This window comes from Pleurodeles waltl, chromosome 7, assembly GCF_031143425.1.
Source record: "Pleurodeles waltl isolate 20211129_DDA chromosome 7, aPleWal1.hap1.20221129, whole genome shotgun sequence".
Taxonomy (NCBI): domain Eukaryota; kingdom Metazoa; phylum Chordata; class Amphibia; order Caudata; family Salamandridae; genus Pleurodeles; species Pleurodeles waltl.
In genome coordinates, this window is record NC_090446.1 from 1,229,574,828 (window position 1) to 1,229,863,185 (window position 288,358).

Sequence of the window (288,358 nt, forward strand, 5' to 3'; positions counted from 1 at the left end):
CAAAAAGTTATGAGTGCGAAAGCTCGAACTGCTCCAAATAGCCAAAATAGGGCCTGGCACCTAAGGGGGAAAAGGCCTGGCAGCAAATGGGTTAAGAGATAAAAGACTTGACAGATGCCTCCAATGTATTGCCAGCCTCTACAGCCCGCTTGTTGGCTGGACTTCTATGAATGGCACCCAGATGTATTCAATATAAATTGTACTGACTTCTCATGGGGCAGAGAATTCCATCTAAGTTACTCTGTCTTGTAGGTAATCTATGGTAAAAACCTTCTTTATAAAAATCACATTGTGAACCATAACTACCTGAGGTCTCTCCAATCTTCCAAGAGTAATTTGATTGCAATTCCTGCAACACATAGCAGCAGGTCTATATGAGACTGGCCTGGTTTGTAGTTATCCCTTATCAGTTATCCATTATCAGTGAAATGTAGTATTGTTCTAGCAGCTTAGGCCGTAGCAGAGCAGCTTAGGCTGAACTAGGAGACATGCAAAGCTCCTGCAATGCCACTATAGTTACACAGTACATATACACAATAAAAGACAATACTCAGTGTTACCAAAAATAGAGGTGCTTTATTTTAGTGACACAAGCCAAAAATATCTTAGAGGCAATACTCCTTCTGGAGGTAAGTATTATACACAATATATATTAGACACCAAAATAAGGTAAGTAAATAGTCATAGGATAGTGCAAACAGTAGAAAATACCAAAGAATGCAATAGGAAGAAATAGGTCTAGGGTCAACACAAACCTTATACTAAGAAAGTGGAATGTGACTCTCAAACTCCCCCCTAGGCAAGTGTAGTGTGTAGAGAATCGCTGGGAGAGTAAGAACATCACAAAAGTGAGTAAAATACCCCAACCCAGAGCCAGGAAAGTAGGAGTAAAGGGCTCAAGTTTCCTTAGGACACACTACAAGTCGTGATTAGAGTTATTGAAAGAACCAAGCAAGACTGCTAGTAACAAATGGTGGATTCCTGGACCTGAAGACCTATAAAGAGAGGAGACCAAGTCCAGAAGTAGCAGAAGATTCCAGGAAGGACAGGCACCCCTGCCAACCTAGAAGATGGTGCAAAAGAGGATTCTCCAGTTGGAAGAAGTCTGCAGAAGAGCACCAAAGAAGATGGCTGAAGGTTCCTGCATGATGCAAAGGATGTCCCACGTGGAGATGTTGAATGTAGGTGAGTTGCAGTGCTGGATCCGTCCACTAAGCCTTGGTTCAAGCAATGTCGCGGGTTGCCTAAAAAAAGGTGCTGCCTGGACCTAGGAGGGACCTGGGGGCCTCAACTCAGACTGAGGAGGCAGAGGTGGCTCCCAACACTGGAGGGAACCCACAGATGACCAGGCAGCACCCACGGAGGTCCCAAGACATGGAGGCAAAAAGAAGGTGCAAATTGCGGTTACTGCAGCACTACAAAAGAAGATCCCATGCAGCCTGAGAACAACTCAACAAGCTGAGAGTCACAGTATAGAGTGTTGGGGACGTGAGCCTAGCTGTTCATGAAGCATTCTTGCAAATAGTGTACAGGTGTCTCAGGAGGTGAAGATGATGCGGTGCACAAGGGTACTGTCGCAAACGGGAAAGGCAAGCTCTTACCTCCTACAAATGTGGACAGCTGGACCTTAGGACAGTCTGTGTCCAAGGGGTCCACCACTTGTGTTCCAAGGAGCATGCTCGTCATCAGTAGAGGAGTCCAAGAGAACTATTCCTCATCTTAGAAGGTGTCTGATGGAGCAGGGAAGTGACTCTGTCACTCTACTGGAGATTTATTCAGTTCTTCTGGCGCAGGGTGAAGACAGGGAGTCCCCAGAGTGTGCACACTGTGAAAACTGTTGCAGTTGCTGGCTGGAGCTGAAGTTGCAGAGTCGAAGTAGCCCTTCTGGATACTTTGTTTGCATTTACAGTGGTTCCTGGAGTAGGCTATAGTTGATCTGAGGTCAGAGGATGAAGCAGTGGTTGCAGAGGATTCCTGATGGAAACTTGTAAGCATAATCTGAAGAGGACCCCACAGGAGAGACCCTAAACAGCCCTGAGAGGGGGATTGGCTACCTAACCCGGGATGCACCTATCAAGAGGGGTATCTGATGTCACCTGCTGGCACTGGCCACTCAGAGGCCTCCAGAGTGTCCCCACACCTTGGAAAACAAGATGGCTGAAGTCTGGGACACACTGGAGGAGCTCTGGGCACCACCCCTGGGGTGGTGATGGACAGGGAAGTGGTCACTACCATTTCCTTTGTCCAGTTTCAGGCCAGAGCAGGGACTGGGTGTCCCTGAACTGGTGTAGACTGGCTTATGCAAGGAGGGCACCATCTGTGCTCTTTAAAGCATTTCCAGAGGCTCTGGGAGGCTTCCCGTCCCAAGTCTGTAACACCTATTTCCAATGGGAGAGGGTGTAACATCCTCCTCCCAAAGGCAATGCTTTGTTCTGCCTTCCTGAAACTGAGCTGCTCAGACTCCAGGAGGGCAGAACCCTGTCTGTGCGGTGGCAGCAGCTGTAGCTGCAGTGCAAGCCGCAGAGAGCTGGTTTGGCAGTATTGGGGGTCCATGCTGGAGCCCCCAGGATGCATGGAATTGGCTGCCCAATACCAGATTTGGAATGGGCGGACAATTCCATTATCATAGACACCTTGCATGACCATATTTGGAGTTACCATTGTGAAGCTACATAAAGGTCTTGACCTATATGTAGTGCACGCGTGTGATGGCATCCCTGCACTCACGACATCTGGGGATTTGGCCCTGGACAGCGTGGGGGCACCTTTACTAGTACAAGAGGGCTCTCAAACTTAGTAACTTTGCACCCAGCCTTCAGTAAAAGAAGCTTAGACATATAGGTGACTTATACGTTACTTAAGTGCAGTGAAAATAGCTGTGAAATAGTGTGTGCACTATTTCATGCAGGCTATAATTGCAGTCCCGTGAAAGGGTTTGTCTGAGCTCCTTGTGGGTGGCAAAAGAAATGCTGTAGTCCATAAGGATCTCCTGGAACCCCAATGCCCTGGGTACCTAGGTACCATATACTAGGGACTTATAAGGGGGGGTCCAGTGTGCCAATTAGAATTGGAAAATTAAGTCACTAAACTGTAGTGACTAAGTTGGAAGCAGAGAGAGCATACACACTGAGGTTCTGGTTAGAGTCTCAGGGACACAGTTCAGCACTGCTGACAACACACACATTAGGCCACAAATTATGAGCACTGGGGTCCTGACCAGCAGGTTCCCAGTGAGACAGGCAAAAACATACTGACATACAGGTAAAAATGGGGGTAGCATGCCAAGAAAGATGGTACTTTCCTACAAGGTAAGTCAGACGAAGTTTCTCCTATTGTGCCCCTCAATTACAGAACTTGCAGCTCCTATTCCTTAGAGGTATCCCTGGCTGAAATGTTTTTATTGGATTTAGGATTCTGTGCACTTTACCACTCACCCCCCTAATCATGGTGAAATTGGCACATTCAATTGGTGCACTTAATTTACTTATAAGGTCCTATAAAATTGATACAACTTGCACCCAGTGCCTGAAAATTAAATGCTACTATTGGGTCTGCATCACCTATTGTGCACCCATGTAAGTAGCCCTGTAAATTGTTCAGCATCCATAAAACCCCTGCAATGGCCAACATCCTCAGATCCCACAGAATGAACATCATATCCTACACTAACACCCAGCTCATGCTTCCACTTTCAGAAGACCCTGCAACCACGAAGTCAGCTTCCACTGGTGTATGACAGACATACAGGAATGGATGAAAAACAACTGTCTAAAACTCAATAGAGACACAACAGAAGTGCTGATCTTCAGAAACAAAACATCCCCTGGGAAAGGCTCCTGGTGGCGTACAGCGCTTGGACCTGCACCCACCCCAATTGACCAAGCTTGCAACCTCAGCATCATTGTGGACAACAAGCTCAACATGAAAAACTAGATCCACGCAGTCTCCTTTGCTTGCTTCCTAACACTTTGCATGCCCTGTAAAATCTTCAAATGTCTCCCATTCCAAAACAAGACTGTACGGGGTGGGGCGTAGTGGGTAAGGACAGAAAAGACAAGTCAGTTTATCAGAGGTTTTAAGTGGATATTTATTTCTTTAAATGTGTCTTTTATACGATTCTATAGTCCCAAGTCCCAGTGGTTCTGGTGTCTAACTTCTTTCCTCATCTTCTTCCCAGGTAGATCCTCTCCGGTCAGGTGAAAGTCCTGTGACGTGGTGTTGGTCAGCGGAGGAAACAGGAAAGAGAGAAAGGCAAGGTAAGTCTCTTAACACAGACTTTTGCAGTGGGTTAGTAAGGGGAAAGGGAGTGCGGTGAGGTGGGAGGGAACCTGGGTTATACACCGGCCCTAAGTGTGTGTCACCCGGTAGTGTCGTGTTCAACATAGTTTTTGGGCTCCACAGGTATGCTTATATTTCCACCCAACCCGTGTAGATATACGGGATAAGAAATTAATGAAAGAGAAAATATTCATACTTTTGTATGTGACTCTAGTTATATAGTGGGAGGGAAACTCTTCTCAATAGCGTCCGTCTTATAATGACCTGAGTGAGTTAGAGAGGAAGTTCACTGTCTGAGATCTTAGTATTTATTTTTATCGAGAGGGAAAAGAATACGGGAGATCAGTTAATCCAGTATTGGAAAAGAGAAGAAAAGAAAAAAACACAACAACAAACCATGCACATGTGCATAGGGGAGGGGGTTTTCACCTTCTGTCCAACCCACCCATTAGTGAGGTTGTCCCTCGTCTCCCCCCTTTTATCCCTCCCTCCACCCGCTCCCTCTTCCCTTCCCAACAGGGTTCTATACCCATTTTGTATGCAGGACCGTACCTGCCTTAGCCACGCCCCTCCAGGGACGTGGCGGTTATCGAGTGTTCTTGGGCTTCCTTGCCCTCCGTTGCTGCGTGTTCTTCGTTTGCATTCTCTCTTGTCCCTGCCATTGGATGGTGGGTCACGACGCTGTCTGTCCTCGTCCTTTGCGTCCTCCTCTACCGACGCAGGACGTGTAGGCCGTCCGTCTTTTGTGTTCACGGGAACCCGGATTTCCAGGTTCCCTACGTCTTCCTCTTCCGGGCTATCCTCGGTGGTGCCCCCGGGGTACTCTTTCCCACCCTGGTCGCCGCCAGGGGTAGCCGGGCTCTGAGGCTCCCGGCTAGAAAGACACAACATCACCCAGGTCCTGGTAACAAGCCGACTAGTCTATGGAAATAAACTCTACATAAGAATCTCCATACGCCTCCTGAAGAACCTTCAGACAAAACAGAACTCAGAGGCCAGACTCATCCTTGACCTCACTAAATATACCCACATCACCTCCAACTTCTATTTAACTAAGCTAAGCAGTCACACTCTCATCGCCTGGATACTTTCGCGAATGACAAGTGGTGCTTTGCAAATCCAGATTGATTGATAAAACATGTTTCAGGCCTGCTATTTCATCCTGTGTGTAGTTTTAAACTGTCAATTCGAATTGCCAAAATAAAGTTTTTGCCAAATCTAAAACTCCCTTTTTAATACATATAGGTCATCCATAGGGTAGGCCTTAAACAGCCAATGGAGCAGGGTGCATAGCATTTAGAAAGTTGGAAATGTACTTCTAAATTTTACATTAATGAGTTTATCACTACTGTGAGGCCTATACCTCACATAGGATAACATTGGGTTTATTTAGAGTGTTAAAAAAGCAATAACGTTTGTTTGAGAGCATTCCATAATATCATGTTTGGTGTCCTAAGGGACTGTAATTTAAAATCCTCATCAATGCTAAAGTCAGATTTTCCATCACAATTCTGAAAATGTAACTTTTGGAAAGCTAGCATTTTATTGTACTAACCATTTGGTGCCTGCAACCTGTTCCTGGGTCACATGATTAATTCTAGTTGCCAGTTGGCCTTTCTGGTTTCCTCCCTGACAGCCACACAACATGGGAACTGTGAGTTGTCAGGATGAATCATCCTGGCAAGATGAGCGGGTAGAGCTGTACACAACCTCACTTTTACTTCAAAGGCACCACCTCAGCTCACGCCCAAAATACTTCACAGTAGCATGTTGGGACTCCAGATATCCTGGGACAGAAGCAGGGAGGCAGGGAATTCCAGATACTTCTGTAGGAAAACTCCAAGCAGTTTCTTCCACTTCAAAGCTGGCACCAGGTATAAAGTTAGGACGGACACCCTAGACTCAGTCTTCAGTTCACTTTTTGAACCGCAAAGGACTCTCCAGGGGTTGGCCTATTGCCTATGGCCCACTGTGTTTTTTACTGAACTTCCCTGCTGCCTGAAGACTACCTTGTGCACTCAGAGGACTGCCCTGATGCTTTAGTACTGCTTTTCTGCTTGATCCCAGGACTTCAGAGTGACTTCAAGGATTAGTTTGTTGGCCTTCTGATCAGAACTTCAAGGATAGATAAGAATCTTGAACCCACACCTGTCCCCAGCCTGAGTGAGTCCTGACCCTCCAAGTAGTGCTCCTTCAGCCTGGGACCATTGGAAGTGATGCTAAATCTGCCTAGATAGCCAAAATCCAAATCGTATAACTCCTGCTACATTCTTTCCTACAACAGCAAGGCCAGTTCACCAGCTCCTGTCCAGAAGAGTATCTGGCCTTGTAGAGCCCTTATCAGCTACAGCCTGCAGCTTTGTCCAACCGGAGAATTTCGAGTTCCATAAAATAGACTAAGTCGCAACATAGAAATTTTCACAGGAATTTCATCCTCGGGCTCCCTGACAACAACACTTCCTCCTCCTACCCTGATGGCTGCCTTGCCAGCTGAGCTTCACCTTCTCAAGCATTTTTCTTCAAAATTCCGTTTAAGTCCAAAGGTAAGCAGACACCAGGCCAAATCCAGTTTGTGAAACTAAACTGTGCTGCTTCGCGGTCAGCCATAACTTTAAACTTTGCCCTGGTTTCCAGCGACTAGATATCTGCGGTTACCGCTTTGGTATTTTTAGCACTGTTTTCACTTTAAACTTTTTAAAATCATAACTTGGGATCTACTGACAGGATTTTTGTTGTTTTGATTTTTGTTGTTTTGAGTATTTCTGTTATCTCCCCTTTCATGTTTCTTCATACACCATAATAGCGCATATGTGATCAATCCGCTCCATCATTAAATTGTAGGTGTTTTGCCATGGTGTAGCTCATGTCTCCATTCTGGAATGCTCTTATATGTTCAAGTATCCGTTTTTTCAAAGGACATATCGTACTCCACATATACCTCAGTATACAAAGACATTCAATGATGTATACCACAAATGACGTGTCACATGTTACAGTTTCTTTTATATGAATTGTCTTTCCTTAAAGTCAAGAATTTCCTTCTTGTTAATACCAGTCCAACACTCCTTGCACTTCTGCAGCATACAAAGCCCTTATTTTTCTCTTGTAACCGGTTACATGATGTTGTTAGCTCAAAGTGTTTTTTACTAAGCAGTCCTTGAGTGAAGGTGCTCTTCTATACTTCACACCCAGTCACACCCCTATTAATTGTCCAGTATCCAGATCTTTCTTAATCACACTTCAACATTTGTTCAGAATATTTAGGATCTTGTGATTCTCTTTGCTATATGTCAGAATTAGCCTGATGGTCATGTGTTCCACCTCATTGGCTGAGCGTTGTCTGCTAGTACGTGTCTGTGCATGGGTCAGGGATCTTGCTCTTTTTCCCTCTTGTTTGATATCCCAATGTTTGTATCTTCTTTTTTTAGGAATCTCTGTTCAGTCTCCCTGTACTTGCTCTCCATTTCATTCACATTGGAGCAATTTCTTATCATCCTAATAAATTCACCATAGGGGATACTTTTCTTTAATGATCCCTGATCAAAGCTCGACCCGTGGTGAACACTATTGCTGTAACCTTGCGATGTAATGTTGTCTGTATTTGATTTTCCTCAATGTATACTTTCACAACCAGAAATTAAATTTCAGTCTGCCTCGTTTTATGTGTGAACTGTAAACCTAAGTCATTTGTATTTAGTATTTAAAAAAAACTCCTCAAATTGTACCTCTGAGCAATTCCAAATCAGAAATAGATTGTTTATATGACAAAGCCAACTGACAGATTTTTTCATGTACTCATCGTTTTCTTCTCTCTAAGCCACATGCTTCTCCCACCAACCCATCATGAGGTTCGTGTAGCTTGGAGAGAAGGAAACTCCCATTGCTGATAACATGTCTGACAACAAATCTGATGATTGAAGATGAATATATTATTCCTTTGGCATAATTTCACTATCTACGAATGCTTTAATTCTCTGAGTACCATCTTTTGAGTCTCTTATGTAGATCCATTGTCAAATTATTGAGGGGATTTTCTGACAATTTGCAATAATTTGAGGTTACATTTAGTTGACGCTTGGCCTCTTCTATATAATCACTTTCCTTCATAAGAATTATATTCCCTCCCTTGTCTGCTGGTTTGATTTCTAACCTTTTATTGTCAATACATTTTTTGAGTACATCCTGTTATCCACTACTTAGATTTTCTTTGGGGTTTGCACGTTTTTTACCTTTTCCAAGTCTGCCATTACTCATTCATGAAAAGTATCAATCTTGTTTCCTGGTATCAAATTGGGACAGAACTTAGACCTCGTGTTAAACTTGGTAAAACTATGGCCCTCTGTATTAATATCTAGTTCAATCAATACTTGTGTCTCAGTAAGCTCATCTCCTTGTAGGTTGTGTTAGATCATACACATTTTTAAAATCAACTTTTTGTTTGATCGTTAGGTCAGATATTTGAGTCTGAGTTGCTTCTGATTGTATTTTAGGCTCCATCTTGGAAAAAACATAGCTAGTTTCAATTTATGGATGAATTTAAATAGATCAATCCTTGTCTCCACATAATGAAAATTACTTTTAGGGCAAAATGTGAGGCCCAACACTACATGCCACTCCTGCAGTGGCACCCCAGCATTGCCGGCATCTTCTGAGAATAAATATATGTATATATTTATATATATAAATATATATATATATATATATATATATATATATATATATATATATATATATATACACACATATATATATATATATATAATTACATAAACAGATGTATATATATTTATAAAGAAAATTAAGAAAAGTGTTGAAGTTGGGAAATGACAGATATACTATTCTTACATAAACAGATGTATATATATTTTTAAACAATATTAAGAAAAGTGTTGAAGTCTGGAAATAACAGATATACTGTTCCTACTCCTGTTTATGCAACAGTAGTCAGAGTTTAGGCTTCCAGAGAGGTTAAATTTACCATTCCCACTCTATTCTATGCAAAAGTAGGATAAAAACAGGACTTTGAGAGGTAAGATTTACTATTCCGACTCCAGTCTATGCAACAGTAGGTAGAGTGTTGTATGTCAGAGGGGTAAGATTTACTATTCCCAATCCACTCGGTGCAACAGTAGGTAAAGCACTGGACTTCAAAGGGGAATGATTTACTATTCTGACTCCAGACAGTGAAACAGTAGGGAAAGTGTTGGACTTCGGAGGAGTAAGATTTGCTTGACCTACTCCAGTCTGTGCAACAGTAGGGAAAGTGTTGAACTTCAGAGTGGTAAAAGGTACTATTCCTACTCTAGTCTGGGCAAAAGTAAAGAAAATGCTGGACATTAAAAGAGTTACATTTTCTACTTCCACTCCAGTCTGTGCAACAGTAAGGAAAGTGTTGGACTTTGGGGTGGGGGTTAAACTTACTATTCCCACTCCAGTCTGTCCAGCACTAGAGAAAGTGTTGGACTTCAGGGGGGTTTGATCTATTCACACGCCAGTCTGTGCAACAGTAGGAAAACTGTTGTAGTTCAAAGGGATACATTTTAGCATACCCACTCCAGTCTGTACACCAGTAGGGAAAGCATTGGACTTCATAGTTGTTATATTCACTGTTCCCACTCCAGTCTGTGCAGCAGTAGGGAAAGTGTTGGACTGTGGAGGGGTAACACTTACTGTTCCCACTCAAGTTTGCGCAACAGTAGGGAAAGCAGTACAGTACTTCACTACAAACACTTAATATAGTTGAACTACAATACTAATTTACATCAAATATGAAACTGTTATTAGGAATATTATTAATTAACCAAAAAGTAGATAAAAAAGGGAATTAAACAATTTACATGAGTATAAGAACAACAATAATAATACTCTTTATTGTTTAGTTAATAAAAACCATAACAATCATCTCATAATACAACACGTTTAAAGATAAAACATCTAAAAAATTCTATAAAATTCCGTATATTCCTTGGCCATGAAACCATGCGAGGATCTAAAATCAGTTTCTTAATTCTAAGATGCAAAAAAGTGTGTGATTAAGTATGCATCCCGGATGGCAGGTTTACGTCTTTGTTGTGCAGTCAAGAATTTGATAAATTTGCATATTGATTGTGCATCATTAGGATCAAACATTGACATCACCGCTGACCGACAGGAACGAGTCCCATTTCTCATAAAAAGCGGTTTTAATAGTTGTGTAAGGGGTTCTTTTAAGGCTGGACAAATACAAATCAGGTGAACCATATCTTCTTTCAGGCCTTTGCATAGCCTGCAGGAAGTCTCTCCTCTATTCTTCCACGATGGTTGATCCGCTCTACCAGTAGATGCTCCCAAACGCAGAGTCAAGAAGCGAAGCTTGATGTGAAGTGTGAAGGTTTCGGCCAGGTATTGTGATGGGGCCATGTTGGTATAATTGTGCATTACCAGCCAGGCGTGTGAGCGTTGCGCAAGTTTAGCTTTATCATCTAGAAAAGATTGGATACTTATTTCCTTTTTTATCGCTCTACACAAAAGGGAATACGACATGTTGGAATCCCATAGGTACTTTGTTTTCGTCTCTTGCAAGGAGTTGTTCAGGTATCTATTGTATACTGAATTAGGATTGCCGCTTACTGAACTCCATAGTGCCGCTACTAGCGGGCTGACAGTGTTTTTACTTATTTTGTACCAGATCTTTATTGTGTGGGCCTTCCTGTCGAGCTGTTGTTGTGTTAGACCAAATTCCAGCCTTATCTGTGCAGGGGAAGCAGAGCGAGGAAGATTGAAGACTTGCTTATAGATTTTTATTTGCTGCCTTTCCAGAAAGCTAGCATCTTTCCGGTATTGGGCTGCGCTTCCGTATGTAATTGGTGGAAGGAATTTAGCCGACATAACATGAGTCGTAAACAGTTTAGAAAAGTGACATTTATTTTTACTTAACATCCCACACCATAGCCCCACAAACCGAGCAGCACTTAAAATTTAACTCAAATAAATAAGTCTAGTGCAATTAACATAATTAATTAATTGAATAATTATTAATAAATTAATATGTTTTTGTTCATGAATTATTACATAATTAACTTTGTGCCCTATGCCTCTACAAAACCAGCAGCCCATACCTAATTTATAATGTAAACACTATAATAATGTACATTTTACATAATTCATAATACAATAATCAATAATAAAGTAATATAAGTAGTTAATTAACATTCCACTCTATACCCCTGCAAACCCAGCAGCTCACACCTAATTTATAAACAAAAAATGTAATTATTTTACAGATCACTTAATTAATAATCAGTTAAGTAATTCATTAATAATTCATTGTTAATTCAGTATTACCTCATTAACTTCCACCCTATAACTGTATAATCACAGCAGCTCACACCTAATATATAATTGAAAAACTTTTTTTTTATACAATTTACATAATGAATCATCAATTAAATAATAATTATTACTTAAATAACGTCGTACCCTACACTCCTACAAACCTCGCAACCTGCTACAACACTATAAATTAGTGTTAGCTATTCAGCTAAAAATTATAAATCACTTAATTTTACGAGCTATATTAAAAATATTACCATTATACTAACAATAATTACACATAAAATTAATGTGTGCTAAAACACACAAAGCTCATTTAAAACAATATTTTTATACCTATTGAAAACAATTACAACAACAATATTCTTGACAATGATATTACTTATCCAAAAAAATCAATACAATTGACAATATTTCTGCATCACAATACTTTTGTATCATAATATTTTTTCCTTTATTTCTGTAACTCGATATCTAAAACTCCATACTTTTTCTAAACACTGCACATTCAGAGCCACACACTGATGCACTGCAAATCAGCCTTTCACACCTTTCTTTTTAGTTCCAAAATGGCTTGGTAAAACGTCCTTTTTCTCCACAAATACTGCAATCTTAATCAATGGCTGGGCACTGTGTAAACGTTCTCATTTACATTGTCATTTAAAAAATTTACTGCACACATCACAGACTTTTCTTTTAAGTGTTATGTATATTGTTTACTTACAAAACACATTTTTTCAGAATTCGTCAGTTCAAATTACCTCTTGCAATGTGAGTTCACTCATCTCTCGTTGCCGATGATTATAATTCTTCAGATATTTTTTTATAAACAATCAATGGATCCCATCACATTCTGTTCGCATCAAAATGGCATAGTCAAAAAAATCATCAAAAAGTTCATTCTGTCTTCCCTTTTCTATTCTGTCTTTTAACATTAAATGACAAAATGTTGTTTTACTACATGAGTTTCTCTCTCACAGTTTCAATACTACTGATGTGTACATTTCATTACAAATTTACTTTTTTTGTTTTTGGCCAGTTAATCTTCATTGAAAATCATTTAATTGAAAAAAATCTTCTAAGTGTTGAGGTTTTCACTGGGCACATGTATAAAATTGATACTTTACAGCATCACACTGAAAGCGAGGCAAATTTGCATTAGTTCCTCAAAAGCGTTCCATTCAATCTGGCTAAAAGGCGTCTTTGTAAATGTCAAAAGATCTTCCCGCCTTATTCTAATCCTAACCAAATCCAAACCAAATCAAATATTCTTGCGGTGCGCAACAGATAGTTTTGTTTACATCAGTCACAATCAAGTGCATCAAAGGGGTTGTGACGGAGAAGCCACCAGCTAAGAAGTTAAAATGTCAACCAGCATGGTGCGCACAAAGTAAGCCGGTCCTGCTAAAGTCGTTGAATGTCATTGTCAGCCGAACAAGCTTAAAAAACAACTGGCGGAGCGACACATATCAGATGGTAGTGAGGGGAGGTTGTCCAGATGCAGCGGCTGGAAAGAACTTTGAACGTTCAATGACAAGTTAATGTTCAACAGATGACAGTCACACTGGAAATTTAAGGTAAATATTTTCTACGTGAACACCATAAAGGCAGGGTCGGCCTAGGGCAGTAAATAGCCTAGGCTTCAGAACTAAAGTGGCCCCCATTAGTGAATTAGATATCCAAAAACGTGGACAATGTTTAGAAATTGGTGCAGTTCGGATCCTGTAAACCATAATGGGTGTTTTACAAAGTATATGAGACTGGATGCATTTGTGGTTGTTCCAGACAGTGTTTGTAGTATTAGCAGTAAAACCAAGAATGAAAACCGCCCCAGTAGATCATAAAACAGGCATACAAACAGCCAAAAATTACCCACACACGGGCCTGTCAGACTAGTTATTTGGGTACTACCTGATTACCCTACAGGCAAATCCTGCCCTTTGTCAAGGCACTTCTGGGCGTCCTCATCCCTTCACAAAATCTGCCTAAATATGTAAAACACCGTCAGATTGTTTCCACTTATTTCACTTTCCACAGCAAGATTTCAAAATTTAAAACTCACAGAAAAAGGCCTTCTCACACATTAAAAAACCTGAGTTACACACAGTCTAGGTACAAACATTCGTGCACAACTCAACAAATGACTCTATTGCAGCCATTGCCTTTTATGTTTGAAAAGACATGCGGTGATAATTGCTACGTGTAGAGCCAGTCAATATAGTCTTCGCAGAGCTAACTTTGATGGAAAATAAGAAGTTACTGGAAACTGATAAAGAGAAAATACAGTTTTTTCTACGAAATTGAAAGTGACATTTCTGGTAATGCCCAACCTCTGCAGTGTTGCCTGTATTTCCGCCATATGCAAAAAGCATTTCAAAATAAAAAGATGATGCTCTGGTAAAGTCTTAGGGTTGAAGGCAGAGTTTCAAAACGCAACATGACCTCTGGATTTGTGCGAGCCTTAACAAGGGAGAGGTTTGTACGTTCTGACAGCACTGCTTGATCCCTGTCTTAAAGGGAGGTGTGAATCGAGACAGTGCAGAAATCGCAGATGAAGAGAGATTACTGGAAAATGTTCAGACAAACAAAGCGCTTGAGGCCAGGCTGCTATCCAGCTGCCCCACTCTACACTCCCTGGGAGAATATTACACATCATGAAGCCAGAAGGCACATGTTTACAGAGACGTTTAAGAGAAGGAACACGCTGGAAGATGGGATTGAACTTGTAGTGCATGGCCCTCATTAAAGCTGTGCTATATAGGTGTATTCTTTCCGAAATACTGGTTGTACTACTAAATTGTTGTACCAAAATACTGTGGTAGAAGAATATTGAGAAGAGAATTCGGAAAGGAACTATAGATTTATTATTCTTAACTCCACATCTACATGCATTGAAGATATCTATATTGCATAGGTACATATATGTGGAGTAATATATAGAAACACTGTACTCAGTAATATTTTGTTGTGAACTGGCACCCTTTTGCAGTACCCCCCCCAACACACACACTTTTTGCCTGGTTTCTGGATGCGACTTGGACTGGAGTGCAATGGGATCCTTCTAACTACGGCCCCAGTGCCAGTGCTCTTTCCCTAAAATTGCAAAAGTATTGATACAATTGGTAACACCATTAGGGGCTGCTAAAAGTCCTTGTAAATGGTACTTAGATACCCAGGGCATGGGGTACTAACAGTAGGCCCCTAAGGGCAACATCACACATTGTGCCACCCTCACGGGCCATGCACCCAGATGCACCCAGCACTGCCATTGCAGGCTGAGTGTCCTGGTACAATCATAAAATGCAAACTCAACATGGCCCACAGCCTGTGCCCTGTCCAGTACACACTGCATGCAATATAGGTAAGTCACCCCTCTGGCAGGCCTTGCAGCCCTAAGGCAGGGTGTACTATACTGTGTGTGAGGGCATAATTGCATGAGCAAAATGCCCCTACTATGTCCTTACAAACCTGGTGCATAGTAAGTGAACAGAGCAGCCATTTTAAATGCATGTGCTGGACACTTGTCAGTACGAGTTTTACAGCTACATAATGAATGCTCTCTGCCCTGGGTTGTTTGGTGTTAAAGAACTCAGAATGATAAATCCAATCTGGTACCAGTATTGGATATACTGCAAAATGTACCCAGGGGTCACCTTGGAGGTGACGCCTGCAAAGCTAACTAACACTGGGGTAGTTGCTGGCCATCACAACCAGTCTGTCACCACCAGACACGATTCTGGAACCCTTGGGTGAGAGCTCCTGCTCTCTGGGTCTCAGAACAAAGCCCTTCCTGGGTGGAGGTGTCACACCTCCCTCTAGGAATGTGCACTGCACTGATAACGAGCTTCAAAGGGCTTACCACCTTTGAAACTCAACCTCCAGGCCTGCTGCTAGCAGCACATGGCTGCCACATTGCAAACCCCCACTTTTAGTGGGAGCAACAGCGAGCAAACACAGAAAGGACAGGAGGAGTGGCCACCACCAGTTTGCACCACCACTAAGGTGTAGCATGCTAGGTGACCCCTCTATTTAATTTTCCTCCATCTTACATTGTAGGAAAATAGCCTATCAGGGATAGGGAAGTTACCTCTGCCCACAGGAAGTGGTCAGATAATTGGTGTAGCCACCCTGAGGTAGATGACCCGTTAGTCACTACTACATACTCCCCTAAATACCCACTAAATACAGTTTTTAGTGGCTACCCCCAAATCAGAGATTTGGGCTTCCAAGGACATAAGAAGACTAGCAACTAGGAAACCCAAGGCTCGAGAACTGAAGTCCTGCTGCATCAAGAAAAAGGCGCCAAACCCTGCCTGCTGCACCCAGGACTTGATAATCGCCACTGAGGGGTTGCTCAGCCATTGATCAGACTCTAAAACCCCCCAGAGGACCTCCAGTCTTTTAAAAATCACTGCTGATCTCTCTTCATGCATCACTCTTTTGCATCAAAGACCCAAAAGCTAGTGAATTCCAGTTCCCTCACTGGCTGCTGACCAAGGAACCAGATGCCACAGCCAGAGCAAATTTCACCTGGCAAACCAGGAGGACCGACCCTGCAAGGTTTGATGGCATTGTGTCCTCCAGTGGCTGAACAGGGCAATAGCCATTAGTACTGGACCCCCAACATTGGACACCCAGAGGAACAGTCCACTCCTAACTGAAAAAAGATAAGGAGGAAGTCCCAGTCAAGGGGGAAAACACCAGGACCTCCCACCAAAGTGACCTGCAAGCGACCCTCAAAGTGAACTACCTCCTGTTTCCAAGGGCACCTTTGCACACAGCTCTTGGTTTACCAATTCGCTCTGCACCCAGACGCAACAACTAATGCACCTTAGATCCAGCTGTGCTCTGGGGTCCCTCACCCCTTGTGCCCTCAATATTCCAAGGGGACCCATCGGACTCACTGTGCATTTCAGTTGGATATTCTGTCCTCAATATTTTGTGCCATTGATATTCTGGTTTCAATGTTAAGGTGCACACTGTTTGATTCTATGTGAAGGTATATGGGGATTATGGGGATTTTTTAAGGTACATATTCAATCACACTTCATCAACTTTCCACCATCCAAATTCAAATTCCGTCAATTAGATTGGATTTGAAGTAGAAGGGTGTAAAGTTGTAAAGTAGACTGACCAGCAACTTTGTGTATTTTCTAACCTGTTCAAACTTTGTTCAGTGAAAAACATATCAAGCTCTTTTGTTGTAGAAAAAAAAGCTAGCCTCAGTACAGAGACCTCCCTACCGCTTACCTCAGGTAGTGGATGTCCAGCCTCCACACTGTAATTTATCCGCTTTAGATGTTTTACTTTGGACATTCTGCATGAGGAAATGATTACACCTGGGAGGCCCAAAAGGATATACTTTATCACCCGTAAATTTAGGATAGTACATCTTCTTTATAAAGTAGGGAGCTTCCTAATGCTAACTAACTTCATAAGAGAATTTAAAATTACTTCACAGAGATCGTGGGGCATAACTTTAAAAAGCATTTTGGGGGATTTAGGGGCAAACGGTTTGTTTTACTCAGTATAGGGGGTGCAACAGTGGTGAAAACTAAACATGATTTAAATGTCAGTTTACAGGAGAATTTGGCAAGGCCCTAGGATAAATTTCACTGTAAGGTTGTGCCAAATGATGGCTAGTTCAATTATATTTCATCAAAGCACCAGTCAAAACTGAATGAACTTCAAGCCAGCTCTGACATTGGCATAGATCCCTCATAGTTACAGGCAGCCTGTGCAAAAGGTGTTGTAGAAAAGGTAAAGTATGGGTGATTATGTGAACTTGGGATCAGTCCACTGCAGGCCTGTGGCCTGGCTGAGGACTCTAGTTCCTTCTCCAGTTAGAGTGGCTTCCCCGAGTGGTAGTTTCATGGTTTGCATTTAGGGTCCTTCCCTGTGATAACATCTCTGTTTCTTTGCTGTTCGCATGGTTTCACCCATTTGGGTGCTACTGAGTGCTCCACTTCCAGAATAATGGGAATTCCATATTCTTTCCTATGCAATAAAATCTTTGCATAGAACCCTCAGATGGCACCTTCATTGTGGTTAACAATGATTGGGTGAGCATACACTTTTCTGAGTGATGAATGTATTAAGCATGGAAGCCTGCCATGTCTACTAGAATCGAATCGAATCGAAAATATTTACTTTCAGAGTGTTCATTCTGCATTACTACAGGTGCATATATATATGTAGGAGTAGGGATACCTCTCAGGCTGTCACTCTGTGGAATTACGCAGAGCTATCTAAAAATACCACGAGATTCTGTGGAGCTCTGCCAATGGGTGGAAAATATTAATGTTGTGATGCTCGCTCTGCAAATTACTGCCTGTAGTACAAGCAGCAGGGAAAAATCAGCATGAAAAGCACCATGAGGTGCACAGGAGTACACAGCCATTCAAGCTGATTTTACCTGCTTGAGTAGAAAATCTACTTGAATTGCAGCAAATCAACTCAAGAAGCAGCCCTCTGACTGCGACTGCTCAGGATCACCCATGTTAGAAGATGGTGATTGGCAGAATTTGACCAGAACTGTTGCCAAATTCTGCCAATTCAGTGGGTGGAATGAAACAATCTGTCCACTCCTAGATAAAGTCAAGCTTTGTGCTATGGAACAGTTAAGAGACTGCCATATTTATATGTACACTAGAAAGCCAAATCACCTTCTCAATAAAACCTGGACTTCTCAGCAGGCAGGCTGTACTTCCCAGCAACAATACCAATAAATATAGACACGACTGATATGCATTAAAAGAGAAGGCATCAGCCCTTCTCACCAACAGAATATATAACAAATAACACAGGGATGGGAAGCAATTTCAAAAAGCAATGGGGATCAAGTAACAATGGTTAGACCTTATCAAAATGATAAAGCCCACTATAAGAGGTGATCTTTGGATTTTACACTAAGATGGCTTTTAGAAAATAAAGTGCAAAATTGTGCTTTGAAATCACATTGTGCTAAGTGTGTTAGCCAAAACATGATAAGCTAAAAATTCCACCTCAAATCTCTACTCACAATTTCTCTATGTGCATAGAGCTCTCATTTTGCTCTTTAAGGCTCACTCTTACTTTGTATGTTTTCTCCTAATCTCCCAATCTCTGCCCCCACTGCCTCTCTCAATCTTTATATCACAATCCCTTTCTTTTAGGTTCTGCATTCCAGTCCCTCCTTCTCTCTCTTCCATTTTCAAAACGTCTCCTCTTGCTCTTATCTTCTCTTCTATCTTCTTTGTATTTCTTAATAGTTTTGATTCTCTCTATAGACCTCTTCTCCATAGACCATACATGGCAACTAAAATGTTCTCTTGGTTGTGCATGGCCATTAGCAGTAGCTACCACCTTTCTTTTACCGCTATGTTTTTTGCTTTTTCCCAGTCCTAGAAGCCTACCAGCCTATGAGGCCTTTTGGAACTGAAGAAGTCTCTCATGATCATGGAACAAATAAGGTTAAAGTGGCCATCATATCACTGCAGCTTGTTGTCAATTCCTTTTCAGGCCATCAGGCTGCATGACTTTGTTGGCTTTTAACTATGAGCCCCAATACAAAAGTGGAAGCAGACCTAGCTACAGTAATAGAATCAGCAGGGATCGACAAGTATCCTACCACACAGCGTTCCCACACTTCTCCTGACAACAATAAAACCCCAGTTGTGTGACATCGTCCATGAAAGGAAAGACTACCTAAAGCCCTTAAGGCACAAGGTATTAGAAATGGGTTCTCTAGTTGGATGAGATATGCACCCTGTCCAAATAGGGACCACAATCCTACTCAGGGTAAGTCAGTTACACACCATAAATTAACCTGTGCACACTCTCTGGTAGCTTGGCACAGAGTGGACATTATTAACGTAGGAGGCAATGTGAGAAGTATGTGTGTAAGACTAAAAAACAATAAAAGAGTGAAAACATCATACAAAAAAAACACACCTGGTTAGAAAATGAAGCTTATTTTAATAAACAAAACAAGACCAACATTACAAAAATCCAATAGGTACAAATCCAGATATACACTTTTAAAGAATAAATTAAACTAGTGTTTAGAAACATAAAGAAACAAACAAGGCTATCATGTTTTGTTAGACCGGGTTAAAACTGAAAAGTCAAGCTGACTGAGATGGTCATCGAGTCAAGTACAGGGACCAGTCTTGGAATGGTGAAATCAGTATCTTGGTTTGGGGTTGCCTTGACTGTGATGGAGGATGAAAGGAACGATGTGAGAGGTGATGCACAGCTGATGTCTCATTAATGATTCGGTAGTGTAGGTGATGCGTCGGTTCTGAACTGTAAAATCAGAGATGCATTGCTGTCCAACCCTCGGTGTTGAAGGTAATGCATCATAGTTGAGCCAAGCAGCCTGGGATACAAAGTCATTCAGCAAATTAGTTGGTTAGTAAATCCACCGGATAAAACTGAAGGCTGCTTTGGGTCTGGCTACCCACCCACGGTAAGGCATGGAACCTTCATGTAATGATTCTCCCTGCTAGGGAACAATGCAGCCTCCCAACCCCTCTCCCCCCAACTCTCCACACAGGAATCTTAAAGACATGTATCACCTCCATCTAGTGTTTTCTATGGCACTGAAGCATTCTAAAGTACACTGCAGGAGTAAGTCAAAAATCAATGCACCAAACACTTTGAAAGACTACCATGCTCAATGGAAAGTAAGTGAATTCTAGGGCAAAATAATGTTCCCAGGCATTCACATAACACTAAACACTAACTGAATTTTCCCCTTGTGCTTAAATAATCTTTGTCCTTATTTTTCAGTGGCACATACTGTAACAACTTCAGAAGGATGTAGGGCTGAATCAGTCCTGCTGGGGACCTTAAAGTTGATATGCAGCTCGCAAAGCCTCATTGGAGGCCTTTGTAATGTGCATACAAACCAATGACCTAAGCTGCCTGACACACCAAGACTTACAGGATGGTTTTGATCCATGTAAAGCCAGGTGTCAGTCAGTGTCAAACTTGGGCTAATAGTAGTTATGTTGATATACCTGGGTCAGACAGACAGCCATGGGTAAAGCAACCAGGCCGACAACCATCTGGGGCAAGCAGTAGCATGCAAAGTTACCCTTTTTTACTCACTCATTCATTCATATACTCATTCACCCACATACCTATATACTTACCTATTTAGTCAAACATCCAGTCACTGATTCGCAGAATTACTCACAAGTCCATATGCTTACTTACCCATCAATATGCTCATTCACTCATCCATCTATTCTCTCATTCTATATAGTCACAGACAGGTGCATTTGATCACATATCCCTGTACCTGCTCATCCATAAAACTGCTCACTTTCTCATCATTATGCTCATTCATTCATCCATAAACTCATCACACATATACTCATTCAGTACTTACTGACTCATCCAAACACTTACTCACAGATCGAGATCACTCACACATTCTTACAATGACTCACACATATCCAGGCACTCGTCCACCTACTTACTTACTCATCAATTTATTGATTCACTAATTCACTCACATGTCCACACATTCACATAATTCAACTCCTGCACTCAATCATTGTCTCAAACATCCATTCATGTACTCATTCATTCACTCATGTACTCACTCACTCACTAACAAATCCAAAGAATGATACACTGGTTGACTCAGAAGTCCTCACAGTCACTTATTCTTTATGTCCCGCATGCACTGCCTCAAGCATTCATTCTTTCAGTAATTCACTCACTTATCTATAGAATGATACAATGATTGACTCACAGGTCCATGCCCTCACGTACTCATTCATACACCCCTTCATACAATGCTTCCCTCTGCCAGAACCTAGCCTCTCCTTCCCTCCCCTAGCTCCCACCTGTCCCTTTCGCCCCATTCACCCCACAAAGAGGCCACAGCATACATCTACCACAGTGACCTGCTCAGAGCAGGTAGTAAATGTCTGCGTTAAACCCCTATTCCATGGGGTTTTATAACCAGTGAATTCATTCTCACACAGTAACTCCTCATTTGATGGGGTTTACCTTGCAAGAGCACAGTACTGATGCTACATTCTACACAGAAACTTTATTTTCACCTGCAGATTTACTTGACTGCTAGTATAATGCAACTCGCTATCGTGGTTAACATGGTCTTACCCTTCTGGTAGCATAACCGACCACTAAGGACCTACAACTTTTCACGCTTGGTAAGACTCCTCCATAAGTTCCTTTGCTCCGTTTCCCTTGGCTGCAGTCCTCTCCCTGTGTCATCAGCTTTGTTCTAGTCCTGGATAAGGTGTCTTTTTAGGTCGAGCATAGTGGCGCTTTTCCGAAATGTTGGTATCTATTTGAGCTTTTAACCAAGCCCACCTCATGCCCATCACCATCGCTCGTTCATGGGCTTGCCCTTCAAAAATCTTTTGTCATCATTGGTAAATGCCTTAACTTTGTCCCTCCTTTGGGCGGTTTGGTTACCGCCTGGGACATCAACCCGGTTACATGGCTAATTGCACTTTTGCTGATATGTTTGGGAGTGCTCAAACTTCTTTTTCCTTTTGAGTGTCTCCTTCACGCTCATGGTGTGTCGCTTTGAAATGGCTCGCTTATGTGAAACTGTGTTACTTTTCAATTTATGTGGCAAGAAAAATCCAGTTAGGAGTTTACAACGTTATTAGCTCTAACTCGTTTAAGACCTGCACTGATTTTGAAAGTTTGTAATCTGTGTTTGGACAGGAATATAAGTAAAGTAGAAAGAGGCAGGAGGATTTTTTCCTTTTTTCCTTAATGTTTGGATTAATGTTTTACTAAAAGGAAGTGGCTGTTTCCTCGTAGCCTGCCCTCGGATCAATGCAGTGTGCACTAACACTTCAGCCATCCTAAAGCATGACCACTGGCTTTGCTAGAATTACTGCAGGGGTGCTTCTCTAGAGTTAACTCTCTATGAGTATCTGAGGTTGTGTTCTCATAAAATACACCCCCACCCTCAGAGGCTTAGCAGATATCTATTGCAAAAAGCCTACCTAACCGTCATATTAAAAAACAAAGGACTGATCCCCATGCTCTTAACAGACCCTGTCGCTGGGAAAAGTGTAACATGATTTTACAGATGATTGTTAAAGAGAATCAACCTGAAGCTCTTTGGAAAGGCTGTGCTGGAGTACACCTGAACCATGAGCTTGCCATCAGAGACCCTTAAACTAGCCGCAGACACTTACCTGTGAACCGATTCAATGCAGTAGTTGTCCAAAGATAGGAACAGAATGAAAGAAACCAGGAGAGCAAAGCTAAAAGAAAACAGGCTTTTCTAGAGCATGTTTACAAATATTCGTTAACAGACTATGATCTTCTGCAATTGCTATGTTTTATACATTCCTAGGTTGTTCGTATGTCTTTCCTTTATGCTGTTTATTTTTCATATTATACTTTCATTTCTTAGTGCTTGGTGTGCATTTTATCTGTTTAGAATGTTCTGCATAGGAATTCCAAGATGGATCATTGTGTCAGTTGTGACCTTGCCTCTTCTGTCTGCAGGTGGGTTTGAGCTGACACAACTGGAATAAAGTGTTGTAGCTACGCGCTGGTGTCCTGTTTAATTTTTAGGTTGAGTATGCAAGTGCTTTGACCTGTTGTGTGTATTGTGGGCTTTTAACCACGCCCCGGAGGAGTAGAGTGTAATTCACTCTGTTTGTTGTATAGACAGGCCTGGGTATAGTATGCTATAAACCAGAGGGTCGCTGCTGATCTGTTGGGTTATTTGCATCTCTCTAGTGCTTAATTTCAAAATAAAAATGTGCTGGTGCCCAAAGCTCTACTCTGAAACACACGACTGCTGCAATTTAATGTGAGAGCAGGAATACTGAGCCAGCGTAATCCTAAAGCCATCTCAGGCCTCTTTAATACATTTACAGCCACTCCTCATTTTTCTCTCCTCTGTGTCTCCTATATGTATCTTTTGCTTGTAGCAAATGCTTGAGGAAGAAAAATAAATGCCAGCCGTAAACAATAAGTGCCGGTGCCCCCCACGTATTCCACCAACTCAAATTAAGCCTTGCATCTCTTGATTTGGGGGTAACATCTTAGCAAAGTAAATACAGATAAACACCAGCTCCTTAAACTTTACGTCAAATGTAGTTTGGTAGGACTTTGTAGCAGTATTGGCCTCTTAAAGTTGAGTTTGTATACTGAATGCCTAACTTTTGTAATGTTTAAAAATACTTCTGTGGTTACTATCCTCATTGTAATATGCATGCCTATTTTATTTTTTGTTGTTTTGTTATTACACAATAATATGACAACCTCATTTGTATAGCATTACAAATGTTATTAAACAGGTGTTGTTGACCTTCATCCATATTCAAATTAGAACGTACACACAATTAGGCTTCAACCACAACAGCACTTCGTATTTAGTCCTATATACACATCACATAGTAGATCATATTTTTAAGGGATAACCAGGATATTTAAAAACACTTTTCTGATGTGTTTATTTCTCATTAAGGTATTTTATAGTTCTTTTTTGACGGGTATTGCACTTTGTAAGCTGTTTTTTTTACCAGGGTCAAATGTTTCAATATTCAAATCTACGTGAACGTGGCTGTTTTACAGCACCTTGTCATGTGTTCGCAGATGTGTTTATACATAAATTCTGTTTTCCTGTGTTTTATTATGTCCTAAGGCTTTTTAGGTTGAGCGCACAAGCATCTTGACCTGTTGTAAGTATTGTGGGCTTTTAACCACACCCACCTCAAGCCCATCATTTTCACTCTTTAGTGGGTTTGCCTTTCAAAAATATTTTGGTCTAATTGGTAAATGCTTCATGTTTGCCCCACCTTGGGGAGGTTTTGTTACTGCCTTGCAGACTGACCCTGTTACATGGATAATTGCATGACTGCTAATATGTTTGACAGTGAACAAACTTATTTTTCCTTTTGTGTCTCTCCTTCGTGCTCATGGCGGCCATGGCACTTTGGATCGGCTCACTTTAGTCAACTAATGTTTTACTTTTCATTTTCTGGTTGAAAAAGCAGTTATTTCCTCCATATGTATCACCAGTTGGGTACTTTGCAGAATGCACACTTGCCATGTCTTCTACTGATTCTTACTGCACAAAGAAGCCCACGTGTGTTGCTTATTGATAACATTCCCTTCTCTCTTAGGTGTTTTTCATCCAACTAGACACTGCCATGTCCAATTTATGTGGCAAGAAAAGTCCAGTTAGGAATTTACAGTGCCAATAGCTGTAACACCAGCAAATGCGAGACCCATTGCATTGCAAATGCATGTTGAATATAGTTGTTTCTTCGTGAGCAAGACCGCTGTGCCATAGAGTTGCTGCGCAAACACCTTGTGTGGGTGGCCCACTTGTAGCATTTAATGCACAGGCCCTAGCTAAAGATAGTGCTCTTTCCTAGGACTTTTACTAAATTAAATATGCCCAGGTTGGATCTATCAATCAAACCATGCTTCAGGGGAGATGCACATGCACTTTATCACTGATTGGCAGTGGTAAAGAGCTCAGAGTCTTAAGGCCATCAGATAGAATCAGCAAACATTTGAGGTAAGCATGCAACAAATTTGGGAGAAGACCAGTCTAAGGCTGAGTGGTCTCACAAAAGGTAAGATCAAGATTTTGCCTTGCAGTTTGACCAATTCTGGCAATGTTAGTAGCAGCGGTATTTAGACCAGGGCTTGGTGGGCACACATGGAAACCTGCCAGGCCTGGACATTTCTGAAACAAGGTATCTAGGGTAGTCTGTTGTGGTGCAACTTGCATGGATTCCAATACCTTTTATTACCACGATGGCTTTCAAACACCAAACTTAGGATAATTAAATATTTTCCTCATATGTCTATGAAGGAAAATTCCAGAGACGCGAGGATCCATAAACTTCCTTCCACTCTGTGTTCTCACACTTCTCCTAATAAAAAAAGCTCCTCCAAGTGTTCACAGCATATTATGCATTTAATATGTAAATTACACAGGACATCATAACAGTTTTTTTGCTATTTCCATAAATTAGATAAACCAGAATTCCAAAGGTTTCAATACATTTTAAAAAGCAGATTCATACTTCACAGATTTTAAATTACAGTGTTCAAAAATCTGAAAATCTTAGTCAATGTTGTGCACAGAAGTCTAGAGAGGTCAATTATAATACAAATACTTTTATCCTCAGATGCCCCGCTATGGTTTCCACAATATTTGGTTTAAGGAGATGAATCCTCAGCATGTTGACTCTGGCAGGGCTTTCTAAGTATTAAATAATGTTTGGACGATAGTCTGTTATAGCAGCCCTGTATAATGTAGTAGGCTGTATTGGGTAATTTCAGATTCACACTACTGCTAGTTAGGACATTGACAGCCCTCTACAGCAACCTAACAAACTGTTTGCCTTCTGCAAGAACCTGATGACCTGTAGAGCAGATTCATTATCTCAGCAGGCTATGTTTCACAACAGTCCAGAGTAGGCTGGAGCAATGTCAGTCAAATCTAAGTTGTCCCTGACTTGCAATAACTCTGTCCCAGCATTGTATGCTAATCAAAGAAGCATGTCATATTGGGATCTGGAATTTTCTGACTGGGCATTGCTTCTGAATGACTGGTAGATTTACGCCTTGACAATCACTTATGCAGCAGGTATAGGAAATGTCATGAAAGTTGTTGGCTTAAGAACATGACTCAATGCCCTGTACATTTCTGCAATCTCTACACAAACATATTTATTGTTTGCCATAAATATGTAAAAGATGAGACAGGAGTTCAGCTAATGCACAGTGAAATCTTGGTCGTTTTGCTGTCACAGGTAACTAGTGTTGACACGACCTTTCAAATCATCTCCTTGCGTGTCCATCAAATTCTTTCTACTATTTAATATCTAACAAACCTCCTTAACAAACCTGAATAAATCATTAAACCTCAACTGGTACACCTATGTAGATGACACCCAAATCTTTTTTTTTTTTTTTTTTTTTTTTTTAATGGATGGTCTGGATGACCTCTACAAATGAAAATATGATGATTGCCTTCTTGCTATCAACACGTGGATGATGAATAACCATCTAAAGCTCAATACCACACAGAAAGCAACCTTGACCTGTGGACAATGACAAAAATACCAGCCTACCACCATATGGCCTAAAAAAACATTAGCCCCCCCCTGCAGCAATATCAAGAGAAGTCAGAAACCACATGTTAATAATGTAAAACAAGCTGCCTTGCACACAATGAAAACACTATGTTGCATCCTCCTCTACCCTGGATTCCAACATAAACTGCAGACCATCTTCACACTCATAACCTCCAAGCCTGACCATGCAAACAGCCTATACCTTGATGAACCTGCATTCATCATACACAAAATACAGCTCATCCAAAATGCTGCTCAAGATGTCTTCTCTGCCTTCACCCACAAGATCACATGAATTTAGACTTGCAATCACTCCACTAGCTACCTATAGAAAGAAAGGCAATGTTCAAGACACTTTTGTTGTTCACAGATCCTCCAAGGAAAAGGGCAGTAATACCTCCAAGCTACATTCAAGCAAGATAAACAAAACAGGTCACTGTGCTAAAGGCTTGCTCCACTTATAATCATGCCACCTTACCATAAGAAACCTGTAGGTAATGCTGTTTATTTGAGTACAAGCAACTAAGTTCTGGAACACACTGCCAAGCAGCATTCAAAGCATCTAGGAGCATATTTAAAAGACAGTTTAAATCATGCCTTTTCCAACAACTAAACCACCAACTATTCCTGCAACAGAACCTGCAAAGCCAGATGCACTCTTATGCTGAATCCTTAGCTTACAATTCACAGATTGGAAACAACCAAACCAGTGAGCTACTTTTTTATATTCAGGTACATTAAGGAGAGCTGACGTATATTGCACTGGTGTATTATATAGTTATCTAAGTTCATACATAACACTTCTGGTCTACACTAATACTAATACCATAACACTCAGGGGTTGGCAGCCAACTGTAACTTACACCTCTTACATTCAATTAGGCATATGTGCTACAAGCATTGGCCATCACCAGCACTGTGCAACCAATAAACCAGCTAACACTAATTGAACAGTCATTAAATAATTGAAGAGATCTGTCTGTCCTTTAGACATGGTATGGTAGTAACAATGCATATCTAAACCAATCCTGCCACATCTGTCTCCCTTCAATAACACCAGCTCTGACCCAGAAGTATACATCAGGGGGCAAATTTACTAAGATTCTGCATCAGGGGTTGCATTATTATTGTGGTGCAGCCCTGATGCAAAATCATTTTTGGTATTTACTAAGCCATGCAAAGCCGTTTTGGTTGGCTTTGGTAGGTTAGTAAATATAAAGAAATGCAAAGCAGAACATATTACTCCCTTGCAATGAGAAGACGTTCCATGATTGGGACATGGGCATTTCCATACATCTACCCACGGATATTTCTGCAGTCCCCGATTTACTAAAGCTAGAAAACCTGGAAATGTGACAAAATGCTGGGCCTTCCCCAGTCAGGTGCAACAAAGAGAAATAGCTTAATTTCTTCTTGTTACTTTCTTATTCTATATGTGCTGCATTCTACAGCACTTGTAGCAAGAGGAATATGCACTTAAGGATTGTTTTTATGCAGAAAGGTGTTCCTTCCTGCACAAAAACAATCCTCTCCTAACTGAGGCACCCTTGCACCATGGCGCAAGATTTCCTGAATTGGTATTAGACAGCAAGCGCTACATAAAAACCATAAATAGCACATTGGTGCCATTCAGGCCTCATCATCCATCACACAGCTATGTGCTGCATCTCAACACACGATAACTACACATCATGCATATCATGGAAAAACTTCCAACTTAGGATCACAAAACAAAGACAACACCCTTCCAACCACACCTCCTTCAATGACATGGATTGCTGCCTATGTAGGTAAGCACTTCAGTGTCCCACATAGGGATAGTAAGCACTATATAAGTGTGCAATACAATACAATATAATGCAATAATTATCATTTGTGCATCACCAAAATTTGTTTTGATCCTAATAAAATCATTGTTTCCATCACACTTCAGAACAAATTGATATCTTATAGTGTTTCCTTTCACACACCATGTGCACAAGGCCACTGGCATTATGTGATTCTGCGGCTGCAGTGGTTTCCACATAATTATTAATGTGCCACATTTGCCACACAATCTATCATCTGCTTGATAATCTGCATATTTTATCGAAAAACACTAGAGCAACCACGATCTGCAGTGCAAATGAAAGGTCCTTCGAAAAGGTTGACACTCACCTTTCAGTTACTTAAGCTGTATTTGGATGTAGATCTTGTACTAATGAAGTCAAACCATTGTCCAGACAGTGATAACGTGTAGAAATGAGACAAAAATGATACTATCACAAAATGTGCCATTAAGGCACATAGGCCCTCATTTATGACATTGGCGGTAAATCCCGCTTACCGCCATGCCGACTGCCACCAACATAACATCTCCGTGGCGGATAACCACCAACCATACTATGTGACACATGTATCAATCCATCACTATACAGCCAAGTCCACCAGGCCAAAGGTCAGCGATAAACTGGCAGTAGCAAAACCCAAACCGTTACGCCAGCAGAACTACGCCCACAGCATTATGTCCCATGAATCACCGCAGCGGATATTCAATGGCGGTAAACCATTGACAGTACATACTGCCATGCTCAAAATACACACAAACAAACAAACCAACACTACATTGGTAAATTCAAACTACACACACCTGGCACCCATACACACACTGCACCACTATAAAAGACTCATCCACACTACCAACAACCCTTTACGACTAGAAATAATTGCCACCAGAAAGAGATAGCAAGAGCACACACACAACCAGAGCCACATAACAACATCACCTATACACCATCCACGCAACTTACATCACACACCCCAACACCTCATCCCACACACCCTCACCGACACCACTCGCACTACAACCATGGCACCACAACAACACCCCAGATTCTCTGAGGAGGAGCTGAGGAAATCATCCAGGTAGAGCCACAGCTATTTGGATCACAGGTGCAGCAGACATCCATTGCTAGGAATATGATGCTATGGTGGAGAATCGTGTACAGGGTCAATGCAGTGGGACAGCACCCCAGAACAAAAGACGACATCAGGAAGAGGTGGAATGACCTATGGGGGAAGGTGCGTTCCACAGCAGCAAGACACCAACTAGCTGTACAGAGGACTGGCGGTGGACCCTCACCTCCTCCCCCACAACTAACAACATGGGAGGAGCAAGTCTTGGCAATCATGCATCCTGAGAGCCTGCCAGGAGTAGGAGAAGGACTGGTCTCTGGTAAGTCAAATCTCTATTACTATCACCCCTCTACCTGCATGCCATCACAAACCCCCACCCGTACCCTCACTCCTATCACTTCACCACTTCCCACATACTCCACCATCACAACCCACTCCTCCCAATACCAAGCCCTGCATGTAACACCAATGCATGAGCACCCCTCACAGAACTGCATGGGCACCTATCACCACTGCATGAACACTGGAGAGAATCACCTAGCCCACCAAATAGCTACTCACTCAAAGGCAAATCTGCCAGGGCAACAACAACCATAGAGGGCATCACACCCATGCACATGATGTCACACGCAGAAACAATAACACTGTATTTACATCCCCACAGGTCCCCCAGCCAATGTCACCAGAGAAGAGGTGCCAGCAACATCCAGTCCCCCCCCAGATGAGACCCACAGTGATGACAGCAGCTCTGCTGGTCTGGATCTGGATGACTAACCTGGCCCATCAGGGATCGCTGGACAGTCGGTTACCCAGGCACACTCTCACACCACCACAGAGCCACCCTCCTCATGAATCACCACCACAGCACCCACCCAGTGGGCCCATACCTCTGTTCCCAGGACACATCAATCAGCAGTGTGTCCACCACTACAGGGACCCCAGGCTACTCCACAAACACAGGACGATTAGGGACCTGAGATCAGTTGCAGCGGGCATACGGTTCAGGGGATAGAGGCACAGGACAACAGGGAAGCTGGGAGGACTGCTGTGCGACAGGAGAGGACAGGCCCAGGAAACCAACTCTCCAGGAGGCACTCACCACGATCCTGGGAGCATACCACCATTCCCAGGAGACGATGGGCCAGATACTGGACAAGTTGCAGAAGAACATGCGGCTGCAGGAGTGACAGTACCTGGGGATCAGGGAGGACTTGAAGGACATAAACACTACCCTGGTCTCTATTGCAGGGGTACTGTCAGACATGGCCAACACTATGAGGGAGGCAGTGGCACCCTACCGGGCCTCTGTCACTAGCCAAACAGATGAACAGCCCTCCACCTCTGCTGCCACTAGTGGACAGGAGGCCCCGCCACAGGACCAACAGGCCACTAGCACCCCTCGCCTGCAGAAGGTGAACCACCCCGTAAATGTTCCTTGTGATCCAGGCAGAATCCAGAGACTATTGCCAAGACCTCCGGCAGAAAATAAGACTCTCCTGATTGTCACCCTTGTGTCCCACTCTGTCACCCTGTCCACCTTGAACTGCCATTGCTCCTCTTCTTATGCCCCCTTGGACAATGCATTTTTGATACAAAAAGACTGGACTACAACCTGGACTTTTCTCCATCATCCCTCCAGCCCATTGCACATCCCCCTCTACCTATGAGCACTAAAATAAACAACCTTTGGAAAAATACAAGTATGGAGTATGTCAAATGATTTAAGTATGTATTTGTTTAACAAGGTTGAAACATTGGAATTAACTGTACAGAAATGTATACATAGGAATGACCTATAGTTGGCTGCTGTCAACACACCAGGAGCGATAGTGGGGCACAATTATCTGCAAATAGAGATGCCAAAGACTACAGTGAGTGGCCATAGAAGTGGGAAAATCAGCCTGCCAATGACAATGTCAATTAAATGTGAAGTTATACTGTCTTACCTGCGTGTCATTGGAAGTATTGATAAATTATTGCACTTCTGTTGTCCTCATCCTCATCCTCTGCATCCTCATCTTCACTGTCCACAGGGTCCACTGCTGCCACACGGCCATCTCTAGCCTCATCCTGCTGCAGAAAAGGCACATGGCGACGTAAGGGGAGGTTGTGCAACATACAGCATGCCACGATGACATGGCAGACCTTCTTGGGTAATTAGTACAGGGATCCACCTGTTAGATGGAGGCAACAAAACCTGGCATTCAGGAGGCCAAAGGTCCTCTCTATAACCCTTCTTGTTCTCCCATGTGCCTCATTGTAACGTTCCTCTGCCTTGTCCTGGGATTCTTCACAGGGGTCAGTAGCCATGAGAGGTTGGGGTAACCAGAGTCGCCTGTAAATATCGAGGGACAACTGTTAGCCACACACAAATTGTTAGGGCCCACACCATACCCATACACCAACATCCACTGGGTGGGAACCAGGGCTCACCTATTAGCCACACCCTGTGCCTCTGGAGTTGAGCCATCACATTTGGGATGCTGCTATTCCTCAGGATAAAGACATCATGCACAGACCCAGGATATTTTGCATTGACTGGGGGAGATCTACTGGTCTGTCAGGCACACCATCTGCACATTTATCCAGTGAAAGCTCTTTCGATTTCTGAAAACCTGTTCATTTCGCCAGGGGGGGACAAAAGTTATATGTGTACCATCAATTGCTCCAATAATGTTGTGGATATGTCCCAATGCATAGAAATCATCTTTCACTGTGGCCAAATCCTCCACCTGGGGAAAAACGATGTAGCTGGGCATGTGTTTAATCAGGGCAGACAACACTCTGGTCAGCACTATTGAGAACACTGGCTGTAACATTCCTGCTGCCAATCCCACTGTCACTTGGAAGGAGCCAGTTGCCAGGAAATGGAGCACTGATAGAACTTGCACAAGAGGGGGAGTCCCGGTGGGGTGATGGACAGCAGATATTAGGTCAGGCTCCAATTGGGCACACAGCTCTGTGATTGTGGCCCTGTCCAGTCTATAGGTGAGGACAATGTGCCTGTCCTCCATTGTTGCCAAGTCCACCAGGGGTCTGTACACAGGAGATGTCTCCATCTCCTATTTATCCGCAGCGGTTGCAATCTATGGGGTAAAATGGTGAGCAGCTGGTCAGTATCTCTTCTTTTCAACTACTACACTTCAATGCATGTCGTGATTGTAACAGTATTGTTTTGGAGAGGCCCAAATGTAGATGAGAATGGAGAGGCATATGTGTACTGTGATGCACTTAGGAGCCATCGCCTGCACCCCCCTGAAATGGCGCCCGCCTGTCCTGTGTGGAGGGACAGGTGGAAATGAGATCATTCTGCTGACGATGTGCACCGTTGCGGGAGGTGGTCAGAAACCGCTGTGTAACTCCTCATTTGTTAACACTGGGCCCGATGGGGTACAGTGGACAATGGTGGTGTATGCCTGCGGTGACGGTATGCACCGCCGCGGACGTCACCTCCATTTTATATCTGATTCCTCACTTGCTACCTGACCTTCAACAGGAGAGGACCTGCACTGCAAATGCTGCTGTGACCTGTGTCTGGAACTGACCATGGCTCGTGTCACTGGGGAAATGTCCCCTGCCCTCACCTCGGCAGAGTTGGAGCGACTGGTGGATGGGGTCCTACCCCAGTACCGAATGCTGTATGGGCCTCCAGACCAACAGGTGGGTACACCGTGAGTACGATGCGCGGGGTGTGAATGCTTGGAGTGCTGTGTGTGAAGGCCTCATGTAGGGGGGGGTTGGATGGGCCCTGGGCAGCATGCTGCATGTATGGTGGGCCATGTCTATGCTAATTGAGGACGAGAAGGTGCATGGTGGGCCATAAGTGTAACAGGTAGGACGGTCGGACTAATACCTTTCCCTGTGTCCATTTCCCTGCAGGTCAGCGCCCATCAGAAAAAGGGAATATGGCATGCCATCGCCAAGGACGTGCGGATCCTGGGGGTCTATAGCAGGTGGAGCACCCACTGTCGCAAACGGTGGGAGGACCTGAGACACTGGGCACGGAAGACGGCAGAGAAAGGGGTGCCTGTCGAACCCTGACCGCCCCTAATGGCCCGCATACTGGCTGTGGCCTATCCAGAGCCGGATTGGCAGTTGGAGGCATCACAGCAGCAACAAGGGGGTGAGTACAGTGCTCCAATATACAACTTGCGCCTGGTGGGGTGGTATGCAGGTGGGGGATGTGGGTCTGTGGGTGCCCCTAGGCCAGGCCTGGCATTGCAGAGTAGGTCCCATGTTGGGCAGGGTTCTGATGTAAAATACTTCTGATCAAGTTTGTAGGCATCCACTACTGGGCAGGGGTCTGTGTGTCTCAGGTATGCTGCAATTGGCTTTAGTGTCCCTATCCATGGCCGGGTAACTAGCATTGTGGCTGGTAGTGCATTGCCTAGTGCGTAGGGCTGTTCCCTGTGTGTGTGTGTGGTGTATGCCAATGGTGGTGTTGTTTTGCGCCATTGCCCAAGTGTATCCTTTGTTTCTTCCCCCCTTTTTGTTTTGTTACCCTGTCCTTATGTGCATTAGTGTCATCTGGCAGAGGAGCAGAGGCACCGGTGAGGGAGGGAGCTACATCCCACTGGGCCCAGTAGGCTGAATCCACCGACGGTGAGGGCACCAGTGGGACGGAGGGTGAGGGGAGCACCACGGCGGAGACAGGAGGGGACAGTTCGGACACAGATTCCTCCTCCAATAGAAGCTCCCTGGTGGTGGCAGACACCTCTGTGCCCACCCCAGCTACAGGTACAGCTGCCACCCTCGTACCAGCACCACCCTCCCAGCAGCCCCTCAGCGTATTTCCTGTGCCCGCTCACGCAGGAAGGTGGGCATCTCCTTCGCCCCAGGTACTTCAGGCCCTGCCCCAGTGAGCCCTGATGCCCTGAGTGATGAGGCTATTGACCTCCTGCGATCCATCTCTGTTGGGTAGTCAACCATTGTGAATGCCATCCAGGAGCTGGCAGCCCAAATGAAACAGACAAATGCATTCCTAGAGGGTTATCACACTGGCATGGCGGCCCAACAGAGATCACTCCAGGCTCTGGCCTCCTCTCTGATGGCAGCCATTGTCCTTGTATCTAGCCTCCCCCTCCAACTTCCTCTACCCAATCCCATTCTCCTTAACCCCAACCTATCCCAAGCACACAGGCAGATAAGCTGGTACCCAGGACAACACATAAGAGTGGACATGGCAAACACAAGCACCACACTTCATCCCACAGGCACTCACACAAACACCATCCAGATGCAGACATACCAACATCCACTGCCTCCACTGTGGCCCCCTCCTCCTCATCATCCACCTCCCACCCAGTTTCGTCTACACTCACACCTGCATGCACTACATCCTCATCCACTACCCTCATCACCATCACACCTATCAGCACATGCCCCTCACTGGCAGTCACTAACCCCACTTCCATGCACACGTCCCCTGTGTCCTCTTCCACTGTGTCTGTGCCCCCTCCTCCCAAAGTACACAAACAAAAGCACTCAGACACCCAACAGACATCCACCTCATAACAGCATCCAGCCCATGCACCTGCACCCAAACACAGCAGACAGAAACGTCCTACAACCACTCCCTCTACCTCCACTCCCAAACCATCTCCCTCTTCCCGCACCAATGTCCCTAAGAAGCTTTTCCTCTCCACCTTTGACCTCTTCCCTAGCCCTCCCCCCATCCCTCATTTCAGGCCAGGGTGGTCAGAACCCAGCCAAGCACCTCAGCCACCCAGTCCAGGGGCACAATAGTGTCTACAGCTACACCATGTGGGAGAGGATCCCGGGCACCAGGCAGCCACATTGACAGGTTGCCTGCACCAAGTTCTATAAGGAAGGGCAAGGAGGCCCCCTAGCTGCTGCAAAGAAGGGCAAGGAGGCACCCCCAGCTGCTACAAAGAAGGGCAAGGAGGGGCCCAACTTTTAAAAGGAAGAGCCCGAAGCAATCCCTGGCTGCTGCCAAAAATAGCAAGGAGCCATTCCCAGCAGCTGGCAGGAAGGGCAAGGGACCTGCACCAGCAGGCAAAAAGGACAGGAGGCCTGGTGCTGGGACTCAGTCAGAGCCCCCACCGCCAACCATGGTGGTGCAGATGTCCGAGGCTGCAGGGGATTAACTGGAGCCTCCCCCCACCACTGCTAGCACCGCCACCAGTATTGCCACCAGCACTGCCACAAGCACCACTGCCAGCAGCAGCTGCCCCAGTGGACAGCCGTCCAAGGCTGTAGGTGAAGGGCTGGAGCCTCCCCCCACCACTGCCAGCACCGTTACCAGCACCGCCACCAGCACCACTGCCAGCAGCAGCAGCCCCAGTGGGCAGCCGTCCGAGGCTGCAGGGGAAGGGCTGGTCCCCCCCCACCACTGCCAACACTAGCACCACCACTGCCACCACTGAGCAGCCGTTATCGCCGGTGGACAGTGTGTAGTCTTGCATCCATGAATTGTTGTGAGGCCAGGCCCCTGAAAATCCTGGGGGTCTGACACCCAGGTGAGAGACTGTGACCCTGCACTCCCCAAGATCTGCATCACAGGGCACAATGCCCCCTCCAGAACCAGTGGAAGAAGCCATCCACTCACCCCATCCTTCCCAGGATGAAGCTCACTGGGCACAATGCCCCCTCCAGAGAAGCCATCCACTCACCCTATCCTTCCCAGGATGAAGCTCACTGGGCGCAATGCCCCCTCCAGAACTAGTGGAAGAAGCCACCCACTCCTCCCATCCACCCCAGGATGAAGCTCACTGGCACAATGCCCCCTCCAGAGAAGCCATCCACTCACCCTATCCTTCCAAGGATGAAGCTAGAATGAGTGGAGAAGCCATTCACTCACCCCATCGTTCCCAGGATGAAGCTCACTGGGCACAATGCCCCCTCCAGAACCAGTGGAAGTAGTAACCACTAGAGAGACTGTGGCCTTGCACTCCCCAGGACAAGTCAGTGAGCAAGTCACCCACTTGAGAGACTGTGGCCTTGCACTCCCCAGGACCAAGCACAGGGCATGTTGCCTCCTCTAGAGCATGTGGGCAAATCACCCACTGGAGAGACTGTGGCCTTGCACTCCCCTGGAACAAAAAATGGGCAAATCACCCACTTGAGAGACTGTGGTCTTGTACTCCCCAGGACCAAGCACAGGCCATGTTGCCCCCTCCAGGACCAGTGGTGTTTCATCTTCCGGCTGGGGTACCCCCCCATTCCCCGTCCCCCTGCAGTGTTCTCTCCGTGTTGTTGCAGGAATGAGGTTGGCCCTTGCACTTTGTGATGTGGCCCTGTGACCCAGGGACATTGATGACTGGGCAGTCTCCCTTGCATTGTAAATATGTATATACTGTTTTATTTGGATGCACAAATTTCAATTATATTTATTTGATTACAGCCTTTTTACACTATAGTAGTTGTCCTTGCATTATTCCTGAGGGTTATGGGGTGAATATGTTTTCTCACTGCATCTGCTTGTGTTTATGGTGTTAGGGGTGGGGGTGTTGCGTGTGAGTGGGTCACTCTCTGTTTCCTCCCCCTCCCTTGTGTGCTAGGCGGCTGTACTCACCGTGGTCGTCTTCGCCGGCGTTAGTGTCCATAGTGGAGCAGATGGTAGAAGAACATGGGCAAGACATGCAACTCGGGCTCCATGGCGGCGTGGTTCTCCCTTGAGTATCCAGAGGTGAGTTTTTTCCCATCTGTGCACAGTTTCCACCAGGCTTTTGATGTTATTGGTACCACCCCCAAAAAGGTGGCGGATTGGTCTGTCACTATACGGTAGGTGGTCCATTGTCTTCCGCCTGGCTGTTGGCTGTTCAAGGGGACAGAGACTGGACTTTGTTGCATTCCTGCTTGAGAAGTGACTCCAAGGGCTTCGAGCAGAGCTTGCTTCCTATTTTGAAGCCTCAGGGACAGCAAAGGCTTCATCAATCAGACCTGAGTCTACTTGCTGTGGACTCTAGCTTGCCAGAGGTTGCCATTCCAGTTCCTGGATCCCTGAAAGTGAATTTCTGGAGAAGAAAAAAGTCTAACAACGCCGGACTATGCCGTGTGACTTTGCAAAGGATGCCACTGCCCAGAATTGTGATGCCGCTTCCCCTGAGGCCATGGTCCCCGCTGAGTGCGACGAGTCCGATGACCCTGTGAGCTGACGCTGCTACCCCAGAACCACGATGCAACCGGCCCGAGGCCTTGGACCTCATAGAAGTCAGATGACCCTTTAGGCCTCGCATCGCTGCAGTCGATGATCCCGCTAAACTTTGCTGACACCTGTGTGTCATAAGTCCAACATCCGTGACGATCCAACACCATTGCAGTGACTGTGGCCCTGTGAGGTCATTCCGACCCCGTGAGGTTGCCCTGCAGCATTGTGACTCTGCTGGACTCTGCATCTGCCGGAACCAAGGGACCGACTTTGCAACCGAAGCCACTTCATCTCCCCTGCCCTGTAGTGAGGACCTGATGCAACTGAGCGACGTCGCAGTCCTTCTGCCTCGTGACACCGGAACCAATGCCGCATTGGACCCAGCAAAGCCGCTCTCCCCAACTCCGTGCATGGACTGTTTTCTACTTAGCTCCTAAGGTACTGTACCTTGGGGTTGAACGACTCGTAAACTGTACCATTGGCATTGCATTGTAGGAAACGACTCCGTCACAATGCCACATAATATCAACTTGCAGATTTGTGCCTCAAGGCACTGTTTTCTTGCTTTTAAATGGTATATTCATATTTTTAACTATATATTGTGGATGTTTTATCATATTTCATCTGTTTACTTAGATAAAATATTTACTATTTTTCTAAACCTGTGTTGTGTCATTTTGTAGTGCATGTTGGCTCTGAAGCTAAGCCTGCCTGCTCAAGCCAAGCTACCAAAGGGTGTGAGCGGGGGTTAAATGAGTGTGATTCTCCTTTACCCTGACTAGACTGAGGGCCCTTGCATGGACAGGGGGGGTAAACTGACTGCCAACCAAAGACCCTATTTCTAACATTGGTGGCAGTGGTGGGATTTGAACTTGTATTTGTACTTCACATACAGTGATTAAGTGTACACTACAGTTTCCAGTGCAGACCATTGTAGGAGGCTGGCCCTCTATGCAGTGCACAAAACTAGGCACACTATGCAGGGGATCCAGGTAACCACACGTTGTTTTCCAGGTAAAAATTAGACCACCTAATGCTCGAATTTTTAAGGTAGCTGGTCGAACAGTTAGCTTGACCAGGAGATGTGCTAAGTATTTGCTGTGCTCACAAATCCAATCATGCACCACACACACTCAATGATTAACTTGAGACCAGATTTTATAACAATACTTTATACTTTTATATAAATTTTAAGACCAAGATCTTTAGAATACGTTAAGTACTTTTTGAGTTACATCTTTTCAAAGTTTTGATAAAGTTAGTCTTTCACTGCGTAACTACGCACCACTGAAATCAATGCACAGTCACCTTTAAAAATGCATTAAAAATTGTACAGTTGAGTTACCAGTCTCTTCCTTTGCAGGGTGGTCTCAGCAGTCGGTGGGCACCTTATGCCAACTGGAGAGCCTCTGGAGGCTCCCGGTTCCAGTAGGAACATTGTTGGAAATTCTCTTGGCACAGGGCCACCTGGAGGGGCCACTTGGAAAAGGAGCTGGTTTGCAAGATGGTGCCTGGGAGTCCCCTTCGGCTGTTGAGATGGCAAGGATTGGGGATCTGGGGCACACAGCAGATCCTGTGATGCAAGGCTCAGGGGGGCCAGGTACAGGGCATTTTGGAGGTCTTGGATGCTGTGTTCAAAGGGACCCTTTGGAGCTGGAGGTAAGTCTTCTTCTTGGGGTCTTGCAAGACGTCGCGGGCGCTCTGGCTAAAGGTCCCAGATGTCACTGAACTCACTTGATTAGGGCTTCCTCCTGGTCCAGTTGCAGCTCAGGGGGAGCAGTTTTTGGGGTTGTCCAATATGCACTGACCACTTCTCAGGATATTGGCACAACTCAGCCATGGGGATGTGCTGTGCCACCAAAGTTGGTACACTTGCAGGTCTCATCTGGGTTGTCATTGGTGTGTCAGCGGGCACAGACTCAGCTTCTGGTTATGGAGATATCGTCCAGTCGGTGAAGTGTCCCTCACCAGTTTGCAGGTTCCTTTGATTTCTTGAGTGATGCCTCCACCGAGGAGGGACTTCTTGGGCTGTTTGTGAATCCTGGAGGTCCTCGGGGTCTTTTGAGGTCGGTCCAATGGTCAGCTCCTCTGCAGCTGAGATTGTTGGGACTCTGGTGCAGAAAGTAGGGGTCTTGGAGTCTCTTCTGGTGCAGCAGGTCCTCTGTTTTCATCCCGGCGGGTTCTTTTGTGCAGTCTTTTTTTCTTCCAGATGAATCGAGATTCTTGGTCCAGGGGAGACCACTAAATATTGACTTTAGTGGGCATTTTAGGGAGAACCTGGTAGTGTCCAATTGGATACCTGCCCTTGGGTGACTACACCTACTACAGTGACCCTGTAAAGAGGGTAACTTCCCTAAACCTAATTGACTATTTTCCTACCATCCAACATGGAGGCAAATGCGATGGAGGGTCCACTTTCCTGCAAGCCCCTAGGGGTGGTGCATTCTCAGTGAGACCACTCCTCCTACCCTTTGTCTGGTTTCCTCCCTTTATTTCCTCCAAAAGTGTGGGTATGCAAAGGAGGAAGCCATCTGCTGCTAGCAGCAGGCCTGGAGGCTTGGGTTTCAGGGGCAGTAGCTCTTTGAAGCTCACCGCCAGGGTGTTTCATTTTCCTGAGGGAGGGGGTGTTAGCTCTTCCACCAAGGAAACGCATTGTTTTAAAAACCTCTGAGCCATGGCTCGCCCCCGGTTTGTATTTTGGATGTCTGGAAGTGGCAGGCTGGATGGGGCCAGTCAGCAACTATGCCAGTTAGGTTAGCTTTTGCAGGGGGCACCTCTAAGGTTACCCCTGGGTACATTTTGTGTTAAATCCAATACTGATACTAGTTTGGATTTAATATTCTGAGTTGTTTGATACCAAACAACCCAGGGTACAAAGTGGCCATCATGTAACTGGAGAACTCATGTTTGATCAGTGTCCAGTACATGTACTTAAAATGGCTGCTCTGTTCACTCACTATATCCCAAGTTTGGCAAGGACACAGAGGAAGCATATTACTAATGCAATTATGCCCTCACATATATTATGGTGCACCTTGCCTTAGGGCTGTTAAGCCTACCAGACGATGACTTACCTATATCATATGCAGTGTAAGGTAGACAGGGCGCACAGGGAGTGTGCCATGTTGAGATTCCCTTTTTAGGTTTGCTCCAGTACACTCAGCCTGCACTGGAAGTGGTGGGTGTATTTGGGTGCAGGGCCCTCGAAGTTGACACAATCAGTGCTGCTGCCCTCAGGGGCCTACTCCTACCATCCCGTGCCCTGTCTACTGGGGTACCATTTACTAGGGTCTTTCAGTAACATGGAAGAGTGTATCCAATTGTGCAAGCATTACAACCAATTTGGGGAAAGAGTTCTGGCCCAGGGAACCTGGTTAGCAGAGGCCCTGGGTACTACTAACTTCTAGAACACATTAACATCAGGCAAAAAGTGGAGGCTAACCATGCACAAAGAGGCCTCCTCTCACACTACCATCCTCCCAAACGAAAGAGGATTTGACTACCCCTTCCCTAGTGAGTCTTCATTTTCTAAGTGGAAGAACCTGGAGAGGCCATCTGCATTGCTGTGGGCAATCCCAGGTCTATGTTACACATTAAAGTCCATCCCCTGTAGAGAAATGAACCACCTAAGCAGTTTGGATTTCTCACCTTTCATTTGTTGTAGCCATCTGAGAGGCTTGTGGTCAGTTTGAACAGTGAAGAGAGAGCCAAACAAGTATGGCCCCAACTTTTACAGAGCCCAAACCATAGCAAAGGCTTCTCTCACTATGGCACTCCATTCCTGTTCCACAGGGAGTAGCTTTTTGCTAATAAAAGCAACTGACTGGTCATGTCCATCATCATTCCTTTGGGAGAGGATGGCCCCTACCCCATCTCTGAAGCATCTATCTGGACTATGAATTCTCTTGAGTAGTCTGGTGATTGAAGTACTGGAGCAGAGCACATAGCTTTCTTCAGAGTGTCAAAGGCCTCTTGACAACACACTCTACTCTCCAGTATATCTTTCTGGGCATCGTTTTAGAGGTGAGTTCTGTGAGAGGGGCAAGTATTGTCCCATAATTCTTCACAAACCTGCTGTAATATCCGGTTAAGCCAAGGAATGCACTGACTTGCGCCTTGGTTGTGGGAGCTTCCCAAGCCAGAATAGCCTGAATATTGGGTTTTAGAGGTTTTGCTTGGCCTCTACCAACTAAGTGGGCAAGGTACACAACTTTCCCTGCCCTATCTAGCACTTATTAGCCTTGATAGTGAGGCCTGCTTTCTGCAGAGCCTCCAGGACCTTGCCAAGGAAGATCAGCTGATCCTACCAGGTGGAACTTTAGACAGCTATATCATCTAGATAAGCTGCCCTAAAAGATTCCAGTCTAGCAAGGACTTGGTTCACCAACCTTTAGAAGGTGGCAGGTGCAATTTCGTGTCCAAAGGGCATAACAGTGAACTGATAATGCCCACTAAGAGTAGGAAATGCTGATGTCTCTTTTGCTCCTTGGGTCAGGCCAATCTGCCAGTACCCTGGTGTTAAATCAAAAGTACCCAGATACTTGACTGCCCCTAATCTGTCAATGAGCTCATCAGCTCTTGGGATTGGGTGTACATCTGTTTTGGTTACTGAGTTGAGACCCCTGTAGTCCACACAGAACCTCATTTCTTTCTTGACACCTTCGGAGTGAGGTTTGGAGACTAACACTACTGGGCTAGCCCAGTGGTTCTCTGAAGGTTCAATGATACCCAAATCCAATATTTTCTTGTCTTCAGCTTCTATGCTTTATCTGACATGTTCAGACTGTCTGTAAAACTTGTTTTTGACAGGCAGGCTGTCACCAGTGTTCACATCATGGGTACACCAGTTTGTCTTCCCAGGGGTCAGAGAAAATAGCTCAGCATACATTTTGAGGACTTTCCTGCAATCAGTCCTCTCTTTTTCTGTGAGGGTGACTGACAAGACCACTCCATCCACAGAACCATCTTGCTGGAGAGGAGATCAGGGAGAGGTTCACTCTCATCCTCCTGTCCCTCATCTGTAGCCATGAGCATGGGCACATCGGCTCTATCATAAAAGGGTTTTAGACGGTTGACATTAATAATTCTTTAAGGGTTTTTGTGACTGCCTAGGTCAACTAGAAAATTGACCTCCCCTCTCTTTTCAAGGATGGGATAGGGCCCAGACCATTTGTCTTGGAGGGTCCTTAGACATTAGGCTCCAACACCCAAACCTTCTGCTCTGGTTGGACTCCAGCAAAGCAGCTTAATGATCACATCAAAGCTTTTAAAGCTCTTGGCTGGCCTGAACATTTTGGCTGGCGTTCTCCATCTACTCAGCCATTCTAGAACGTAGGACAAGCACATAGTCCACAATGTCTTGTCTGGGCTTTTGAAGTGGTCTCTCCCAGCCTTTCCTTACAAGACTCAGTGCTCCCCTAACATGGTGCCCAAACAAAAGCCCATAAGGTGTAATGCCACTCCTTTCTGTGGCACTTCCCTGAAGGCAAACAGCAGGCAAGATAGAAGGCCATCCCATCTCTTTCTGTGTTTTTCAGGGAGCCCACCAATCATGCCCTTTAGGGTCTGGTTGAATCTTTTTACCATCCCATTGGTTCGTGGATGGGTTGGGGTAGTAAACTTATAGGTCACTCCACATTCCTGCCACACGTGTTTTAAGTATGCAGACATGAAGTTGGACCATCTATCTGATACTACCTCATTAGGGAACACAACCCTGGTAAAGATACCCAGGAGGGCCTTGGAAACTGCAGGTGTAGTGATTGTCCTAAGGGGAATAGCCTCAGGATAGCCTAGTGGCATGATCCACTATTGTTGTGCAGCCATTTTAGTTACAGCTCCATGCACGTTATTCTAACACACTAGGCTGCTGTGCACTTTATCCTAGATATATTTTATTCGGCTTTGCATTGTTATTTTTACAATAACCATTTTTACGGTCTTGTTCTATTTTCATCTATCTAACTGTTTTCGCCTAGCCTACCACTGGGTTCTCAAACAAGACATTCTTGATCACTCTGTGCTTCATTCAAGGCTATAGTTCGGTACATTGCTGGTGAACGTGGTAGACGTTTAGTCTCCAACATTCGCAGAAAATAAACATCCTTACGTAGGGACATTTTCTCAGAATATCAGCTGTGTTGTTATATAAACACTTCCTTGTCCCTTACAGAGGGAGATTCCAGCCAGGGAACCACAACTGTATGCTGATTTCTGAATGCTTTGCTACAGATGCTAACGCAGACCACAGGCCTTTGCTGAGATATGGGGTTTGAGGTCTACCCAGGGTGAACCTGAAAGGCAGAATTAGAGCTTAACATGCTATGTTCAAATTATAACCTAGATAGGAAATAGACCCTTGGTTATAGTGAGAATATGATAGCTTTGTTTTTATGCTGCACTCTTCTCGTCACCATTTTAATACTGTCATGTTGTGTCGTCCTGGTTATTGCAACTCACGCTTTGCTACCTAAGATGCAGTCGTTTTGTTAAACTAATCATTGAAACATATACTGCTTCTGTTTGTCATTTATATATGAGACTGAATTGTAAATGAGACTGAATTGTAAATGAGAGAACCGGATGCGACCTGAGTGGCCACAACTTCCCTGAGAAGCCTAGTATGTCATGCTCTCGGCTGCCTAATCATCACTGTCCTATGGTAGGGATGAGGCACTGCTACTTAGCCAGATCAAAACCCGGATTTAGAGTGACAGGTGTTACCTGCAGTGGGTTAGACTCAGTCTCCCACACCGCAGACGAACCTGCTGCTTAAAATCCAGTAGTCTCATTAGAATAATGAGAGCCTACACAACACTATCACTAAAATGGACCTGTGTCCTAATACTATTGGAGGGTCAAGGGGGCCAACAATGTCCACCCCCACCCTTTCAAAGGGAACCCCAACCAAAAAGCAATGGTACTAAGGGGAACGTTAAGTGCCCACCTGCTTTGCCACTGGCCTGACAGGTGGGATAGGACTGAAAAAAGTCCTTCACTTTTTGGCACATCCCTGGCCAATAGAAGTGGTTAGAGTGAAGAGAAACTCTCTGAGCTTCTAGGGCACTACAAACCTCCTGGTTGCATGCGGCTTGAGGTCTCTGGCTGCAGTGAACCTTGAGCCCCTCCTCCTAATAGACCCTGTGGGTACCATGGACATTTCCAAGCTCCCGCTGAGAAAGTTACTGTCTCAGGCCTTCAAGAGTGGGACATTCCCTTTCTCCCTGGCACAGGTCCTCCCTAGAGGGACCCCCGGGCCCAAGATCTCTGGGTGATAAGGGCCAAGCTCTTTAGGCTCAGTTCCCTCTAAGATGGGTGACTCATCCTCCTGAGAATTTTCTCTCTGAAGTTTACTCTGTGCCCTAATCTTGACACAAGTACACTCAGGGATCCCAAGCATTGCTGCATGAGTTGTTAGCTCTACCTCAGCCCATGGGGAATGTTCCAGATCATTACCAAGTAGACAATCTACAGGGATGGATGAGGACCCAATCCACTTTTTTTGCTCTGTTTCTCCTCCCATTCAAGGTTTACCATAGTCATGGAGTGGAACTCGGTCTCATTACCAGCATTAGTGACAGAATAAGAAATCCCTACCAGGAACTGAGTTGAGGAAACTAGGTGCTGAGATACCACGGTGGTACTAGCCCCTGTATCCCTCAAAGCTTCTGTTTTTCCCCGTGAATCAGAGGGTTCCGTCTGTATTTTTCCATGTTACTTGGCCAACCAGCACAGGATAAATCTACCCCACCCTTAGTGACTAATGTTGCCTCTGTGGAAACACTGATATGGTCAGACCACACCTCTGACAACATCTGGATGTTGACAACTGCATTTACTGCATGTTGACTAGATGCATTTGTCTTGTTTTTACAGCCAGAGTCTCCAGTTTGATGTCCTTTTGTTTTACAGTCATGGCACTAAGCCTTGTTGGGGTCAAAGTGTTTACCTTTCTACCCTCACCTGGACTTTGAGGGGTCTCGGTGCCCACCCTACTGTGCAGGTTTTTGGGGGCCTTGCGAAGGCTCTTTGTTGTTTTTACCCTGGCTCCCATCTTTCCCTTGGGGGTGTGGGCGGGCTTTTTGGCCTCTTTCTTTTGATCCCCCCCATCAGTAGCATTTTTGGTCTCCCTTGACTTGACCCAGTGGTCTGCCTTCCTCCCAATTCTTGAGGTAAAAGTGGAGCCAGGTCTACCAGATGTTGATGTAGCCTATCACTGGAACAATTACTCAATTCTTTCATAAATCAATTACACAGCTCATCCTAATCTTGTACCCTGTTCCCAGCTAACCAACCACCCAGCATTTTTACTGAATAGTCCACAAAGTCAACCCAGGTGTGGCTCTGGTATTTTCAAGCCTCCCTGAACTTTATCCAGTACTCTTCAGTTGTAAATCCAAAGCCCTCAATCAGGGTACCCTTCAAGAGTTCATAGGATTTAGAATCTGCCTCATTCAGTGTCAGGAGCCTGTCCTGGCACTTTCCTGAGAATAACTCCCATAACAGTGTACCACAGTTTTACTTTTCAATTTCCCACCCAATGTATGCTCTTTCAAAGGCAGAAAACCATTTCACTATATCATCCACTTCAGTGAAGGGAGGGACAACTCCTTTTGGGAGTTTGATGTTCAAAGCTTTTTCTTCAACATTTGTATGCTGCCACAAGAGATGGGTGCAAGCCTAACTCTTTTCTTTATTTTTCTATTCCCAAAAGCTGTCTTTCTAAAGCCAGTCTTTTGGTCAGCCTGATAAATTGCAGGTCTGTGTGAGCTGTGTGCTTTAGAGTGAGTGGGAAGAGGAGCTACCCTCATCCCCATTCTCCATGGGATCTTCATCCTCCTCAGATGCATCATCGTTATCAGCTGAGGGATGATCTTTTTCATACTGGGCCACCAGAAACCTATGTTTCTCTGTTTTTCGGCTTTTTCCAGTTTGAATCTTGCACAGTCTGCAGAGTCCTCTTGATTGGTCATAGGTATGTGCCTCATAAGGTTCCAGGTTGAGCTCCTGGGTTCTGAACATTTTTATCCCACTAAAATTGGGACCTGTTTGGAATTTAGAAACTCCCGTTTTTGTACAAGCAACTAAAGCAAAGACTGTAGGGACCTAACTAGTTGCTTAACAATTTCTTTTAGAAATGTTATAAAAAAATTGTTAGCCAATTAGCAAATAAAAAAAGTTATCTAAAGACAATTTAGAAAGTTATGTGTGTGTTCACGCAATTGAGAAAGTGGTATCAGCAAACACAAAAGTCTTTATCCCACTGCTGATACACAAAATGTTAGATACTGGCCCTCTATGTAGTGCGCAAGACCATGCACACTATGCAGGGGGTCCAGACAACCACATGTTGGTTTCCAGAGGTAAAAATTAGACCACCTAATGCTCCAATTTTGAAGGTAGCTAGTTGAGCAGTTAGGCTAATCCAGGAGATGCGCTAAGTATTTGCTGTACCCACAAATCCAATCATGCACCACACACTCAGTGAACAACTCAAGACCAGATTTTATACAAATACTTCAGACTTTTATATACATTTTAAGACTGAGATCTTTAGAATACATCGAGTACTTTTTCAAGTTATGTCTTTTCAAAGTTTTGATAAAGTTAGTATTTCTGTGCGTAATTACGTACCATTGGGATAGATGCACAGTCACATTTAAAAATACATAAAAAATTGTACAGTTGAGTTACCAGTCTCTTCTTTTTGCAGGATGTTTGCAGCAGTTGGTGGGCACCTTGTGCTAGCTGGAGAGTCTCAGGTGGCTCCCGGTTCCGACAGCGTTGAAAAGTCTCTTGGCACAATGCCACCTGAAGGGTTCACTCGGAAAATGAGCTAGTTTGCAGATTTAAAAATGGTGCCTGGGGATCCTCTTGGGCTGTTGAGGTCGCAAAGGTTTGGGGACTTGGGGCACACACCAGATCCTATGATGCAAGGCTCAGGGCGGCCAGGCGCAGGGCATTTCAGAGGTCTTGGATGCTTAGCACAAAGGGATCCTATGGAGCTGGAGGTAAGTCTTCTTGGGGTCTTGCAGGGTGTCGTGGGCACTCTGGTGGGAGGTCCAGGGTATCACTTAAGTCCCTTGACTAGGGCTTCCTCCTGGTCCAATTGCAGCTCTGGGGGAGCTGTTTTGGGGGTTTTCCAATGTACACTGACCAGTACTCTGGTATTGGTACTACTGGGCCACAGAAGGGTGCTGTGCCACCAACATTGGCACACTTGAAGGCCTCTTCTGGGCTGTCATTGGTGTTCCCGCAGGTCCAGCTGCGGCTTCTGGTTGCGAAGATATCGTCCAGTCGGTGGTGTCCCTCACCAGTTTGCAAGGTTGTTTGGTTTATTCAGTGCCGCCTCCACTCAGGAGGGAGTTCTGGGGCTATTTGCTAGGCCTGTAGGTCATCAGGGTCTTTTGAGGTTGGTCGAGCTGTCAGCTTCTCCGCAGCTGTGATTGTCGGGACTCTGGTGCAGCAAGCAGGGGTCTTGGAGCCTCTTCTGCTGCAGCAGGTCTTCAGTTCTGGTCCTGGCGGGTTCTTTGGTGCTGTCTTCTTTTCATCCAGATGAATCTAAATTTTTGGTCTAGGGAAGCCCACTAAATACTGAATTTAGTGGGCATTTAAGGGGGACCCTGGTAATGTCCAATGAGACACCTACCCTTGGGTGGCTATACCCACTGCAGTGACTACTTCCTGTGGGAAGGGTCACTTCCCTAAACCTCATTGGCTATTTTTCTACCATCCAACATGAAGGAAAATGAGATGGCGGTCCATAATGCCTGCAAGCCCCTAGGGGTGCCGCATGCTCAGTGAGGCCACTCCTCCTACCTTTTGTCTGGTTTCCCACCTTTATTCCCACCAAAAGTGGGGCTTGCAAAGGGGGAAGCCGTCTGCTGCTAGCAGCAATCTTGGAGGCTCGAGTTTCAGGGGCAGTAGCCCTTTAAAGCTCATTGCCAGGATGTTGCACATTCCTGAGAGTGGGGTTGTTAGCTCTTCCACCCAGGAAGGGCATTGTTTTACAAACCAGAGATCCATGGCTTTCCCCCTGGTTTATATATTGGCTGTCAGGAAGTGGCAGGCTGGATGGAACCAGACAGCAACTATGCCAGTTAGGTTAGCTTTTTCAGGGGGCACTTCTGAGGTGACCTCTGAGTACATTTAGGGTTAAATCCAATACTGGTACAAGTTTGGATTTAATTTTCTGAGTTGTTTGATACCAAACAACCCAGGGTACAGAGTGTCTATCATGTAACTGGGGAACTCGTGTTTTACCAGTGTCCAGTACATGTTCTTAAAATGGCTGCTCTGTTCACTCACTATGTCCCAGGTTTGGCAAGGACAGAGTGGGGGCATATTGCTCATGCCATTTTGCCCTCACATATAGTATGGTGCACCCTGCCTTAGGGCTGTAAGGCCTACCAGAGGGGTGACTTACCCCTATCATATGCAGTGTAGGGTGGACAGGGCACACATGGAGTGTGCCATTGAGTTTGGCTTGTTAGGTTTGCCCCAGTACACTGAGCCTGCACTGGCAGTGCTGGGTGAATCTGGGTGCAGGCCCCTAGAGGGTGGCATAATTAGTTCTGCTGCCCTCAGGGGCCTACTCAGACTATCCCATGCCCTGGGTACTGGGGTTCCCATTTACTAGGATCTGATATGTAAGAGTGTATCCGATTGCGCCAAGCATCACAACTGATTTGGGGAAAGAGCTCTGGCACATGGAACCTGGTTAGCAGGGGCCCTGGGCACTACCAACTTCTAGAACACATCAACATCAGGCAAAAAGTGGGGTCTAACCATGCAAAAAGACACCTCCTCCTAGAACTATTACATGACCCCATGCAGGTTTTTTTGCTTTTGCTCGACTTTGGACTTTTTTCCTGCTTCCATATTTTTGGTGATCTTTTTATTGACTCTTGAATTTCTCTTTTGGAACTCTTTTTCCGCCTTGGAACTTTGCACTTGTTCACCATCATGTCTCAATCTGGAGATGCACCAGTTGGAGCTGTATTTGAGTTATGGAAACTGAAAGGTTACACAGTTCCTCAACTGAGACAGTTCTGTAAGGATCTTGCCTGTGCCATTAAGAGCTCCACCAGGAAGGAGGAGCTGCAAAAGGCACTGAGAGCCTGTGTGACAGCCAAGGAAGATGGGGGCACATAGAGGAGGAGGATGACGATGGGGAATTGCAGACTATACACAATGGTTCTGTGGATATACCTGTTACGCCACAAAACACAGTTAAGCCAGCACACACACTGCATGGCAATATCATTCATATAAGTACGGCTGCACAACACTGGATCAGGGACACCAAAGGTCACACAACATACACAACACAGCAACAACAACACAAATAATGCACATATATAGACACATCCCACACACTCACACACAACACTGACCAGGGACTGGCCACACAAACAACACACATATACACACATATGCTATGGCACACACACAACACTAACATCAATCAATACTGCATTGGACACACACATCACACGCATACATAAAACAATGGCTCAACAATACCATGCACAATGCATACTGACACAAACATACAAAAGACACAAAGCGAACCACAACAACAACACCTGCACAGCTGCGATGGGAACAGCTTGACCATACTTGGGAGGAGGCTGCATTGTGACACATATCACATTCAACAAGGCGCCAAACAAAATGAACACTGAAATTTCCCGCAATCAGATCTCATGGACAATACCAACACTAATTTTCAAAAACAGTCACACAGATGGGGAAGGCCAATGCTACAAAGCACAAAAAACGTACACTCCATGGGACATACTCCTACACCAAACAGCTGCCAGGGACACACGTAAATGGACACTTGCACACGCAAATGCAAAACAAACTACTACAACTCAACACACTCAAGGTATGCACTGACACAAATCCAGAACACACACAGCACATGTACACAATACCCATATCAGGGGACAAGTCATACACCATACATGCCCACATCACACACCACAAAATAAAAACACATACCAAAACAAACACACCACAATGCCACAATACCAACATTTCAACTACATACACATAACCATCACATAACACACACCCTACCATTGGGAGACAAAAGCATTGTACACAAACTCACAGACTACCAAAAACATAACATGGAGCAGCAAGGAGCACAAACACACACAACTACACGCATACAAACAATGTCAGCCAGGAGCAATAGAAACCTAGGGAAGGAAATTCAGGACAAAGGTTTAACAAAAACACCAAGAACAGATTGTGTTTATTATAAAATTATAAAATATGAATAGACGATTCCAAGGCCATAGGCCAGTCCATTTCACACAGGCCCAATCCAGGCCCCAGGATTCTACTCGTAACTGCCAAAGAACCTCCACAGATAGGGGCATAAAGGGGGCAGGCAGGCACCTCCAGGATTATCGGACGAGGGGTTTTTTGTGGGTCGGCGGGCTTGGATTTGGGCTTGGGAGGGGGGTTTTGGCTTGGGAGGGACCTTCTTCGGAGGGGTAGACTTCTTCTTGGCAGGGGCAGGGGTATATGTGTTTGCACATGGGAAGGGGAGGACTTGAAGGTGGAAGGGATGGCCTTGGAGAGGGAAACAGAATGTTTGGGGTGGTATGGTGGAAGAACAGGGGTAAGGTCAAAGTCACAGACAAAAACATTTTTATACACATGGGGACGATCATCAAAAGGGGCTAGGATTTGGAGGTTGAGGCAGTGGTTGTATGACATGTAGGTGTGGAGGTTTTGGGTTCCTGTTTGTGAGAGGTGTGCATGTGTGTGGTGGGTGTCTATTGGATGGGTGAACGAGGGCATTTATGTGTTTGGAGTTGAGGGTGTGAAGGTGCTGGGGGATGCCGTTGTTGTCTGTTGGAGTGGTGACTGTAGGTATGGTGGATGTAGGTGTCTCTATGGCCGGGGTGTCTAAGGGCATGATAGGTGTTGTGACTGGAACAGTGACTGTTGACGCAGTGTCTGAAGGTGTGTCAGATGTCATGTGTGTGATGCTGGAGGTATGGGGGTGTCAGGGGAAGTTGTGACTGTTGATGTGTCTGTTGGTAGAGAGTGTGTGCATGCTGGTGGTGTGTCTTGTGGTGCTTGTGTTTGTGTGTGCAACCCTTGTCTGTTGAGATAGATGATTGTGAGTCTGTCTGTGTGCCTAGGTTTGGTTGGGGACGGAGGAGTTTTGGACTGGGAAGAGGAAGGTAGAGGAGGAGCGGAAGACAAGGAGTGATTGGCTGCTGTCATTGTGGAGGCTAAAGCCTTAATGATCTCTGTAGGTGGGAGATTGCACTGTGAATGCCCTCCAGGAATGCATTGCTCTGTTGGATCTGACTTGCTAGTCCCTGGATGGCATTCATGATGGCTGTCTGATCCACAGAGATGAACCTCAGGAGATCAATAGCCTCCTCACTAAGAGCAGCAGGGCTAACAGGAACTGTGGCAGAGGTGCCTGCAGCAAAGGAGATGTCCACCCTCTTGGGTGAGCTAGCACGACCAACTGGGTGGGGAGCAAAAGGGAGGGCAGTGATAGAATCGGGGTGGCAGACAAACATGATACAGGGGTAGTACCCAATGGGTATGACACCTCTAGGGAGTGGCCACTGGGAAGAATCCGTAGATGACGATGTTGATCCTGTCTCCCCCCTGGCACTCCCCTCACCCTCCGGGCCATTGAGTCCCTCTCCGTCAGTGTTCTCGTGACCTGAGGTCCAGTGGCCAAATGCCTCTCCATTTGGCTCGGCCCCATCTCCTTCACCTGCAGGTGCTGATGCCACAAAAAGGAAGAAAAGTAAAGTCATGACATCTACATGATGATGGTGCAATTACAAATCAGAGAGGCAAAAGATACCATAATTTCAACTGGCCCCCCGCATAAAGTGACACCAAAGCGCCACCATCATCTGCCAATACTAAACCATGCATGCCATCTGGATTCACAAAGGTAAAACATGAGCAAATCTTGGTCTTGCATAGCTACAATAGCATGGATGAAGTCTAGCTAGCACACTAACCATACCACAAATAGGTGACCACTCCATATCAAACTTGTGCAACATGCAGCACACCACATGGAACTAGTAACCAAACTATGGATCCCTTTGTAAGGTACCCTAACAATTACACTGACACAAGCAAGTACACACATCTAAATTGCACTGATATGATGTCTGAACGACAATTGATGGTACTAAGAAAAGGCAAACAACAATGCTAAAATCATGCCATGCCTGGATTTGGTGACATGGAAACATCAATTTCACTAGGGACACAACACAACAGTGTATATCTCCACAAGTCACACCTTACCAAAATGACTCAAGGCTGGTTGTCGCAAGGCTCACTCAGATGTGCCACACATCTTATATTTCAAGAAACTACATGGAAGTCATGTCACAAACCTCATGGACAGATGTCTCCTGAATAGGATGGTCTAGTAAGGCTTAGGATAGCTCCCATCAATGTCTCACACCCATGTTCATATTTACATCTGAGTGTGCTTGTAGTAGACAACTGTACCATGCAGGAAGGAGACACACAGACCTTGCAATCACTCTCAGGAGGATACCATATTGTTTTACTCTGAAAAACAACATCACTACCCACATCACAGACATGATAAGCATGGCATCTGTCTGTGAAGGAATCCCTGACCCCAAACACATGTCATGCACACATCACTACAAGTCAATCACTGATGCATCCATACAGTCAGAGCACAATTCCCAATCAACACACACATTCTGTGGACCCACAACCATCATACCACATAAAGGGTATACATCATTATCAAGTGGATAAACACCCTTCCCCTACCTGCAATGTCCATTATGGCTACTGCTGTTACACATGACTAACAACATACTATGAGGCATGAATGTATCTGTCTGACTACATATGATGGTGAGACAGTCCTGTCTGGGGCATTACAGTAAATTGACAACCATAGCAGGTGTATCATAGCAACAACCAGACTCCATGAACATATATGTGAGAGATTTGAGACATCACACCATCTGCATGGTTATCACATTCCTACGTATCATGCATAAGTTTATTGCTTATTTGAAATGGAGCAAATGCAGACTTGCAGGTACAAGGAATCTTGGCTACACTGATGACATATTGTCCATGACAATCCACATTCCCCACTTACCAAGGGGAAGTACCTTGCTGCAAAGACTTTGGCCATGTAAGTCATGTCACATGTATGATGGACACCTATGCTTTCCATACTGCTTTGCGACATAAGGACCCAACATACAATGGAGAACACTTGTCCCTGGTTGCGGATGTCAAGCCACACATATTCCCCCAGACACATGACAGAGGACAAAGGCCCACATCCTACTTACCTTTGGACTGAAACATTTGTCAGGAGTGATCTGTTGTTAAAACCTTAAAACCACCATGGTCGTTAAAAAAATATATAGACACTAAACAGTTATATGTGCTCCATGCTGGACAATTATACTGAGGATTCACCATTGTTTAGTCCTGGATTCCAGCTCCAAAAGAATAAGCACACCAGTTGGGAATACATGGCCTATCTACACCACTTTGATGTCAGAAAATTTGTGACACATGACACGTGCTACATAGACAGAGGGAACAGTCTGTCCTTCACTCAATCACCTGGCAAAGGGTCAAGCATGTCTCACATATATATGTACTCACCCTGTTGTGGCTGCTATGCTACGTTCAAATGCCCATCCAAAGCCAGATAGACCACTGCCAAAATGTGGGCCATTAGGGAGGTCATGGTCCAACAGTCACCCCGTCCTCCTTGGGAGGACATCCCCAGCTGGGCATCCGTGGTCTTCTGGGCCCAGCATCTCAGGTCCTCCCACCTCTTCTGACAGTGGGCGTTTTGTGGGCTGTAGACCCCATGGTCTGCACTTTCTTGGCAATGGCTCTCCATATCCCCTTCTTCTGATGTGCGTTTACCTGCATGGATGCATAAAAACAAGACAAGAAATCATGTCCACAAGTCCAATGAACAAATGGCAGAGTCACATACATGTCAGTGTTCCAAGCCTAGAATATCCTGTCTTAACCTTCCTGTCTACCTGCGGCACATAGCAGTCATTGTACACAAGGAAATGACTGCAAGCACTCCCCAATAGGGTGCACTACACACCCCACAGCTCAGGCCCTCCACTGACCAGTTGGAAATACAGTGACTTTTGTGGAACATGACAAGATCACATGACATAGATTAGGTGCACAATGGAACACATCCCACAAAGTGGCAAGTGACAGCTAAACCTCATTCCAAACAATGCAAAAAAAGCTACAATACCTCCAAATATCACACACTGAGAATAGCCATGAGATGTAACAACAAGCCTACTGACAGAACCATTATGCTTTAACCACATGGAAGGAAATGACATGTGGAGCGCACATAGAGGCAATCCTGTCCATGTGTACAGGTTGGCTGAGACAGATGCAGACACATGCTACTTCAGGGGGTGAGGGTTTCAGTGCTACATCAACCAGTGGGTACATATATCCACATGTGTGTACATAGAAACTGTGACACTATAGGAAAATACCTGGCTCAGCATTTTACAAGTTTAGCTTCAAACCCATAAACATAGACTCCGCTAACATTGCACAATACACAATAGGACAATACTTGCAGATATGCAATGTCCTAATTAAAAGGTGCATGCACTGGACACATCAGAGGTGTATAATAGAGACAAGAGGGCTGAGTGATCAAGGGATCTGTCATGGCTCTGTGACACACATTGCATGAGATGATATGAGCATATCAAGCACCTACAATGAGCCTGTCCCCAATGCAAATCAAATGTGAATTGATACCAGGACAGATGTCCAGTTTTGCAGTAAGCAAACATACACATGCACCCTTCTTGGCAGGCTGAGCAGACAGAACTACACATCATATCATTTCCTACTAATCATGTGCAATCAGAGTGCCTTGTGTAGTTCCCAGCCATTTTACAATGGGTGCCTATGTCCAGATCTGAGGGGCATATTGAGTCATTACCTGGCTTCAGTGCAACAGTCCAACAAGGCCAGATGTGGTCACATACTTATGTGTAAACAGTGAAAGAACACAAATGGGGGTCAACCTACACATATGACATGCCATAAGCCCTCTTGCTATCATGCAACCACATGTGACTACACTTTACAAACATTTTCTGCCAACATTTACCTGGGGATAGCTGTCATGACACCTCACCTAGCCATGTGCATCTAACGTAAGTGGGTCAAGGAAAACTCAATTCAAACTCACCACACTTTCTCACAACTTCAGATCTTTCACTTAACATGGAGACATTCCCATTCAACCAACTATTCATACTCACTTACTGCACAAAAATGGACTTGGCAGAAACCAGTTGACAAACTGGGCTTAAGCACAGGCTAACTAAGAAAGTGTCTACATGGTGCACTTTTCTGCTCCTCTGGTGCACCATAGAGCTGTCCATACAGGGAAAGGACCGCCTCCACTAGTTTCTCCAGCTCTTCTAGTGGGAAGACAGGGGCCCTATCACCTGCTGAATCTGGCATGATTGTTCCAAGAGGCGGTACACAGCAGCCCAGGTCGTGGAGGTCTTGCTGGCAGCAGTGTCAGGAGTCAAGAGAAAAAATCTGCAGGAAATGGTGAAGTCTGCCACGTAGACGACCGTCACCACTGGCGGACACTGCCATTGGCCCAATACAACCACAGGCAGTAATGTAATACTATGGCAGTGTCCGCTGTGGTACCATCCACCTATCGCCATGACGACTTCTGCCAGCAGTCAGGGGCGGTTCTCAATGTCCAGTAGAGTAGGTCAGAAAACCACAATTATAGAGCCATAGAATGCATTTACACAATATATTTGGTGTGTCACAAATCAAAAAAGATGTTCTGGAGAATATTGAGTGCTGGCCTAGTCCGTTCATGTAGGTCAATTCTTTTCGACCATATTGATATGTTGTCATGCACATGTGACAGAACGTGTGAGGTAGGATTTTGTGCAGTGAATCACAGACAGTTCATGAAGTTAATTGGACATGAGGTTACTGTCCATATAGCTAATTGGTACACATATGTATAAGGGGAAGGCATTAACGTTCTAAGAATTGCAAAGCTTAGCCCTGGTGTGTGTTGTGTATCATGTTTACAGTGACAAACATAGCATGTAACCTTTCGAATCAGACATGTGGTATGTAAAATGCAAGGGACACATTGAGTGACTGCCTTTTTTGTCTTTTGACCCACTAGTTACCCTAGGAGGAGACGAATCAGACACCCTCCTGTGTACTGTCCACTAGCTGACTTGCAGACCAGGGAGGAGAGATTAGTGATTAAGATCTACCACCTGTATAGGCAGACAATCATGGATCTCTGTCGTCAGTTGGAGCCAGATCTGATGCCAGCCATCTGTCATCCAAATAGCATACCACCCACATTACAAGTCATGTCCGTGTTGCACTTCCTGGCCACAGGGTCCTTCCAGAATACAGTGGCCCTATCTGTTGGGCTGTTCCAGCCTATGCTCAGTTTGGTGTTGAAGGATGTCCTCTCAACACTGTTGAAACACCTGGGCAGCTACATCCGGTTTCCTCAATGTACTGATTGTGCCAATGTGAAAGCAGATTTCTATGGTTTGGCACAAATTCCACATGTTGTTGGAGCCACTGGTGGTACCCATGTAGCCTTGGTCCATCGCTTGGCACTGAAGAGGTCAATCAGAACAGGAAAAACTTCTATTCTATCAATGTCCAAGTAATGTTCTTGGTGGACCTCTACATTTCCCAAGGCAATGCTTGGTACCCGGGTTCAGTCCATGATGCCTTCATCATGCGGAACAGTGTTATTCCACAGCTGATGACACAACTGTACCCAAAGAGGACCTGGCTGGTTGGTAAGTGACTTATATCATGTGTGTATGTATGTTATGTCTGCTGCTAGTGAAACTTTGCTCTGTACTCATAGTTGAACACATGTCCCATTGCCTTACAGGGGATTCTGGCTACCCAAATCGTCTCTGGCTGTTGACACCAGTGAGGAACCCAAATAAGTCAGGGAAAGTGTGCTTCAATTAGGCACATGGAAGAACACACCATGCTGTGGAGTGGGCTTTTGGGATCCGAATGCAAGATTCCGGAGCATTGAAAAGACAGGTGGACCCTCCTCTACTCACCCGGAAAAGAGTGTAAGATCATCGTGGCCTGATGCATGCTCCACAACATTGCCCTGAGGAGAAACATCCCATACATTACTGATATGGGGAAGCTGGCAGTGCCACCAGGTAAGAATCCTGAAGTGTCAAATGAGGATGACAGTGATGAGGATGAAGGTGGAGACATGCGGGCAGATCTCATAAATTAGTACTTCACCTGAGTATAAGAGTGTGATGTTCGGTGATTACTCAGACTGCACCAGGCACTGTAGGTGTCATGATATTTTGAGAAAGGTATGTCTCTTACTGTGAGGCAGGGCATTTAATGTAATTCATCACACTGCCAAGATTTCCTGGCTTTATGGGACTTGGAGATGTACCTCTCTTGATCGTCTTCATTGATTTATGCAGTCATATTGCACTGTCAGTGGAACAACAGAAGTTTGAAATGACTTTTGTGTCTCATGTATGCCTTTACCTGGCTAAACTCCTTGGATGTTACTTTTTTCATCCAGGTCTCATCACCATGCTATCCTCAAGTGGACATTTCAGAGTTGTGTCATTGCCAGGTGGAAGTAGCTGATCTGACATGTGAATGGGACACAAAATGGATCCAGGTACTGTTTGTTACAAGTTTGGTTTGTGTAGGTACCGTGCCGAGGCTGCCTGGAGAGTGGGAAGGGAGTTACCTTAGCTATATAATGGACCTGTTTCACCTGCTACATTGGTCCAATGGTCTCATGTGTTTGGTCATATGCCCTTGTAAAATATCATTGCGGCCAATCCATGCATTCTACCTTTACCTTGTGTTGACAGGGTTCCTATATGTCCTGTATGTAGCTGTCAATGTTTTTCCTCATTGCAGGCTGCTGTGTCTGTGCCACAACACTGAAATAGGTGTATAACATGGCAGGTAGTGGATGCCTAACCATTGTAGTAGGATGGGCATCAGACTAGGGACCATTGTACTGTCCTCTGTCTGTGTTATGGAGCATGTCAAGTTGAATAGACGTGGTTTTGGGATGGGATAAGGGTCAAGCTCAGAACAATATCCACCTATCTGTTTGCCTGTCCTATGGTACGGGGTCTGACATAGCCCTTTTTTCTATGGTCAGGTGGATAGTACTTTGGGATATCTATACAAGAGCATCAATGTTCAGCCATTTTTGGCTATGACAGTCCAAAGATTTTTACAGCCTGTACAATGTAAATAAACAGTTTGGTATGACTGACCACTTGTGTTACTGTGTTGGTAGTGATCGTCAGTCTGACACAGCCTGTGATATATCCCTCCTTACATTGACATTCTCATTTGTACCTCATTTGCATAACATGATTTTCACATCATACATCCAAAATAATAAAAAGAAAACACTATTAGACATAGATTGAGTGGTTGTTGTGTTTATTTACAGGTGCTTTTAACTTCAAGGTATAAATTAAGGAAAAAAAGGAAAAACAGTGAAGGGATCAGTCATGATGTATGTAATCATCAGAGTAGTTGCCTCAACATTTGAAGTCCAGTGTCCTATTATTCCAGTAAATGGTAAGTGGTTGAAGAACAGTCAACAGAGTGAATCTGTGGCACACAAAGGAGTTCTATAAGAAAGAGGTCACATCCTGGCAGTGTTTGAGGTCTTGGAATCTGCACCTCCTGAATGTTTGGGTGGACATCACTGCTTGTGGGGGGAGGGGGTTCAGCTGCAGAGGGGAATCTTAAGGCAGGGTCTCCCTTCCACTGACTGCCACAGATGTTGAAGGGGCTGATGTTAGGGGCCAGTGGAAGGGGTGAGGTGTTGTCCTTTATCCCTGCTAAGGGTGGTGCTGATGTCTCCTATTAGGGAGGCCTAGGTGGCATTCTCGGCTTCCTACTGTTGCAAGATTTCCTGGTGGCAATCCCGCTGCAGCTGTTTTGTGTGACCCCCTGACCTGGTTCTGGCCAGGAGTCCACTTGGCTCCACCAGCCTGCCTACGTGCCCCTGACCATGCCGTCTGCTGCCAGGAATAGAAGTTCCAGGCCCTCCACCATCCACAGGCATCCGCCTGCCCCTCATTCCTGGTGCCTAGTGGTAGGCATATCTTGTTGTACTCTGATTTGTTGCATTTCGTTTTTTCAATTAGTTTTTTTTTCATTTTCTGTACTGTTTTTATCTGCCCCTGTGCCCTTTTGTATTCTGCTTCCTTTTCTGCCCTTATTGTGTGCTTGCCTGTTTTCAGCTGGCTCTTGCCTGTCTCCTGATCCCTGCTGCTGTGTCACCTGCTGCACCTCCCCCCTCATGCCCCCATTGGCCCTTCCCTCCCACCTCCCCGCTGCTTCTCCCTCCCACCTCCCTCTCTTAATGGCGCCCGCTGCGCGGAGCCCTGTGTGACCCCCTTACCTGGTTCTGGCCAGGAGTCCACTTGGCTCCACCAACCTGACTCCGTGCCCCTGACCCCACAGTCTGCTGCCAGGAATAAAAGCTCAAGGCACTCCACCACCCGAAGGCACCCGCCTGCGCTTCATCCCTGGTGCCTAGTGGCAGGCATATCTTGTTGTACTCTGATTTGTTGCATTTCGTTTATATCGTTTTTTGTAAATCATTTTTTTGTTTTCTGTACTGTTGTTATCAGCCCCTGTGCCCTTTTTGTATTCTGCTTTGTTTTCTGCCCTTATAGTGTGCTCGTCCATTTTCAGCCGGCTTTCGCCGGTCTCCTGATCCCTGCCACTGCGTCCCCTGCTGCCCCACCCCCTTGCACCCCCATTGGCCCTTCCCTCCTGCCTCCCAGCTGCTCCTCCCTCCCACATCCAACTCTTAATGGCGGCCGCACAGCGGGCACACCGGAGGTGCGCCAGAGGCAAGCCCGTCTGCACATGTCCGCGCCTGGACCGTGCCCAGCGCCGGTCCCCCTGGCTCTTGTTGCTCCGACCCCCCGAGGCACCATTACTCCTCCACCAAACTCCACGCCCTAAACCCAAGACAGCACCCCGCCTGTGCACAGGCCAACCCCAAGCACACACATGGACCTTTCACATGTCACTCATGCCGTTTTTCCTGCACTCACACACACACCAACAACACCAACACGCACCACAACAACTCTAACACGCACCACAACAACTCTAACATGCAGCATAACAACACTCACAGGCACCACAACAGCACCAACCCGCACCACAACAACACCAACGCGCACCACAACAACAACAACCCCGCAACCACCTTAACTGCATACTCCTAAACACCCGCTCCATCCATAATCACGCCATAGAGCTCTGGGACCTGATCACAACACACTACCCTGACATAGCCTTCCTCACAGAAACATGGATAAACTCCTCATCAGAACCCAACATAGCCATAGCCATCCCAGAAGGCTACAAAATCTCCCGTAGAGACTGCATAAACAAGCCAGGAGGAGGCATTGCCATCATACACAAAAATACCATCAAAATCTCCACCAACTCCCACGACACCCTAGACAGCGCAGAACACCTACACTTCCTAATCCACATAAACGCCAACACCACCCATAGAGGAACCCTCATTTACAGACCACCAGGAACCCGCCCCCCTTTTTGCGATGCCATCACTGATACTATCAGCTCCCATGCCCTCTCCTCCACAGACTACATACTCCTTGGTGACCTCAACTTTCACCTGTAAAGCATCCACGACCCCAACTCCACAACCCTGCTAAACAACCTCATGAACCTTGGACTCAAGCAACTGGTCACCTCACCCACTCACTCACGCTTGATGCAATTTTCACCTCCAGCAACCACGTCACTTTTACCCACACCACCGAACTGCACTGGACTAACTACCACTGCGTCCACTTCTCCTTCATGAAACCCCCCACCCACCACCGACAACACACGACACCCTAGCGAATGTGGGACAATGTCCCCATAGAACACCTGAACACCAAACTCTCACAAGCTCCACCCCCATCACCAACGACCCCAACATTGCTGCCCACAACCTCTCACAATGGTTAACAACTTGCGCAGACTCCCTCGCCCTACTGAAAAGTAACAACAACACCCGCACCATCAAAACCGCCCCCTGGTTCACCACAGAACTCCAAGTCTCCAAATGTGAATTCCGCAAAATTGAGAAAGCACGGCACCAAGAGCCCTCTATGAGCAATTTCTCCACCCTCAAAACAACCATACGCAAACACCACCAACTCATCCGGACCACCAAACGGTCATTCTACAAAGAACGCATAGATAATAACTCACACAACGGCAAGGAACTGTTTACCATCGTCAAAGAGCTCACCAAACCCAAATTCAGCACCATCGACCCCCCTCTCACCCAAAACCTTGGCAACTCCCTCTCCAACTACTTTCACCTCAAAATCTTAGACATGCACAACAGTTTCACAGCATCCGCATCCACCGTCACCACCACTGACACCACCGACATGACCAACAGCACAACGTCCCCCCACACCAGCCAACTCCACACCTGGACCACAACCAACGATGAAGAAACCGAAAGAAACATGAACCCCATCCACGCAGGCTCCCCCACAGACCCCTGCCCCCACCACATATTCAACAAGGCCAGACAGATTATCACTCCCCAGCTCTGCGCTGTAATCAACAGCTCCTTCGACGCCACAACCTTCCCAGACACCTGCAAGCACGCCGAAGTCAAAAAACCCAAAGAAGACCCAGAAGACCTCACGAACTACCGCCCCATCTCTCTTCTCCCCTTCCCCGCCAAGGTCGCTGAGAAGATAGTGAACGCCCGACTGTCTCAATTCCTAGAGGAAAACAATGCACTTGACGCTTCCCAGTCTGGATTCCGCAAGAATCACAGCACTGAGACACCCTCATCACCAGCACAGACGACAGCAGAACCAGAGTGGACAAGGGCGAGACCTTCACTCGCATCCTTCTGGACCTCTCTGCAGCTTTTGACACTGTATGCCACCAAATCCTCCGCGCACGCCTTTTTGATGCAGGAATCCGACACAAGGTCCTAGACCGGCTCACCTCCTTCCTCACCAGAAGAACCCAAAGAGTTTGCCTCCCTCCCTTCCAGTCCCCAGCAACCAAGATCATCTGCAGGGTTCCCCAAGGATCCTCCTTTCAGCCCTACCCTCTTCAACATTTACATGGCCCTGCTCGCCAACATTCTCTGCCCCCATGGAATCACCATCATCTCGTACACAGACGACACCCAGCTCATCAGCTCCCTCACCAGGAACGCTTTCACCGCCAAGACAAACCTCCACACCGAACTCCTCGACATCACCAAATGGATGACAGCAAGCCACCTCAAACTGAACTCCAACAAAACAGAAATCATTATCTTCTGCCCCAACAAGATAGAATGGGACGACTCCTGGTGGCCCACCGCCATAGGACCACCCCCAACACCCTCCACCCATGCACGCAACCTCAGCATCATCTCTCTCCATGGCCCAGCAAACCTACACCATATTGTCCTTCTGTTTCAACACCCTTTGCATGCTACGGAAGACCTTCAAATGGATTCCCTTAGAAACCAGACAAACAGTCACCCATGCACTCATCAGCAGCAGACGGGACTACGGCAACGCCCTCTATGGTGGTACCACAGCCAAACTTCAGCAAAAACTCCAGCGAATCCAGAACGCAGCCGCACGTCTCATCCTCAACCTCCCCCACCACGAACACATCTCCACTCACCTCAGATCCCTTTATTGGCTGCCCATCAGCAAAAGGATCATCTTCAAAGTCCATATCCACAATCACAAATCCCTTCACAACAATGGAGCAGCCTACCTCAATGAACGAGTTAACTTCCATGCACCTACTCGACTTCTCCGCTCCGCTGACCTCCCCCTCGCCACAGTCCCGCATCCAACGCACCACCTCTGGCAGCAGATCCTTCTCCCACCTCGCCTCCAAGACCTGGAACTCCCTCCCCACCAACCTTCACAAGACCCAGGACCTCCTAATTTTCAGAAAGCACCTCAAGACATGGCTTTTTGAGCAGTAAACGGCAACCCTTTCCCCCCTTCCCCTCCCCACAGCGCCTTGAGACCCTAACTGGTGAGTAGTGCGCTTAATACATTTTTTGATTGATTGATTGATTGATTACCTCCCTGAGTTCAGTGAGTACCTGGCCCATCATGTTTTGGGACTGCTGATAGGCTCCTAAGACTTGGGTGAGGGTGTCCTGGCCAGACCCATCCCCAGCAGCCTTATGCCACTGGCCCACACCATCCCTCCCATACACTGTACCCCCACGTGCCTGCCCCCTTGGCACAGTTTGGCCCCACAGGTCCATCATTGTCCGAGGTAGCTAGATGAAACTCCAGTACATGGACTGAGGGGAGAAATGGTGGAATCTGTCCTCCGAACACAGGTTTAGGGGCGACTGGTTGCCTGAGATGTTGTCGCAATGGAGCTGGGAGGAGTCGATGTGTAATGGTGAGGCTGACCAATGCCGTCTGACAAGGCTCCCCTGATAGGCCACCAATGTCTTCAACGTCCACATGTCCAGGAGCTGTATCCTCACTGAGGGTTTCATCCATGGAGGGAGTGGCAGTCTCTTGAGGGATCGCCATATTCCCAGTGGGAGATAGACATGTTGAAGTGAGAGACAGTATGTTACAGGTTGCATTGTGACATATACTTCCAGCACTTTACAGTGACATTTGCTTATGTCCAAGTATACTTTGGCTTTGCATTTTTCCATTTATGTGTTTGGCACAACTGCTGTCAACTGTATGCACCTGACGACTAGGGTAATGAGCAATTATATTTCAAGCCACCTTGCTACAGGTTGTGTGAGTAGCTTGGTACTTGGACGACTGTTCATGCACTCCTATGATTCCAGCAGTGCAGTCAAAACAGTTGCTGGGCTTGATGTGCCTTACGACATCTTGAGACCTAGTAGACAGTCATGCATGCAGACCCAAAACCATGTAGCTGCATATGTTAGTTGTCAACAAGTGGTCAGCGCATTGTGAATTTGTATAATGCCACATGCATTTAGATGAGGTATCTTGGTAACCTTGTTTGTCTATCATTGATTTTGCACACAGGTTGGGCTGTCCTTCCTGTCCACACCATTTACATCTTGGCTTAGCAGTTCATGATGGATCTAGTTGATTGTGCACATCACAGAGTGTAGCATGGTGTGTTTCTTGCTCCCTTCCAGGTGTGTAAACTGTATTGGTGAATTAACAGATAGCAGCACACTGTCATGTAGACAGTGTCCTGGTTATTGTAGTCAAAGGGTATGTTCCTCCTGGTACTTACAGTACTGTTACACCAAGTACTACACACAGCATGCATATGCCAGCCTCACAGGTGAGTAGACTTTCATTGTAAAGTGATGTTGGAGGATGTTTAAACAGATGCACAGTGGACAGGTGTTTTGCATTGTGTAGACAGGGCCTGCTGACATTTAGCATTGCTGTCAGAGGCTGTCCTCCTCACATACTATATAGTTGGGATCTCCTCAGGGGAGTACAGCTGAATAGCTGAGTAGAGGTACTCTGGTCGTAGTGCCACAATACACTGTATTGGCAAAGTGTAGTGAGGGTCCCAGTGCCTGAGTGCCTTATCATTGCTGTCTTTGCCTGTCCTCCCCACATACTATACATTGGAAATCCCCTCAGGTGAGTACAGTCGAATGGCTGATTAGAGGGAGAATGGTCATAGTAGGAAAGAACACAGTTGTGACTGAGTGGAGTTACATTACCAGTGCCTGTTGGCCTTATTATTGCCTGTCTTCACTGCTATATATTGGAAATCCCCTTAGGTGGGTACAGTTGAATGGCTGATTAGAGGGAGAATGGTCATAGTAGGAGAGAACACAGTTGTGGCAGAGTGGAGTGACATTACCAGTGCCTGTTGGCCATATCATTGCTGTCATTGCATGTCCTTTCCACACACTTTACATTGGATATCACCTCAGGTGTGTACAGTCCAATGGCTGATTAGAGGGAGATTGATCATAGTAGGAGAGACCACAGTTGTGGCTGAGTGGAGTGACATAACCTGTGCCTGCTTTCCTTAGCATTGCAGTCTTTGCCTGTCCTACCCACACAATATACATTTAAATGCCCATCAGGTTGGTATACTCCAGTGTGGAGCTGTCAACGGAGGTAATTTCTAGTAGGATACACTGTTCTGGTATTAGTGATAGTGCAACAGTGCTAGCTGGGACTTGTAGTGTTGTCAATCTCTGAAGTACACCGAGTATACAGAGATGTTGTTCTCCCAGATGAGTGTACTTGACATGTTAGAGGCCAGAGAGGGGCCTATGGACAGGTGGACACTAGGCTGTTGAGTGGGGTGTGATTGTGGGTGGGTAAAGGTGATCAGTGAGCATGCATGCCAATACATTTTGGTGAGCTAATTTTGTAGTTATGACTTACCAGACTCCACTCCCCCAGAGATTACTATCAAGCCCTCAGGATGCAGGATGGAGAAGACCTTCTCCTCCCATTATGTGACCTGTGTGGGAGGAGGTGGAAGACCACAGCCATTCTTGTGTACCACCTGCTGGTGCCTGGTAGCCATGGAACGGACCTTCCTCTCAGGTAATTCCAACCCTTCCTGATGTTGTCCCTTGTGTACAGATAGCTGCCTACAAAATTCACTCTCTCAACTATTCTTTGGCCCATATCCATTTTCCTATCGATAGTAGTCTGCTGGCCTTGGGCTCCAAATAGATGTAGCTCTACTCTAATGATTTAATCCAACATGACCCTTAACTCCTCATCTGTGAATCATGGGTGTATTTGTGGTGAGATGATGATGGAAAAAAGGTGGGGAAATAAGAAAAAAAATGTAGGTGCTGTGTGATGAGTGGGTGACATGCAGTGAATGTTGTGATAGGGTGCAAATATGTGTTTGGGGGTGTAGTGAGGATGTGAGATGTATGGCTTCTGTGAGGTGGAATGGTGCCTATTCTAAACCTTACACTGCTGTTGCTGTGTGTGGTATTGTAGATGCAAAGGATTGTGGTATGTAAAGGGGTGCATTTTGTAGTGTGGTTGGTAGGTGTATAGGGTGTGTAAATGTGTGTCAGCAGTATTGTTTTCAAATCTATCCACAGTGGGGTCATGTATTAATGGGAAGACAGCCAACCGCTGCGATTTTCACCACCATCGGAAGACTGCCATGGCAATTTTTGACTTGTAATAGGTTGTGTGCTTGGTTGGTGGGCTGGCGGTACCAGTGATTAGACCGCCTCTTTCCTGCCATCCAGAGTACTGCCGGTGTTGGGATTTTTGCTAGATTTTGGCAGGCTTGGCTGTGTTGGTGGTCTTTTGGCGGCTGCCACCACGGCGGTCTGGCAGTCAGACCTCCAAACTCATAATGATGCCCATAGTCTGACTTTTGAGCTGTTTAGGAACATCAGCAAATGTGACAAAATAAATGCAACATTTAAATCATTTCATTCACCTTTTGAACTCCCACAGCGCTATACACTGGCAGCTCCCTCAGCCTTTTGAGGAGAGGGGCAAATATTTTAATGGCCTTAACCTGCCCTCAGATGCCCCCCACGCCCTTCGTGGCTATAACCCTGGTGCAAAGGATGGATTCCAGATACAGACATGAAGGGCAGACATTCGTCTAGGTCAAATGTCTACTTTTCACCATAACTAGGAACACAAACAGACATATAGCTAAAATATTGTAGTCTGAAATTATTTCCTTTTACTCTATATGTTCATAATGAAACATCTAGGATGCACATCTTGAGGGACATAATCTAAGTCAGGCATTTATAAAAGTATTTAAGAAATTTCAATTTAGGGGCAGATTTAAGAAGAGTGGCACTTTTTCTGTGCCCCTGAGCTCTCCCTACTGCCACCTTGTGTGCACTGTATTTAAAATATGGCGCGCCATGGCGCAAGGTAGGGGACAATAACATCAACATTTTTTCATGCTATTGATGTACTATTCAGGGTTACCACCAGCATTTTGGAGCTAACCCTAAGCAGAGCATAGGGGTCCAATATAAATAATGGTGTGCCCCCTTTTAACTCCTGCTCCATGCAGGTGTTACAAATGCACAAAAAAATGGAGCAAAAAATATAAAAACATTTAAGGGCATAAAAAATGTATACTAATGTGGTGTTGCGTGGGCTCTCATTATCCTAAATGATACTACTGGATTTCTAGGCAGCAGGATCGTTCACGGTGTGGGGGACTGAGTCGGACCCACTTGGAAGGACCTCTGTCACCCTAAACCCGGTTTTGCTTCGGCTAACTAGCAGTGCCTCATTTCTCCAAAGGGGAAGAGATGATTGGGCAGCCGAGCCCATGACATCTTTGGAACTTCTCAGGGAAGTCGTGGTCACTCAGATCCAAACCAACTCTCTCATTTACAATATGATCTCATATACAAATGACAAAGGCAGTATAAGTTTTATATAATGTTTTAATAAAACAACTGCATTTTAGATATTAAGGCGTGAGCCGCAATAACCAGAACCATACAACACAGTAGGATTGAAATAGTCACGAGGAGAGTGAAACATAAGAATTACGCTATCATGGTGTTTAACAATTTCTACTCTCTCTCAGCTAGTTCTATTTCGAGCACAGCATGTTAAGCTTCTAACTTGCCTTTCTGAATCCCTGGGGAGACATCAGCCCTCATACCTGAGCAAAGCCTGTGATCTGGTTTAGCATCTGCAACGAGGCAGTCAGCGTCTAGTTGTGGTTCCCTGGTCGGAATCTCCCTCTTGCATGTATTGGGACAAGGAAGTGTTTTTATAACTAACATGTCAGAGTGATCACAAATGTCCCTACGCAGGAATGCCAAAGACTAAACTCCTACCACGTCTTTCGGCAATGTACCAGACTGTATCCTTGACTGAAGCACAGAGTGAAAAGGAATGTGTTATGGAGAACTCCAGTGCTGAAGTAGGCTAAACAGTGTGATAAAAAAAATAAAACAAGACCGTAGAACTGGCTATTTGAAAAATAACAGTACGAAGCCGAATAAAAGCATTTATAGCAAAGTGCACAGAGGCTCTAAGCTGCAAGCAAAGGAATAAAATACATCCAGGGCAAAATGCACATAGGCCTAAAGCCTGAAGCTAATGCGCAAAGGATACGTAAAACTGACCACACTACAGTGGTGCAAGGAGGCGCTAGGCACTCTTAAATCTGGGCCTTTGTATATAAAGACTATTGTCAGGATGGTCCTTCTCCCAGATTATCACCCTAGATTCTGCCAGAGATGGTCTCAACTAGTGCTGGCACACTTTCAATCCACAGATGCTACATTTCACTTGACTACAATAAAGTTGAGTCCTGGACTCAAGAAAAGTGTTATCACAGCGTGTGATTGCCCTTGGTGGAAGAACACTGTCTTAACATCTCTGCTGATAATTAAGGTATGCAGTGCATCTCTTCTTCCTAAGAAATTCTGGATGGCAAGCTACTCACCATTCTATGCTCTCTTAATGTAACCCCTAGACATAGGAGTTAGGATGTGATGTTCTAGATAACATTTTAACCATGTTAAACATGTTAATTTTATTTTAGTTATTTATAACATGTGTTGTTGATGCTTTTTTTCTTATTCTGGGCAGTTGTTTTAGATGACCTGAGAATCTGATTATTCCTTTTGTAATAAATACTTTTAAGTTAAAAGTTTAAATTCTTCTCAGTACATTGTGTGATACTGTGGATAATGAAGTATGGTCTGCTACTGTTACCCGGGTTCCCTGATCCTTCTATGAGATTGCTAGTAACCCAAAAGCAATACTTCCATTACAGTTACATCTTGACTAGTGTTCTCTGGTCCTGCAATAACCTGTCTTTCACATTCATCACTTGTGCATTGAACCAAGTTCACCTATGTCACCTGTGGGTGGGAAAGCACATAATGTAGAGCTACACCAAAGTCATAGCTTAGGCAAAAGTATACCCACCGCAACTACCACCCCCTCAGCTCATGGACACAATGCAGCCGATCCTGCTGTGATGTTGAAGAATCATGTTTAATATTTCCTAGTATCCTAGTATCCATTATTATGTTCTATATTTTCCATTCTAAACAATTAAACCCATCTACTAAATTGTCCATTTCAAACACACATACCTGCCTTCTTGTGTTATCTATTCTATTCCCTCAAATTCTGCAGCTTACTTAATCCTGTCCTGTGTCCTGTCCATCTGTTTTTTCCCTCCATTTTAGCAGCTTATCTCTCCACACTTTAACATGTTTGTGTTATTTTATGTTACAGAGATCTAAAGTAGAGATGGACACAGGCTTAGGTCTACACAACATCTAGATTAACAGAAGGTTTTACTGAGCAAACAGTCAATAGCACAGGAACAATGAGAGTCACCATGTTTTCAAAAAGAAGGTCATACGAGGTCATACAAGGTCCCATTATGTCATAACAGTGCTACATGACAAGAAACTAATAACACATATAATTTAAATTCATGTCCACCCTTTCATTGACTACTTAGTTTTTAAAATGTCATATAAACCTTTCAAACCTTAGTGAGGTATTGTTTTTACAGCTTCTCCAAAATTATTTGGTGGTTACAGATTTCTAAATATGTGTGTTATGTTTTTCTGTAGGCCCAGAAATGCTGAATGCTTCTGATGAGTAGGGAAAGGACCATCCTTTGGAAAGTAATGCAGTGGCTGCTGGGAAAGATGGTAATTCACTTTCCTTTCTCAGTGACAACTGCTGCACTTGTAAAGATATCCCTTTTTTTCTTTCAAGCCCAGTATGGGAAAACTGGGCTAATTGTAAAAGCCCCCCCCACTTTTATATCCCATTTTTCACTCATACTGGTGTTTTTCTGACTCTGATAGTGCTCTGGGCACTGATAAACAGTCCAGGGCCTGTGCTCTGATTGAAATGGTGTATGCAAATTAGGCTTATTATAATTGACCGTACAAACTTCCCATTAAGTCCCTAGTACATGGTGGGGCATGCATGTTTAGGAACCCGGCATAGGTAGGCCACCTATAAGTGCACTGCTGTGGTGCCTAGTATCATTTGAAATACAGGCCTGCCTTGCTGGCTATGTTTAAGTTAAATTTAACCCCAAATTCAACTTGTCAATTGAAAGTAATTCTAAAACCCTAAGCTTTACATTTAAGTCACCCCTAAGGTGTGCACTAAGTGCCTCCAGGGATGGGTGCAGTGTAAATATAAGTAAGGATGGACTTTATAAAATATGTTTTATAAGCTCTGGTGGGGGAAAAATGGCGAAATTTGTTTTCCCCATCATAGCGAATGGGCTCCATAGACTAACATGGAGGGACTTTATTTTAAAATAATAATGCCTGGATCTCCCATAAAGAGGTGGAATTTCTCGATACTCCTGATCCACAAATACCTTACTTCTACTGCCTCCCTAAAATTCACAAGTATAGACTACTTTCTCTTGGTTTACCTATAGTCTTGGGTATTGGCTCGATTCTTGAACCACTTTCCAAGTTTTATGACCAACCGTTAGTGCAGAAGACATCTACCTTTTTGAAGGACACCAAAGAAGTCCTGAACCCTATTGATAAAATTATTGCGTCTGAACTGGTACATGCCCTGGTCAGTCTGGATGTGGAGTTCTTATATACAAAGATACCCCAGGAGGCAACTCTTCAGGTTGTTGAAGATACACTTGCCCACAATACATGGGAGTCTACTACCCCTATTTCTTTCATCATACAGTGTTCAGCCAAGGCCTTGACTGAGAATTATATCAAGTTTGATGAACAACTCTAACGCCAAATATGCGGGACATCGATGGGAAGAACTTTTGCTCCCAGCTTGGCCGGCCTCTATATATACCATTTTGAGGAACAATTTATACTCAAAGATTCTAATCCCTTTAAGGCTAACATAAAGATGTGGCGTAGATACATTGAAAACATCTTGATAGTGTGGCATAGCCCAACCCAAGTAGTTGGTTCATTTACCACATGGATTATTGGACTGCATCCTTTTTTGAGGTTTTCCTCCACTGTTTCTACCACTCAACTTTTGTTCCTTGATCTTTTGATTACAACCAATCATGGCAAGTTAGAGACTAGGACTTTCTACAAGAGAACTGACCTAACAATCTTCTTTTATATGAAAGCCACCATCCAAAAGCATTGCGGAATAATTTACCTTATGGTCAATTCCTACGTCTTCGCTACAATTGTTGTGACAATTCCTCTTTTGCATCACGAGCGGAAGATCTAACTGTTAAGTTACTTAACAGACATTATCCATGCCAGATCATCAATTTGGCCCGCAAACATGCCAGCAATAATAGCAGAGAGGCACTCCTGACAACAGTACCTAACAACTCGGACTCCCGACTGACATGTGTATCTACCTACACCCCCCTGTCTAATACCATTAAAAGATTGATTAATAAACTGTAGTCTATTATATGCAGTGGTGGTGAGGTAATCCCAAAACCTCAAAATGCCAAAGAATATTAGGGACATAGTAGTCCACACCTACCCCAGGACGTCTATACCAGAATCTAAGCAGACGAAATTGTGGGAACTCCCACCGGTACAAGGTCACTACCCATGTGTAAACTGTAACTTATGTTCACCGACTACTCGTATAGAATCCCTGGATTTACACCCTTTTGGCAGGTGGCGTCTTTTCAAACGTACCAATTGTAACACACACAATTGCATTTATATCAATACATGTCCTTGCCAGTTGTGTTATATAGGAATGACCACATGACCAGTCAAGATCAGAATCAATGGGCATCGTAGTAATATCAGATGTGGCAGGTCAACAACTAAATTGGGCGTCCTCTTTCTTGAAACCAAACATAGTCCCAATGACTTATGGTGGGTGATACTTGAGGCCCCAGATCGCCTATCGAATGGCTGTAAAAGTTTATTTGATAGAGAGCAATGATGGGTTTTCAATTTAGAGACCCATACAAAGGGGCTAAATGATGATATACCATGGATGAACTTCTTTAATGGCTTCATGGTATTTTCTCTTTTATACCCACCCACTCTGCTTGCTTCTTCATTTATCTAAATTATACATTAAGGGGCTATAATATAATGACATACTTGGGATGAGCATTGACAATCATCTTTGTATTTATTTATTTTTTTCCTTTTAATACCAGCTCACTCTGCTTGTTTCTTTTTGACCTATTCGTCAAAACTTTTTTACCGATAGTACCTTTGACACGACTTTCATTTTTGACACTTCTGATAGTGTTGACATCGAACCGCAATTTGTAACTCTACCCCTTCTGCCATAAGCTGTAATATTGACTTCTGTACTTTCGCCTACATGACGAGGGGTACTGGCGTTTTTTCAGCCCTTGACGTTTCTTCTTGACACACACTATGATTCTCCTTGATTGAATATTTAGGGGCGGAACTGATTTTTTTTTTACGTACCCTGATTTGACACCTTGATTGGCCAACCCCTGTTGTGAAGACCTATTTACCCAACGACCGCCACCATCCCGTCACTTCCGGGAGTGCCGCCATCGGGTAGGTCTCCAGAGTCGGACCACGCAAAGTATGTAAGTATGCTCGCTTAATGGTCTCTAGGCTGGTTAACATTCATTCCAGCCTTTTTTTTCCCTTTGGCATACTTTTTATGTACTAAACATTAGCTGTCCATACCAGAACATTATCAAAACTTTGGGTAGCGTCCACCTAGAGCTGAGATTCTAGCATGGGGTGGCGTTTAAATGTACGGAGTTTTACTCCGTTGCCGTATGTACATGGTGTGATCTTTTACTCAAATGCTGGATATGTTTGTTGGTGGATTGCTCCATTGCCACCATTGTTCTGAGATATATATTTTTATGACTAATAGTCAATGACCTCTGCTGTATAATCTAGACAATTGGTTTTGTTTTTGTTAATTCGTTGTTAGTGCTCCGCATTCCTTTTGACCGTTTTCTGAATGGGTGTATTTTATTTTTTTTAAAAATCTACTATCAGTTATATATTATGAAAAATGAATACCTTTTTTTTTTTCTTGTTACCTCTCTGTGCATTATAACCACTGCTACTTCTATCATCCACAAAGAGCGACGTTAGTTCCGTGGCCTTCATTTTTCCAGATGAACCCGGTCCTAAACTCATGAGGGTAAAGAATTTATATTGTGAGTTTTGATTCACCTAGCATGGCAGCACATTAACACAAAGGCCCTCATTACAACATCGGTGGTAACTACCGCCTACCGCCACGGCGACGGCCGCCAACATACCGCCGCCGTGGCTACCAGCCATCTATGCGTATCATGACCAACGATGGTATGCCGCCAGAATGCTGGCGGAACACCGCCGACAGTCATGGCGGCGGTTGGCGGTAAGGCGGCGCTGCTGACAGCAGCACCGCCACGCCAGCAAAACACAGTAGACCGTATCATGACCACTGATAGTGCCTACCACCATGGTTTTCAGGGCGGTAAGTTTGGCACGAAAACCATGGCAGTAGGCCGGGTCGTAAGCCAGAGGGTGGGATTGTGACAGCCGCCGGGTTGGAGACCAAAGTCTCATACTATAGAGATATTTTATATCTTTTGTCTTTGTATCTTTACTGTTCACAGGTTCTCGCCTATTTAGGCCTTGAGTTGTGTAGCTTTTGAGGTAAGTTACCTTTGCCCATTTAAATTTAGTTTAGGGCTAGTAATAGAGCTTAGGAGTTATGTGTTTTGGTCCTGATGAAGCGCCATGTGATCCGCCTGGACCTTTGAGGCACAAAACTTGTTGACCCTTATATTGTAGTTAGAGGGGAAGTGTCCTTGTTAGCTTCTCCTTCTTTGGACGATTAGAGTTGAGGAGCATTATTCCTTACTCACTCTCATATGGTTTTTAATCTTTACCAAGATCCTCAAAGTTTAAATTAAACAATTTTTGATGAGGTCCTTGAGACAATTTTATTCTATTCTCTCTCTCTCTCCTGCTTTTCTCTAACATTAGATTTACTTTACTCCTACTGTACCTGTCACAGCACACACTTTAAATTCAGGATCTCTGGCAAAGAGCCCCCTTGTTGGACCCGACAGACATTGCCGTGCCAATCTGATGAGGAGCTAGCCCTATGATGAAGCATGACATCCATTGGATGTGTGAGGGCTCTTGCTTCTAATTTTAGAAGTGTCTTGAGGACCTGTGTTCTTGCTTTTCCTTCTTTTAGGAACAGTGTACCTTATTGTTTTCCGTTATAGTTAGGGAGGCTGTACACTGGACCTCGTTAAACTCTCTGCCCCCCGATTGTTTGACTTCATTTATTGAGACTTTGACTGGACCTAGTGGGGGATTGCAGCCTATTGCTAAGTGTGGGTACTTACCTGCCCTTACCAATAATCCACATTCCAATACCCCATTAGCAATTGTTTTATAAATTATCCATCCTCCTATGTTTCTGTCTCATCATTTCTACCATTGAATTGGTAGAAGAAAAGGTGCAGCACCCAGTGCCTACTCATGTATCACTTCCTCCATTCTGTCCCAGCAGCCCAAAAATGACAATCCCATTTCAGCATGTAATCATATTTATATAGCAATTACCCTCCCTGAAAAGGCGTTAAAACGCTTCTCTCCAAATGCACGCTACTCTGGAACCCAAGATGGATTAGTGAAATATTAGTAGAGGGAAATATAAGTTGTTAGTGGAAGTGGCGGACATGTGAACCTTTTAGTTGACTGAACATATATAAAGTAAGGGTAGAGTAGGGAAGTTTTTAGAAAAGGTTATTGGGGGTTTATGGTAGTAAAAGAGGTTTGGAATGAGTCAGAGAGCCAATCAGTTGGTTGAATAGGATAAAGGATGGTTAGAGGAAGGAAGACTTTAAAAAGGGTTGTTTGGCAGTTTATAGTAGTAAAGGAGGTTTGGGATGAGTCACAGAGCAGAGGTAGGGGTCATTTTAAAAGAGAAATAGAATGTGCCATATAGTAGCGGTTTGTGGACAATGTTTATTTTTTCTCTGCAGTGGGAGAAAAATATATAAATATGTAGATTCATAGATAAACCTTGAAGGTATACATACATAGAGATTTACATATGCAAAATAATCAGGCAATATAAAAATTGTGCTAGATAATGTCCCAAATGTGCATGTATGGATACTTATATTACAAACAAAGGCTTTTGATGTTTACTTTAAAAAAAAGTTTTTTTTCATATTCTCCCCCTGCAGTGGGAGGGAAATTTATAAATATATAGATTTATAGTGTCATAAAAGACATGCATACTTAGGGATTTTAACACGATACACATATCCTAAATAATCAGAAGATATGAAACTGTACTAGATGAAGTCTCATATGTACATGTATGTGTGTCTATCTATTTACATATATATATATATATATATATATATATACACACACACTCAAACACACACACATATTTTCACTTAAAAAAACAAAGGTTACAGGGATGTTATAGTTAGGTTCTGAATTTACTTGCACAAAACCAGAGAAATTCAGCAGTTATAGTTAGAGTTATTACAATTCACTATAATTCGCACCCTAAGGTAACTATAACTCACGCCCTCGCTATGCACTGCTAATTACCCCAGATAATACAGCATTCATGACAACTTCTATAACGTCAATTAAAATATCAGTGAAACATTGGAAGTGAAAATATTGAAGAACAAACAGTGCATGGTGGGGGCATGAGTTTTAGTTACATTAGGCCTCACGTTATAGTTACGCTGCATGGCCCTCCTCCTAGACACTGGCCATATACCCAATTAATTCGCACTTAGTAGCTAACCAGTAAAAAGAACACCAGTTGGATAGACATTTTGTGCAAAACTGTGGGCTCTTGTTGGATAAAGGTATAGGCAAGCTTCCGTTCTGGCAATGATGCTCATTTCACAGCAATTAAACCTCAAAAGAAAGGATTTGCAAATATAAATGTAGCAGGTACCTCAGTTGAAGCTCCATTTAAGGGAAGGATAAATAATCCTAACTCCTGGGTTAGGCATAGGCAAAACCAGTGTGTTTAGTCAGTAATTCTATATTGAAAAAGATCTGCAATCCTTTGTGGAGGTGAGTGCATCTTTCATCAATGGAAGGGCAATCTGTATGTCACTGTGATGAGTGGGTTCTTTCTTGTCTTCTCTTTGGGAGAGCAGAGTCCATGGTTCTCCTTTTAAATGGCTATGAGTATGCAAATGTGTAAATCACTTGGAGGCTCTGCCCGCTTGGCCCCGCACCGTCCACCTTAGTATTATGCAAAGGTCTTCCTGCCTTTTGCCAGGATTGTGGACAACTTACCAAAGGGCCCCAGTGCATTTTCAGCAAATTATGGTGGTTCAATCTTGATGCCAAGAAATATGAGGATATCACAAGGAAGCATATATGTAATATAGCTAAGAGAAAGGACCCTGGTTTGGTGGAGATTTATGTCTTTGTTGTGTCATTGTGCCAAAAGCACACAAGGTTGCAGGAGACATTTCCTTGTGGTCCATTAACCAGCTGTATGTAGAATACACACTGGATATTTACCCAACAAAGTAGCACTAACTAACAAACCAGTAGAAAATACTTCAGTTGGGTAGACATTTTGTGCAAAGCTGTGGACTCTTGTTGGATAAATGGTCAGGCGCGGTTCCTTTTTGGCCAAGTCACTCATGCAGCTACTGATATAACCAAACAGACACTCAGACACCCACTCACAGACACACTCAGACACTCACTTAGACACTCATGCACCAACTCACATGCCCACTCAGAGACTCTTGTACTCAAACAAAGACCATAAATCACACAAAGGAGTACAGGGTTCTCTAATAAATCAAAGAGTAAACGTTAGGGGTGCAATTTGTGCCCTCGATTACTTGAGATCCTTATTAGAACGATAAGGTCAGTATGAGGTCAGTGAATTGCTGTGGAGTATTGGAAGGACACGGGGGAATTCCCTTTACGGACTAGGTGGTCTCACACTCTATATAGAGTCATGCTTCATCATTTGATCACCTAGTCCCACCCAGGTAGGAGCGTGCCACCTGGGCGGACTCAACCTCACTATTAAAAGAACAGGAGGGAGTGCGTAAATAAATTCTTGGTCTGGAAAGATCGGGATCCAGCTAATCTAGGGGAAATAAAAATACCTAACCAGCCACCTGTATGAAGTTACAGTTTAATAATGGTGTCTGTTTGGTGTGGTTAAAAACATAAAGTGGGACACCTCCGTGAGAACAAGGACTCACAGGGTCACCTATCTAAAAAACGGTAGCCAACATGTTTCTGCCCTTAATAGTGAGCAAAGGAAGGTCTCTGGGCATTCATCAGGGCCTCGGATCCCTAAGACTCAAAATAAGAGTTAAAGAAACTCTTCTCAATTAGTGAAAAGTGTAAGATGTAAAGTAAATGGCCTACCTTACCCAAGGGATTACCTTGAGGTGGCCTGAGGGATGCAAAACAACAAAAAGGCAATTAAAGCATTGGTGAAACACAACACTGCACAGCAAACCAACCACACACATGACATGGAAATGTACTCATGCACAGAATAAATACATACATGGTAGGCACTACTACCACTGAAGGGGAGTAGAAAATCTTACCCTATCCCTAGAGGCTAGTCGCCTCTGGTATCCAGGAGGGGGAGTGTCCCCTTATTGTCAAACACTAAGGTTAACATAAAAGAAAAGAAAAGAAGCAAGGTAAGGGGCTACACACTTCAATGGGAAGATAACCCAAGGTTATGTCAGTGTCTGTAGAAGAAAAAAACTGAACAGAAAGGAGCCCAGCAGGTTACCAACATTATCTGGGAAGGCGGGGCTGGTTGCAAGGTCTAAGCCAGAAGAAAGTAATTAGTAGGACTAATAAAAGGAAAGTGCAAGAACGAACACAAGGAAAAAAGAAGAGCAATATCTTATCTGTGCTGCATGAAGTCCGATCAGTCACTCACTGCGTCAAAGAGGGCGCTCACTGTGCGCCTATGCCGTCCTCTCCTTAGACCTAAACGGGATATATAGAAAGGCTCAGAGGGGGAGAAACAGGAGAAAAGGGGTACCCCAGGGGAAAGAAGAAAAAGGGGGGAGAGAAAAAAAGGGGGGGAAGCAAGGAGAAAGTTAGATGGAGAGTAGTGGAGGGGGAAGAAATGAGTGGGATGGGGGAGTGTGGGGAAGAAGGGAAGGGGAGGAGGGAAAAGAAAAAACAAAGAAAAACAAAGGGGGGCAAGGAATTGTAGAAAAATAAAAATAGAATACAAAGTGAAAAACAACATTAAAAAATTAAGAAACAAACAAAAGACAAACTAAGCTGAAACTTGAAAATTCAAAAAAGGTGAAAGGGAAAGGATGGTGGAAAAAAAGAAGAGGAGGAAAGAAAGAAGGGAGATGGCAGAATGGAAGGCGCCAAGGACATAGAAGGAAAAAGGGGGAGTGGGTAAAAGAAGGGGGGGGACGGAAGCAACCAAACCAGTGGAGAAGGCGAAAGGAGGGGGGGAAAAAAGAAACAAGAACACAGATGGAGGAACGGGAAAGGCCAGTGTGGCAAAAAGCAGAGAGAACTCATTTGTTGAGTGAGAACCACCGGATCTCGTCGTTCAGACCGTCAATGTCTGAGTGTAATCTCCAGACCCAGCGCTGTTCAACCAAGAACAGCTTCTGCGTCATGTTGATAGTCGTTGGAGGCAGTTGCTCTAGGACAGTCCAGGATAAGTAATCTGGAGAATGGTTGTTCGAGAGGAAATGGTTAGTCAGCTTGGTAGCATCACGTTTGCAACGGATCGTGCTCCTATGCTCACAGATCCTTGTGCTGACCTTCCTGGTGGTCATTCCCACATATTTGAGTTGGCAGGGACATTTAATCAGATAAATAACGTTCTTACTATTGCAGTTAGTAAGTGATTTTTGTACCCATGGTGTCTTCAGGTCTAGGTTTATCGTTGTAGATTTGTGAGTCAACCGACAGACACTACAGTTGCCACAGGGATGGTGGCCTTTTGGTGGGGGTAAAAGTGTAGTTTGTCTGGTGTGGGATTTTTCTTTAGGTCTTGTATGGACCACCATATCACGTATATTCGTGGCTCTCTTGTAGGTATGTAACGGCTGCTATAAAGGTAGGCCTCCGGACGTGAGGATCTTCCAATCTTCTTTAATGATTCTCTGGATCCTGTTAAATAGTGGGTTAAAGGTGGTAACCCACACTATTTGTTCCATGTTAGGTTTGGTTGCACGTGGTTACAGTAGTTGGTCCCTATTGTTATTGCGTGCTGTTTTGCAGGCTCTTCTGACCAGATGTGTTGGATAGTCCTTAGCTTGTAGCTTGGTGGCCAGTTAATCAGCATGCTTGCGATAGTCTGTTAAAGTTGAGCAGTTCCGTCATAGACGTAGAAATATGTCCCACAGGGAGGCTCTCCTTCAGGGCCCGTGGATGGAAGCTCTGAAACTGTAACAAGTTGTTGCGGTCCGTCGGTTTGTAATACACCTCTGTGGCCAGGGCTCTGTCATTTTCATAAATGAGTAGGTCCAGGAATGGCAACCAGTTGTCACCTATTGTCATGGTGAAGTTCAGGAAAGGATTGGCTGTATGAAGCCAATTAGAGAAGGTGAGAGCCTCTTCTTTAGTTCCTGTCCAGACCAATAGGATGTCATCTATATATTGTTTCCAAAGCTTGATCTGCTTGAGGAACGGGTTATCTTCATGAAGCACCACCTGTCTCTCAAAGTTGTTGACATAGAGGCATGCCAGACTAGGGGCAAAAGTGCTGCCCCTCGATGTTCCTTGTATCTGTAAGAAGAAACTTTCTTCAAATTTGAAATAGTTCCTCGTGAGTGCCAAGTGTGCCAGATCCAGTATAAAATCGGGAGGCGTACGTGACTCTCCTCTATTGGTTTCGAGAAGATTACTGACAACCTCCAGCGTGGCCTCCTGGGGGATATTAGTGTATAGGGATTCCACATCCAATGTGATCAAGAGTTCTTTGGTTCTGTCAAAGGACACAGAATCTAGCATTACCAGCATATCAGTGGTGTCCTTGAGATAAGTTGGATTTTTTTTCACTAATGGCTGTAGGAAGAAATTCACAAACTCAGAGAGAGGCTCTAATACCGAGCCAATACCGGATACTATTCGTCTGCCTGGAGGAGGGATCTTTGCTTTGTGCACCTTTGGAAGAATGTAGAAATAAGGAATTCTTAGGTTTGCTTGTACCAGGAAAGCTGCTTCATGTTGGGTGAGCCAGCTGTTCTAGATGCCTTTCGTCACAAGGAAGGAGATTTCCTCTTGGATGTCAGATGTGGGTTCTCAGGACAGGCGTTTATAATGTTGGGTGTTACCCAGCAAATGCTCACATTCGTCTCTGTACATTTTTTGCGGTAAGATTACCGTTGCTCCGGCTTTGTCAGCTGGTCATTATCTGAGCTGGTGTTATTACCAGACGAAGTATCAGACATATTGCTAGCTTTGGCCACATAATCAGGTTTAGTGTAGGGGTACACTTTCTCATTAGAAAACCGGCTGATGTCATTCTGAAATTTTGAGATCTTTTGTTGGGTAAGGTATTCTTTATACTCGTTCATGTTCTTGTTGATATCCTCTAGTTTCTTTTTAAAGGAGAGAATACTCAACCCTGATTTCAGGTTATTCTCACTTGTTTTATTCTGAATTAGAAGGGCCTCAGATAACCTCGTAGCTGTTTTTATAATGAGCATGAGCCAATCCTGCGTACATTTCCATGCTATTAATGCCCAATCTTTTCTAAATTCTAGATCATTGGTTACTAATAGCCCATTAGGTGCTGCATTGCTACGGAGGTACTCCGTTAGGACGGCTCCGTGGAGGATGGTCTTTATATGTGACCGTTTTAGTTCCACTAGTGTGTCCCAGTCTCCCAGCTGGGACGGACTTTTAGAAAGGGCTGTATTGCCAAGGAGTGAGGGAGCTGACAGAACTGCTGTTACTTCCTCATCATCGAAGGTAAGACCCTCTGCCATATTGCTGAGGGAGTGGGAAGAAGTGAGGGAAAGAAAATAGAGGGGGTCTAGGTCCTTAGTGTAGGCGTGTAAGCCTGAAGGTAATAAGACCAATTGTTGCTCACTGAGAGAAACTCTTGCAGCTAACCAGAGACCCACTTAAACGCTCACACAGCCACTCATCGTCCCACTTAGACACTCAGGCACCCACTTACATGCCCACTCAGACAATCATGTACCCACTCACATACCCACTGAGACAATCATGTACTCACTCACAGACCCTCTGAAACATTCATGCATTTACTCACAGACGCACTCAGGCTCAGGCACCTACTCACCGACCCACTCTGAGCTCATGCAGTCACTCACAGACCCACTCAGAAACTCATGCACTCACTCACAGATTCACTTAAACAATCACCCACCCACACACAGACCCACTCACAGACTGACGCACCCACTCACAGACCTACTCATACATTCACACACCCACTGACAGGCCCATTCATACACTCTTACACCTTCTCACAGACCTACTGAGACACTTATGCACTCACTCATACACTCACTGTCAAAGGTTAAAAGTTACAGTATGGAAATGAAATTAAAAAAAAGAAAAACTTAAAAATCCACTTAAAAACCCAAATATTACAGGGATGTTGCAGTTAAGAAACATAAAAAAAAGAAAACCTTAGAAATTCACTGAAAAAACCTAAGGTTAAAGGGGCATTATAGTTAGGCTCACATTTCACTTGAACAAAAACAGTGAAATTCAGCAGTCATAGTTACCTGAGATAACTATAACTTACACCACCACAATGCACTGCTTATGATTTCACATATTACATCACTCATGAAATGGTCAGTGACACCACTGATGACATTTCAAATGACATCACTGATGATATCATCCACAGAGGCACTCACACACACCCACTCACACCCCATACAACCTCATACACCCACTGATGCACCCACACAACCACTCATATACCCATTCACAAACTGATACAAATACTCACACAATCATTCACTCATTCATAGAGCCACTCACACACCCACTCACTCACACATGCAGTTACATACACACCAACTTACTCACCTATACAGCCACTCATGGAGCCCATACAGTTACTTACACACCAACGTACTCAGCTTTACAGCAACTCACACACCCACACACTCACCCATACAGCCTCTCAACACAGCCAGTCACTCACCAATACAAACACTCACACACTCACACAGACACCCATACAACAAGTTACATACCCATTCACACATCCATGCAAGCACTCACACATCTGCTCACTCACACATTCATCCATTGACACATAAACATACTCTACAATGAAGCCACTCACACAGAAACCCACTTAACCAAACAGCCACTCAAACAGCTACTCACTCACCCATAGAACCACTTACACAGCCAGTCATTCACTCATCAGCCATTCAGCAACCCACTCACTCACCCATAGTCACTCACACACCCACAATACAGCCACTCATACAGCCACTCATTCTCCCATATAGCCACTGACACACTCACTCACTAATACAGTCAGTCACACAGCCACTCACTCACCCACTCAGCTACCACATACCTACATGTACACCCACACAGCCACTCAAACAGCCACTCACATAAAATGTTAGAAATAGTATCACTCATTAGTAGTACAGAAAGTATACTGTTTTAACTTTTGTGGTACCTTGGCATATATGCTTAATATTTAGGGGGTCATTACAACATTGGCGGTAAAAGCCGCTTACCGCCGTGCAGAAGAACGCCAACACACCGCCACGGCTGCGGAATTCCACCTCGGTCATTATGACCCAAAGCCCGGAATCCGCCAAAATCTAGACACCCACACAAGTCCGCCACACCAAAGGTCAGTGATAAACTGGCGATAACAAAACCTCCACTGTCACGCCAACAGGAATGCGCCCACACTATCACGACCCACGAATCCACGCGGCGGTCATTCAACCGTGGTAATCCATTGGTGGTACACACCGCCGCTCTCAAAATGCACACACACTTACAAAACACTACCACATTGGACAATTTGAAATACACACACCTGATACACATACACACACCACTCCCACACACCCATTACAATATAAAACACACACCCACATCACCCACAATCCCCTATGACCACAATTGCGACAGAAGGCCAGAGAGAGACACCACAATTTACAAACTCGCATCCACAGGCACTCAACACCATCACCCACATAACATCAACACACCTCACACAACACACCTCTAAATATCACCCCAGACATCACACCACTCATCACCCACACCACCCCATGGCACCGCAAAGACACCCCAGGTTTTCTGAGGAGGAGCTCAGGGTCATGGTGGAGGAAATCATCCGGGTAGAGCCACAGCTATTCGGATCACAGGTGCAGCACACCTCCATAGCTAGGAAGCTGGAGCTATGGCAAAGAATCGTGGACAGGGTCAACACAGTGGGACAGCACCCAAGAACTAGGGATGACATCAGGAAGAGGTGGAACGACCTACGGGGGAAGGTGTGTTCCATGGTCTCAAGACACGACATCGCGGTACAGAGGACTGGCGGCGGATCACCACCTCCTCCCCCACAACTAACAACATGGGAGGAGCAGGTCTTGGCTATACTGCATCCTGAGGGCCTCGCAGGAGTAGCTGGAGGAATGGACTCTGGTAAGACAAATCTTTACTACTTCATCCCCCACCCTACCTGCATGCCATCACATACCCCCACCCTCGCCTTCACCCCCATCACTCCAACTCCTCACACATGTCCCAATATCACAAACTACACATCCCAAAGCCAAGCCCAGCATGCAACACCAAAGCATGGACACCCATCACAAAACCATGGCCACTGCACATAACCATACACCCCCCTAAACCATTATCACACAAGGTCCTACACAGGAATGCAAGCACTGGGGTGCACGGTCATCCACCCATTGCACACCATGGCACACACCGATGCAATAATCATGCTTTTACACCCCTGTAGGTTCAGATATGCCCCCTCCCCCCACATAAAAGGCCCACAGTGATGACAGCAGCTCTGTCCAACTGGATCTAGATGACCAGCCCGACCCATCTGGGACCTCTGGACAGTCGGTTCCCCTCACACTGGCACAAGCCACTACAGACCTTCCCCCCTCTGGAAACACCAGCACAGCACCCACCCAGAGGCCCCATTCCTCTGTCACCAGGACACGTTAAGCAGTAGTGTGTCTTTCACTTCAGGGAACCCAGGCTAACCCACCACCCCAACAACACCAGGGACCTAGGGGCAGTGGCTCTGGGCACATGGTTCAGGGGACAGAGGCACAGGCACACAGGGGAACTGGGAGGGCTGCTGGGCGACAGGGGGAGGACAGGCCCCGGGAACCTACTCTCTATGAGGCCCTCTCCAACATCATGGGAGCCTACCACCATTCACAGGAGACGATGGCAACAGTACTTGCCAAGTTTCAGGAGACCCAGCGGCTGCAGGAGGAACAGTATTTGGGCTTCCAGGAGGAACTCAAATCCATCAATTCCACCCTGGGCACCATTGTAGGGGTGCTGAAGGAACTCGTCAACACCAAGAGGGACACTGTGGCACAACAAGGGGCCCTGACACTAGCCTGGACGATGAACTGCCCACCATCTCTGCCGGAGCTAGTGGACAGGAGGCACCGCCACAGGACCACCACACCAGCACCCCACCCCCGGCAGTGGGAGAACCACCCCGCAAACGGTCCCTGAGATCCAGTACAAAGACAGAGAACAATGTCAAGACCCCCGAAAGAAATGAGACCACCCTGATTGTCATACTTTTGTCCCACCTTGTCACCCTGTCCATTCTTAAACTGCCCCAGCTCCACTTCCTATGCCCCTTTGGACAATGCACCTGTGAGACAAATAACTGGACTCTGCCGTGAACATTCCTCCATTATCACCCCTCACCATTTTACAACACCCTCCAATATTGAGCACTTAAATAAACACCCTTAAATCACAAAACAATCAGGAGTCTGTCTGTGATTTTGAAATAGTGTATCAGCAATTACAGTGGCAAAATGCTCATTCAAATGTAATGTCAACATACCTATGTCACACAGCTATAGTCCATGAGGAAACAAAGCAGATGTCACACAGTGGGACCCACATCTCTGAAATCGTAAGGGAAAGTGTCAACTCAGTGACCATACACTGTTGTGAAAATGACAGACAGTAGAGAGGTAGAACATTTAAATGCAGATGTAGCAGGCAGTGTTGTCTTCTTACCTGTGTCTCACTGAAAGTATTGCAGGATCACCGTGTTCCTGTTGTCGATGTCCTCTTCTTCTGCTTCCTCGTCTTCACTGCCCACAGGGTCCACAGCTGCCACAAGACCTCCATCTGGACCATCCTCCTGCAGAAAAGGCACCTGTCATCGCAAAGCCAAGTTGTGAAGCATACAGCAGGCCACGATGATGTGGCATACCTTCTTTGGTGAGTAGAATAGGGATCCACCTGTCATATGGAGGCACCGGAACCTGGCCTTCAGGAGGCTGAAGGTCCGATCTATAATCCTCCTAGTCCACCCATGGGCCTCATTGTAGCATTCCTCCGCCCTTGTCCTGGGATTCCTCACTGGGGTCAGTAGCCATGACAGGTTGGGGTAACCAGAGCCACCTGCAAATGGCGAGGGACAACTGTTAAACACACACAAACTCCTAGGGACATCCACAGACCCAGACAACTGTTCCCACTGTATTGGGTCCATGTGCTCACCTAATAGCCACACCCGGTGCCTCTGGAGTTGCCCCATCACATAAGGGATGCTGCTATTCCGCAGGATGTAAGAGTCATGCACTGAGCCAGGGAATTCGGCATTAACCTGGGAGATGTACTGGTCTGCAAACACACCATTTGCACATTCATGGAATGGTAACTCTTCCGGTTTCTGTACACTGTTCACTTCTGCGGGGGGGACCAAGGCCACATGTGTCCCATCAATGGCACCTATGATGTTGGGGATATGTCCCAGGGCATAGAAATCATCTTTCACTGTAGGCAAATCCTCCACCTGAGAGAAAACGATGTAGCTCCGCATGTGCTTCAGCAGGGCAGACAACACTCTGGACAACACCTTGGAAAACATAGGCTGCGACATCCATGATGCTATGGCCACTGTAGTTTGAAAAGACCCACTTGCTAGGAAATGGAGTACTGACAGCACCTGCACTTGAGGGGGGATTCCTGTGGGACGGTTCCTGGATTGTGGCACGATCAAGCCTGTAGGTGATGATCACATGTCGTTCCTCCATTGTCGACAGGTCCACCAGCGGTCTGTACACCGGAGGATGCCGCCATCTCCTCGCATGCCCCAGCGGACGGTGCCTATGGAGGAGAACAGCGAGCAGAGAGTCAACCAACTCTGAGGTACATAAACACAGCTTACTCTGAAAATAATAGCAATTTGAAATTAGCCTCTATGAGTGTTTAGGCAAGGCCTACATATGTGTGACGCAGTCAAAAATAATGCCATATGGGCCCATGAAATGGCGGCTGCCTTACCTGTAAAGTGGGACAAGGGCATATGAGGTAACTGTGCTGGCGTTGTAAACCGTCGCGGTAGGCGGTCGAAGACCGCGGCGCAATCCTGCATTGGTTAACATTGGACCCTATGGGTCCCAGGAGCCAATGACGATGTACGCCGGCGGTGACGGTACGCACCGCCGCGGACATGACCGCCATTTTCTCTCTGTTTAATCACTTGATACCTGATCTTCGACAGGAGAGGACCTACACTGCAAGTGCTGCTGTGACCTCAGTCTGGAAGAGACAATGGCTTGTGCGTCTGGGCAAAGCGCCCCTGCCTTCAGCACGGAGGAGTTAGAGAAACTTGTGTATGGGCTTCTCCCCCAGTACACGCTACTCTACGGTCCTCCAGATAAACAGGTAAGTACACTGTGAGCATGCTATATGGGCAATGCCTGTGTGGAGTGGGGCGGATGAAAGATAGGGGCGGGTGAGAATGAGGCGTGCATGAAAAGACGGTGAGTGCATGTGCGTCATGGCAAGGGTAGGGATGGGGGCCAGTGACGGTGCGGGCAGTAACATCTTCTCCTTTTCCCCTGTACTATTCCTGTAGGTCAGCGCTCACCAGAAGAAGGACATTTGGGTGCCATCGCCAAGGAAGTCTGGACCCTGGGGGTCTACCACAGACGGAGCACCCACTGCCGGAAAAGATGGGAGGACATTCGCCGCTGGAGCAAGAAGATGTTGGAGGCCCAGCTGGGGATGGCCTCCCAACGTGGGAGGGGTGCCCGTCGCAACATGACCCCCCTGATGTTCAGGATCCTGACGGTGGCTTAACCGGAGTTGGATGGGCGCTTGAGGGCATCATAGCAGCAACAAGGGGGTGAGTACACTCTCATTCTGCTGATTCAGCACGCATTGTAAGTGTCTGGTTGGGGAAGGTGGACTGTGGGTTCCCCCAGGCCAGGGTGAGTTTAGTAGGCAAGGACTGTACTTAAGCCAGGCCCTGTGGCACCCCACCCCATCTGTGTACAGTGTCAACTACACCTAGTCAGGCTCCTGTGACAACCATGTTTGCAGAAATCGGCCATAGCCTTGTAACCCATGTCCCTGGGATTGAATAGTGGACTCCAAGTGCACGGCGTAGTGCAGGGGGCTTCTGTGTCTGTGGTGTCTGCCAACGGTAGCGGTATTGCATGCACTCAACATGTCTTTCTTCTGTCTCCCCCCACTTTTTTGTAGTCTCCCTGTTCTTGTGTGCATTAGCATCATCAGGCGGAGGAGCATTGGCACCGGAGCAGGAGGGAGCTGCATCCCACATGGCCCTGGAGGGCGAAACTACGGAGTCTGAATTCACCACTGGGACAGAAGGCGAGGGGATCTCCACGGCGGGAACAGGAGCTGACACCAGTGATATGGACTCCTCCTCTGATGGGAACTCCCTTGCGGTGTCAGGCCCATCTGTGCCCCCGCATCTACAGGTACAACCACCCCCCCCCTACTAGCACCGCCCTCCCAGCAGCCCCTCAGCTTTTGCCCCGTGCCCACTCACCCAGGAGGGTGGGCATCACTTTCATCCCAAGAACCTCAGGCCCTGCCCCAGTCACCCCTGCTGCCCTCAGTGAGGAGGCCATTGACCTCCTCAGGTCCCTCACTGTTGGGCAGTCTACCATTTTGAATGACATGCAGGGTGTAGAGAGGCAGTTTCCACAAACCAATGCATACCTGGAGGGCATTCACTCTGGTCAGGCAGCCCTTCAGCGAGCATTTAAGACTCTGGCCTCAGCACTGATGGCAGCCATTGTCCCTGTCTCTAGCCTCCCCCTCCAACTTCCTCCACCCAGGCCCACACCCCTGTACCTCAGCCTATCCCAAGCTCACCATCAGACCAGCATGCACACACCTCAACACACAAGGGAAGCTCAGGCAAACATAAGCACCACACATCCCACAGGCACTCACGCAAGCATCAGTCCCATGCAGACACACCAACATCCACTGCCTCCACTGTGTCCCCCTCCTCCTCGTCTCCCTCCTCCCTCCCTGTCTCGTCTCCACTCACACCTGCATGCACTACATCCTCAGCCACTACGTCCATCACCAGCACACCCACCACCACACCCCGCTCACGTGCAGTCACCACCCCCACTACCATTCACCCATCTCCTGTGTCCTCTCCCAGTGTGTCTGTGAGGCCACCTCCCAAGGTACACAAACACAGCCACACACCCACCCAACAGCCATCCACCTCACGACAGCCTCCAGCTCATGCACCTTCACCCAAAGTCAGCAAACGTATACCTCCTACAACCACTACCTCTTCCTCCACTCCCAAACCCCCTGCAGCTACACATCCCAGTGTTCCGAAGAAACTTTTCCTGGCCAACCTTGACCTCTTTCCCTCACCTCCCCCACCTCTTCAGTCTCCTAGGGCCCAACTCTCCAGGTCCCAACCTAGCACCTCAGCCACGACATTGGCAGGACCAGTGGTGCCAGTAGTCACCGGATTATGGAGTGCACCAGGCAGCAAGGCAGCCAGTGTGGGAAGGAGCCAGAGTATGGACAATCCCCCATCTGTCGAGCATCAAAAGTTGGCCAGTGCCCGGCAGGAGAGGGGAAGGAAATCAGCCACCAAAGCAGCTACCAGGGGTACAGTTGGGAGTGTGGACCTCATCCAAGCTGGGGAAGGGGCACATTAAAACCGGCAAGTCTGGGAAGATCAGCACGGCGGACAAGACTGCCAGCAGCCCCGCTGACCAAGACAGGACTGCCAGCAGCCCGCTGCCCAAGACAGGACCGCCAGCAGCCCTGCTGCCCAAGACAGGACCGCCAGCAGAAGCCCCGCTGCCCAAAACAGGACCACCAGCAGCAGCCCCGCTGCCCAGGACAAGACCGCCAGCAGCCCCGCTGCCCAAGACAGGACCGCCAGCAGCCACGCTGCCCAAGGCAAGACCGTCAGCAGCAGCCCCACTGCCCAGGACAAGACCGCCAGCAGCCCCGCTGCCCAAGACAAGACCGCCAGCAGCCGCCCCGCTGCCAAGGACAGGACCGCCAGCAGCAGCCCCGCTGCCCAGGACAGGACCGCCAGCAGCAGCCCCGCTGCCCAAGACAGGACCGCCAGCAGCAGCCCCGCTGCCCAGGACAAGACCGCCAGCAGCCCCGCTGCCCAAGACAGGACCACCAGCAGCCCCGCTGCCCAAGACAGGACCGCCAGCAGCAGCCCCGCTGCCCAGGACTAGACCGCCAGCACCACCGCAGGACAGTGAGTACCAATGATTACTACGCTACTGAGGCCATCACGGGCAGGATGAATCACTCTGGGCACCAAGCCCCCTTCAGAACCAGTGGAGAAAAGCATCCACTACCTCAGTCCTTGGCAGGATGAAGCACTCTGGGCACCAAGCCCCCTCCAGAACCAGTGGAGACTGTTATCCACCTGAGGGACTGTGGCTTTGCAGTCCCCAGGATTGAACAGTGGGCAACCCACTCACTGTAGAGACTTGAGAGACTGTGGCTTTGCACTCCCCAGGATTGAACAGTGGGCAACCCACCCACTGTTATCGACTTGAGAGACTGTGGCTTTGCACTCCTCAGGATTCAACAGTGGGCAACCCACCCACTGTATCGACATGAGAGACTGTGGCTTTGCACTCCCCAGGATTGAACAGTGGGCAACCCACCAACTGTAGAGACTTGAGAGACTGTGGCTTTGTACTCCCCAGGATAAATCAATGGGCTTGGAGCCCCCTCGTGGATCTGGCGTCGTGCACTCATCCGGCTGAGGTGCCCCCCTATTCTCTTCCCCCTGAGGTGCCTGTTATATTTCTATCTGATGTCCCTGTAGTGTTCTCTCCATCTTGTTCGGGTATTGAGTGTGGGCCTCGCCCATGCCTTTTGAGCCCAGTGGTCCATGGACTATGAGGGTGGAATCCCTTGGACTTGTGTTCTTGGTGTATGTAATTGTTCATAGTGTAGATGTGTATATATGTAAATATTTTTGATTACTGTATTTGAATATATTACAATCGTTCAACTTATTTCCTTTTGTCCTTGCATTCTTCCAGGGTGGGTGTTGGGGGGTGTAACTGTGATGTATCAATATGTATTGGTGTGTGTGTTGTCGGGGGTGAGGGTGGGGGTTGGGGTGTTGCGTATTGCGTGTGTGTGTCACTGTTTTTTCCCTCCCCACTCCCCTGTGTCGTAGGTGCAGTACTCACCGTGGTCTTCACCGCCGGCGTTCATGCTCCTGGTAGAGGGGCAGGAAGATAAAGGCTGGGAGAATATGGAGTTCCGGTTCCCTGGCGTCCTGGTTCCTTGTGGGGTGTGTAGAGGTGAGCGTTTTCCCTTTGAAGTCCTGTTTCCGCCGTGTTTTTGTTTGCGGCGAATCCGCACCGGAAAGGTGGCGGATTGGTGGCTTGTAATTCTGTGGGCGGTACATTGTCTTCCTCCTGTCTGTTGGTGGTTACCGCCGCAGTGTTTGTTTGTACCGCAGTGGCGGTCAGAGTGTTAAAGTGGCTGTCAATGTTGGCGGTTTCCACCACAGTCGTAATTCAATTTTTTTACCGCCGGCCTGTTGGCGGTTTTACCGCCGCTTTAACACCGACCGCCAGGGTTGTAATGACCACCTTAAACATTCTCATAAATCCCTCACACTCACTGGATGATGTCATCAGTGATGTCATTTGAGATGTCATCAGTGATGTCACCAGTGATGTCACTGACCATGTCTTGGATAGCTAGATCAGGTAACCATAGCTGCTGAGTTTAACTGGTTTTGTGCAAATGAAATGTGAGCCTAACTATAACGTCCCTGTAACCTTTGCTTTTTTTCAGTGAGTACACACACATATACATACTTGTATATCTATCTATCTATCTATCTATCTATCTATCTATCTATCTATCTATCTATCTAGATAGATAGATAGATATATATATATATATCCATCGACGATGCGCACAAAGGAACTTCCATTAGCACTCATGAGTTTGAAAATTTAAATTTATCCAAACCCAGGCAAACGCGTTTCGGCAAACACTGCCTTTCTCACTGCTGGTTTGTAAATGAAAAGGTCTTCCATTTGTGCACACTGGGTGTGTTGCTTGCGTCAGTGCCTGTGGGATGTGTGGTGCTTATGTTTGCCTGAGCTTCCCTTGTGTGTTGAGGTGTGTGCAGGCTGGTCTGATGGTGTGCTTGGGATAGGCAGAGGTACAGGGGATTGGGTTTGGGTGGAGGAAGCTAGAGGGGTGAGGCTAGAGACGGGGACAATGGCTGCCATCAGTGCTGAGGCCAGAGTCTGAAAAGCTCGGTGAAGGGCCGCCTGACCAGAATGAATGCCCTTCAGGAATGCATTTGTTTGTTGCAACTGCCTTTCTACACCCTGGATGGCATTCAAAATGGTAGACTGCCCAACAGTGAGGGACCTGAGGAGGTGAATGGCCTCCTCACTGAGGGCAGCAGGGGTGAGTGGGGCAGGGCCTGAGTCGCCTGGGGCGAAAGTGATGCCCACCCTCCTGGGTGAGCGGGCACGGGGCGAAGGCTGAGGGGCTGCTGGGAGGGCGGTGCTGATAGGGGGGGTGGCAGCTGTACCTGTAGATGTGGGGGGGCACAGATGTTGCCGCCACCACAAGGGAGCTCCCATCAGAGGACGAGTCTGTGTCGCTGGTGTCAGCTCCTGTCCCCGCCGTGGAGCTCCCCTCGCCCTCCATCCCACTGGTGAATTCCGAGTCCGTAGTCTCGCCCTCCAGAGACGTGGGATGCAGCTCCCTCCTGCTCCGGTGCCACTGCTCCTCCGCCTAATGATGCTAATGCACACAAGAACAGGGAGACCACAAAAAGGGGGGGAGACAGAAGAAAGACATGTTGAGTGCATGGATTACTGCTACCGTTGGCAGACAAGACAGACACAGAAGCCCCCTGCACTACGCCGCGCTCTTGGGCTCCACTGTTCAATTCCTGGGAAATGGCCTACAAGGCTATGGACGACATCTGCACACATAGATGACACAGGGGCATGAATAGGTGTACTTGGCACTCTACAGAGGTGAGCTGGGGTGCCACATGGCCGGCCTTACGGAGGGGCCTTGCCTACGGAACTCACCCTGGCCTACGGAAACCCACAGCCCTCCTCCCCCACAAAGACAACTCCACTGTGCGCAAAGTCAGCAGAATGAGAGTGTACTCACCCCCTTGTGTCTGCTGTGATGTCCTCAAGCACCCATCCAACTCCGGGTAGGCCACCGCCAGGATCCTGAACATCAGGGGGGTCATGGTGCGACGGGCACCCCTCCCACGTTGGGAGGCCATCTCCAGCTGAGCTTCAGCTGTCTTCTTGCTCCAGCGGCGAATGTCCTCCCATCTTTTCCGGCAGTGGGTGCTCCGTCTGTGGTAGACCCCCAGGGTCCGGACGTCCTTGGCGATGGCACGCCAAATATCTTTCTTCTGGTGGGTGCTGACCTACATGAAATGTACAGGGGAAGAAGAGAAGTCATTACCAACTGCACCGTCAAATTGATTGGCCCCCATCCCTATCCTTGCCATGTGGCACATGCATTCACCGTCTTTCATGCACGCAGCACTCTGCCCCCTTCCTTCTTACATCCAGCCATCTCCACACAGGCCTAGCGGATTCAACATGCTCCCTGTGTACTTACCTGTTTATCTGGAGGACCGTAGAGTAGGTTGTACTGGGGGAGGACCCCATCTACCAGTTTCTCCAACTCCTCCTATGTGAAGGCAGGGACCCTTTCCCCATACGCACGAGCCATTGTCTCTTCCAGACCGAGGTCACAGCAGCACTTGCAGTGTAGGTCCTCTCCTGTCGAAGATCAGGTATCGAGTGATTAAACAGATAGAAAATGGCGGTCACGTCCACGGCGGTGCGTACATCGTCATTGGCTCCTGGGACCCATTGGGTCCAATGTTAACCAATGTAGCATTGCGCCGTGGTCTTCGACCGCCTACCGCGACAGTGTACAACTCCAGCACAGTTACCTCACATCCCATTGTCCCACTTTAGAGGTCAGGCAGCCGCCAATTCAGGGGCCCACATGGCTTCATTTTCAACTGCGTCATACATACCTAGGCCTAGACTCAACACACATACTGGCCACCTTTTTTGTATGGATGGTGTTCTGTGTAAACTGTGGGTACGTACCTCTGAGTTGTTTGACTCTGTGCTCGCTGTTTTCCTTCATAGGCACCGTCCGCTGGGACATGTGAGGAGATGGCGGCATCCTCCGGTGTACCGACCGTTGGTGGACCTGTCGACAATGGAGGAGCGACATTTATAATCATCTACAGGCTTGACCGTGCCACAATCCAGGAACTGTGTATCCAGTTGGAGCTAGACCTGATGTCAGCAATCCGCCATCCCACAGGAATCCCCCCTCAAGTGCAGGTGCTGTCAGTGCTCCATTTCCTTGCAAGTGGCTCCTTTCAAACAACTGTGGCCATGGCATCAGGGATGTCCCAGCCTATGTTTTCCAACGTATTGTCCAGAGTGTTGTCTGCCCTTCTGAAACACATGCGGAGCTACATCGTTTTCCCTCAGGTGGAGGATTTGCCTACAGTGAAAGGTGATTTCTATGCCCAGGGACATATCCCCAACATCATAGGTGCCATTGATGGGACCCATGTGGCTTTGGTCCCCCCCACATGAGTGAACAGGTGTACAGAAACCGGAAGAGTTATCTTTCTATGAATGTACAGATGGTATGTTTGGCAGACCAGTACATCTCCCATGTGAATGCCATGTTCCCTGGCTCCGTGCATGACGCCTACATCCTGCGGAATAGCAGCATCCCTTATGTGATGGGTCAACTCCAGACTAGTGTGGCTATTAGGTGAGCACCTGGATGCAAATCAATGGGAATGGTTGTCTGGTCTGGGGTTGTCCCTCCAGGTTAGTGTGTGTCTAACAGTTGTCCCTCGCCATTTGCAGGTGACTCTGGTTACCCCAACCTGTCATGGCTACTGACCCCAGTCAGGAATCGCAGGACCAGGGCAGAGGAATGCTACAATGAGGCCCATGGGTGAACTAGGAGGGTGATCGAGCGGACCTTCGGCCTCCTGAAGGCTAGGTTCAGGTGCCTCCATATGACAGGCGGATCTCTATTCTACTCACCAAAGAAGGTGTGCCAGATCATTGTGGCCTGCTGTATGCTTCACAACTTGGCTTTGCGATGCCAGGTGTCTTTTCTGCAGGAGGATGGTCCAGATGGCGGTGTTGTTGCAGCTGTGGAGCCTGTGGACAGTGATGAGGAGGAAGCAGAGGAAGAAGACATGCACAACAGGGACTCAGTGATCCTGCAATATTTCCAGTGAGACACAGGTAGAAATCCAAAACTGCTTACTACGTGTACTTTGACACTACTACCTCTCTCCTGTCTGTCGTTTTCACCCAGTGTATGGTCACTGAGTTGTCACTTTCCCTTACGATTTCACAGATGTGGGTCCCACTGTGTGACATCTGCTTAGATTCCTCATGGACTAGAGGTGTGTGACATAGGTATGTTGACATTGCTATTTAAAAAACATTTTAGTACTGTAATTGCTAATACACTATTTCAAAATCACAGACATACTCCAGATCATTTTGTGCTTTAGATGTGTTTATTTAAGTGCTCAATATTGGAGGGAGTAGTAAAATGGTGAGTGGTGATGGCGGAGGAGTGTCCATGGCAGAGTCCAGTCTATTAGTCTCACAGGTGCATTGCCCATATGGGCATAGGAAGTGGAGCTGGGGCAGTATAATTATGGACAGGGTGACAAAGTGGGACAGTAGGATGACAATCAGGGTGGTCTCATTTCTTGGCGGGGGTCTTGGCATCGTTCTCTGTCTTGTTCCTGGATCTCACGGACCGTTTGCGGGGTGGTTCTCCGTCTGCAGTGGGTGGGGTACTGGTGTGGTGGTCCTGTGGCGGGGCGTCCTGTCCACTAGCGCCGGCGGATGTGGTGGGCAGTTCATCGTCCATGCTTGTGTCAGGGGCCCCTTGTAGTGTTACAGTGTCCCTCCTGGTGTTGAGTAGTTCTTCAGCACCCCTACGATGGTGCCCAGGGTGGAGCTGATGGTTCTGAGTTCCTCCCTGAAACCCGTATACTGTTCCTCCTGCATGCGCTGGGTCTCCTGAAACTTGGCCAGTACCGTTGCCATCGTCTCCTGGGAGTGGTGGTATGCTCCCATGATGGAGGAGAGGGCCTTGTGGAGAGTGGGTTCCCTTGGCCTGTCCGCCCCCTGCCGCACAGCAGCCCTCCCAGTTCCCCTGTGTTCCTGGGCCTTCGTCCCCTGGACTGTGTTGTTTTTGGGGTGGTGGGTTATCCTGGGTTCCCTGTAGTGGTGGACACACAGCTGATTGACGTGTCCTGGGGACGGAGGTATGGGCCCGCTGGGTGGGTGCTGTGCTGGTGTTTCTAGAGGGGGGAAGGTCTGTGGTGGCCTGTGCCTGTGTGAGGGGAACCAACTGTCAGAGGTCCCCAATGGTCCGGGCTGGTCATCTAGATCCAGTTGGACAGAGGTGCTGTCATCACTGTGGGCCTCTTCTGTTGGTGGTGTGGACATGTGTGGACCCTCCTGTCAGGTGATGTTGGGTAGGGGTCCTGCAGGGGTATAAAAGGATGTTTATTAAATCTGTGTGTCTAATGGTGTGCAATGGGTGGGTGACCGTGTACCCCAGTGCTTACATTCCTGTGTGGGAGCTTGTGTGATGATGGTTTAGGGGGGTGTATGGGTATGTGCAGTGGCCATGCTTTGGTGATGGGTGTCCATGCTTTGTTGTTGCATGCAGGGCTTGGTGTTGGGATGTGTGGTTTGTGATGTTGGGAAATATGTGAGGAGTTGGGGTGCTGGGGTGAGGGTGAGGGTGGGGGTATGTGATAGCATGCAGGTAGGGTGGGGGATGTAATAGTAAAGCTTTGTCTTACCAGAGTCCGTTCCTCCACCTACTCCTGCGAGGCCCTCAGGATGCGGAATCGCCAAGACCTGCTCCTCCCATGTTGTTAGTTGTGGGGGAGGAGGTAGGGGACCGCCGCCAGTCCGCTGAACCGCCAGGTGGTGTCTTGAGACCACAGAACGCACCTTCCACTGTAGGTCATTCCACCTCTTCCTGATGTCCTCCCGATTTCTTGGGTGTTGTCCCACTGCGTTGACCCTGTCCACTATTCTTTGCCATAGCTTAATCTTCCTAGCTATGGAGTTGTGCTACACCTGTGCTCCGAGTAGCTGTGGCTCTACCCGGATGATTTCCTCCACCATGACCCTGAGCTCCTCCTCCGAGAACCTGGGGTGTCTTTGCCGTGCCATGGGGTGGTGTAGGTGATGTGTGTGGTGATAAGTGTGCTGATATTAGTGGGGTGTTGTGTGAGGTGTGTGGAAGTTGTGTGGGTGATGGTGTTGTGTGCCTGTGGATGATGTTGTTCTTGCTGGTGGTGTCTCTCTCTGGCCTTCTTTTGGAAATTTTTGTCATGGGGGTTTGTGGGTGATGTGGGTGTGTGTTTTATATTGTATTGGGTGTATGGGAGTGGTGTGTGTATCAGGTGTTTGTATTTCAAATTGTTCAATGTGGCTGTGTTTTGTAAGAGTGTGTGTATTTTGAGCGCGGCGGTGTGTACCGCCAATGGAATACTGCAGTTGAAAGACCGCCGCGTGGATTCGTGTGTCGTGATAGTGTGGGCGTATTTCTGTTGGCGTGACGGTGTCGGTTTTGTTTTCGCCAGTTTATCACTGACCTTTGGTGTGGCGGCATTGTGTGGGTGTCTGACTTTTGGCGGATTCCGAGATGTGGGTCATAATAGCTGTGGCAGAATTCCGCTGCCGCAGCGGTGTGTTGGCAGTCTTCTGCACGACGGTAAGTGCCTTTTACCGCCAATGTTGTAATGACCGCCTAAGTTCCTTATCATCCTGCCACCATTTTAGCATGATTTAAAGACTGTAAGTCATTCCACTCACTGCACCCTTGGCCATTTTCAAAGCTATAGTAGGTATTGAACCCAAAGTTAGTACAGGCCACATGGTGCATATAATCAACAATGTGGCTGATGAGTTAAACATTTTAGCATCATGTAGCAGTTTCATTTTAATACAAATTGACCTTTGTTACCCTCGTTCATACCGCAAATGCCATGTCCAGTCTCTCGCATCTGCAGGCTCAAGTTAAGTAACGAGCGCAATCCATTATAGTAATGTTGACTTAGTGTGAGCAGCTGCAGTTCTCCCTTCTTGGCTGCGGTGGTTCTAGCTTACCTCATAATACCATTCCATCACAAGTGCCACCTTTAGGCTGCCGAACTCTTGCACTGAACTGTTGCATAGATCGTGAAAGGTGGCTTTCATCCTATAAATCCATCGACAGTGCTCCCAAAGGAACTTCCATTAGCAGATATATATATATATATATATATAGTTGAAGGCGTAGCGACAATGTGTAGGCCGCTTATTTTCTTTTAAAATGTGTTTTGCACTTTGTCTAGCCTAATATTATCATGCCGAAAGAAGAACAATAATACAAATTTGCCTGATGTTTCAAACTGGACCAGAAGCCATCTGTTCTTGTGCCGCTGTGTATATATATATTCACTGTGCCCTAAGGTAACTATAACTCATGCCTCCACCATGCACAGGTATGTGATCAATAATTTTACTGCAATTCTCACAGTGACTTAATCAATGATGTTATCAAGTGCTGTAATTTGGGGGTAATTAGCAGCGCAGGGTGAGGGTGCAAATTATAGTTACCTTAGGGCACAAGTTTTAGTTACTTGAGGTAATACTAACTAGAACTGGTGAATTTCTATGGTTTTGCACATTTAAAATGTGAGTCTAACTATAATGTCTCTGTAACCTTTGGCTTTTAAAGTGAATTTCTATGTTTTTTTCATTCTCTTTCCCAACTATAACATCACTGTAACCTTTGTTTTCTTTCAGTGAAGTTTTATGGTTCTTGTAACGTAGTTATTTTTATTACTACACGTTAATCCAGCCACCGCGACACACTGCCTTCGACCATGCGTGGTAGCGGTTGGCCACAGCCGCTGGCCTGGGCCGGGCCCTGAGGCCAATCCTTTATAAGCACCCAACCTTGCACCATGCATGGCCTTTGCCTGTGAACGGCAGAGGTTTCCTGCAAGATCTGGTCTGCAGCCAGACCCTGCAGCCAACCCTCTAACTACCCAACCCTATGCTGTGCACAGCCCTTTGGCAGTGCTCAGTGGAAGCTGTCCATGGCCTCTCTGGTTGTCATGTGTGAGAGGGTGTTTCTGGTAATGGATACACTAACAGATCAATGTATGTAGTAAGCACCAATGTGTAGCAAGGCATAAGTCAGCCCACATGTGAAATAGCACCACAAACAATGAAATACTGGCTGTGCACGCTGCAATCATACCTGCCGGAAAGACAAAATCAATTCTGGTTCTGTTCCTGTAATAAGGACACTCCAAAGTAGTGAATCATGTGTGAAATCTAAAAGATTTATTTGCGTCATTTATTTCACCACTTTTAAAATCTGCTCAGAGCAGGCATTAAAAGGATGCATGCCATTGATTTCAATGGGCCTCCATGGGCTTTGCAGGATTAGCATTAACATTTTTTATGCTAATCCTGCAAAGCTCTGAACTAGCGTCAAAAATGTTGATGCTAGTTCCCCTAACTACTGCCATGGTGCGCCATATTTTAGATACAGCACGCACATAGTAGCATTATGGAGGCGCTAAGGGGTGCAAGAAAATTGGCACTGCACTGGGTGCAGCTCTACTTTTGTTAAAGCAGAGCCTTAGTCAGGTGTACCATACAGGGCTTCCCGTGGTCGCAGAACAGCATGTGCTAGGAGTAGGCTAGGGTACTTTGACAAAGTCATTTTGTCACTCTTTCAGTTTTTTTCATTATGAAGGTTGAAAACTGATGTTGTGGTGCTGATAAATTAATACAACTGTAATTTGTCTTGACAATTGTGTTTTTTGATGGCTCAATGTGCTAGATGAAGGTGTTGCCATTTCTCACAATTGCTATTTAATACCAAAGTAAAGTTTACTATTTGATGTCAAATTTCATGGCATTTGAATTTACACATTTTCTTCAAGTTTGTGACCCTTCATATGCATTTCTATTTTTGTTTGTGAAATGTTCATGCTGATGCATCTGTAAATAACACTGAGCTCATAGTAAAGCAGTTAAAACTAACAATCCTGGTGTCTATACTTCCCCACAACCAGAGTAGAACTTAAGGTTCCCTCAAACCGTAAAGGCTAGCAGCATATCTGTCCCCTAAAAAAATAAAAGAAATGCCCAACTAATCATGGAGTTACCCCCAGTAAAACACTTGCAAACCAAGTTCTCCACACAAGCTAAAAAATGTAATAAGTTTTGCCATGAATGGCACACACACACTGAGGCACATGCATTTCCCTGGCCAATGGAGGGAACCTTTGACACTAACATAATCAAACAAATGACAACACACATATGGACCAAATACGTAGGGCAAAATAATGAAAGAAGAGAAGAATTATGGGCTAATTTTGAGGAGGACAGACTGATAATCCTATCCCAAAGTCAGCAAGAAAAGTGTTCATAGCTCCTCTGCCACAAGCAAGAATGGAAATGCTCTCCCTGATGACTGCTATCCCCGCATTAGGTCATATTGATTTGATGTTTGAGGGAGCTGGAAGGTGTCCTAATGAGCAACAAACTGTTAGGTCCAGGCATGACACTCTAAAAGGCCAGCAGGACCAGGCAATCCAGGCACCAGCCACAGTCCAGAGCTAGCGCTCCCTGAAGTTCCATCCTCCTGTCCATTCCATTCAGCCCATCTAACCCCACAGCATGGGTAACATACACTCCCACTGGTTCTGTTGAACACACTCAAGTGACAGGAAGACTCGTAGCAGTTATGAACAGTGACACAACTCATGGGGTTGAGAAAAGGGGTTCCAGTCCTTGAGATCTGATGACAGGAGGGGGAGCCACAGCGTTAGCTCAGGTAGCCAAAGAAACAACAGAAAGCAAATTTGAGGGAAAGTCCCAACCAAAAAGAAAAGCACATAGCTCAGAACGAAGGAGGCAACCTAGGTAGGATTTAGAGAAAAGTTGTGAACTAAGGAGAGAGAGAGAGATCTTGCACCCTTAAAGCACAAAGAGAAAGTAGAGCAAAGCACCCTTCACCTGAAGAGAGTGGAGATAGGTGCAGAGCTCTGTTTGGGAAAGAGTCTGAGGCAGAACTCGAGGACAGGCTTTTGGCTGGCATCTGAGCCTCACCAGATCATCAATGTAGGAGATGGGCTGATCAGAAAATAAGAGACCAAAGTAGCCTGGTGCAAACTCAACTTAGATGAAGGAGAACTGAGATGGCACCTTTGCGTGTGCACAAGGGGAGCAGTGATGAAGATGTCTGCAGCTCCTCCCAAATGTGCAATACAGTCAAACTGACCCAAGAGAGTTAATGGCCTGAGAGAACACCCATTTTGCGACATGGCAGGCCCTGGTCTTAGGAAAGAGACCAATATGATAGACGCTGGCTGGAGGAGGGATCCTTCGAACCAGAGGACATGGCCGTTGTGGAAGACTGCATCCGGCACGGAAAAGGAGATCCCAAGTTGAACTTCTCCTCCATGCAGGATTGTCTAAGAAGATGGGAACGCTATGTTAGGGAGAAACCAATGGAACTAACCACAGCCAACATGTACCAGCTACTTCAGAACAGTACCTCAGGAACTATCTATGTGTCAAGGGCTTAGAGGGATAAAAAAGGCCAAGGACCAAATTGACACCGTTGAGGGATGGGCGGGGAAATGGATCTCATGTTTTAAGAAGAACACCACAGGACTAAACCTAGCAATAGGCAATGCCAAAAGTCTGCTAAGTAGTCTTATCAGAGAGCAGACTAACATAGTGTTCGCCTGAACCCATATCGTATTAATCACGCTGACAAGCACCAAGCATGATTGGGCCACATTCAATTTGTACAGGCATCAAATATGGATAGCTCCGAGGGAAATGTTACCTGACTTCCCAGATGCAGGAGGGCTAATGGCAGTAACTATGAAACCTGAGGAGACCTTAACCTATTTTTTGGATAGGATGAGGGAACTATGGGACAAGAGACGGAACAGCCTCCAGGTCACATTCTTTTATGATATCCTCAAAAAGGGGCTGTCTACCAAAATACAAAGTGGGTTGGACAGCGAAGTGGGGCCGGGTGCCAAACACTGGCAAGGGATACAAGCTCACATATTACACTATCACCAAAAAAACAGAAAAGGACAAGGAAAGACAGGAGCAAACACAGAGAGACACATCTCTCTGGGCTGCTAACAAATATTTTAAAAGACCACCGTTGAAGGGGCCACATTGGCCACGAGCAAGCAAATGGCAACAGTTATGAAGGGAGCACCAATGCAAAACCCAGGAGGATTTCAACCTAGCAACAAGGGCAGAGAACCAGGGAGGTTGGTAACAGCCAGTCCTTAGAGAATGTCACTATTGCCACAGAATGGGCTACATGACAGACACATGGCAGCTAAAACCATATCATAAACTAGCCTGGGCCAGTCCCTGAAAAAGCTCTATCCACAAAACCAAGCCCAGGAAAACCAAAATGTACCTAACATTGATCCACAGGGTTGTCAGTCCACTGCTGCACCGTCACAACAGCGGTCAGGTAGTTGGACAAACATGTGACACCAGCAACGACATACAATTAGGACAGGTTCCAAACTTCAAGTAAGAAGGGCCCAATTTTCAGGCACCCAGCCCTCGACCAAAATTCCTTTTGTGGTGTGAGGCCCCAACAATGCCCCCAGAAAGCTAGCAGCCGGCATCCAAATGGACTGTCCCCCTTTTAGTTCCAAAATCAATCCGCTCTCCAGTGTTTGGAGCCAGGTTTCCCATATGCTTGGGGTAGTGAAGACCCCATAACCTCCACAGCACACACACAAAGGGGCTGATTCTGACTGTGGCGGGTGGCGGAGGCCGCCCGCCACAGTCCCGCCGACAAATGACCGCACCGCGGTCAAAAGACCGCGGCGGCCATTCTCACATTTCCGCTGGGCCGGCGGGCGCTCTCCAAAAGAGCACCCGCCGGCCCAGCGGAAATGCCCCTGCAACGAGGATGCCGGCTCCGAATGGAACCGGCGGAGTTGCAGGGGTGCGACGGGTGCAGCTGCGCCCGTCGCATATTTCAGTGTCTGCTTTGCAGACACTGAAATACTATGCGGGGCCCTCTTACGGGGGCCCCGCGGCACCCCCTACCGCCATCCTGTTCCTGGCGGGAGACCCGCCAGGAACAGGATGGCGGTAGGGGGTGTCAGAATCCCCATGGCGGCGGAGCGCGCTCCGCCGCCATGGAGGATTCCCCCGAGCAGCGGAAAGTCGGCGGGAGACCGCCGACTTTCCGCTTCTGACCGCGGCTGAACCGCCGCGGTCAGAATGCTCGAGGGAGCACCGCCAGCCTGTTGGCGGTGCTCCCGTGGTCGGTGACCCTGGCGGTCACCGGCCGCCAGGGTCAGAATGACCCCCAAAGTCTGTCAGATTGCAAAATATTTCATGGTGCCGAGTCAGTAGATGGGGTTCACCAAAACAACCAGCCGTCCCAGTCCAATATTATCGTTTGGCAAATTTTTACGAGTTCTTAGCCTTGTACTTGACTCTCCATGCAGTGATATATTCTGCCTCCTCCTTTCCCTCAAAGATTTCCAAGTAAACATACGCCTGCTTGCTAGGTCATGCCCCTTAAAAATAATGAAAGAAGCATGTTGTTAGTTAGAAGTCCCTGGCCACAGCCGGGAACCTCAGATCCAGCTATCCTGGGAAATATATGATCGAAAGGAGAGAGGGTGCCAGAAAAAAAGGAGTCTAAAAGGATCCGTTACACCTCCGAGCACAAATAGAACGTAGAAATATGTTTACCCCCGCATCAGGCGCAGCAATCAGCCAACAGTCAAGACCTTACACACACCTTCTGGAGGAAGCAATATTCCCAATCTTAGATACCGCAATATCAGAGGCACATGAGGGCTGCAGAACAACTCTCCAACCCCCTCTGGTTCATGACAATTGATCAATTGAGATAACAGATCATGTGAAGATCTAGGGAAGCACCCAAAGACCATTAAAAAGAAGCCCAAAGCTAGCCCAAAAGAAGTCTCTACAAAAAGGCATATTCAAGACACCTGGCACCACTAGGAAGGGCCACGTAGCGTGTCACATGCTGGGACTAGAAGGGTATACAAGTGATGTTAGGATATGTTGCATTCACCAAACAACGTTCAGTTGCAACAGACCTCCTCTTTGTACATCACCACACACATGTGCAAGGAAAGACAGAAAGACACCACCTGCACCAATTGCACATCCATGCACACACTGGGAGGGATAGGACACTGGAGGGCTGGCAACACCCACAGATCGCAAGTTAATAACTGATATCACCCAAATGCTCACAAGATCACCCCGTAAAAGATGCTTTACTGCCGTACACCCAATAAGTCACAGAAGGGAGAGGCCCAACGACCTATAAAAATCAATGCTTCCATGAATGATAAGCTACTTTTTTTTAAATATATTTTTGGTGCATCACAAAAATTGTGTGAATGAAGTATGGAAGAAGCACACCCTCAAAGAAAAGCACAGGAACCCGTAAGAACTGATTAGCAACAATTCATGCGAGGATGCGATGTTTTCAAAAGTAACAAACCAAACCTAGCTCTTATCCAACAGTTCTGCAACCAATCCTTTAAGTGCACTACCTCCACAGTGGGCCATCACCTTTTCTGTGACAGCATGAGTAATCCCAACAGGATCAAGATCTGGAAACTGCACTGCAAACTTCTCTTTTGAACTTTTAAAACTAAGAAACCCCAATCATCAAAGGACTACATAAGTCTCCCCTGGATCCATCCCAAGACCTGCAATGCTCACCAAGTTATGTATTGTTGAAAATTTGTATACCCTCTGTTTACTATGGGTGCTGTTGTATCCATTCATTGGCAAAGAACTGCGTAGTCACCCAGAAATTGTCACAGCACTTGTGTTGGGATCGCTCACATGTCTCTTATAATTATGCCGCACCCATCACCAGCATTCCACGCATACTACACAGCGCCCTCTTATACAACAAATGGCATCAGCACATGACCGCCATGGGTTCCAATTAATCAGCCAGGTAATATTAGTTTACTGAAACCCCATGCTGTAGACAAAGACAGGCTTTACTTGTCCCAAGAGGTAGCCACTAAAAAAGCAAAACGCCTTCTCCACCTATACCTATATAGGATTAGGGTCAAATAGGGTCAAGATACAACCCAATAGGTTAGAACACCATAGATTAGTAGTGAATCTGACGGGATACAAAACCCATCCCACAGCACTGTACCTTTTCAGCAATATTCAAACTGAGTTAGATAGGATGTCCAGGAGGTGCACCATGGGGGAGGATACTGTTTGGCCCCGAGACCACCAAACCCTTACACGGCCGCTCCCACTTCCATCTGTGGTACCAGGGTGGACCTTAGCATATGTGCAGCTATCTTCTTAAACAGTAAATGGACCCCAGACATGGAGTTCAAGTGCAAGGCTATCCACCTCAATGATACGAAGAGAAATGAGTCTCGTAGGGCAGGGTTGAATAACATCATCAATACCCCATGCCAGAAAATCTGGGAAGTTAAGGTGGATTGATATATGTGGTTTCAAAGGAAGGGGCAACCCCTAATTGTATGGACACATACACTGTATTACTTGTGTTTCAGAAGTAAAGGAATAATTCCACTGGGAACAAATAAAACTGTGGCACATTCATGCACATTCTGGACATTCTGGACATTCTGGACCTCCTTACTGATGGATACTTACTGGCAAAACGACAATTTTGCCTATACTCAGCTCATCCCTGGAAGGCATGGCCTTTGCTCCCTAATCACCATCCACCCCAAACCTGGTCATTCCCAAAGAAGATCAGTCAGAGCTGTACCAACTCTCACTAAAGAAGATGACTCTGTTGCATCAGGATTGAGAACAAAACTGCTGAATATTTTGGCTGGGCTCAGTATAAGAACATTCCAGAATTCAGACTGTTCTCTGATGCACAAATATCAGCAGAAGGGTCTATACCCTGCATCCCTGTGCAGACAAAAGCGAAAGTCCTCTCGCACTGAGCTTGGCCTTAATGTGATCAAGGAAGAACTGAGAGCCATCTGTTTCATGGTGATGCAACATCAGTATGTGTTAGACTTAATGACCGCAATCAATCAATGGAGGGCAAGGTGTGTACCTGTGGAGAGGTGTGGCACAATGGTTAGAGCGGCAGACCCTGAAGCAGAGCTCTGGCTCAAGACCAGGGTTCAAGTACCGCTTCGGCAGGTCTTGGGCTCAATTCCCTTGGACCAGATAATTCTTGCCTCGGTTCCTAATCTAATTAATGAGTCCCACTCTGCAACTCTGGGCAATAGCTTGCTTAATCTCCACAATGGCCCCAACAGCGCTTGGATGCTTGGCTTCACCCTGGGGGTGCCCAGGAGTGGGCACCTCACAGGGAAAAGCCAGGAGGGGTTCCATAGCGGTATGAGTACAGCACCTTGAGACCCTAACGGGTGAGTAGTGCGCTATACAAGCGCAAAGTTTACAGTTTTTTTTTTTGTTGCCAAAATCAGTGCATCCTGCTGCCTGTTTACCCCCATCAATAACATGTATAGGAAGAGTCGGACTCTTGCTATCCAAGCATTGCACCATTTACAATCACCATTTACAAGGAGACATGCATGAGGAGGGAGGTGCCCCTGAGGAGGAGTGGTTCATGAAGTGGTTCTTCTGGCTTCCCCTGTGGCTGACTGGTCTGTGCACATCAGTGTGTTAGTTTTCATATTATTATTGTTTTTGTGTGGTTTTCTGCAAGTGGGGATTTCCTGCTGTAAAAACACAGTCCTCAAATTGGGTAGAATGCCAGTAACTAGCGAAGCAGTAATAGTCAAACCTGAAGAACAAGCCACCAATAATTTGTCTGTCATGAAGTAAGTGTTAGATAATGTAGATGAAAATTCACCTAGAGGGGTGAATGTTATCATTGAAAAAGTTGATGTTGATGTGCACAATAATAAACTCACATATAAAAATGAAATTGCATCAGTATTATCAAATTCACCCATCATGAACTCTCCATCGACCCTGACTCAGAAAGATGTGGTCGGGCAATCTCTAAGACATAGGCCTTCAGTTACTGATTGACAGATCACTTGTGGGTTGGCACTTTGCCGGTAGACAAACACTCAAAAGAAATTCAGATCACTCTCACAGATAGGTGCAGCAACACCAAATGGTCCCAAGAGATTGATTCCAAAAAAGTACACATGACCGGAGGGGTGTACATGTTCTAAAACACCATAAATCAGATGACACATTAATGTAGGAACACTAAGCCAATCAGAACATGACACACACAGTAACACGCAGTGATCACGTGCCCCTTATCCCTGACATCTGGACACGTTCCTCACTGGCACTTGTTCTGTCCATGCGAGGTCGAGGCCCACCTGCATTTGTTATCAGGGACCTTATTTATGACTCCAAGACAATGGCCCCCATTCTTCATGTAAAAAGGAAGGCTGAGGTTCTTTGGTTGCGCCCAGAGAAATGTATAGAACACTTATCAGATCAATTGTACTTTAAGACAGTTGTAAGGCCCTGTTTCTGTAACTGTTCTACAGGCCATAGTGTTTCATTAAACCAACTGTTTTGTCAAACGCCTCTTGTCTTTTGTTTTTTCAACATAAATTCCCATTCGAGCAACACAAGTACAGTCTGAAATTCAGAAACAATTCCAGATCCAATTAGTTTAAAAAAAATATGCTACTTAAGTGGTATTATAATCATTAAAAATGCACTACAAATTCAGAGCACAAGTTCACCAAAATGCAGCAGCAAATTAGTGCACTGGCGTGTTTATGCTTCTGAGCAAGATCGGGCCACTTGACAATCAAATTTTTCTCTGGCAGATGTTAGTGCCACATTTTTTTAAACAACAAGCCTTTCAGCCATAACATTTTATCAAAGTTCACCTCTTAGCTGCTGGGCCTTTCCCCCCCCAGTGCTGAGCCCTTTTTTTTCTATTTGGGGTGGTTCGCGCTTAGGCCTTCAGAACTTTTTGTCCACATAAGCTATCCATGCCAAATTTGCGTCCTTTTTTTCCAACATCGTAGGGATTCTAATGGTACCCAGAGTTTGTTGTTTCCCCTGGAGGAGACCAAGAAATTAGCCAAAATACAGTGACAAATTTGTTTTTTCCCAAAAAATGGGGAAAAAGGGCTGCAGAAGAAGGCTTGTGTTTTTTTCCCTGAAAATACCATCAACAAATGGTTTCTGGTGGTAAAATCACCATCTTCCCACCTTTCAGGAACGGGCAGACTTGAATCAGAAAACCACATTTTTCAACACAAATATGGCATTTTACTGGGACATACCCCATTTTTACTATTTTTGGTGCTTTCAGCCTCCTTCCAGTTAGTGACAGGAACAGGTATGAAACCAATGCTGGATCCCGGAGAGCCAAACATTTCTGAAAATTTGAAAAAATTCTGAATTGAGCAAGGGGTCATTTGTGTAGATCCTACAAGGTTTTCCTACAGAAAATAACAGCTGAAATAAAAAAATATTGAAATTGAGCTGAAAACAACAGCCATTTTTCTTTCTGTTTTGCTCTGTAACTTTTTCCTGCGATGTCAGATTTTTGAAAGCAATATACCATTATGTCTGCTGGACTCTTCTGGTTGCGGGGATATAAAGGGCTTGTAGGTTCATCAAGAACCCTAGGTGCCCAGAGCCAATAAATGAGCTGCACCCTGCAGTTGGTTTTCATTCTATACTGGGTATACAGCAATTAATTTGCTGAAATATGAAGAGTGAAAAATAGGTATCAAGAAAACCTTTGCATTTCCAAAATGGGCTCAAGATAAGGTTTTGAGGAGCAGTGGTCATTTGCACATCTCTGAATTCCGGGGTGCCCATACTAGCATGTGAATTGTAGGGCATTTCTCAAATAGACGTCTTTTTTTACACACTCTTTTATATTTGGAAGGAAAACATGTAGATAAAGAAAAGGGGCAATAACACTTGTTTTGCTATTCTATATTCCCCCAAGTCTCCCGATAAAAATGATACCTCACTTGTGTGGCTAGGCCTAGCGCCCGTGACTGGAAATGCCCCAAAACACAACGTGGACACATCACATTTTTTTGACAGAAAACAGAGCTGTTTTTTGCAAAGTGCCTAGCTGTAGCTTTTGGCCTCTAGCTCAGCCGGCACATAGGGAAACCTACCAAACCTGTGCATTTTTTAAAACTAGAGACCTAGGGGAATCCAATATGGGGTGACTTGTGGTGCTCTGACCAGGTTCTGTTACCCAGAATCCTTTGCAAACCTCAAAACGTGGCTAAAAAAACACATTTTCCTCACATTTCAGTGACAGAAAGTTCTGGAATCTGAGAGGAGCCACAAATTTCCTTCCACCTAGCATTCCCCCAAGTCTCCCGATAAAAATGATACCTCACTTGTGTGGGTAGGCCTAGGGCCCGCGACAGGAAATGCCCCAAAACACAACGTGGACACATCCCATTTTTTGACAGAAAACAGAGCTGTTTTTTGCAAAGTGCCTACCTGTAGATTTTAGCCTCTAGCTCAGCTGGCACATAGGGAAACCTACCAAACCTGTGCATGTTTGAAAACTAGAGACCTAGGGGAATCCAAGATGGGGTGACTTGTGGGGCTCTGACCAGGTTCTGTTATCCAGAATCCTTTGCAAACCTCAAAACGTGGCTAAAAAAACACATTTTCCTCACATTTCAGTGACAGAAACTTCTGGAATCTGAGAGGAGCCACAAATTTCCTTCAACCCAGCGTTCCCCCAAGTCTCCCGATAAAAATGATACTTCACTTGTGTGGGTAGGCCTAGCGCCCGCGACAGGCAATGCCCCAAAACACAACGTGGACACATCCCATTTTTAGACAGAAAACAGAGCTGTTTTTAGCAAAGTGCCTACCTGTAGATTTTAGCCTCTAGCTCAGACGAGACCTAGGGAAACCTACCAAACCTGTGCATTTTTGAAAACTAGAGACCTAGGGGAATCCAAGATGGAGTGACTTGTGGGGCTCTGACCAGGTTCTGTTACCCAGAATGCAAACATCAACATTTGGCCAAAAAAACACTTTTTCCTCTCATTTCGGTGACAGAAAGTTCTGGAATCTGAGAGGAGCCACAAATTTCCTTCCACCCAGCATTCCCCCAAGTCTCCCAATAAAAATGGAACCTCACTTGTGTGGGTAGGCCTGGTGCCCGCAACAGGAATAGATCACACAACGGTCAATGTTGGTCCTTACATGAGGCAGCTGTTGACCCTGGGGTGATCCTTTCCTGACGCAGGCACTAGGTGTAGGCACTCAAGTGGGGTAGTGTTTTTATCAGGACAGGTGAGGAATCACTTGGTGGTAGGAATTTTGTAGATCCCAGCATATTCCTGTAGTTTATGTGACAGAAATGCAAGAAAAATAGAGTTTTTATTCAACATTTCAGCTTTGCAGGGTATTCTTGGTAAGAAAACTTTGGGGAATCCACACAAGTCACACCTCTGTGGACTCCCCGAAAGTCTAGTTTCTAGAAATGTTTGGGTTTAGTGTGTTTCTCTATATGGCCGCCGAACCCAGGACCAAAAACACAGGTGCCTGCCTTACAAAACCAGTTAGTTTTGCAATAGATAATTTTGATATCTCCACAATACGATTTGGGGGGTGGAATTTGGGGCTGAACTAAATTGGGGAGCTCCCAAGAGAACACTCTCTCTCTCTGCTTGCCGCCGCATTCACCTGCTCTCTGGGTTGGGCTAACCCACTATTACCCAGTTGCACAGACTGCTTGCGAAGGGACAGCGAGACTGTCCTCATCACCTCCCTCATAATGTACTGGAAGAGGAGTTATCAAATGGGACTCCTCCGACTGAAAAATCACTCCCAGAGTCTGCGCCATTGTCCTATCCCTCAGATGCTGTCTCAGTATCTGATGTCTCAGTCTCTGATCCTATGTCAGAGCTGTCCTCTATAACCCGAGTGCCGGCAGCAGTCATCCATCAAGATGCCATCTCTGCTATTGGCTAAACTGTTGTTCTAAAACACTAGCCTACGTAGACAGTCACAAAATCGATGGTGTGTGTGAGATACGTGCAATAGTAGAGGCCACCTTACCTGCGCTTCTTCCCTCAATCAGCACATTCTTTCAAGACACTCAAAAAACACCTTGTCACATACCATTCATCACAGTCTTTACACCTCCTGGGCCCAGTCCAACAATCATTATTGGTGCTCCCACTCCCTCCTCCTCGGATTCCCTCATTACCATCCAGCAAAAGTGCCCTTCATCTCTCCATAGCCGCCCTCCACCCCGCGCTTACATTTCATTTGTATTACAGCGCAGGTAATGGCTGACTTTACTAATGTACTCAGCTATTTACATAAAATACAGATTTGATTTTTGCAGTAGGCATATAAGCCTTCTGCGCTTCTTTATGGCACTAAAACTGCCACTAGACAAGTCTGACCGTTTTGTAGCAGAAACATAATCACAATACTTACTTGACTTTTTTATTGCTGCCTAAAAGCTACAGTTGAAAAGCGTCAGTTGAAGTATGTGCATTGCTTTGAAGACCAAGCTGCAACTGCAAGACAACTGGTGGCAAATCTATATATATATATATATATATATATATATATATCACTTTTATATGTGGGTCTGGTTTTCCTGGGGAAACCACACACATATTGACAAAAGTGATATATATATATATATATATATGTGTATATATATATATATATATATATATATATATATATAGATCTATCTCTATATATATATATATATCTACATAGATATATTTATAGATATGTCTATATATACATATATCTATATATATCTATAGATATATCCATGTACATAGATATATCTACATAGATATATATCTATATATATATATATATATATATATATTTTTTTTTTTGTTGTTGTTGTAGGGTTTCCTTGGGGGCCAAAATGACCCCCAGGGAAACACTACAACAACTAAAAAAAATATTGCCCCCACAGGGGGTCGCCCTGCCCACGGGCGACCCCCTGTCCATGTATTTTATTTATTTTCATTTAAAAAAAATAATAAGTTTCCCCTCGGGGGGGGGAGAGGGGGCGCGCGATTGAGGCCCCCCCGGGGCACCTACCTTTTAAAAAATATATATATATGCCCCCGGGGGGGCGGCCCGTTTTCCGAGGGGGCCGACCCACCCAAGTGAAATCCCTGGCGTCTAGTGGTGTTTCCTGGCCCCTGATCGCAGCTGTGCTGCAATCAGGGGCCAGGAAACACTTTCAGGAAGGCCTCGTAAGAAAGGGGAGACTCTCCCCTTTCTTACGAGGCCTTCCCGACCGTGGGGAAGGCCGTTTTCCCTATCAGAGCAGGAAGCGGCCGCAAGGCTGCTTCCTGCTCCGATGGGGAAATCAACATTGTTACGTGACGTCACAAAGGGGCGGGTGGGGGCAGGGGGAGACACGGAAGAGCTTCCGTGTCTCCCTAGGACCAAAAAATAAATAAATCGCACCCGAGGATTTATTAACCCCCTCCCTGGTGTCGGCCACTGGTCGTGACCCGCACCAGGGAGGTAGTGCAGGCGTCGGCCAGAGGCCGACGCCCGCATTGAAGGAGTTAATTTTAGAAACAGGGACTTTTGGCCATAAGGTTATTTCCTCGGTCATGTGTGTGGGTGGGTATGAGATATTCATACAGCGAGTCATGGCCTTGGTAGAAATTTTAATATAATGGATACCTGGATTCATGCTACAACAACCTTGGTCATTCAGAATCAAATAACTCTCACTGGCTTATCCATTAACAGGAGAATTGCCTTCAAATAACCTAGTAAGTTAGCCATGGATTCTTTGCACTCTCCAGGCAAAGTGATCTCTTTACAAATTAAGAACATCTCACATTGATTTCCACTAAGAAGGATCTCTCTGTTTCCACTCAAGCATTTTTAATTGAAAGGAAGAAATCAGGTTTCACGCTAAAAACTAAAAATAGCACAACATCCCACTTGAACTATATTTCTTCAAATATGAACTTAATTCCCTATGGTCTGACCAATAACAATTCTAACATGTGAAACCTTATTGTGTGTGAATTTTATTTTCTGATAACTTTAAAAAAATGTGATTCTGTTATATTTCATTCTTTTTCCATGATATATCAATTCATTTTTTCATATGTCAGTGCAATCCTTCTGTGAACCACCAGTACATTTTACATGTTGAGTTTTATAAAAACAAAAATACTATATAACAAATACAAAATGCACCTGGACACCACAACAGATAAGAGGTATTCCTGTTGTGTTTTTGTGTTTGGAAGTTGTGACTCGGGTTTACAAGAGGTGTGACAATGTGAAAGGATGAGTCTAAGTTTTGGAGTGTGAGAGTGTATTGATGGGTGGCACAGATTTAAACGCTACGGTGCCCTGGTTCCCGGGTGCCTTGGACAAGATCACCTCGTCCTGCACCCGGGAACTGGGCGAGCGCTAGCGCTCCCCCCATGGGCTCCCCACCCACCCCGGTCGTGGATGGAAGGGGAATCCAGGGGGGAATAGGGGGCAAATTACATTTAGGCCATTTCTGCCCCCTTTTTTATGAGGCCAATCTGCCCCCAAGGGGGACAGAAACCACTAGACACCAGGGAGTTTTTTTTTTTTTTTACGTGAATTTCACGAAAGGGGAGCGACCCCTTAGGCAAGGGTTGCTCCCCTGGGGGGCAAATTTATTTTAGGCCATTTCTGCCCCGTGGGGGGCAGATCAGCCTATTTTAGTTAGGCTGATCTGCCCCCAAGGGGGGCAGAAACCACTAGGCACCAGAGATTTTGTTGTTGTTTTGTTTTACAGATGGGGAGCGACCCCTTGGGCAAGGGTTGCTCCCCTGGAGGGGAAAATTGTATATAGGCCATTTGGGGGCAGATCAGCAGATTTTTGGTAAGCCAATCTGCCCCCAAGGGGGCAGAAACCACTAGGCACTGGGGAAATGTATTTTAGGGCATTTCTGCCCCCCCCCCCCGGGTGCAGATCAGCCTATTGTTATTAGGCCGATCTGCCGCCAGGAGGGGCAGAAACCTCTAGGCGCCAGGGCAAATTGCTTTTTGGTGATTTTTTTTTTTGTTTGTTTTTTTTGAGAAGGGAAGCGACCCATTAGGCAAGGGTCGCTCCCATGAGGGGCAAATTGTATTTAGACCATTTCAGCAGATCAGCCGATTTTAGGTCAATCAGAAACCACTAGGCACCGGGGATTTTTTTTTGCACCAATGTCACGCAAGGGGAGCGACCCCGTAGGCAAGGTTCGCTTCGGGGGGTGGGGGGGTTGTGGGAGTGGGGGGGCAAATTTATTTGAGGCCATTTCAGCCCCCCGGGGACTGATCGGCCTATCGTTAATAGGCCGATCTGCCCCCGGGGGGGCAGAAACCTGTAGGCGCCAGGGCACATTCTTTTTTTTTGTTTTTTTGTTTGTTTTTTTTAGAGATGGGGAGCGACCCATTAGGCAAGGGTCGTTCCCCTGGGGGGCAAATTGTATTTAGACCATTTGTGCCCCCCCGGGGGCAGATCAGCCTATTGTTATTAGGCCTATCTGCCCCCAGGGGGGGCAGAAACCTCCAGGCTCCAGAACAATTTTTCTTGTGTTTTTTTTTTTGTTTGTTTGTTTTTTTAGAGATGGGGAGCGACCCATTAGGCAAGGGTCGCTCCTCTGGGAGGCAAATTGTATTTAGACCATTTTTGCCCCCCTGAGGGGCAGATCGGCCGATTTTAGGTCAATCTGCCCCCAAGGGGACAGAAACCACTAGGCACCGGGTATTTTTTTTTTTGAGCCAATGTCACGTAGGGGGAGCGACCCCGTAGGCAAGGGTCGCTCCCAGAGGGGGTTGGAGGAGTGGGTGGGCATATTTATTTTAGGCTATTTCAGCCCACCCTGGGGCCAGCTGAGCTAGAGGCCAAAATCAACAGGTAGGCACTTTGCAAAAAACACCTCTGTTTTCTGTGAAAAAATGTGATGTGTCCACGATGTGTTTTGGGCCATTTTGTTTCGTGGGCGCTAGGCCTACCCACACAAGTGAGGTACCATTTTTATCGGGAGACTTGGGGGAACGCTGGATAGAAGGACATTTGTGGCTCCTCTCAGATTCCAGAACTTTCTGTCACCTAAATGAGAGGAAAAAGTGTTTTTTTGGCCAAATTTTGAGGTTTGCCAAGGATTCTGGGTAACAGAACCTGGTCAGAGCCCCACAAGTCACCCCATTCTTGATTCCCCTAGGTTTCTAGTTTTCAAAAATGCACTGGTTTTCTAGGTTTCGCCAGGTGCCGGCTGAGCTAGAGGCCAAAATCCAAAGGTAGGTACTGTTTTCTGTGCAAAAATGTGATATGTCCACGTTGTGTTTTGGGGCATTTCCTTTCATGGGCGCTAGGCCTACCCACACAAGTGAGATGCCATTTTTATCGGGAGGCTTGGGGGAACGCTGGGTGGAAGGAAATTTGTGGGTCCTCTCAGATTCTAGAACTTTCTATCACCGAAATGTGAGGAAAATGTGTTTTTTTAGCCAAATTTTGAGGTTTGCAAAGGATTCTGGGTAACAGAACCTGGTCAGAGCCCCAAAAGTCACCCCATCTTGGATTCTCCGAGGTCTCTAGTTTTAAAAAATGCACAGGTTTGGTAGGTTTCCCTAGGTGCCGGCTGAGCTAGAGGCCGAAATTTACAGGTAAGCACTTTGCAAAAAACACCTCTGTTTTCTGTCAAAAAATGTGATGTGTCCACGTTGTGCTTTGGGGCATTTGCTGTCGGGGCCGCTAGGCCTACCCACACAAGTGAGGTATCATTTTTATTGGGAGACTTATGGGAACGCTGGGTGGAAGGAAATTTGTGGCTCCTCTCAGATTCCAGAACTTTCTGTCACCGAAATGTGAGGAAAATGTGTTTTTTTAGCCACATTGTGAGGTTTGCAGAGGATTCTGGGTAACAGAACCTGGTCAGAGCCCCACAAGTCACCCCATCTTGGATTCCCCTACGTCTCTAGTTTTCAAAAATGCACAGGTTTGGTAGGATTCCCTAGGTGCCGGCTGAGCTAGAGGTCAAAATCTCCAGGTAGGCACTTTGCAAAAAACAGGTCTGTTTTCTGACAAAAAATGTGATGTGTCTACGTTGTGTTTTGGGGCATTTCCTGTCGCAGGCGCTAGGCCTACCCACACAAGTGAGGTATCCTTTTTATCGGGAGACTTGGGGGAACGCTGGGTGGAAGCAAATTTGTGGCTTCTCTCAGATTCCAGAACTTTCTGTCACCGAAATGTGAGGAAAACGTGTTTTTCTAGCCAAATTTTGAGGTTTGCAAAGGATTCTGGATAACAGAACCTGGTCAGAGCCCCACAAGTCACCCCATCTTGGATTTCCCTAGGTCTCTAGTTTTCAAAAATGCACAGGTTTGGTAGGTTTCCCTAGGTGCCGGCTGAGCTTGAGACCAAAATCTACAGGTAGGCACTTTGCAAAAAACACCTCTGTTTTCTGTCAAAAATTGTGATGTGTCCATGTTGTGTTTTGGGGCATTTCCTGTCGCGGGCACTAGGCCTACCCACACAAGTGAGGTATCATTTTTATCTGGAGACTTGGGGGAACGCTGGGTGGAAGGAAATTTGTGGCTCCTCTCAGATTCCAGAACTTTCTGTCACCGAAATGTGAGGAAAACGTGTTTTTCTAGCCAAATTGTGAGGTTTGCAAAGGATTCTGGATAACAGAACCTGGTCAGAGCCCCACAAGTCACCCCATCTTGGATTTCCCTAGGTCTCTAGTTTTAAAAAATGCACAGGTTTGGTAGGTTTCCCTAGGTGCCGGCTGAGCTAGAGACCAAAATCTCCAGGTAGGCACTTTGCAAAAAACACCTCTGTTTTCTGTCACAAATTGTGATGTGTCCACGTTGTGTTTTGGGGCATTTCCTGTCGCGGGCGCTAGGCCTACCCACACAAGTGAGGTATCATTTTTATCGGGAGACTTGGGGGAACGCTGGGTGGAAGGATATTTGTGGCTCCTCCCAGATTCCAGAACTTTCTGTCACCGAAATGTGAGGAAAACGTGTTTTTCTAGCCAAATTGTGAGGTTTGCAAAGGATTCTGGATAACAGAACCTGGTCAGAGCCCCACAAGTCACCCCATCTTGGATTCCCCTCTGTCTCTAGTTTTAAAAAATGCACAGGTTTGGTAGGGTTCCCTAGGTGCCGGCTGAGCTACAGGCCAAAATCTCCAGGTAGGCACTTTGCAAAAAACAGCTCTGTTTTCTGTCAAAAAATGTGGTGTCCACGTTGTGTTTTGGGGCATTTCCTGTCGCAGGCGCTAGGCCTACCCACACAAGTGAGGTATCCTTTTTATCGGGAGACTTGGGGGAACGCTGGGTGGAAGGCAAATTTGTGGCTCCTCTCAGATTCCAGAACTTTCTGTCACCGAAATGTGAGGAAAACGTGTTTTTCTAGACAAATGTTGAGGTTTGCAAAGGATTCTGGATAACAGAACCTGGTCAGAGCCCCACAAGTCACCCCATCTTGGATTTCCCTAGGTCTCTATTTTTAAAAAATGCACAGGTTTGGTAGGTTTCCCTAGGTGCCGGCTGAGCTTGAGACCAAAATCTACAGGTAGGCACTTTGCAAAAAACAACTCTGTTTTCTGTCAAAAATTGTGATGTGTCCACGTTGTGTTTTGGGGCATTTCCTGTCGCGGGCGCTAGGCCTACCCACACAAGTGAGGTATCATTTTTATCGGGAGACTTGAGGGAACGCTGGGTGGAAGGAAATTTGTGTCTCCTCTCAGATTCCAGAACTTTCTCTCACCGAAATGTGAGGAAAATGTGTTTTGTTAGCCATATTTTGAAGTTTGCAAAGGAATCTGCGTAACAGAACCTGGTCCGAGCCCCACAAGTCACCCCATCTTGGATTCCCCTAGGTCTCTAGTTTTCAAAAATGCACAGGTTTGGTAGGTTTCCCTAGGTGCGGCTGAGCTAGAGGCCAAAATCTCCAGGTAGGCACTTTGAAAAAACACCTCTGTTTTCTGTCAAAAAATGTGATGTGTCCACGTTGTGTTTTGGGGCATTTCCTGTCGCGGGTGCTAGGCCTACCCACACAAGTGAGGTATCATTTTTATCTGGAGACTTGGGGGAACGCTGGGTGGAAGGAAATTTGTGGCTCCTCTCAGATTCCAGAACTTTCTGTCACCGAAATGTGAGGAAAATTTGTTTTTTTTAGCCACATTTTGAGGTTTGCAAAGGATTCTGTATAACAGAACCTGGTCAGAGCCCCAGAAGTCACCCCATCTTGGATTTCCCTAGGTCTCTAGTTTTCAAAAATGCACAGGTTTGGTAGGTTTCCCTAGGTGCCGGCTGAGCTAGAGACCAAAATCTACAGGTAGGCACTTTGCAAAAAACACCTCTGTTTTCTGTCAAAAATTGTGATGTGTCCATGTTGTGTTTTGGGGCATTTCCTGTCGCGGGCACTAGGCCTACCCACACAAGTGAGGTATAATTTTTATCTGGAGACTTGGGGGAACGCTGGGTGGAAAGAAATTTGTGGCTCCTCTCAGATTCCAGAACTTTCTGTCACCGAAATGTGAGGAAAACGTGTTTTTCTAGCCAAATTGTGAGGTTTGCAAAGGATTCTGGATAACAGAACCTGGTCAGAGCCCCACAAGTCACCCCATCTTGGATTTCCCTAGGTCTCTAGTTTTAAAAAATGCACAGGTTTGGTAGGTTTCCCTAGGTGCCGGCTGAGCTAGAGACCAAAATCTCCAGGTAGGCACTTTGCAAAAAACACCTCTGTTTTCTGTCACAAATTGTGATGTGTCCACGTTGTGTTTTGGGGCATTTCCTGTCGCGGGCGCTAGGCCTACCCACACAAGTGAGGTATCATTTTTATCGGGAGACTTGGGGGAACGCTGGGTGGAAGGATATTTGTGGCTCCTCCCAGATTCCAGAACTTTCTGTCACCGAAATGTGAGGAAAACATGTTTTTCTAGCCAAATTGTGAGGTTTGCAAAGGATTCTGGATAACAGAACCTGGTCAGAGCCCCACAAGTCACCCCATCTTGGATTCCCCTACGTCTCTAGTTTTAAAAAATGCACAGGTTTGGTAGGGTTCCCTAGGTGCCGGCTGAGTTACAGGCCAAAATCTCCAGGTAGGCACTTTGCAAAAAACAGCTCTGTTTTCTGTCAAAAAATGTGGTGTCCACGTTGTGTTTTGGGGCATTTCCTGTCGCAGGCGCTAGGCCTACCCACACAAGTGAGGTATCCTTTTTATCGGGAGACTTGGGGGAACGCTGGGTGGAAGGCAAATTTGTGGCTCCTCTCAGATTCCAGAACTTTCTGTCACCGAAATGTGAGGAAAACGTGTTTTTCTAGACAAATGTTGAGGTTTGCAAAGGATTCTGGATAACAGAACCTGGTCAGAGCCCCACAAGTCACCCCATCTTGGATTTCCCTAGGTCTCTATTTTTAAAAAATGCACAGGTTTGGTAGGTTTCCCTAGGTGCCGGCTGAGCTTGAGACCAAAATCTACAGGTAGGCACTTTGCAAAAAACAACTCTGTTTTCTGTCAAAAATTGTGATGTGTCCACGTTGTGTTTTGGGGCATTTCCTGTCGCGGGCGCTAGGCCTACCCACACAAGTGAGGTATCATTTTTATCGGGAGACTTGAGGGAACGCTGGGTGGAAGGAAATTTGTGTCTCCTCTCAGATTCCAGAACTTTCTCTCACCGAAATGTGAGGAAAATGTGTTTTGTTAGCCATATTTTGAAGTTTGCAAAGGAATCTGCGTAACAGAACCTGGTCCGAGCCCCACAAGTCACCCCATCTTGGATTCCCCTAGGTCTCTAGTTTTCAAAAATGCACAGGTTTGGTAGGTTTCCCTAGGTGCGGCTGAGCTAGAGGCCAAAATCTCCAGGTAGGCACTTTGCAAAAAACACCTCTGTTTTCTGTCAAAAAATGTGATGTGTCCACGTTGTGTTTTGGGGCATTTCCTGTCGCGGGTGCTAGGCCTACCCACACAAGTGAGGTATCATTTTTATCTGGAGACTTGGGGGAACGCTGGGTGGAAGGAAATTTGTGGCTCCTCTCAGATTCCAGAACTTTCTGTCACCGAAATGTGAGGAAAATTTGTTTTTTTTAGCCACATTTTGAGGTTTGCAAAGGATTCTGTATAACAGAACCTGGTCAGAGCCCCAGAAGTCACCCCATCTTGGATTTCCCTAGGTCTCTAGTTTTAAAAAATGCACAGGTTTGGTAGGTTTCCCTAGGTGCCGGCTGAGCTAGAGACCAAAATCTACAGGTAGGCACTTTGCAAAAAACACCTCTGTTTTCTGTCAAAAATTGTGATGTGTCCACGTTGTGTTTTGGGGCATTTCCTGTCGCGGGCGCTAGGCCTACCCACAAAAGTGAGGTATCATTTTTATCGGGAGACTTGGGGGAACGCTGGGTGGAAGGAAATTTGTGGCTCCTCTCAGATTCCAGAACTTTCTGTCACCGAAACGTGAGGAAAATGTGTTTTGTTAGCCAAATTTTGAGGTTTGCAAAGGAATCTGCGTAACAGAACCTGGTCAGAGCCCCACAAATCACCCCATCTTGGATTCCCCTAGGTCTCTAGTTTTCAAAATGCACAGGTTTGGTAGGTTTCCCTAGGTGCCGGCTGAGCTAGAGGCCAAAATCTACAGGTAGGCACTTTGCAAAAAACACCTCTGCTTTCTGTAAAAAATTGTGATGTGTCTACGTTGCGTTTTGGGGCATTTCCTGTTGCGGGCGCTAGGCCTACCCACACAAGTGAGGTATCATTTTTATTGGGAGACTTGGGGGAACGCTGGGTGGAAGGATATTTGTGGCTCCTCCCAGATTCCAGAACTTTCTGTCACCGAAATGTGAGGAAAACGTGTTTTTCTAGCCAGATTTTCAGGTTTGCAAAGGATTCTGGGTAACAGAACCTGGTCAGAGCCCCACAAGTCACCCTATCTTGGATTCCCCTAGGTCTCTAGTTTTCAAAATGCACAGGTTTGGTAGGTTTCCCTAGGTGCCGGCTGAGCTAGAGGCCAAAATCTACAGGTAGGCACTTTGCAAAAAACACCTCTGCTTTCTGTAAAAAATTGTGATGTGTCTACGTTGCGTTTTGGGGCATTTCCTGTTGCGGGCGCTAGGCCTACCCACACAAGTGAGGTATAATTTTTATTGGGAGACTTGGGGGAACGCTGGGTGGAAGGATATTTGTGGCTCCTCCCAGATTCCAGAACTTTCTGTCACCGAAATGTGAGGAAAACGTGTTTTTCTAGCCAGATATTCAGGTTTGCAAAGGATTCTGGGTAACAGAACCTGGTCAGAGCCCCACAAGTCACCCTATCTTGGATTCCCCTAGGTCTCTAGTTTTCAAAAATGCAGAGGTTTGGTAGGTTTCCCTAGGTGCTGGCTGAGCTAGAGGCCAAAATCTCCAGGTAGGCACTTTGCAAAAAACACCTCTGTTTTCCGTCAAAAAATGTGATGTGTCCACGTTGTGTTTTGGGGCATTTCCTGTCGCGGGCGCTAGGCCTACCCACACAAGTGAGGTATCATTTTTATCGGGAGACATATTGGAACACTGGGTGGAAGGACATTTTTGTGGCTCCTCTCAGATTCCAGAACTTTCTGTCACCGAAATGTGAGGAAAATTTGTTTTTTTTAGTGACATTTTGAGGTTTGCAGAGGATTCTGGGTAACAGAACCTGGTCAGAGCCCCACAAGTCACCCCATCTTGGATTCCCCTACGTCTCTAGTTTTAAAAAATGCACAGGTTTGGTAGGATTCCCTAGGTGCCGGCTGAGCTAGAGGCCAAAAACTCCAGGTAGGCACTATGCAAAAAATAGCTCTGTTTTCTGTCAAAAAATGTGATGTTTCCACGTTGTGTTTTGGGGCATTTCCTGTCGCAGGCGCTAGGCCTACCCACACAAGTGAGGTATCCTTTTTATTTGGATACTTGGGGGAACGCTGGGTGGAAGGCAAATTTGTGGCTCCTCTCAGATTCCAGAACTTTCTGTCACCGAAATGTGAGGAAAACGTGTTTTTCTAGCCAAATTGTGAGGTTTGCAAAGGATTCTGGATAACAGAACCTGGTCAGAGCCCCACAAGTCACCCCATCTTGGATTTCCCTAGGTCTCTAGTTTTCAAAAATGCACAGGTTTGGTAGGTTTCCCTAGGTGCCGGCTGAGCTAGAGACCAAAATCTCCAGGTAGGCACTTTGCAAAAAACACCTCTGTTTTCTGTCACAAATTGTGATGTGTCCACGTTGTGTTTTGGGGCATTTCCTGTCGCGGGCGCTAGGCCTACCCACACAAGTGAGGTATCATTTTTATCGGGAGACTTGGGGGAACGCTGGGTGGAAGGATATTTGTGGCTCCTCCCAGATTCCAGAACTTTCTGTCACCGAAATGTGAGGAAAATTTGTTTTTCTACCCAGATTTTGAGGTTTGCAAAGGATTCTGGGTAACAGAACCTGGTCAGAGCCCCACAAGTCACCCCATCTTGGATTTCCCTAGGTCTCTAGTTTTAAAAAATGCACAGGTTTGGTAGGTTTCCCTAGGTGCCGGATGAGCTAGAGACCAAAATCTACAGGTAGGCACTTTGCAAAAAACAACTCTGTTTTCTGCCAAAAATTGTGATGTGTCCACGTTGTGTTTTGGGGCATTCCCTGTTGCGGGCGCTAGGCCTACCCACACAAGTGAGGTATCATTTTTATCGGGAGACTTGGGGGAACGCTGGGTGGAAGGACATTTGTGGCTCCTCTCAGATTCCAGAACTTTCTGTCAACGAAATGTGAGGAAAATTTGTTTTGTTAGCCAAATTTTGAGGTTTGCAAAGGAATCTGCGTAACAGAACCTGGTCAGAGCCCCACAAATCACCCCATCTTGGATTCCCCTAGGTCTCTAGTTTTCAAAAATGCACAGGTTTGGTAGGTTTCCCTAGGTGCCAACTGAGCTAGAGACCAAAATCTACAGGTAGGCACTTTGCAAAAAACAACTCTGTTTTCTGCCAAAAATTGTGATGTGTCCACGTTGCGTTTTGGGGCATTCCCTGTCGCGGGCGCTAGGCCTACCCACACAAGTGAGGTATCATTTTTATCGGGAGACTTGGGGGAACGCTGGGTGGAAGGAAATTTGTGGCTTCTCTCAGATTCCAGAACTTTCTGTCAACGAAATGTGAGGAAAATGTGTTTTGTTAGCCAAATTTTGAGGTTTGCAAAGGATTCTGGGTAACAGAACCTGGTCAGAGCCCCACAAGTCACCCCATCTTGGATTCCCCTAGGTCTCTAGTTTTCAAAAATGCACAGGTTTGGTAGGTTTCCCTAGGTGCCGGCTGAGCTAGAGGCCAAAATCTCCAGGTTGGCACTTTGCAAAAAACACCTCTGTTTTCTGTCAAAAAATGTGATGTGTCCACGTTGTGTTTTGGGGCATTTCCTGTCGCGGGTGCTAGGCCTACCCACACAAGTGAGGTATCATTTTTATCGGGAGACTTGGGGGAACGCTGGGTGGAAGGACATTTGTGGCTTCTCTCAGATTCCAGAACTTTCTGTCACCGAAATGTGAGGAAAATGTGTTTTGTTAGCCAAATTTTGAGGTTTGCAAAGGAATCTGGGTAACAGAACCTGGTCAGAGCCCCACAAGTCACCCCATCTTGGATTCCCCTAGGTCTCTAGTTTTAAAAAATGCACAGGTTTGGTAGGTTTCCCTAGGTGCCGGCTGAGCAAGAGGCCAAAATCTACAGGTAGGCACTTTGCAAAAAACACCTCTGTTTTCTTTCAAAAAATGTGAATTGTCCATGTTGCGTTTTGGGGCATTTCCTGTTGTGGGCGCTAGGCCTACCCACACAAGTGAGGTATCATTTTTATCGGGAGACTTGGGGGTATGCTGGATGGAAGGAAATTTGTGGCTCCTCTCTGATTCCAGAACTTTCTGTCACCAAAATGTGAGGAAAACATGTTTTTTTAGCCAAAATTTGAGGTTTGCAAAGGATTCTGGGTAACAGAACCTGGTCAGAGCCCCACAAGACACCCCATCTTGGATTCCCCTAGGTCTCTAGTTTTAAAAAATGCACAGGTTTGGTAGGATTCCCTAGGTGCCGGCTTAGCTAGAGGCCAAAATCTACAGGTGACACTTTGCAAAAAACTACTCGGTTTTCTGTCAAAAATTGTGATGTGTCCACGTTCTGTTTTGGGGCATTTCCTGTCGCGGGCGCTAGGCCTACCCACACAAGTGAGGTATCATTTTTATCGGGAGACTTGGGGGAACGCTGGGTGGAAGGAAATTTGTGGCTCCTCTCAGATTCAAGAACTTTCTCTCACCGAAATGTGAGGAAAATGTGTTTTGTTATCCATATTTTGAGGTTTGCAAAGGAATCTGCGTAACAGAACCTGGTCCGAGCCCCACAAGTCACCCCATCTTGGATTCCCCTAGGTCTCTAGTTTTCAAAAATGCACAGGTTTGGTAGGTTTCCCTAGGTGCCGGCTGAGCTAGAGACCAAAATCTACAGGTAGGCACTTTGCAAAAAACACCTCTGTTTTCTGTCAAAAATTGTGATGTGTCCACGTTGTGTTTTGGGGCATTTCCTGTCGCGGGCGCTAGGCCTACCCACAAAAGTGAGGTATCATTTTTATCGGGAGACTTGGGGGAACGCTGGGTGGAAGAAAATTTGTGGCTCCTCTCAGAGTCCAGAACTTTCTGTCACCGAAATGTGAGGAAAATGTGTTTTGTTAGCCAAATTTTGAGGTTTGCAAAGGAATCTGCGTAACAGAACCTGGTCAGAGCCCCACAAATCACCCCATCTTGGATTCCCCTAGGTCTCTAGTTTTCAAAATGCACAGGTTTGGTAGGTTTCCCTAGGTGCCGGCTGAGCTAGAGGCCAAAATCTACAGGTAGGCACTTTGCAAAAAACACCTCTGCTTTCTGTAAAAAATTGTGATGTGTCTACGTTGCGTTTTGGGGCATTTCCTGTTGCGGGCGCTAGGCCTACCCACACAAGTGAGGTATCATTTTTATTGGGAGACTTGGGGGAACGCTGGGTGGAAGGATATTTGTGGCTCCTCCCAGATTCCAGAACTTTCTGTCACCGAAATGTGAGGAAAACGTGTTTTTCTAGCCAGATTTTCAGGTTTGCAAAGGATTCTGGGTAACAGAACCTGGTCAGAGCCCCAGAAGTCACCCCATCTTGGATTTCCCTAGGTCTCTAGTTTTCAAAAATGCACAGGTTTGGTAGGTTTCCCTAGGTGCCGGCTGAGCTAGAGACCAAAATCTACAGGTAGGCACTTTGCAAAAAACACCTCTGTTTTCTGTCAAAAATTGTGATGTGTCCACGTTGTGTTTTGGGGCATTTCCTGTCGCGGGCGCTAGGCCTACCCACAAAAGTGAGGTATCATTTTTATCGGGAGACTTGGGGGAACGCTGGGTGGAAGGAAATTTGTGGCTCCTCTCAGATTCCAGAACTTTCTGTCACCGAAACGTGAGGAAAATGTGTTTTGTTAGCCAAATTTTGAGGTTTGCAAAGGAATCTGCGTAACAGAACCTGGTCAGAGCCCCACAAATCACCCCATCTTGGATTCCCCTAGGTCTCTAGTTTTCAAAATGCACAGGTTTGGTAGGTTTCCCTAGGTGCCGGCTGAGCTAGAGGCCAAAATCTACAGGTAGGCACTTTGCAAAAAACACCTCTGCTTTCTGTAAAAAATTGTGATGTGTCTACGTTGCGTTTTGGGGCATTTCCTGTTGCGGGCGCTAGGCCTACCCACACAAGTGAGGTATCATTTTTATTGGGAGACTTGGGGGAACGCTGGGTGGAAGGATATTTGTGGCTCCTCCCAGATTCCAGAACTTTCTGTCACCGAAATGTGAGGAAAACGTGTTTTTCTAGCCAGATTTTCAGGTTTGCAAAGGATTCTGGGTAACAGAACCTGGTCAGAGCCCCACAAGTCACCCTATCTTGGATTCCCCTAGGTCTCTAGTTTTCAAAATGCACAGGTTTGGTAGGTTTCCCTAGGTGCCGGCTGAGCTAGAGGCCAAAATCTACAGGTAGGCACTTTGCAAAAAACACCTCTGCTTTCTGTAAAAAATTGTGATGTGTCTACGTTGCGTTTTGGGGCATTTCCTGTTGCGGGCGCTAGGCCTACCCACACAAGTGAGGTATAATTTTTATTGGGAGACTTAGGGGAACGCTGGGTGGAAGGATATTTGTGGCTCCTCCCAGATTCCAGAACTTTCTGTCACCGAAATGTGAGGAAAACGTGTTTTTCTAGCCAGATATTCAGGTTTGCAAAGGATTCTGGGTAACAGAACCTGGTCAGAGCCCCACAAGTCACCCTATCTTGGATTCCCCTAGGTCTCTAGTTTTCAAAAATGCAGAGGTTTGGTAGGTTTCCCTAGGTGCTGGCTGAGCTAGAGGCCAAAATCTCCAGGTAGGCACTTTGCAAAAAACACCTCTGTTTTCCGTCAAAAAATGTGATGTGTCCACGTTGTGTTTTGGGGCATTTCCTGTCGCGGGCGCTAGGCCTACCCACACAAGTGAGGTATCATTTTTATCGGGAGACATATTGGAACACTGGGTGGAAGGACATTTTTGTGGCTCCTCTCAGATTCCAGAACTTTCTGTCACCGAAATGTGAGGAAAATGTGTTTTTTTTAGTGACATTTTGAGGTTTGCAGAGGATTCTGGGTAACAGAACCTGGTCAGAGCCCCACAAGTCACCCCATCTTGGATTCCCCTACGTCTCTAGTTTTAAAAAATGCACAGGTTTGGTAGGATTCCCTAGGTGCCGGCTGAGCTAGAGGCCAAAAACTCCAGGTAGGCACTATGCAAAAAATAGCTCTGTTTTCTGTCAAAAAATGTGATGTTTCCACGTTGTGTTTTGGGGCATTTCCTGTCGCAGGCGCTAGGCCTACCCACACAAGTGAGGTATCCTTTTTATCGGGATACTTGGGGGAACGCTGGGTGGAAGGCAAATTTGTGGCTCCTCTCAGATTCCAGAACTTTCTGTCACCGAAATGTGAGGAAAACGTGTTTTTCTAGCCAAATTGTGAGGTTTGCAAAGGATTCTGGATAACAGAACCTGGTCAGAGCCCCACAAGTCACCCCATCTTGGATTTCCCTAGGTCTCTAGTTTTCAAAAATGCACAGGTTTGGTAGGTTTCCCTAGGTGCCGGCTGAGCTAGAGACCAAAATCTCCAGGTAGGCACTTTGCAAAAAACACCTCTGTTTTCTGTCACAAATTGTGATGTGTCCACGTTGTGTTTTGGGGCATTTCCTGTCGCGGGCGCTAGGCCTACCCACACAAGTGAGGTATCATTTTTATCGGGAGACTTGGGGGAACGCTGGGTGGAAGGATATTTGTGGCTCCTCCCAGATTCCAGAACTTTCTGTCACCGAAATGTGAGGAAAATTTGTTTTTCTACCCAGATTTTGAGGTTTGCAAAGGATTCTGGGTAACAGAATCTGGTCAGAGCCCCACAAGTCACCCCATCTTGGATTTCCCTAGGTCTCTAGTTTTAAAAAATGCACAGGTTTGGTAGGTTTCCCTAGGTGCCGGATGAGCTAGAGACCAAAATCTACAGGTAGGCACTTTGCAAAAAACAACTCTGTTTTCTGCCAAAAATTGTGATGTGTCCACGTTGTGTTTTGGGGCATTCCCTGTTGCGGGCGCTAGGCCTACCCACACAAGTGAGGTATCATTTTTATCGGGAGACTTGGGGGAACGCTGGGTGGAAGGACATTTGTGGCTCCTCTCAGATTCCAGAACTTTCTGTCAACGAAATGTGAGGAAAATTTGTTTTGTTAGCCAAATTTTGAGGTTTGCAAAGGAATCTGCGTAACAGAACCTGGTCAGAGCCCCACAAATCACCCCATCTTGGATTCCCCTAGGTCTCTAGTTTTCAAAAATGCACAGGTTTGGTAGGTTTCCCTAGGTGCCAACTGAGCTAGAGACCAAAATCTACAGGTAGGCACTTTGCAAAAAACAACTCTGTTTTCTGCCAAAAATTGTGATGTGTCCACGTTGCGTTTTGGGGCATTCCCTGTCGTGGGCGCTAGGCCTACCCACACAAGTGAGGTATCATTTTTATCGGGAGACTTGGGGGAACGCTGGGTGGAAGGAAATTTGTGGCTTCTCTCAGATTCCAGAACTTTCTGTCAACGAAATGTGAGGAAAATGTGTTTTGTTAGCCAAATTTTGAGGTTTGCAAAGGATTCTGGGTAACAGAACCTGGTCAGAGCCCCACAAGTCACCCCATCTTGGATTCCCCTAGGTCTCTAGTTTTCAAAAATGCACAGGTTTGGTAGGTTTCCCTAGGTGCCGGCTGAGCTAAAGGCCAAAATCTCCAGGTTGGCACTTTGCAAAAAACACCTCTGTTTTCTGTCAAAAAATGTGATGTGTCCACGTTGTGTTTTGGGGCATTTCCTGTCGCGGGTGCTAGGCCTACCCACACAAGTGAGGTATCATTTTTATCGGGAGAATTGGGGGAACGCTGGGTGGAAGGACATTTGTGGCTTCTCTCAGATTCCAGAACTTTCTGTCACCGAAATGTGAGGAAAATGTGTTTTGTTAGCCAAATTTTGAGGTTTGCAAAGGAATCTGGGTAACAGAACCTGGTCAGAGCCCCACAAGTCACCCCATCTTGGATTCCCCTAGGTCTCTAGTTTTAAAAAATGCACAGGTTTGGTAGGTTTCCCTAGGTGCCGGCTGAGCAAGAGGCCAAAATCTACAGGTAGGCACTTTGCAAAAAACACCTCTGTTTTCTTTCAAAAAATGTGAATTGTCCATGTTGCGTTTTGGGGCATTTCCTGTTGTGGGCGCTAGGCCTACCCACACAAGTGAGGTATCATTTTTATCGGGAGACTTGGGGGTATGCTGGATGGAAGGAAATTTGTGGCTCCTCTCTGATTCCAGAACTTTCTGTCACCAAAATGTGAGGAAAACATGTTTTTTTAGCCAAAATTTGAGGTTTGCAAAGGATTCTGGGTAACAGAACCTGGTCAGAGCCCCACAAGACACCCCATCTTGGATTCCCCTAGGTCTCTAGTTTTAAAAAATGCACAGGTTTGGTAGGATTCCCTAGGTGCCGGCTTAGCTAGAGGCCAAAATCTACAGGTGACACTTTGCAAAAAACTCCTCGGTTTTCTGTCAAAAATTGTGATGTGTCCACGTTCTGTTTTGGGGCATTTCCTGTCGCGGGCGCTAGGCCTACCCACACAAGTGAGGTATCATTTTTATCGGGAGACTTGGGGGAACGCTGGGTGGAAGGAAATTTGTGGCTCCTCTCAGATTCCAGAACTTTCTCTCACCGAAATGTGAGGAAAATGTGTTTTGTTATCCATATTTTGAGGTTTGCAAAGGAATCTGCGTAACAGAACCTGGTCCGAGCCCCACAAGTCACCCCATCTTGGATTCCCCTAGGTCTCTAGTTTTCAAAAATGCACAGGTTTGGTAGGTTTCCCTAGGTGCCGGCTGAGCTAGAGACCAAAATCTACAGGTAGGCACTTTGCAAAAAACACCTCTGTTTTCTGTCAAAAATTGTGATGTGTCCACGTTGTGTTTTGGGGCATTTCCTGTCGCGGGCGCTAGGCCTACCCACAAAAGTGAGGTATCATTTTTATCGGGAGACTTGGGGGAACGCTGGGTGGAAGAAAATTTGTGGCTCCTCTCAGAGTCCAGAACTTTCTGTCACCGAAATGTGAGGAAAATGTGTTTTGTTAGCCAAATTTTGAGGTTTGCAAAGGAATCTGCGTAACAGAACCTGGTCAGAGCCCCACAAATCACCCCATCTTGGATTCCCCTAGGTCTCTAGTTTTCAAAATGCACAGGTTTGGTAGGTTTCCCTAGGTGCCGGCTGAGCTAGAGGCCAAAATCTACAGGTAGGCACTTTGCAAAAAACACCTCTGCTTTCTGTAAAAAATTGTGATGTGTCTACGTTGCGTTTTGGGGCATTTCCTGTTGCGGGCGCTAGGCCTACCCACACAAGTGAGGTATCATTTTTATTGGGAGACTTGGGGGAACGCTGGGTGGAAGGATATTTGTGGCTCCTCCCAGATTCCAGAACTTTCTGTCACCGAAATGTGAGGAAAACGTGTTTTTCTAGCCAGATTTTCAGGTTTGCAAAGGATTCTGGGTAACAGAACCTGGTCAGAGCCCCACAAGTCACCCTATCTTGGATTCCCCTAGGTCTCTAGTTTTCAAAAATGCACAGGTTTGGTAGGTTTCCCTAGGTGCCGGCTGAGCTAGAGGCCAAAATCTCCAGGTAGGCACTTTGCAAAAAACACTTCTGTTTTCCGTCAAGAAATGTGATGTGTCCACGTTGTGTTTTGGGGCATTTCCTGTCGCGGGCGCTAGGCCTACCCACACAAGTGAGGTATCATTTTTATCGGGAGACTTATGGGAACACTGGGTGGAAGGACATTTTTGTGGCTCCTCTCAGATTCCAGAACTTTCTGTCACCGAAATGTGAGGAAAATGTGGTTTTTTTAGCCACATTTTGAGGTTTGCAGAGGATTCTGGGTAACAGAACCTGGTCAGAGCCCCACAAGTCACCCCATCTTGGATTCCCCTACGTCTCTAGTTTTAAAAAATGCACAGGTTTGGTAGGATTCCCTAAGTGCCGGCTGAGCTAGAGGCCAAAATCTCCAGGTAGGCACTATGCAAAAAATAGCTCTGTTTTCTTTCAAAAAATGTGATGTGTCCACGTTGTGTTTTGGGGCATTTCCTGTCGCAGGCGCTAGGCCTACCCACACAAGTGAGGTATCCTTTTTATCGGGAGACTTGGGGGAACGCTGGGTGGAAGGCAAATTTGTGGCTCCTCTCAGATTCCAGAACTTTCTGTCACCGAAATGTGAGGAAAACGTGTCTTTCTAGCCAAATTTTGAGGTTTGCAAAGGATTCTGGATAACAGAACCTGGTCAGAGCCCCACAAGTCACCCCATCTTGGATTTCCCTAGGTCTCTAGTTTTCAAAAATGCACAGGTTTGGTAGGTTTCCCTAGGTGCCGGCTGAGCTAGAGGCCAAAATCTCCAGGTAGTCACTTTGCAAAAAACACCTCTGTTTTCTGTCAAAAAATGTGATGTGTCCACGTTGTGTTTTGGGGCATTTCCTGTCGCGGGTGCTAGGCCTACCCACACAAGTGAGGTATCATTTTTATCGGGAGACTTGGGGGAACGCTGGGTGGAAGGAAATTTGTGGCTCCTCTCAGATTCCAGAACTTTCTCTCACCGAAATGTGAGGAAAATGTGTTTTGTTATCCATATTTTGAGGTTTGCAAAGGAATCTGCGTAACAGAACCTGGTCCGAGCCCCACAAGTCACCCCATCTTGGATTCCCCTAGGTCTCTAGTTTTCAAAAATGCACAGGTTTGGTAGGTTTCCCTAGGTGCCGGCTGAGCTAGAGACCAAAATCTACAGGTAGGCACTTTGCAAAAAACACCTCTGTTTTCTGTCAAAAATTGTGATGTGTCCACGTTGTGTTTTGGGGCATTTCCTGTCGCGGGCGCTAGGCCTACCCACAAAAGTGAGGTATCATTTTTATCGGGAGACTTGGGGGAACGCTGGGTGGAAGAAAATTTGTGGCTCCTCTCAGAGTCCAGAACTTTCTGTCACCGAAATGTGAGGAAAATGTGTTTTGTTAGCCAAATTTTGAGGTTTGCAAAGGAATCTGCGTAACAGAACCTGGTCAGAGCCCCACAAATCACCCCATCTTGGATTCCCCTAGGTCTCTAGTTTTCAAAATGCACAGGTTTGGTAGGTTTCCCTAGGTGCCGGCTGAGCTAGAGGCCAAAATCTACAGGTAGGCACTTTGCAAAAAACACCTCTGCTTTCTGTAAAAAATTGTGATGTGTCTACGTTGCGTTTTGGGGCATTTCCTGTTGCGGGCGCTAGGCCTACCCACACAAGTGAGGTATCATTTTTATTGGGAGACTTGGGGGAACGCTGGGTGGAAGGATATTTGTGGCTCCTCCCAGATTCCAGAACTTTCTGTCACCGAAATGTGAGGAAAACGTGTTTTTCTAGCCAGATTTTCAGGTTTGCAAAGGATTCTGGGTAACAGAACCTGGTCAGAGCCCCACAAGTCACCCCATCTTGGATTCCCCTAGGTCTCTAGTTTTCAAAAATGCACAGGTTTGGTAGGTTTCCCTAGGTGCCGGCTGAGCTAGAGGCCAAAATCTCCAGGTAGGCACTTTGCAAAAAACACCTCTGTTTTCCGTCAAGAAATGTGATGTGTCCACGTTGTGTTTTGGGGCATTTCCTGTCGCGGGCGCTAGGCCTACCCACACAAGTGAGGTATCATTTTTATCGGGAGACTTATGGGAACACTGGGTGGAAGGACATTTTTGTGGCTCCTCTCAGATTCCAGAACTTTCTGTCACCGAAATGTGAGGAAAATGTGGTTTTTTTAGCCACATTTTGAGGTTTGCAGAGAATTCTGGGTAACAGAACCTGGTCAGAGCCCCACAAGTCACCCCATCTTGGGTTCCCCTACGTCTCTAGTTTTAAAAAATGCACAGGTTTGGTAGGATTCCCTAGGTGCCGGCTGAGCTAGAGGCCAAAATCTCCAGGTAGGCACTATGCAAAAAATAGCTCTGTTTTCTGTCAAAAAATGTGATATGTCCACGTTGTGTTTTGGGGCATTTCCTGTCGCAGGCGCTAGGCCTACCCACACAAGTGAGGTATCCTTTTTATCGGGAGACTTGGGGGAACGCTGGGTGGAAGGCAAATTTGTGGCTCCTCTCAGATTCCAGAACTTTCTGTCACCGAAATGTGAGGAAAACGTGTCTTTCTAGCCAAATTTTGAGGTTTGCAAAGGATTCTGGATAACAGAACCTGGTCAGAGCCCCACAAGTCACCCCATCTTGGATTTCCCTAGGTCTCTAGTTTTCAAAAATGCACAGGTTTGGTAGGTTTCCCTAGGTGCCGGCTGAGCTAGAGACCAAAATCTCCAGGTAGGCACTTTGCAAAAAACACCTCTGTTTTCTGTCAAAAATTGTGATGTGTCCACGTTGTGTTTTGGGGCATTTCCTGTCGCGGGCGCTAGGCCTACCCACACAAGTGAGGTATCATTTTTATCGGGAGACTTGGGGGAAAGCTGGGTGGAAGGATATTTGTGGCTCCTCCCAGATTCCAGAACTTTCTGTCACCGAAATGTGAGGAAAATGAGTTTTTTTACCCAGATTTTGAGGTTTGCAAAGGATTCTGGGTAACAGAACCTGGTCAGAGCCCCACAAGTCACCCCATCTTGGATTTCCCTAGGTCTCTAGTTTTAAAAAATGCACAGGTTTGGTAGGTTTCCCTAGGTGCCGGCTGAGCTAGAGACCAAAATCTACAGGTAGGCACTTTGCAAAAAACAACTCTGTTTTCTGCCAAAAATTGTGATGTGTCCACGTTGTGTTTTGGGGCATTCCCTGTTGCGGGCGCTAGGCCTACCCACACAAGTGAGGTATCATTTTTATCGGGAGACTTGGGGGAACGCTGGATGGAAGGAAATTTGTGGCTCCTCTCAGATTCCAGAACTTTCTGTCAACGAAATGTGAGGAAAATTTGTTTTGTTAGCCAAATTTTGAGGTTTGCAAAGGAATCTGCATAACAGAACCTGGTCAGAGCCCCACAAATCACACCATCTTGGATTCCCCTAGGTCTCTAGTTTTCAAAAATGCACAGGTTTGGTAGGTTTCCCTAGGTGCCGGCTGAGCTAGAGACCAAAATCTACAGGTAGGCACTTTGCAAAAAACAACTCTGTTTTCTGCCAAAAATTGTGATGTGTCCACGTTGTGTTTTGGGGCATTCCCTGTCGCGGGCGCTAGGCCTACCCACACAAGTGAGGTATCATTTTTATCGGGAGACTTGGGGGAACGCTGGGTGGAAGGAAATTTGTGGCTCCTCTCAGATTCCAGAACTTTCTGTCAACGAAATGTGAGGAAAATGTGTTTTGTTAGCCAAATTTTGAGGTTTGCAAAGGATTCTGGGTAACAGAACCTGGTCAGAGCCCCACAAGTCACCCCATCTTGGATTCCCCTAGGTCTCTAGTTTTCAAAAATGCACAGGTTTGGTAGGTTTCCCTGGGTGCCGGCTGAGCTAGAGGCCAAAATCTACAGGTAGGCACTTTGCAAAAAACACCTCTGTTTTCTTTCAAAAAATGTGAATTGTCCATGTTGCGTTTTGGGGCATTTCCTGTCGCGGGCGCTAGGCCTACCCACACAAGTGAGGTATCATTTTTATCGGGAGACTTGGGGGAACACTGGGTGGAAGGACATTTTTGTGGCTCCTCTTGGATTCCAGAACTTTCTGTCACCGAAATGTGAGGAAAACGTGTTTTTTTAGCCAAATTTTGAGGTTTGCAAAGGATTCTGGGTAACAGAACCTGGTCAGAGCCCCACAAGTCACCCCATCTTGGATTCCCCTAGGTCTCTAGTTTTCAAAAATGCACAGGTTTGGTTGGTTTCCCTAGGTGCTGGCTGAGCTAGAGGCCAAAATCTACAGGTAGGTACTTTGCAAATAACTCCTCTGTTTTCTGTCAAAAAATGTGAATTGTCCACGTTGCGTTTTGGGGCATTTCCTGTCGCGGGCGCTAGGCCTACCCAGGCAAGTGGTGAGGTATCATTTTCATCGGGAGACATGAGGGGTACGCTGGGTGGAAGGAAATTTGTGCCTCCTCTCTGATTCCAGAACTTTCTGTCACCAAAATGTGAGGAAAATCTGTTTTGTTAGCCAAATGTTGAGGTTTGCAAAGGATTCTGGGTAACAGAACCTGGTCAGAGCCCCACAAGTCACCCCATCTTGGATTCCCCTAGGTCTCTAGTTTTAAAAAATGCACAGGTTTGGTAGGTTTCCCTAGGTGCCGGCTGAGCTAGAGGCCAAAATCTACAGGTAGGCACTTTGCAAAAAACACCTCTGTTTTCCTTCAAAAAATGTGAATTGTCCATGTTGCGTTTTGGGGCATTTCCTGTTGTGGGCGCTAGGCCTACCCACACAAGTGAGGTATCATTTTTATTGGGAGACTTGGGGGTATGCTGGATGGAGGGAAATTTGTGGCTCCTCTCTGATTCCAGAACTTTCTGTCACCAAAATGTGAGGAAAACATGTTTTTTTAGCCAAAATTTGAGGTTTGCAAAGGATTCTGGGTAACAGAACCTGGTCAGAGCCCCACAAGTCACCCCATCTTGGATTCCGCTAGGTCTCTAGTTTTAAAAAATGCACAGGTTTGGTAGGATTCCCTAGGTGCCGGCTGAGCTAGAGGCCAAAATCTCCAGGTAGGCACTTTGCAAAAAACAGCTCTGTTTTCTGACAAAAAATGTGATGTGTCTACGTTGTGTTTTGGGGCATTTCCTGTCGCAGGCGCTAGGCCTACCCACACAAGTGAGGTATCCTTTTTATCGGGAGACTTGGGGGAACGCTGGGTGGAAGGCAAATTTGTGGCTTCTCTCAGATTCCAGAACTTTCTGTCACCGAAATGTGAGGAAAATGTGTTTTTCTACCCAGATTTTGAGGTTTGCAAAGGATTCTGGGTAACAGAACCTGGTCAGAGCCCCACAAGTCACCCCATCTTGGATTTCCCTAGGTCTCTAGTTTTAAAAAATGCACAGGTTTGGTAGGTTTCCCTAGGTGCCGGCTGAGCTAGAGACCAAAATCTACAGGTAGGCACTTTGCAAAAAACAACTCTGCTTTCTGCCAAAAATTGAGATGTGTCCACGTTGTGTTTTGGGGCATTCCCTGTTGCGGGCGCTAGGCCTACCCGCACAAGTGAGGTATCATTTTCATCGGGAGACTTGGGGGAACGCTGGGTGGAAGGAAATTTGTGGCTCCTCTCAGATTCCAGAACTTTCTGTCAACGAAATGTGAGGAAAATTTGTTTTGTTAGCCAAATTTTGAGGTTTGCAAAGGAATCTGCATAACAGAACCTGGTCAGAGCCCCACAAATCACCCCATCTTGGATTCCCCTAGGTCTCTAGTTTTCAAAATGCACAGGTTTGGTAGGTTTCCCTAGGTGCCGGCTGAGCTAGAGGCCAAAATCTACAGGTAGGCACTTTGCAAAAACACCTCTGCTTTCTGTAAAAAATTGTGATGTGTCTATGTTGCGTTTTGGGGCATTTCCTGTTGCGGGCGCTAGGCCTACCCACACAAGTGAGGTATCATTTTTATTGGGAGACTTGGGGGAACGCTGGGTGGAAGGATATTTGTGGCTCCTCCCAGATTCCAGAACTTTCTGTCACCGAAATGTGAGGAAAACGTGTTTTTCTAGCCAGATTTTCAGGTTTGCAAAGGATTCTGGGTAACAGAACCTGGTCAGAGGCCCACAAGTCACCCTATCTTGGATTCCCCTAGGTCTCTAGTTTTCAAAAATGCACAGGTTTGGTAGGTTTCCCTAGGTGCCGGCTGAGCTAGAGGCCAAAATCTCCAGGTAGGCACTTTGCAAAAAACACCTCTGTTTTCCGTCAAAAAATGTGATGTGTCCACGTTGTGTTTTGGGGCATTTCCTGTCGCAGGCGCTAGGCCTACCCACACAAGTGAGGTATCATTTTTATCGGGAGACTTATGGGAACACTGGGTGGAAGGCAAATTTGTGGCTTTTCTCAGACTCCAGAACTTTCTGTCACCGAAATGTGAGGAAAATGTGTTTTTCTACCCAGATTTTGAGGTTTGCAAAGGATTCTGGGTAACAGAACCTGGTCAGAGCCCCACAAGTCACCCCATCTTGGATTTCCCTAGGTCTCTAGTTTTAAAAAATGCACAGGTTTGGTAGGTTTCCCTAGGTGCCGGCTGAGCTAGAGACCAAAATCTACAGGTAGGCACTTTGCAAAAAACAACTCTGCTTTCTGCCAAAAATTGTGATGTGTCCACGTTGTGTTTTGGGGCATTCCCTGTTGCGGGCGCTAGGCCTACACGCACAAGTGAGGTATCATTTTCATCGGGAGACTTGGGGGAACGCTGGGTGGAAGGAAATTTGTGGCTCCTCTCAGATTCCGGAACTTTCTGTCAACGAAATGTGAGGAAAATTTGTTTTGTTAGCCAAATTTTGAGGTTTGCAAAGGAATCTGCATAACAGAACCTGGTCAGAGCCCCACAAATCACCCCATCTTGGATTCCCCTAGGTCTCTAGTTTTCAAAAATGCACAGGTGTGGTAGGTTTCCCTAGGTGCCGGCTGATCTAGAGACCAAAATCTACAGGTAGGCACTTTGCAAAAAACAACTCTGTTTTCTGCCAAAAATTGTGATGTGTCCACGTTGTGTTTTGGGGCATTCCCTGTTGCGGGCGCTAGGCCTACCCACACAAGTGAGGTATCATTTTTATCGGGAGACTTGGGGGAACGCTGGATGGAAGAAAATTTGTGGCTCCTCTCAGATTCCAGAACTTTCTGTCAACGAAATGTGAGGAAAATTTGTTTTATTAGCCAAATTTTGAGGTTTGCAATGGAATCTGCATAACAGAACCTGGTCAGAGCCCCACAAATCACACCATCTTGGATTCCCCTCGGTCTCTAGTTTTCAAAAATGTACAGGTTTGGTAGGATTCCCTAGGTGCCGGCTGAGCTAGAGGCCAAAATCTACAGGTAGGCACTTTGCAAAAAACACCTCTGTTTTCTGTAAAAAATTGTGATGTGTCCACGTTGTGTTTTGGGGCATTTCCTGTCGCGGGCGCTAGGCCTACCCACACAAGTGAGATATCATTTTTATTGGGAGACTTGGCGGAACGCTGGGTGGAAGGAAATTTGTGGCTCCTCTCAGATTTCAGAACTTTTTGTCACCGAAATGTGAGGAAAACGTGTTTTTCTAGCCAAATTTTGAGGTTTGCAAAGGATTCTGGGTAACAGAACCTGATCAGAGCCCCACATGTCACCCCATCTTGAATTCCCTTAGGTCTCTAGTTTTCAAAAATGCACAGGTTTGGTAGGTTTCCCTAGGTGCCGGCTTAGCTAGAGGCCAAAATCTACAGGTGACACTTTGCAAAAAACTCCTCGGTTTTATGTCAAAAATTGTGATGTGTCCACGTTGTGTTTTGGGGCATTTCATGTCGCGGGCGCTAGGCCTACCCACACAAGTGAGGTATAATTTTTATTGGGAGACTTTGGGGAACGCTGGGTGGAAGGAAATTTGTGGCTCTTCTCAGATTCCAGAACTTTCTTTCACCGAAATGTGAGGAAAATGTTTTTTTTTTGCCAAATTTTGAGGTTTGCAAAGGATTCTGGGTAACAGAACCTGGTCAGAGCCCCACAAGTCACCCCATCTTGGATTACCCTAGGTCTCTAGTTTTCAAAAATGCACAGGTTTGGTAGTTTTCCCTAGGTGGTGGCTGAGCTAGAGGCCAAAGTCTACAGGTAGGCACTTAGCAAATAACTCCTCTGTTTTCTGTCAAAAATTTGAATTGTCCACGTTGCGTTTTGGGGCATTTCCTGTCGCGGGCGCTAGGCCTACCCACACAAGTGTTGAGGTATCATTTTCATCGGGAGACATGAGGGGTACGCTGGGTGGAAGGAAATTTGTGCCTCCTCTCAGATTCCAGAACTTTCTGTCACCAAAATGTGAGGAAAATGTGTTTTGTTAGCCAAATGTTGAGGTTTGCAAAGGATTCTGGGTAACAGAACCTGGTCAGAGCCCCACAAGTCACCCCATCTTGGATTCCCCTAGGTCTCTAGTTTTAAAAAATGCACAGGTTTGGTAGGATTCCCTAGGTGCCGGCTGAGCTAGAGGCCAAAATCTCCAGGTAGGCACTTTGCAAAAAACAGCTCTGTTTTCTGACAAAAAATGTGATGTGTCTATGTTGTGTTTTGGGGCATTTCCTGTCGCAGGCGCTAGGCCTACCCACACAAGTGAGGTATCCTTTTTATCGGGAGACTTGGGGGAACGCTGGGTGGAAGGCAAATTTGTGGCTTCTCTCAGATTCCAGAACTTTCTGTCACCGAAATGTGAGGAAAATGTGTTTTTCTACCCAGATTTTGAGGTTTGCAAAGGATTCTGGGTAACAGAACCTGGTCAGAGCCCCACAAGTCACCCCATCTTGGATTTCCCTAGGTCTCTAGTTTTAAAAAACGCACAGGTTTGGTAGGTTTCCCTAGGTGCCGGCTGAGCTAGAGACCAAAATCTACAGGTAGGCACTTTGCAAAAAACAACTCTACTTTCTGCCAAAAATTGTGATGTGTCCACATTGTGTTTTGGGGCATTCCCTGTTGCGGGCGCTAGGCCTACCCGCACAAGTGAGGTATCATTTTCATCGGGAGACTTGGGGGAACGCTGGGTGGAAGGAAATTTGTGGCTCCTCTCAGATTCCAGAACTTTCTGTCAACGAAATGTGAGGAAAATTTGTTTTGTTAGCCAAATTTTGAGGTTTGCAAAGGAATCTGCATAACAGAACCTGGTCAGAGCCCCACAAATCACCCCATCTTGGATTCCCCTAGGTCTCTAGTTTTAGAAAATGCACAGGTGTGGTAGGTTTCCCTAGGTGCCGGCTGAGCTAGAGACCAAAATCTACAGGTAGGCACTTTGCAAAAAACAACTCTGTTTTCTGCCAAAAATTGTGATGTGTCCACGTTGTGTTTTGGGGCATTCCCTGTTGCGGGCGCTAGGCCTACCCACACAAGTGAGGTATCATTTTTATCGGGAGACTTGGGGGAACGCTGGATGGAAGGAAATTTGTGGCTCCTCTCAGATTCCAGAACTTTCTGTCAACGAAATGTGAGGAAAATTTGTTTTGTTAGCCAAATTTTGAGGTTTGCAAAGGAATCTGAATAACAGAACCTGGTCAGAGCCCCACAAATCACACTATCTTGGATTCCCCTAGGTCTCTAGTTTTCAAAAATGCACAGGTTTGGTAGGTTTCCCTAGGTGCCGGCTGAGCTAGAGACCAAAATCTACAGGTAGGCACTTTGCAAAAAACAACTCTGTTTTCTGCCAAAAATTGTGATGTGTCCACGTTGTGTTTTGGGGCATTCCCTGTCGCGGGCGCTAGGCCTACCCTCACAAGTGAGGTATCATTTTTATCAGGAGACTTGGGGGAACGCTGGGTGGAAGGAAATTTGTGGCTCCTCTCAGATTCCAGAACTTTCTGTCAACGAAATGTGAGGAAAATGTGTTTTGTTAGCCAAATTTTGAGGTTTGCAAAGGATTCTGGGTAACAGAACCTGGTCAGAGCCCCACAAGTCACCCCATCTTGGATTCCCCTAGGTCTGTAGTTTTCAAAAATGCACAGGTTTGGTAGGTTTCCATAGGTGCCGGCTGAGTTAGAGGCCAAAATCTACAGGTAGGCACTTTGCAAAAAACACCTCTGTTTTCTTTCAAAAAATGTGAATTGTCCATGTTGCGTTTTGGGGCATTTCCTGTCGCGGGCGCTAGGCCTACCCACACAAGTGAGGTATCATTTTTATCGGGAGACTTGGGGGAACACTGGGTGGAAGGACATTTTTGTGGCTCCTCTTGGATTCCAGAACTTTCTGTCACCGAAATGTGGGGAAAACGTGTTTTTTTAGCCAAATTTTGAGGTTTGCAAAGGATTCTGGGTAACAGAACCTGGTCAGAGCCCCACAAGTCACCGCATCTTGGATTCCCCTAGGTCTCTAGTTTTAAAAAATGCACAGGTTTGGTAGGTTTCCCTAGGTGCTGGCTGAGCTAGAGGCCAAAATCTACAGGTAGGTACTTTGCAAATAACTCCTCTGTTTTCTGTCAAAAAATGTGAATTGTCCACGTTGCGTTTTGGGGTATTTCCTGTCGCGGGCGCTAGGCCTACCCACGCAAGTGGTGAGGTATCATTTTCATCGGGAGACATGAGGGGTACGCTGGGTGGAAGGAAATTTGTGCCTCCTCTCTGCTTCCAGAACTTTCTGTCACCAAAATGTGAGGAAAATGTGTTTTGTTAGCCAAATGTTGAGGTTTGCAAAGGATTCTGGGTAACAGAACCTGGTCAGAGCCCCACAAGTCACCCCATCTTGGATTCCCCTAGGTCTCTAGTTTTCAAAAATGCACAGGTTTGGTAGGTTTCCCTAGGTGCCGGCTGAGCTAGAGGCCAAAATCTACAGGTAGGCACTTTGCAAAAAACACCTCTGTTTTCTTTCAAAAAATGTGAATTGTCCATGTTGCGTTTTGGGGCATTTCCTGTCGTGGGCGCTAGACCTACCCACACAAGTGAGGTATCATTTTTATTGGGAGACTTGGGGGTATGCTGGATGGAGGGAAATTTGTGGCTCCTCTCTGATTCCAGAACTTTCTGTCACCAAAATGTGAGGAAAACATGTTTTTTTAGCCAAAATTTGAGGTTTGCAAAGGATTCTGGGTAACAGAACCTGGTCAGAGCCCCACAAGTCACCCCATCTTGGATTCCCCTAGGTCTCTAGTTTTAAAAAATGCACAGGTTTGGTAGGATTCCCTAGGTGCCGGCTGAGCTAGAGGCCAAAATCTCCAGGTAGGCACTTTGCAAAAAACAGCTCTGTTTTCTGACAAAAAATGTGATGTGTCTACGTTGTGTTTTGGGGCATTTCCTGTCGCAGGCGCTAGGCCTACCCACACAAGTGAGGTATCCTTTTTATCGGGAGACTTGGGGGAACGCTGGGTGGAAGGCAAATTTGTGGCTTCTCTCAGATTCCAGAACTTTCTGTCACCGAAATGTGAGGAAAATGTGTTTTTCTACCCAGATTTTGAGGTTTGGAAAGGATTCTGGGTAACAGAACCTGGTCAGAGCCCCACAAGACACCCCATCTTGGATTTCCCTAGGTCTCTAGTTTTAAAAAATGGACAGGTTTTGTAGGTTTCCCTAGGTGCCGGCTGAGCTAGAGACCAAAATCTACAGGTAGGCACTTTGCAAAAAACAACTCTGCTTTCTGCCGAAAATTGTGATGTGTCCACGTTGTGTTTTGGGGCATTCCCTCTTGCGGGCGCTAGGCCTACCCGCACAAGTGAGGTATCATTTTCATCGGGAGACTTGGGGGAACGCTGGGTGGAAGAAAATTTGTGGCTCCTCTCAGATTCCAGAACTTTCTGTCAACGAAATGTGAGCAAAATTTGTTTTGTTAGCCAAATTTTGAGGTTTGCAAAGGAATCTGCATAACAGAACCTGGTCAGAGCCCCACAAATCACCCCATCTTGGATTCCCCTAGGTCTCTAGTTTTCAAAATGCACAGGTTTGGTAGGTTTCCCTAGGTGCCGGCTGAGCTAGAGGCCAAAATCTACAGGTAGGCACTTTGCAAAAAACACCTCTGCTTTCTGTAAAAAATTGTGATGTGTCTACGTTGCGTTTTGGGGCATTTCCTGTTGCGGGCGCTAGGCCTACCCACACAAGTGAGGTATCATTTTTATTGGGAGACTTGGGGGAACGCTGGGTGGAAGGATATTTGTGGCTCCTCCCAGATTCCAGAACTTTCTGTCACCGAAATGTGAGGAAAACGTGTTTTTCTAGCCAGATTTTCAGGTTTGCAAAGGATTCTGGGTAACAGAACCTGGTCAGAGCCCCACAAGTCACCCTATCTTGGATTCCCCTAGGTCTCTAGTTTTCAAAATGCACAGGTTTGGTAGGTTTCCCTAAGTGCCGGCTGAGCTAGAGGCCAAAATCTACAGGTAGGCACTTTGCAAAAAACACCTCTGCTTTCTGTAAAAAATTGTGATGTGTCTACGTTGCGTTTTGGGGCATTTCCTGTTGCGGGCGCTAGGCCTACCCACACAAGTGAGGTATCATTTTTATTGGGAGACTTGGGGGAACGCTGGGTGGAAGGATATTTGTGGCTCCTCCCAGATTCCAGAACTTTCTGTCACCGAAATGTGAGGAAAACGTGTTTTTCTAGCCAGATTTTCAGGTTTGCAAAGGATTCTGGGTAACAGAACCTGGTCAGAGCCCCACAAGTCACCCCATCTTGGATTCCCCTAGGTCTCTAGTTTTCAAAAATGCACAGGTTTGGTAGGTTTCCCTAGGTGCGGGCTGAGCTAGAGGCCAAAATCTCCAGGTAGGCACTTTGAAAAAAACACCTCTGTTTTCCGTCAAAAAATGTGATGTGTCCACGTTGTGTTTTGGGGCATTTCCTGTCGCAGGCGCTAGGCCTACCCACACAAGTGAGGTATCATTTTTATCGGGAGACTTATGGGAACACTGGGTGGAAGGCAAATTTGTGGCTTCTCTCAGATTCCAGAACTTTCTGTCACCGAAATGTGAGGAAAATGTGTTTTTCTACCCACATTTTGAGGTTTGCAAAGGATTCTGGGTAACAGAACCTGGTCAGAGCCCCACAAGTCACCCCATCTTGGATTTCCCTAGGTCTCTAGTTTTAAAAAATGCACAGGTTTGGTAGGTTTCCCTAGGTGCCGGCTGAGCTAGAGACCAAAATCTACAGGTAGGCACTTTTCAAAAAACAACTCTGCTTTCTGCCAAAAATTGTGATGTGTCCACGTTGTGTTTTGGGGCATTCCCTGTTGCGGGCGCTAGGCCTACCCGCACAAGTGAGGTATCATTTTCATCGGGACACTTGGGGGAACGCTGGGTGAAAGGAAATTTGTGGCTCCTCTCAGATTCCAGAACTTTCTGTCAACGAAATGTGAGGAAAATTTGTTTTGTTAGCCAAATTTTGAGGTTTGCAAAGGAATCTGCATAACAGAACCTGGTCAGAGCCCCACAAATCACACCATCTTGGATTCCCCTCGGTCTCTAGTTTTAAAAAATGTACAGGTTTGGTAGGATTCCCTAGGTGCCGGCTGAGCTAGAGGCCAAAATCTACAGGTAGGCACTTTGCAAAAAACACCTCTGTTTTCTGTAAAAAATTGTGATGTGTCCACGTTGTGTTTTGGGGCATTTCCTGTTGCGGGCGCTAGGCCTACCCACACAAGTGAGGTATCATTTTTATTGGGAGACTTGGCGGAACGCTGGGTGGAAGGAAATTTGGGGCTCCTCTCAGATTCCAGAACTTTTTGTCACCGAAATGTGAGGAAAACGTGTTTTTCTAGCCAAATTTTGAGGTTTGCAAAGGATTCTGGGTAACAGAACCTGATCAGAGCCCCACATGTCACCCCATCTTGAATTCCCTTAGGTCTCTAGTTTTCAAAAATGCACAGGTTTGGTAGGTTTCCCTAGGTGCCGGCTTAGCTAGAGGCCAAAATCTACAGGTGACACTTTGCAAAAAACTCCTCGGTTTTCTGTCAAAAATTGTGATGTGTCCACGTTGTGTTTTGGGGCATTTCATGTCGCGGGCGCTAGGCCTACCCACACAAGTGAGGTATCATTTTTATTGGTAGACTTTGGGGAACGCTGGGTGGAAGGAAATTTGTGGCTCCTCTCAGATTCCAGAACTTTCTTTCACCGAAATGTGAGGAAAATGTTTTTTTTTTGCCAAATTTTGAGGTTTGCAAAGGATTCTGGGTAACAGAACCTGGTCAGAGCCCCACAAGTCACCCCATCTTGGATTACCCTAGGTCTCTAGTTTTCAAAAATGCACAGGTTTGGTAGGTTTCCCTAGGTGGTGGCTGAGCTAGAGACCAAAATCTACAGGTAGGCACTTTGCAAAAAACAACTCTGTTTTCTGCCAAAAATTGTGATGTGTCCACGTTGTGTTTTGGGGCATTCCCTGTTGCGGGCGCTAGGCCTACCCACACAAGTGAGGTATCATTTTTATCGGGAGACTTGGGGGAACGCTGGATGGAAGGAAATTTGTGGCTCCTCTCAGATTCCAGAACTTTCTGTCAACGAAATGTGAGGAAAATTTGTTTTGTTAGCCAAATTTTGAGGTTTGCAAAGGAATCTGCATAACAGAACCTGGTCAGAGCCCCACAAATCACACCATCTTGGATTCCCCTAGGTCTCTAGTTTTCAAAAATGCACAGGTTTGGTAGGTTTCCCTAGGTGCCGGCTGAGCTAGAGACCAAAATCTACAGGTAGGCACTTTGCAAAAAACAACTCTGTTTTCTGCCAAAAATTGTGATGTGTCCACGTTGTGTTTTGGGGCATTCCCTGTCGCGGGCGCTAGGCCTACCCACACAAGTGAGGTATCATTTTTATCGGGAGACTTGGGGGAACGCTGGATGGAAGGAAATTTGTGGCTCCTCTCAGATTCCAGAACTTTCTGTCAACGAAATGTGAGGAAAATTTGTTTTGTTAGCCAAATTTTGAGGTTTGCAAAGGAATCTGCATAACAGAACCCTGTCAGAGCCCCACAAATCACACCATCTTGGATTCCCCTAGGTCTCTAGTTTTCAAAAATGCACAGGTTTGGTAGGTTTCCCTAGGTGCCGGCTGAGCTAGAGACCAAAATCTACAGGTAGGCACTTTGCAAAAAACAACTCTGTTTTCTGCCAAAAATTGTGATGTGTCCACGTTGTGTTTTGGGGCATTCCCTGTCGCGGGCGCTAGGCCTACCCACACAAGTGAGGGATCATTTTTATCGGGAGACTTGGGGGAACGCTGGGTGGAAGGAAATTTGTGGCTCCTCTCAGATTCCAGAACTTTCTGTCAACGAAATGTGAGGAAAATGTGTTTTGTTAGCCAAATTTTGAGGTTTGCAAAGGATTCTGGGTAACAGAACCTGGTCAGAGCCCCACAAGTCACCCCATCTTGGATTACCCTAGGTCTCTAGTTTTCAAAAATGCACAGGTTTGGTAGGTTTCCCTAGGTGCCGGCTGAGCTAGAGACCAAAATCTACAGGTAGGCACTTTGCAAAAAACAAATCTGTTTTCTGCCAAAAATTGTGATGTGTCCACATTGTGTTTTGGGGCATTCCCTGTCGCGGGCGCTAGGCCTACCCACACAAGTGAGGTATCATTTTTATCGGGAGACTTGGGGGAACTCTGGATGGAAGGAAATTTGTGGCTCCTCTCAGATTCCAGAACTTTCTGTCAACGAAATGTGAGGAAAATTTGTTTTGTTAGCCAAATTTTGAGGTTTGCAAAGGAATCTGCATAACAGAACCCTGTCAGAGCCCCACAAATCACACCATCTTGGATTCCCCTAGGTCTCTAGTTTTCAAAAATGCACAGGTTTGGTAGGTTTCCCTAGGTGCCGGCTGAGCTAGAGACCAAAATCTACAGGTAGGCACTTTGCAAAAAACAACTCTGTTTTCTGCCAAAAATTGTGATGTGTCCACGTTGTGTTTTGGGGCATTCCCTGTCGCGGGCGCTAGGCCTACCCACACAAGTGAGGGATCATTTTTATCGGGAGACTTGGGGGAACGCTGGGTGGAAGGAAATTTGTGGCTCCTCTCAGATTCCAGAACTTTCTGTCAACGAAATGTGAGGAAAATGTGTTTCGTTAGCCAAATTTTGAGGTTTGCAAAGGATTCTGGGTAACAGAACCTGGTCAGAGCCCCACAAGTCACCCCATCTTGGATTACCCTAGGTCTCTAGTTTTCACAAATGCACAGGTTTGGTAGGTTTCCCTAGGTGGTGGCTGAGCTAGAGACCAAAATCTACAGGTAGGCACTTTGCAAAAAACAACTCTGTTTTCTGCCAAAAATTGTGATGTGTCCACGTTGTGTTTTGGGGCATTCCCTGTTGCGGGCGCTAGGCCTACCCACACAAGTGAGGTATCATTTTTATCGGGAGACTTGGGGGAACGCTGGATGGAAGGAAATTTGTGGCTCCTCTCAGATTCCAGAACTTTCTGTCAACGAAATGTGAGGAAAATTTGTTTTGTTAGCCAAATTTTGAGGTTTGCAAAGGAATCTGCATAACAGAACCTGGTCAGAGCCCCACAAATCACACCATCTTGGATTCCCCTAGGTCTCTAGTTTTCAAAAATGCACAGGTTTGGTAGGTTTCCCTAGGTGCCGGCTGAGCTAGAGACCAAAATCTACAGGTAGGCACTTTGCAAAAAACAACTCTGTTTTCTGCCAAAAATTGTGATGTGTCCACGTTGTGTTTTGGGGCATTCCCTGTCGCGGGCGCTAGGCCTACCCACACAAGTGAGGTATCATTTTTATCGGGAGACTTGGGGGAACGCTGGATGGAAGGAAATTTGTGGCTCCTCTCAGATTCCAGAACTTTCTGTCAACGAAATGTGAGGAAAATTTGTTTTGTTAGCCAAATTTTGAGGTTTGCAAAGGAATCTGCATAACAGAACCCTGTCAGAGCCCCACAAATCACACCATCTTGGATTCCCCTAGGTCTCTAGTTTTCAAAAATGCACAGGTTTGGTAGGTTTCCCTAGGTGCCGGCTGAGCTAGAGACCAAAATCTACAGGTAGGCACTTTGCAAAAAACAACTCTGTTTTCTGCCAAAAATTGTGATGTGTCCACGTTGTGTTTTGGGGCATTCCCTGTCGCGGGCGCTAGGCCTACCCACACAAGTGAGGGATCATTTTTATCGGGAGACTTGGGGGAACGCTGGGTGGAAGGAAATTTGTGGCTCCTCTCAGATTCCAGAACTTTCTGTCAACGAAATGTGAGAAAAATGTGTTTTGTTAGCCAAATTTTGAGGTTTGCAAAGGATTCTGGGTAACAGAACCTGGTCAGAGCCCCACAAGTCACCCCATCTTGGATTACCCTAGATCTCTAGTTTTCAAAAATGCACAGGTTTGGTAGGTTTCCCTAGGTGGTGGCTGAGCTAGAGACCAAAATCTACAGGTAGGCACTTTGCAAAAAACAACTCTGTTTTCTGCCAAAAATTGTGATGTGTCCACGTTGTGTTTTGGGGCATTCCCTGTTGCGGGCGCTAGGCCTACCCACACAAGTGAGGTATCATTTTTATCGGGAGACTTGGGGGAACGCTGGATGGAAGGAAATTTGTGGCTCCTCTCAGATTCCAGAACTTTCTGTCAACGAAATGTGAGGAAAATTTGTTTTGTTAGCCAAATTTTGAGGTTTGCAAAGGAATCTGCATAACAGAACCTGGTCAGAGCCCCACAAATCACACCATCTTGGATTCCCCTAGGTCTCTAGTTTTCAAAAATGCACAGGTTTGGTAGGTTTCCCTAGGTGCCGGCTGAGCTAGAGACCAAAATCTACAGGTAGGCACTTTGCAAAAAACAACTCTGTTTTCTGCCAAAAATTGTGATGTGTCCACGTTGTGTTTTGGGGCATTCCCTGTCGCGGGCGCTAGGCCTACCCACACAAGTGAAGTATCATTTTTATCGGGAGACTTGGGGGAACGCTGGATGGAAGGAAATTTGTGGCTCCTCTCAGATTCCAGAACTTTCTGTCAACGAAATGTGAGGAAAATTTGTTTTGTTAGCCAAATTTTGAGGTTTGCAAAGGAATCTGCATAACAGAACCCTGTCAGAGCCCCACAAATCACACCATCTTGGATTCCCCTAGGTCTCTAGTTTTCAAAAATGCACAGGTTTGGTAGGTTTCTCTAGGTGCCGGCTGAGCTAGAGACCAAAATCTACAGGTAGGCACTTTGCAAAAAACAACTCTGTTTTCTGCCAAAAATTGTGATGTGTCCACGTTGTGTTTTGGGGCATTCCCTGTCGCGGGCGCTAGGCCTACCCACAATAGTGAGGGATCATTTTTATCGGGAGACTTGGGGGAACGCTGGGTGGAAGGAAATTTGTGACTCCTCTCAGATTCCAGAACTTTCTGTCAACGAAATGTGAGTAAAATGTGTTTTGTTAGCCAAATTTTGAGGTTTGCAAAGGATTCTGGGTAACAGAACCTGGTCAGAGCCCCACAAGTCACCCCATCTTGGATTCCCCTAGGTCTCTAGTTTTAAAAAATGCACAGGTTTGGTAGGTTTCCCTAGGTGCCGGCTGAGCTAGAGGCCAAAATATACAGGTAGGCACTTTGCAAAAAACACCTCTGTTTTCTTTCAAAAAATGTGAATTGTCCATGTTGCGTTTTGGGGCATTTCCTGTCGCGGGCGCTAGGCCTACCCACACAAGTGAGGTATCATTTTTATCGGGAGACTTGGGGGAACACTGGGTGGAAGGACATTTTTGTGGCTCCTCTTGGATTCCAGAACTTTCTGTCACCGAAATGTGAGGAAAACGTGTTTTTTTAGCCAAATTTTGAGGTTTGCAAAGGATTCTGGGTAACAGAACCTGGTCAGAGCCCCACAAGTCACCCCATCTTGGATTCCCCTAGGTCTCTAGTTTTCAAAAATGCACAGGTTTGGTAGGTTTCCCTAGGTGCTGGCTGAGCTAGAGGCCAAAATTTACAGGTAGGTACTTTGCAAATAACTCCTCTGTTTTCTGTCAAAAAATGTGAATTGTCCACGTTGCGTTTTGGGGCATTTCCTGTCGCGGGCGCTAGGCCTACCCACGCAAGTGGTGAGGTATCATTTTCATCGGGAGACATGAGGGGTACGCTGGGTGGAAGGAAATTTGTGCCTCCTCCCAGATTCCAGAACTTTCTTTCACCAAAATGTGAGGAAAATGTGTTTTGTTAGCCAAATGTTGAGGTTTGCAAAGGATTCTGGGTAACAGAACCTGGTCAGAGCCCCACAAGTCACCCCATCTTGGATTCCCCTAGGTCTCTAGTTTTAAAAAATGCCCAGGTTTGGTAGGTTTCCCTAGGTGCCGGCTGAGCTAGAGGCCAAAATCTCCAGGTAGGCACTTTGCAAAAAACACCTCTGTTTTCTGTCAAAAAATGTGATGTGTCCACGTTGTGTTTTGGGGCATTTCCTGTCGCGGGTGCTAGGCCTACCCACACAAGTGAGGTATCATTTTTATCGGGAGACTTGGGGGAACGCTGGGTGGAAGGACATTTGTGGCTTCTCTCAGATTCCAGAACTTTCTGTCACCGAAATGTGAGGAAAATGTGTTTTGTTAGCCAAATGTTGAGGTTTGCAAAGGATTCTGGGTAACAGAACCTGGTCAGAGCCCCACAAGTCACCCCATCTTGGATTCCCCTAGGTCTCTAGTTTTCAAAAATGCACAGATTTGGTAGGTTTCCCTAGGTGCCGGCTGAGCTAGAGGCCAAAATCTACAGGTAGGCACTTTGCAAAAAACACCTCTGTTTTCTTTCAAAAAATGTGAATTGTCCATGTTGCGTTTTGGGGCATTTCCTGTCGTGGGCGCTAGGCCTACCCACACAAGTGAGGTATCATTTTTATTGGGAGACTTGGGGGTATGCTGGATGGAGGGAAATTTGTGGCTCCTCTCTGATTCCAGAACTTTCTGTCACCAAAATGTGAGGAAAACATGTTTTTTTAGCCAAAATTTGAGGTTTGCAAAGGATTCTTGGTAACAGAACCTGGTCAGAGCCCCACAAGTCACCCCATTTTGGATTCCCCTAGGTCTCTAGTTTTAAAAAATGTACAGGTTTGGTAGGATTCCCTAGGTGCCGGCTGAGCTAGAGGCCAAAATCTACAGGTAGGCACTTTGCAAAAAACAGCTCTGTTTTCTGTCAAAAAATGTGATATGTCCACGTTCTATTTTGGGGCATTTCCTGTCGTGGGCGCTAGGCCTACCCACACAACTGAGGTATCATTTTTATTGGGAGACTTGGGGGAACGCTGGGTGGAAGGAAATTTGTGGCTCCTCCCAGATTCCAGAACTTTCTTTCACCGAAATGTGAGGAAAATGTGTTTTTTTAGCCAAATTTTGAGGTTTGCAAAGGATTCTGGGTAACAGAACCTGGTCAGAGCCCCACAAGTCACCCCATCTTGGATTACCCTAGGTCTCTAGTTTTCAAAAATGCACAGGTTTGGTAGGTTTCCCTAGGTGGTGTCTGAGCTAGAGGCCAAAGTCTACAGGTAGGCACTTAGCAAATAACTCCTCTGTTTTCTGTCAAAAATTTGAATTGTCCACGTTGCGTTTTGGGGCATTTCCTGTCACGGGCGCTAGGCCTACCCACACAAGTGAGGTATCATTTTTATTGGGAGACTTGGGGGTATGCTGGATGGAGGGAAATTTGTGGCTCCTCTCTGATTCCAGAACTTTCTGTCACCAAAATGTGAGGAAAACATGTTTTTGTAGCCAAATTTTGAGGTTTGCAAAGGATTCTGGGTAACAGAACCTGGTCAGAGCCCCACAAGTCACCCAATCTTGGATTCCCCTAGGTCTCTAGTTTTAAAAAATGCACAGGTTTGGTAGGATTCCCTAGGTGCCGGCTGAGCTAGAGCCAAAATCTCCAGGTAGGCACTTTGCAAAAAACACCTCTGTTTTCTGTAAAAAAATGTGATGTGTCCACGTTGTGTTTTGGGGCATTTGCTGTCGCGGGCGCTAGGCCTACCCACACAAGTGAGGTATCATTTTTATTGGGAGACTTGGGGGAACGCTGGGTGGAAGGAAATGTGTGGCTCCTCCCAGATTCCAGAACTTTCTTTCACCGAAATGTGAGGAAAATGTGTTTTTTTAGCCAAATTTTGAGGTTTGCAAACGATTCTGGGTAACAGAACCTGGTCAGAGCCCCACAAGTCACCCCATCATGGATTCCCCTCGGTCTCTAGTTTTCAAAAATGCACAGGTTTGGTAGGATTCCCTAAGTGCCGGCTGAGCTAGAGGCCAAAATCTACAGGTAGGCACTTTGCAAAAAACACCTCTGTTTTCTGTAAAAAATTGTGATGTGTCCACGTTGTGTTTTGGGGCATTTCCTGTCGCGGGCGCTAGGCCTACCCACACAAGTGAGGTATCATTTTTATTGGGAGACTTGGCGGAACGCTGGGTGGAAGGAAATTTGTGGCTCCTCTCAGATTCCAGAACTTTTTTTCACCGAAATGTGAGGAAAACGTGTTTTTCTAGCCAAATTTTGAGGTTTGCAAAGGATTCTGGGTAACAGAACCTGATCAGAGCCCCACATGTCACCCCATCTTGAATTCCCTTAGGTCTCTAGTTTTCAAAAATGTACAGGTTTGGTAGGTTTCCCTAGGTGCCGGCTTAGCTAGAGGCCAAAATCTACAGGTGACACTTTGCAAAAAACTCCTCGGTTTTCTGTCAAAAATTGTGATGTGTCCACGTTGTGTTTTGGGGCATTTCATGTCGCGGGCGCTAGGCCTACCCACACAAGTGAGGTATCATTTTTATCGGGAGACTTGGGGGAACGCTGGATGGAAGGAAATTTGTGGCTCCTCTCAGATTCCAGAACTTTCTGTCAACGAAATGTGAGGAAAATTTGTTTTGTTAGCCAAATGTTGAGGTTTGCAAAGGAATCTGCATAACAGAACCCTGTCAGAGCCCCACAAATCACACCATCTTGGATTCCCCTAGGTCTCTAGTTTTCAAAAATGCACAGGTTTGGTAGGTTTCCCTAGGTGCCGGCTGAGCTAGAGACCAAAATCTACAGGTAGGCACTTTGCAAAAAACAACTCTGTTTTCTGCCAAAAATTGTGATGTGTCCACGTTGTGTTTTGGGGCATTCCCTGTCGCGGGCGCTAGGCCTACCCACACAAGTGAGGTATCATTTTTATCGGGAGACTTGGGGGAACGCTGGATGGAAGGAAATTTGTGGCTCCTCTCAGATTCCAGAACTTTCTGTCAACGAAATGTGAGGAAAATTTGTTTTGTTAGCCAAATTTTGAGGTTTGCAAAGGAATCTGCATAACAGAACCCTGTCAGAGCCCCACAAATCACACCATCTTGGATTCCCCTAGGTCTCTAGTTTTCAAAAATGCACAGGTTTGGTAGGTTTCCCTAGGTGCCGGCTGAGCTAGAGACCAAAATCTACAGGTAGGCACTTTGCAAAAAACAACTCTGTTTTCTGCCAAAAATTGTGATGTGTCCACGTTGTGTTTTGGGGCATTCCCTGTCGCGGGCGCTAGGCCTACCCACACAAGTGAGGGATCATTTTTATCGGGAGACTTGGGGGAACGCTGGGTGGAAGGAAATTTGTGGCTCCTCTCAGATTCCAGAACTTTCTGTCAACGAAATGTGAGGAAAATGTGTTTTGTTAGCCAAATTTTGAGGTTTGCAAAGGATTCTGGGTAACAGAACCTGGTCAGAGCCCCACAAGTCACCCCATCTTGGATTACCCTAGGTCTCTAGTTTTCAAAAATGCACAGGTTTCGTAGGTTTCCCTAGGTGCCGGCTGAGCTAGAGACCAAAATCTACAGGTAGGCACTTTGCAAAAAACAACTCTGTTTTCTGCCAAAAATTGTGATGTGTCCACATTGTGTTTTGGGGCATTCCCTGTCGCGGGCGCTAGGCCTACCCACACAAGTGAGGTATCATTTTTATCGGGAGACTTGGGGGAACTCTGGATGGAAGGAAATTTGTGGCTCCTCTCAGATTCCAGAACTTTCTGTCAACGAAATGTGAGGAAAATTTGTTTTGTTAGCCAAATTTTGAGGTTTGCAAAGGAATCTGCATAACAGAACCCTGTCAGAGCCCCACAAATCACACCATCTTGGATTCCCCTAGGTCTCTAGTTTTCAAAAATGCACAGGTTTGGTAGGTTTCCCTAGGTGCCGGCTGAGCTAGAGACCAAAATCTACAGGTAGGCACTTTGCAAAAAACAACTCTGTTTTCTGCCAAAAATTGTGATGTGTCCACGTTGTGTTTTGGGGCATTCCCTGTCGCGGGCGCTAGGCCTACCCACACAAGTGAGGGATCATTTTTATCGGGAGACTTGGGGGAACGCTGGGTGGAAGGAAATTTGTGGCTCCTCTCAGATTCCAGAACTTTCTGTCAACGAAATGTGAGGAAAATGTGTTTCGTTAGCCAAATTTTGAGGTTTGCAAAGGATTCTGGGTAACAGAACCTGGTCAGAGCCCCACAAGTCACCCCATCTTGGATTACCCTAGGTCTCTAGTTTTCAAAAATGCACAGGTTTGGTAGGTTTCCCTAGGTGGTGGCTGAGCTAGAGACCAAAATCTACAGGTAGGCACTTTGCAAAAAACAACTCTGTTTTCTGCCAAAAATTGTGATGTGTCCACGTTGTGTTTTGGGGCATTCCCTGTTGCGGGCGCTAGGCCTACCCACACAAGTGAGGTATCATTTTTATCGGGAGACTTGGGGGAACGCTGGATGGAAGGAAATTTGTGGCTCCTCTCAGATTCCAGAACTTTCTGTCAACGAAATGTGAGGAAAATTTGTTTTGTTAGCCAAATTTTGAGGTTTGCAAAGGAATCTGCATAACAGAACCTGGTCAGAGCCCCACAAATCACACCATCTTGGATTCCCCTAGGTCTCTAGTTTTCAAAAATGCACAGGTTTGGTAGGTTTCCCTAGGTGCCGGCTGAGCTAGAGACCAAAATCTACAGGTAGGCACTTTGCAAAAAACAACTCTGTTTTCTGCCAAAAATTGTGATGTGTCCACGTTGTGTTTTGGGGCATTCCCTGTCGCGGGCGCTAGGCCTACCCACACAAGTGAGGTATCATTTTTATCGGGAGACTTGGGGGAACGCTGGATGGAAGGAAATTTGTGGCTCCTCTCAGATTCCAGAACTTTCTGTCAACGAAATGTGAGGAAAATTTGTTTTGTTAGCCAAATTTTGAGGTTTGCAAAGGAATCTGCATAACAGAACCCTGTCAGAGCCCCACAAATCACACCATCTTGGATTCCCCTAGGTCTCTAGTTTTCAAAAATGCACAGGTTTGGTAGGTTTCCCTAGGTGCCGGCTGAGCTAGAGACCAAAATCTACAGGTAGGCACTTTGCAAAAAACAACTCTGTTTTCTGCCAAAAATTGTGATGTGTCCACGTTGTGTTTTGGGGCATTCCCTGTCGCGGGCGCTAGGCCTACCCACACAAGTGAGGGATCATTTTTATCGGGAGACTTGGGGGAACGCTGGGTGGAAGGAAATTTGTGGCTCCTCTCAGATTCCAGAACTTTCTGTCAACGAAATGTGAGAAAAATGTGTTTTGTTAGCCAAATTTTGAGGTTTGCAAAGGATTCTGGGTAACAGAACCTGGTCAGAGCCCCACAAGTCACCCCATCTTGGATTACCCTAGATCTCTAGTTTTCAAAAATGCACAGGTTTGGTAGGTTTCCCTAGGTGGTGGCTGAGCTAGAGACCAAAATCTACAGGTAGGCACTTTGCAAAAAACAACTCTGTTTTCTGCCAAAAATTGTGATGTGTCCACGTTGTGTTTTGGGGCATTCCCTGTTGCGGGCGCTAGGCCTACCCACACAAGTGAGGTATCATTTTTATCGGGAGACTTGGGGGAACGCTGGATGGAAGGAAATTTGTGGCTCCTCTCAGATTCCAGAACTTTCTGTCAACGAAATGTGAGGAAAATTTGTTTTGTTAGCCAAATTTTGAGGTTTGCAAAGGAATCTGCATAACAGAACCTGGTCAGAGCCCCACAAATCACACCATCTTGGATTCCCCTAGGTCTCTAGTTTTCAAAAATGCACAGGTTTGGTAGGATTCCCTAGGTGCCGGCTGAGCTAGAGACCAAAATCTACAGGTAGGCACTTTGCAAAAAACAACTCTGTTTTCTGCCAAAAATTGTGATGTGTCCACGTTGTGTTTTGGGGCATTCCCTGTCGCGGGCGCTAGGCCTACCCACACAAGTGAAGTATCATTTTTATCGGGAGACTTGGGGGAACGCTGGATGGAAGGAAATTTGTGGCTCCTCTCAGATTCCAGAACTTTCTGTCAACGAAATGTGAGGAAAATTTGTTTTGTTAGCCAAATTTTGAGGTTTGCAAAGGAATCTGCATAACAGAACCCTGTCAGAGCCCCACAAATCACACCATCTTGGATTCCCCTAGGTCTCTAGTTTTCAAAAATGCACAGGTTTGGTAGGTTTCTCTAGGTGCCGGCTGAGCTAGAGACCAAAATCTACAGGTAGGCACTTTGCAAAAAACAACTCTGTTTTCTGCCAAAAATTGTGATGTGTCCACGTTGTGTTTTGGGGCATTCCCTGTCGCGGGCGCTAGGCCTACCCACAATAGTGAGGGATCATTTTTATCGGGAGACTTGGGGGAACGCTGGGTGGAAGGAAATTTGTGACTCCTCTCAGATTCCAGAACTTTCTGTCAACGAAATGTGAGTAAAATGTGTTTTGTTAGCCAAATTTTGAGGTTTGCAAAGGATTCTGGGTAACAGAACCTGGTCAGAGCCCCACAAGTCACCCCATCTTGGATTCCCCTAGGTCTCTAGTTTTAAAAAATGCACAGGTTTGGTAGGTTTCCCTAGGTGCCGGCTGAGCTAGAGGCCAAAATATACAGGTAGGCACTTTGCAAAAAACACCTCTGTTTTCTTTCAAAAAATGTGAATTGTCCATGTTGCGTTTTGGGGCATTTCCTGTCGCGGGCGCTAGGCCTACCCACACAAGTGAGGTATCATTTTTATCGGGAGACTTGGGGGAACACTGGGTGGAAGGACATTTTTGTGGCTCCTCTTGGATTCCAGAACTTTCTGTCACCGAAATGTGAGGAAAACGTGTTTTTTTAGCCAAATTTTGAGGTTTGCAAAGGATTCTGGGTAACAGAACCTGGTCAGAGCCCCACAAGTCACCCCATCTTGGATTCCCCTAGGTCTCTAGTTTTCAAAAATGCACAGGTTTGGTAGGTTTCCCTAGGTGCTGGCTGAGCTAGAGGCCAAAATCTACAGGTAGGTACTTTGCAAATAACTCCTCTGTTTTCTGTCAAAAAATGTGAATTGTCCACGTTGCGTTTTGGGGCATTTCCTGTCGCGGGCGCTAGGCCTACCCACGCAAGTGGTGAGGTATCATTTTCATCGGGAGACATGAGGGGTACGCTGGGTGGAAGGAAATTTGTGCCTCCTCCCAGATTCCAGAACTTTCTTTCACCAAAATGTGAGGAAAATGTGTTTTGTTAGCCAAATGTTGAGGTTTGCAAAGGATTCTGGGTAACAGAACCTGGTCAGAGCCCCACAAGTCACCCCATCTTGGATTCCCCTAGGTCTCTAGTTTTAAAAAATGCCCAGGTTTGGTAGGTTTCCCTAGGTGCCGGCTGAGCTAGAGGCCAAAATCTCCAGGTAGGCACTTTGCAAAAAACACCTCTGTTTTCTGTCAAAAAATGTGATGTGTCCACGTTGTGTTTTGGGGCATTTCCTGTCGCGGGTGCTAGGCCTACCCACACAAGTGAGGTATCATTTTTATCGGGAGACTTGGGGGAACGCTGGGTGGAAGGACATTTGTGGCTTCTCTCAGATTCCAGAACTTTCTGTCACCGAAATGTGAGGAAAATGTGTTTTGTTAGCCAAATGTTGAGGTTTGCAAAGGATTCTGGGTAACAGAACCTGGTCAGAGCCCCACAAGTCACCCCATCTTGGATTCCCCTAGGTCTCTAGTTTTCAAAAATGCACAGATTTGGTAGGTTTCCCTAGGTGCCGGCTGAGCTAGAGGCCAAAATCTACAGGTAGGCACTTTGCAAAAAACACCTCTGTTTTCTTTCAAAAAATGTGAATTGTCCATGTTGCGTTTTGGGGCATTTCCTGTCGTGGGCGCTAGGCCTACCCACACAAGTGAGGTATCATTTTTATTGGGAGACTTGGGGGTATGCTGGATGGAGGGAAATTTGTGGCTCCTCTCTGATTCCAGAACTTTCTGTCACCAAAATGTGAGGAAAACATGTTTTTTTAGCCAAAATTTGAGGTTTGCAAAGGATTCTTGGTAACAGAACCTGGTCAGAGCCCCACAAGTCACCCCATTTTGGATTCCCCTAGGTCTCTAGTTTTCAAAAATGTACAGGTTTGGTAGGATTCCCTAGGTGCCGGCTGAGCTAGAGGCCAAAATCTACAGGTAGGCACTTTGCAAAAAACAGCTCTGTTTTCTGTCAAAAAATGTGATATGTCCACGTTCTATTTTGGGGCATTTCCTGTCGTGGGCGCTAGGCCTACCCACACAACTGAGGTATCATTTTTATTGGGAGACTTGGGGGAACGCTGGGTGGAAGGAAATTTGTGGCTCCTCCCAGATTCCAGAACTTTCTTTCACCGAAATGTGAGGAAAATGTGTTTTTTTAGCCAAATTTTGAGGTTTGCAAAGGATTCTGGGTAACAGAACCTGGTCAGAGCCCCACAAGTCACCCCATCTTGGATTACCCTAGGTCTCTAGTTTTCAAAAATGCACAGGTTTGGTAGGTTTCCCTAGGTGGTGTCTGAGCTAGAGGCCAAAGTCTACAGGTAGGCACTTAGCAAATAACTCCTCTGTTTTCTGTCAAAAATTTGAATTGTCCACGTTGCGTTTTGGGGCATTTCCTGTCGCGGGCGCTAGGCCTACCCACACAAGTGAGGTATCATTTTTATTGGGAGACTTGGGGGTATGCTGGATGGAGGGAAATTTGTGGCTCCTCTCTGATTCCAGAACTTTCTGTCACCAAAATGTGAGGAAAACATGTTTTTGTAGCCAAATTTTGAGGTTTGCAAAGGATTCTGGGTAACAGAACCTGGTCAGAGCCCCACAAGTCACCCAATCTTGGATTCCCCTAGGTCTCTAGTTTTAAAAAATGCACAGGTTTGGTAGGATTCCCTAGGTGCCGGCTGAGCTAGAGCCAAAATCTCCAGGTAGGCACTTTGCAAAAAACACCTCTGTTTTCTGTAAAAAAATGTGATGTGTCCACGTTGTGTTTTGGGGCATTTGCTGTCGCGGGCGCTAGGCCTACCCACACAAGTGAGGTATCATTTTTATTGGGAGACTTGGGGGAACGCTGGGTGGAAGGAAATGTGTGGCTCCTCCCAGATTCCAGAACTTTCTTTCACCGAAATGTGAGGAAAATGTGTTTTTTTAGCCAAATTTTGAGGTTTGCAAACGATTCTGGGTAACAGAACCTGGTCAGAGCCCCACAAGTCACCCCATCATGGATTCCCCTCGGTCTCTAGTTTTCAAAAATGCACAGGTTTGGTAGGATTCCCTAAGTGCCGGCTGAGCTAGAGGCCAAAATCTACAGGTAGGCACTTTGCAAAAAACACCTCTGTTTTCTGTAAAAAATTGTGATGTGTCCACGTTGTGTTTTGGGGCATTTCCTGTCGCGGGCGCTAGGCCTACCCACACAAGTGAGGTATCATTTTTATTGGGAGACTTGGCGGAACGCTGGGTGGAAGGAAATTTGTGGCTCCTCTCAGATTCCAGAACTTTTTTTCACCGAAATGTGAGGAAAACGTGTTTTTCTAGCCAAATTTTGAGGTTTGCAAAGGATTCTGGGTAACAGAACCTGATCAGAGCCCCACATGTCACCCCATCTTGAATTCCCTTAGGTCTCTAGTTTTCAAAAATGTACAGGTTTGGTAGGTTTCCCTAGGTGCCGGCTTAGCTAGAGGCCAAAATCTACAGGTGACACTTTGCAAAAAACTCCTCGGTTTTCTGTCAAAAATTGTGATGTGTCCACGTTGTGTTTTGGGGCATTTCATGTCGCGGGCGCTAGGCCTACCCACACAAGTGAGGTATCATTTTTATTGGGAGACTTTGGGGAACGCTGGGTGGAAGGAAATTTGTGGCTCCTCTCAGATTCCAGAACTTTCTTTCACCGAAATGTGAGGAAAATGTTTTTTTTTGCCAAATTTTGAGGTTTGCAAAGGATTCTGGGTATCAGAACCTGGTCAGAGCCCCACAAGTCACCCCATCTTGGATTCCCCTAGGTCTCTAGTTTTCAAAAATGCACAGGTTTGGTAGGTTTCCCTAGGTGCTGGCTGAGCTAGAGGCCAAAATCTACAGGTAGGCACTTTGCAAAAAACAGCTCTGTTTTCTGTCAAAAAATGTGATATGTCCACGTTCTATTTTGGAGCATTTCCTGTCGTGGGCGCTAGGCCTACCCACACAAGTGAGGTATCATTTTTATTGGGAGACTTGGGGGAACGCTGGGTGGAAGGAAATTTGTGGCTCCTCTCAGATTCCAGAACTTTCTGTCACCAAAATGTGAGGAAAACATGTTTTTTTAGCCAAATTTTGAGGTTTGCAAACGATTCTGGGTAACAGAACCTGGTCAGAGCCCCACAAGTCACCCAATCTTGGATTCCCCTAGGTCTCTAGTTTTAAAAAATGCACAGGTTTGGTAGGATTCCCTAGGTGCCCGCTGAGCTAGAGCCAAAATCTCCAGGTAGGCACTTTGCAAAAAACACCTCTGTTTTCTGTAAAAAAATGTGATGTGTCCACGTTGTGTTTTGGGGCATTTGCTGTCGCGGGCGCTAGGCCTACCCACACAAGTGAGGTATCATTTTTATTGGGAGACTTGGGGGAACGCTGGGTGGAAGGAAATGTGTGGCTCCTCCCAGATTCCAGAACTTTCTTTCACCGAAATGTGAGGAAAATGTGTTTTTTTAGCCAAATTTTGAGGTTTGCAAAGGATTCTGGGTAACAGAACCTGGTCAGAGCCCCACAAGTCACCCCATCTTGGATTCCCCTCGGTCTCTAGTTTTCAGAAATGCACAGGTTTGGTAGGATTCCCTAGGTGCCGGCTGAGCTAGAGGCCAAAATCTACAGGTAGGCACTTTGCAAAAAACACCTCTGTTTTCTGTAAAAAATTGTGATGTGTCCACGTTGTGTTTTGGGGCATTTCCTGTCGCGGGCGCTAGGCCTACCCACACAACTGAGGTATCATTTTTATTGGGAGACTTGGCGGAACGGTGGGTGGAAGGAAATTTGTTGCTCCTCTCAGATTCCAGAACTTTTTGTCACCGAAATGTGAGGAAAATGTGTTTTTCTAGCCAAATTTTGAGGTTTGCAAAGGATTCTGGGTAACAGAACCTGATCAGAGCCCCACATGTCACCCCATCTTGAATTCCCTTAGGTCTCTAGTTTTCAAAAATGCACAGGTTTGGTAGGTTTCCCTAGGTGCCGGCTTAGCTAGAGGCCAAAATCTACAGGTGACACTTTGCAAAAAACTCCTCGGTTTTCTGTCAAAAATTGTGATGTGTCCACGTTGTGTTTTGGGGCATTTCATGTCGCGGGCGCTAGGCCTACCCACACAAGTGAGGTATCATTTTTATTGGGAGACTTTGGGGAACGCTGGGTGGAAGGAAATTTGTGGCTCCTCTCAGATTCCAGAACTTTCTTTCACCGAAATGTGAGGAAAATGGTTTTTTTTTGCCAAATTTTGAGGTTTGCAAAGGATTCTGGGTAACAGAACCTGGTCAGAGCCCCACAAGTCACCCCATCTTGGATTACCCTAGGTCTCTAGTTTTCACAAATGCACAGGTTTGGTAGGTTTCCCTAGGTTCTGGCTGAGCTAGAGGCCAAAGTCTACAGTTAGGCACTTAGCAAATAACTCCTCTGTTTTCCGTCAAAAATTTGAATTGTCCACGTTGCGTTTTGGGGCATTTCCTGTCGCGGGCGCTAGGCCTACCCACACAAGTGTTGAGGTATCATTTTCATCGGGAGACATGAGGGGTACGCTGGGTGGAAGGAAATTTGTGCCTCCTCTCAGATTCCAGAACTTTCTGTCACCAAAATGTGAGGAAAATGTGTTTTGTTAGCCAAATGTTGAGGTTTGCAAAGGATTCTGGGTAACAGAACCTGGTCAGAGCCCCACAAGTCACCCCATCTTGGATTCCCCTAGGTCTCTAGTTTAAAAAAATGCACAGGTTTGGTAGGATTACCTAGGTGCCGGCTGAGCTAGAGGCCAAAATCTCCAGGTAGGCACTTTGCAAAAAACAGCTCTGTTTTCTGACAAAAAATGTGATGTGTCTACGTTGTGTTTTGGGGCATTTCCTGTCGCAGGCGCTAGGCCTACCCACACAAGTGAGGTATCCTTTTTATCGGGAGACTTGGGGGAACGCTGGGTGGAAGGCAAATTTGTGGCTTCTCTCAGATTCCAGAACTTTCTGTCACCGAAATGTGATGAAAATGTGTTTTTCTACCCAGATTTTGAGGTTTGCAAAGGATTCTGGGTAACAGAACCTGGTCAGAGCCCCACAAGTCACCCCATCTTGGATTTCCCTAGGTCTCTAGTTTTAAAAAATGCACAGGTTTGGTAGGTTTCCCTAGGTGCCGGCTGAGCTAGAGACCAAAATCTACAGGTAGGCACTTTGCAAAAAACAACTCTGCTTTCTGCCAAAAATTGTGATGTGTCCACGTTGTGTTTTGGGGCATTCCCTGTTGCGGGCGCTAGGCCTACCCGCACAAGTGAGGTATCATTTTCATCGGGAGACTTGGGGGAACGCTGGGTGGAAGGAAATTTGTGGCTCCTCTCAGATTCCAGAACTTTCTGTCAACGAAATGTGAGGAAAATTTGTTTTGTTAGCCAAATTTTGAGGTTTGCAAAGGAATCTGCATAACAGAACCTGGTCAGAGCCCCACAAATCACCCCATCTTGGATTCCCCTAGGTCTCTAGATTTCAAAAATGCACAGGTGTGGTAGGTTTCCCTAGGTGCCGGCTGAGCTAGAGACCAAAATCTACAGGTAGGCACTTTGCAAAAAACAACTCTGTTTTCTGCCAAAAATTGTGATGTGTCCACGTTGTGTTTTGGGGCATTCCCTGTCGCGGGCGCTAGGCCTACCCACACAAGTGAGGTATCATTTTTATCGGGAGACTTGGGGGAACGCTGGGTGGAAGGAAATTTGTGGCTCCTCTCAGATTCCAGAACTTTCTGTCAACGAAATGTGAGGAAAATGTGTTTTGTTAGCCAAATTTTGAGGTTTGCAAAGGATTCTGGGTAACAGAACCTGGTCAGAGCCCCACAAGTCACCCCATCGTGGATTCCCGTAGGTCTCTAGTTTTCAAAAATGCACAGGTTTGGTAGGTTTCCCTAGGTGCCGGCTGAGTTAGAGGCCGAAATCTACAGGTAGGCACTTTGCAAAAAACACCTCTGTTTTCTTTCAAAAAATGTGAATTGTCCATGTTGCGTTTTGGGGCATTTCCTGTCGCGGGCGCTAGGCCTACCCACACAAGTGAGGTATTATTTTTATCGGGAGACTTGGGGGAACACTGGGTGGAAGGACATTTTTGTGGCTCCTCTTGGATTCCAGAACTTTCTGTCACCGAAATGTGAGGAAAACGTGTTTTTTTAGCCAAATTTTGAGGTTTGCAAAGGATTCTGGGTAACAGAACCTGGTCAGAGCCCCACAAGTCACCCCATCTTGGATTCCTCTAGGTCTCTAGTTTTCAAAAATGCACAGGTTTGGTAGGTTTCCCTAGGTGCTGGCTGAGCTAGAGGCCAAAATCTACAGGTAGGTACTTTGGAAATAACTCCTCTGTTTTCTGTCAAAAAATGTGAATTGTCCACGTTGCGTTTTGGGGCATTTCCTGTCGCGGGCGCTAGGCCTACCCACGCAAGTGGTGAGGTATCATTTTCATCGGGAGACATGAAGGGTACGCTGGGTGGAAGGAAATTTGTGCCTCCTCTCTGATTCCAGAACTTTCTGTCACCAAAATGTGAGGAAAATGTGTTTTGTTAGCCAAATGTTGAGGTTTGCAAAGGATTCTGGGTAACAGAACCTGGTCAGAGCCCCACAAGTCACCCCATCTTGGATTCCCCTAGGTCTCTAGTTTTCAAAAATGCACAGGTTTGGTAGGTTTCCCTAGGTGCCGGATGAGCTAGAGGCCAAAATCTCCAGGTAGGCACTTTGCAAAAAACACCTCTGTTTTCTGTCAAAAAATGTGATGTGTCCACGTTGTGTTTTGGGGCATTTCATGTCGCGGGCGCTAGGCCTACAAACACAAGTGAGGTATCATTTTTATTGGGAGACTTTGGGGAACGCTGGGTGGAAGGAAATTTGTGGCTCCTCTCAGATTCCAGAACTTTCTTTCACCGAAATGTGAGGAAAATGGTTTTTTTTTGCCAAATTTTGAGGTTTGCAAAGGATTCTGGGTAACAGAACCTGGTCAGAGCCCCACAAGTCACCCCATCTTGGATTACCCTAGGTCTCTAGTTTTCACAAATGCACAGGTTTGGTAGGTTTCCCTAGGTTCTGGCTGAGCTAGAGGCCAAAGTCTACAGTTAGGCACTTAGCAAATAACTCCTCTGTTTTCTGTCAAAAATTTGAATTGTCCACGTTGCGTTTTGGGGCATTTCCTGTCGCGGGCGCTAGGCCTACCCACACAAGTGTTGAGGTATCATTTTCATCGGGAGACATGAGGGGTACGCTGGGTGGAAGGAAATTTGTGCCTCCTCTCAGATTCCAGAACTTTCTGTCACCAAAATGTGAGGAAAATGTGTTTTGTTAGCCAAATGTTGAGGTTTGCAAAGGATTCTGGGTAACAGAACCTGGTCAGAGCCCCACAAGTCACCCCATCTTGGATTCCCCTAGGTCTCTAGTTTAAAAAAATGCACAGGTTTGGTAGGATTACCTAGGTGCCGGCTGAGCTAGAGGCCAAAATCTCCAGGTAGGCACTTTGCAAAAAACAGCTCTGTTTTCTGACAAAAAATGTGATGTGTCTACGTTGTGTTTTGGGGCATTTCCTGTCGCAGGCGCTAGGCCTACCCACACAAGTGAGGTATCCTTTTTATCGGGAGACTTGGGGGAACGCTGGGTGGAAGGCAAATTTGTGGCTTCTCTCAGATTCCAGAACTTTCTGTCACCGAAATGTGATGAAAATGTGTTTTTCTACCCAGATTTTGAGGTTTGCAAAGGATTCTGGGTAACAGAACCTGGTCAGAGCCCCACAAGTCACCCCATCTTGGATTTCCCTAGGTCTCTAGTTTTAAAAAATGCACAGGTTTGGTAGGTTTCCCTAGGTGCCGGCTGAGCTAGAGACCAAAATCTACAGGTAGGCACTTTGCAAAAAACAACTCTGCTTTCTGCCAAAAATTGTGATGTGTCCACGTTGTGTTTTGGGGCATTCCCTGTTGCGGGCGCTAGGCCTACCCGCACAAGTGAGGTATCATTTTCATCGGGAGACTTGGGGGAACGCTGGGTGGAAGGAAATTTGTGGCTCCTCTCAGATTCCAGAACTTTCTGTCAACGAAATGTGAGGAAAATTTGTTTTGTTAGCCAAATTTTGAGGTTTGCAAAGGAATCTGCATAACAGAACCTGGTCAGAGCCCCACAAATCACCCCATCTTGGATTCCCCTAGGTCTCTAGATTTCAAAAATGCACAGGTGTGGTAGGTTTCCCTAGGTGCCGGCTGAGCTAGAGACCAAAATCTACAGGTAGGCACTTTGCAAAAAACAACTCTGTTTTCTGCCAAAAATTGTGATGTGTCCACGTTGTGTTTTGGGGCATTCCCTGTCGCGGGCGCTAGGCCTACCCACACAAGTGAGGTATCATTTTTATCGGGAGACTTGGGGGAACGCTGGGTGGAAGGAAATTTGTGGCTCCTCTCAGATTCCAGAACTTTCTGTCAACGAAATGTGAGGAAAATGTGTTTTGTTAGCCAAATTTTGAGGTTTGCAAAGGATTCTGGGTAACAGAACCTGGTCAGAGCCCCACAAGTCACCCCATCGTGGATTCCCGTAGGTCTCTAGTTTTCAAAAATGCACAGGTTTGGTAGGTTTCCCTAGGTGCCGGCTGAGTTAGAGGCCGAAATCTACAGGTAGGCACTTTGCAAAAAACACCTCTGTTTTCTTTCAAAAAATGTGAATTGTCCATGTTGCGTTTTGGGGCATTTCCTGTCGCGGGCGCTAGGCCTACCCACACAAGTGAGGTATCATTTTTATCGGGAGACTTGGGGGAACACTGGGTGGAAGGACATTTTTGTGGCTCCTCTTGGATTCCAGAACTTTCTGTCACCGAAATGTGATGAAAACGTGTTTTTTTAGCCAAATTTTGAGGTTTGCAAAGGATTCTGGGTAACAGAACCTGGTCAGAGCCCAAAAGTCACCCCATCTTGGATTCCTCTAGGTCTCTAGTTTTCAAAAATGCACAGGTTTGGTAGGTTTCCCTAGGTGCTGGCTGAGCTAGAGGCCAAAATCTACAGGTAGGTACTTTGCAAATAACTCCTCTGTTTTCTGTCAAAAAATGTGAATTGTCCACGTTGCGTTTTGGGGCATTTCCTGTCGCGGGCGCTAGGCCTACCCACGCAAGTGGTGAGGTATCATTTTCATCGGGAGACATGAAGGGTACGCTGGGTGGAAGGAAATTTGTGCCTCCTCTCTGATTCCAGAACTTTCTGTCACCAAAATGTGAGGAAAATGTGTTTTGTTAGCCAAATGTTGAGGTTTGCAAAGGATTCTGGGTAACAGAACCTGGTCAGAGCCCCACAAGTCACCCCATCTTGGATTCCCCTAGGTCTCTAGTTTTCAAAAATGCACAGGTTTGGTAGGTTTCCCTAGGTGCCGGATGAGCTAGAGGCCAAAATCTCCAGGTAGGCACTTTGCAAAAAACACCTCTGTTTTCTGTCAAAAAATGTGATGTGTCCACGTTGTGTTTTGGGGCATTTCATGTCGCGGGCGCTAGGCCTACCCACACAAGTGAGGTATCATTTTTATTGGGAGACTTTGGGGAACGCTGGGTGGAAGGAAATTTGTGGCTCCTCTCAGATTCCAGAACTTTCTTTCACCGAAATGTGAGGAAAATGGTTTTTTTTTGCCAAATTTTGAGGTTTGCAAAGGATTCTGGGTAACAGAACCTGGTCAGAGCCCCACAAGTCACCCCATCTTGGATTACCCTAGGTCTCTAGTTTTCACAAATGCACAGGTTTGGTAGGTTTCCCTAGGTTCTGGCTGAGCTAGAGGCCAAAGTCTACAGTTAGGCACTTAGCAAATAACTCCTCTGTTTTCTGTCAAAAATTTGAATTGTCCACGTTGCGTTTTGGGGCATTTCCTGTCGCGGGCGCTAGGCCTACCCACACAAGTGTTGAGGTATCATTTTCATCGGGAGACATGAGGGGTACGCTGGGTGGAAGGAAATTTGTGCCTCCTCTCAGATTCCAGAACTTTCTGTCACCAAAATGTGAGGAAAATGTGTTTTGTTAGCCAAATGTTGAGGTTTGCAAAGGATTCTGGGTAACAGAACCTGGTCAGAGCCCCACAAGTCACCCCATCTTGGATTCCCCTAGGTCTCTAGTTTAAAAAAATGCACAGGTTTGGTAGGATTACCTAGGTGCCGGCTGAGCTAGAGGCCAAAATCTCCAGGTAGGCACTTTGCAAAAAACAGCTCTGTTTTCTGACAAAAAATGTGATGTGTCTACGTTGTGTTTTGGGGCATTTCCTGTCGCAGGCGCTAGGCCTACCCACACAAGTGAGGTATCCTTTTTATCGGGAGACTTGGGGGAACGCTGGGTGGAAGGCAAATTTGTGGCTTCTCTCAGATTCCAGAACTTTCTGTCACCGAAATGTGATGAAAATGTGTTTTTCTACCCAGATTTTGAGGTTTGCAAAGGATTCTGGGTAACAGAACCTGGTCAGAGCCCCACAAGTCACCCCATCTTGGATTTCCCTAGGTCTCTAGTTTTAAAAAATGCACAGGTTTGGTAGGTTTCCCTAGGTGCCGGCTGAGCTAGAGACCAAAATCTACAGGTAGGCACTTTGCAAAAAACAACTCTGCTTTCTGCCAAAAATTGTGATGTGTCCACGTTGTGTTTTGGGGCATTCCCTGTTGCGGGCGCTAGGCCTACCCGCACAAGTGAGGTATCATTTTCATCGGGAGACTTGGGGGAACGCTGGGTGGAAGGAAATTTGTGGCTCCTCTCAGATTCCAGAACTTTCTGTCAACGAAATGTGAGGAAAATTTGTTTTGTTAGCCAAATTTTGAGGTTTGCAAAGGAATCTGCATAACAGAACCTGGTCAGAGCCCCACAAATCACCCCATCTTGGATTCCCCTAGGTCTCTAGATTTCAAAAATGCACAGGTGTGGTAGGTTTCCCTAGGTGCCGGCTGAGCTAGAGACCAAAATCTACAGGTAGGCACTTTGCAAAAAACAACTCTGTTTTCTGCCAAAAATTGTGATGTGTCCACGTTGTGTTTTGGGGCATTCCCTGTCGCGGGCGCTAGGCCTACCCACACAAGTGAGGTATCATTTTTATCGGGAGACTTGGGGGAACGCTGGGTGGAAGGAAATTTGTGGCTCCTCTCAGATTCCAGAACTTTCTGTCAACGAAATGTGAGGAAAATGTGTTTTGTTAGCCAAATTTTGAGGTTTGCAAAGGATTCTGGGTAACAGAACCTGGTCAGAGCCCCACAAGTCACCCCATCGTGGATTCCCGTAGGTCTCTAGTTTTAAAAAATGCACAGGTTTGGTAGGTTTCCCTAGGTGCCGGCTGAGTTAGAGGCCGAAATCTACAGGTAGGCACTTTGCAAAAAACACCTCTGTTTTCTTTCAAAAAATGTGAATTGTCCATGTTGCGTTTTGGGGCATTTCCTGTCGCGGGCGATAGGCCTACCCACACAAGTGAGGTATCATTTTTATCGGGAGACTTGGGGGAACACTGGGTGGAAGGACATTTTTGTGGCTCCTCTTGGATTCCAGAACTTTCTGTCACCGAAATGTGAGGAAAACGTGTTTTTTTAGCCAAATTTTGAGGTTTGCAAAGGATTCTGGGTAACAGAACCTGGTCAGAGCCCCACAAGTCACCCCATCTTGGATTCCTCTAGGTCTCTAGTTTTCAAAAATGCACAGGTTTGGTAGGTTTCCCTAGGTGCTGGCTGAGCTAGAGGCCAAAATCTACAGGTAGGTACTTTGCAAATAACTCCTCTGTTTTCTGTCAAAAAATGTGAATTGTCCACGTTGCGTTTTGGGGCATTTCCTGTCGCGGGCGCTAGGCCTACCCACGCAAGTGGTGAGGTATCATTTTCATCGGGAGACATGAAGGGTACGCTGGGTGGAAGGAAATTTGTGCCTCCTCTCTGATTCCAGAACTTTCTGTCACCAAAATGTGAGGAAAATGTGTTTTGTTAGCCAAATGTTGAGGTTTGCAAAGGATTCTGGGTAACAGAACCTGGTCAGAGCCCCACAAGTCACCCCATCTTGGATTCCCCTAGGTCTCTAGTTTTCAAAAATGCACAGGTTTGGTAGGTTTCCCTAGGTGCCGGATGAGCTAGAGGCCAAAATCTCCAGGTAGGCACTTTGCAAAAAACACCTCTGTTTTCTGTCAAAAAATGTGATGTGTCCACGTTGTGTTTTGGGGCATTTCCTGTCGCGGGTGCTAGGCCTACCCACACAAGTGAGGTATAATTTTTATCGGGAGACTTGGGGGAACGCTGGGTGGAAGGACATTTGTGGCTTCTGTCAGATTCCAGAACTTTCTGTCACCGAAATGTGAGGAAAATGTGTTTTGTTAGCCAAATGTTGAGGTTTGCAAAGGATTCTGGGTAACAGAACCTGGTCAGAGCCCCACAAGTCACCCCATCTTGGATTCCCCTAGGTCTCTAGTTTTCAAAAATGCACAGGTTTGGTAGGTTTCTCTAGGTGCCGGCTGAGCTAGAGGCCAAAATCTACAGGTAGGCACTTTGCAAAAAACACCTCTGTTTTCATTCAAAAAATGTGAATTGTCCATGTTGCGTTTTGGGGCATTTCCTGTCGTGGGCGCTAGGCCTACCCACACAAGTGAGGAATCATTTTTATTGGGAGACTTGGGGGTATGCTGGATGGAGGGAAATTTGTGGCTCCTCTCTGATTCCAGAACTTTCTGTCACCAAAATGTGAGGAAAACATGTTTTTTTAGCCAAAATTTGAGGTTTGCAAAGGATTCTGGGTAACAGAACCTGGTCAGAGCCCCACAAGTCACCCCATCTTGGATTCCCCTAGGTCTCTAGTTTTCAAAAATGTACAGGTTTGGTAGGATTCCCTAGGTGCCGGCTGAGCTAGAGGCCAAAATCTACAGGTAGGCACTTTGTAAAAAACAGCTCTGTTTTCTGTCAAAAAATGTGATATGTCCACGTTCTATTTTGGGGCATTTCCTGTCGTGGGCGCTAGGCCTACCCACACAAGTGAGGTATCATTTTTATTGGGAGACTTGGGGGAACGCTGGGTGGAAGGAAATTTGTGGCTCCTCTCAGATTCCAGAACTTTCTGTCACCAAAATGTGAGGAAAACATGTTTTTTTAGCCAAATTTTGAGGTTTGCAAAGGATTCTGGGTAACAGAACCTGGTCAGAGCCCCACAAGTCACCCAATCGTGGATTCCCCTAGGTCTCTAGTTTTAAAAAATGCACAGGTTTAGTAGGCTTCCCTAGGTGCCCGCTGAGCTAGAGCCAAAATCTCCAGGTAGGCACTTTGCAAAAAACACCTCTGTTTTCTGTAAAAAAATGTGATGTGTCCACGTTGTGTTTTGGGGCATTTGCTGTCGCGGGCGCTAGGCCTACCCACACAAGTGAGGTATCATTTTTATTGGGAGACTTGGGGGAACGCTGGGTGGAAGGAAATGTGTGGCTCCTCCCAGATTCCAGAACTTTCTTTCACTGAAATGTGAGGAAAATTTGTTTTTTTAGCCAAATTTTGAGGTTTGCAAAGGATTCTGGGTAACAGAACCTGGTCAGAGCCCCACAAGTCACCCCATCTTGGATTCCCCTCGGTCTCTAGTTTTCAAAAATGCACAGGTTTGGTAGGATTCCCTAGGTGCCGGCTGAGCTAGAGGCCAAAATCTACAGGTAGGCACTTTGCAAAAAACACCTCTGTTTTCTGTAAAAAATTGTGATGTGTCCACGTTGTGTTTTGGGGCATTTCCTGTCGCGGGCGCTAGGCCTACCCACACAAGTGAGGTATCATTTTTATTGGGAGACTTGGCGGAACGCTGGGTGGAAGGAAATTTGTGGCTCCTCTCAGATTCCAGAACTTTTTGTCACCGAAATGTGAGGAAAACGTGTTTTTCTAGCCAAATTTTGAGGTTTGCAAAGGATTCTGGGTAACAGAACCTGATCAGAGACCCACATGTCACCCCATCTTGAATTCCCTTAGGTCTCTAGTTTTCAAAAATGTACAGGTTTGGTAGGTTTCCCTAGGTGCTGGCTTAGCTAGAGGCCAAAATCTACAGGTGACACTTTGCAAAATACTCCTCGGTTTTCTGTCAAAAATTGTGATGTGTCCACGTTGTGTTTTGGAGCATTTCATGTCGCGGGCGCTAGGCCTACCCACACAAGTGAGGTATCATTTTTATTGGGAGACTTTGGGGAACGCTGGGTGGAAGGAAATTTGTGGCTCCTCTCAGATTCCAGAACTTTCTTTCTCCGAAATGTGAGGAAAATGTTTTTTTTTTGCCAAATTTTGAGGTTTGCAAAGGATTCTGGGTAACAGAACCTGGTCAGAGCCCCACAAGTCACCCCATCTTGGATTCCCCTAGGTCTCTAGTTTTCAAAAATGCACAGGTTTGGTAGGTTTCCGTAGGTGCCGGCTGAGCTAGAGGCCAAAATCTACAGGTAGGCACTTTGCAAAAAACACCTCTGTTTTCTTTAAAAAAATGTGAATTGTCCATGTTGCGTTTTGGGGCATTTCCTGTCGTGGGCGCTAGGCCTACCCACACAAGTGAGGTATCATTTTTATTGGGAGACTTGGGGGTATGCTGGATGGAGGGAAATTTGTGGCTCCTCTCTGATTCCAGAACTTTCTGTCACCAAAATGTGAGGAAAACATGTTTTTTTAGCCAAAATTTGAGGTTTCCAAAGGATTCTGGGTAACAGAACCTGGTCAGAGCCCCACAAGTCACCCCATCTTGGATTCCCCTAGGTCTCTAGTTTTCAAAAATGTACAGGTTTGGTAGGATTCCCTAGGTGCCGGCTGAGCTAGAGGCCAAAATCTACAGGTAGGCACTTTGCAAAAAACAGCTCTGTTTTCTGTCAAAAAATGTGATATGTCCACGTTCTATTTTGGGGCATTTCCTGTCGTGGGCGCTAGGCCTACCCACACAAGTGAGGTATCATTTTTATTGGGAGACTTGGGGGAACGCTGGGTGGAAGGAAATTTGTGGCTCCTCTCAGATTCCAGAACTTTCTGTCACCAAAATGTGAGGAAAACATGTTTTTTTAGCCAAATTTTGAGGTTTGCAAAGGATTCTGGGTAACAGAACCTGGTCAGAGCCCCACAAGTCACCCAATCTTGGATTCCCCTAGGTCTCTAGTTTTAAAAAATGCACAGGTTTAGTAGGATTCCCTAGGTGCCCGCTGAGCTAGAGCCAAAATCTCCAGGTAGGCACTTTGCAAAAAACACCTCTGTTTTCTGTAAAAAAATGTGATGTGTCCACGTTGTGTTTTGGGGCATTTGCTGTCGCGGGCGCTAGGCCTACCCACACAAGTGAGGTATCATTTTTATTGGGAGACTTGGGGGAACGCTGGGTGGAAGGAAATGTGTGGCTCCTCCCAGATTCCAGAACTTTCTTTCACTGAAATGTGAGGAAAATTTGTTTTTTTAGCCAAATTTTGAGGTTTGCAAAGGATTCTGGGTAACAGAACCTGGTCAGAGCCCCACAAGTCACCCCATCTTGGATTCCCCTCGGTCTCTAGTTTTCAAAAATGCACAGGTTTGGTAGGATTCCCTAGGTGCCGGCTGAGCTAGAGGCCAAAATCTACAGGTAGGCACTTTGCAAAAAACACCTCTGTTTTCTGTAAAAAATTGTGATGTGTCCACGTTGTGTTTTGGGGCATTTCCTGTCGCGGGCGCTAGGCCTACCCACACAAGTGAGGTATCATTTTTATTGGGAGACTTGACGGAACGCTGGGTGGAAGGAAATTTGTGGCTCCTCTCAGATTCCAGAACTTTTTGTCACCGAAATGTGAGGAAAACGTGTTTTTCTAGCCAAATTTTGAGGTTTGCAAAGGATTCTGGGTAACAGAACCTGATCAGAGACCCACATGTCACCCCATCTTGAATTCCCTTAGGTCTCTAGTTTTCAAAAATGTACAGGTTTGGTAGGTTTCCCTAGGTGCCGGCTTAGCTAGAGGCCAAAATCTACAGGTGACACTTTGCAAAATACTCCTCGGTTTTCTGTCAAAAATTGTGATGTGTCCACGTTGTGTTTTGGGGCATTTCATGTCGCGGGCGCTAGGCCTACCCACACAAGTGAGGTATCATTTTTATTGGGAGACTTTGGGGAACGCTGGGTGGAAGGAAATTTGTGGCTCCTCTCAGATTCCAGAACTTTCTTTCTCCGAAATGTGAGGAAAATGTTTTTTTTTTGCCAAATTTTGAGGTTTGCAAAGGATTCTGGGTAACAGAACCTGGTCAGAGCCCCACAAGTCACCCCATCTTGGATTCCCCTAGGTCTCTAGTTTTCAAAAATGCACAGGTTTGGTAGGTTTCCGTAGGTGCCGGCTGAGCTAGAGGCCAAAATCTACAGGTAGGCACTTTGCAAAAAACACCTCTGTTTTCTTTCAAAAAATGTGAATTGTCCATGTTGCGTTTTGGGGCATTTCCTGTCGTGGGCGCTAGGCCTACCCACACAAGTGAGGTATCATTTTTATTGGGAGACTTGGGGGTATGCTGGATGGAGGGAAATTTGTGGCTCCTCTCTGATTCCAGAACTTTCTGTCACCAAAATGTGAGGAAAACATGTTTTTTTAGCCAAAATTTGAGGTTTCCAAAGGATTCTGGGTAACAGAACCTGGTCAGAGCCCCACAAGTCACCCCATCTTGGATTCCCCTAGGTCTCTAGTTTTCAAAAATGTACAGGTTTGGTAGGATTCCCTAGGTGCCGGCTGAGCTAGAGGCCAAAATCTACAGGTAGGCACTTTGCAAAAAACAGCTCTATTTTCTGTCAAAAAATGTGATATGTCCACGTTCTATTTTGGGGCATTTCCTGTCGTGGGCGCTAGGCCTACCCACACAAGTGAGGTATCATTTTTATTGGGAGACTTGGGGGAACGCTGGGTGGAAGGAAATTTGTAGCTCCTCTCAGATTCCAGAACTTTCTGTCACCAAAATGTGAGGAAAACATGTTTTTTATGCCAAATTTTGAGGTTTGCAAAGGATTCTGGGTAACAGAACCTGGTCAGAGCCCCACAAGTCACCCAATCTTGGATTCCCCTAGGTCTCTAGTTTTAAAAAATGCACAGGTTTGGTAGGATTCCCTAGGTGCCGGCTGAGCTAGAGCCAAAATCTCCAGGTAGGCACTTTGCAAAAAACACCTCTGTTTTCTGTAAAAAAATGTGATGTGTCCACGTTGTGTTTTGGGGCATTTGCTGTCGCGGGCGCTAGGCCTACCCACACAAGTGAGGTATCATTTTTATTGGGAGACTTGGGGGAACGCTGGGTGGAAGGAAATGTGTGGCTCCTCCCAGATTCCAGAACTTTCTTTCACCGAAATGTGAGGAAAATGTGGTTTTTTAGCCAAATTTTGAGGTTTGCAAAGGATTCTGGGTAACAGAACCTGGTCAGAGCCCCACAAGTCACCCCATCTTGGATTCCCCTCGGTCTCTAGTTTTCAAAAATGCACAGGTTTGGTAGGATTCCCTAGGTGCCGGCTGAGCTAGAGGCCAAAATCTACAGGTAGGCACTTTGCAAAAAACACCTCTGTTTTCTGTAAAAAATTGTGATGTGTCCACGTTGTGTTTTGGGGCATTTCCTGTCGCGGGCGCTAGGCCTACCCACACAAGTGAGGTATCATTTTTATTGGGAGACTTGGCGGAACGCTGGGTGGAAGGAAATTTGTGGCTCCTCTCAGATTCCAGAACTTTTTGTCACCGAAATGTGAGGAAAACGTGTTTTTCTAGCCAAATTTTGAGGTTTGCAAAGGATTCTGGGTAACAGAACCTGATCAGAGCCCCACATGTCACCCCATCTTGAATTCCCTTAGGTCTCTAGTTTTCAAAAATGCACAGGTTTGGTAGGTTTCCCTAGGTGCCGGCTTAGCTAGAGGCCAAAATCTACAGGTGACACTTTGCAAAAAACTCCTCGGTTTTCTGTCAAAAATTGTGATGTGTCCACGTTGTGTTTTGGGGCATTTCATGTCGCGGGCGCTAGGCCTACCCACACAAGTGAGGTATCATTTTTATTGGGCGACTTTGGGGAACGCTGGGTGGAAGGAAATTTGTGGCTCCTCTCAGATTCCAGAACTTTCTTTCAACGAAATGTGAGGAAAATGTTTTTTTTTTGCCACATTTTGAGGTTTGCAAAGGATTCTGGGTAACAGAACCTGGTCAGAGCCCCACAAGTCACCCCATCTTGGATTCCCCTAGGTCTCTAGTTTTCAAAAATGCACAGGTTTGGTAGGTTTCCCTAGGTGCTGGCTGAGCTAGAGGCCAAAGTCTACAGGTAGGCACTTAGCAAATAACTCCTCTGTTTTCTGTCAAAAATTTGAATTGTCCACGTTGCGTTTTGGGGCATTTCCTGCGCGGGCGCTAGGCCTACCCACACAAGTGTTGAGGTATCATTTTCATCGGGAGACATGAGGGGTACGCTGGGTGGAAGGAAATTTGTGCCTCCTCTCAGATTCCAGAACTTTCTGTCACCAAAATGTGAGGAAAATGTGTTTTGTTAGCCAAATGTTGAGGTTTGCAAAGGATTCTGGGTAACAGAACCTGGTCAGAGCCCCACAAGTCACCCCATCTTGGATTCCCCTAGGTATCTAGTTTTCAAAAATGCACAGGTTTGGTAGGTTTCCCTAGGTGCCGGCTGAGCTAGAGGCCAAAATCTACAGGTAGGCACTTTGCAAAAAACACCTCTGTTTTCTTTAAAAAAAATTGAATTGTCCATGTTGCGTTTTGGGGCATTTCCTGTCGTGGGCGCTAGGCCTACCCACACAAGTGAGGTATCATTTTTATTGGGAGACTTGGGGGTATGCTGGATGGAAGGAAATTTGTGGCTCCTCTCTGATTCCAGAACTTTCTGTCACCAAAATGTGAGGAAAACATGTTTTTTTAGCCAAAATTAGAGGTTTGCAAAGGATTCTGGGTTACAGAACCTGGTCAGAGCCCCACAAGTCACCCCATCTTGGATTCCCCTAGGTCTCTAGTTTTAAAAAATGCACAGGTTTGGTAGGATTCCCTAGGTGCCGGCTGAGCTAGAGGCCAAAATCTCCAGGTAGGCACTTTGCAAAAAACACCTCTGTTTTCTGTAAAAAAATGTGATGTGTCCACGTTGTGTTTTGGGGCATTTGCTGTCGCGGGCGCTAGGCCTACCCACACAGGTGAGATATCATTTTTATTGGGAGACTTATGGGAACCCTGGGTGGAAGGAAATTTGTGGCTCCTCTCAGATTCCAGAACTTTCTGTCACCGAAATGTGAGGAAAATGTGTTTTTTTAGCCACATTTTAAGGTTTGCAGAGGATTCTGGGTAACAGAACCTGGTCAGAGCCCCACAAGTCACCCCATCGTGGATTCCCCTAGGTCTCTAGTTTTTAAAAATGCACAGGTTTGGTAGGTTTCCCTAGGTGCTGAATGAGCTAGAGGCCAAAATCTACAGGTAGGCACTTTGCAAAAAACACATCTGTTTTCCGTCAAAAAATGTGATGTGTCCACGTTGCGTTTTGGGGCATTTCCTGTCGCGGGCGCTAGGCCTACCCACGCAAGTGGTGAGGTATCATTTTCATCGGGAGATATGAGGGGTACGCTGGGTGGAAGGAAATTTGTGCTTCCTCTCTGATTCCAGAACTTTCTGTCACCAAAATGTGAGGAAAATGTGTTTTGTTAGCCAAATGTTGAGATTTGCAAAGGATTCTGGGTAACAGAACATTGTCAGAGCCCCACAAGTCACCCCATCTTGGATTCCCCTAGGTCTCTAGTTTTCAAAAATGCACAGGTTTGGTAGGTTTCCCTAGGTGCCGGCTGAGCTAGAGGCCAAAATCTCCAGGTAGGCACTTTGCAAAAAACACCTCTGTTTTCTGTCAAAAAATGTGATGTGTCCACGTTGTGTTTTGGGGCATTTCCTGTCGCGGGTGCTAGGCCTACCCACACAAGTGAGGTATCATTTTTATCGGGAGACTTGGGGGAACGCTGGGTGGAAGGACATTTGTGGCTTCTCTCAGATTCCAGAACTTTCTGTCACCGAAATGTGAGGAAAATGTGTTTTTTTTGCCAAATTTTGAGCTTTGCAAAGGAATCTGGGTAACAGAACCTGGTCAGAGCCCCACAAATCACCCCATCCTGGATTCCCCTAGGTCTCTAGTTTTCAAAAAAGCACAGGTTTGGTAGGTTTCCCTAGGTGCTGGCTGAGCTAGAGGCCAAAATCTACAGTTAGGCACTTAGCAAATAACTCCTCTGTTTTCTGTCAAAAAATGTGAATTGTCCACATTGCGTTTTGGGGCATTTCCTGTCGCGGGCGCTAGGCCTACCCACGCAAGTGGTGAGGTATAATTTTTATCGGGAGACATGAGGGGTACGCTGGGTGGAAGGAAATTTGTGCCTCCTCTCTGATTCCAGAACTTTCTGTCACCAAAATGTGAGGAAAATGTGTTTTGTTAGCCAAATGTTGAGGTTTGCAAAGGATTCTGGGTAACAGAACCTGGTCAGAGCCCCACAAGTCACCCCATCTTGGATTCCCCTAGGTCTCTAGTTTTCAAAAATGCACAGGTTTGGTAGGTTTCCCTAGGTGCCGGCTGAGCTAGAGGCCAAAATCTACAGGTAGGCACTTTGCAAAAAACACCTCTGTTTTCTTTCAAAAAATTCGAATTGTCCATGTTGCGTTTTGGGGATTTCCTGTTGTGGGCGCTAGGCCTACCCACACAAGTGAGGTATCATTTTTATTGGGAGACTTGGGGGTATGCTGGATGGAGGGAAATTTGTGGCTCCTCTCTGATTCCAGAACTTTCTGTCACCAAAATGTGAGGAAAACATGTTTTTTTAGCCAAATTTTGAGGTTTGAAAAGGATTCTGGGTAACAGAACCTGGTCAGAGCCCCACAAGTCACCCCATCTTGGATTCCCCTAGGTCTCTAGTTTTCAAAAATGTACAGGTTTGGTAGGATTCCCTAGGTGCCGGCTGAGCTAGAGGCCAAAATCTACAGGTAGGCACTTTGCAAAAAACAGCTCTGTTTTCTGTAAAAAAATGTGATGTGTCCACGTTGTGTTTTGGGGCATTTGCTGTCGCGGGCGCTAGGCCTACCCACACAAGTGAGATATCATTTTTATTGGGAGACTTATGGGAACCCTGGGTGGAAGGAAATTTGTGGCTCCTCTCAGATTCCAGAACTTTCTGTCACCGAAATGTGAGGAAAATGTGTTTTTTTAGCCACATTTTAAGGTTTGCAGAGGATTCTGGGTAACAGAACCTGGTCAGAGCCCCACAAGTCACCCCATCGTGGATTCCCCTAGGTCTCTAGTTTTTAAAAATGCACAGGTTTGGTAGGTTTCCCTAGGTGCTGGCTGAGCTAGAGGCCAAAATCTACAGGTAGGCACTTTGCAAAAAACACCTCTGTTTTCCGTCAAAAAATGTGATGTGTCCACGTTGCGTTTTGGGGCATTTCCTGTCGCGGGCGCTAGGCCTACCCACGCAAGTGGTGAGGTATCATTTTCATCGGGAGATATGAGGGGTACGCTGGGTGGAAGGAAATTTGTGCCTCCTCTCTGATTCCAGAACTTTCTGTCACCAAAATGTGAGGAAAATGTGTTTTGTTAGCCAAATGTTGAGATTTGCAAAGGATTCTGGGTAACAGAACATTGTCAGAGCCCCACAAGTCACCCCATCTTGGATTCCCCTAGGTCTCTAGTTTTCAAAAATGCACAGGTTTGGTAGGTTTCCCTAGGTGCCGGCTGAGCTAGAGGCCAAAATCTCCAGGTAGGCACTTTGCAAAAAACACCTCTGTTTTCTGTCAAAAAATGTGATGTGTCCACGTTGTTTTTGGTGCATTTCCTGTCGCGGGTGCTAGGCCTACCCACACAAGTGAGGTATCATTTTTATCGGGAGACTTGGGGGAACGCTGGGTGGAAGGACATTTGTGGCTTCTCTCAGATTCCAGAACGTTCTGTCACCGAAATGTGAGGAAAATGTGTTTTGTTAGCCAAATTCTGAGGTTTGCAAAGGAATCTGGGTAACAGAACCTGGTCAGAGCCCCACAAATCACCCCATCCTGGATTCCCCTAGGTCTCTAGTTTTCAAAAATGCACAGGTTTGGTAGGTTTCCCTAGGTGCCGGCTGAGCTAGAGGCCAAAATCTCCAGGTAGGCACTTTGCAAAAAACACCTCTGTTTTCTTTCAAAAAATGTGAATTGTCCATGTTGCGTTTTGGGGCATTTCCTGTCGTGGGCGTTAGGTCTACCCACACAAGTGAGGTATCATTTTTATTGGGAGACTTGGGGGTATGCTGGATGGAAGGATATTTGTGGCTCCTCCCAGATTCCAGAACTTTCTGTCACCGAAATGTGAGGAAAACATGTTTTTTTAGCCAAATTTTGAGGTTTGCAAAGAATTCTGGGTAACAGAACCTGGTCAGAGCCCCACAAGTCACCCCATCTTGGATTCCCCTAGGTCTCTAGTTTTAAAAAATGCACAGGTTTGGTAGGATTCCCTAGGTGCCGGCTGAGCTAGAGGCCAAAATCTCCAGGTAGGCACTTTGCAAAAAACACCTCTGTTTTCTGTAAAAAAAATGTGATGTGTCCACATTGTGTTTTGGGGCATTTGCTGTCGCGGGCGCTAGGCCTACCCACACAAGTGAGGTATCATTTTTATTGGGAGACTTATGGGAACGCTGGGTGGAAGGAAATTTGTGGCTCCTCTCAGATTCCAGAACTTTCTTTCACCGAAATGTGAGGAAAATGTGTTTTTTAAGCCAAATTTTGAGGTTTGCAAAGAATTCTGGGTAACAGAACCTGGTCAGAGCCCCACAAGTCACCCCATCTTGGATTCCCCTAGGTCTCTAGTTTTAATAAATGCACAGGTTTGGTAGGTTTCCCTAGGTGCTGGCTGAGCTAGAGGCCAAAATCTACAGGTAGGCACTTAGCAAATAACTCCTCTGTTTTCTGTCAAAAAATGTGAATTGTCCACATTGCGTTTTGGGGCATTTCCTGTCGCGGGCGCTAGGCCTACCCACGCAAGTGGTGAGGTATCATTTTCATCGGGAGACATGAGGGGTACGCTGGGTGGAAGGAAATTTGTGCCTCCTCTCTGATTCCAGAACTTTCTGTCACCAAAATGTGAGGAAAATGTGTTTTGTTAGCCAAATGTTGAGGTTTGCAAAGGATTCTGGGTAACAGAACCTGGTCAGAGCCCCACAAGTCACCCCATCTTGGATTCCCCTAGGTCTCTAGTTTTCAAAAATGCACAGGTTTGGTAGGTTTCCCTAGGTGCCGGCTGAGCTAGAGGCCAAAATCTACAGGTAGGCACTTTGCAAAAAACACCTCTGTTTTCTTTCAAAAAATTTGAATTGTCCATGTTGCGTTTTGGGGCATTTCCTGTTGTGGGCGCTAGGCCTACCCACACAAGTGAGGTATCATTTTTATTGGGAGACTTGGGGGTATGCTGGATGGAGGGAAATGTGTGGCTCCTCTCTGATTCTAGAACTTTCTGTCACCAAAATTTGAAGAAAGCATGTTTTTTTAGCCAAAATTAGAGGTTTGCAAAGGATTCTGGGTAACAGAACCTGGTCAGAGCCCCACAAGTCACCCCATCTTGGATTCCCCTAGGTCTCTAGTTTTAAAAAATGCACAGGTTTGGTAGGATTCCCTAGGTGCCGGCTGAGCTAGAGCCAAAATCTCCAGGTAGGCACTTTGCAAAAAACACCTCTGTTTTCTGTAAAAAAATGTGATGTGTCCACATTGTGTTTTGGGGCATTTGCTGTCGCGGGCGCTTGGCCTACCCACACAAGTGAGGTATCATTTTTATCGGGAGACTTGGGGGAACGCTGGGTGGAAGGACATTTGTGGCTTCTCTCAGATTCCAGAACGTTCTGTCACCGAAATGTGAGGAAAATGTGTTTTGTTAGCCAAATTCTGAGGTTTGCAAAGGAATCTGGGTAACAGAACCTGGTCAGAGCCCCACAAATCACCCCATCCTGGATTCCCCTTGGTCTCTAGTTTTCAAAAATGCACAGGTTTGGTAGGTTTCCATAGGTGCCGGCTGAGCTAGAGGCCAAAATCTCCAGGTAGGCACTTTGCAAAAAACACCTCTGTTTTCTTTCAAAAAATGTGAATTGTCCATGTTGCGTTTTGGGGCATTTCCTGTCGTGGGCGTTAGGTCTACCCACACAAGTGAGGTATCATTTTTATTGGGAGACTTGGGGGTATGCTGGATGGAAGGATATTTGTGGCTCCTCCCAGATTCCAGAACTTTCTGTCACCGAAATGTGAGGAAAACGTGTTTTTCTAGCCAAATTTTGAGGTTTGCAAAGTATTCTGGGTAACAGAACCTGGTCAGAGCCCCACAAGTCACCCCATCATGGATTCCCCTAGGTCTCTAGTTTTCAAAAATGCACAGGTTTGGTAGGTTTCTCTAGGTGCCGGCTTAGCTAGAGGCCAAAATCTACAGGTGACACTTTGCAAAAAACTCCTCGGTTTTCTGTCAAAAATTGTGATGTGTCCACGTTCTGTTTTGGGGCATTTCCTGTTGTGGGCTCTAGGCCTACCCACACAAGTGAGGTATCATTTTTATTGGGAGACTTGGGGGAACGCTGGGTGGAAGGAAATTTGTGGCTTCTCTCAGATTCTAGAACTTTCTGTCACGAAAATGTGAGGAAAACATGTTTTTTTAGCCAAATTTTGAGGTTTGCAAAGAATTCTGGGTAACAGAACCTGGTCAGAGCCCCACAAGTCACCCCATCTTGGATTCCCCTAGGTCTCTAGTTTTAATAAATGCACAGGTTTGGTAGGTTTCCCTAGGTGCTGGCTGAGCTAGAGGCCAAAATCTACAGGTAGGCACTTAGCAAATAACTCCTCTGTTTTCTGTCAAAAAATGTGAATTGTCCACATTGCGTTTTGGGGCATTTCCTGTCGCGGGCGCTAGGCCTACCCACGCAAGTGGTGAGGTATCATTTTCATCGGGAGACATGAGGGGTACGCTGGGTGGAAGGAAATTTGTGCCTTCTCTCTGATTCCAGAACTTTCTGTCACCAAAATGTGAGGAAAATGTGTTTTGTTAGCCAAATGTTGAGGTTTGCAAAGGATTCTGGGTAACAGAACCTGGTCAGAGCCCCACAAGTCACCCCATCTTGGATTCCCCTAGGTCTCTAGTTTTAAAAAATGCACAGGTTTGGTAGGATTCCCTAGGTGCCGGCTGAGCTAGAGGCCAAAATCTCCAGGTAGGCACTTTGCAAAAAACACCTCTGTTTTCTGTAAAAAAATGTGATGTGTCCACATTGTGTTTTGGGGCATTTGCTGTCGCGGGCGCTTGGCCTACCCACACAAGTGAGGTATCATTTTTATTGGGAGACTTGGGGAACGCTGGGTGGAAGGATATTTTGTGGCTCCTCCCAGATTCCAGAACTTTCTGTCACCGAAATGTGAGGAAAACGTGTTTTTCTAGCCAAATTTTGAGGTTTGCAAAGGATTCTGGGTAACAAAACCTGGTCAGAGCCCCACAAGTCACCCCATCTTGGATTCCCCTAGGTCTCTAGTTTTAAAAAATGTACAGGTTTGGTAGGATTCCCTAGGTGCCGGCTGAGCTAGAGGCCAAAATCTACAGGTAGGCACTTTGCAAAAAACAGGTCTGTTTTCTGTCAAAAAATGTGATGTGTCCACGTTCTGTTTTGGGGCATTTCCTGTCGTGGGCGCTAGGCCTACCCACACAAGTGAGATATCATTTTTATTGGGAGACTTGGGGGTATGCTGGATGGAGGGAAATTTGTGGCTCCTCTCTGATTCCAGAACTTTCTGTCACCAAAATGTGAGGAAAACATGTTTTTTTAGCCAAAATTTGAGGTTTGCAAAGGATTCTGGGTAACAGAACCTGGTCAGAGCCCCACAAGTCACCCCATCTTGGATTCCCCTAGGTCTCTAGTTTTAAAAAATGCACAGGTTTTGTAGGATTCCCTAGGTGCCGGCTGAGCTAGAGGCCAAAATCTCCAGGTAGGCACTTTGCAAAAAACACCTCTGTTTTCTGTAAAAAAATGTGATGTGTCCACGTTGTGTTTTGGGGCATTTGCTGTCGCGGGCGCTTGGCCTACCCACACAAGTGAGGTATCATTTTTATTGGGAGACTTGGGGAACACTGGGTGGAAGGATATTTGTGGCTCCTCCCAGATTCCAGAACTTTCTGTCACCGAGATGTGAGGAAAACGTGTTTTTCTAGCCAAATTTTGAGGTTTGCAAAGGATTCTGGGTAACAGAACCTGGTCAGAGCCCCACAAGTCACCCCATCTTGGATTCCCCTAGTTCTCTAGTTTTCAAAAATGTACAGGTTTGGTAGGATTCCCTAGGTGCCGGCTGAGCTAGAGGCTAAAATCTACAGTTAGGCACTTTGCAAAAAACAGCTCTGTTTTCTGTCAAAAAATGTGATGTGTCCACGTTCTGTTTTGGGGCATTTCCTGTCGTGGGCGCTAGGCCTACCCTCACAAGTGAGGTATCATTTTTATTGGGAGACTTGGGGAAAAGCTGGGTGGAAGGAAATTTGTGGCTCCTCTCAGATTCCAGAACTTTCTGTCACCAAAATGTGAGGAAAACATGTTTTTTTAGCCAAATTTTGAGGTTTGCAAAGGATTCTGGGTAACAGAACCTGGTCAGAGCCCCACAATCACCCCATCTTGGATTCCCCTAGGTCTCTAGTTTTAAAAAATGCACAGGTTTGGTAGGATTCCCTAGGTGCCGGCTGAGCTAGAGGCCAAAATCTCCAGGTAGGCACTTTGAAAAAAACACCTCTGTTTTCTGTAAAAAAATGTGATGTGTCCACCTTGTGTTTTGGGGCATTTGCTGTCGTGGGCGCTTGGCCTACCCACACAAGTGAGGTATCATTTTTATTGGTAGACTTGGGGAACGCTGGGTGGAAGGATATTTGTGGCTCCTCCCAGAATCCAGAACTTTCTGTCGCCGAAATGTGAGGAAAACATGTTTTTATAGCCAAATCTTGAGGTTTGCAAAGGATTCTGGGTAACAGAACCTGGTCAGAGCCCCACAAGTCACCCCATCTTGGATTCCCCTAGGTCTCTAGTTTTCAAAAATGTACAGGTTTGGTAGGATTCCCTAGGTGCCGGCTGAGCTAGAGGCCAAAATCTACAGGTAGGCACTTTGCAAAAAACAGCTCTGTTTTCTGTCAAAAAATGTGATGTGTCCACGTTCTGTTTTGGGGCATTTCCTGTCGTGGGCGCTAGGCCTACCCACACAAGTGAGGTATCATTTTTATTGGGAGACTTGGGGGAACGCTGGGTGGAAGGAAATTTGTGGCTCCTCTCAGATTCCAGAACTTTCTGTCACCAAAATGTGAGGAAAACATGTTTTTTTAGCCAAATTTTGAGGTTTGCAAAGGATTCTGGGTAACAGAACCTGGTCAGAGCCCCACAAGTCACCCCATCTTGGATTCCCCTAGGTCTCTAGTTTTAAAAAATGCACAGGTTTGGTAGGATTCCCTATGTGCCGTCTGAGCTAGAGGCCAAAATCTCCAGGTAGGCACTTTGCAAAAAACACCTCTGTTTTCTGTAAAAAAATGTGATGTGTCCACGTTGTGTTTTGGGGCATTTGCTGTCGCGGGCGCTAGGCCTACCCACACAAGTGAGGTATCATTTTTATTGGGAGACTTATGGGAACGCTGGGTGGAAGGAAATTTGTGGCTCCTCTCAGATTCCAGAACTTTATTTCACCGAAATGTAAGGAAAATGTGTTTTTTTAGCCAAATTTTGAGGTTTGCAAAGGATTCTGGGTAACAGAACCTGGTCAGAGCCCCACAAGTCAGCCCATCTTAGATTCCCCTAGGTCTCTAGTTTAAAAAAATGCACAGGTTTGGTAGGACTCCCTAGGTGCCGGCTGAGCTAGAGGCCAAAATCTCCAGGTAGGCACTTTGCAAAAAACACCTCTGTTTTCTGTAAAAAAATGTGATGTGTCCACATTGTGTTTTGGGGCATTTGCTGTCGCGGGCGCTTGGCCTACCCACACAAGTGAGGTATCATTTTTATTGGGAGACTTGGGGAACGCTGGGTGGAAGGATATTTGTGGCTCCTCCCAGATTCCAGAACTTTCTGTCACCGAAATGTGAGGAAAACGTGTTTTTCTAGCCAAATTTTGAGGTTTGCAAAGGATTCTGGGTAACAAAACCTGGTCAGAGCCCCACAAGTCACCCCATCTTGGATTCCCCTAGGTCTCTAGTTTTAAAAAATGTACAGGTTTGGTAGGATTCCCTAGGTGCCGGCTGAGCTAGAGGCCAAAATCTACAGGTAGGCACTTTGCAAAAAACAGGTCTGTTTTCTGTCAAAAAATGTGATGTGTCCACGTTCTGTTTTGGGGCATTTCCTGTCGTGGGCGCTAGGCCTACCCACACAAGTGAGATATCATTTTTATTGGGAGACTTGGGGGTATGCTGGATGGAGGGAAATTTGTGGCTCCTCTCTGATTCCAGAACTTTCTGTCACCAAAATGTGAGGAAAACATGTTTTTTTAGCCAAAATTTGAGGTTTGCAAAGGATTCTGGGTAACAGAACCTGGTCAGAGCCCCACAAGTCACCCCATCTTGGATTCCCCTAGGTCTCTAGTTTTAAAAAATGCACAGGTTTGGTAGGATTCCCTAGGTGCCGGCTGAGCTAGAGGCCAAAATCTCCAGGTAGGCACTTTGCAAAAAACACCTCTGTTTTCTGTAAAAAAATGTGATGTGTCCACGTTGTGTTTTGGGGCATTTGCTGTCGCGGGCGCTTGGCCTACCCACACAAGTGAGGTATCATTTTTATTGGGAGACTTGGGGAACACTGGGTGGAAGGATATTTGTGGCTCCTCCCAGATTCCAGAACTTTCTGTCACCGAGATGTGAGGAAAACGTGTTTTTCTAGCCAAATTTTGAGGTTTGCAAAGGATTCTGGGTAACAGAACCTGGTCAGAGCCCCACAAGTCACCCCATCTTGGATTCCCCTAGTTCTCTAGTTTTCAAAAATGTACAGGTTTGGTAGGATTCCCTAGGTGCCGGCTGAGCTAGAGGCTAAAATCTACAGGTAGGCACTTTGCAAAAAACAGCTCTGTTTTCTGTCAAAAAATGTGATGTGTCCACGTTCTGTTTTGGGGCATTTCCTGTCGTGGGCGCTAGGCCTACCCACACAAGTGAGGTATCATTTTTATTGGGAGACTTGGGGAAAAGCTGGGTGGAAGGAAATTTGTGGCTCCTCTCAGATTCCAGAACTTTCTGTCACCAAAATGTGAGGAAAACATGTTTTTTTAGCCAAATTTTGAGGTTTGCAAAGGATTCTGGGTAACAGAACCTGGTCAGAGCCCCACAATCACCCCATCTTGGATTCCCCTAGGTCTCTAGTTTTAAAAAATGCACAGGTTTGGTAGGATTCCCTAGGTGCCGGCTGAGCTAGAGGCCAAAATCTCCAGGTAGGCACTTTGAAAAAAACACCTCTGTTTTCTGTAAAAAAATGTGATGTGTCCACCTTGTGTTTTGGGGCATTTGCTGTCGTGGGCGCTTGGCCTACCCACACAAGTGAGGTATCATTTTTATTGGTAGACTTGGGGAACGCTGGGTGGAAGGATATTTGTGGCTCCTCCCAGAATCCAGAACTTTCTGTCGCCGAAATGTGAGGAAAACATGTTTTTATAGCCAAATCTTGAGGTTTGCAAAGGATTCTGGGTAACAGAACCTGGTCAGAGCCCCACAAGTCACCCCATCTTGGATTCCCCTAGGTCTCTAGTTTTCAAAAATGTACAGGTTTGGTAGGATTCCCTAGGTGCCGGCTGAGCTAGAGGCCAAAATCTACAGGTAGGCACTTTGCAAAAAACAGCTCTGTTTTCTGTCAAAAAATGTGATGTGTCCACGTTCTGTTTTGGGGCATTTCCTGTCGTGGGCGCTAGGCCTACCCACACAAGTGAGGTATCATTTTTATTGGGAGACTTGGGGGAACGCTGGGTGGAAGGAAATTTGTGGCTCCTCTCAGATTCCAGAACTTTCTGTCACCAAAATGTGAGGAAAACATGTTTTTTTAGCCAAATTTTGAGGTTTGCAAAGGATTCTGGGTAACAGAACCTGGTCAGAGCCCCACAAGTCACCCCATCTTGGATTCCCCTAGGTCTCTAGTTTTAAAAAATGCACAGGTTTGGTAGGATTCCCTATGTGCCGTCTGAGCTAGAGGCCAAAATCTCCAGGTAGGCACTTTGCAAAAAACACCTCTGTTTTCTGTAAAAAAATGTGATGTGTCCACGTTGTGTTTTGGGGCATTTGCTGTCGCGGGCGCTAGGCCTACCCACACAAGTGAGGTATCATTTTTATTGGGAGACTTATGGGAACGCTGGGTGGAAGGAAATTTGTGGCTCCTCTCAGATTCCAGAACTTTATTTCACCGAAATGTAAGGAAAATGTGTTTTTTTAGCCAAATTTTGAGGTTTGCAAAGGATTCTGGGTAACAGAACCTGGTCAGAGCCCCACAAGTCAGCCCATCTTAGATTCCCCTAGGTCTCTAGTTTAAAAAAATGCACAGGTTTGGTAGGACTCCCTAGGTGCCGGCTGAGCTAGAGGCCAAAATCTCCAGGTAGGCACTTTGCAAAAAACACCTCTCTTTTCTGTAAAAAAATGTGATGTGTCCACGTTGTGTTTTGGGGCATTTGCTGTCGCGGGCGCTTGTCCTACCCACACAAGTGAGGTATCATTTTTATTGGGAGACTCGGGGAACGCTGGGTTGAAGGATATTTGTGGCTCCTCCCAGATTCCAGAACTTTCTGTCACCGAAATGTGAGGAAAACATGTTTTTTTAGCCAAATTTTGAGGTTTGCAAAGGATTCTGGGTAACAGAACCTGGTCAGAGCCCCACAAGTCACCCCATCTTGGATTCCCCTAGGTCTCTAGTTTTCAAAAATGTACAGGTTTGGTAGGATTCCCTAGGTGCCGGCTGAGCTAGAGGCCAAAATCTCCAGGTAGGCACTTTGCAAAAAACACCTCTGTTTTCTGTAAAAAAATGTGATGTGTCCACGTTGTGTTTTGGGGCATTTGCTGTCGCGGGCGCTTTGCCTACCCACACAAGTGAGGTATCATTTTTATTGGGAGACTCGGGGAACGCTGGGTGGAAGGATATTTGTGGCTCCTCCCAGATTCCAGAACTTTCTGTCACCGAAATGTGAGGAAAACGTGTTTTTCTAGCCAAATTTTTAGGTTTGCAAAGGATTCTGGGTAACAGAACCTGGTCAGAGCCCCACAAGTTACCCCATCTTGGATTCCCCTAGGTCTCTAGTTTTCAAAAGTGTACAGGTTTGGTAGGATTCCCTAGGTGCCGGATGAGCTAGAGGCCAAAATCTACAGGTAGGCACTTTGCAAAAAACACCTCTGTTTTCTGTAAAAAAATGTGATGTGTCCACGTTGTGTTTTGGGGCATTTGCTGTCGCGGGCGCTATGCCTACCCACACAAGTGAGGTATCATTTTTATTGGGAGACTTATGGGAACGCTGGGTGGAAGGAAATTTGTGGCTCCTCTCAGATTCCAGAACTTTCTGTCACCGAAATGTGAGGAAAATGTGTTTTTTTAGCCACATTTTAAGGTTTGCAGAGGATTCTGGGTAACAGAACCTGGTCAGAGCCCCACAAGTCACCCCATCTTGGATTCCCCTACGTCTCTAGTTTTCAAAAATACACAGTTATGGTAGGATTCCCTAGGTGCCGGCTGAGCTAGAGGCCAAAATCTGCAGGTAGGCACTTTGCAAAAAACACCTCTGTTTTCTGTAAAAAAATGTGATGTGTCCACGTTGTGTTTTGGGGCATTTCCTGTCGCAGGCGCTAGGCCTACGCACACAAATGAGGTATCCTTTTTATCGGGAGACTTGGGGGAACGCTGGGTGGAAGGCAAATTTGTGGCTTCTCTCAGATTCCAGAACATTCTGTCACCGAAATGTGAGGAAAACTTGTTTTTCTAGCCAAATTTTGAGGTTTGCAAAGGATTCTGGGTAACAGAACCTGGTCAGAGCCCCACAAGTCACCCATCTTGGATTCCCCTAGGTCTCTAGTTTTCAAAAATGCACAGGTTTGGTAGGTTTCCGTAGGTGCCGGCTTAGCTAGAGGCCAAAATCTACAGGTGACACTTTGCAAAAAACTCCTCGGTTTTCTGTCAAAAATTGTGATGTGTCCACGTTGTGTTTTGGGGCATTTCATGTCGCGGGCGCTAGGCCTACCCACACAAGTAAGGTATAATTTTTATTGGGAGACTTGGGGGAACGCTGGGTGGAAGGAAATTTGTGGCTCCTCTCAGATTCCAGAACTTTATTTCACTGAAATGTGAGGAAAATGTGTTTTTTTTGCAAAATTTTGAGGTTTGCAAAGGATTCTAGGTAACAGAACCTGGTCAGAGCCCCACAAGTCACCCCATCTTGGATTCCCCTAGGTCTCTAGTTTTCAAAAATGCACAGGTTTGGTAGGTTTCCCTAGGTGCTGGCTGAGCTAGAGGCCAAAGTCTACAGGTAGGCACTTAGCAAATAACTCCTCTGTTTTCTGTCGAAAAATGTGAATTGTCCATGTTGCGTTTTGGGGCATTTCCTGTCGCGGGCACTAGGCCTACCCACGCAAGTGGTGAGGTATCATTTTCATTGGGAGACATGAGGGGTACGCTGGGTGGAAGGAAATTTGTGCCTCCTCTCTGATTCCAGAACTTTCTGTCACCAAAATGTGAGGAAAATGTGTTTTGTTAGCCAAATGTTGAGGTTTGCAAAGGATTCTGGGTAACAGAACCTGGTCAGAGCCCCACAAGTCACCCCATCTTGGATTCCCCTAGGTCTCTAGTTTTAAAAAATGCACAGGTTTGGTAGGTTTCCCTAGGTGCAGGCTGAGCTAGAGGCCAAAATCTCCAGGTAGGCACTTTGCAAAAAACACCTCTCTTTTCTGTAAAAAAATGTGATGTGTCCACGTTGTGTTTTGGGGCATTTGCTGTCGCGGGCGCTTGTCCTACCCACACAAGTGAGGTATCATTTTTATTGGGAGACTCGGGGAACGCTGGGTGGAAGGATATTTGTGGCTCCTCCCAGATTCCAGAACTTTCTGTCACCGAAATGTGAGGAAAATGTGTTTTTCTAGCCAAATTTTTAGGTTTGCAAAGGATTCTGGGTAACAGAACCTGGTCAGAGCCCCACAAGTCACCTCATCTTGGATTCCCCTAGGTCTCTAGTTTTCAAAAATGTACAGGTTTGGTAGGATTCCCTAGGTGCCGGCTGAGCTAGAGGCCAAAATCTCCAGGTAGGCACTTTGCAAAAAACACCTCTGTTTTCTGTAAAAAAATGTGATGTGTCCACGTTGTGTTTTGGGGCATTTGCTGTCGCGGGCGCTTTGCCTACCCACACAAGTGAGGTATCATTTTTATTGGGAGACTCGGGGAACGCTGGGTGGAAGGATATTTGTGGCTCCTCCCAGATTCCAGATTTTTCTGTCACCGAAATGTGAGGAAAACGTGTTTTTCTAGCCAAATTTTTAGGTTTGCAAAGGATTCTGGGTAACAGAACCTGGTCAGAGCCCCACAAGTTACCCCATCTTGGATTCCCCTCGGTCTCTAGTTTTCAAAAATGCACAGGTTTGGTAGGATTCCCTAGGTGCCGGCTGAGCTAGAGGCCAAAATCTACAGGTAGGCACTTTGCAAAAAACACCTCTGTTTTCTGTAAAAAATTGTGATGTGTCCACGTTGTGTTTTGGGGCATTTCCTGTCACGGGCGCTAGGCCTACCCACACAAGTGAGGTATCATTTTTATTGGGAGACTTGGCGGAACGCTGGGTGGAAGGAAATTTGTGGCTCCTCCCAGATTCCAGAACTTTTTGTCACCGAAATGTGAGGAAAACGTGTTTTTCTAGCCAAATTTTGAGGTTTGCAAAGGATTCAGGGTAACAGAACCTGATCAGAGCACCACATGTCACCCCATCTTGAATTCCCTTAGGTCTCTAGTTTTCAAAAATGCACAGGTTTGGTAGGTTTCCCTAGGTGCCGGCTTAGCTAGAGGACAAAATCTACAGGTGACACTTTGCAAAAAACTCCTCGGTTTTCTGTCAAAAATTGTGATGTGTCCACGTTGTATTTTGGGGCATTTCATGTCGCGGGCGCTAGGCCTACCCACACAAGTGAGGTATCATTTTTATTGGGAGACTTGGGGGAACGCTGGGTGGAAGGAAATTTGTGGCTCCTCTCAGATTCCAGAACTTTCTTTCACCGAAATGTGAGGAAAATGTTTTTTTTTTGCCAAATTTTGAGGTTTGCAAAGGATTCTGGGTAACAGAACCTGGTCAGAGCCCCACAAGTCACCCCATCTTGGATTACCCTAGGTCTCTAGTTTTCAAAAATGCACAGGTTTGGTAGGTTTCCATAGGTGCCGGCTGAGCTAGAGGCCAAAATCTCCAGGTAGGCACTTTGCAAAAAACACCTCTGTTTTCTTTCAAAAAATGTGAATTGTCCATGTTGCGTTTTGGGGCATTTCCTGTCGTGGGCGTTAGGTCTACCCACACAAGTGAGGTATCATTTTTATTGGGAGACTTGGGGGTATGCTGGATGGAAGGATATTTGTGGCTCCTCCCAGATTCCAGAACTTTCTGTCACCGAAATGTGAGGAAAACGTGTTTTTCTAGCCAAATTTTGAGGTTTGCAAAGTATTCTGGGTAACAGAACCTGGTCAGAGCCCCACAAGTCACCCCATCATGGATTCCCCTAGGTCTCTAGTTTTCAAAAATGCACAGGTTTGGTAGGTTTCTCTAGGTGCCGGCTTGGCTAGAGGCCAAAATCTACAGGTGACACTTTGCAAAAAACTCCTCGGTTTTCTGTCAAAAATTGTGATGTGTCCACGTTCTGTTTTGGGGCATTTCCTGTTGTGGGCTCTAGGCCTACCCACACAAGTGAGGTATCATTTTTATTGGGAGACTTGGGGGAACGCTGGGTGGAAGGAAATTTGTGGCTTCTCTCAGATTCCAGAACTTTCTGTCACCAAAATGTGAGGAAAACATGTTTTTTTAGCCAAATTTTGAGGTTTGCAAAGAATTCTGGGTAACAGAACCTGGTCAGAGCCCCACAAGTCACCCCATCTTGGATTCCCCTAGGTCTCTAGTTTTAATAAATGCACAGGTTTGGTAGGTTTCCCTAGGTGCTGGCTGAGCTAGAGGCCAAAATCTACAGGTAGGCACTTAGCAAATAACTCCTCTGTTTTCTGTCAAAAAATGTGAATTGTCCACATTGCGTTTTGGGGCATTTCCTGTCGCGGGCGCTAGGCCTACCCACGCAAGTGGTGAGGTATCATTTTCATCGGGAGACATGAGGGGTACGCTGGGTGGAAGGAAATTTGTGCCTTCTCTCTGATTCCAGAACTTTCTGTCACCAAAATGTGAGGAAAATGTGTTTTGTTAGCCAAATGTTGAGGTTTGCAAAGGATTCTGGGTAACAGAACCTGGTCAGAGCCCCACAAGTCACCCCATCTTGGATTCCCCTAGGTCTCTAGTTTTAAAAAATGCACAGGTTTGGTAGGATTCCCTAGGTGCCGGCTGAGCTAGAGGCCAAAATCTCCAGGTAGGCACTTTGCAAAAAACACCTCTGTTTTCTGTAAAAAAATGTGATGTGTCCACATTGTGTTTTGGGGCATTTGCTGTCGCGGGCGCTTGGCCTACCCACACAAGTGAGGTATCATTTTTATTGGGAGACTTGGGGAACGCTGGGTGGAAGGATATTTGTGGCTCCTCCCAGATTCCAGAACTTTCTGTCACCGAAATGTGAGGAAAACGTGTTTTTCTAGCCAAATTTTGAGGTTTGCAAAGGATTCTGGGTAACAAAACCTGGTCAGAGCCCCACAAGTCACCCCATCTTGGATTCCCCTAGGTCTCTAGTTTTCAAAAATGTACAGGTTTGGTAGGATTCCCTAGGTGCCGGCTGAGCTAGAGGCCAAAATCTACAGGTAGGCACTTTGCAAAAAACAGGTCTGTTTTCTGTCAAAAAATGTGATGTGTCCACGTTCTGTTTTGGGGCATTTCCTGTCGTGGGCGCTAGGCCTACCCACACAAGTGAGATATCATTTTTATTGGGAGACTTGGGGGTATGCTGGATGGAGGGAAATTTGTGGCTCCTCTCTGATTCCAGAACTTTCTGTCACCAAAATGTGAGGAAAACATGTTTTTTTAGCCAAAATTTGAGGTTTGCAAAGGATTCTGGGTAACAGAACCTGGTCAGAGCCCCACAAGTCACCCCATCTTGGATTCCCCTAGGTCTCTAGTTTTAAAAAATGCACAGGTTTGGTAGGATTCCCTAGGTGCCGGCTGAGCTAGAGGCCAAAATCTCCAGGATGGCACTTTGCAAAAAACACCTCTGTTTTCTGTAAAAAAATGTGATGTGTCCACGTTGTGTTTTGGGGCATTTGCTGTCGCGGGCGCTTGGCCTACCCACACAAGTGAGGTATCATTTTTATTGGGAGACTTGGGGAACGCTGGGTGGAAGGATATTTGTGGCTCCTCCCAGATTCCAGAACTTTCTGTCACCGAGATGTGAGGAAAACGTGTTTTTCTAGCCAAATTTTGAGGTTTGCAAAGGATTCTGGGTAACAGAACCTGGTCAGAGCCCCACAAGTCACCCCATCTTGGATTCCCCTAGGTCTCTAGTTTTCAAAAATGTACAGGTTTGGTAGGATTCCCTAGGTGCCGGCTGAGCTAGAGGCTAAAATCTACAGGTAGGCACTTTGCAAAAAACAGCTCTGTTTTCTGTCAAAAAATGTGATGTGTCCACGTTCTGTTTTGGGGCATTTCCTGTCGTGGGCGCTAGGCCTACCCACACAAGTGAGGTATCATTTTTATTGGGAGACTTGGGGAAAAGCTGGGTGGAAGGAAATTTGTGGCTCCTCTCAGATTCCAGAACTTTCTGTCACCAAAATGTGAGGAAAACATGTTTTTTTAGCCAAATTTTGAGGTTTGCAAAGGATTCTGGGTAACAGAACCTGGTCAGAGCCCCACAATCACCCCATCTTGGATTCCCCTAGGTCTCTAGTTTTAAAAAATGCACAGGTTTGGTAGGATTCCCTAGGTGCCGGCTGAGCTAGAGGCCAAAATCTCCAGGTAGGCACTTTGAAAAAAACACCTCTGTTTTCTGTAAAAAAATGTGATGTGTCCACCTTGTGTTTTGGGGCATTTGCTGTTGTGGGCGCTTGGCCTACCCACACAAGTGAGGTATCATTTTTATTGGTAGACTTGGGGAACGCTGGGTGGAAGGATATTTGTGGCTCCTCCCAGAATCCAGAACTTTCTGTCGCCGAAATGTGAGGAAAACATGTTTTTATAGCCAAATCTTGAGGTTTGCAAAGGATTCTGGGTAACAGAACCTGGTCAGAGCCCCACAAGTCACCCCATCTTGGATTCCCCTAGGTCTCTAGTTTTCAAAAATGTACAGGTTTGGTAGGATTCCCTAGGTGCCGGCTGAGCTAGAGGCCAAAATCTACAGGTAGGCACTTTGCAAAAAACAGCTCTGTTTTCTGTCAAAAAATGTGATGTGTCCACGTTCTGTTTTGGGGCATTTCCTGTCGTGGGCGCTAGGCCTACCCACACAAGTGAGGTATCATTTTTATTGGGAGACTTGGGGGAACGCTGGGTGGAAGGAAATTTGTGGCTCCTCTCAGATTCCAGAACTTTCTGTCACCAAAATGTGAGGAAAACATGTTTTTTTAGCCAAATTTTGAGGTTTGCAAAGGATTCTGGGTAACAGAACCTGGTCAGAGCCCCACAAGTCACCCCATCTTGGATTCCCCTAGGTCTCTAGTTTTAAAAAATGCACAGGTTTGGTAGGATTCCCTATGTGCCGTCTGAGCTAGAGGCCAAAATCTCCAGGTAGGCACTTTGCAAAAAACACCTCTGTTTTCTGTAAAAAAATGTGATGTGTCCACGTTGTGTTTTGGGGCATTTGCTGTCGCGGGCGCTAGGCCTACCCACACAAGTGAGGTATCATTTTTATTGGGAGACTTATGGGAACGCTGGGTGGAAGGAAATTTGTGGCTCCTCTCAGATTCCAGAACTTTATTTCACCGAAATGTAAGGAAAATGTGTTTTTTTAGCCAAATTTTGAGGTTTGCAAAGGATTCTGGGTAACAGAACCTGGTCAGAGCCCCACAAGTCAGCCCATCTTAGATTCCCCTAGGTCTCTAGTTTAAAAAAATGCACAGGTTTGGTAGGACTCCCTAGGTGCCGGCTGAGCTAGAGGCCAAAATCTCCAGGTAGGCACTTTGCAAAAAACACCTCTCTTTTCTGTAAAAAAATGTGATGTGTCCACGTTGTGTTTTGGGGCATTTGCTGTCGCGGGCGCTTGTCCTACCCACACAAGTGAGGTATCATTTTTATTGGGAGACTCGGGGAACGCTGGGTTGAAGGATATTTGTGGCTCCTCCCAGATTCCAGAACTTTCTGTCACCGAAATGTGAGGAAAACATGTTTTTTTAGCCAAATTTTGAGGTTTGCAAAGGATTCTGGGTAACAGAACCTGGTCAGAGCCCCACAAGTCACCCCATCTTGGATTCCCCTAGGTCTCTAGTTTTCAAAAATGTACAGGTTTGGTAGGATTCCCTAGGTGCCGGCTGAGCTAGAGGCCAAAATCTCCAGGTAGGCACTTTGCAAAAAACACCTCTGTTTTCTGTAAAAAAATGTGATGTGTCCACGTTGTGTTTTGGGGCATTTGCTGTCGCGGGCGCTTTGCCTACCCACACAAGTGAGGTATCATTTTTATTGGGAGACTCGGGGAACGCTGGGTGGAAGGATATTTGTGGCTCCTCCCAGATTCCAGAACTTTCTGTCACCGAAATGTGAGGAAAACGTGTTTTTCTAGCCACATTTTTAGGTTTGCAAAGGATTCTGGGTAACAGAACCTGGTCAGAGCCCCACAAGTTACCCCATCTTGGATTCCCCTAGGTCTCTAGTTTTCAAAAATGTACAGGTTTGGTAGGATTCCCTAGGTGCCGGATGAGCTAGAGGCCAAAATCTACAGGTAGGCACTTTGCAAAAAACACCTCTGTTTTCTGTCAAAAAATGTGATGTGTCCACATTGTGTTTTGGGGCATTTCCTGTCGCGGGTGCTAGGCCTACCCACACAAGTGAGGTATCATTTTTATCGGGAGACTTGGGGGAACGCTGGGTGGAAGGACATTTGTGACTTCTCTCAGATTCCAGAACTTTCTGTCACCGAAATGTGAGGAAAACGTGTTTTTCTAGCCAAATTTTGAGGTTTGCAAAGGATTCTGGGTAACAAAACCTGGTCAGAGCCCCACAAGTCACCCCATCTTGGATTCCCCTAGGTCTCTAGTTTTCAAAAATGTACAGGTTTGGTAGGATTCCCTAGGTGCCGGCTGAGCTAGAGGCCAAAATCTACAGGTAGGCACTTTGCAAAAAACAGGTCTGTTTTCTGTCAAAAAATGTGATGTGTCCACGTTCTGTTTTGGGGCATTTCCTGTCGTGGGCGCTAGGCCTACCCACACAAGTGAGATATCATTTTTATTGGGAGACTTGGGGGTATGCTGGATGGAGGGAAATTTGTGGCTCCTCTCTGATTCCAGAACTTTCTGTCACCAAAATGTGAGGAAAACATGTTTTTTTAGCCAAAATTTGAGGTTTGCAAAGGATTCTGGGTAACAGAACCTGGTCAGAGCCCCACAAGTCACCCCATCTTGGATTCCCCTAGGTCTCTAGTTTTAAAAAATGCACAGGTTTGGTAGGATTCCCTAGGTGCCGGCTGAGCTAGAGGCCAAAATCTCCAGGTAGGCACTTTGCAAAAAACACCTCTGTTTTCTGTAAAAAAATGTGATGTGTCCACGTTGTGTTTTGGGGCATTTGCTGTCGCGGGCGCTTGGCCTACCCACACAAGTGAGGTATCATTTTTATTGGGAGACTTGGGGAACGCTGGGTGGAAGGATATTTGTGGCTCCTCCCAGATTCCAGAACTTTCTGTCACCGAGATGTGAGGAAAACGTGTTTTTCTAGCCAAATTTTGAGGTTTGCAAAGGATTCTGGGTAACAGAACCTGGTCAGAGCCCCACAAGTCACCCCATCTTGGATTCCCCTAGGTCTCTAGTTTTAAAAAATGCACAGGTTTGGTAGGATTCCCTATGTGCCGTCTGAGCTAGAGGCCAAAATCTCCAGGTAGGCACTTTGCAAAAAACACCTCTGTTTTCTGTAAAAAAATGTGATGTGTCCACGTTGTGTTTTGGGGCATTTGCTGTCGCGGGCGCTAGGCCTACCCACACAAGTGAGGTATCATTTTTATTGGTAGACTTGGGGAACGCTGGGTGGAAGGATATTTGTGGCTCCTCCCAGAATCCAGAACTTTCTGTCGCCGAAATGTGAGGAAAACATGTTTTTATAGCCAAATCTTGAGGTTTGCAAAGGATTCTGGGTAACAGAACCTGGTCAGAGCCCCACAAGTCACCCCATCTTGGATTCCCCTAGGTCTCTAGTTTTCAAAAATGTACAGGTTTGGTAGGATTCCCTAGGTGCCGGCTGAGCTAGAGGCTAAAATCTACAGGTAGGCACTTTGCAAAAAACAGCTCTGTTTTCTGTCAAAAAATGTGATGTGTCCACGTTCTGTTTTGGGGCATTTCCTGTCGTGGGCGCTAGGCCTACCCACACAAGTGAGGTATCATTTTTATTGGGAGACTTGGGGAAAAGCTGGGTGGAAGGAAATTTGTGGCTCCTCTCAGATTCCAGAACTTTCTGTCACCAAAATGTGAGGAAAACATGTTTTTTTAGCCAAATTTTGAGGTTTGCAAAGGATTCTGGGTAACAGAACCTGGTCAGAGCCCCACAATCACCCCATCTTGGATTCCCCTAGGTCTCTAGTTTTAAAAAATGCACAGGTTTGGTAGGATTCCCTAGGTGCCGGCTGAGCTAGAGGCCAAAATCTCCAGGTAGGCACTTTGAAAAAAACACCTCTGTTTTCTGTAAAAAAATGTGATGTGTCCACCTTGTGTTTTGGGGCATTTGCTGTCGTGGGCGCTTGGCCTACCCACACAAGTGAGGTATCATTTTTATTGGTAGACTTGGGGAACGCTGGGTGGAAGGATATTTGTGGCTCCTCCCAGAATCCAGAACTTTCTGTCGCCGAAATGTGAGGAAAACATGTTTTTATAGCCAAATCTTGAGGTTTGCAAAGGATTCTGGGTAACAGAACCTGGTCAGAGCCCCACAAGTCACCCCATCTTGGATTCCCCTAGGTCTCTAGTTTTCAAAAATGTACAGGTTTGGTAGGATTCCCTAGGTGCCGGCTGAGCTAGAGGCCAAAATCTACAGGTAGGCACTTTGCAAAAAACAGCTCTGTTTTCTGTCAAAAAATGTGATGTGTCCACGTTCTGTTTTGGGGCATTTCCTGTCGTGGGCGCTAGGCCTACCCACACAAGTGAGGTATCATTTTTATTGGGAGACTTGGGGGAACGCTGGGTGGAAGGAAATTTGTGGCTCCTCTCAGATTCCAGAACTTTCTGTCACCAAAATGTGAGGAAAACATGTTTTTTTAGCCAAATTTTGAGGTTTGCAAAGGATTCTGGGTAACAGAACCTGGTCAGAGCCCCACAAGTCACCCCATCTTGGATTCCCCTAGGTCTCTAGTTTTAAAAAATGCACAGGTTTGGTAGGATTCCCTATGTGCCGTCTGAGCTAGAGGCCAAAATCTCCAGGTAGGCACTTTGCAAAAAACACCTCTGTTTTCTGTAAAAAAATGTGATGTGTCCACGTTGTGTTTTGGGGCATTTGCTGTCGCGGGCGCTAGGCCTACCCACACAAGTGAGGTATCATTTTTATTGGGAGACTTATGGGAACGCTGGGTGGAAGGAAATTTGTGGCTCCTCTCAGATTCCAGAACTTTATTTCACCGAAATGTAAGGAAAATGTGTTTTTTTAGCCAAATTTTGAGGTTTGCAAAGGATTCTGGGTAACAGAACCTGGTCAGAGCCCCACAAGTCAGCCCATCTTGGATTCCCCTAGGTCTCTAGTTTAAAAAAATGCACAGGTTTGGTAGGACTCCCTAGGTGCCGGCTGAGCTAGAGGCCAAAATCTCCAGGTAGGCACTTTGCAAAAAACACCTCTTTTCTGTAAAAAAATGTGATGTGTCCACGTTGTGTTTTGGGGCATTTGCTGTCGCGGGCGCTTGTCCTACCCACACAAGTGAGGTATCATTTTTATTGGGAGACTCGGGGAACGCTGGGTTGAAGGATATTTGTGGCTCCTCCCAGATTCCAGAACTTTCTGTCACCGAAATGTGAGGAAAATGTGTTTTTCTAGCCAAATTTTTAGGTTTGCAAAGGATTCTGGGTAACAGAACCTGGTCAGAGCCCCACAAGTCACCCCATCTTGGATTCCCCTAGGTCTCTAGTTTTCAAAAATGTACAGGTTTGGTAGGATTCCCTAGGTGCCGGATGAGCTAGAGGCCAAAATCTACAGGTAGGCACTTTGCAAAAAACACCTCTGTTTTCTGTAAAAAAATGTGATGTGTCCACGTTGTGTTTTGGGGCATTTGCTGTCGCGGGCGCTATGCCTACCCACACAAGTGAGGTATCATTTTTATTGGGAGACTTATGGGAACGCTGGGTGGAAGGATATTTGTGGCTCCTCTCAGATTCCAGAACTTTCTGTCACCGAAATGTGAGGAAAATGTGTTTTTTTAGCCACATTTTAAGGTTTGCAGAGAATTCTGGGTAACAGAACATGGTCAGACTCCCACAAGTCACCCCATCTTGGATTCCCCTACGTCTCTAGTTTTCAAAAATACACAGTTATGGTAGGATTCCCTAGGTGCCGGCTGAGCTAGAGGCCAAAATCTGCAGGTAGGCACTTTGCAAAAAACACCTCTGTTTTCTGTAAAAAAATGTGATGTGTCCACGTTGTGTTTTGGGGCATTTCCTGTCGCAGGCGCTAGGCCTACGCACACAAATGAGGTATCCTTTTTATCGGGAGACTTGGGGGAACGCTGGGTGGAAGGCAAATTTGTGGCTTCTCTCAGATTCCAGAACATTCTGTCACCGAAATGTGAGGAAAACTTGTTTTTCTAGCCAAATTTTGAGGTTTGCAAAGGATTCTGGGTAACAGAACCTGGTCAGAGCCCCACAAGTCACCCATCTTGGATTCCCCTAGGTCTCTAGTTTTCAAAAATGCACAGGTTTGGTAGATTTCCCTAGGTGCCGGCTTAGCTAGAGGCCAAAATCTACAGGTGACACTTTGCAAAAAACTCCTCGGTTTTCTGTCAAAAATTGTGATGTGTCCACGTTGTGTTTTGGGGCATTTCATGTCGCGGGCGCTAGGCCTACCCACACAAGTAAGGTATAATTTTTATTGGGAGACTTGGGGGAACGCTGGGTGGAAGGAAATTTGTGGCTCCTCTCAGATTCCAGAACTTTATTTCACTGAAATGTGAGGAAAATGTGTTTTTTTTGCAAAATTTTGAGGTTTGCAAAGGATTCTAGGTAACAGAACCTGGTCAGAGCCCCACAAGTCACCCCATCTTGGATTCCCCTAGGTCTCTAGTTTTCAAAAATGCACAGGTTTGGTAGGTTTCCCTAGGTGCTGGCTGAGCTAGAGGCCAAAGTCTACAGGTAGGCACTTAGCAAATAACTCCTCTGTTTTCTGTCGAAAAATGTGAATTGTCCACGTTGCGTTTTGGGGCATTTCCTGTCGCGGGCACTAGGCCTACCCACGCAAGTGGTGAGGTATCATTTTCATTGGGAGACATGAGGGGTACGCTGGGTGGAAGGAAATTTGTGCCTCCTCTCTGTTTCCAGAACTTTCTGTCACCAAAATGTGAGGAAAATGTGTTTTGTTAGCCAAATGTTGAGGTTTGCAAAGGATTCTGGGTAACAGAACCTGGTCAGAGCCCCACAAGTCACCCCATCTTGGATTCCCCTAGGTCTCTAGTTTTAAAAAATGCACAGGTTTGGTAGGTTTCCCTAGGTGCAGGCTGAGCTAGAGGCCAAAATCTCCAGGTAGGCACTTTGCAAAAAACACCTCTCTTTTCTGTAAAAAAATGTGATGTGTCCACGTTGTGTTTTGGGGCATTTGCTGTCGCGGGCGCTTGTCCTACCCACACAAGTGAGGTATCATTTTTATTGGGAGACTCGGGGAATGCTGGGTGGAAGGATATTTGTGGCTCCTCCCAGATTCCAGAACTTTCTGTCACCGAAATGTGAGGAAAATGTGTTTTTCTAGCCAAATTTTTAGGTTTGCAAAGGATTCTGGGTAACAGAACCTGGTCAGAGCCCCACAAGTCACCCCATCTTGGATTCCCCTAGGTCTCTAGTTTTCAAAAATGTACAGGTTTGGTAGGATTCCCTAGGTGCCGGCTGAGCTAGAGGCCAAAATCTCCAGGTAGGCACTTTGCAAAAAACACCTCTGTTTTCTGTAAAAAAATGTGATGTGTCCACGTTGTGTTTTGGGGCATTTGCTGTCGCGGGCGCTTTGCCTACCCACACAAGTGAGGTATCATTTTTATTGGGAGACTCGGGGAACGCTGGGTGGAAGGATATTTGTGGCTCCTCCCAGATTCCAGAACTTTCTGTCACCGAAATGTGAGGAAAACGTGTTTTTCTAGCCAAATTTTTAGGTTTGCAAAGGATTCTGGGTAACAGAACCTGGTCAGAGCCCCACAAGTTACCCCATCTTGGATTCCCCTAGGTCTCTAGTTTTCAAAAATGTACAGGTTTGGTAGGATTCCCTAGGTGCCGGATGAGCTAGAGGCCAAAATCTACAGGTAGGCACTTTGCAAAAAACACCTCTGTTTTCTGTAAAAAAATGTGATGTGTCCACGTTGTGTTTTGGGGCATTTGCTGTCGCGGGCGCTATGCCTACCCACACAAGTGAGGTATCATTTTTATTGGGAGACTTATGGGAACGCTGGGTGGAAGGAAATTTGTGGCTCCTCTCAGATTCCAGAACTTTCTGTCACCGAAATGTGAGGAAAATGTGTTTTTTTAGCCACATTTTAAGGTTTGCAGAGGATTCTGGGTAACAGAACCTGGTCAGAGCCCCACAAGTCACCCCATCTTGGATTCCCCTACGTCTCTAGTTTTCAAAAATACACAGTTATGGTAGGATTCCCTAGGTGCCGGCTGAGCTAGAGGCCAAAATCTGCAGGTAGGCACTTTGCAAAAAACACCTCTGTTTTCTGTAAAAAAATGTGATGTGTCCACGTTGTGTTTTGGGGCATTTCCTGTCGCAGGCGCTAGGCCTACGCACACAAATGAGGTATCCTTTTTATCGGGAGACTTGGTGGAACGCTGGGTGGAAGGCAAATTTGTGGCTTCTCTCAGATTCCAGAACATTCTGTCACCGAAATGTGAGGAAAACTTGTTTTTCTAGCCAAATTTTGAGGTTTGCAAAGGATTCTGGGTAACAGAACCTGGTCAGAGCCCCACAAGTCACCCATCTTGGATTCCCCTAGGTCTCTAGTTTTCAAAAATGCACAGGTTTGGTAGGTTTCCCTAGGTGCCGGCTTAGCTAGAGGCCAAAATCTACAGGTGACACTTTGCAAAAAACTCCTCGGTTTTCTGTCAAAAATTGTGATGTGTCCACGTTGTGTTTTGGGGCATTTCATGTCGCGGGCGCTAGGCCTACCCACACAAGTAAGGTATAATTTTTATTGGGAGACTTGGGGGAACGCTGGGTGGAAGGAAATTTGTGGCTCCTCTCAGATTCCAGAACTTTATTTCACTGAAATGTGAGGAAAATGTGTTTTTTTTGCAACATTTTGAGGTTTGCAAAGGATTCTAGGTAACAGAACCTGGTCAGAGCCCCACAAGTCACCCCATCTTGGATTCCCCTAGGTCTCTAGTTTTCAAAAATGCACAGGTTTGGTAGGTTTCCCTAGGTGCTGGCTGAGCTAGAGGCCAAAGTCTACAGGTGGGCACTTAGCAAATAACTCCTCTGTTTTCTGTCGAAAAATGTGAATTGTCCACGTTGCGTTTTGGGGCATTTCCTGTCGCGGGCACTAGGCCTACCCACGCAAGTGGTGAGGTATCATTTTCATTGGGAGACATGAGGGGTACGCTGGGTGGAAGGAAATTTGTGCCTCCTCTCTGATTCCAGAACTTTCTGTCACCAAAATGTGAGGAAAATGTGTTTTGTTAGCCAAATGTTGAGGTTTGCAAAGGATTCTGGGTAACAGAACCTGGTCAGAGCCCCACAAGTCACCCCATCTTGGATTCCCCTAGGTCTCTAGTTTTAAAAAATGCACAGGTTTGGTAGGTTTCCCTAGGTGCAGGCTGAGCTAGAGGCCAAAATCTACAGGTAGGCACTTTGCAAAAAACACCTCTGTTTTCTTTCAAAAAATGTGAATTGTCCATGTTGCGTTTTGGGGCATTTCCTGTTGTGGGCGCTAGGCCTACCCACACAAGTGAGGTATCATTTTTATTGGGAGACTTGGGGGTATGCTGGATGGAAGGAAATTTGTGGCTCCTCTCTGATTCCAGAACTTTCGGTCACCGAAATGTGAGGAAAACGTGTTTTTCTAGCCAAATTTTGAGGTTTGCAAAGGATTCTGGATAACAGAACCTGGTCAGAGCCCCACAAGTCACCCCATCTTGGATTTCCCTAGGTCTCTAGTTTTCACAAATGCACAGGTTTGGTAGGTTTCCCTAGGTGCCGGCTGAGCTAGAGACCAAAATCTACAGGTAGGCACTTTGCAAAAAACACCTCTGTTTTCTGTCAAAAATTGTGATGTGTCCACGTTGTGTTTTGGGGCACTTCCTGTCGCGGGCGCTAGGCCTACCCACACAAGTGAGGTATAATTTTTATCGGGAGACTTGGGGGAACGCTGGGTGGAAGGAAATTTGTGGCTCCTCTCAGATTCCAGAACTTTCTGTCACCGAAATGTGAGGAAAATGTGTTTTTTTAGCCAAATGTTGAGGTTTGCAAAGGATTCTGGGTAACAGAACCTGGTCAGAGCCCCACAAGTCACCCCATCTTGGATTCCCCTAGGTCTCTAGTTTTCAAAAATGCACAGGTTTGGTAGGTTTCCCTAGGTGCCGGCTGAGCTAGAGACCAAAATCTACAGGTAGGCACTTTGCCAAAAACACCTCTGTTTTCTGTCAAAAATTGTGATGTGTCCACGTTGTGTTTTGGGGCATTTCCTGTCGCGGGCGCTAAGCCTACCCACACAAGTGAGGTATCATTTTTATCGGGAGACTTGAGGGAATGCTGGGTGGAAGGAAATTTGTGGCTCCTCTCAGATTACAGAACTTTCTGTCACCGAAATGTGAGGAAAATGTGTTTTTTTGTAGCCAAATGTTGAGGTTTGCAAAGGATTCTGGGTAACAGAACCTGGTCAGAGCCCCACAAGTCACCCCATCTTGGATTCCCCTAGGTCTCTAGTTTTCAAAAATGCACAGGTTTGGTAGGATTCCCTAGGTGCCGGCTGAGCTAGAGACCAAAATCTATAGGTAGGCACTTTGCAAAAAACACCTCTGTTTTCTGCCAAAAATTGTGATGTGTCCACGTTGTGTTTTGGGGCATTTCCTGTCGCGGGCGCTAGGCCTACCCACACAAGTGAGGTATCATTTTTATTGGGAGACTAATGGGAACGCTGGGTGGAAGGAAATTTGTGGCTCCTCTCAGATTCTAGAACTTTCTGTCACCGAAATGTGAGGAAAATGTGTTTTTTAAGCCACATTTTAAGGTTTGCAGAGGATTCTGGGTAACAGAACCTGGTCAGAGCCCCACAAGTCACCCCATCTTGGATTCCCCTAGGTCTCTAGTTTTCAAAAATGCACAGTTATGGTAGGATTCCCTAGGTGCCGGCTGAGCTAGAGACCAAAATCTACAGGTAGGCACTTTGCAAAAAACACCTCTGTTTTCTGTCAAAAATTGTGATGTGTCCACGTTGTGTTTTGGGGCATTTCCTGTCGCGGGCTCTAGGCCTAACCACAAAAGTGAGGTATCATTTTTATTGGGAGACTTGGGGGAACGCTGGATGGAAGGAAATGTGTGGCTCCTCTCAGATTCCAGAACTTTCTTTCACCGAAATGTGAGGAAAATGTGTTTTTTTAGCCAAATGTTGAGGTTTGCAAAGGATTCTGCTTAACAGAACCTGGTCAGAGCCCCACAAGTCACCCCATCTTGGATTCTCCTCGGTCTCTAGTTTTCAAAAATGCACAGGTTTGGTAGGATTCCCTAGGTGCCGGCTGAGCTAGAGGCCAAAATCTACAGGTAGGCATTTTGCAAAAAACACCTCTGTTTTCTGTCTAAAATTGTGATGTGTCCACGTTGTGTTTTGGGGCATTTCCTGTCGCGGGCGCTAGGCCTACCCACACAAGTGAGGTATCATTTTTATCGGGAGACTTGGGGGAACGCTGGGTGGAAGGAAATTTGTGGCTCCTCTCAGATTCCAGAACTTTCTGTCACCGAAATGTGAGGAAAATGTGTTTTTTTAGCCAAATGTTGAGGTTTGCAAAGGATTCTGGGTAACAGAACCTGGTCAGAGCCCCACAAGTCACCCCATCTTGGATTCCCCTAGGTCTCTAGTTTTAAAAAATGCACAGGTTTGTTAGGTTTCCCTAGGTGCCGGCTGAGCTAGAGGCCAAAATCTACAGGTAGGCACTTTGCAAAAAACACCTCTGTTTTCTGTCAAAAATTGTGATGTGTCCACGTTGTGTTTTGTGTCATTTCCTGTCGCGGGCTCTAGGCCTACCCACACAATTGAGGTATCATTTTTATTGGGAGACTTGGGGAAACGCTGGGTGGAAGGAAATGTGTGGCTCCTCTCAGATTCCAGAACTTTCTTTCACCGAAATGTGAGGAAAATGTGTTTTTTTAGCCAAATTTTGAGGTTTGCAAAGGATTCTGGGTAACAGAACCTGGTCAGAGCCCCACAAGTGACCCCATCTTGGATTCCCCTCGGTCTCTAGTTTTCAAAAATGCACAGGTTTGGTAGGATTCCCTAGGTGCCGGCTGAACTAGAGGCCAAAATCTACAGGTAGGCACTTTGCAAAAAACACCTCTGTTTTCTGTCAAAAATTGTGATGTGTCCACGTTGTGTTTTGGGGCATTTCCTGTCGCGGGCGCTAGGCCTACCCACACAAGTGAGGTATCATTTTTATCGGGAGACTTGGGGGAACGCTGGGTGGATGGAAATTTGTGGCTCCTCTCAGATTCCAGAACTTTCTGTCACCGAAATGTGAGGATAATGTGTTTTTTTAGCCAAATGTTGAGGTTTGCAAAGGATTCTGGGTAACAGAACCTGGTCAGAGCCCCACAAGTCACCCCATCTTGGATTCCCCTAGGTCTCTAGTTTTAAGAAAATGCACAGGTTTGGTAGGTTTCACTAGGTGCCGGCTGAGCTAGAGGCCAAAATCTACAGGTAGGCATTTTGCAAAAAACACCTCTGTTTTCTGTCAAAAATTGTGATGTGTCCACATTGTGTTTTGGGGCATTTCCTGTCTCGAGCGCTAGGCCTACCCACACAAGTGAGGTATCATTTTTATTGGGAGACTTGGGGGAACGCTGGGTGGAAGGATATTTGTGGCTCCTCTCAGATTCCAGAACTTTCTTCCACCGAAATGTGAGGAAAACGTGTTTTTCTAGCCACATTTTGAGGTTTGCAGAGGATTCTGGGTAACAGAACCTGGTCAGAGCCCCACAAGTCACCCCATCTTGGATTCCCCTATGTCTCTAGTTTTCAAAAATGCACAAGTTTGGTGGGATTCCCTAGGTGCCGGCTGAGCTAGAGGCCAAAATCTTTAGGTAGGCACTTTGCAAAAAACAGCTTTGTTTTCTGTCAAAAAATTTGATGTGTCCACGTTGTTTTTTGGGGCATTTCCTGTCGCAGGCGCTAGGCCTACCCACACAAGTGGTGAGGTATCATTTTCATCGGGAGACATGAGGGGTACGCTGGGTGGAAGGAAATTTGTGCCTCCTCTCTGATTCCAGAACTTTCTGTCACCAAAATGTGAGGAAAATGTGTTTTGTTAGCCAAATGTTGAGGTTTGCAAAGGATTCTGGGTAACAGAACCTGGTCAGAGCCCCACAAGTCACCCCATCTTGGATTCCCCTAGGTCTCTAGTTTTAAAAAATGCACAGGTTTTTTAGGTTTCCCTAGGTGCCGGCTGAGCTAGAGGCCAAAATCTTCAGGTAGGCACTTTGCAAAAAACACCTCTGTTTTCTTTCAAAAAATGTGAATTGTCCATGTTGCGTTTTGGGGCATTTCCTGTCGTGGGCGCTAGGCCTACCCACACAAGTGAGGTATCATTTTTATTGGGAGACTTGGGGGTATGCTGGATGGAAGGAAATTTGTGGCTCCTCTCTGATTCCAGAACTTTCTGTCACCAAAATGTGAGGAAAACATGTTTTTTTAGCCAAAATTTGAGGTTTGCAAAGGATTCTGGGTAACAGAACCTGGTCAGAGCCCCACAAGTCACCCCATCTTGGATTCCCCTAGGTCTCTAGTTTTAAAAAATGCACAGGTTTGACAGGATTCCCTAGGTGCCGGCTGAGCTAGAGGCCAAAATCTCCAGGTAGGCACTTTGCAAAAAACACCTCTGTTTTCTGTAAAAAAATGTGATGTGTCCACGTTGTGTTTTGGGGCATTTGCTGTCGCGGGCGCTAGGCTTACCCACACAAGTGAGGTATCATTTTTATTGGGAGACTTATGGGAACTCTGAGTGGAAGGAAATTTCTGGCTCCTCTCAGATTCCAGAACTTTCTGTCACCGAAATGTGAGGAAAATGTGTTTTTTTAGCCACATTTTAAGGTTTGCAGAGGATTCTGGGTAACAGAACCTGGTCAGAGCCCCACAAGTCACCCCATCTTGGATTCCCCTACGTCTCTAGTTTTCAAAAATGCACAGTTATGGTAGGATTCCCTAGGTGCCGGCTGAGCTAGAGGCCAAAATCTGCAGGTAGGCACTTTGCAAAAAACACCTCTGTTTTCTGTCAAAAAATGTGATGTGTCCACGTTGTGTTTTGGGGCATTTCCTGTCGCAGGCGCTAGGCCTACGCACACAAATGAGGTATCATTTTTATTGGGAGACTTGGGGAAACGCTGGGTGGAAGTAAATGTGTGGCTCCTCTCAGATTCCAGAACTTTCTTTCACCGAAATGTGAGGAAAATGTGTTTTTTTAGCCAAATTTTGAGGTTTGCAAAGGATTCTGGGTAACAGAACCTGGTCAGAGCCCCACAAGTCACCCCATCTCGGATTCCCCTCGGTCTCTAGTTTTCAAAAATGCACAGGTTTGGTAGGATTCCCTAGGTGCCGGCTGAACTAGAGGCCAAAATCTACAGGTAGGCACTTTGCAAAAAACACCTCTGTTTTCTGTCAAAAATTGTGATGTGTCCACGTTGTGTTTTGGGGCATTTCCTGTCGCGGGCGCTAGGCCTACCCACACAAGTGAGGTATCATTTTTATCGGGAGACTTGGGGGAACGCTGGGTGGATGGAAATTTGTGGCTCCTCTCAGATTCCAGAACTTTCTGTCACCGAAATGTGAGGATAATGTGTTTTTTTAGCCAAATGTTGAGGTTTGCAAAGGATTCTGGGTAACAGAACCTGGTCAGAGCCCCACAAGTCACCCCATCTTGGATTCCCCTAGGTCTCTAGTTTTAAGAAAATGCACAGGTTTGGTAGGTTTCACTAGGTGCCGGCTGAGCTAGAGGCCAAAATCTACAGGTAGGCACTTTGCAAAAAACACCTCTGTTTTCTGTCAAAAATTGTGATGTGTCCACATTGTGTTTTGGGGCATTTCCTGTCTCGAACGCTAGGCCTACCCACACAAGTGAGGTATCATTTTTATTGGGAGACTTGGGGGAACGCTGGGTGGAAGGATATTTGTGGCTCCTCTCAGATTCCAGAACTTTCTTCCACCGAAATGTGAGGAAAACGTGTTTTTCTAGCCACATTTTGAGGTTTGCAGAGGATTCTGGGTAACAGAACCTGGTCAGAGCCCCACAAGTCACCCCATCTTGGATTCCCCTACGTCTCTAGTTTTCAAAAATGCACAAGTTTGGTGGGATTCCCTAGGTGCCGGCTGAGCTAGAGGCCAAAATCTTTAGGTAGGCAGTTTGCAAAAAACAGCTTTGTTTTCTGTCAAAAAATTTGATGTGTCCACGTTGTGTTTTGGGGCATTTCCTGTCGCAGGCGCTAGGCCTACCCACACAAGTGGTGAGGTATCATTTTCATCGGGAGACATGAGGGGTACGCTGGGTGGAAGGAAATTTGTGCCTCCTCTCTGATTCCAGAACTTTCTGTCACCAAAATGTGAGGAAAATGTGTTTTGTTAGCCAAATGTTGAGGTTTGCAAAGGATTCTGGGTAACAGAACCTGGTCAGAGCCCCACAAGTCACCCCATCTTGGATTCCCCTAGGTCTCTAGTTTTAAAAAATGCACAGGTTTTTTAGGTTTCCCTAGGTGCCGGCTGAGCTAGAGGCCAAAATCTTCAGGTAGGCACTTTGCAAAAAACACCTCTGTTTTCTTTCAAAAAATGTGAATTGTCCATGTTGCGTTTTGGGGCATTTCCTGTCGTGGGCGCTAGGCCTACCCACACAAGTTAGGTATCATTTTTATTGGGAGACTTGGGGGTATGCTGGATGGAAGGAAATTTGTGGCTCCTCTCTGATTCCAGAACTTTCTGTCACCAAAATGTGAGGAAAACATGTTTTTTTAGCCAAAATTTGAGGTTTGCAAAGGATTCTGGGTAACAGAACCTGGTCAGAGCCCCACAAGTCACCCCATCTTGGATTCCCCTAGGTCTCTAGTTTTAAAAAATGCACAGGTTTGACAGGATTCCCTAGGTGCCGGCTGAGCTAGAGGCCAAAATCTCCAGGTAGGCACTTTGCAAAAAACACCTCTGTTTTCTGTAAAAAAATGTGATGTGTCCACGTTGTGTTTTGGGGCATTTGCTGTCGCGGGCGCTAGGCTTACCCACACAAGTGAGGTATCATTTTTATTGGGAGACTTATGGGAACTCTGAGTGGAAGGAAATTTCTGGCTCCTCTCAGATTCCAGAACTTTCTGTCACCGAAATGTGAGGAAAATGTGTTTTTTTAGCCACATTTTAAGGTTTGCAGAGGATTCTGGGTAACAGAACCTGGTCAGAGCCCCACAAGTCACCCCATCTTGGATTCCCCTACGTCTCTAGTTTTCAAAAATGCACAGTTATGGTAGGATTCCCTAGGTGCCGGCTGAGCTAGAGGCCAAAATCTGCAGGTAGGCACTTTGCAAAAAACACCTCTGTTTTCTGTCAAAAAATGTGATGTGTCCACGTTGTGTTTTGGGGCATTTCCTGTCGCAGGCGCTAGGCCTACGCACACAAATGAGGTATCATTTTTATTGGGAGACTTGGGGAAACGCTGGGTGGAAGTAAATGTGTGGCTCCTCTCAGATTCCAGAACTTTCTTTCACCGAAATGTGAGGAAAATGTGTTTTTTTAGCCAAATTTTGAGGTTTGCAAAGGATTCTGGGTAACAGAACCTGGTCAGAGCCCCACAAGTCACCCCATCTCGGATTCCCCTCGGTCTCTAGTTTTCAAAAATGCACAGGTTTGGTAGGATTCCCTAGGTGCCGGCTGAACTAGAGGCCAAAATCTACAGGTAGGCACTTTTCAAAAAACACCTCTGTTTTCTGTCAAAAATTGTGATGTGTCCACGTTGTGTTTTGGGGCATTTCCTGTCGCGGGCGCTAGGCCTACCCACACAAGTGAGGTATCATTTTTATCGGGAGACTTGGGGGAACGCTGGGTGGATGGAAATTTGTGGCTCCTCTCAGATTCCAGAACTTTCTGTCACCGAAATGTGAGGATAATGTGTTTTTTTAGCCAAATGTTGAGGTTTGCAAAGGATTCTGGGTAACAGAACCTGGTCAGAGCCCCACAAGTCACCCCATCTTGGATTCCCCTAGGTCTCTAGTTTTAAGAAAATGCACAGGTTTGGTAGGTTTCACTAGGTGCCGGCTGAGCTAGAGGCCAAAATCTACAGGTAGGCACTTTGCAAAAAACACCTCTGTTTTCTGTCAAAAATTGTGATGTGTCCACATTGTGTTTTGGGGCATTTCCTGTCTCGAACGCTAGGCCTACCCACACAAGTGAGGTATCATTTTTATTGGGAGACTTGGGGGAACGCTGGGTGGAAGGATATTTGTGGCTCCTCTCAGATTCCAGAACTTTCTTCCACCGAAATGTGAGGAAAACGTGTTTTTCTAGCCACATTTTGAGGTTTGCAGAGGATTCTGGGTAACAGAACCTGGTCAGAGCCCCACAAGTCACCCCATCTTGGATTCCCCTACGTCTCTAGTTTTCAAAAATGCACAAGTTTGGTGGGATTCCCTAGGTGCCGGCTGAGCTAGAGGCCAAAATCTTTAGGTAGGCACTTTGCAAAAAACAGCTTTGTTTTCTGTCAAAAAATTTGATGTGTCCACGTTGTGTTTTGGGGCATTTCCTGTCGCAGGCGCTAGGCCTACCCACTCAAGTGGTGAGGTATCATTTTCATCGGGAGACATGAGGGGTACGCTGGGTGGAAGGAAATTTGTGCCTCCTCTCTGATTCCAGAACTTTCTGTCACCAAAATGTGAGGAAAATGTGTTTTGTTAGCCAAATGTTGAGGTTTGCAAAGGATTCTGGGTAACAGAACCTGGTCAGAGCCCCACAAGTCTCCCCATCTTGGATTCCCCTAGGTCTCTAGTTTTAAAAAATGCACAGGTTTTTTAGGTTTCCCTAGGTGCCGGCTGAGCTAGAGGCCAAAATCTACAGGTAGGCACTTTGCAAAAAACACCTCTGTTTTCTTTCAAAAAATGTGAATTGTCCATGTTGCGTTTTGGGGCATTTCCTGTCGTGGGCGCTAGGCCTACCCACACAAGTGAGGTATCATTTTTATTGGGAGACTTGGGGGTATGCTGGATGGAAGGAAATTTGTGGCTCCTCTCTGATTCCAGAACTTTCTGTCACCAAAATGTGAGGAAAACATGTTTTTTTAGCCAAAATTTGAGGTTTGCAAAGGATTCTGGGTAACAGAACCTGGTCAGAGCCCCACAAGTCACCCCATCTTGGATTCCCCTAGGTCTCTAGTTTTAAAAAATGCACAGGTTTGACAGGATTCCCTAGGTGCCGGCTGAGCTAGAGGCCAAAATCTCCAGGTAGGCACTTTGCAAAAAACACCTCTGTTTTCTGTAAAAAAATGTGATGTGTCCACGTTGTGTTTTGGGGCATTTGCTGTCGCGGGCGCTAGGCTTACCCACACAAGTGAGGTATCATTTTTATTGGGAGACTTATGGGAACTCTGAGTGGAAGGAAATTTCTGGCTCCTCTCAGATTCCAGAACTTTCTGTCACCGAAATGTGAGGAAAATGTGTTTTTTTAGCCACATTTTAAGGTTTGCAGAGGATTCTTGGTAATAGAACCTGGTCAGAGCCCCACAAGTCACCCCATCTTGGATTCCCCTACGTCTCTAGTTTTCAAAAATGCACAGTTATGGTAGGATTCCCTAGGTGCCGGCTGAGCTAGAGGCCAAAATCTGCAGGTAGGCACTTTGCAAAAAACACCTCTGTTTTCTGTCAAAAAATGTGATGTGTCCACGTTGTGTTTTGGGGCATTTCCTGTCGCAGGCGCTAGGCCTACGCACACAAATGAGGTATCTTTTTTATCGGGAGACTTGGGGGAACGCTGGGTGGAAGGCAAATTTGTGGCTTCTCTCAGATTCCAGAACATTCTGTCACCGAAATGTGAGGAAAACGTGTTTTACTAGCCAAATTTTGAGGTTTGCAAAGGATTCTGGATAACAGAACCTGGTCAGAGCCCCACAAGTCACCCCATCTTGGATTTTCCTAGGTCTCTAGTTTTCAAAAATGCACAGGTTTGGTAGGTTTCCCTAGGTGCCGGCTGAGCTAGAGACCAAAATCTACAGGTAGGCACTTTGCAAAAAACACCTCTGTTTTCTGTCAAAAATTGTGATGTGTCCACGTTGTGTTTTGGGGCATTTCCTGTTGCGGGCGCTAGGCCTACCCACACAAGTGAGGTATCATTTTTATCGGGAGACTTGGGGGAACGCTGGGTGGAAGGAAATTTGTGGCTCCTCTCAGATTCCAGAACTTTCTGTCACCGAAATGTGAGGAAAATGTGTTTTTTTAGCCAAATGTTGAGGTTTGCAAAGGATTCTGGGTAACAGAATCTGGTCAGAGCCCCACAAGTCACCCCATCTTGGATTCCCCTAGGTCTCTAGTTTTCAAAAATGCACAGGTTTGGTAGGTTTCCCTAGGTGCCGGCTGAGCTAGAGACCAAAATCTACAGGTAGGCACTTTGCAAAAAACACCTCTGTTTTCTGTCAAAAATTGTGATGTGTCCACGTTGTGTTTTGGGGTATTTCCTGTCGCGGGCGCTAGGCCTACCCACACAAGTGAGGTATCATTTTTATCGGGAGACTTGGGGGAACGCTGGGTGGAAGGAAATTTGTGGCTCCTCTCAGATTACAGAACTTTCTGTCACCGAAATGTGAGGAAAATGTGTTTTTTTACCCAAATGTTGAGGTTTGCAAAGGATTCTGGGTAACAGAACCTGGTCAGAGCCCCACAAGTCATCCCATCTTGGATTCCCCTAGGTCTCTAGTTTTAAAAAATGCACAGGTTTGGTAGGATTCCCTAGGTGCCGGCTGAGCTAGAGACCAAAATCTACAGGTAGGCACTTTGCAAAAAACACCTCTGTTTTCTGCCAAAAATTGTGATGTGTCCACGTTGTGTTTTGGGGCATTTGCTGTCGCGGGCGCTAGGCCTACCCACACAAGTGAGGTATCATTTTTATTGGGAGACTTATGGGAACGCTGGGTGGAAGGAAATTTGTGGCTCCTCTCAGATTCTAGAACTTTCTGTCACCGAAATGTGAGGAAAATGTGTTTTTTAAGCCACATTTTAAGGTTTGCAGAGGATTCTGGGTAACAGAACCTGGTCAGAGCCCCACAAGTCACCCCATCTTGGATTCCCCTAGGTCACTAGTTTTCAAAAATGCACAGTTATGGTAGGATTCCCTAGGTGCCGGCTGAGCTAGAGGCCAAAATCTGCAGGGAGGCACTTTGCAAAAAACACCTCTGTTTTCTGTCAAAAAATGTGATGTGTCCACGTTGTGTTTTGGGGCATTTCCTGTCGCAGGCGAAAGGCCTACGCACACAAGTGACGTATCCTTTTTATCGGGAGACTTGGGGGAACGCTGGGTGGAAGGCAAATTTGTGGCTTCTCTCAGATTCCAGAACATTCTGTCACCGAAATGTGAGGAAAACGTGTTTTTCTAGCCAAATTTTGAGGTTTGCAAAGGATTCTGGATAACAGAACCTGGTCAGAGCCCCACAAGTCACACCATCTTGGATTTCCCTAGGTCTCTAGTTTTCAAAAATGCACAGGTTTGGTAGGTTTCCCTAGGTGCCGGCTGAGCTAGAGACCAAAATCTACAGGTAGGCACTTTGCAAAAAACACCTCTGTTTTCTGTCAAAAATTGTGATGTGTCCACGTTGTGTTTTGGGGCATTTCCTGTCGCGGGCTCTAGGCCTACCCACACAAGTGAGGTATCATTTTTATTGGGAGACTTGGGGGAACGCTGGGTGGAAGGAAATTTGTGGCTCCTCTCAGATTCCAGAACTTTCTTTCACCGAAATGTGAGGAAAATGTGTTTTTTTAGCCAAATTTTGAGGTTTGCAAAGGATTCTGGGTAACAGAACCTGGTCAGAGCCCCACAAGTCACCCCATCTTGGATTCTCCTCGGTCATTAGTTTTCAAAAATGCACAGGTTTGGTAGGATTCCCTAGGTGCCGGCTGAGCTAGAGGCCAAAATCTACAGGTAGGCACTTTGCAAAAAACACCTCTGTTTTCTGTCTAAAATTGTGATGTGTCCACGTTGTGTTTTGGGGCATTTCCTGTCGCGGGCGCTAGGCCTACCCACACAAGTGAGGTATCATTTTTATCGGGAGACTTGGGGGAACGCTGGGTGGAAGGACATTTGTGGCTCCTCTCAGATTCCAGACCTTTCTGTCACCGAAATGTGAGGAAAATGTGTTTTTTTAGCCAAATGTTGAGGTTTGCAAAGGATTCTGGGTAACAGAACCTGGTCAGAGCCCCACAAGTCACCCCATCTTGGATTCCCCTAGGTCTCTAGTTTTAAAAAATGCACAGGTTTGGTAGGTTTCCCTAGGTGCCGGCTGAGCTAGAGGCCAAAATCTACAGGTAGGCACTTTGCAAAAAACACCTCTGTTTTCTGTCAAAAATTGTGATGTGTCCACATTGTGTTTTGGGGCATTTCCTGTCTCGAGCGCTAGGCCTACCCACACAAGTGAGGTATCATTTTTATTGGGAGACTTGGGGGAACGCTGGGTGGAAGGATATTTGTGGCTCCTCTCAGATTCCAGAACTTTCTTCCACCGAAATGTGAGGAAAACGTGTTTTTCTAGCCACATTTTGAGGTTTGCAGAGGATTCTGGGTAACAGAACCTGGTCAGAGCCCCACAAGTCACCCCATCTTGGATTCCCCTATGTCTCTAGTTTTCAAAAATGCACAAGTTTGGTGGGATTCCCTAGGTGCCGGCTGAGCTAGAGGCCAAAATCTTTAGGTAGGCACTTTGCAAAAAACAGCTTTGTTTTCTGTCAAAAAATTTGATGTGTCCACGTTGTTTTTTGGGGCATTTCCTGTCGCAGGCGCTAGGCCTACCCACACAAGTGGTGAGGTATCATTTTCATCGGGAGACATGAGGGGTACGCTGGGTGGAAGGAAATTTGTGCCTCCTCTCTGATTCCAGAACTTTCTGTCACCAAAATGTGAGGAAAATGTGTTTTGTTAGCCAAATGTTGAGGTTTGCAAAGGATTCTGGGTAACAGAACCTGGTCAGAGCCCCACAAGTCACCCCATCTTGGATTCCCCTAGGTCTCTAGTTTTAAAAAATGCACAGGTTTTTTAGGTTTCCCTAGGTGCCGGCTGAGCTAGAGGCCAAAATCTTCAGGTAGGCACTTTGCAAAAAACACCTCTGTTTTCTTTCAAAAAATGTGAATTGTCCATGTTGCGTTTTGGGGCATTTCCTGTCGTGGGCGCTAGGCCTACCCACACAAGTGAGGTATCATTTTTATTGGGAGACTTGGGGGTATGCTGGATGGAAGGAAATTTGTGGCTCCTCTCTGATTCCAGAACTTTCTGTCACCAAAATGTGAGGAAAACATGTTTTTTTAGCCAAAATTTGAGGTTTGCAAAGGATTCTGGGTAACAGAACCTGGTCAGAGCCCCACAAGTCACCCCATCTTGGATTCCCCTAGGTCTCTAGTTTTAAAAAATGCACAGGTTTGACAGGATTCCCTAGGTGCCGGCTGAGCTAGAGGCCAAAATCTCCAGGTAGGCACTTTGCAAAAAACACCTCTGTTTTCTGTAAAAAAATGTGATGTGTCCACGTTGTGTTTTGGGGCATTTGCTGTCGCGGGCGCTAGGCTTACCCACACAAGTGAGGTATCATTTTTATTGGGAGACTTATGGGAACTCTGAGTGGAAGGAAATTTCTGGCTCCTCTCAGATTCCAGAACTTTCTGTCACCGAAATGTGAGGAAAATGTGTTTTTTTAGCCACATTTTAAGGTTTGCAGAGGATTCTTGGTAATAGAACCTGGTCAGAGCCCCACAAGTCACCCCATCTTGGATTCCCCTACGTCTCTAGTTTTCAAAAATGCACAGTTATGGTAGGATTCCCTAGGTGCCGGCTGAGCTAGAGGCCAAAATCTGCAGGTAGGCACTTTGCAAAAAACACCTCTGTTTTCTGTCAAAAAATGTGATGTGTCCACGTTGTGTTTTGGGGCATTTCCTGTCGCAGGCGCTAGGCCTACGCACACAAATGAGGTATCTTTTTTATCGGGAGACTTGGGGGAACGCTGGGTGGAAGGCAAATTTGTGGCTTCTCTCAGATTCCAGAACATTCTGTCACCGAAATGTGAGGAAAACGTGTTTTACTAGCCAAATTTTGAGGTTTGCAAAGGATTCTGGATAACAGAACCTGGTCAGAGCCCCACAAGTCACCCCATCTTGGATTTTCCTAGGTCTCTAGTTTTCAAAAATGCACAGGTTTGGTAGGTTTCCCTAGGTGCCGGCTGAGCTAGAGACCAAAATCTACAGGTAGGCACTTTGCAAAAAACACCTCTGTTTTCTGTCAAAAATTGTGATGTGTCCACGTTGTGTTTTGGGGCATTTCCTGTTGCGGGCGCTAGGCCTACCCACACAAGTGAGGTATCATTTTTATCGGGAGACTTGGGGGAACGCTGGGTGGAAGGAAATTTGTGGCTCCTCTCAGATTCCAGAACTTTCTGTCACCGAAATGTGAGGAAAATGTGTTTTTTTAGCCAAATGTTGAGGTTTGCAAAGGATTCTGGGTAACAGAATCTGGTCAGAGCCCCACAAGTCACCCCATCTTGGATTCCCCTAGGTCTCTAGTTTTCAAAAATGCACAGGTTTGGTAGGTTTCCCTAGGTGCCGGCTGAGCTAGAGACCAAACTCTACAGGTAGGCACTTTGCAAAAAACACCTCTGTTTTCTGTCAAAAATTGTGATGTGTCCACGTTGTGTTTTGGGGTATTTCCTGTCGCGGGCGCTAGGCCTACCCACACAAGTGAGGTATCATTTTTATCGGGAGACTTGGGGGAACGCTGGGTGGAAGGAAATTTGTGGCTCCTCTCAGATTACAGAACTTTCTGTCACCGAAATGTGAGGAAAATGTGTTTTTTTACCCAAATGTTGAGGTTTGCAAAGGATTCTGGGTAACAGAACCTGGTCAGAGCCCCACAAGTCATCCCATCTTGGATTCCCCTAGGTCTCTAGTTTTAAAAAATGCACAGGTTTGGTAGGATTCCCTAGGTGCCGGCTGAGCTAGAGACCAAAATCTACAGGTAGGCACTTTGCAAAAAACACCTCTGTTTTCTGCCAAAAATTGTGATGTGTCCACGTTGTGTTTTGGGGCATTTGCTGTCGCGGGCGCTAGGCCTACCCACACAAGTGAGGTATCATTTTTATTGGGAGACTTATGGGAACGCTGGGTGGAAGGAAATTTGTGGCTCCTCTCAGATTCTAGAACTTTCTGTCACCGAAATGTGAGGAAAATGTGTTTTTTAAGCCACATTTTAAGGTTTGCAGAGGATTCTGGGTAACAGAACCTGGTCAGAGCCCCACAAGTCACCCCATCTTGGATTCCCCTAGGTCACTAGTTTTCAAAAATGCACAGTTATGGTAGGATTCCCTAGGTGCCGGCTGAGCTAGAGGCCAAAATCTGCAGGGAGGCACTTTGCAAAAAACACCTCTGTTTTCTGTCAAAAAATGTGATGTGTCCACGTTGTGTTTTGGGGCATTTCCTGTCGCAGGCGAAAGGCCTACGCACACAAGTGACGTATCCTTTTTATCGGGAGACTTGGGGGAACGCTGGGTGGAAGGCAAATTTGTGGCTTCTCTCAGATTCCAGAACATTCTGTCACCGAAATGTGAGGAAAACGTGTTTTTCTAGCCAAATTTTGAGGTTTGCAAAGGATTCTGGATAACAGAACCTGGTCAGAGCCCCACAAGTCACACCATCTTGGATTTCCCTAGGTCTCTAGTTTTCAAAAATGCACAGGTTTGGTAGGTTTCCCTAGGTGCCGGCTGAGCTAGAGACCAAAATCTACAGGTAGGCACTTTGCAAAAAACACCTCTGTTTTCTGTCAAAAATTGTGATGTGTCCACGTTGTGTTTTGGGGCATTTCCTGTCGCGGGCTCTAGGCCTACCCACACAAGTGAGGTATCATTTTTATTGGGAGACTTGGGGGAACGCTGGGTGGAAGGAAATTTGTGGCTCCTCTCAGATTCCAGAACTTTCTTTCACCGAAATGTGAGGAAAATGTGTTTTTTTAGCCAAATTTTGAGGTTTGCAAAGGATTCTGGGTAACAGAACCTGGTCAGAGCCCCACAAGTCACCCCATCTTGGATTCTCCTCGGTCATTAGTTTTCAAAAATGCACAGGTTTGGTAGGATTCCCTAGGTGCCGGCTGAGCTAGAGGCCAAAATCTACAGGTAGGCACTTTGCAAAAAACACCTCTGTTTTCTGTCTAAAATTGTGATGTGTCCACGTTGTGTTTTGGGGCATTTCCTGTCCCGGGCGCTAGGCCTACCCACACAAGTGAGGTATCATTTTTATCGGGAGACTTGGGGGAACGCTGGGTGGAAGGACATTTGTGGCTCCTCTCAGATTCCAGACCTTTCTGTCACCGAAATGTGAGGAAAATGTGTTTTTTTAGCCAAATGTTGAGGTTTGCAAAGGATTCTGGGTAACAGAACCTGGTCAGAGCCCCACAAGTCACCCCATCTTGGATTCCCCTAGGTCTCTAGTTTTAAAAAATGCACAGGTTTGGTAGGTTTCCCTAGGTGCCGGCTGAGCTAGAGGCCAAAATCTACAGGTAGGCACTTTGCAAAAAACACCTCTGTTTTCTGTCAAAAATTGTGATGTGTCCACGTTGTGTTTTGGGGCATTTCCTGTCTCGAGCGCTAGGCCTACCCACACAAGTGAGGTATCATTTTTATTGGGAGACTTGGGGGAACGCTGGGTGGAAGGATATTTGTGGCTCCTCTCAGATTCCAGAACTTTCTTCCACCGAAATGTGAGGAAAACGTGTTTTTCTAGCCACATTTTGAGGTTTGCAGAGGATTCTGGGTAACAGAACCTGGTCAGAGCCCCACAAGTCATCCCATGTTGGATTTCCCTAGGTCTCTAGTTTTTAAAAATGCACAGGTTTGGTAGGTTTCCCTAGGTGCCGGCTGAGCTAGAGACCAAAATCTACAGGTAGGCACTTTGCAAAAAACACCTCTGTTTTCTGTCAAAAATTGTGAAGTGTCCACGTTGTGTTTTGGGGCATTTCCTGTCGCGGGCGCTAGGCCTACCCACACAAGTGAGGTATCATTTTTATCGGGAGACTTGAGGGAACGCTGGGTGGAAGGAAATTTGTGTCTCCTCTCAGATTACAGAACTTTCTGTCACCGAAATGTGAGGAAAATGTGTTTTGTTAGCCAAATTTTGAGGTTTGCAAAGGAATCTGCGTAACAGAACCTGGTCAGAGCCCCACAAATCACCCCATCTTGGATTACCCTAGGTCTTTAGTTTTCAAAATGCACAGGTTTGGTGGGTTTCCTTAGGTGCCAGCTGAGCTAGAGGCCAAAATCTACAGGTAGGCACTTTGTAAAAAACACCTCTGTTTTCTGTCAAAAATTGTGATGTGTCCACGTTGTGTTTTGGGGCATTTCCTGTCGCAGGCGCTAGGCCTACCCACACAAGTGAGGTATCCTTTTTATCGGAAGACTTGTTGGAACGCTGGGTGGAAGGCAAATTTGTGGCTCCTCTCAGATTCCAGAACTTTCTGTCACCGATATGTGAGGAAAACGTGGTTTTCTATCCACATTTTGAGGTTTGCAAAGGATTCTGGATAACAGAACCTGGTCAGAGCCCCACAAGTCATCCCATGTTGGATTTCCCTAGGTCTCTAGTTTTTAAAAATGCACAGGTTTGGTAAGTTTCCCTAGGTGCCGGCGGAGCTAGAGACCAAAATCTACAGGTAGGCACTTTGCAAAAAACACCTCTGTTTTCTGTCAAAAATTGTGATGTGTCCACGTTGTGTTTTGGGGCATTTCCTGTCGCGGGCGCTAGGCCTACCCACACAAGTGAGGTATCATTTTTATCGGGAGACTTGGGGGAACGCTAGGTGGAAGGAAATTTGTGGCTCCTCTCAGGTTCCAGAACTTTCTGTCACCGAAATGTGAGGAAAATGTGTTTTTTTAGCCAAATGTTGAGGTTTGCAAAGGATTCTGGGTAACAGAACCTGGTCAGAGCCCCACAAGTCACCAAATCTTGCATTCCCCTAGGTCTCTAGTTTTCAAAAATGCACAGGTTTGGTAGGTTTCCCTAGGTGCCGGCTGAGCTAGAGGCCAAAATCTCCAGGTAGGCTCTTTGCAAAAAACACCTCTGTTTTCCGTCAAAAAATGTGATGTGTCCACGTTGTGTTTTGGGGCATTTGCTGTCGCGGGCGCTAGGCCTACCCACACAAGTGAGATATCATTTTTATTGGGAGACTTGGGGGAACGCTGGGTGGAAGGAAATTTGTGGCTCCTCTCAGATTCCAGAACTTTCTGTCATGGAAATGTGAGGAAAATGTGTTTTGTTAGCCAAATTTTGAGGTTTGCAAAGGAATCTGGATAACAGAACCTGGTCAGAGCCCCACAAGTCACCCCATCTTGGATTCCCCTAGGTCTCTAATTTTCAAAAATGGACAGGTTTGGTAGGTTTACCTAGGTGCCGGCTGAGCTAGAGGCCAAAATCTACAGGTAGGCACTTTGCAAAAAACACCTCTGCTTTCTTTAAAAAAATGTGAATAGTCCACGTTGCGTTTTGGGGCATTTCCTGTCGCGGGCGCTAGGCCTACCCACACAAGTGGTGAGGTATCATTTTCATCGGGAGACATGGGGGGTACGCTGGGTGGAAGGAAATTTGTGGCTCTTCTCTGATTCCAGAACTTTCTGTCACCAAAATGTGAGGAAAATGTGTTTTGTTAGCCAAAATTTGAGGTTTGCAAAGGATTCTGGGTAACAGAACCTGGTCAGAGCCCCACAAGTCACCCCATCCTGGATTCCACTAGGTCTCTAGTTTTAAAAAATGCACAGGTTTGGTAGGTTTACCTAGGTGCCGGCTGAGCTAGAGGCCAAAATCTACAGGTAGGCACTTTGCAAAAAACACCTCTGCTTTCTTTCAAAAGATTTTAATTGTCCACGTTGCGTTTTGGGGCATTTCCTGTCGTGGGCGCTAGGCCTACCCATGCAAGTGAGGTATCATTTTCATCAGGAGAGAAGGGGGGTACGCTGGGTGGAAGGAAATTTGTGGCTCCTCTCTGATTCCAGAACTTTCTGTCACCAAAATGTGAGGAAAATGTGTTTTGTTAGCCAAATTTTGAGGTTTGCAAAGGATTCTGGGTAACAGAACCTGGTCAGAGCCCCACAAGTCACCCCATCTTGGATTCCCCTAGGTCTCTAGTTTTAAAAAATGCACAGGTTTGGTAGGTTTCCCTAGGTGCCGGCTGAGCTAGAGGCCAAAATCTCCAGGTAGGCACTTTGCAAAAAATACCTCTGTTTTCTGTCAAAAATTGTGATGTGTCCACGTTGTGTTTTGGGGCATTTCCTGTCTCGAGCGCTAGGCCTACCCACACAAGTGAGGTATCATTTTTATTGGGAGACTTGGGGGAACGCTGGGTGGAAGGATATTTGTGGCTCCTCTCAGATTCCAGAACTTTCTTCCGCCAAAATGTGAGGAAAACGTGTTTTTCTAGCCCCATTTTGAGGTTTGCAAAGGATTCTGGATAACAGAACCTGGTCAGAGCCCCACAAGTCATCCCATCTTGGATTTCCCTATGTCTCTAGTTTTCAAAAATGCACAGGTTTGGTAGGTTTCCCTAGGTGCCGGCTGAGCTAGAGACCAAAATCTACAGGTAGGCACTTTGCAAAAAACACCTCTGTTTTCTGTCAAAAATTGTGATGTGTCCACGTTGTGTTTTGGGGCATTTTCTGTCGCGGGCGCTAGGCCTACCCACACAAGTGAGGTATCATTTTTATCAGGAGACTTGGGGGAACGCTGGGTGGAAGGAAATTTGTGGCTCCTCTCAGATTCCAGAACTTTCTGTCACCGAAATGTGAGGAAAATGTGTTTTTTTTGCAAAATTTTGAGGTTTGCAAAGGATTCTGGGTAACAGAACCTGGTCAGAGCCCCACAAGTCACCCCATCTTGGATTCCCCTAGGTCTCTAGTTTTCAAAAATGCACAGGTTTGGTAGGTTTCCCTAGGTGCTGGCTGAGCTAGAGGCTAAAATCTACAGGTAGGCACTTAGCAAATAACTCCTCTGTTTTCTGTCAAAAAATGTGAATTGTCCACGTTGCGTTTAGGGGCATTTCCTTTCGCGGGCGCTAGGCCTACCCACGCAAGCGGTGAGGTATCATTTTCATCGGGAGACATGAGGGGTACGCTGGGTGGAAGGAAATTTGTGCCTCCTCTCTGATTCCAGAACTTTCTGTCACCAAAATGTGAGGAAAATGTGTTTTGTTAGCCAAATGTTGAGGTTTGCAAAGGATTCTGGGTAACAGAACCTGGTCAGCGCCCCACAAGTCACCCCATCTTGGATTCCCCTAGGTCTCTAGTTTTCAAAAATGCACAAGTTTGGTTGGTTTCCCTAGGTGCCGGCTGAGCTAGAGGCCAAAATCTACAGGTAGGCACTTTGCAAAAAACACCTCTGTTTTCTTTCAAAAAATGTGAATTGTCCATGTTGCGTTTTGGGGCATTTCCTGTCATGGGCGCTAGGCCTACCCACACAAGTGAGGTATCATTTTTATTGGGAGACTTGGGGGTATGCTGGATGGAAGGAAATTTGTGGCTCCTCTCTGATTCCAGAACTTTCTGTCACCAAAATGTGAGGAAAACATGTTTTTTTAGCCAAAATTTGAGGTTTGCAAAGGATTCTGGGTAACAGAACCTGGTCAGAGCCCCACAAGTCACCCCATCTTGGATTCCCCTAGGTCTCTAGTTTTCAAAAATGCACAGGTTTGGTAGGATTCCCTATGTGCCGGCTGAGCTAGAGGCCAAAATCTCCAGGTAGGCACTTTGCAAAAAACACCTCTGTTTTCTGTAAAAAAATGTGATGTGTCCACGTTGTGTTTTGGGGCATTTGCTGTCGCGGTCACTAGGCCTACCCACACAAGTGAGGTATCATTTTTATTGGGAGACTTATGGGAACGCTGGGTGGATGGAAATTTGTGGCTCCTGTCAGATTCCAGAACTTTCTGTCACCGAAATGTGAGGAAAATGTGTTTTTTTAGCCACATTTTAAGGTTTGCAGAGGATTCTGGGTAACAGAACCTGGTCAGAGCCCCAAGGTCACCCCATCGTGGATTCCCCGAGGTCTCTAGTTTAAAAAAATGCACAGGTTTGGTAGGTTTCCCTAGGTGCTGGCTGAGCTAGAGGCCAAAATCTACAGGTAGGCACTTAGCAAATAACTCCTCTGTTTTCTGTCAAAAAATGTGAATTGTCCACGTTGCGTTTTGGGGCATTTCCTGTCGCGGGCGATAGGCCTACCCACGCAAGTGGTGAGGTATCATTTTCATCGGGAGACATGAGGGGTACGCTGGGTGGAAGGAAATTTGTGCCTCCTCTCTGATTCCAGAACTTTCTGTCACCAAAATGTGAGGAAAATGTGTTTTGTTAGCCAAATGTTGAGGTTTGTAAAGGATTCTGGGTAACAGAACCTGGTCAGAGCCCCACAAGTCACCCCAACTTGGATTCCCCTAGGTCTCTAGTTTTAAAAAATGCACAGGTTTTTTAGGTTTCCCTAGGTGCCGGCTGAGCTAGAGTCCAAAATTTACAGGTAGGCACTTTGCAAAAAACACCTCTGTTTTCTTTCAAAAAATGTGAATTGTCCATGTTGCGTTTTGGGGCATTTCCTGTTGTGGGCGCTAGGCATACCCACACAAGTGAGGTATCATTTTTATTGGGAGACTTGGGGGTATGCTGGATGGAAGGAAATTTGTGGCTCCTCTCTGATTCCAGAACTTTCTGTCACCAAAATGTGAGGAAAACATGTTTTTTTAGCCAAAATTTGAGGTTTGCAAAGGATTCTGGGTAACAGAACCTGGTCAGAGCCCCACAAGTCACCCCATCTTGGATTCCCCTAGGTCTCTAGTTTTAAAAAATGCACAGGTTTCGTAGGATTCCCTAGGTGCCGGCTGAGCTAGAGGCCAAAATCTCCAGGTAGGCACTTTGCAAAAAACACCTCTGTTTTCTGTAAAAAAATGTGATGTGTCCACGTTGTGTTTTGGGGCACTTGCTGTCGCGGGCGCTAGGCCTACCCACACAAGTGAGGTATCATTTTTATTGGGAGACTTATGGGAACGCTGAGTGGAAGGAAATTTCTGGCTCCTCTCAGATTCCAGAACTTTCTGTCAACGAAATGTGAGGAAAATGTGTTTTTTTAGCCACATTTTAAGGTTTGCAGAGGATTCTGGGTAACAGAACCTGATCAGAGCCCCACAAGTCACCCCATCTTGGATTCCCCTACGTCAATAGTTTTCAAAAATGCACAGTTATGGTAGGATTCCATAGGTGCCAGCTGAGCAAGAGGTCAAAATCTGCAGGTAGGCACTTTGCAAAAAACACCTCTGCTTTCTGTCAAAAAATGTGATGTGTCCACGTTGTGTTTTGGGGCATTTCCTGTCGCAGGCACTAGGCCTACGCACACAAATGAGGTATCCTTTTTATCGGGAGACTTGGGGGAACGCTGGGTGGGAGACAAATTTGTGGCTTCTCTCAGATTCCAGAACATTCTGTCACCGAAATGTGAGGAAAACGTGTTTTTCTAGCCAAATTTTGAGGTTTGCAAAGGATTCTGGATAACAGAACCTGGTCAGAGCCCCACAAGTCACCCCATCTTGGATTTCCCTAGGTCTCTAGTTTTCAAAAATGCACAGGTTTGGTAGTTTTCCCTAGGTGCCGGCTGAGCTAGAGACCAAAATCTACAGGTAGGCACTTTGCAAAAAACACATCTGTTTTCTGTCAAAAATTGTGATGTGTCCACGTTGTGTTTTGGGGCATTTCCTGTCGCGGGCGCTAGGCCTACCCACACAAGTGAGGTATCATTTTTATCGAGAGACTTGGGGGAACGCTGGGTGGAAGGAAATTTGTGGCTCCTCTCAGATTCTAGAACTTTCTGTCTCCGAAATGTGAGGAAAATGTGTTTTTTAAGCCTCATTTTTAAGGTTTGCAGAGGATTCTGGGTAACAGAACCTGGTCAGAGCCCCACAAGTCACCCCATCTTGGATTCCCCTAGGTCTCTAGTTTTCAGAAATGCACAGTTATGGTAGGATTCCCTAGGTGCCGGCTGAGCTAGAGGCCAAAATCTGCAGGTAGGCACTTTGCAAAAAACACCTCTGTTTTCTGTCAAAAAATGTGATGTGTCCATGTTGTGTTTTGGGGCATTTCCTGTCGCGGGCGCTAGGCCTACCCACACAAGTGAGGTATCCTTTTTATCGGGAGACTTGGGGGAACGCTGGGTGGAAGGCAAATTTGTGGCTTCTCTCAGATTCCAGAACATTCTGTCACCGAAATGTGAGGAAAACGTGTTTTTCTAGCCAAATTTTGAGGTTTGCAAAGGATTCTGGATAACAGAACCTGGTCAGAGCCCAACAAGTCACCCCATCTTGGATTTCCCTAGGTCTCTAGTTTTCAAAAATGCACAGGTTTGGTAGGTTTCCCTAGGTGCCGGCTGAGCTAGAGACCAAAATCTACAGGTAGGCACTTTGCAAAAAACACCTCTGTTTTCTGTCAAAAATTGTGATGTGTCCACGTTGTGTTTTGGGGCATTTCCTGTCACGGGCTCTAGGCCTACCCACACAAGTGAGGTATCATTTTTATTGGGAGACTTGGGGGAACGCTGGGTGGAAGGAAATGTGTGGCTCCTCTCAGATTCCAGAACTTTCTTTCACCGAAATGTGAGGAAAATGTGTTTTTTTAGCCAAATTTTGAGGTTTGCAAAGGATTCTGGGTAACAGAACCTGGTCAGAGCCCCACAAGTCACCCCATCTTGGATTCTCCTCGGTCTCTAGTTTTCAAAAATGCACAGGTTTGGTAGGATTCCCTAGGTGCCGGCTGAGCTAGAGACCAAAATCTACAGGTAGGCACTTTGCAAAAAACACCTCTGTTTTCTGTCAAAAATTGTGATGTGTCCACGTTGTGTTTTGGGGCATTTCCTGTCGCGGGCTCTAGGCCTACCCACACAAGTGAGGTATCATTTTTATTGGGAGACTTGGGGGAACGCTGGGTGGAAGGAAATGTGTGGCTCCTCTCAGATTCCAGAACTTTCTTTCACCGAAATGTGAGGAAAATGTGTTTTTTTAGCCAAATTTTGAGGTTTGCAAAGGATTCTGGGTAACAGAACCTGGTCAGAGCCCCACAAGTCACCCCATCTTGGATTCTCCTCGGTCTCTAGTTTTCAAAAATGCACAGGTTTGGTAGGATTCCCTAGGTGCCGGCTGAGCTAGAGGCCAAAATCTACAGGTAGGCACTTTGCAAAAAACACCTCTGTTTTCTGTCTAAAATTGTGATGTGTCCACGTTGTGTTTTGGGGCATTTCCTGTCGCGGGCGCTAGGCCTACCCACACAAGTGAGGTATCATTTTTATCGGGAGACTTGGGGGAACGCTGGGTGGAAGGAAATTTGTGGCTCCTCTCAGATTCCAGAACTTTCTGTCACCGAAATGTGAGGAAAATGTGTTTTTTTAGCCAAATGTTGAGGTTTGCAAAGGATTCTGGGTAACAGAACCTGGTCAGAGCCCCACAAATCACCCCATCTTGGATTACCCTAGGTCTCTAGTTTTCAAAATGCACAGGTTTGGTAGGTTTCCCTAGGTGCCAGCTGAGCTAGAGGCCAAAATCTACAGGTAGGCACTTTGTAAAAAACACCTCTGTTTTCTGTCAAAAATTGTGATGTGTCCACGTTGTGTTTTGGGGCATTTCCTGTCGCAGGCGCTAGGCCTACCCACACAAGTGAGGTATCCTTTTTATCGGAAGACTTGTTGGAACGCTGGGTGGAAGGCAAATTTGTGGCTCCTCTCAGATTCCAGAACTTTCTGTCACCGATATGTGAGGAAAACGTGGTTTTCTAGCCAAATTTTGAGGTTTGCAAAGGATTCTGGATAACAGAACCTGGTCAGAGCCCCACAAGTCATCCCATGTTGGATTTCCCTAGGTCTCTAGTTTTTAAAAATGCACAGGTTTGGTAAGTTTCCCTAGGTGCCGGCGGAGCTAGAGACCAAAATCTACAGGTAGGCACTTTGCAAAAAACACCTCTGTTTTCTGTCAAAAATTGTGATGTGTCCACGTTGTGTTTTGGGGCATTTCCTGTCGCGGGCGCTAGGCCTACCCACACAAGTGAGGTATCATTTTTATCGGGAGACTTGGGGGAACGCTAGGTGGAAGGAAATTTGTGGCTCCTCTCAGGTTCCAGAACTTTCTGTCACCGAAATGTGAGGAAAATGTGTTTTTTTAGCCAAATGTTGAGGTTTGCAAAGGATTCTGGGTAACATAACCTGGTCAGAGCTCCACAAATCACCCCATCTTGGATTACCCTAGGTCTCTAGTTTTCAAAATGCACAGGTTTGGTAGGTTTCCCTAGGTGCCAGCTGAGCTAGAGGCCAAAATCTACAGGTAGGCACTTTGTAAAAAACACCTCTGTTTTCTGTCAAAAATTGTGATGTGTCCACGTTGTGTTTTGGGGCATTTCCTGTCGCAGGCGCTAGGCCTACCCACACAAGTGAGGTATCCTTTTTATCGGAAGACTTGTTGGAACGCTGGGTGGAAGGCAAATTTGTGGCTCCTCTCAGATTCCAGAACTTTCTGTCACCGATATGTGAGGAAAACGTGGTTTTCTAGCCAAATTTTGAGGTTTGCAAAGGATTCTGGATAACAGAACCTGGTCAGAGCCCCACAAGTCATCCCATGTTGGATTTCCCTAGTTCTCTAGTTTTTAAAAATGCACAGGTTTGGTAAGTTTCCCTAGGTGCCGGCGGAGCTAGAGACCAAAATCTACAGGTAGGCACTTTGCAAAAAACACCTCTGTTTTCTGTCAAAAATTGTGATGTGTCCACGTTGTGTTTTGGGGCATTTCCTGTTGCGGGCGCTAGGCCTACCCACACAAGTGAGGTATCATTTTTATCGGGAGACTTGGGGGAACGCTAGGTGGAAGGAAATTTGTGGCTCCTCTCAGGTTCCAGAACTTTCTGTCACCGAAATGTGAGGAAAATGTGTTTTTTTAGCCAAATGTTGAGGTTTGCAAAGGATTCTGGGTAACAGAACCTGGTCAGAGCCCCACAAGTCACCAAATCTTGCATTCCCCTAGGTCTCTAGTTTTCAAAAATGCACAGGTTTGGTAGGTTTCCCTAGGTGCCGGCTGAGCTAGAGGCCAAAATCTCCAGGTAGGCTCTTTGTAAAAAACACCTCTGTTTTCCGTCAAAAAATGTGATGTGTCCACGTTGTGTTTTGGGGCATTTGCTGTCGCAGCGCTAGGCCTACCCACACAAGTGAGATATCATTTTTATTGGGAGACTTGGGGGAACGCTGGGTGGAAGGAAATTTGTGGCTCCTCTCAGATTCCAGAACTTTCTGTCATGGAAATGTGAGGAAAATGTGTTTTGTTAGCCAAATTTTTAGGTTTGCAAAGGAATCTGGATAACAGAACCTGGTCAGAGCCCCACAAGTCACCCCATCTTGGATTCCCCTAGGTCTCTAGTTTTCAAAAATGGACAGGTTTGGTAGGTTTACCTAGGTGCCGGCTGAGCTAGAGGCCAAAATCTACAGGTAGGCACTTTGCAAAAAACACCTCTGCTTTCTTTAAAAAAATGTGAATAGTCCACGTTGCGTTTTGGGGCATTTCCTGTCGCGGGCGCTAGGCCTACCCACACAAGTGGTGAGGTATCATTTTCATCGGGAGACATGGGGGGTACGCTGGGTGGAAGGAAATTTGTGGCTCTTCTCTGATTCCAGAACTTTCTGTCACCAAAATGTGAGGAAAATGTGTTTTGTTAGCCAAAATTTCAGATTTGCAAAGGATTCTGGGTAACAGAACCTGGTCAGAGCCCCACAAGTCACCCCATCCTGGATTCCCCTAGGTCTCTAGTTTTAAAAAATGCACAGGTTTGGTAGGTTTACCTAGGTGCCGGCTGAGCTAGAGGCCAAAATCTACAGGTAGGCACTTTGCAAAAAACACCTCTGCTTTCTTTCAAAAGATTTTATTTGTCCACGTTGCGTTTTGGGGCATTTCCTGTCGTGGGCGCTAGGCCCACCCATGCAAGTGAGGTATCATTTTCATCGGGAGAGAAGGGGGGTACGCTGGGTGGAAGGAAATTTGTGGCTCCTCTCTGATTCCAGAACTTTCTGTCACCAAAATGTGAGGAAAATGTGTTTTGTTAGCCAAATGTTGAGGTTTGCAAAGGATTCTGGGTAACAGAACCTGGTCAGAGCCCAACAAGTCACCCCATCTTGAATTTCCCTAGGTCTCTAGTTTTCAGAAATGCACAGGTTTGGTAGGTTTCCCTAGGTGCCGGCTGAGCTAGAGGCCAAAATCTACAGTTAGGCACTTTGCTAAAAACACCTCTGTTTTCTTAAAAAAAATGTGATGTGTCCACGTTGCGTTTTGGGGCATTTCCTGTCGCGGGCGCTAGGCCTACCCACACAAGTGGTGAGGTATCATTTTCATCGGGAGACATGGGGGGTACGCTGGGTGGAAGGAAATTTGTGGCTCTTCTCTGATTCCAGAACTTTCTGTCACCAAAATGTGAGGAAAATGTGTTTTGTTAGCCAAAATTTCAGATTTGCAAAGGATTCTGGGTAACAGAACCTGGTCAGAGCCCCACAAGTCACCCCATCCTGGATTCCCCTAGGTCTCTAGTTTTAAAAAATGCACAGGTTTGGTAGGTTTACCTAGGTGCCGGCTGAGCTAGAGGCCAAAATCTACAGGTAGGCACTTTGCAAAAAACACCTCTGCTTTCTTTCAAAAGATTTTATTTGTCCACGTTGCGTTTTGGGGCATTTCCTGTCGTGGGCGCTAGGCCTTCCCATACAAGTGAGGCATCATTTTTATCGGAAGACTTGGGGGAACGCTGGGTGGAAGGTAATTTGTGGTTCCTCTCTGATTCCAGAACTTTCTGTCACCGAAATGTGAGGAAAATGTGTTTTGTTAGCCAAATTTTGAGGTTTGCAAAGGATTCTGGGTAACAGAACCTGGTCAGAGCCCCACAAGTCACCCCATCTTGGATTCCCCTAGGTCTCTAGTTTTAAAAAATGCACAGGTTTGGTAGGTTTCCCTAGGTGCCGGCTGAGCTAGAGGCCAAAATCTCCAGGTAGGCACTTTGCAAAAAACACCTCTGTTTTCTGTCAAAAATTGTGATGTGTCCACGTTGTGTTTTGGGGCATTTCCTGTCTCGAGCGCTAGGCCTACCCACACAAGTGAGGTATCATTTTTATTGGGAGACTTGGGGGAACGCTGGGTGGAAGGATATTTGTGGCTCCTCTCAGATTCCAGAACTTTCTTCCGCCGAAATGTGAGGAAAACGTGTTTTTCTAGCCACATTTTGAGGTTTGCAAAGGATTCTGGATAACAGAACCTGGTCAGAGCCCCACAAGTCATCCCATCTTGGATTTCCCTATGTCTCTAGTTTTCAAAAATGCACAGGTTTGGTTGGTTTCCCTAGGTGCCGGCTGAGGTAGAGACCAAAATCTACAGGTAGGCACGTTTGCAAAAAACACCTCTGTTTTCTGTCAAAAATTGTGATGTGTCCTCGTTGTGTTTTGGGGCATTTTCTGTCGCGGGTGCTAGGCCTACCCACACAAGTGAGGTATCATTTTTATCAGGAGACTTGGGGGAACGCTGGGTAGAAGGAAATTTGTGGCTCCTCTCAGATTCCAGAACTTTCTGTCACTGAAATGTGAGGAAAATGTGTTTTTTTTTGCAAAATTTTGAGGTTCGCAAAGGATTCTGGGTAACAGAACCTGGTCAGAGCCCCACAAGTCACCCCATCTTGGATTCCCCTAGGTCTCTAGTTTTCAAAAATGCACAGATTTGGTATGATTCCCTAGGTGCCGGCTGAGCTAGAGGCCAAAATCTGCAGGTAGGCACTTTGCAAAAAACACCTCTGTTTTCTGTCAAAAAATGTGATGTGTCCATGTTGTGTTTTGGGGCATTTCCTGTCGCTGGCGCTAGGCCTACCCACACAAGTGAGGTATCCTTTTTATCGGGAGACTTGGGGGAACGCTGGGTGGAAGGCAAATTTGTGGCTTCTCTCAGATTCCAGAACATTCTGTCACCGAAATGTGAGGAAAATTTGTTTTTTTAGCCAAATTTTGAGGTTTGCAAAGGATTCTGGGTAACAGAACCTGGTCAGAGCCCCACAAGTCACCCCATCTTGGATTCTCCTCGGTCTCTAGTTTTCAAAAATGCACAGGTTTGGTAGGATTCCCTAGGTGCCGGCTGAGGTAGAGACCAAAATCTACAGGTAGGCACGTTTGCAAAAAACACCTCTGTTTTCTGTCAAAAATTGTGATGTGTCCACGTTGTGTTTTGGGGCATTTCCTGTCGCGGGCTCTAGGCCTACCCACACAAGTGAGGTATCATTTTTATTGGGAGACTTGGGGGAACGCTGGGTGGAAGGAAATGTGTGGCTCCTCTCAGATTCCAGAACTTTCTTTCACCGAAATGTGAGGAAAATGTGTTTTGTTAGCCAAATTTTGAGGTTTGCAAAGGATTCTGGGTAACAGAACCTGGTCAGAGCCCCACAAGTCATCCCATCTTGGATTTCCCTATGTCTCTAGTTTTCAAAAATGCACAGGTTTGGTTGGTTTCCCTAGGTGCCGGCTGAGGTAGAGACCAAAATCTACAGGTAGGCACGTTTGCAAAAAACACCTCTGTTTTCTTTAAAAAAATGTGATGTGTCCACGTTGCGTTTTGGGGCATTTTCTGTCGTGGGCGCTAGGCCTTCCCATACAAGTGAGGCATCATTTTTATCGGAAGACTTGGGGGAACGCTGGGTGGAAGGTAATTTGTGGTTCCTCTCTGATTCCAGAACTTTCTGTCACCGAAATGTGAGGAAAATGTGTTTTGTTAGCCAAATTTTGAGGTTTGCAAAGGATTCTGGGTAACAGAACCTGGTCAGAGCCCCACAAGTCACCCCATCTTGGATTCCCCTAGGTCTCTAGTTTTAAAAAATGCACAGGTTTGGTAGGTTTCCCTAGGTGCCGGCTGAGCTAGAGGCCAAAATCTCCAGGTAGGCACTTTGCAAAAAACACCTCTGTTTTCTGTCAAAAATTGTGATGTGTCCACGTTGTGTTTTGGGGCATTTCCTGTTTCGAGCGCTAGGCCTACCCACACAAGTGAGGTATCATTTTTATTGGGAGACTTGGGGGAACGCTGGGTGGAAGGATATTTGTGGCTCCTCTCAGATTCCAGAACTTTCTTCCGCCGAAATGTGAGGAAAACGTGTTTTTCTAGCCACATTTTGAGGTTTGCAAAGGATTCTGGATAACAGAACCTGGTCAGAGCCCCACAAGTCATCCCATCTTGGATTTCCCTATGTCTCTAGTTTTCAAAAATGCACAGGTTTGGTTGGTTTCCCTAGGTGCCGGCTGAGGTAGAGACCAAAATCTACAGGTAGGCACGTTTGCAAAAAACACCTCTGTTTTCTGTCAAAAATTGTGATGTGTCCACGTTGTGTTTTGGGGCATTTTCTGTCGCGGGCGCTAGGCCTACCCACACAAGTGAGGTATCATTTTTATCAGGAGACTTGGGGGAACGCTGGGTAGAAGGAAATTTGTGGCTCCTCTCAGATTCCAGAACTTTCTGTCACCGAAATGTGAGGAAAATGTGTTTTTTTTGCAAAATTTTGAGGTTCGCAAAGGATTCTGGGTAACAGAACCTGGTCAGAGCCCCACAAGTCACCCCATCTTGGATTCCCCTAGGTCTCTAGTTTTCAAAAATGCACAGATTTGGTAGGATTCCCTAGGTGCCGGCTGAGCTAGAGGCCAAAATCTGCAGGTAGGCACTTTGCAAAAAACACCTCTGTTTTCTGTCAAAAAATGTGATGTGTCCATGTTGTGTTTTGGGGCATTTCCTGTCGCGGGCGCTAGGCCTACCCACACAAGTGAGGTATCCTTTTTATCGGGAGACTTGGGGGAACGCTGGGTGGAAGGCAAATTTGTGGCTTCTCTCAGATTCCAGAACATTCTGTCACCGAAATGTGAGGAAAATGTGTTTTTTTAGCCAAATTTTGAGGTTTGCAAAGGATTCTGGGTAACAGAACCTGGTCAGAGCCCCACAAGTCACCCCATCTTGGATTCTCCTCGGTCTCTAGTTTTCAAAAATGCACAGGTTTGGTAGGATTCCCTAGGTGCCGGCTGAGCTAGAGACCAAAATCTACAGGTAGGCACTTTGCAAAAAACACCTCTGTTTTCTGTCAAAAATTGTGATGTGTCCACGTTGTCTTTTGGGGCATTTCCTGTCGCGGGCTCTAGGCCTACCCACACAAGTGAGGTATCATTTTTATTGGGAGACTTGGGGGAACGCTGGGTGGAAGGAAATGTGTGGCTCCTCTCAGATTCCAGAACTTTCTTTCACCGAAATGTGAGGAAAATGTGTTTTTTTAGCCAAATTTTGAGGTTTGCAAAGGATTCTGGGTAACAGAACCTGGTCAGAGCCCCACAAGTCACCCCATCTTGGATTCTCCTCGGTCTATAGTTTTCAAAAATGCACAGGTTTGGTAGGATTCCCTAGGTGCCGGCTGAGCTAGAGGCCAAAATCTACAGGTAGGCACTTTGCAAAAAACACCTCTGTTTTCTGTCTAAAATTGTGATGTGTCCACGTTGTGTTTTGGGGCATTTTCTGTCGCGGGCGCTAGGCCTACCCACACAAGTGAGGTATCATTTTTATCAGGAGACTTGGGGGAACGCTGGGTAGAAGGAAATTTGTGGCTCCTCTCAGATTCCAGAACTTTCTGTCACCGAAATGTGAGGAAAATGTGTTTTTTTTGCAAAATTTTGAGGTTCGCAAAGGATTCTGGGTAACAGAACCTGGTCAGAGCCCCACAAGTCACCCCATCTTGGATTCCCCTAGGTCTCTAGTTTTCAAAAATGCACAGATTTGGTAGGATTCCCTAGGTGCCGGCTGAGCTAGAGGCCAAAATCTGCAGGTAGGCACTTTGCAAAAAACACCTCTGTTTTCTGTCAAAAAATGTGATGTGTCCATGTTGTGTTTTGGGGCATTTCCTGTCGCGGGCGCTAGGCCTACCCACACAAGTGAGGTATCCTTTTTATCGGGAGACTTGGGGGAACGCTGGGTGGAAGGCAAATTTGTGGCTTCTCTCAGATTCCAGAACATTCTGTCACCGAAATGTGAGGAAAATGTGTTTTTTTAGCCAAATTTTGAGGTTTGCAAAGGATTCTGGGTAACAGAACCTGGTCAGAGCCCCACAAGTCACCCCATCTTGGATTCTCCTCGGTCTCTAGTTTTCAAAAATGCACAGGTTTGGTAGGATTCCCTAGGTGCCGGCTGAGCTAGAGACCAAAATCTACAGGTAGGCACTTTGCAAAAAACACCTCTGTTTTCTGTCAAAAATTGTGATGTGTCCACGTTGTCTTTTGGGGCATTTCCTGTCGCGGGCTCTAGGCCTACCCACACAAGTGAGGTATCATTTTTATTGGGAGACTTGGGGGAACGCTGGGTGGAAGGAAATGTGTGGCTCCTCTCAGATTCCAGAACTTTCTTTCACCGAAATGTGAGGAAAATGTGTTTTTTTAGCCAAATTTTGAGGTTTGCAAAGGATTCTGGGTAACAGAACCTGGTCAGAGCCCCACAAGTCACCCCATCTTGGATTCTCCTCGGTCTATAGTTTTAAAAAATGCACAGGTTTGGTAGGATTCCCTAGGTGCCGGCTGAGCTAGAGGCCAAAATCTACAGGTAGGCACTTTGCAAAAAACACCTCTGTTTTCTGTCTAAAATTGTGATGTGTCCACGTTGTGTTTTGGGGCATTTTCTGTCGCGGGCGCTAGGCCTACCCACACAAGTGAGGTATCATTTTTATCAGGAGACTTGGGGGAACGCTGGGTAGAAGGAAATTTGTGGCTCCTCTCAGATTCCAGAACTTTCTGTCACCGAAATGTGAGGAAAATGTGTTTTTTTTGCAAAATTTTGAGGTTCGCAAAGGATTCTGGGTAACAGAACCTGGTCAGAGCCCCACAAGTCACCCCATCTTGGATTCCCCTAGGTCTCTAGTTTTCAAAAATGCACAGATTTGGTAGGATTCCCTAGGTGCCGGCTGAGCTAGAGGCCAAAATCTGCAGGTAGGCACTTTGCAAAAAACACCTCTGTTTTCTGTCAAAAAATGTGATGTGTCCATGTTGTGTTTTGGGGCATTTCCTGTCGCGGGCGCTAGGCCTACCCACACAAGTGAGGTATCCTTTTTATCGGGAGACTTGGGGGAACGCTGGGTGGAAGGCAAATTTGTGGCTTCTCTCAGATTCCAGAACATTCTGTCACCGAAATGTGAGGAAAATGTGTTTTTTTAGCCAAATTTTGAGGTTTGCAAAGGATTCTGGGTAACAGAACCTGGTCAGAGCCCCACAAGTCACCCCATCTTGGATTCTCCTCGGTCTCTAGTTTTCAAAAATGCACAGGTTTGGTAGGATTCCCTAGGTGCCGGCTGAGCTAGAGACCAAAATCTACAGGTAGGCACTTTGCAAAAAACACCTCTGTTTTCTGTCAAAAATTGTGATGTGTCCACGTTGTCTTTTGGGGCATTTCCTGTCGCGGGCTCTAGGCCTACCCACACAAGTGAGGTATCATTTTTATTGGGAGACTTGGGGGAACGCTGGGTGGAAGGAAATGTGTGGCTCCTCTCAGATTCCAGAACTTTCTTTCACCGAAATGTGAGGAAAATGTGTTTTTTTAGCCAAATTTTGAGGTTTGCAAAGGATTCTGGGTAACAGAACCTGGTCAGAGCCCCACAAGTCACCCCATCTTGGATTCTCCTCGGTCTATAGTTTTCAAAAATGCACAGGTTTGGTAGGATTCCCTAGGTGCCGGCTGAGCTAGAGGCCAAAATCTACAGGTAGGCACTTTGCAAAAAACACCTCTGTTTTCTGTCTAAAATTGTGATGTGTCCACGTTGTGTTTTGGGGCATTTCCTGTCGCGGGCGCTAGGCCTACCCACACAAGTGAGGTATCATTTTTATCGGGAGACTTGGGGGAACGCTGGGTGGAAGGAAATTTGTGGCTCCTCTCAGATTCCAGAACTTTCTGTCACCGAAATGTGAGGAAAATGTGTTTTATTAGCCAAATGTTGAGGTTTGCAAAGGATTCTGGGTAACAGAACCTGGTCAGAGCCCCACAAATCACCCCATCTTGGATTACCCTAGGTCTCTAGTTTTCAAAATGCACAGGTTTGGTAGGTTTCCCTAGGTGCCAGCTGAGCTAGAGGCCAAAATCTACAGGTAGGCACTTTGTAAAAAACACCTCTGTTTTCTGTCAAAAATTGTGATGTGTCCACGTTGTGTTTTGGGGCATTTCCTGTCGCAGGCGCTAGGCCTACCCACACAAGTGAGGTATCCTTTTTATCGGAAGACTTGTTGGAACGCTGGGTGGAAGGCAAATTTGTGGCTCCTCTCAGATTCCAGAACTTTCTGTCACCGATATGTGAGGAAAACGTGGTTTTCTAGCCAAATTTTGAGGTTTGCAAAGGATTCTGGATAACAGAACCTGGTCAGAGCCCCACAAGTCATCCCATGTTGGATTTCCCTAGGTCTCTAGTTTTTAAAAATGCACAGGTTTGGTAAGTTTCCCTAGGTGCCGGCGGAGCTAGAGACCAAAATCTACAGGTAGGCACTTTGCAAAAAACACCTCTGTTTTCTGTCAAAAATTGTGATGTGTCCACGTTGTGTTTTGGGGCATTTCCTGTCGCGGGCGCTAGGCCTACCCACACAAGTGAAGTATCATTTTTATCGGGAGACTTGGGGGAACGCTAGGTGGAAGGAAATTTGTGGCTCCTCTCAGGTTCCAGAACTTTCTGTCACCGAAATGTGAGGAAAATTTGTTTTTTTAGCCAAATGTTGAGGTTTGCAAAGGATTCTGGGTAACAGAACCTGGTCAGAGCCCCACAAGTCACCAAATCTTGCATTCCCCTAGGTCTCTAGTTTTAAAAAATGCACAGGTTTGGTAGGTTTCCCTAGGTGCCGGCTGAGCTAGAGGCCAAAATCTCCAGGTAGGCTCTTTGCAAAAAACACCTCTGTTTTCCGTCAAAAAATGTGATGTATCCACGTTGTGTTTTGGGGCATTTGCTGTCGCGGGCGCTAGGCCTACCCACACAAGTGAGATATCATTTTTATTGGGAGACTTGGGGGAACGCTGGGTGGAAGGGAATTTGTGGCTCCTCTCAGATTCCAGAACTTTCTGTCATGGAAATGTGAGGAAAATGTGTTTTGTTAGCCAAATTTTGAGGTTTGCAAAGGAATCTGGATAACAGAACCTGGTCAGAGCCCCACAAGTCACCCCATCTTGGATTCCCCTAGGTCTCTAGTTTTCAAAAATGGACAGGTTTGGTAGGTTTACCTAGGTGCCGGCTGAGCTAGAGGCCAAAATCTACAGGTAGGCACTTTGCAAAAAACACCTCTGCTTTCTTTAAAAAAATGTGAATAGTCCACGTTGCGTTTTGGGGCATTTCCTGTCGCGGGCGCTAGGCCTACCCACACAAGTGGTGAGGTATCATTTTCATTGGGAGACATGGGGGGTACGCTGGGTGGAAGGAAATTTGTGGCTCTTCTCTGATTCCAGAACTTTCTGTCACCAAAATGTGAGGAAAATGTGTTTTGTTAGCCAAAATTTGAGATTTGCAAAGGATTCTGGGTAACAGAACCTGGTCAGAGCCCCACAAGTCACCCCATCCTGGATTCCCCTAGGTCTCTAGTTTAAAAAAATGCACAGGTTTGGTAGGTTTACCTAGGTGCCGGCTGAGCTAGAGGCCAAAATCTACAGGTAGGCACTTTGCAAAAAACACCTCTGCTTTCTTTCAAAAGATTTTAATTGTCCACGTTGCGTTTTGGGGCATTTCCTGTCGTGGGCGCTAGGCCTACCCATGCAAGTGAGGTATCATTTTCATCGGGAGAGAAGGGGGGTACGCTGGGTGGAAGGAAATTTGTGGCTCCTCTCTGATTCCAGAACTTTCTGTCACCAAAATGTGAGGAAAATGTGTTTTGTTAGCCAAATGTTGAGGTTTGCAAAGGATTCTGGGTAACAGAACCTGGTCAGAGCCCAACAAGTCACCCCATCTTGAATTTCCCTAGGTCTCTAGTTTTCAGAAATGCACAGGTTTGGTAGGTTTCCCTAGGTGCCGGCTGAGCTAGAGGCCAAAATCTACAGTTAGGCACTTTGCTAAAAACACCTCTGTTTTCTTAAAAAAAATGTGATGTGTCCACGTTGCGTTTTGGGGCATTTCCTGTCGTGGGCGCTAGGCCTACCCACACAAGTGAGGTATCATTTTTATTGGGAGACTTGGGGGAACGCTGGGTGGAAGGAAATGTGTGGCTCCTCTCAGATTCCAGAACTTTCTTTCACCGAAATGTGAGGAAAATGTGTTTTTTTAGCCAAATTTTGAGGTTTGCAAAGGATTCTGGGTAACAGAACCTGGTCAGAGCCCCACAAGTCACCCCATCTTGGATTCTCCTCGGTCTCTAGTTTTCAAAAATGCACAGGTTTGGTAGGATTCCCTAGGTGCCGGCTGAGCTAGAGACCAAAATCTACAGGTAGGCACTTTGCAAAAAACACCTCTGTTTTCTGTCAAAAATTGTGATGTGTCCACGTTGTATTTTGGGGCATTTCCTGTCGCGGGCTCTAGGCCTACCCACACAAGTGAGGTATCATTTTTATTGGGAGACTTGGGGGAACGCTGGGTGGAAGGAAATGTGTGGCTCCTCTCAGATTCCAGAACTTTCTTTCACCGAAATGTGAGGAAAATGTGTTTTTTTAGCCAAATTTTGAGGTTTGCAAAGGATTCTGGGTAACAGAACCTGGTCAGAGCCCCACAAGTCACCCCATCTTGGATTCTCCTCGGTCTCTAGTTTTCAAAAATGCACAGGTTTGGTAGGATTCCCTAGGTGCCGGCTGAGCTAGAGGCCAAAATCTACAGGTAGGCACTTTGCAAAAAACACCTCTGTTTTCTGTCTAAAATTGTGATGTGTCCACGTTGTGTTTTGGGGCATTTCCTGTCGCGGGCGCTAGGCCTACCCACACAAGTGAGGTATCATTTTTATCGGGAGACTTGGGGGAACGCTGGGTGGAAGGAAATTTGTGGCTCCTCTCAGATTCCAGAACTTTCTGTCACCGAAATGTGAGGAAAATGTGTTTTATTAGCCAAATGTTGAGGTTTGCAAAGGATTCTGGGTAACAGAACCTGGTCAGAGCCCCACAAATCACCCCATCTTGGATTACCCTAGGTCTCTAGTTTTCAAAATGCACAGGTTTGGTAGGTTTCCCTAGGTGCCAGCTGAGCTAGAGGCCAAAATCTACAGGTAGGCACTTTGTAAAAAACACCTCTGTTTTCTGTCAAAAATTGTGATGTGTCCACGTTGTGTTTTGGGGCATTTCCTGTCGCAGGCGCTAGGCCTACCCACACAAGTGAGGTATCCTTTTTATCGGAAGACTTGTTGGAACGCTGGGTGGAAGGCAAATTTGTGGCTCCTCTCAGATTCCAGAACTTTCTGTCACCGATATGTGAGGAAAACGTGGTTTTCTAGCCAAATTTTGAGGTTTGCAAAGGATTCTGGATAACAGAACCTGGTCAGAGCCCCACAAGTCATCCCATGTTGGATTTCCCTAGGTCTCTAGTTTTTAAAAATGCACAGGTTTGGTAAGTTTCCCTAGGTGCCGGCGGAGCTAGAGACCAAAATCTACAGGTAGGCACTTTGCAAAAAACACCTCTGTTTTCTGTCAAAAATTGTGATGTGTCCACGTTGTGTTTTGGGGCATTTCCTGTCGCGGGCGCTAGGCCTACCCACACAAGTGAGGTATCATTTTTATCGGGAGACTTGGGGGAACGCTAGGTGGAAGGAAATTTGTGGCTCCTCTCAGGTTCCAGAACTTTCTGTCACCGAAATGTGAGGAAAATTTGTTTTTTTAGCCAAATGTTGAGGTTTGCAAAGGATTCTGGGTAACAGAACCTGGTCAGAGCCCCACAAGTCACCAAATCTTGCATTCCCCTAGGTCTCTAGTTTTAAAAAATGCACAGGTTTGGTAGGTTTCCCTAGGTGCCGGCTGAGCTAGAGGCCAAAATCTCCAGGTAGGCTCTTTGCAAAAAACACCTCTGTTTTCCGTCAAAAAATGTGATGTGTCCACGTTGTGTTTTGGGGCATTTGCTGTCGCGGGCGCTAGGCCTACCCACACAAGTGAGATATCATTTTTATTGGGAGACTTGGGGGAACGCTGGGTGGAAGGGAATTTGTGGCTCCTCTCAGATTCCAGAACTTTCTGTCATGGAAATGTGAGGAAAATGTGTTTTGTTAGCCAAATTTTGAGGTTTGCAAAGGAATCTGGATAACAGAACCTGGTCAGAGCCCCACAAGTCACCCCATCTTGGATTCCCCTAGGTCTCTAGTTTTCAAAAATGGACAGGTTTGGTAGGTTTACCTAGGTGCCGGCTGAGCTAGAGGCCAAAATCTACAGGTAGGCACTTTGCAAAAAACACCTCTGCTTTCTTTAAAAAAATGTGAATAGTCCACGTTGCGTTTTGGGGCATTTCCTGTCGCGGGCGCTAGGCCTACCCACACAAGTGGTGAGGTATCATTTTCATTGGGAGACATGGGGGGTACGCTGGGTGGAAGGAAATTTGTGGCTCTTCTCTGATTCCAGAACTTTCTGTCACCAAAATGTGAGGAAAATGTGTTTTGTTAGCCAAAATTTGAGATTTGCAAAGGATTCTGGGTAACAGAACCTGGTCAGAGCCCCACAAGTCACCCCATCCTGGATTCCCCTAGGTCTCTAGTTTAAAAAAATGCACAGGTTTGGTAGGTTTACCTAGGTGCCGGCTGAGCTAGAGGCCAAAATCTACAGGTAGGCACTTTGCAAAAAACACCTCTGCTTTCTTTCAAAAGATTTTAATTGTCCACGTTGCGTTTTGGGGCATTTCCTGTCGTGGGCGCTAGGCCTACCCATGCAAGTGAGGTATCATTTTCATCGGGAGAGAAGGGGGGTACGCTGGGTGGAAGGAAATTTGTGGCTCCTCTCTGATTCCAGAACTTTCTGTCACCAAAATGTGAGGAAAATGTGTTTTGTTAGCCAAATGTTGAGGTTTGCAAAGGATTCTGGGTAACAGAACCTGGTCAGAGCCCAACAAGTCACCCCATCTTGAATTTCCCTAGGTCTCTAGTTTTCAGAAATGCACAGGTTTGGTAGGTTTCCCTAGGTGCCGGCTGAGCTAGAGGCCAAAATCTACAGTTAGGCACTTTGCTAAAAACACCTCTGTTTTCTTAAAAAAAATGTGATGTGTCCACGTTGCGTTTTGGGGCATTTCCTGTCGTGGGCGCTAGGCCTTCCCATACAAGTGAGGCATCATTTTTATCGGAAGACTTGGGGGAACGCTGGGTGGAAGGTAATTTGTGGTTCCTCTCTGATTCCAGAACTTTCTGTCACCGAAATGTGAGGAAAATGTGTTTTGTTAGCCAAATTTTGAGGTTTGCAAAGGATTCTGGGTAACAGAACCTGGTCAGAGCCCCACAAGTCACCCCATCTTGGATTCCCCTAGGTCTCTAGTTTTCAAAAATGCACAGGTTTGGTAGGTTTCCCTAGGTGCCGGCTGAGCTAGAGGCCAAAATCTCCAGGTAGGCACTTTGCAAAAAACACCTCTGTTTTCTGTCAAAAATTGTGATGTGTCCACGTTGTGTTTTGGGGCATTTCCTGTCTCGAGCGCTAGGCCTACCCACACAAGTGAGGTATTATTTTTATTGGGAGACTTGGGGGAACGCTGGGTGGAAGGATATTTGTGGCTCCTCTCAGATTCCAGAACTTTCTTCCGCCGAAATGTGAGGAAAACGTGTTTTTCTAGCCACATTTTGAGGTTTGCAAAGGATTCTGGATAACAGAACCTGGTCAGAGCCCCACAAGTCATCCCATCTTGGATTTCCCTATGTCTCTAGTTTTCAAAAATGCACAGGTTTGGTTGGTTTCCCTAGGTGCCGGCTGAGCTAGAGACCAAAATCTACAGGTAGGCACGTTTGCAAAAAACACCTCTGTTTTCTGTCAAAAATTGTGATGTGTCCACGTTGTGTTTTGGGGCATTTTCTGTCGCGGGCGCTAGGCCTACCCACACAAGTGAGGTATCATTTTTATCAGGAGACTTGGGGGAACGCTGGGTAGAAGGAAATTTGTGGCTCCTCTCAGATTCCAGAACTTTCTGTCACCGAAATGTGAGGAAAATGTGTTTTTTTTGCAAAATTTTGAGGTTCGCAAAGGATTCTGGGTAACAGAACCTGGTCAGAGCCCCACAAGTCACCCCATCTTGGATTCCCCTAGGTCTCTAGTTTTCAAAAATGCACAGATTTGGTAGGTTTCCTTGGTGCTGGCTGAGCTAGAGGCCAAAATCTACAGGTAGGCACTTAGCAAATAACTCCTCTGTTTTCTGTCAAAAAATGTGAATTGTCCACGTTGCGTTTAGGGGCATTTCCTGTCGCGGGCGCTAGGCCTACCCACGCAAGCGGTGAGGTATCATTTTCATCGGGAGACATGAGGGGTACGCTGGGTGGAAGGAAATTTGTGCCTCCTCTCTGATTCCAGAACTTTCTGTCACCAAAATGTGAGGAAAATGTGTTTTGTTAGCCAAATGTTGAGGTTTGCAAAGGATTCTGGGTAACAGAACCTGGTCAGAGCCCCACAAGTCACCCCATCTTGGATTCCCCTAGGTCTCTAGTTTTCAAAAATGCACAGGTTTGGTTGGTTTCCCTAGGTGCCGGCTGAGCTAGAGGCCAAAATCTACAGGTAGGCACTTTGCAAAAAACACCTCTGTTTTCTTTCAAAAAATGTGAATTGTCCATGTTGCGTTTTGGGGCATTTCCTGTCATGGGCGCTAGGCCTACCCACACAAGTGAGGTATCATTTTTATTGGGAGACTTGGGGGTATGCTGGATGGAAGGAAATTTGTGGCTCCTCTCTGATTCCAGAACTTTCTGTCACCAAAATGTGAGGAAAACATGTTTTTTTAGCCAAAATTTGAGGTTTGCAAAGGATTCTGGGTAACAGAACCTGGTCAGAGCCCCACAAGTCACCCCATCTTGGATTCCCCTAGGTCTCTAGTTTTCAAAAATGCACAGGTTTGGTAGGATCCCTATGTGCCGGCTGAGCTAGAGGCCAAAATCTCCAGGTAGGCACTTTGCAAAAAACACCTCTGTTTTCTGTAAAAAAATGTGATGTGTCCACGTTGTGTTTTGGGGCATTTGCTGTCGCGGTCACTAGGCCTACCCACACAAGTGAGGTATCATTTTTATTGGGAGACTTATGGGAACGCTGGGTGGATGGAAATTTGTGGCTCCTGTCAGATTCCAGAACTTTCTGTCACCGAAATGTGAGGAAAATGTGTTTTTTTAGTCAAATTTTAAGGTTTGCAGAGGATTCTGGGTAACAGAACCTGGTCAGAGCCCCAAGGTCACCCCATCGTGGATTCCCCGAGGTCTCTAGTTTTAAAAAATGCACAGGTTTGGTAGGTTTCCCTAGGTGCTGGCTGAGCTAGAGGCCAAAATCTACAGGTAGGCACTTAGCAAATAACTCCTCTGTTTTCTGTCAAAAAATGTGAATTGTCCACGTTGCGTTTTGTGGCATTTCCTGTCGCGGGCGCTAGGCCTACCCACGCAAGTGGTGAGGTATCATTTTCATCGGGAGACATGAGGGGTACGCTGGGTGGAAGGAAATTTGTGCCTCCTCTCTGATTCCAGAACTTTCTGTCACCAAAATGTGAGGAAAATGTGTTTTGTTAGCCAAATGTTGAGGTTTGTAAAGGATTCTGGGTAACAGAACCTGGTCAGAGCCCCACAAGTCACCCCATCTTGGATTCCCCTAGGTCTCTAGTTTTAAAAAATGCACAGGTTTTTTAGGTTTCCCTAGGTGCCGGCTGAGCTCGAGTCCAAAATTTACAGGTAGGCACTTTGCAAAAAACACCTCTGTTTTCTTTAAAAAAATGTGAATTGTCCATGTTGCGTTTTGGGGCATTTCCTGTCGTGGGCGCTAGGCATACCCACACAAGTGAGGTATCATTTTTATTGGGAGACTTAGGGGTATGCTGGATGGAAGGAAATTTGTGGCTCCTCTCTGATTCCAGAACTTTCTGTCACCAAAATGTGAGGAAAACATGTTTTTTTAGCCAAAATTTGAGGTTTGCAAAGGATTCTGGGTAACAGAACCTGGTCAGAGCCCCACAAGTCACCCCATCTTGGATTCCCCTAGGTCTCTAGTTTTAAAAAATGCACAGGTTTCGTAGGATTCCCTAGGTGCCGGCTGAGCTAGAGGCCAAAATCTCCAGGTAGGCACTTTGCAAAAAACACCTCTGTTTTCTGTAAAAAAATGTGATGTGCCCACGTTGTGTTTTGGGGCATTTGCTGTCGCGGGCGCTAGGCCTACCCACACAAGTGAGGTATCATTTTTATTGGGAGACTTATGGGAACGCTGAGTGGAAGGAAATTTCTGGCTCCTCTCAGATTCCAGAACTTTCTGTCAACGAAATGTGAGGAAAATTTTTTTTTTTAGCCACATTTTAAGGTTTGCAGAGGATTCTGGGTAACAGAACCTGATCAGAGCCCCACAAGTCACCACATCTTGGATTCCCCTACGTCTCTAGTTTTCAAAAATGCACAGTTATGGTAGGATTCCCTAGGTGCCAGCTGAGCTAGAGGCCAAAATCTACAGGTAGGCACTTTGCAAAAAACACCTCTGTTTTCTTTAAAAAAATGTGAATTGTCCATGTTGCGTTTTGGGGCATTTCCTGTCATGGGTGCTAGGCCTACCCACACAAGTGAGGTATCATTTTTATTGGGAGACTTGGGGGTATGCTGGATGGAAGGAAATTTGTGGCTCCTCTCTGATTCCAGAACTTTCTGTCACCAAAATGTGAGGAAAACATGTTTTTTTAGCCAAAATTTGAGGTTTGCAAAGGATTCTGGGTAACAGAACCTGGTCAGAGCCCCACAAGTCACCCCATCTTGGATTCCCCTAGGTCTCTAGTTTTAAAAAATGCACAGGTTTCGTAGGATTCCCTAGGTGCCGGCTGAGCTAGAGGCCAAAATCTCCAGGTAGGCACTTTGCAAAAAACACCTCTGTTTTCTGTAAAAAAATGTGATGTGTCCACGTTGTGTTTTGGGGCATTTGCTGTCGCGGGCGCTAGGCCTACCCACACAAGTGAGGTATCATTTTTATTGGGAGACTTATGGGAACGCTGAGTGGAAGGAAATTTCTGGCTCCTCTCAGATTCCAGAACTTTCTGTCAACGAAATGTGAGGAAAATGTGTTTTTTTAGCCACATTTTAAGGTTTGCAGAGGATTCTGGGTAACAGAACCTGATCAGAGCCCCACAAGTCACCCCATCTTGGATTCCCCTACGTCTCTAGTTTTCAAAAATGCACAGTTATGGTAGGATTCCCTAGGTGCCAGCTGAGCTAGAGGTCAAAATCTGCAGGTAGGCACTTTGCAAAAAACAACTCTGTTTTCTGTCAAAAAATGAGATGTGTCCACGTTGTGTTTTGGGGCATTTCCTGTCGCAGGCACTAGGCCTACGCACACAAATGAGGTATCCTTTTTATCGGGAGACTTGGGGGAACGCTGGGTGGGAGGCAAATTTGTGGCTTCTCTCAGATTCCAGAACATTCTGTCACCGAAATGTGAGGAAAACGTGTTTTTCTAGCCAAATTTTGAGGTTTGCAAAGGATTCTGGATAACAGAACCTGGTCAGAGCCCCACAAGTCATCCCATGTTGGATTTCCCTAGGTCTCTAGTTTTTAAAAATGCACAGGTTTGGTAGGTTTCCCTAGGTGCCGGCTGAGCTACAGACCAAAATCTACAGGTAGGCACTTTGCAAAAAACACCTCTGTTTTCTGTCAAAAATTGTGATGTGTCCACGTTGTGTTTTGGGGCATTTCCTGTCGCGGGCGCTAGGCCTACCCACACAAGTGAGGTATCATTTTTATCGGGAGACTTGGGGGAACGCTGGGTGTAAGGAAATTTGTGGCTCCTCTCAGATTCCAGAACTTTCTGTCACCGAAATGTGAGGAAAATGTGTTTTTTTAGCCAAATGTTGAGGTTTGCAAAGGATTCTGGGTAACAGAACCTGGTCAGAGCCCCACAAGTCACCCCATCTTGGATTCCCCTAGGTCTCTAGTTTTAAAAAATGCACAGGTTTGGTAGGTTTCCCTAGGTGCCGGCTGAGCTAGAGGCCAAAATCTCCAGGTAGGCACTTTGCAAAAAACACCTCTGTTTTCTGTCAAAAATTGTGATGTGTCCACGTTGTCTTTTGGGGCATTTCCTGTCGCGGGCTCTAGGCCTACCCACACAAGTGAGGTATCATTTTTATTGGGAGACTTGGGGGAACCCTGGGTGGAAGGAAATGTGTGGCTCCTCTCAGATTCCAGAACTTTCTTTCACAGAAATGTGAGGAAAATGTGTCTTTTTAGCCAAATTTTGAGGTTTGCAAAGGATTCTGGGTAACCGAACCTGGTCAGAGCCCCACAAGTCACCCCATCTTGGATTCCCCTCGGTCTCTAGTTTTCAAAAATGCACAGATTTGGTAGGATTCCCTAAGTGCCGGCTGAGCTAAAGGCCAAAATCTACAGGTAAGCACTTTGCAAAAAACACCTCTGTTTTCTGTCAAAAATTGTGATGTGTCCACGTTGTGTTTTGGGGCATTTCCTGTCGCGGGCGCTAGGCCTACCCACACAAGTGAGGTATCATTTTTATCGGGAGACTTGGGGGAACGCTGGGTGGAAGGAAATTTGTGGCTCCTCTCAGATTCCAGAACTTTCTGTCACCGAAATGTAAGGAAAATGTGTTTTTTTAGCCAAATGTTGAGGTTTGCAAAGGATTCTGGGTAACAGAACCTGGTCAGAGCCCCACAAGTCACACCATCTTGGATTCCCCTAGGTCTCTAGTTTTAAAAAATGCACAGGTTTGGTAGGTTTCCCTAGGTGCCGGCTGAGCTAGAGGCCAAAATCTACAGGTAGGCACTTTGCAAAAAACACCTCTGTTTTCTGTCAAAAATTGTGATGTGTCCACGTTGTGTTTTGGGGCATTTCCTGTCGCGGGCGCTAGGCCTACCCACACAAGTGAAGTATCATTTTTATCGGGAGACTTGGGGGAACGCTGGGTGGAAGGAAATTTGTGGCTCCTCTCAGATTCCAGAACTTTCTTCCACCGAAATGTGAGGAAAACGTGTTTTTCTAGCCACATTTTGAGGTTTGCAGAGGATTCTGGGTAACAGAACCTGGTCAGAGCCCCACAAGTCACCCCATCTTGGATTCCCCTACATCTCTAGTTTAAAAAAATGGACAGGTTTGGTGGGATTCCCTAGGTGCCGGCTGAGCTAGAGGCCAAAATCTGTAGGTAGGCACTTTGCAAAAAATAGCTCTGTTTTCTGTAAAAAAATGTGATGTGTCCACGTTGTGTTTTGGGGCATTTCCTGTCGCAGTCGCTAGGCCTACCCACACAAGTGAGGTATCCTTTTTATCGGGAGACTTGTTGGAACGCTGGGTGGAAGGCAAATTTGTGGCTCCTCTCAGATTCCAGAACTTTCTGTCACCGATATGTGAGGAAAACGTGGTTTTCTAGCCAAATTTTGAGGTTTGCAAAGGATTCTGGATAACAGAACCTGGTCAGAGCCCCACAAGTCATCCCATGTTGGATTTCCCTAGGTCTCTAGTTTTTAAAAATGCACAGGTTTGGTAGGTTTCCCTAGGTGCCGGCTGAGCTAGAGGCCAAAATCTCCAGGTAGGCACTTTGCAAAAAACACCTCTGTTTTCTGTAAAAAAATGTGATGTGTCCACGTTGTGTTTTGGGGCATTTGCTGTCGCGGTCACTAGGCCTACCCACACAAGTGAGGTATCATTTTTATTGGGAGACTTATGGGAACGCTGGGTGGATGGAAATTTGTGGCTCCTGTCAGATTCCAGAACTTTCTGTCACCGAAATGTGAGGAAAATGTGTTTTTTTAGTCAAATTTTAAGGTTTGCAGAGGATTCTGGGTAACAGAACCTGGTCAGAGCCCCAAGGTCACCCCATCGTGGATTCCCCGAGGTCTCTAGTTTTAAAAAATGCACAGGTTTGGTAGGTTTCCCTAGGTGCTGGCTGAGCTAGAGGCCAAAATCTACAGGTAGGCACTTAGCAAATAACTCCTCTGTTTTCTGTCAAAAAATGTGAATTGTCCACGTTGCGTTTTGTGGCATTTCCTGTCGCGGGCGCTAGGCCTACCCACGCAAGTGGTGAGGTATCATTTTCATCGGGAGACATGAGGGGTACGCTGGGTGGAAGGAAATTTGTGCCTCCTCTCTGATTCCAGAACTTTCTGTCACCAAAATGTGAGGAAAATGTGTTTTGTTAGCCAAATGTTGAGGTTTGTAAAGGATTCTGGGTAACAGAACCTGGTCAGAGCCCCACAAGTCACCCCATCTTGGATTCCCCTAGGTCTCTAGTTTTAAAAAATGCACAGGTTTTTTAGGTTTCCCTAGGTGCCGGCTGAGCTCGAGTCCAAAATTTACAGGTAGGCACTTTGCAAAAAACACCTCTGTTTTCTTTAAAAAAATGTGAATTGTCCATGTTGCGTTTTGGGGCATTTCCTGTCGTGGGCGCTAGGCATACCCACACAAGTGAGGTATCATTTTTATTGGGAGACTTAGGGGTATGCTGGATGGAAGGAAATTTGTGGCTCCTCTCTGATTCCAGAACTTTCTGTCACCAAAATGTGAGGAAAACATGTTTTTTTAGCCAAAATTTGAGGTTTGCAAAGGATTCTGGGTAACAGAACCTGGTCAGAGCCCCACAAGTCACCCCATCTTGGATTCCCCTAGGTCTCTAGTTTTAAAAAATGCACAGGTTTCGTAGGATTCCCTAGGTGCCGGCTGAGCTAGAGGCCAAAATCTCCAGGTAGGCACTTTGCAAAAAACACCTCTGTTTTCTGTAAAAAAATGTGATGGGTCCACGTTGTGTTTTGGGGCATTTGCTGTCGCGGGCGCTAGGCCTACCCACACAAGTGAGGTATCATTTTTATTGGGAGACTTATGGGAACGCTGAGTGGAAGGAAATTTCTGGCTCCTCTCAGATTCCAGAACTTTCTGTCAACGAAATGTGAGGAACATTTTTTTTTTTAGCCACATTTTAAGGTTTGCAGAGGATTCTGGGTAACAGAACCTGATCAGAGCCCCACAAGTCACCACATCTTGGATTCCCCTACGTCTCTAGTTTTCAAAAATGCACAGTTATGGTAGGATTCCCTACGTGCCAGCTGAGCTAGAGGCCAAAATCTACAGGTAGGCACTTTGCAAAAAACACCTCTGTTTTCTTTAAAAAAATGTGAATTGTCCATGTTGCGTTTTGGGGCATTTCCTGTCATGGGCGCTAGGCCTACCCACACAAGTGAGGTATCATTTTTATTGGGAGACTTGGGGGTATGCTGGATGGAAGGAAATTTGTGGCTCCTCTCTGATTCCAGAACTTTCTGTCACCAAAATGTGAGGAAAACATGTTTTTTTAGCCAAAATTTGAGGTTTGCAAAGGATTCTGGGTAACAGAACCTGGTCAGAGCCCCACAAGTCACCCCATCTTGGATTCCCCTAGGTCTCTAGTTTTAAAAAATGCACAGGTTTCGTAGGATTCCCTAGGTGCCGGCTGAGCTAGAGGCCAAAATCTCCAGGTAGGCACTTTGCAAAAAACACCTCTGTTTTCTGTAAAAAAATGTGATGTGTCCACGTTGTGTTTTGGGGCATTTGCTGTCGCGGGCGCTAGGCCTACCCACACAAGTGAGGTATCATTTTTATTGGGAGACTTATGGGAACGCTGAGTGGAAGGAAATTTCTGGCTCCTCTCAGATTCCAGAACTTTCTGTCAACGAAATGTGAGGAAAATGTGTTTTTTTAGCCACATTTTAAGGTTTGCAGAGGATTCTGGGTAACAGAACCTGATCAGAGCCCCACAAGTCACCCCATCTTGGATTCCCCTACGTCTCTAGTTTTCAAAAATGCACAGTTATGGTAGGATTCCCTAGGTGCCAGCTGAGCTAGAGGTCAAAATCTGCAGGTAGGCACTTTGCAAAAAACAACTCTGTTTTCTGTCAAAAAATGAGATGTGTCCACGTTGTGTTTTGGGGCATTTCCTGTCGCAGGCACTAGGCCTACGCACACAAATGAGGTATCCTTTTTATCGGGAGACTTGGGGGAACGCTGGGTGGGAGGCAAATTTGTGGCTTCTCTCAGATTCCAGAACATTCTGTCACCGAAATGTGAGGAAAACGTGTTTTTCTAGCCAAATTTTGAGGTTTGCAAAGGATTCTGGATAACAGAACCTGGTCAGAGCCCCACAAGTCATCCCATGTTGGATTTCCCTAGGTCTCTAGTTTTTAAAAATGCACAGGTTTGGTAGGTTTCCCTAGGTGCCGGCTGAGCTACAGACCAAAATCTACAGGTAGGCACTTTGCAAAAAACACCTCTGTTTTCTGTCAAAAATTGTGATGTGTCCACGTTGTGTTTTGGGGCATTTCCTGTCGCGGGCGCTAGGCCTACCCACACAAGTGAGGTATCATTTTTATCGGGAGACTTGGGGGAACGCTGGGTGTAAGGAAATTTGTGGCTCCTCTCAGATTCCAGAACTTTCTGTCACCGAAATGTGAGGAAAATGTGTTTTTTTAGCCAAATGTTGAGGTTTGCAAAGGATTCTGGGTAACAGAACCTGGTCAGAGCCCCACAAGTCACCCCATCTTGGATTCCCCTAGGTCTCTAGTTTTAAAAAATGCACAGGTTTGGTAGGTTTCCCTAGGTGCCGGCTGAGCTAGAGGCCAAAATCTCCAGGTAGGCACTTTGCAAAAAACACCTCTGTTTTCTGTCAAAAATTGTGATGTGTCCACGTTGTGTTTTGGGGCATTTCCTGTCGCGGGCTCTAGGCCTACCCACACAAGTGAGGTATCATTTTTATTGGGAGACTTGGGGGAACCCTGGGTGGAAGGAAATGTGTGGCTCCTCTCAGATTCCAGAACTTTCTTTCACAGAAATGTGAGGAAAATGTGTCTTTTTAGCCAAATTTTGAGGTTTGCAAAGGATTCTGGGTAACCGAACCTGGTCAGAGCCCCACAAGTCACCCCATCTTGGATTCCCCTCGGTCTCTAGTTTTCAAAAATGCACAGATTTGGTAGGATTCCCTAAGTGCCGGCTGAGCTAGAGGCCAAAATCTACAGGTAAGCACTTTGCAAAAAACACCTCTGTTTTCTGTCAAAAATTGTGATGTGTCCACGTTGTGTTTTGGGGCATTTCCTGTCGCGGGCGCTAGGCCTACCCACACAAGTGAGGTATCATTTTTATCGGGAGACTTGGGGGAACGCTGGGTGGAAGGAAATTTGTGGCTCCTCTCAGATTCCAGAACTTTCTGTCACCGAAATGTAAGGAAAATGTGTTTTTTTAGCCAAATGTTGAGGTTTGCAAAGGATTCTGGGTAACAGAACCTGGTCAGAGCCCCACAAGTCACACCATCTTGGATTCCCCTAGGTCTCTAGTTTTAAAAAATGCACAGGTTTGGTAGGTTTCCCTAGGTGCCGGCTGAGCTAGAGGCCAAAATCTACAGGTAGGCACTTTGCAAAAAACACCTCTGTTTTCTGTCAAAAATTGTGATGTGTCCACGTTGTGTTTTGGGGCATTTCCTGTCGCGGGCGCTAGGCCTACCCACACAAGTGAAGTATCATTTTTATCGGGAGACTTGGGGGAACGCTGGGTGGAAGGAAATTTGTGGCTCCTCTCAGATTCCAGAACTTTCTTCCACCGAAATGTGAGGAAAACGTGTTTTTCTAGCCACATTTTGAGGTTTGCAGAGGATTCTGGGTAACAGAACCTGGTCAGAGCCCCACAAGTCACCCCATCTTGGATTCCCCTACATCTCTAGTTTAAAAAAATGGACAGGTTTGGTGGGATTCCCTAGGTGCCGGCTGAGCTAGAGGCCAAAATCTGTAGGTAGGCACTTTGCAAAAAATAGCTCTGTTTTCTGTAAAAAAATGTGATGTGTCCACGTTGTGTTTTGGGGCATTTCCTGTCGCAGTCGCTAGGCCTACCCACACAAGTGAGGTATCCTTTTTATCGGGAGACTTGTTGGAACGCTGGGTGGAAGGCAAATTTGTGGCTCCTCTCAGATTCCAGAACTTTCTGTCACCGATATGTGAGGAAAACGTGGTTTTCTAGCCAAATTTTGAGGTTTGCAAAGGATTCTGGATAACAGAACCTGGTCAGAGCCCCACAAGTCATCCCATGTTGGATTTCCCTAGGTCTCTAGTTTTTAAAAATGCACAGGTTTGGTAGGTTTCCCTAGGTGCCGGCTGAGCTACAGACCAAAATCTACAGGTAGGCACTTTGCAAAAAACACCTCTGTTTTCTGTCAAAAATTGTGATGTGTCCACATTGTGTTTTGGGGCATTTCCTGTCGCGGGCGCTAGGCCTACCCACACAAGTGAGGTATCATTTTTATCGGGAGACTTGGGGGAACACTGGGTGTAAGGAAATTTGTGGCTCCTCTCAGATTCCAGAACTTTCTGTCACCGAAATGTGAGGAAAATGTGTTTTTTTAGCCAAATGTGGAGGTTTGCAAAGGATTCTGGGTGACAGAACCTGATCAGAGCCCCACAAGTCACCCCATCATGGATTCCCCTAGGTCTCTAGTTTAAAAAAATGCACAGGTTTGGTAGGATTCCCTAGGTGCCGGATGAGCTAGAGGCCAAAATCTACAGGTAGGCACTTTGCAAAAAACACCTCTGTTTTCTGTCAAAAATTGTGATGTGTCCACGTTGTGTTTTGGGGCATTTCCTGTCGCGGGCGCTAGGCATACCCACACAAGTGAGGTATCATTTTTATCGGGAGACTTGTGGGAACGCTGGGTGGAAGGACATTTGTGGCTCCGCTCAGATTCCACAACTTTCTGTCACCGAAATGTGAGGAAAATGTGTTTTGTTAGCCAAATTTTGAGGTTTGCAAAGGAATCTGCGTAACAGAACCTGGTCAGAGCCCCACAAGTCATCCCATCTTGGATTTCCCTATGTCTCTAGTTTTAAAAAATGCAGAGGTTTGGTAGGTTTCCCTAGGTGCCGGCTGAGCTAGAGACCAAAATCTACAGGTAGGCACTTTGTAAAAAACACCTCTGTTTTCTGTCAAAAATTGTGATGTGTCCACGTTGTGTTTTGGGGCATTTCCTGTCGCAGGCGCTAGGCCTACCCACAAAAGTGAGGTATCCTTTTTATCGGGAGACTTGTTGGAACGCTGGGTGGAAGGCAAATTTGTGGCTCCTCTCAGATTCCAGAACTTTCTGTCACCGATATGTGAGGAAAACGTGGTTTTCTAGCCCAATTTTGAGGTTTGCAAAGGATTCTGGATAACAGAACCTGGTCAGAGCCCCACAAATCACCCCATCTTGGATTACCCTAGGTCTCCAGTTTTCAAAATGCACAGGTTTGGTAGCTTTCCCTAGGTGCCGGCTGAGCTAGAGGCCAAAATTTACAGGTAGGCACTTTGTAAAAAACACCTCTGTTTTCTGTCAAAAATTGTGATGTGTCCACGTTGTGTTCTGGGGCATTTCCTGTCACTGGCGCTAGGCCTACCCACACAAGTAAGGTATCATTTTTATCGGGAGACTTGGGGGAACACTGGGTGGAAGGAAATCTGTGGCTCCTCTTGGATTCCAAAACTTTCTCTCACCGAAATGTGAGGAAAACGTGTTTTTTAGCCGCATTTTGAGGTTTGCAAAGGATTCTGGGTAACAGAACCTGGTCTGAGCCACACAAGTCACCCCATCTTCGATTCCCCTAGGTCTCTAGTTTTAAAAAATGCACAGGTTTGGTAGGTTTCCCTAGGTGCCGGCTTAGTTAGAGGCCAAAATCTACAGGTGGACACTTTGCAAAAAACTCCTCGGTTTTCTGTCAAAAATTGTGATGTGTCCACGTTGTGTTTTGGGGTATTTCCTGTCGCGGGCGCTAGGCCTACCCACACAAGTGAGGTATCATTTTTATCGGGAGACTTGGGGGAACGCTGGGTGGAAGGATATTTGTGGCTCCTCTCAGATTCCAGAACTTTCTTCCGCCGAAATGTGAGGAAAACGTGTTTTTCTAGCCACATTTTGAGGTTTGCAGAGTATTCTGGGTAACAGAACCTGGTCAGAGCCCCACAAGTCACCCCATCTTGGATTCCCCTACGTCTCTAGTTTTAAAAAATGCACAGGTTTGGTAGGATTCCCTAGCTGCCGGCTGAGCTAGAGGCCAAAATCTGTAGGTAGGCACTTTGCAAAAAACAGCTCTGTTTACTGTCAAAAAATTTGATGTGTTCACGTTGTGTTTTGGGGCATTTCCTGTCGCAGGCGCAAGGCCTACCCACACAAGTGAGGTATCCTTTTTATCGGGAGACTTGGGGGAACGCTGGGTGGAAGGCAAATTTGTGGCTCCTCTCAGATTCCAGAACTTTCTGTCACCGAAATGTGAGGAAAACGTGTTTTTCTAGCCAAATTTTGAGGTTTGCAAAGGATTCTGGATAACAGAACCTGGTCAGAGCCCCACAAGTCATCCCATCTTGGATTTCCCTATGTCTCTAGTTTTCAAAAATGCACAGGTTTGGTAGGTTTCCCTAGGTGCCGGCTGAGCTAGAGACCAAAATCTATAGGTAGGCACTTTGCAAAAAACACCTCTGTTTTCTGTCAAAAATTGTGATGTGTCCACGTTGTGTTTTGGGGCATTTTCTGTCGTGGGCGCTAGGCCTACCCACACAAGTGAGATATCATTTTTATCGGGAGACTTGTGGGAACGCTGAGTGGAAGGAAATTTGTGGCTCCTCTCAGATTCCAGAACTTTCTGTCACCGAAATGTGAGCAAAATGTGTTTTTTTAGCCAAATGTTGAGGTTTGCAAAGGATTCTGGGTAACAGAACCTGGTCAGAGCCCCACAAGTAACCCCATCTTGGATTCCCCTAGGTCTCTAGTTTTCAAAAATGCACAGCTTTGGTAGGTTTCCCTAGGTGCCGGCTTAGCTAGAGGCCAAAATCTACAGGTGACACTTTGCAAAAAACTCCTCGGTTTTCTGTCAAAAATTGTGATGTGTCCACGTTGTGTTTTGGGGCATTTCATGTCGCGGGCGCTAGGCCTACCCACACAAGTGAGGTATCATTTTTATTGGGAGACTTGGGGGAACGCTGAGTGGAAGGAAATTTGTGGCTCCTCTCAGATTCCAGAACTTTCTTTCACCGAAATGTGAGGAAAATGTGTTTTTTTTGCAAAATTTTGAGGTTTGCAAAGGATTCTGGGTAACAGAACCTGGTCAGAGCCCCACAACTCACCACATCTTGGATTCCCCTAGGTCTCTAGTTTTCAAAAATGCACAGGTTTGGTAGGTTTCCCTAGGTGCTGGCTGAGCTAGAGGCCAAAATCTACAAGTAGGCACTTAGCAAATAACTCCTCTGTTTTCAGTCAAAAAATTTGAATTGTCCACGTTGCGTTTTGGGGCATTTCCTGTCGCGGGCGCTAGGCCTACCCACGCAAGCGGTGAGGTATCATTTTCATCGGGAAACATGAGGGGTACGCTGGGTGGAAGGAAATTTGTGTCTCCTCTCTGATTCCAGAACTTTCTGTCACCAAAATGTGAGGAAAATGTGTTTTGTTAGCCAAATGTTGAGGTTTGCAAAGGATTCTGGGTAACAGAACCTGGTCAGAGCCCCACAAATCACCCCATCTTGGATTACCCTAGGTCTCTAGTTTTCAAAATGCACAGGTTTGGTAGGTTTCCCTAGGTGCCGGCTGAGCTAGAGGCCAAAATCTACAGGTAGGCACTTTGTAAAAAACACCTCTGTTTTCTGTCAAAAATTGTGATGTGTCCACGTTGTGTTTTGGGGCATTTCCTGTCGCAGGCGCTAGGCCTACCCACACAAGTGAGGTATCCTTTTTATCGGGAGACTTGTTGGAACGCTGGGTGGAAGGCAAATTTGTGGCTCCTCTCAGATTCCAGAACTTTCTGTCACCGATATGTGAGGAAAACGTGGTTTTCTAGCCCAATTTTGAGGTTTGCAAAGGACTCTGGATAAAAGAACCTGGTCAGAGCCCCACAAATCACCCCATCTTGGATTACCCTAGGTCTCCAGTTTTCAAAATGCACAGGTTTGGTAGCTTTCCCTAGGTGCCGGCTGAGCTAGAGGCCAAAATCTACAGGTAGGCACTTTCTAAAAAACACCTCTGTTTTCTGTCAAAAATTGTGATGTGTCCACGTTGTGTTCTGGGGCATTTCCTGTCACTGGCGCTAGGCCTACCCACACAAGTAAGGTATCATTTTTATCGGGAGACTTGGGGGAACACTGGGTGGAAGGAAATCTGTGGCTCCTCTTGGATTCCAGAACTTTCTGTCACCGAAATGTGAGGAAAACGTGTTTTTTAGCCGCATTTTGAGGTTTGCAAAGGATTCTGGGTAATAGAACCTGGTCTGAGCCACACAAGTCACCCCATCTTCGATTCCCCTAGGTCTCTAGTTTTCAAAAATGCACAGGTTTGGTAGGTTTCCCTAGGTGCCGGCTTAGTTAGAGGCCAAAATCTACAGGTGGACACTTTGCAAAAAACTCCTCGGTTTTCTGTCAAAAATTGTGATGTGTCCACGTTGTGTTTTGGGGTATTTCCTGTCGCGGGCGCTAGGCCTACCCACACAAGTGAGGTATCATTTTTATCGGGAGACTTGGGGGAACGCTGGGTGGAAGGATATTTGTGGCTCCTCTCAGATTCCAGAACTTTCTTCCGCCGAAATGTGAGGAAAACGTGTTTTTCTAGCCACATTTTGAGGTTTGCAGAGGATTCTGGGTAACAGAACCTGGTCAGAGCCCCACAAGTCACCCCATCTTGGATTCCCCTACGTCTCTAGTTTTAAAAAATGCACAGGTTTGGTAGGATTCCCTAGGTGCCGGCTGAGCTAGATGCCAAAATCTGTAGGTAGGCACTTTGCAAAAAACAGCTCTGTTTTCGGTCAAAAAATTTGATGTGTCCACGTTGTGTTTTGGGGCATTTCCTGTCGCAGGCGCTAGGCCTACCCACACAAGTGAGGTATCCTTTTTATCGGGAGACTTGGGGGAACGCTGGGTGGAAGGCAAATTTGTGGCTCCTCTCAGATTCCAGAACTTTCTGTCACCGAAATGTGAGGAAAACGTGTTTTTCTAGCCAAATTTTGAGGTTTGCAAAGGATTCTGGATAACAGAACCTGGTCAGAGCCCCACAAGTCATCCCATCTTGGATTTCCCTATGTCTCTAGTTTTCAAAAATGCACAGGTTTGGTAGGTTTCCCTAGGTGCCGGCTGAGCTAGAGACCAAAATCTACAGGTAGGCACTTTGCAAAAAACACCTCTGTTTTCTGTCAAAAATTGTGATGTGTCCACGTTGTGTTTTGGGGCATTTTCTGTCGTGGGCGCTAGGCCTACCCACACAAGTGAGGTATCATTTTTATCGGGAGACTTGGGGGAACGCTGGGTGGAAGGAAATTTGTGGCTCCTCTCAGATTCCAGAACTTTCTGTCACCGAAATGTGAGCAAAATGTGTTTTTTTAGCCAAATGTTGAGGTTTGCAAAGGATTCTGGGTAACAGAACCTGGTCAGAGCCCCACAAGTCACCCCATCTTGGATTCCCCTAGGTCTCTAGTTTTCAAAAATGCACAGCTTTGGTAGGTTTCCCTAGGTGCCGGCTTAGCTAGAGGCCAAAATCTACAGGTGACACTTTGCAAAAAACTCCTCTGTTTTCTGTCAAAAATTGTGATGTGTCCACGTTGTGTTTTGGGGCATTTCATGTCGCGGGCGCTAGGGCTACCCACACAAGTGAGGTATCATTTTTATTGGGAGACTTGGGGGAACGCTGGGTGGAAGGAAATTTGTGGCTCCTCTCAGATTCCAGAACTTTCTTTCACCGAAATGTGAGGAAAATGTGTTTTTTTAGCCAAATGTTGAGGTTTGCAAAGGATTCTGGGTAACAGAACCTGGTCAGAGCCCCACAAGTCACCCCATCTTGGATTCCCCTAGGTCTCTAGTTTTCAAAAATGCACAGCTTTGGTAGGTTTCCCTAGGTGCCGGCTTAGCTAGAGGCCAAAATCTACAGGTGACACTTTGCAAAAAACTCCTCTGTTTTCTGTCAAAAATTGTGATGTGTCCACGTTGTGTTTTGGGGCATTTCATGTCGCGGGCGCTAGGGCTACCCACACAAGTGAGGTATCATTTTTATTGGGAGACTTGGGGGAACGCTGGGTGGAAGGAAATTTGTGGCTCCTCTCAGATTCCAGAACTTTCTTTCACCGAAATGTGAGGAAAATGTGTTTTTTTTGCAAAATTTTGAGGTTTGCAAAGGATTCTGGGTAACAGAACCTGGTCAGAGCCCCACAAGTCACCACATCTTGGATTCCCCTAGGTCTCTAGTTTTCAAAAATGCACAGGTTTGGTAGGTTTCCCTAGGTGCTGGCTGAGCTAGAGGCCAAAATCTACAAGTAGGCACTTAGCAAATAACTCCTCTGTTTTCTGTCAAAAAATGTGAATTGTCCACGTTGCGTTTTGGGGCATTTCCTGTCGCGGGCGCTAGGCCTACCCACGCAAGCGGTGAGGTATCATTTTCATCGGGAGACATGAGGGGTACGCTGGGTGGAAGGAAATTTGTGCCTCCTCTCTGATTCCAGAACTTTCTGTCACCAAAATGTGAGGAAAATGTGTTTTGTTAGCCAAATGTTGAGGTTTGCAAAGGATTCTGGGTAACAGAACCTGGTTAGAGCCCCACAAGTCACCCCATCTTGGATTCCCCTAGGTCTCTAGTTTTCAAAAATGCACAGGTTTGATTGGTTTCCCTGGGTGCCGGCTGAGCTAGAGGCCAAAATCTACAGGTAGGCACTTTGCAAAAAACACCTCTGTTTTCTTTCAAAAAATGTGAATTGTCCATGTTGCGTTTTGGGTCATTTCCTGTCATGGGCGCTAGGCCTACCCACACAAGTGAGGTATCATTTTTATTGGGAGACTAGGGGGTATGCTGGATGGAAGGAAATTTGTGGCTCCTCTCTGATTCCAGAACTTTCTGTCACCAAAATGTGAGGAAAACATGTTTTTTTAGCCAAAATTTGAGGTTTGCAAAGGATTCTGGGTAACAGAACCTGGTCAGAGCCCCACAAGTCACCCCATCTTGGATTCCCCTAGGTCTCTAGTTTTCAAAAATGCACGGGTTTGGTAGGATTCCCTAGGTGCCGGCTGAGCTAGAGGCCAAAATCTACAGGTAGGCACTTTGCAAAAAACACCTCTGTTTTCTGTCAAAAAATGTGATGTGTCCACGTTGTGTTTTGGGGCATTTCCTGTCGCAGGCGAAAGGCCTACGCACACAAGTGAAGTATCCTTTTTATCGGGAGACTTGGGGGAACGCTGGGTGGAAGGCAAATTTGTGGCTTCTCTCAGATTCCAGAACATTCTGTCACCGAAATGTGAGGAAAACGTGTTTTTCTAGCCAAATTTTGAGGTTTGCAAAGGATTCTGGATAACAGAACCTGGTCAGAGCCCCACAAGTCACCCCATCTTGGATTTCCCTAGGTCTCTAGTTTTCAAAAATGCACAGGTTTGGTAGGTTTCCCTAGGTGCCGGCTGAGCTAGAGACCAAAATCTACAGGTAGGCACTTTGCAAAAAACACCTCTGTTTTCTGTCAAAAATTGTGATGTGTCCACGTTGTGTTTTGGGGCATTTCCTGTTGCGGGCTCTAGGCCTACCCACACAAGTGAGGTATCATTTTTATTGGGAGACTTGGGGGAACGCTGGGTGGAAGGAAATGTGTGGCTCCTCTCAGATTCCAGAACTTTCTTTCACCGAAATGTGAGGAAAATGTGTTTTTTTAGCCAAATTTTGAGGTTTGCAAAGGATTCTGGGTAACAGAACCTGGTCAGAGCCCCACAAGTCACCCCATCTTGGATTCTCCTCGGTCTCTAGTTTTCAAAAATGCACAGGTTTGGTAGGATTCCCTAGGTGCCGGCTGAGCTAGAGGCCAAAATCTACAGGTAGGCACTTTGCAAAAAACACCTCTGTTTTCTGTCTAAAATTGTGATGTGTCCACGTTGTGTTTTGGGGCATTTCCTGTCACGGGCTGTAGGCCTACCCACACAAGTGAGGTATCATTTTTATCGGGATACTTGGGGGAACGCTGGGTGGAAGGAAATTTGTGGCTCCTCTCAGATTCCAGAACTTTCTGTCACCGAAATGTGAGGAAAATGTGTTTTTTTAGCCAAATGTTGAGGCTTGCAAAGGATTCTGGGTAACAGAACCTGGTCAGAGCCCCACAAGTCACCCCATCTTGGAATCCCCTAGGTCTCTAGGTTTAAAAAATGCACAGGTTTGGTAGGTTTCCCGAGGTGCTGGCTGAATTAGAGGGCAAAATCTACAGGTAGGCACTTAGCAAATAACTCCTCTGTTTTCTGTCAAAAAATTTGAATTGTCCACGTTGCGTTTTGGGGCATTTCCTGTCGCGGGCGCTAGGCCTACCCACGCAAGCGGTGAGGTATCATTTTCATCGGGAGACATGAGGGGTACGCTGGGTGGAAGGAAATTTGTGCCTCCTCTCTGATTCCAGAACTTTCTGTCACCAAAATGTGAGGAAAGTGTGTTTTGTTAGCCAAATGTTGAGGTTTGCAAAGGATTCTGGGTAACAGAACCTGGTCAGAGCCCCACAAGTCACCCCATCTTGGATTCCCCTAGGTCTCTAGTTTTAAAAAATGCACAGGTTTGGTAGGATTCCCTAGGTGCCGGCTGAGCTAGAGACCAAAATCTACAGGTAGGCACATTGAAAAAAACACCTCTGTTTTCTGCCAAAAATTGTGATGTGTCCACGTTGTGTTTTGGGGCATTTGCTGTCGCGGGCGCTAGGCCTACCCACACAAGTGAGGTATCATTTTTATTGGGAGACTTATGGGAACGCTGGGTGGAAGGAAATTTGTGGCTCCTCTCAGATTCTAGAACTTTCTGTCACCGAAATGTGAGGAAAATGTGTTTTTTAAGCCACATTTTAAGGTTTGCAGAGGATTCTGGGTAACAGAACCTGGTCAGAGCCCCACAAGTCACCCCATCTTGGATTCCCCTAGGTCTCTAGTTTTCAAAAATGCACAGTTATGGTAGGATTCCCTAGGTGCCGGCTGAGCTAGAGGCCAAAATCTGCAGGTAGGCACTTTGCAAAAAACACCTCTGTTTTCTGTCAAAAAATGTGATGTGTCCACGTTGTGTTTTGGGGCATTTCCTGTCGCAGGCGAAAGGCCTACGCACACAAGTGAGGTATCCTTTTTATCGGGAGACTTGGGGGAACGCTGGGTGGAAGGCAAATTTGTGGCTTCTCTCAGATTCCAGAACATTCTGTCACCGAAATGTGAGGAAAACGTGTTTTTCTAGCCAAATTTTGAGGTTTGCAAAGGATTCTGGATAACAGAACCTGGTCAGAGCCCCACAAGTCACCCCATCTTGGATTTCCCTAGGTCTCTAGTTTTAAAAAATGCACAGGTTTGGTAGGTTTCCCTAGGTGCCGGCTGAGCTAGAGACCAAAATCTACAGGTAGGCACTTTGCAAAAAACACCTCTGTTTTCTGTCAAAAATTGTGATGTGTCCACGTTGTGTTTTGGGGCATTTCCTGTCGCAGGCTCTAGGCCTACCCACTGAAGTGAGGTATCATTTTTATTGGGAGACTTGGGGGAACGCTGGGTGGAAGGAAGTGTGTGGCTCCTCTCAGATTCCAGAACTTTCTTTCACCGAAATTTGAGGAAAATGTGTTTTTTTAGCCAAATTTTGAGGTTTGCAAAGGATTCTGGGTAACAGAACCTGGTCAGAGCCCCACCAGTCACCCCATCTTGGATTCTCCTCGGTCTCTAGTATTAAAAAATGCACAGGTTTGGTAGGATTCCCTAGGTGCCGGCTGAGCTAGAGACCAAAATCTACAGGTAGGCACTTTGCAAAAAACACCTCTGTGTTCTGTCAAAAATTGTGATGTGTCCACGTTGTGTTTTGGGGCATTTCCTGTCGCGGGGTCTAGGCCTACTCACACAAGTGAGGTATCATTTTTATTGGGAGACTTGGGGGAACGCTGGGTGGAAGGAAATGTGTGGCTCCTCTCAGATTCCAGAACTTTCTTTCACCGAAATGTGAGGAAAATGTGTTTTTTTAGCCAAATTTTGAGGTTTGCAAAGGATTCTGGGTAACAGAACCTGGTCAGAGCCCCACAAGTCACCCCATCTTGGATTCTCCTCGGTCTCTAGTTTTCAAAAATGCACAGGTTTGGTAGGATTCCCTAGGTGCCGGCTGAGCTAGAGGCCAAAATCTACAGGTAGGCACTTTGCAAAAAACAGCTCTGTTTTCGGTCAAAAAATTTGATGTGTCCACGTTGTGTTTTGGGGCATTTCCTGTCGCAGGCGCTAGGCCTATCCACACAAGTGAGGTATCCTTTTTATCGGGAGACTTGGGGGAACGCTGGGTGGAAGGCAAATTTGTGGCTCCTCTCAGATTCCAGAACTTTCTGTCACCGAAATGTGAGGAAAATGTGTTTTTCTAGCCAAATTTTGAGGTTTGCAAAGGATTCTGGATAACAGAACCTGGTCAGAGCCCCACAAGTCATCCCATCTTGGATTTCCCTATGTCTCTAGTTTTCAAAAATGCACAGGTTTGGTAGGTTTCCCTAGGTGCCGGCTGAGCTAGAGACCAAAATCTACAGGTAGGCACTTTGCAAAAAACACCTCTGTTTTCTGTCAAAAATTGTGATGTGTCCACGTTGTGTTTTGGGGCATTTTCTGTCGTGGGCGCTAGGCCTACCCACACAAGTGAGGTATCATTTTCATCGGGAGACTTGGGGGAACGCTGGGTGGAAGGAAATTTGTGGCTCCTCTCAGATTCCAGAACTTTCTTTCACCGAAATGTGAGGAAAATGTGTTTTTTTAGCCAAATTTTGAGGTTTGCAAAGGATTCTGGGTAACAGAACCTGGTCAGAGCCCCACAAGTCACCCCATCTTGGATTCTCCTCGGTCTCTAGTTTTAAAAAATGCACAGGTTTGGTAGGATTCCCTAGGTGCCGGCTGAGCTAGAGGCCAAAATCTACAGGTAGGCACTTTGCAAAAAACAGCTCTGTTTTCGGTCAAAAAATTTGATGTGTCCACGTTGTGTTTTGGGGCATTTCCTGTCGCAGGCGCTAGGCCTACCCACACAAGTGAGGTATCCTTTTTATCGGGAGACTTGGGGGAACGCTGGGTGGAAGGCAAATTTGTGGCTCCTCTCAGATTCCAGAACTTTCTGTCACCGAAATGTGAGGAAAACGTGTTTTTCTAGCCAAATTTTGAGGTTTGCAAAGGATTCTGGATAACAGAACCTGGTCAGAGCCCCACAAGTCATCCCATCTTGGATTTCCCTATGTCTCTAGTTTTCAAAAATGCACAGGTTTGGTAGGTTTCCCTAGGTGCCGGCTGAGCTAGAGACCAAAATCTACAGGTAGGCACTTTGCAAAAAACACCTCTGTTTTCTGTCAAAAATTGTGATGTGTCCACGTTGTGTTTTGGGGCATTTTCTGTCGTGGGCGCTAGGCCTACCCACACAAGTGAGGTATCATTTTCATCGGGAGACTTGGGGGAACGCTGGGTGGAAGGAAATTTGTGGCACCTCTCAGATTCCAGAACTTTCTGTCACCGAAATGTGAGCAAAATGTGTTTTTTTAGCCAAATGTTGAGGTTTGCAAAGGATTCTGGGTAACAGAACCTGGTCAGAGCCCCCAAGTCACCCCATCTTGGATTCCCCTAGGTCTCTAGTTTTCAAAAATGCACAGCTTTGGTAGGTTTCCCTAGGTGCCGGCTTAGCTAGAGGCCAAAATCTACAGGTGACACTTTGCAAAAAACTCCTCTGTTTTCTGTCAAAAATTGTGATGTGTCCACGTTGTGTTTTGGGGCATTTCATGTCGCGGGCGCTAGGCCTACCCACACAAGTGAGGTATCATTTTTATTGGGAGACTTGGGGGAACGCTGGGTGGAAGGAAATTTGTGGCTCCTCTCAGATTCCAGAACTTTCTTTCACCGAAATGTGAGGAAAATGTGTTTTTTTTGCAAAATTTTGAGGTTTGCAAAGGATTCTGGGTAACAGAACTTGGTCAGAGCCCCACAAGTCACCACATCTTGGATTCCCCTAGGTCTCTAGTTTTCAAAAATGCACAGGTTTGGTAGGTTTCCCTAGGTGCTGGCTGAGCTAGAGGCCAAAATCTACAAGTAGGCACTTAGCAAATAACTCCTCTGTTTTCTGTCAAAAAATGTGAATTGTCCACGTTGCGTTTTGGGGCATTTCCTGTCGCGGGCGCTAGGCCTACCCACGCAAGCGGTGAGGTATCATTTTCATCGGGAGACATGAGGGGTACGCTGGGTGGAAGGAAATTTGTGCCTCCTCTCTGATTCCAGAACTTTCTGTCACCAAAATGTGAGGAAAATGTGTTTTGTTAGCCAAATGTTGAGGTTTGCAAAGGATTCTGGGTAACAGAACCTGGTTAGAGCCCCACAAGTCACCCCATCTTGGATTCCCCTAGGTCTCTAGTTTTCAAAAATGCACAGGTTTGATTGGTTTCCCTAGGTGCCGGCTGAGCTAGAGGCCAAAATCTACAGGTAGGCACTTTGCAAAAAACACCTCTGTTTTCTTTCAAAAAATGTGAATTGTCCATGTTGCGTTTTGGGGCATTTCCTGTCATGGGCGCTAGGCCTACCCACACAAGTGAGGTATCATTTTTATTGGGAGACTAGGGGGTATGCTGGATGGAAGGAAATTTGTGGCTCCTCTCTGATTCCAGAACTTTCTGTCACCAAAATGTGAGGAAAACATGTTTTTTTAGCCAAAATTTGAGGTTTGCAAAGGATTCTGGGTAACAGAACCTGGTCAGAGCCCCACAAGTCACCCCATCTTGGATTCCCCTAGGTCTCTAGTTTTCAAAAATGCACAGGTTTGGTAGGATTCCCTAGGTGCCGGCTGAGCTAGAGGCCAAAATCTACAGGTAGGCACTTTGCAAAAAACACCTCTGTTTTCTGTCAAAAAATGTGATGTGTCCACGTTGTGTTTTGGGGCATTTCCTGTCGCAGGCGAAAGGCCTACGCACACAAGTGAAGTATCCTTTTTATCAGGAGACTTGGGGGAACGCTGGGTGGAAGGCAAATTTGTGGCTTCTCTCAGATTCCAGAACATTCTGTCACCGAAATGTGAGGAAAACGTGTTTTTCTAGCCAAATTTTGAGGTTTGCAAAGGATTCTGGATAACAGAACCTGGTCAGAGCCCCACAAGTCACCCCATCTTGGATTTCCCTAGGTCTCTAGTTTTCAAAAATGCACAGGTTTGGTAGGTTTCCCTAGGTGCCGGCTGAGCTAGAGACCAAAATCTACAGGTAGGCACTTTGCAAAAAACACCTCTGTTTTCTGTCAAAAATTGTGATGTGTCCACGTTGTGTTTTGGGGCATTTCCTGTTGCGGGCTCTAGGCCTACCCACACAAGTGAGGTATCATTTTTATTGGGAGACTTGGGGGAACGCTGGGTGGAAGGAAATGTGTGGCTCCTCTCAGATTCCAGAACTTTCTTTCACCGAAATGTGAGGAAAATGTTTTTTTTTAGCCAAATTTTGAGGTTTGCAAAGGATTCTGGGTAACAGAACCTGGTCAGAGCCCCACAAGTCACCCCATCTTGGATTCTCCTCGGTCTCTAGTTTTCAAAAATGCACAGGTTTGGTAGGATTCCCTAGGTGCCGGCTGAGCTAGAGACCAAAATCTACAGGTAGGCACTTTGCAAAAAACACCTCTGTTTTCTGTCAAAAATTGTGATGTGTCCACGTTGTGTTTTGGGGCATTTCCTGTCGCGGGCTCTAGGCCTACCCACACAAGTGAGGTATCATTTTTATTGGGAGACTTGGGGGAACGCTGGGTGGAAGGAAATGTGTGGCTCCTCTCAGATTCCAGAACTTTCTTTCACCGAAATGTGAGGAAAATGTGTTTTTTTAGCCAAATTTTGAGGTTTGCAAAGGATTCTGGGTAACAGAACCTGGTCAGAGCCCCACAAGTCACCCCATCTTGGATTCTCCTCGGTCTCTAGTTTTAAAAAATGCACAGGTTTGGTAGGATTCCCTAGGTGCCGGCTGAGCTAGAGGCCAAAATCTACAGGTAGGCACTTTGCAAAAAACACCTCTGTTTTCTGTCTAAAATTGTGATGTGTCCACGTTGTGTTTTGGGGCATTTCCTGTCACGGGCGGTAGGCCTACCCACACAAGTGAGGTATCATTTTTATCGGGATACTTGGGGGAACGCTGGGTGGAAGGAAATTTGTGGCTCCTCTCAGATTCCAGAACTTTCTGTCACCGAAATGTGAGGAAAATGTGTTTTTTTAGCCAAATGTTGAGGCTTGCAAAGGATTCTGGGTAACAGAACCTGGTCAGAGCCCCACAAGTCACCCCATCTTGGAATCCCCTAGGTCTCTAGGTTTAAAAAATGCACAGGTTTGGTAGGTTTCCCGAGGTGCTGGCTGAATTAGAGGGCAAAATCTACAGGTAGGCACTTAGCAAATAACTCCTCTGTTTTCTGTCAAAAAATGTGAATTGTCCACGTTGCGTTTTGGGGCATTTCCTGTCGCGGGCGCTAGGCCTACCCACGCAAGCGGTGAGGTATCATTTTCATCGGGAGACATGAGGGGTACGCTGGGTGGAAGGAAATTTGTGCCTCCTCTCTGATTCCAGAACTTTCTGTCACCAAAATGTGAGGAAAATGTGTTTTGTTAGCCAAATGTTGAGGTTTGCAAAGGATTCTGGGTAACAGAACCTGGTCAGAGCCCCACAAGTCACCCCATCTTGGATTCCCCTAGGTCTCTAGTTTTAAAAAATGCACAGGTTTGGTAGGATTCCCTAGGTGCCGGCTGAGCTAGAGACCAAAATCTACAGGTAGGCACTTTGCAAAAAACACCTCTGTTTTCTGCCAAAAATTGTGATGTGTCCACGTTGTGTTTTGGGGCATTTGCTGTCTTGGGCACTAGGCCTACCCACACAAGTGAGGTATCATTTTTATTGGGAGACTTATGGGAACGCTGGGTGGAAGGAAATTTGTGGCTCCTCTCAGATTCTAGAACTTTCTGTCACCGAAATGTGAGGAAAATGTGTTTTTTAAGCCACATTTTAAGGTTTGCAGAGGATTCTGGGTAACAGAACCTGGTCAGAGCCCCACAAGTCACCCCATCTTGGATTCCCCTAGGTCTCTAGTTTTCAAAAATGCACAGTTATGGTAGGATTCCCTAGGTGCCGGCTGAGCTAGAGGCCAAAATCTGCAGGTAGGCACTTTGCAAAAAACACCTCTGTTTTCTGTCAAAAAATGTGATGTGTCCACGTTGTGTTTTGGGGCATTTCCTGTCACAGGCGAAAGGCCTACGCACACAAGTGAGGTATCCTTTTTATCGGGAGACTTGGGGGAACGCTGGGTGGAAGGCAAATTTGTGGCTTCTCTCAGATTCCAGAACATTCTGTCACCGAAATGTGAGGAAAACGTGTTTTTCTAGCCAAATTTTGAGGTTTGCAAAGGATTCTGGATAACAGAACCTGGTCAGAGCCCCACAAGTCACCCCATCTTGGATTTCCCTAGGTCTCTAGTTTTAAAAAATGCACAGGTTTGGTAGGTTTCCCTAGGTGCCGGCTGAGCTAGAGACCAAAATCTACAGGTAGGCACTTTGCAAAAAACACCTCTGTTTTCTGTCAAAAATTGTGATGTGTCCACGTTGTGTTTTGGGGCATTTCCTGTCGCAGGCTCTAGGCCTACCCACTGAAGTGAGGTATCATTTTTATTGGGAGACTTGGGGGAACGCTGGGTGGAAGGAAATGTGTGGCTCCTCTCAGATTCCAGAACTTTCTTTCACCGAAATTTGAGGAAAATGTGTTTTTTTAGCCAAATTTTGAGGTTTGCAAAGGATTCTGGGTAACAGAACCTGGTCAGAGCCCCACCAGTCACCCCATCTTGGATTCTCCTCGGTCTCTAGTATTCAAAAATGCACAGGTTTGGTAGGATTCCCTAGGTGCCGGCTGAGCTAGAGACCAAAATCTACAGGTAGGCACTTTGCAAAAAACACCTCTGTGTTCTGTCAAAAATTGTGATGTGTCCACGTTGTGTTTTGGGGCATTTCCTGTCGCGGTTCTAGGCCTACTCACACAAGTGAGGTATCATTTTTATTGGGAGACTTGGGGGAACGCTGGGTGGAAGGAAATGTGTGGCTCCTCTCAGATTCCAGAACTTTCTTTCACCGAAATGTGAGGAAAATGTGTTTTTTTAGCCAAATTTTGAGGTTTGCAAAGGATTCTGGGTAACAGAACCTGGTCAGAGCCCCACAAGTCACCCCATCTTGGATTCTCCTCGGTCTCTAGTTTTCAAAAATGCACAGGTTTGGTAGGATTCCCTAGGTGCCGGCTGAGCTAGAGGCCAAAATCTACAGGTAGGCACTTTGCAAAAAACAGCTCTGTTTTCGGTCAAAAAATTTGATGTGTCCACGTTGTGTTTTGGGGCATTTCCTGTCGCAGGCGCTAGGCCTACCCACACAAGTGAGGTATCCTTTTTATCGGGAGACTTGGGGGAACGCTGGGTGGAAGGCAAATTTGTGGCTCCTCTCAGATTCCAGAACTTTCTGTCACCGAAATGTGAGGAAAACGTGTTTTTCTAGCCAAATTTTGAGGTTTGCAAAGGATTCTGGATAACAGAACCTGGTCAGAGCCCCACAAGTCATCCCATCTTGGATTTCCCTATGTCTCTAGTTTTCAAAAATGCACAGGTTTGGTAGGTTTCCCTAGGTGCCGGCTGAGCTAGAGACCAAAATCTACAGGTAGGCACTTTGCAAAAAACACCTCTGTTTTCTGTCAAAAATTGTGATGTGTCCACGTTGTGTTTTGGGGCATTTTCTGTCGTGGGCGCTAGGCCTACCCACACAAGTGAGGTATCATTTTCATCGGGAGACTTGGGGGAACGCTGGGTGGAAGGAAATTTGTGGCTCCTCTCAGATTCCAGAACTTTCTGTCACCGAAATGTGAGCAAAATGTGTTTTTTTAGCCAAATGTTGAGGTTTGCAAAGGATTCTGGGTAACAGAACCTGGTCAGAGCCCCACAAGTCACCCCATCTTGGATTCCCCTAGGTCTCTAGTTTTCAAAAATGCACAGCTTTGGTAGGTTTCCCTAGGTGCCGGCTTAGCTAGAGGCCAAAATCTGCAGGTGACACTTTGCAAAAAACTCCTCTGTTTTCTGTCAAAAATTGTGATGTGTCCACGTTGTGTTTTGGGGCATTTCATGTCGCGGGCGCTAGGCCTACCCACACAAGTGAGGTATCATTTTTATTGGGAGACTTGGGGGAACGCTGGGTGGAAGGAAATTTGTGGCTCCTCTCAGATTCCAGAACTTTCTTTCACCGAAATGTGAGGAAAATGTGTTTTTTTTTGCAAAATTTTGAGGTTTGCAAAGGATTCTGGGTAACAGAACTTGGTCAGAGCCCCACAAGTCACCACATCTTGGATTCCCCTAGGTCTCTAGTTTTCAAAAATGCACAGGTTTGGTAGGTTTCCCTAGGTGCTGGCTGAGCTAGAGGCCAAAATCTACAAGTAGGCACTTAGCAAATAACTCCTCTGTTTTCTGTCAAAAAATGTGAATTGTCCACGTTGCGTTTTGGGGCATTTCCTGTCGCGGGCGCTAGGCCTACCCACGCAAGCGGTGAGGTATCATTTTCATCGGGAGACATGAGGGGTACGCTGGGTGGAAGGAAATTTGTGCCTCCTCTCTGATTCCAGAACTTTCTGTCACCAAAATGTGAGGAAAATGTGTTTTGTTAGCCAAATGTTGAGGTTTGCAAAGGATTCTGGGTAACAGAACCTGGTTAGAGCCCCACAAGTCACCCCATCTTGGATTCCCCTAGGTCTCTAGTTTTCAAAAATGCACAGGTTTGATTGGTTTCCCTAGGTGCCGGCTGAGCTAGAGGCCAAAATCTACAGGTAGGCACTTTGCAAAAAACACCTCTGTTTTCTTTCAAAAAATGTGAATTGTCCATGTTGCGTTTTGGGGCATTTCCTGTCATGGGCGCTAGGCCTACCCACACAAGTGAGGTATCATTTTTATTGGGAGACTAGGGGGTATGCTGGATGGAAGGAAATTTGTGGCTCCTCTCTGATTCCAGAACTTTCTGTCACCAAAATGTGAGGAAAACATGTTTTTTTAGCCAAAATTTGAGGTTTGCAAAGGATTCTGGGTAACAGAACCTGGTCAGAGCCCCACAAGTCACCCCATCTTGGATTCCCCTAGGTCTCTAGTTTTCAAAAATGCACAGGTTTGGTAGGATTCCCTAGGTGCCGGCTGAGCTAGAGGCCAAAATCTACAGGTAGGCACTTTGCAAAAAACACCTCTGTTTTCTGTCAAAAAATGTGATGTGTCCACGTTGTGTTTTGGGGCATTTCCTGTCGCAGGCGAAAGGCCTACGCACACAAGTGAAGTATCCTTTTTATCAGGAGACTTGGGGGAACGCTGGGTGGAAGGCAAATTTGTGGCTTCTCTCAGATTCCAGAACATTCTGTCACCGAAATGTGAGGAAAACGTGTTTTTCTAGCCAAATTTTGAGGTTTGCAAAGGATTCTGGATAACAGAACCTGGTCAGAGCCCCACAAGTCACCCCATCTTGGATTTCCCTAGGTCTCTAGTTTTCAAAAATGCACAGGTTTGGTAGGTTTCCCTAGGTGCCGGCTGAGCTAGAGACCAAAATCTACAGGTAGGCACTTTGCAAAAAACACCTCTGTTTTCTGTCAAAAATTGTGATGTGTCCACGTTGTGTTTTGGGGCATTTCCTGTTGCGGGCTCTAGGCCTACCCACACAAGTGAGGTATCATTTTTATTGGGAGACTTGGGGGAACGCTGGGTGGAAGGAAATGTGTGGCTCCTCTCAGATTCCAGAACTTTCTTTCACCGAAATGTGAGGAAAATGTTTTTTTTTAGCCAAATTTTGAGGTTTGCAAAGGATTCTGGGTAACAGAACCTGGTCAGAGCCCCACAAGTCACCCCATCTTGGATTCTCCTCGGTCTCTAGTTTTCAAAAATGCACAGGTTTGGTAGGATTCCCTAGGTGCCGGCTGAGCTAGAGACCAAAATCTACAGGTAGGCACTTTGCAAAAAACACCTCTGTTTTCTGTCAAAAATTGTGATGTGTCCACGTTGTGTTTTGGGGCATTTCCTGTCGCGGGCTCTAGGCCTACCCACACAAGTGAGGTATCATTTTTATTGGGAGACTTGGGGGAACGCTGGGTGGAAGGAAATGTGTGGCTCCTCTCAGATTCCAGAACTTTCTTTCACCGAAATGTGAGGAAAATGTGTTTTTTTAGCCAAATTTTGAGGTTTGCAAAGGATTCTGGGTAACAGAACCTGGTCAGAGCCCCACAAGTCACCCCATCTTGGATTCTCCTCGGTCTCTAGTTTTCAAAAATGCACAGGTTTGGTAGGATTCCCTAGGTGCCGGCTGAGCTAGAGGCCAAAATCTACAGGTAGGCACTTTGCAAAAAACACCTCTGTTTTCTGTCTAAAATTGTGATGTGTCCACGTTGTGTTTTGGGGCATTTCCTGTCACGGGCGGTAGGCCTACCCACACAAGTGAGGTATCATTTTTATCGGGATACTTGGGGGAACGCTGGGTGGAAGGAAATTTGTGGCTCCTCTCAGATTCCAGAACTTTCTGTCACCGAAATGTGAGGAAAATGTGTTTTTTTAGCCAAATGTTGAGGCTTGCAAAGGATTCTGGGTAACAGAACCTGGTCAGAGCCCCACAAGTCACCCCATCTTGGAATCCCCTAGGTCTCTAGGTTTAAAAAATGCACAGGTTTGGTAGGTTTCCCGAGGTGCTGGCTGAATTAGAGGGCAAAATCTACAGGTAGGCACTTAGCAAATAACTCCTCTGTTTTCTGTCAAAAAATGTGAATTGTCCACGTTGCGTTTTGGGGCATTTCCTGTCGCGGGCGCTAGGCCTACCCACGCAAGCGGTGAGGTATCATTTTCATCGGGAGACATGAGGGGTACGCTGGGTGGAAGGAAATTTGTGCCTCCTCTCTGATTCCAGAACTTTCTGTCACCAAAATGTGAGGAAAGTGTGTTTTGTTAGCCAAATGTTGAGGTTTGCAAAGGATTCTGGGTAACAGAACCTGGTCAGAGCCCCACAAGTCACCCCATCTTGGATTCCCCTAGGTCTCTAGTTTTAAAAAATGCACAGGTTTGGTAGGATTCCCTAGGTGCCGGCTGAGCTAGAGACCAAAATCTACAGGTAGGCACTTTGCAAAAAACACCTCTGTTTTCTGCCAAAAATTGTGATGTGTCCACGTTGTGTTTTGGGGCATTTGCTGTCGCGGGCGCTAGGCCTACCCACACAAGTGAGGTATCATTTTTATTGGGAGACTTATGGGAACGCTGGGTGGAAGGAAATTTGTGGCTCCTCTCAGATTCTAGAACTTTCTGTCACCGAAATGTGAGGAAAATGTGTTTTTTAAGCCACATTTTAAGGTTTGCAGAGGATTCTGGGTAACAGAACCTGGTCAGAGCCCCACAAGTCACCCCATCTTGGATTCCCCTAGGTCTCTAGTTTTAAAAAATGCACAGTTATGGTAGGATTCCCTAGGTGCCGGCTGAGCTAGAGGCCAAAATCTGCAGGTAGGCACTTTGCAAAAAACACCTCTGTTTTCTGTCAAAAAATGTGATGTGTCCACGTTGTGTTTTGGGGCATTTCCTGTCGCAGGCGAAAGGCCTACGCACACAAGTGAGGTATCCTTTTTATCGGGAGACTTGGGGGAACGCTGGGTGGAAGGCAAATTTGTGGCTTCTCTCAGATTCCAGAACATTCTGTCACCGAAATGTGAGGAAAACGTGTTTTTCTAGCCAAATTTTGAGGTTTGCAAAGGATTCTGGATAACAGAACCTGGTCAGAGCCCCACAAGTCACCCCATCTTGGATTTCCCTAGGTCTCTAGTTTTAAAAAATGCACAGGTTTGGTAGGTTTCCCTAGGTGCCGGCTGAGCTAGAGACCAAAATCTACAGGTAGGCACTTTGCAAAAAACACCTCTGTTTTCTGTCAAAAATTGTGATGTGTCCACGTTGTGTTTTGGGGCATTTCCTGTCGCAGGCTCTAGGCCTACCCACTGAAGTGAGGTATCATTTTTATTGGGAGACTTGGGGGAACGCTGGGTGGAAGGAAATGTGTGGCTCCTCTCAGATTCCAGAACTTTCTTTCACCGAAATTTGAGGAAAATGTGTTTTTTTAGCCAAATTTTGAGGTTTGCAAAGGATTCTGGGTAACAGAACCTGGTCAGAGCCCCACCAGTCACCCCATCTTGGATTCTCCTCGGTCTCTAGTATTCAAAAATGCACAGGTTTGGTAGGATTCCCTAGGTGCCGGCTGAGCTAGAGACCAAAATCTACAGGTAGGCACTTTGCAAAAAACACCTCTGTGTTCTGTCAAAAATTGTGATGTGTCCACGTTGTGTTTTGGGGCATTTCCTGTCGCGGGGTCTAGGCCTACTCACACAAGTGAGGTATCATTTTTATTGGGAGACTTGGGGGAACGCTGGGTGGAAGGAAATGTGTGGCTCCTCTCAGATTCCAGAACTTTCTTTCACCGAAATGTGAGGAAAATGTGTTTTTTTAGCCAAATTTTGAGGTTTGCAAAGGATTCTGGGTAACAGAACCTGGTCAGAGCCCCACAAGTCACCCCATCTTGGATTCTCCTCGGTCTCTAGTTTTCAAAAATGCACAGGTTTGGTAGGATTCCCTAGGTGCCGGCTGAGCTAGAGGCCAAAATCTACAGGTAGGCACTTTGCAAAAAACAGCTCTGTTTTCGGTCAAAAAATTTGATGTGTCCACGTTGTGTTTTGGGGCATTTCCTGTCGCAGGCGCTAGGCCTACCCACACAAGTGAGGTATCCTTTTTATCGGGAGACTTGGGGGAACGCTGGGTGGAAGGCAAATTTGTGGCTCCTCTCAGATTCCAGAACTTTCTGTCACCGAAATGTGAGGAAAACGTGTTTTTCTAGCCAAATTTTGAGGTTTGCAAAGGATTCTGGATAACAGAACCTGGTCAGAGCCCCACAAGTCATCCCATCTTGGATTTCCCTATGTCTCTAGTTTTAAAAAATGCACAGGTTTGGTAGGTTTCCCTAGGTGCCGGCTGAGCTAGAGACCAAAATCTACAGGTAGGCACTTTGCAAAAAACACCTCTGTTTTCTGTCAAAAATTGTGATGTGTCCACGTTGTGTTTTGGGGCATTTTCTGTCGTGGGCGCTAGGCCTACCCACACAAGTGAGGTATCATTTTCATCGGGAGACTTGGGGGAACGCTGGGTGGAAGGAAATTTGTGGCTCCTCTCAGATTCCAGAACTTTCTGTCACCGAAATGTGAGCAAAATGTGTTTTTTTAGCCAAATGTTGAGGTTTGCAAAGGATTCTGGGTAACAGAACCTGGTCAGAGCCCCACAAGTCACCCCATCTTGGATTCCCCTAGGTCTCTAGTTTTCAAAAATGCACAGCTTTGGTAGGTTTCCCTAGGTGCCGGCTTAGCTAGAGGCCAAAATCTACAGGTGACACTTTGCAAAAAACTCCTCTGTTTTCTGTCAAAAATTGTGATGTGTCCACGTTGTGTTTTGGGGCATTTCATGTCGCGGGCGCTAGGCCTACCCACACAAGTGAGGTATCATTTTTATTGGGAGACTTGGGGGAACGCTGGGTGGAAGGAAATTTGTGGCTCCTCTCAGATTCCAGAACTTTCTTTCACCGAAATGTGAGGAAAATGTGTTTTTTTTGCAAAATTTTGAGGTTTGCAAAGGATTCTGGGTAACAGAACTTGGTCAGAGCCCCACAAGTCACCACATCTTGGATTCCCCTAGGTCTCTAGTTTTCAAAAATGCACAGGTTTGGTAGGTTTCCCTAGGTGCTGGCTGAGCTAGAGGCCAAAATCTACAAGTAGGCACTTAGCAAATAACTCCTCTGTTTTCTGTCAAAAAATGTGAATTGTCCACGTTGCGTTTTGGGGCATTTCCTGTCGCGGGCGCTAGGCCTACCCACGCAAGCGGTGAGGTATCATTTTCATCGGGAGACATGAGGGGTACGCTGGGTGGAAGGAAATTTGTGCCTCCTCTCTGATTCCAGAACTTTCTGTCACCAAAATGTGAGGAAAATGTGTTTTGTTAGCCAAATGTTGAGGTTTGCAAAGGATTCTGGGTAACAGAACCTGGTTAGAGCCCCACAAGTCACCCCATCTTGGATTCCCCTAGGTCTCTAGTTTTCAAAAATGCACAGGTTTGATTGGTTTCCCTAGGTGCCGGCTGAGCTAGAGGCCAAAATCTACAGGTAGGCACTTTGCAAAAAACACCTCTGTTTTCTTTCAAAAAATGTGAATTGTCCATGTTGCGTTTTGGGGCATTTCCTGTCATGGGCGCTAGGCCTACCCACACAAGTGAGGTATCATTTTTATTGGGAGACTAGGGGGTATGCTGGATGGAAGGAAATTTGTGGCTCCTCTCTGATTCCAGAACTTTCTGTCACCAAAATGTGAGGAAAACATGTTTTTTTAGCCAAAATTTGAGGTTTGCAAAGGATTCTGGGTAACAGAACCTGGTCAGAGCCCCACAAGTCACCCCATCTTGGATTCCCCTAGGTCTCTAGTTTTCAAAAATGCACAGGTTTGGTAGGATTCCCTAGGTGCCGGCTGAGCTAGAGGCCAAAATCTACAGGTAGGCACTTTGCAAAAAACACCTCTGTTTTCTGTCAAAAAATGTGATGTGTCCACGTTGTGTTTTGGGGCATTTCCTGTCGCAGGCGAAAGGCCTACGCACACAAGTGAAGTATCCTTTTTATCAGGAGACTTGGGGGAACGCTGGGTGGAAGGCAAATTTGTGGCTTCTCTCAGATTCCAGAACATTCTGTCACCGAAATGTGAGGAAAACGTGTTTTTCTAGCCAAATTTTGAGGTTTGCAAAGGATTCTGGATAACAGAACCTGGTCAGAGCCCCACAAGTCACCCCATCTTGGATTTCCCTAGGTCTCTAGTTTTCAAAAATGCACAGGTTTGGTAGGTTTCCCTAGGTGCCGGCTGAGCTAGAGACCAAAATCTACAGGTAGGCACTTTGCAAAAAACACCTCTGTTTTCTGTCAAAAATTGTGATGTGTCCACGTTGTGTTTTGGGGCATTTCCTGTTGCGGGCTCTAGGCCTACCCACACAAGTGAGGTATCATTTTTATTGGGAGACTTGGGGGAACGCTGGGTGGAAGGAAATGTGTGGCTCCTCTCAGATTCCAGAACTTTCTTTCACCGAAATGTGAGGAAAATGTTTTTTTTTAGCCAAATTTTGAGGTTTGCAAAGGATTCTGGGTAACAGAACCTGGTCAGAGCCCCACAAGTCACCCCATCTTGGATTCTCCTCGGTCTCTAGTTTTCAAAAATGCACAGGTTTGGTAGGATTCCCTAGGTGCCGGCTGAGCTAGAGACCAAAATCTACAGGTAGGCACTTTGCAAAAAACACCTCTGTTTTCTGTCAAAAATTGTGATGTGTCCACGTTGTGTTTTGGGGCATTTCCTGTCGCGGGTTCTAGGCCTACTCACACAAGTGAGGTATCATTTTTATTGGGAGACTTGGGGGAACGCTGGGTGGAAGGAAATGTGTGGCTCCTCTCAGATTCCAGAACTTTCTTTCACCGAAATGTGAGGAAAATGTGTTTTTTTAGCCAAATTTTGAGGTTTGCAAAGGATTCTGGGTAACAGAACCTGGTCAGAGCCCCACAAGTCACCCCATCTTGGATTCTCCTCGGTCTCTAGTTTTCAAAAATGCACAGGTTTGGTAGGATTCCCTAGGTGCCGGCTGAGCTAGAGGCCAAAATCTACAGGTAGGCACTTTGCAAAAAACAGCTCTGTTTTCGGTCAAAAAATTTGATGTGTCCACGTTGTGTTTTGGGGCATTTCCTGTCGCAGGCGCTAGGCCTACCCACACAAGTGAGGTATCCTTTTTATCGGGAGACTTGGGGGAACGCTGGGTGGAAGGCAAATTTGTGGCTCCTCTCAGATTCCAGAACTTTCTGTCACCGAAATGTGAGGAAAACGTGTTTTTCTAGCCAAATTTTGAGGTTTGCAAAGGATTCTGGATAACAGAACCTGGTCAGAGCCCCACAAGTCATCCCATCTTGGATTTCCCTATGTCTCTAGTTTTCAAAAATGCACAGGTTTGGTAGGTTTCCCTAGGTGCCGGCTGAGCTAGAGACCAAAATCTACAGGTAGGCACTTTGCAAAAAACACCTCTGTTTTCTGTCAAAAATTGTGATGTGTCCACGTTGTGTTTTGGGGCATTTTCTGTCGTGGGCGCTAGGCCTACCCACACAAGTGAGGTATCATTTTCATCGGGAGACTTGGGGGAACGCTGGGTGGAAGGAAATTTGTGGCTCCTCTCAGATTCCAGAACTTTCTGTCACCGAAATGTGAGCAAAATGTGTTTTTTTAGCCAAATGTTGAGGTTTGCAAAGGATTCTGGGTAACAGAACCTGGTCAGAGCCCCACAAGTCACCCCATCTTGGATTCCCCTAGGTCTCTAGTTTTCAAAAATGTACAGCTTTGGTAGGTTTCCCTAGGTGCCGGCTTAGCTAGAGGCCAAAATCTACAGGTGACACTTTGCAAAAAACTCCTCTGTTTTCTGTCAAAAATTGTGATGTGTCCACGTTGTGTTTTGGGGCATTTCATGTCGCGGGCGCTAGGCCTACCCACACAAGTGAGGTATCATTTTTATTGGGAGACTTGGGGGAACGCTGGGTGGAAGGAAATTTGTGGCTCCTCTCAGATTCCAGAACTTTCTTTCACCGAAATGTGAGGAAAATGTGTTTTTTTTGCAAAATTTTGAGGTTTGCAAAGGATTCTGGGTAACAGAACTTGGTCAGAGCCCCACAAGTCACCACATCTTGGATTCCCCTAGGTCTCTAGTTTTCAAAAATGCACAGGTTTGGTAGGTTTCCCTAGGTGCTGGCTGAGCTAGAGGCCAAAATCTACAAGTAGGCACTTAGCAAATAACTCCTCTGTTTTCTGTCAAAAAATGTGAATTGTCCACGTTGCGTTTTGGGGCATTTCCTGTCGCGGGCGCTAGGCCTACCCACGCAAGCGGTGAGGTATCATTTTCATCGGGAGACATGAGGGGTACGCTGGGTGGAAGGAAATTTGTGCCTCCTCTCTGATTCCAGAACTTTCTGTCACCAAAATGTGAGGAAAATGTGTTTTGTTAGCCAAATGTTGAGGTTTGCAAAGGATTCTGGGTAACAGAACCTGGTTAGAGCCCCACAAGTCACCCCATCTTGGATTCCCCTAGGTCTCTAGTTTTCAAAAATGCACAGGTTTGATTGGTTTCCCTAGGTGCCGGCTGAGCTAGAGGCCAAAATCTACAGGTAGGCACTTTGCAAAAAACACCTCTGTTTTCTTTCAAAAAATGTGAATTGTCCATGTTGCGTTTTGGGGCATTTCCTGTCATGGGCGCTAGGCCTACCCACACAAGTGAGGTATCATTTTTATTGGGAGACTAGGGGGTATGCTGGATGGAAGGAAATTTGTGGCTCCTCTCTGATTCCAGAACTTTCTGTCACCAAAATGTGAGGAAAACATGTTTTTTTAGCCAAAATTTGAGGTTTGCAAAGGATTCTGGGTAACAGAACCTGGTCAGAGCCCCACAAGTCACCCCATCTTGGATTCCCCTAGGTCTCTAGTTTTCAAAAATGCACAGGTTTGGTAGGATTCCCTAGGTGCCGGCTGAGCTAGAGGCCAAAATCTACAGGTAGGCACTTTGCAAAAAACACCTCTGTTTTCTGTCAAAAAATGTGATGTGTCCACGTTGTGTTTTGGGGCATTTCCTGTCGCAGGCGAAAGGCCTACGCACACAAGTGAAGTATCCTTTTTATCAGGAGACTTGGGGGAACGCTGGGTGGAAGGCAAATTTGTGGCTTCTCTCAGATTCCAGAACATTCTGTCACCGAAATGTGAGGAAAACGTGTTTTTCTAGCCAAATTTTGAGGTTTGCAAAGGATTCTGGATAACAGAACCTGGTCAGAGCCCCACAAGTCACCCCATCTTGGATTTCCCTAGGTCTCTAGTTTTCAAAAATGCACAGGTTTGGTAGGTTTCCCTAGGTGCCGGCTGAGCTAGAGACCAAAATCTACAGGTAGGCACTTTGCAAAAAACACCTCTGTTTTCTGTCAAAAATTGTGATGTGTCCACGTTGTGTTTTGGGGCATTTCCTGTTGCGGGCTCTAGGCCTACCCACACAAGTGAGGTATCATTTTTATTGGGAGACTTGGGGGAACGCTGGGTGGAAGGAAATGTGTGGCTCCTCTCAGATTCCAGAACTTTCTTTCACCGAAATGTGAGGAAAATGTTTTTTTTTAGCCAAATTTTGAGGTTTGCAAAGGATTCTGGGTAACAGAACCTGGTCAGAGCCCCACAAGTCACCCCATCTTGGATTCTCCTCGGTCTCTAGTTTTCAAAAATGCACAGGTTTGGTAGGATTCCCTAGGTGCCGGCTGAGCTAGAGACCAAAATCTACAGGTAGGCACTTTGCAAAAAACACCTCTGTTTTCTGTCAAAAATTGTGATGTGTCCACGTTGTGTTTTGGGGCATTTCCTGTCGCGGGCTCTAGGCCTACCCACACAAGTGAGGTATCATTTTTATTGGGAGACTTGGGGGAACGCTGGGTGGAAGGAAATGTGTGGCTCCTCTCAGATTCCAGAACTTTCTTTCACCGAAATGTGAGGAAAATGTGTTTTTTTAGCCAAATTTTGAGGTTTGCAAAGGATTCTGGGTAACAGAACCTGGTCAGAGCCCCACAAGTCACCCCATCTTGGATTCTCCTCGGTCTCTAGTTTTCAAAAATGCACAGGTTTGGTAGGATTCCCTAGGTGCCGGCTGAGCTAGAGGCCAAAATCTACAGGTAGGCACTTTGCAAAAAACACCTCTGTTTTCTGTCTAAAATTGTGATGTGTCCACGTTGTGTTTTGGGGCATTTCCTGTCACGGGCGGTAGGCCTACCCACACAAGTGAGGTATCATTTTTATCGGGATACTTGGGGGAACGCTGGGTGGAAGGAAATTTGTGGCTCCTCTCAGATTCCAGAACTTTCTGTCACCGAAATGTGAGGAAAATGTGTTTTTTTAGCCAAATGTTGAGGCTTGCAAAGGATTCTGGGTAACAGAACCTGGTCAGAGCCCCACAAGTCACCCCATCTTGGAATCCCCTAGGTCTCTAGGTTTAAAAAATGCACAGGTTTGGTAGGTTTCCCGAGGTGCTGGCTGAATTAGAGGGCAAAATCTACAGGTAGGCACTTAGCAAATAACTCCTCTGTTTTCTGTCAAAAAATGTGAATTGTCCACGTTGCGTTTTGGGGCATTTCCTGTCGCGGGCGCTAGGCCTACCCACGCAAGCGGTGAGGTATCATTTTCATCGGGAGACATGAGGGGTACGCTGGGTGGAAGGAAATTTGTGCCTCCTCTCTGATTCCAGAACTTTCTGTCACCAAAATGTGAGGAAAGTGTGTTTTGTTAGCCAAATGTTGAGGTTTGCAAAGGATTCTGGGTAACAGAACCTGGTCAGAGCCCCACAAGTCACCCCATCTTGGATTCCCCTAGGTCTCTAGTTTTAAAAAATGCACAGGTTTGGTAGGATTCCCTAGGTGCCGGCTGAGCTAGAGACCAAAATCTACAGGTAGGCACTTTGCAAAAAACACCTCTGTTTTCTGCCAAAAATTGTGATGTGTCCACGTTGTGTTTTGGGGCATTTGCTGTCGCGGGCGCTAGGCCTACCCACACAAGTGAGGTATCATTTTTATTGGGAGACTTATGGGAACGCTGGGTGGAAGGAAATTTGTGGCTCCTCTCAGATTCTAGAACTTTCTGTCACCGAAATGTGAGGAAAATGTGTTTTTTAAGCCACATTTTAAGGTTTGCAGAGGATTCTGGGTAACAGAACCTGGTCAGAGCCCCACAAGTCACCCCATCTTGGATTCCCCTAGGTCTCTAGTTTTAAAAAATGCACAGTTATGGTAGGATTCCCTAGGTGCCGGCTGAGCTAGAGGCCAAAATCTGCAGGTAGGCACTTTGCAAAAAACACCTCTGTTTTCTGTCAAAAAATGTGATGTGTCCACGTTGTGTTTTGGGGCATTTCCTGTCGCAGGCGAAAGGCCTACGCACACAAGTGAGGTATCCTTTTTATCGGGAGACTTGGGGGAACGCTGGGTGGAAGGCAAATTTGTGGCTTCTCTCAGATTCCAGAACATTCTGTCACCGAAATGTGAGGAAAACGTGTTTTTCTAGCCAAATTTTGAGGTTTGCAAAGGATTCTGGATAACAGAACCTGGTCAGAGCCCCACAAGTCACCCCATCTTGGATTTCCCTAGGTCTCTAGTTTTAAAAAATGCACAGGTTTGGTAGGTTTCCCTAGGTGCCGGCTGAGCTAGAGACCAAAATCTACAGGTAGGCACTTTGCAAAAAACACCTCTGTTTTCTGTCAAAAATTGTGATGTGTCCACGTTGTGTTTTGGGGCATTTCCTGTCGCAGGCTCTAGGCCTACCCACTGAAGTGAGGTATCATTTTTATTGGGAGACTTGGGGGAACGCTGGGTGGAAGGAAATGTGTGGCTCCTCTCAGATTCCAGAACTTTCTTTCACCGAAATTTGAGGAAAATGTGTTTTTTTAGCCAAATTTTGAGGTTTGCAAAGGATTCTGGGTAACAGAACCTGGTCAGAGCCCCACCAGTCACCCCATCTTGGATTCTCCTCGGTCTCTAGTATTCAAAAATGCACAGGTTTGGTAGGATTCCCTAGGTGCCGGCTGAGCTAGAGACCAAAATCTACAGGTAGGCACTTTGCAAAAAACACCTCTGTGTTCTGTCAAAAATTGTGATGTGTCCACGTTGTGTTTTGGGGCATTTCCTGTCGCGGGGTCTAGGCCTACTCACACAAGTGAGGTATCATTTTTATTGGGAGACTTGGGGGAACGCTGGGTGGAAGGAAATGTGTGGCTCCTCTCAGATTCCAGAACTTTCTTTCACCGAAATGTGAGGAAAATGTGTTTTTTTAGCCAAATTTTGAGGTTTGCAAAGGATTCTGGGTAACAGAACCTGGTCAGAGCCCCACAAGTCACCCCATCTTGGATTCTCCTCGGTCTCTAGTTTTCAAAAATGCACAGGTTTGGTAGGATTCCCTAGGTGCCGGCTGAGCTAGAGGCCAAAATCTACAGGTAGGCACTTTGCAAAAAACAGCTCTGTTTTCGGTCAAAAAATTTGATGTGTCCACGTTGTGTTTTGGGGCATTTCCTGTCGCAGGCGCTAGGCCTACCCACACAAGTGAGGTATCCTTTTTATCGGGAGACTTGGGGGAACGCTGGGTGGAAGGCAAATTTGTGGCTCCTCTCAGATTCCAGAACTTTCTGTCACCGAAATGTGAGGAAAACGTGTTTTTCTAGCCAAATTTTGAGGTTTGCAAAGGATTCTGGATAACAGAACCTGGTCAGAGCCCCACAAGTCATCCCATCTTGGATTTCCCTATGTCTCTAGTTTTAAAAAATGCACAGGTTTGGTAGGTTTCCCTAGGTGCCGGCTGAGCTAGAGACCAAAATCTACAGGTAGGCACTTTGCAAAAAACACCTCTGTTTTCTGTCAAAAATTGTGATGTGTCCACGTTGTGTTTTGGGGCATTTTCTGTCGTGGGCGCTAGGCCTACCCACACAAGTGAGGTATCATTTTCATCGGGAGACTTGGGGGAACGCTGGGTGGAAGGAAATTTGTGGCTCCTCTCAGATTCCAGAACTTTCTGTCACCGAAATGTGAGCAAAATGTGTTTTTTTAGCCAAATGTTGAGGTTTGCAAAGGATTCTGGGTAACAGAACCTGGTCAGAGCCCCACAAGTCACCCCATCTTGGATTCCCCTAGGTCTCTAGTTTTCAAAAATGCACAGCTTTGGTAGGTTTCCCTAGGTGCCGGCTTAGCTAGAGGCCAAAATCTACAGGTGACACTTTGCAAAAAACTCCTCTGTTTTCTGTCAAAAATTGTGATGTGTCCACGTTGTGTTTTGGGGCATTTCATGTCGCGGGCGCTAGGCCTACCCACACAAGTGAGGTATCATTTTTATTGGGAGACTTGGGGGAACGCTGGGTGGAAGGAAATTTGTGGCTCCTCTCAGATTCCAGAACTTTCTTTCACCGAAATGTGAGGAAAATGTGTTTTTTTTGCAAAATTTTGAGGTTTGCAAAGGATTCTGGGTAACAGAACTTGGTCAGAGCCCCACAAGTCACCACATCTTGGATTCCCCTAGGTCTCTAGTTTTCAAAAATGCACAGGTTTGGTAGGTTTCCCTAGGTGCTGGCTGAGCTAGAGGCCAAAATCTACAAGTAGGCACTTAGCAAATAACTCCTCTGTTTTCTGTCAAAAAATGTGAATTGTCCACGTTGCGTTTTGGGGCATTTCCTGTCGCGGGCGCTAGGCCTACCCACGCAAGCGGTGAGGTATCATTTTCATCGGGAGACATGAGGGGTACGCTGGGTGGAAGGAAATTTGTGCCTCCTCTCTGATTCCAGAACTTTCTGTCACCAAAATGTGAGGAAAATGTGTTTTGTTAGCCAAATGTTGAGGTTTGCAAAGGATTCTGGGTAACAGAACCTGGTTAGAGCCCCACAAGTCACCCCATCTTGGATTCCCCTAGGTCTCTAGTTTTCAAAAATGCACAGGTTTGATTGGTTTCCCTGGGTGCCGGCTGAGCTAGAGGCCAAAATCTACAGGTAGGCACTTTGCAAAAAACACCTCTGTTTTCTTTCAAAAAATGTGAATTGTCCATGTTGCGTTTTGGGGCATTTCCTGTCATGGGCGCTAGGCCTACCCACACAAGTGAGGTATCATTTTTATTGGGAGACTAGGGGGTATGCTGGATGGAAGGAAATTTGTGGCTCCTCTCTGATTCCAGAACTTTCTGTCACCAAAATGTGAGGAAAACATGTTTTTTTAGCCAAAATTTGAGGTTTGCAAAGGATTCTGGGTAACAGAACCTGGTCAGAGCCCCACAAGTCACCCCATCTTGGATTCCCCTAGGTCTCTAGTTTTCAAAAATGCACAGGTTTGGTAGGATTCCCTAGGTGCCGGCTGAGCTAGAGGCCAAAATCTACAGGTAGGCACTTTGCAAAAAACACCTCTGTTTTCTGTCAAAAAATGTGATGTGTCCACGTTGTGTTTTGGGGCATTTCCTGTCGCAGGCGAAAGGCCTACGCACACAAGTGAAGTATCCTTTTTATCGGGAGACTTGGGGGAACGCTGGGTGGAAGGCAAATTTGTGGCTTCTCTCAGATTCCAGAACATTCTGTCACCGAAATGTGAGGAAAACGTGTTTTTCTAGCCAAATTTTGAGGTTTGCAAAGGATTCTGGATAACAGAACCTGGTCAGAGCCCCACAAGTCACCCCATCTTGGATTTCCCTAGGTCTCTAGTTTTCAAAAATGCACAGGTTTGGTAGGTTTCCCTAGGTGCCGGCTGAGCTAGAGACCAAAATCTACAGGTAGGCACTTTGCAAAAAACACCTCTGTTTTCTGTCAAAAATTGTGATGTGTCCACGTTGTGTTTTGGGGCATTTCCTGTTGCGGGCTCTAGGCCTACCCACACAAGTGAGGTATCATTTTTATTGGGAGACTTGGGGGAACGCTGGGTGGAAGGAAATGTGTGGCTCCTCTCAGATTCCAGAACTTTCTTTCACCGAAATGTGAGGAAAATGTTTTTTTTTAGCCAAATTTTGAGGTTTGCAAAGGATTCTGGATAACAGAACCTGGTCAGAGCCCCACAAGTCACCCCATCTTGGATTTCCCTAGGTCTCTAGTTTTCAAAAATGCACAGGTTTGGTAGGTTTCCCTAGGTGCCGGCTGAGCTAGAGACCAAAATCTACAGGTAGGCACTTTGCAAAAAACACCTCTGTTTTCTGTCAAAAATTGTGATGTGTCCACGTTGTGTTTTGGGGCATTTCCTGTTGCGGGCTCTAGGCCTACCCACACAAGTGAGGTATCCTTTTTATCGGGAGACTTGTTGGAACGCTGGGTGGAAGGCAAATTTGTGGCTCCTCTCACATTCCAGAACTTTCTGTCACCGATATGTGAGGAAAACGTGGTTTTCTAGCCAAATGTTGAGGTTTGCAAAGGATTTTGGATAACAGAACCTGGTCAGAGCCACACAAATCACCCCATCTTGGATTACCCTAGGTCTCCAGTTTTCAAAATGCACAGGTTTGGTAGGTTTCCCTAGGTGCCGGCTGAGCTAAAGGCCAAAATCTACAGGTAGGCACTTTGTAAAAAACACCTCTGTTTTCTGTCAAAAATTGTGATGTGTCCACGTTGGGTTCTGGGGCATTTCCTGTCACGGGCGCTAGGCCTACCCACACAAGTGAGGTATCATTTTTATCGGGAGACTTGGGGGAACACTGGGTGGAAGGAAATCTGTGGCTCCTCTTGGATTCCAGAACTTTCTGTCACCGAAATGTGAGGAAAACGTGTTTTTTACCCGCATTTTGAGGTTTGCAAAGGATTCTGGGTAACAGAACCTGGTCCGAGCCACACACGTCACCCCATCTTCGATTCCCCTATGTCTCTAGTTTTCAAAAATGCACAGGTTTGGTGGGATTCCCTAGGTGCCGGCTGAGCTAGAGGCCAAAATCTGTAGGTAGGCACTTTGCAAAAAACACCTCTGTTTTCTGTCAAAAATTGAAATGTGTCCACGTTGTGTTTTGGGGCATTTCCTGTCTCGAGCGCTAGGCCTACCCACACAAGTGAGGTATAATTTTTATTGGGAGACTTGGGGGAACGCTGGGTGGAAGGATATTTGTGGCTCCTCTCAGATTCCAGAACTTTCTTCCACCGAAATGTGAGGAAAACGTGTTTTTTTAGCCAAATGTGGAGGTTTGCAAAGGATTCTGGGTAACAGAACCTGGTCAGAGCCCCACAAGTCACCCCATCTTGGAATCCCCTAGGTCTCCAGTTTTCAAAATGCACAGGTTTGGTAGGTTTCCCTAGGTGCCGGCTGAGCTAAAGGCCAAAATCTACAGGTAGGCACTTTGTAAAAAACACCTCTGTTTTCTGTCAAAAATTGTGATGTGTCCACGTTGGGTTCTGGGGCATTTCCTGTCACGGGCGCTAGGCCTACCCACACAAGTGAGGTATCATTTTTATCGGGAGACTTGGGGGAACACTGGGTGGAAGGAAATCTGTGGCTCCTCTTGGATTCCAGAACTTTCTGTCACCGAAATGTGAGGAAAACGTGTTTTTTACCCGCATTTTGAGGTTTGCAAAGGATTCTGGGTAACAGAACCTGGTCCGAGCCACACACGTCACCCCATCTTGGATTACCCTAGGTCTCCAGTTTTCAAAATGCACAGGTTTGGTAGGTTTCCCTAGGTGCCGGCTGAGCTACAGACCAAAATCTACAGGTAGGCACTTTGCCAAAAACACCTCTGTTTTCTGTCAAAAATTTTGATGTGTCCACGTTGTGTTTTGGGGCATTTACTGTCGCGGGCGCTAGGCCTACCCACACAAGTGAGGTATCATTTTTATCGGGAGACTTGGGGGAACGCTGGGTGTAAGGACATTTTTGGCTCCTCTCAGATTCCAGAACTTTCTGTCACCGAAATGTGAGGAAAATGTGTTTTTTTAGCCAAATGTGGAGGTTTGCAAAGGATTCTGGGTAACAGAACCTGGTCAGAGCCCCACAAGTCACCCCATCATGGATTCCCCTAGGTCTCTAGTTTTAAAAAATGCACAGGTTTGGTAGGATTCCCTAGGTGCCGGATGAGCTAGAGGCCAAAATCTACAGGTAGGCACTTTGCAAAAAACACCTCTGTTTTCTGTCTAAAATTGTGATGTGTCCACGTTGTGTTTTGAGGGCATTTCCTGTCGCGGGCGCTAGGCCTACCCACACAAGTGAGGAATCATTTTTATCGGGAGACTTGGGGGAACGCTGGGTGGAAGGAAATTTGTGGCTCCTCTCAGATTCCAGAACTTTCTGTCACCGAAATGTGAGGAAAATGTGTTTTTTTAGCCAAATGTTGAGGTTTGCAAAGGATTCTGGGTAACAGAACCTGTTCAGAGCCCCACAAGTCACCCCATCTTGGAATCCCCTAGGTCTCTAGTTTTCAAAAAGGCACAGGTTTGGTAGGTTTCCCTAGGTGCCGGCTGAGCTAGAGGCCAAAATCTACAGGTAGGCACTTTGCAAAAAACACCTCTGTTTTCTGTCAAAAATTGTGATGTGTCCACGTTGTGTTTTGGGGCATTTCCTGTCGCGGGCACTAAGCCTACCCACACAAGTGAGGTATCATTTTTATTGGGAGACTTGGGGGAACGCTGGGTGGAAGGAAATGTGTGGCTCCTCTCAGATTCCAGAACTTTCTTTCACCGAAATGTGAGGAAAATGTGTTTTTTTAGCCAAATTTTGAGATTTGCAAAGTATTCTGGGTAACAGAACCTGGTCAGAGCCCCACAAGTCACCCCATCTTGGATTCCCCTCGGTCTCTAGTTTTCAAAAATGCACAGATTTGGTAGGATTGCCTAGGTGCCGGCTCAGCTAGAGGCCAAAATCTACAGGTAAGCACTTTGCAAAAAACAATTCTGTTTTCTGTCAAAAATTGTGATGTGTCCACGTTGTGTTTTGGGGCATTTACTGTCGCGGGCGCTAGGCCTACCCACACAAGTGAGGTATCATTTTTATCGGGAGACTTGGGGGAACGCTGGGTGGAAGGAAATTTGAGGCTCCTCTCAGATTCCAGAACTTTCTG